Source organism: Balaenoptera musculus, chromosome 6, assembly GCF_009873245.2.
Source record: "Balaenoptera musculus isolate JJ_BM4_2016_0621 chromosome 6, mBalMus1.pri.v3, whole genome shotgun sequence".
In the NCBI taxonomy this organism is placed as follows: domain Eukaryota; kingdom Metazoa; phylum Chordata; class Mammalia; order Artiodactyla; family Balaenopteridae; genus Balaenoptera; species Balaenoptera musculus.
Window position 1 is genome coordinate 6882260 of NC_045790.1, and position 288358 is coordinate 7170617.

At 36.8% G+C, this 288358-nt stretch overlaps 1 protein-coding gene across 2 annotated transcripts; it reads right to left on the minus strand.

Moving 5' to 3' along the window:
• Nucleotides 1–22435: 22435 nt before the first annotated feature.
• Nucleotides 22436–213921, minus strand: GLRA3 (glycine receptor alpha 3). 2 transcript variants are annotated; one of them, XM_036856108.1, is made up of 10 exons: nt 213801–213921; nt 177725–177852; nt 160150–160217; nt 109047–109270; nt 97408–97490; nt 62558–62695; nt 60273–60487; nt 40674–40817; nt 38330–38374; nt 22436–22714 (listed from the first exon to the last, which is right to left on the minus strand). In XM_036856108.1, the coding sequence occupies exons 1-10, from the start codon at nt 213869–213871 to the stop codon at nt 22436–22438; spliced, it is 1395 nt and encodes a 464-aa protein (XP_036712003.1). In that variant the 5' UTR covers nt 213872–213921. The 2 variants fall into 2 exon arrangements, with proteins under 2 accessions (XP_036712003.1, XP_036712004.1); XM_036856109.1 differs by lacking the exon at nt 38330–38374 and having other exon boundaries at nt 213801–213871.
• Between the last annotated feature and the right edge of the window lie 74437 nt (nt 213922–288358).

A 288358-nucleotide genomic window follows, 5' to 3' on the forward strand; every position in this document is an offset into this window, starting at 1 on the left:
CTGAGAATCGCACAAAGTGTGAGATGAAAAGAGAGCTGGGTGTATACTCTGAGAAAACCATAATTCAAAAAGAGTCATGTACCACAATATTCATTGCAGCTCTATTTACAATAGCCAGCACATGGAAGCAACCTAAGTGTCCATCAACAGATGAATGGATAAAGAAGATGTGGCACATATATACAATGGAATATTACTCAGCCATAAAAAGAAACGAAATTGAGTTATTTGTAGTGAGGTGGATGGACCTAGAGTCTGTCATACAGAGTGAAGTAAGTCAGAAAGAGAAAAACAAATACCTTATGCTAACACATATATATGGAATCTAAAAAAAAATGGTCATGAAGAACCTAGGGGCAGGATGGGAATAAACATGCAGACCTACTAGAGAATGGACTTGAGGACACAGGGAGGGGGAAGGGTAAGCTGGGATGAAGTGAGAGAGTGGCATGGACATATATCACTACCAAATGTAAAACAGCTAGCTAGCGGGAAGCAGCCACATAGCACAGGGAGATCAGCTCGGTGTTTTGTGACCACCTAGAGGAGTGGGATAGGGAGGGTAGGAGGGAGGGAGACCCAAGAGGGAAGAGATATGGGGATATATGTATATGTATAGCTGATTCACTTTGTTATAAAGCAGAAACTAACACACCATTGTAAAGCAATTATACTCCAATAAAGATGTTAAAAAAAAAAGAGAGAGAGCTAAAATTGAAGACAGCTGCCGTTGAGGAGCCCATGAAAATCAAGGCATAGACGTGTCCATTAGGGTTGACCATATTAAGGTTGCCTTTGGGAGATAAATTTAGTTAGAATATGTGGGGTTAGAGCCAGACATAAGTGTGATATAGATAATAATAATGTATTGACATGTAACAATCATTTTTTAAAATCTTTTATTTTAAGGGGATACAATGCCATTTTGATAAATGAGTAAATTATCTGAATAAATATGACAATGATATTGTTTTATGTCTTAGAGATCATCCAGTCATTCTCTATGTAAATAACTGAATGGCTCTCAAAAAAATATTAGTCATGGGGCTTCCCTGGTGGCGCAGCGGTTGAGAGTCTGCCTGCCAATGCAGGGGACACGGGTTCGAGCCCTGGTCCGGGAAGATCCCACATGCCGCGGAGCAAATGGGCCCGTGAGCCACAATTACTGAGCCTGCGCGTCTGGAGCCTGTGCTCCGCAACAAGAGAGGCCGCGATAGTGAGAGGCCCGCGCACCGCGATGAAGAGTGGCCCCCGCTTGCCGCAACTGGAGAAAGCCCTCGCACAGAAACGAAGATCCAACACAGCCATAAATAAATAAATGAATGAATGAATGAACGAATAAAATTTAAAAAAAAATAAAAACATATACTTTATTTAAAAAAAAAAAAATATTAGTCATATGGGGACAAGAAGTTTTCCAAACTTAAATCAGTATATGAGTGGTGAACTCACATTGGCTGATTTGAGAAGTGACAAAGCACGCTATTTTGGAGATACTCTATATTACAGCAAGAGGACTTACTTCAAAATCCAAGAGTTCTCATAAGAATTTGGGTGGAAGAGGTCTCTGCTCCAAAAGAAGTAAAAATTTCCCAGAAGAACAGCAAGTTTCATCAGCTTTCCTGACCAGTGAAAAAGTTAATAGATTTTCAAGTGGATGAGGCATTTTTTTCTTTCCAGTCATAGAATTTGAGTGGAGGGCTTCCCTGGTGGCGCAGTGGTTAAGAACCCGCCTGCCAATGCAGGGGACACGGGTTCGAGCCCTGGTCGGGAAAATCCCACATGCCCCGGAGCAACTAAGCCCATGCACCACAACTACTGAGCCTGCGCTCTAGAGCCCGCGAACCACAACTGCTGGGCCCACGTGCCACAACTACTGAAGCCTGCGCTCCTAGAGCCCATGCTCCACAAGAGAAACGACTGCAATGCGAAGCCCATGCACCACAAGGAAGAGTAGCCCCAGCTCACCGCAACTAGAGAAAGCCCGCACGCAGCAACGAAGACCCAACACAGCCAAAAATAAATAAATAAAATAAATATATTAAAAAAAAAAGAGAGAATTTGAGTGGAATTGCTGGTTGTGTTTCTTGAGTTCTGCTCTTGTTTCTCTTCATGACACATCTGAGAGCAATAACTATGTTCAAAGTCTCTAATTAATTTATTCCATTTTTTTCTGTTGTCTTAATTCTTTGTTCTAAGCATATCTTTCTTTTTTTTTTTAAACTTTTTTTTTTAAATTTTTTATTTATTTATTTATTTTTAATTTATGGCTATGTTGGGTCTTCGTTTCTGTGTGAGGGCTTTCACTAGTTGTGGCAAGTGGGGGCCACTCTTCATCGCTGTGCGCGGGCCTCTCACCATCGCGGCCTCTCTTGTTGCGGAGCACAGGCTCCAGACGCGCAGGCTCAGTAATTGTGGCTCACGGGCCCAGCCGCTCCGCGGCACGTGGGATCCTCCCAGACCAGGGCTCGAACCCGTGTTCCCTGCATTAGCAGGCAGATTCTCAACCACTGCGCCACCAGGGAAGCCCTAAGCATATCTTTCTTAGTTGACTTTAGCATCTGTTTTCATGGAAACTTTTATTTTCTCACTAAATGTCCTGTACACTTAGAATCTTCCATCATTTATTTGTTCTGCTTTTTCTGATTTTGGATATTATACCGGAACAGATACACGGAACAAATTTCTCACAGAAAAAGAAGTCTTTGTAGTTACCGTAGTCACCATATCATGAGTAGCATGGCAAGAAAGGGCAAGGTGATTAAAAATAAATTAAAAGATTGAATCTGAAAAACTTAAAGTATAAAATTTATAAATAACCTAAAGTAACCTGTAACCAAGTAATAAGAAGCCTTAATTAATGGGATATAATTGGATTTACTTTTCTGGACTGATGTTCAAGAGGAAAAATAAATTAAGCATTTGTATCTGTGACCTGTATACTTCTGTATCTCTCTCTAAGCACAACAGAAGTTGTATTTGGAATAATTGCTTTCCAATATTTAAATTCTCATATTTTCAAACAACATAATTTTACTTTCTTACTATATTATACTTACTACAGGAGAAAAGTAAATTACCAAGTTTTGAAAAATTTTTCAGTAGCAGCACTCAAACTGAATAGGTCCTTACATTAATACTCAATTTAAAAAAGTCAAATAACAAGAACATTCATCCTCCAAGCATATGGATTGATTACAATTTAATTGTGACATGTATATAGAATACTTGCTTAGTAAATTATGTAATAATTTTAATATATGACAATCATATGTCACTGCCTTAGAATGGCCATATCAAGTAGCAGTGGATATATTTACATCATGGACAAAGACTAGTACATCCCCAGGATTCAATAAATATGTTTTTAAAAAGTTGAGGGCTTCCCTGGTGGCGCAGTGGTTGAGAATCTGCCTGCCAATGCAGGGGACACGGGTTCGAGCCCTGGTCTGGGAAGATCCCACATGCCGCGGAGCAACTAGGCCCGTGAGCCACAATTACTGAGCCTGCGCGTCTGGAGCTTGTGCTCCACAACAAGAGAGACCACGATGGTGAGAGGCCCGCGCACCGCGATGAGGAGTGGCCCCCGCTTGCCGCAACGAGAGAAAGCCCTCGCACAGAAACAAAGACCCAATGCAGCCATAAATAAATTAAATAAATAAATAAATAAAAATTAAAAAAAAAAAAAAAAAAAAAAAAGTTTCATAGTTTGAAAAAAAAATAAATAAATAAATAAATAAATAAATAAATAAATACAAATTTTTAAAAAAAAAAGTTGAAATATTACAATCTTGTAATTTGACTAATAATGCAGATATGACTCAATCCCAAAGAATCTGACGAGCTTGATGACTGAATTATGTCCAGGTCACAACTGGGAAGACATGTGAGATCCACAGTATCTTAGACTGTCATCTTATCAACTAAAAGGCTCTGTTTAACAAGGAAAATAAAACAGAACACAATTTTCAAAAATATGAGGAGGTTAAGAATCAACTATTACTGCAGATCTTACCTTTTGAAGACATCATACCCATATTGAATGCATTTCTGAGATGTGTGCTCAGTTGAATCAAATTTTGAGCTGCTATTTTTAGAGTCTTGTTAACTGAATTGACTGACCTTTTTAGCCCAAACAGTGGAGCCATGTTTGCTTGTAGATGGCATTTTTACCAGCTATTCTTGGACTGAAAAGTGCTCTGTACTATGTGGTCTCAGCAATTCTGTTCATTGTATTTCTAAATGCTCTTAACAAAAAAATCAACAAGAACTGTTATAGTCATACAATGGACTATCTTTCTGCCATAAAAAGGAGTAAAATGTTGATTCACGCTACAACATGATAAGCATGAAAAAAGCCAGATACCAAAGGTCAGATATTGTAAGATTTAATTTATACGAAATGTTTGGAAGAGGCAAATCTATAGAGATAGGTCAGTGGTTGCCGACAGGTAGGGGAGGGGGAGGGGGAATGGGGGAGTGACTGGTAACAGGTATGGGATTTCTTTTTAGGGCAATGAAATGTTCTTGAATTAGATACTGACAGTGGTGACATAACCACGAATATACTAAAAGCCACTGAATTGTACTGCTTAATCTGTGGTATGTGAATGATATTTCAATTCAAATTTATAAAAATTAGCTAGATCTTTAAGTCTTCACCTTGTGACTATTCAGCATTGATTAATTCAAAGTGCATTTTTAGCCTGTTTTGCAATTTATTCTTAAAAATGTATTTTCCTTAAAGGTAAATATGTGAGGTGCTGGATGTGTTAATTAACTCGATTGTGGAAATCCTTTCACAATGTATATGTGTACCAAGTCATCATGTTGTACACTTTGTATACTTCAATAAAGCTGGGGGTGAGGAAAGAATATAGTAAGACAAAAGAAAAAAGAAAGGCTTAGAAAACTGGAGCTGGAGAATAGAGGATTGGGAAAATATAGATACATGAACAGTAAATAACCTGGTGAAAAGTAATATAAAGGAAATAGGAAGATTATGCGGGGATTTCTTCTATGCTTCTAAAATGCCATCTTAGTTATTAGAGCGTAGATGCCTTTTATTTTCTCATATTAAAACTTCTCTGCTCAAATCAGAAACATCCAGGGCACTGATTTCACTTTGCTGTACACCTGAAACTAACACAACATTGTAAATCAACTGTACGCCAATAAAATTTTTTAAATACATGAAGAAAGGAGGACAGCAAAAACAAACAAACAGACAAAAAAAGAGTATGTTTTTCTTATGCTGATCGTAGTACTAAAGTGTTGTGAATTGGAAACCCTTTAATTAGGCAATAATTGATGTAGTCTGAGGAAAAACTGAACTTGAGACACACCCCAGGAATGATACCAGGGGTAGTTTTGGGTTATGGTGACCTGTTTCAGTAAGTGCTATTAATGATGTGATGTATGGTTAATGATTTGATTTATGTTCATGTGCAAAATAAAATAGAAGTGCTATATGGAAGTGACCATGGTGCGAGTTTTAGTAGACGAATGTATGCCATAGCTGGACTTAGTTTATGTCCCATGTCTATGGAAATACTACTCCACATTCTGCAGTTGGCTCTGCTTGAAGGATCTGCATATGTACAAGAGTGGGTCAGCAAAGGAACAGCCAACCCTTGACATCTGATGCTATTTCCACAAGTTTTTACCTAGTCCCATTTTATTTTGGCAACACAACTGGTGAATAATGGGATAAGTCCTCCTAAATGGATGTTTCATTCCTATTACAACTACTCCTGGTGGATGTAATAATTTATAAACCACTCCTTATACTTATACTTTACATATAAGTGGTTGCATCTCACCAATGACGCTGTTTATCATTTAGTATACTTTTGGGTTTCCCCCCTTTTCCAAATGAAACCGTAATGTTTTATGAATTTGTCTTGGATAGGACAAGTAAGCATTTTGCTATTTATATGGTCCCTTTCTGGGAGCCTCCAAATGAATGTTATTCTTACAGTCTCCTTAAGGTTTTCTTATACACAGATTGCATGTTCTATCTTTACTATCTCTATACTAGATGACTCTCTTATCTCGACCACAACTAATGAAACCAGAAATGGTTACCTAAACCAAACTAGGTCGAGGTAATAAAGTGGGTGACAAATTAAGACCTAACAGAGATGCAACACTCTGGCCGCCGGAAGCAGACTATATCGGAACGTGAAGGGGTGGACCAATTAAATTCTTGCTTTTGGGGCAGTTAAACTAGGGGACCTACTGAGGAGGTTGGTAGTTGGTAATGGTAACTAGGAGACCAAATGAGGAAGTTGGTTGTTGGTAATGGAAGCAGAAGCTGAAAGACAGTGTGGAGACACGACAAGTCTGGAGCAGCTATTATACCTGGAGAAAAAGCTAGGGGAGACTCAGTCGTTATTCATGGGGGGAGTTGAAGTAAAGCTGGAGTATGTTTGAAACTCGGAGCCTTGGAATAAGTGAGCCACCGAGAGTAGGAAGCAGCGGGTGCCTGCCATTGAGGGCGTGACCAGGTAGTGACATGCAGCCTGTGTTCTGCTGTGTGTTTTGGATGGCCTCTCAAGGTCTAGGAAGACTGGCTTTGCAGTGCCTCATCACCATCTATTCCACAGATACTTACCAACTGCTCTATGCCAAGTGCATATTCATTAACGAACAGGTGAGCTCTCACCCTTGTGGAGTTTATATTCCAGCAGCCAAGATTATTTTCATAATTTTCTCCATATCTTTATAATAAACCTTTATCACCTGAATTAATGCAAGTGTGCCTTTTTCCCTTGTAGTCTTAAAGAGTCTAATAAAAATGCTATCTCTTTCTATTTCATTTTCACAGGCATTATTTTAAAGTGTTTTTTTTTTTTACAAATATTAATGCATTAAATTTTCTTGATAATTCTAAAAGTATCTAAATTTTACAGAAGAGGCAATGAAGGGGAAAACAAGGTTTAAAGTTTTCACCTAAAACAAGGTTTCAAATTTTCTCCTAGAGCCTTCCCTGGTGGTACAGTGGTTGAGAATCCACCTGCTGATGCAGGGGACACCGGTTCGAGCCCTGATCTGGGAAAATCCCACATGTTGCGGGGCAACTAAGCCCATGTGCCACAACTACCATTGAGAAAGTTTTCCATAGGATTCTCACCTTTGCTACATGGTAAGTCTCTATTGGTTCAGGTACAATTATTTTTTGCCTCTTCTTTAGATAGTTTTATTCTGTGGAGTTGTGTGAAATGGTTGAAAACATGCAGATGCTTGAAATGATTACACAACACCGGTTGACCTCACTCTTGACTCCTCAATTTAGAGAAGTGCTGACACAGAGCACAGACTGTTATGTTCACACTAAATTACTTACAAACATATTTTGAATATCATCTATCTTCTCATTTTTCTTTCAATTTATTGAATTTTGGTGTCATTCACCAAGATCCCCAAATCTACCACAGATGTTTTTGATATATACCTAGGAGCCCCAGTGGAGGAACGTTTGTTGAAATTCAAAGTTGAACATATCCCCTTGAAATTCACTAGCGCGAAAGGCTTAAAATGTTTGAAATGCTGCAGGTGGCTTTCAGATTTATTCCCTGAGGCATGTACCTGTTACCAAGGAAACCTTTTGCAAATGTTAGTAAATGTCTCACTGACGTGCTTTTTCACATGTCCGCCTGGTTTGCGTATGCCCCAAGCCCATCCTGCAGAGTGATCCTGACAGTTTGCATTCTGTTATATTTATAAATATACTTATAAATATAATACTAAGCAGAATTGTCTAGGAGAAAATTCTCCTGGTTTTATTTTCTGTGAGAAAGCAACAAATGGAAGATCACATTGATTAGAAACAGTTTCAATGACTGAAAAACTCTGGAGTGATAGAGTTGGAGGGAACTTAGAGTAAACCAAGCAGAAACACAAATTCGGCCACTGTAATGGTAAAAACATATAAACTAAATTGTACTAAACAATCTGGATAGTTGCAAACTTGATTGTTGACAATTTTGGGAACAGTGTGATTAACAGATTAAACATCAGAGTTAAAGTTGACTTTATTGTAATAATATTATTTTCTGTGACAAATAAAAGACCATTTTATATTTTTAAGTGACCTTTTTAATCACATTGTGCTTACTATAAAAATATGCTATTACAGTTTGTGATCCAGATTCTCTTCTACTCTCAACTTCCCAAGTTCAAGGTATGTATGAGACCATAAATTCTGAATGCAAGAGATACCTGGTACACTAAAATGCCTCCTTTCATCAATTTTGAAAAGGTAATTTAACTCCATCGAATATAGAGGGACATAAGCATAAGGCAATTTAATATGTCATAGACTGGATTGGTGCTTATATATAGTCAGAATATTTATATTTACTTTTTTAAAGGAAATTATTAAGGAAGCTAGGCTAGGAGCATTCTGACAATTCATTACATGCTTCAGTTTCTATAATAACCAACATTTGGTACTTTGCTTTAGTTCATTAATTTATTTATAAAACAATCATATATTGATTGATCACTTACTAGTAAGTGCTTGATGTTGAGGTTACAAAAATAACCTATGGTCCTTAAAGAATGCAGTTCTAACGGGGACGTGTAAAGAGAGGACTTATAGTCACGTGGTATTAGACATGAATTGGGGAGAACATGTTTGTGTTCTATAGATCCTGGTCCTCATTACTAGACTTTTAACTCCATCAACAGATTGTAAAGAATATTAGTCTTGTTATATCTGAGGAACAGCTTGCTCATGGTTTCATGCATGGAATGATACTAGGATTAGGAAAAGGTACAGGGAAACCCATCTAATACTAGGTGGAAGGCTGTGGTTTTCAGCATTTATAACCAAGGCAAATCCACATAGTTTCGCCCTCGAGCACTCTTTTTTCACACCCATTTGTGGTTTTTTTGTTTTTTGTTTTCACTAGAGATGACGAGAGAAAATTAATCTGGCTCATAGGTGGCTGGACTACTGCTTGGCCACCCCCAAGGTTTAGGTTGCTTTTACGTGGACCAGTGATCTCATTATTGTGGTACATATTGAGCAGGATTCTGAACCTTCTTACTCTCCCCTAAATTCGAATAGCTGATGATGACATAGGCAGGTATAAATATCGAAGAGGCAGGCAACTTATTTATTTTGAAACATTTCAATGAAACTCAACCTGACTTTATTGTAATGGTTTGTAACTTGCCAGAAGGAGTCATATAAAAAATATTTTAGTCATTGAAAATTCATTGAAAATTTTATTCATTGAAAATTCAATAAAAATTGATTTATTGGGCTTCCCTGGTGGCGCAGTGGTTGAGAATCGGCCTGCCAATGCAGGGGACACGGGTTCGAGCCCTGGTCTGGGAAGATCCCACATGCCGCGGAGCAACTAGGCCCGTGAGCCACAACTACTGAGCCTGCGCGTCTGGAGCCTGTGCTCCGCAACAAGAGAGGCCGCGATAGTGAGAGGCCCGCGCACCGCGATGAAGAGGGGCCCCCGCTTGCCGCAACTAGAGAAAGCCCTTGCACAGAAACGAAGACCCAACACAGCCATAAATAAATAAATAAATAAATAAAAATTAAAAAAAAATTTTTTTGATTTATTTAAACCATGACTATGGTTTGATTTATGTGCCTGCTTTTCAGGTTTTGAAAATGGCAGCTAAGCAGAGTTTATAAACTGAAACAATATCTTAAGGAAATTTTATTAATAAATGTACAGAAAGTGAGAGTAAACTCATACTTTCAATCTTACACTGACCATTAAACAAGCAATAAAAATGTCATAGATTTACTGAAGAAAAAATACATACTTAAAGAAAGACATAAGGGTGAATAATAAAAAGCACAGAGACACCCAAATTAACTTTCAAACACTAGTCCAATTCAAATAATTTCATGTTTGCTTTCTTCCTCCAATGCATGCTTCTATGTTACAATTTTAGCAGATTTAGCATAGTATTTCAAGGCTGCTGTCAATTCCTATGTTTTTAAATTATTCTGAAGTTGGAGTAGATTATCTGTAATTATTCTTCTTAAATTATAATTTTACCATGTACAGTAGTGGTTGATTTACAATATATTTTATTTTTCTTTAGGATGTCATAGAGCAGAGATGAATAAAGAAATTTTATCTAAATGCTTTTCAAATCCAGGGATTCATGCATGAGATGAACGTTTTTAATGTCTAATTAAAATAGTTCTTTTAATTATTAAATAGAAATTGAAATTAGAAATGAAATTTATCCACGTATTGAAAGCCAGAAAGAAATAGTAAAAGGAAACATCTGAATTAATGAAGTTTTGTTTTTGTGGTTTAAGGAACAATTTAGGACACTATTGCTATTTTGAAAGTATAGATTTTAAATCATACATTGAAACAGGCAAATAACATGACTGATGGTTGGACTAAAACTTGGTCATCTCAAGACATATTTTAATTTCCCATAGATCGTATCTCTTAAATATTTGTGGGGTTACACCTTCCACAGCATGAGTGGACAGTTCACCCAGTCAGAGAAATTAAACCAGTCGTGTCAGTGTTTTAAGATGGAGGTTCTTCGTATGTTGGGATGATGGAGAGACAGAGTAAGAATCTTTGTCTTCTCTTCTTTCCTTTTCTGTCTCTACATGTAGCATTTCCAACCTTTTGGGATACAGTCGATTGTGGAAGAGTAAGCTGACATGAAATGAAGCACAGAGACACGGACCATGACTGCTGGGATGTAGATGATGATGACAGCCCTGCCTATGTTTTCTCGCTTTCAGAATTAGTAAATATCCTCAGCAGTGCCGACTCTGTATTTATACTTCTTAAATTAGCTCAGGAGCAACTGCACGGCTCCCAGCAAGAATCCCTGATGAAATTGGAATGGAATTAGAAACCAAAATGGGCACCATGGCAGCTTTCCCTCTATAACACTGAAATTTCTCTTCTGTTTCTCTTTCTTATTTGATACTTATTTTAACTTTATATTTCTTTCATGATATAGTTTTCTCAAACTTTTTAGTGAAATTGTCACTCTAGAAAGATGTTAATATTTTTCTTGGAACTTCTGATCCCAGCAAACCAGAGCCCTCTTACCTCAATCAAGAACAAGAACAGGGCCCACCTGAGAGGGTAGCCCTGCAATCCGAAGCATGGGGTAAAATTGCCTGTATCTTTAGGCTCCATTTCATCACTAGAAAAAGGAGGGTTTTGAGTAGGTCATCCCTCAAAACTCTGTTTAATAAAGCTGTTAAAGAGTAGGATTATACTGACGTGTATAATTTATTTTCACTTTAATACACTCTTGTATGCCAAAATATTGCCCTAAATCATCAGTGAAATGACATTTAAAATTCCCAAACCAATGGGAGGGAGCCATCTTGTGGTTTAGGCCCAGTGCAGCTTACATTTAGAAGAGAAAAGAATGTGAAACCTTTGAAAATATAATATATAACAGATATAACATTATATATAATATAATAAATATAATAAATAATAAATGATAGATAGTTTATGAACGTGATCTAAAGTCTTAACTTACAGGTAATTTAAAAAAACCCTTCAATTCTGGGTATGAGTAATTGTTCTTTAGACAATTCTGGGAAATTGTTTGAAACTAAGGGTATATAGCACATACCATGTTGTGATTTATTTTCTTATTTAATGAAGATATTTCAGTAGGTACTGAGTTAGTAGTTGTAATGCTTACTGAAGATGCCAAAGGGGTTTGGCCCATCTCACTTAGGAAATAATGCAGAAGACAGAATAATGATATGAAAAAGACAATTGCATATTACCTTTATATTCTGTAATTACTTTCCTGAGTCATAAGAATCAAACATGTTGATCAATTAGAGAGTTAAACATGCCGATAATGGCATATGAGATCGTCATATTTTGTTGCTTAATAATACAATATATAACACATATTAAAAGGTATACATGTTTAGCATAAATAACACCAATGTAGCAGTTAATAAAAATATGATAATAATATTAAATACTATCACATTAATATTACTTTTTAAAGTTTCCTTTTAGAAACTAATTTATATTGTCTGTTAGGTAAATAAGTTGTATGAATATATTTTCCCTAGGTGTATTTCTTTATATAAATAAAACAACTTTTTCATTTATCCCAATATTTTCAGTAGTTAACTTTCACAGACAATATGAAAAAAGATATTTCTAACATAACCATTTCAGCATCAGTAAATGGGTGCTGACTTTTCAGATTCAAAGTAAATTACAGAGAATATATTATTTCCATTTATTTCTCATTCTTCCTCTTTTTCATTTAACATGGATAAAAACTGAGTCAATAACCTGAATTCCAAAAATATTTTAACTTGCTATATGCAACACGTCAATTTAAATTCCATAATTTTAGAAAAGGTTGAGTCTTGTATAGAGATTAATGATTGCTCAGAAACGGTACTCACATAAAGTGTGCATAAAACAAGCCTCTTGTCCACGACACATGGTTCCTGCAGATATTCTTTTCTTCTTTGCTTTGCTTCTGAAGGTGTAGGAAGCTTTCCTGTTTGCCGCCCTGTGCAGGAGGGACTCAGAAAGATTTATTGATGGTCATGATGGGAACCAAGGAAGCATCCAGAGATAATATTATCTCCAGGTAGACTTCTGGTGCCCATTCTGGTGTTTATTAAATACAGTGTAATAGATTAAAACTATATTTCTTTCAAAGGGTTTAATAATCCATTATCAACCTTCTATCAGCAACTTTCTGGTAACTAAAAAAAAATAAATCTATGCTTTTGGATTTTCTACTCTGTTTCAAATAATTTGGAAATTTGAAAAAATCCACTTTGTTTCCTATTTATGTTTCATTCCATGTATTTTTTGGTTAGTCACTTAGGAAATACAAGGCTACACTTTGAACGATCTTGCATAGAACAAGTATTTCAAGCTAGGTCAATCTGTATGAAATTACTTTTGGGAAGAAATGTAACTGTTTCAAAAAAGACCCTGTAAGTCTAGAAATACAATTATTTCTGTAACTAGTTATTTGGAAGTCTTTTTATTTATTTATGTATTTATGTATGTATGTATGTATGTATTTATTCTGAAGAAAATTGAATCTAACATCATCTCAAAAGTTTGAAAGAATGATTTTTTATGGATGACTTAAACACAGAGACCCAGTTGGAAGACCAGGAGCCATTAGGTTACACAAGCAGATGTGGTCATTTGATTTCTAACTAGGATTCATTGTTTGGAGAACAAGTCTTCAGACCCTCTTGCCTCATGTCACAGCAGGGATGATGAGTGAGCCCAGCCTCCAGTTTCCAGTGTCCTGAGTGGGCTTATTGGAGCAACACACTGTTGGGTAAAGTCCGCCTACTGAGATAACTTGTTAAGACAATACATGGGGTCAAATATTATATAGGGAAAGAGAAAAGCAAAATAGCTACATATTTATAGTATACCATAGTTCAGTAACTATGGTCAAATTCCAGTTTAAGTTTTCCACGAATGGGTAATTAACAATGTGAATTGTACAAACTTATAAACAAGGAATATATACATAGAATATAAGTTTATCAAGAAAGAAAGCAACAGACAGCAAGAGTAAATTGGGATAAAATACCTAGAGAAAAACAACTAATTTAGTGGTATTGAAATGGTGAATAGAATGAGAATAATGAAAATATTTTAAACCATGAAAATAAACATTGATTTTTTAAAAATTATAGTTTACCAATAAGTTATGCACATTATGCTTATTCACGTACATTTTGGTTAAGTATCTTTCACCTGTCGATACCTCTAGCACTTGTACTTGTAGATGACCTTGCTTGAGTCTAGGGCAGCATTTCAGTCTAGAGTCTCCACTGACATTATGGGATGAACCATTCAAGTGCAAATTAAGAAGGTAGTGAAGGCCAGCTCATCAAGGAAAACACAGTGCCAATTTAGCAAGGAATTTCCAACCAATTTTCCTGAACCTTGTGCAGCCAGTAAATACATAGACATATAAATTATAGGTACTCCAAAAATGAGAAGCAAGTTATCATAGACCATACTGCAATATTTTCTTAAATTTCCTATACATTAATTTTTCTCTTATTTCTTTATCAACTATTGTACTATCACTAAACTCCAGCCTAATTGTGTAAAGTAAAAAAAAAAAGCATACCTAAATTCTAAAAAACAAAAAAAAGACCAACATTCCATTTTGAAGCAAGTTAAATAAAAGTGGTTTATTCAATAAATAGATTTTAAGGAAAAGACTTCCAAGCAAACAAAAATTATAAAGAATGTCAAATCATTTTTCTACATAGTAACACATCTTCTCTCATTCTATTCTGAGTTGAAAAGTTCCATTCACCAGCGTCCTTACTGTACTTTTCCTATAATGGAATGTGTATGTTAAGGCTTCTCTGAATGATATATCACTGGGTTTGTAATCTCAGTATAATCCTTTGCATCAGAACAGAAATGTATGACCTTTGTCAGGAAAACAACATGACCCCCTGATAAAATTTGATAAAATGGGACAAAGGAATTATCCATATTCTTGAAAAGTGTTAATTTTTATTGTTTTTGATCAAATAATCTGCAGTTACATGATAAATACCATATACTATACATGAGTTAATGACTCTGACTTGAGAATTTGTCACTTGCAGAATTGAACTAAAGGTAATACAGAGAGAAACAAGTTGATAAAACCATGCATAGGATTTTAAATATATTTTCAGCATAGTTTCCTGAAAAATATGACATCATCTGGACAGGAAGACAGACAGACATCAAACTCAGGAAGACGTGTTTTAAATCTACAGAAAAATAATTAACACCATAGAACAGCAATACTTTTTTTGGTAGTCTTTTAAACATCTTGACTCACTAATAATAAATCCCTGTATATGACATTACCATAGTACATTGAAAATATATGGCACATTTTCTTTTCATTTTGTTTTCCACAGCAGGTTATATAATATTCACAGAAGGGCAGGCTACTTCTCTCTGTTTTTCCCCAATATCATCATCTATCATACATTAAAATACAAATTGAAGGAAAAGCCATTGCATGATTCATAGAGATGAAAGTGAAGGCGTGCAAAATTATTCAGGCACGTTCAATATAGTCTCATGCCCGAATCCTTTCCTGGCCTTTGACCCACAGCTTCTTCCTCTTTGTTTACATTACAAGCCAGATTGGATAATGACTCTGTAGAGGGGTTGCCGGAAGGCACCTTGGCTAAAACCACCACAGAGAAAAACCATCTATTAAAATAAAACAACTTAAATCACTATATTTTTATTATAGCTTTACTCTAAAAATATTATGTGTGGCTGATAGTTCTTTAATTCATATTACTTTGTAGGGTTTTTTAAAATAATATCTTCATATCATGAAATAGATTGTTAAATACTTAATTTAAAATTATTGTGTCATTCTAGAAAGACATTTAAAGTTACTGAATGACAGTCTCTAGGTCCATCCACATCTCTACAAATGACCCATTTTTGTTCCTTTTTATGGCTGAGTAATACAGAGTGAAGTAAGTCAGAAAGAGAAAAACAAATATTGTATATTAACACATATATGTGGAATCTAGAAGAATGGTACAGATGAACCAATTTGCAAGGCAGAAATAGGGACACAGATGTAGAGATCAAAAGTATGGACACCACGGGGGGGAAATCAGGGGAGGGGGAGTGGTGGTGGGATGAACTGGGAGATTGGGATTGACATGTATACACTAATATGTATAAAATAGATAGCTAATAAGAACCTGTTGTATAAAAAAATAATAAAATAAAAATTTAAAGAAAAAAAACCAAAGTCACTGCAAATGATTTACATAAACATTTTAATTAATTTCTACTTAGACAATTTTATATTTCACTATTTTAGGAACCTGAAAACATCTCAGCATTGTTTAACACAATGTGTATTGATGAGTGGCTTAAATGAGAATAAAGCTAGTGATCAGGGATTGAAAACGCATATTGATGGAGCCTGCAGATACGAAAAAACACACAGTGAGCTGTCCTCAAGGGAGTGGAGGAGACTCAGTTGGAATTTATTAAGTAAAAGTCGTTTCTTGATGAAGATAAACTTTTTTTTTTTACATCACTGAAAGCTGTGTCACAGCAGAAGAGGTTGCCTTCAGAATAATGAGCTACCTGTTGCTCTAAGAGTTTGAGGGGCATGTGGATAATTTTGTATCAGGAATGTACCAGGGATGGTGAAGATTCTGACATTGGAAGGGAAGCTGAACTGAAACAGCTCAAAGGTTTATTTTTAATTTTAAGGACATAAAAGAGAAATAGTTAAAATGAATTTGAAGAAAGAAAAGATTAAAAAGCTTTCAGTGTTAAATCAAGTATTATTAGAAGAATAGGTTTGTGTATGTTTATGTCAATTGTTCTCACTTGTGGAACTTTATCAATAATCCAGAATGTCATGCTTACTCTGAACACACCTTATTCACTTTTCACTCAGAAAAGTGCCAGGTACCTAGAAGGTGCTTAAGGAATAGTTGTTGAATCACTGATTGAATTATAATCTCTTATGCTGAACACCAGTACGTATACATGTTTAAAAATGTGTGTAAGGGATTCTGATGTACAGGTAGGAATCAGAATCACTATTTTTTAAAATACTACTCCACCACCTTTAAAATTCTCTTATTTTGTTTATGTGTGAACCATAAAAAATACTGAGAAAACTGCCTGTTAAGACACTGTGAAATCATCCAATAGTACTAGTTATTACTGATTGTCTTTTGGAAGCACTGTTTGACAAATATTTAGTCATTCTTCAAAGACAGTCCGAGCAGTGTTCTAGAATTCTATCATTAATAGTTGGAGAAAAATTTGATCCACATAGCTTTGTCCATGTGCTGTTGCAACAAAGTATTATGGTTTCATAAATAAGGGATGGCCAAATCAAATGATTGCACAGCTCATATTTCCCACCAGGAATCACTGATATTGCAAAACACATCACAGGATTATGGACATTTGCCCAGAAAAGTTGACTTCCTTTGCATTTCCAATTTGAAGAAATTTACCCCATGAACAATATATAATGAGAAGTGTGTGTGCACGTGTGTGTATGGGTGTGTGTGTGTGTATGTGTAAGAGAGGGAAAAGGAAAGAGATGAAGGCAACATAAAAAAGGTAGAAGAAAAAATGAGTGAGAGGATCCTAGCAACTGGCTCAGGACTCTCTGTCTTTTGGGCTGATTTCTGGTAGAAGCTTCTCCAGAATATTTTCCCTGCCCTAGTTATTTTCAAATCCTAGGGGGCTCTATTTTACGCATGGGCTCTAAGCATCCTGGTTATGGAAGAATATGCATCACTTTACTTTTTAAGTAATTAGAACAACAGCTGTCTCCCTATGGAAGTTCAGCACATTCTTATAGAGGAACAGGGGCTGGGATAAAAGTTTAATTTTAAAGTTAATTAACTTAACACAGTTCCTATGGTGTGCTATGTATTTATTCACAAAGGATTTATATAGCAATGAGAATAAAATGGGATTGTTATATTTTATCACTCTTTGTAGTACGTGAACCAGACAATAAAAATCAATGCATCTGCTGAGGAAGACAGCTCAGGTATTCTGGGAGTTTTGTTTGTATTCAATCAAGAGGGGACGTGTGTGCTCATATACACTGTATTTTCTAAAATATTTAATTGAAAACACCCCATTGTCTTACAGCCACAAACTGTAATTGTTCTTATCATTTTTAGCATCCCTTTAAAATGTCAAAAATGAGTTGACCTCATTTTTTAAGGTCTAAAATATGTCTTGGAAACGAGAGATGGTGACTGTTTGCTTAGTTAAAGGTTGATATTCAACGCTCATTGGCGTGGACATGATTGATTCTGCACTGCTATGAATGGTCCCAAGCAGAGGATACAGTAAGGAATTACGGAGGCATTGTGGAGAACAATACTTGGTTGCCATTATATTCAAAATTTCAGTCTTTTATAGAATTCTAATCTTCATGGTCATACTTTTCCACTGCCCATTGTTCAGATAGGTTCAGCTAGGGAAAGTGGCCTTGTCAAAAATATTGGAAAAACTGCACCAGAAAGTCCTTTAATGTTGCTTGAGCAAGTTAGACAATTCTGCATACAGTTTTAAGAGATACTGAAATTTGTCACTTTAATAAATTGTGCAGTTTTTGCCACTAAATTCTTCTCTGAAATGCATATGACGCCAGCAAGTTTTCATAGTCTGCCAGAGCTGATGGTGCTAAAAGTTCCAATACCGCTACAATAGCGTGTAACTCAGTCCAAAAGCCAAGGCTAGGCAATAAAATTATCGAGTTCAAAAACTGAATACCCAAAAAAAAAAAAAAAACTGAATACCCAAACGAACAAGCAAACTGTCGTTATCATAATTGTGCTTAAAAGGTAAGTATAATTCAAAACACAAGCTTGCAATTATAAAGGTGCAAAAACTATTCTCTGAGTCACTAAGACAATTTCCAACTAATCCCCTCAGTGAACTAAGATAATTATAAGTGCATAGACTATATTTCCATTGATGATATTTGCCTTGGATAGACTGTTAAAATTAAAGTGCCTTGAGGTGGAAACCATACTTATTCTCTTAATGTGTTTCAATCAAGTTCATTACTTTGCAGTCTTCACCTTGTCAGCATGAATGAATACGGACTATATAAAAGTTAGTGCTGTGTCCTTGGAGTGGTTTGCTTTTCTTTACTAGGTCAGCATCAACTAGCTGAGAAGTACATGGTACGCCCCCGTAAATTTTGAGAGCTTTTGCTATTGTCTATATTTCAAGGTCTGTGAAATCTATTTTAGAGTCGGACACATGACCTCAAAGATTGTTAATGATTGATTGGTCTAAGAACTGTGGCTTATATTCCGTCTGAGTTTCATTCTGAGAGGGCTCTAAGTGGCTGTCAGGGGACACCTGTGGATGTCAGTATTGCCAGCTTCCTACTTTTAATACTGAGAGTATTTTCTATGTTTAATATTGGCAAGTCCCATATTTCCTCCAGCCCATTTCATGGAATGTGTACTTTATAGATGAAAGAAAAATTTAGCTGCCAGTATAACATTCAGTCTTCCAAAGTGACTAGCAGGTGAGGTATATCATGTTAAGAATAGAAAAGTATATTTTTTAAATGGGATGAAAGACATTCAGAAAAGGGAATGCATAGTATGGAGGATACACGTATTATTCTCTTAAAATTATAACCACTTAAGTCGCACAGAGTGCTGAAGTAGTTAACATCTTGCTCTCTTCTATAAAACATGTTGGCTTATTTTTTCACATTTTTCCCTAAAATTTCCAGTATCTTCCGTAAGATCCTGGGAATTTATAAACCCAGTGTATGTATCTATATTTTAGGGGTATACAGATTTAAAGCATTTATAAATCAAAATTAAAGTAAAAATTGTTAGAATATACCCATAGAATAGGAGTTGACTGTAGGATAAGGTAAGTAGTCATAACAGTCCCTTAAATACAGCAACTGGGAATTGGATGGGCTCTCCAGGTGAGTCACTGTTATGCAGAAACATCCAGAAAGTATGGAGAAGTTTTAAAGACATTTGGCTTTCTTGCTTCTACAGTAACTTTCACGAATCTCTTTTAAATAGTAAAGAAAGTTCTAGGTCCTCACTGTAGTTGAACTCCAGTTCTAATAGTTGGGAAAGAAAGAGAAGGATGGCGCATATATACTAAGGTACAAGGTTTCCTAAAAATTCATGTGGAGCCATAGATGTCAGTGGGTGAGATAAGTAATTATAAAAAAAGTGAAGTAAACGGCATGTAGAAAAATTGCAAACTTTCTAATGTGACTATTTCAAAATGCTTCAGAATATCCATACTAGAATTCCAGCTTATGTGTGGGTACTCAGGGTACATGCACACATTTTAATTTTCTCATCGTTAATAGATTTCTGGCTGGTTTAATTTGAAATATTAGGGTTTGACACAGGGCTTATTTAGGCAAATACCATCTTGGGATGTTAATTATAATGTTGTTTTCCCATTTTAAAGGGTCTATGAGAGTTCATTAGAGGGGACAGATTCCTTTAAACATTTTGGATTCAGCTATATTTGCAATGTCACTGTTGCCATATGAGTGAAATGTCAATGTATTTTCTTAGTGTAGTGAGACAACTATATATACCTAAGCAAAGTGTAATCCTTTTGAGACAGGGAGATTTCTACCATACCAATGCCCCTGCTGAAAAAGTTGTTGTGTGGCTCGTATTTTTATATTCCAAGTTTCAGGCTTAAAAAAGAGACATTTTTAATATTCTCAAATATGAAAACAAGTGATGTCCATGAATTTCTTTGGGAGTATAGGTCCATTGTACTTGTGTTGGCTTTTGGCATAATTCACTTAATTTAAGCAATGATGAAGAACTTTAAAAATAAGATGTGTGAAGTACAGAAAAATGTATTCAAGTATTTCAGAGACACATTGAGACAATGTAGTTTATCATTAATTCAAACCGACTAGCTTACCCTCAGAGAACACCAACAGCATATCTTGGTCTAATCTATCTTGAGTACAAGAATATATTTTCATGGTTTTGGTTCATACAATCCCCAATGAAGAAGGACATGTTTAACTCTGGGGTGCACAGTCCTCAAAATAAGTGAAGTACATAGCAATAACTTCTTTCGGTTGTGGCATTTGCATTTAATGCCAAACATTTTTCTTTCCTAATAGTTTTAAATTACTTATAAAGGAGGGTAATTTGGTCTTTTACTAGCAAAAATTGCTAAACATACATTATTTTTTAAAGTTATTTAAAAAAAATACAATTAGATAGACCAAAGTTCAATAACATTGAGACATTTTAGCTTTAAATGGCAGTTCTTACTTTTAGTTTGATAATGGTTAAAGGGAAGTAACTGGTACCATCTATTTCAAGAACTGGCTTTTTTTCCCTCTTAAATCTGAGTTAATCGTTTTCTTAATGGTTAAACCTTTCTCTGTCAGTAATTTGGTACGAGTTTCCATCTAGCGAATCTGGCCAGTAATTAAACATTTCTAAAAAGCATTCTAGAGCTTTTTACAAATATATTAATGATAAAAATAATGCAAAACTAGCAAAACTGGAAAAGAAGCAGAGTCTGGTTCAATTTAACCTAGAACTCTATCATATATTTGCACTTAATTACACTGCACGAAATGAGTTAATGCCCCATTGCAGTTGAAATAATTCCATGGGGATGTTGATAAATTTTAAGTAAAAATTTTATTTAGAATTATTCACATCTAGTGGATGGCTTATATATTGAAATCATTAATTCAGAAATATAAAATAATCAATCCTCACTTTGTAGAAATGACTTATTTATATAATTTAGAATTAAAATCTTCCCTCTTTACATTTGGAGCTAGGAGTTGGAACCCATATAACTTTGATGGGAAAACTGTTCTTATTAAAAAATCTTTCTAAATCCATATATGTTTTCAGTAAATTCATTTTTATCAAAATGTAAATACTATAATCCCATTGAATTTTAAAGTCTCATTCTAAGCTAAAATATAAAAGTCTTACTGAACTTTATTCAATTATATCAAAACAGTAAACATAATTACTTACAGACAATTAAGCAACTATTAAAAATCTAACAAAACAAAGATGCTGGCTTGAATTTTTCAGTTTGGCAATAATTAAAATTATTTAAAAAATTAAAAATACACAGCTATAACACTTTTTAAAAACAATAATGTTTTCAGTATACCTACGTTCATTCATAGAGATATAAAGTTATGAAAAGTAGATTTTGTATATAATATGATCGCTTAGGCCATTAAAAAGATTTCTAAAGAGGGAAATTTAATATTTTAAACAACTAAATTTAGTATCTAAACAACAAGGTTTTTAATTTTAATCTTCTAATTTAAATTTTTTATTCCCTAAGTTGTTTCTATAGCATGTGTATGTACAATTTTCTATCATTATTGAGTGAGTTTCCCACTGAATTATCTGATTATTTTTCTATTTTGTAACTACAGTATAAGAAAATATTTTAAAGCCTCAAACTACTGATTTTTTATCTTCAACGTTTCCCCTTTTTCCTTTTCCAAAGTTTTCTGGGCAAATTTTACTTTTGTGATATTTAATATTGAATTAAAAATCAAAGAATTCCAAAGTAGTTTTCACATGTACTATTATGTGATATCATATCAGATACAAACACATTGACAGTAATACTTCCACTTGTACGATTTACTGTGAAAGAACAGATAATCTTAAATTAATATGAAATAAAATCCCTATAATATATACATTTTGTATCCATTAAAGTACTCAACTGCCTCATGACTTTGCATAGCAAATCATAATAATACCTTTCCATATGCCACATATGACAAATGGTCATCATTTGTACACCACACACACACATACACATCCCTATGGCAAAAAACCTTCCTTCTGAGTTGACAGTTTGCACACTTGCACACCCCCAGAGACTTAATCTTGTTGCTGATGAATATCCTCATGCCTAAGAATTTTATAGATAACCCAGTAGAAAATATTAAAAATCAAAAAGGCTAATGGGAAGCAGGCTCGGGAGATGGTGTCAATCTTCTTGGCACGGTCAATGAAGACCTTCCTCATTTCATCCAGGCTCTCTGGCATTACCTTGACAGGATGGTTTGGGCCCTTTGGAGTCACACCGTCTTTTGTTTGCAGACACGGTCCCATTCCATAGGCTGTGAAACTGAATCGGCTTTCCCTTACCTCATCATCCTGTCATAAGAAAAACATTAGAAAGCACTTTAACCCTGAGAAAACCATAACTCAAAAAGAGTCATGTACCAAAATGTTCATTGCAGCTCTATTTACAATAGCCAGGCCATGGAAGCAATCTAAGTGTCCATCGACAGCTGAATGGATAAAGAAGATGTGGCACATATATACAATGGAATATTACTCAGCCATAAAAAGAAACGAAACTGAGTTATTTGTAGTGAGGTGGATGGACCTAGAGTCTGTCACACAGAATGAAGTAAGTCAGAAAGCGAAAAACAAATACCGTACGCTAACACATATATATATGGAATCTAAGAAAAAAAAAAAAAGGTCATGAAGAACCTAGGGGCAAGACGGGAATAAAGACGCAGACTTACTAGAGGATGGACTTGAGGACACAGAGAGGGGGAAGGGTAAGCTGGGACGAAGTGAGAGAGTGGCATGGACTTATATACACTACCAAACGTAAAATAGATAGCTAGTGGGAAGCAGCCGCATAGCACAGGGAGATCAGCTCGGTGCTTTGTGACCACCTAGAGAGGTGGGATAGGGAGGGTGGGAGGGAGGGAGACACAAGAGGGAAGAGATATGGGAACATATGTATATGTATAACTGATTCACTTTGTTATAAAGCAGAAACTAACACACCATTGTAAAGCAATTATACTCCAATAAAGATGTTAAAAAAAAAAGCACTTTAGTCATGGAATAGGGCATGTATAACAGGCATTTCAGAACTATAACTTAAGCTTTATCATGATAAATGATAACATTATTATAAGGAAAATGTAAAGCATATAAAGGTGAGTTGCTTTTCTTTCCTATTCAAGTTTTATTGATTTATCCTGCTGCATCATACAGACGTGTTCATTCAATGAAACACTCAAGTGTTATGTTTTAATGGAAAAATTAAATATTCTGGTATTGTCTACATATTGCTAGAATATCTAAATAAATTGAGCAAGAAAAAATCTATTTGGATATTATATTATATATGTTCATGTACAAGATTTTTTTCACATCATGTGTTTAAATGTGTACATATATGATGTCAAAGGGAAAACACCATGATCATAGATTGAATTTTTCTTTTTCATGGAGGCAAACACTTTAACGCTTGTTTCCTACAATTTCATGTTACTTCATTGGGAAGTGCAATCTAGATCGACAACACTGCTTAGTTATTGTTATTCTCACTTGATGTTTTATACTAGCCCATTTGGAATACTATCAGATGTTCAGATATTCTAGTTCATATACTATTACTTTTAAGGTACATTGGTTTAGTTGAAATTATGAAGGAAATCTGGCAGAAGTTTCATATTAAAGAAAATTATAACTTATCATGGTCCTAAAAGTATTGTTATTTTTCTCTAAAATGTTGCAAATTGAAGAGAATTCTCCATGTATATATATGAAAAAAACAAAATTTAAAGAAAAAATTACTTAATAAAAACATGATAGGGCTTCCCTGGTGGCATAGTGGTTGAGAGTTCGCCTGCCAATGCAGGGGACGCGGGTTTGAGCCCTGCTCTGGGGGGATCCCACATGCTGTGGAGCAGCTGGGCCCGTGAGCCACAATTACTGAGCCTGCGTTCTAGGGCCCGCCTGCCGCAACTACTGAAGCCCGCGCGCCTAGAGCCCGTGCTCCGCAACAAGAGAAGCCACCGCAATGAGAAGCCCGCGCACCACAACGAAGAGTGGCCCCTGCTCACCACAACTGGAGAAAAGCCCGCGCACAGCAACGAAGACCCAACGCAGCCAAAAATAAAATAAATAAATTTATTTTAAAAAATGATAAATGAAATGTGTTCATGATAGGAAAATATGGTATTTAATCCTTTCTAATGAAATTCATTAATGAATAATTTAATGCATTTGTTTAGAATGTAACTGTAGATAACTGCCAATTAATTGGATTTTTTGCTACTAAAATTCAATGTTTAAAAGATGACATCTTAAAAAGTTGTTACAGCTCAATTTTTATGAAAGTACTCTGTGATGGTAACATAAGAGTTAAAAGTAATTAATTGGCTCAAACTCTTGAAAATTTATTTTAGGTCTGTGATAGTACAGGCCTAATGAACAGTATATTACAAAATATGAAAGCGAAAAATAGAAATTTAAATGGATTCTAAAATTGAAAAGATGATCAAAGTTGATGTAATAATGTATGAAATAGTTTTTTGGGGAATTAGGAAATAAGGCAATTACACCTGAAAAACAGAAACATATAATTACTGGAATATATCTCAACTGTAAGATGTATAAGCAATTGAATTTTGAGGAAACAAGTCTAAAATAAAAGCTGATGATCCAAATTACATGTAACTGTTGCAATCTTACAAAAATTGGAAATTGGTTTTCTAGTGGTCTTTAATAGGGATGTTCATTTATACTGCCAATGTTTTTAGCCACCATGGAAATGTTAAGGCTAAGTAACTGTTTTCTTTGTATTGTCTTTATCTTTATGGGGAAATAGTTGATACATCACTGTATAAGTTTAAGATATACAGCATGATGGTTTGACTTACACATATTGTGAAACGATGACCATAATAGGTTTAGTGAACATCCATCGTCTGGTATAGATACAATAAACAGAAAAGAAAAAAATTCTCCTTGTGATGAGAACGCTTAGGATCTACTCTCTTCACAGCTTTCCACTATATCATGCGTGATACATCTTACAGCAGTGCTAACTCAAGTCATCATGTTGTACATTATGTCCCTAGAACTTACTTATTTAAAACTGGAAGTTTGTACATTTTAACCACCTTCCTCCACTGTCCATCTGTTCTGGAGAATTGAATATTTTCAGACCTTTAGAGAGCCTCCCACATACACACTTGTCTCAAAACAGAGATTTGAGGTTTAAGATCTGACATATGTAGTGAACAACTATATTCTCTCAGTTGGATCTTTCCAGTGAACTGTAAAGGGGTAAAGGGGTAACACCAGGCCTGGCTGTTGAGAGCTGCAGAGAAAGACCTAGTTTTTCTAGGATGACTTCCTTGAAAACAGGGAGCTTTCTCCCTTTACTGTGGCACCTGCCCTGGGGGAGCTGCTCAGTGGCCTGAAGGCTGGAGGGGCCCGGGGAAGAAGCTCTTGAGCCGCTGCCGGACCTCCCCATGAAATGAAGATGCTGTGTCTGGCATGTCACCTGCCTCGCGTGCTCCTAGAGGACCAAGTAAACGCAATATTAGGTTAAAGCCCATTGTGTCTGGAGGGTCTGATTGACAGTTTGAACCTAAAACCTCAGTGGTGGTGATGGAAGGAGACCTGGCTTTCAGATCCTTTCAGACTCAATGCAGCCAAAGGTTCTGGGAGGGAGTTCTGATGAGAACGTGACCCTGACCCTCCCTGGGTTGGAGGTAGCAAAAGCTCCACAGAAAATACTGGGGATAAATCATACTGTTGGGCTACGGATGACACACACATAGGCCCTGTTGAACTGGCAGATGGATGGTGAGTGAGATAAAACCGAAGGGAAACAGGGTCATAAAACTGAGGAGAAAGTGGCTTTGTCTCCTATTAACCGACTATCTTTGTGCAGCTAAAACCACTTGGGGGAAAGAGAAACCAGAGCAAGCACATCAAGCAGATTTGCAGCCTGTGCTCACGATGAAAGCACAAGCCCAGTGGGGACTTGGAGGGACACCACATTTTGTCTTGATGTCACTCCTCTGCCACCCCAGGCAAATGACACTGGAAACAAGCGACTACAATGCAGCCCTGTCCAGTGGAAATATAATGGGACCCACCAGCGAAAGCTATGTGTGTAATTTTAAATCTAAGCTTTACATTAGCTACATTTAAGTTAAAAGAAATAGGCAAAATTAATTTTAACAGTATATTTTCCTTAACTCACTACGTCCTAATTATTCAAATGTTGACTCAAGTAGAAATTAAAGGAGAAATTTTGTGTTCTTTATTGCATACTAAGTCCTTGAAATCAGTGTGCATTTTACATTTATAACACCCCTCAATTCAGACTCCATATTTCTAGGGCTCAACAGCCTCATGGGGCTAGTAGATACCACATGGGACAAAGTAAATAGGAGTTGGGCCACTTTGCTGAGAAGGACCAGCAGATATCTGGGCGGTTCACACTTCCCAGGATCTTTAGGTTAATTGACATAAGAGCTGATAATTTTTCTGCATGCTGCAGCTGAAAAACAACGTTTGATGTGAATGCGAACTCCTAACTTGCTGCAATGTTGCCGTTTGGGAATTGCTGGCAGGCGTAAATTCAAGGACCCTTTTGGAGTGGGTGAAGCCTGGGGTGATGTGAATCTATGCTGAGAAGGAAAGCGGCCTGTTTTCTTTCTGCTGTGTACTGGAACAGCCCTGAAGAAGACGCAGCTCTCTTAAGGGATGTAGCAAACCTGGGCTGGCCATACAGTAATTAAAAAAAAAAAATAATAATAATAATGCAAAAAGAAAAAAAAAATGAGCCTCCCCAAACCACATGCTCTGACCTAAACTCTGGTAGACACAGTGATTCGGGGAGTCCCCCAGGCCTGGGTTCCCAGGTGGCTCTCTTTTGGGGAAGGCAGGAGAGTATATACAATTCATGGACACGTTTACTCTTGCAGCTGACGTGCTGGGTTTCACTGAAGGAAAAAAAATATCTGGGCCATTCAGAAGAAAGAACTTGGCCAGAGAAGACTCTATCAGCTCTCTTTAGGTGGCTTTCAAGACACAGAGTGAAAAGAGCGAAAATTGACAGGATTCCTATGAAAGATTTCCTGGCACGTTGTCACCAGCTGGGGGGAAGGAAATCTGTTCTAGTTCCGGCAGCTGCTTCCTTTAGGGAACCCTGTTAAAGCTGGCACTTTCATCTCGGAAGTTAATCCAGTGGTGCCAATGGGAATGCAAACAAAATGCGCTGACGTGGTGGCTGAATTGACTGCATCTGCGAAGACACAAAGAAGCCTGCCCCCGAAGGCCAGGGTCTCCTTGTCCAGTTCTGAGTGGGGTCCCAGGCTGTGTGCCATGGTTAATGGAGAATGGCCAGGGGTGGTGAACACAGCTCTTTGGGATTGTGGAAGCCAGTGCACCATGGGCACTAAGACTGCTGGGAAGCGAGAAGGCGAAGTTAAGAGCAATGTTAAGAAGCTGGTGGAGCACAGAAGAAGGCAGAGTGATGCTGTGTTCGTAGTGAAAACTGCAGATAGGAAAATAAGGGACTAAGACGTATCCAGTAGGTGGTATCACCTTTGGCTAAATGTATAACTGGGAAGGATGTGACCGTGGATGAAGGGCCTTGCCATTTCTGGCGTGAGCCTAATCTTGGGCCGCTGTTCCTTAGCCCAGTTGTAACTGGATGTACTAAAATGGGAGCCCTTACAATTGCCTAAACCTTCCGCTGTAGTAGCTATTAAACAGCACAAGATTCCAGGGAGGTAAAGAAAACTCAGCTCTGATTATGGACGTGATGGCAGCAGGGGTGGTAGCCCCTAGTTAATTTTCTCCGGAATAGTCCTGATTGAACTATGATAAAAATAAGCGGGTCCTGCAGGCTGACTGCTGACTAGGCGGGGTCACTAAGGAAGTCTCGACAACTGCCTCCACGAGGTGGACGTGCTAAAACCTCTTTAGGAGTTTCAGGACAGAGGAGGCTGATATGCTTTGGTCCACTTGGCTACATCTTTCCTCTCAATCCCAATCTAAGAAAACGTCAAACACAGTGAGTCTTCATGTGGGGTAGACCCAACTGTCACATTACTCTTTGTCCCTTAGGGAAATCTGACTTCTCCAACATGTGTCACAACCTGGTTGGAAACAGTTTGGTCCAGATCACTGTCAGACTAAGTTGGTTAATGATGAATGAGAACTTTCCTCTTGGAGGAGAAAATCAGGCAAGGTTTGGAAAGTGGAGTAGCACACGTGACTAGGTAAAGCTTAAGATTCAGACTAGATGCAGCCAAGAGTCAGAGCCCAGTGCCATCAGTGAAGTTTTTGGAAATATCCTGGATAAATCACTAGAGACAATTCACAAACAATAAAGGACACACTGCTATCTCTCCTGGATCCCACTAAGAGGAAAACAGCTTGCAGCACTATTTGAAATCTGGCAGATACGTTTTGCGTTTCTGTTGGTCATGGTGTACAGAGTGACAGAAAGACAGGATGAATTTTTTTTTTTAAGATTTTTTTTTTTTGATGTGGACCATTTTTAAAGTTTTATTGAATTTGTTACAATATTGCTTCTGTTTTATGTTTTGGTTTTTTTGGTCGCGAGGCATGTGGGATCTTAGCTCCCTGACCGGGGATCGAACCCACACCCCCTGCACTGGAAGGCAAAGTCTTAACCACTGGACCGCCAGGGAAGTCCCAAGACAGACTGAATTCGAAAGGGGAACAAGGGCCAACTGTAAGACATCTGAGGCAGGCAATAACCCAAGCTGCCTCTCTGAGGCCTTAAAAGTCATCAACTGTAGAGGTACCTGCTACTAAAACATGCAGACTGGAGTTTCTGGGAAAAGCTCAATAATAGCACCCTAAGGTGGCTGCTAGGATTCTATACCAGAAAACTCTCTAATGCCATGAGCAGATTAATCTATTTGAATGACGGCGACTGGCATTCTCTTGGGCTCTGGTAGAGACAGTCCCTAGACTAAAGGAATCTGAAGAGTATCAGACTCAATTTAGGTCTAAGAATATCTACCATGTCATGCGTGATGTCAGAAAGGCATCTCCATTCAAGCTCCCTGATAAAAATGAAAATGGCATATTCAGGAACAAGCTAAGAGGAGTAACTTGGGTGAAGCACATCATATGAAAATTCAGCCTTTCGACAACGGACCCCTGATGGGAGCTACCCAGAGCGGTAGGAACCTCATGCTTCTCTTCCCGCTGAGGAAAAGCAGGTCCCTTGGTTCACCAATGGAAACTCTCAGTGGATGGTCAGGACTCACAGCGTATCTGCAGTGGAATGAGTTGATGTGATGGGCTGATGTGAGAAGCAGTGAATGTGGCAGTATCACAAGAACCGGTTCTTGATCTCAAAGTTATAGCTTTATATAGCTTTATATCTGGGTATTCAGAGACTCCTGGGTCCTGGCCAGTGGGCTTATGTTATGGTCAGGCAAATGAGCCCCTATATGGGCAGTTAAGAACATCCCAAGGGGGCTTCCCTGGCGGTGCAGTGGTTAAGAATCCACCTGCCAATGCAAGGGACACGGGTTTGAGCCCTGGCCCGGGAAGATCCCACATGCTGTGGAGCAAATATGCCCGTGTGCCACAACTACTGAGCCTGCGCTCTAGAGCCCGCAAACCACAACTACTGAGCCCACATGCCACAACTACTGAAACCTGTGTGCCTAGAGCCTGTGCTCCGTAACAAGAGAAGCCACCGCAATAAGAAGCCCGTGCACTGCAACAAAGAGTAGCCCCCGGTCGCCACAACTAGAGAAAGTCCATGCACAGCAACAAGACCCAACACAGCCAAAAATAAATACATAAATAAATTTTATATTAAAAAAAACAATTTCCTCTTTAAAAAAAAAAACAAAACAATTTCCTCTTGAAAAAAAGGAACATTCCAAGGTGGGAGATGCAATTCCTTATAGAAATCCCAGGTAGAATTAATTAGGTCATGTAGTTCCCATCTAATTGCCGGCTCAGAAGGGGACTACAGCGCCAAGGCACATGTCTTGGATTGGTCTTTGACGTAGTCATGGTGGTGTCCAGGCCATGCAGCAATGGACAGAACATGTCCCTCTGTTGCCCAATGAAGCCACTGATGTGGTCAGAGCTTGTCTGGAATATTAACAAGATAAAGAATTGCTTGAAAATTGCCTTTGGGTTGAATCTCCCGAGGACAAGAGCTAACACACAGCTGGCAGACAGAATGCTTAGGGTCTTTGCCCAAGCCTCTTGGAGGATTCAATGGATTTTAGCAGAAATAGATGGTCCATATTGGGCTTGTTTACAGTGTAACAGAAGCCATAGCTAAAAATGCTATTAATGGCTTGGAACAGGCACTTTTATATCAGTCTGGGTCCCTGGAACAGATCCCTTTGGAGAAAGGAACACATTTACAAATGGCTAGTGTATAAAATGGCCAAAAAGCACAACATAGTAAGGGCATCTCACATCCCATCAGCTCACTGAGCTGTGGTTTAAACAGAAATTGGAATGAGCAATGAAAACGTTATTACTAAAGACAGGATGGCCAGGACACGAAGGGCTGGTTGGTTCACTGGATGAGTGCGCAGACCACGTGGGTATGAGTGACAGTAAGGGGGAACACCTTTACAGAGGTTTCTGGTTTCTGGTAGTGGAGGTGTCGGGGGGTGGAGAGCCAGGCTGTGACTTAACTCTGCCCCACCTCACAGGTTCTTCCTTTGTATTACCTGATAGCATGGTTTTGGGTCCACGACTGCATTTGCATTGTCTAGCTGAAAGGATCGTTGCTACTTATGATACTGTATCTGTTTCTTTAGACTAGGAAGCCATTCATGCCCTCTGTAGGTGAGGGAACTAAAAGTCCTGTGTGTTTGAGAAGTTATAAGCCCTCGCACTTAGATGAAGATGCTTTATCTGCTCTCTCCTGCTTTTTATCCTACTGTAAAGCTGAGCAAATGACATATGAGATTAAAGTTTATTCCTGTCGTGCGAGTAAGTTGGCCTCCTCAAACCTGTAATCAGAGCTATGGAGTTATACTGACAAAGCCACTTTACTCTGGATATGTGTTTAAATAGAAAATGACACCTTTGAACAATTTAAACTTCATCATCTTCATACAGCATTCGTCCATCATAAAAGCTGGCAACTACGTGTAAAATGACCACATTCTATGCACATGCAATAATGACAGTCGGACGAGGACAATATTTCTCACACTGTGGTCCACGCAGCAGCTGTCTCAGAATCGCTGGGAGGGATTGCTGAGATCCAGTTTTCTGGATCTCCGTTGCAGAGATTTGTACTCATTAACATTTAGGTTGTCCCAGTAATCTGCATTTCCAAGCTCTCTAGGTGATCATAACGCACAATTTGTAGAAACAAAAATTTCCAAGAGGCACAATGCAGCTATCCTAGTTAGCCTGAATTCATGGTGATGTAACATTTTTTGAACACCTCTAACACTTTTCTAATTTAAATTTTAAGTGGTAGTTTATGAAAATATACTCTGTAGTGACTTTTGTGTTAGTATTGAGGTATTATTTTATTTTTTAATAATTCCTGTTTTTAAGTAAGGCTGTTTCTAGGAGAGGCTATCTGTAAGGCTATTTATATGACCTGTATCTTCATTCATTTTTAAATTTATGACAGACCTAGGAATATTTTAGGAATAGACTTTGGACAATTACATTATATAATGTGATTTGGTGCAGTATTGTTTTTTCAAAAGCATCTGGAATATGATTTCACTAACAAATGTACCGCCAGTGGCCTTCCTGTTAATTTTGGAGGTGAAAAAATAGAAACTTTAATTTTTAGTAAAAATATTTCCCTTATTAAAATGTCTCATTCAAATATTTATTCCTGGCAAAGGTAATAGAGGGCTTCCCTGGTAGCGCAGTGGTTGAGAATCTGCCTGTCAATTCAGGGGACATGGGTTCGAGCCCTGGTCTGGGAAGATCCCACATGCCACGGAGCAACTAGGCCCGTGAGCCACAACTACTGAGCCTGAGCGTCTGGAGCCTGTGCTCCACAACAAGAGAGGCCGCAACAGTGAAAAGCCCGCGCACTGCGATGAAGAGTGGCCCCCGCTCGCCGCAACTAGAGAAAGCCCTCACGCAGAAACGAAGACCCAACACAGCCAAAAATAAATAAATTAAATTAAAAAAAAAGGTAATAGAAAGCAAGATGTTGAAGGACTCTTGTTCTAAAAAATGAAAATAAATTGGGTATCTGCATTATTTTTAAAAAATGTCTGTGCTATAGGAAATAGTTTTCAACTATTTTATATAGTCACACAAATATATTCGATGGTCCAAATTTAAAATCTGACTCAAGATTGACATTCAAAATGCAAATGTTTTTATCGTAGTTAAGCAACTCCATGGTTTCTCATTTATTGCCAGGCGTCTGGATAGTTCCAGTTATTTAATTCTCAGATTCTTGGTTTCTTATTCTAGGAAAAGATGATTATAGCACTACATAGCAGGTTTTTTTAGGGTGAGAAAAATACATACAACCCCCGATAATTGTTGCTATCGTATTATCAATATTTTGTTTGTTATAGTTGTATTATTATAGACATCACATAATACACAATGTGAAAGAAAAATACAGCTTAAACCATTTTACCATTAGATATTGTAAATCTACAGAAACTAAGCGAGCACTAAAGTTCTGTGTAAAATAGGCCTACCAGTTGATGACTCCCCAGATGGCCTCACACTTGTAGACTTTTCACTAAAGATTAACTGACAGCATAAAACTAGGAGGATCACTTGGCTGCCTCACTGTCTTACTGTTGTGATGGATGGGCTTTGCTCTACAACTGCTGGGATTCTTGCAAATCTAATTCCTGCAATCAAGGAGGCTTTAGTGTTGCTAGTATGTTCCATGAAACAGCACAAATATTTGGGGTGCGCCCATGAGATGAGGCACGTGGAGTCATCTTATTTCTTCAGCAACAGGATCTCAGCTCTACTGGACCAGACTCCAGTCGCTACCCCGGAGAGAGGATGCGAGAAGCAAGGATCCCTGAACTCCAAAACGATCTTATGATTTTTTTTAAATGACTGGACTTTGGGGATCTTTTTGAAGGGCTACACTTAAAATAATAATTTTAAGCATGAATGAAGTTTTTCTATTAGCTCATCATTAATAATAGATTGCTATAGTAGAAGGTGCATTAAATTATTTTATGACTCAACTAATTTCTCTGTTTTGTAAAAACTCAGTCATAAAATTATCCCGTGTTTATATATGTTCAGAGGTGCAGTGATATTCTTTATTCCAATTAACACTCAAATATTTTTTTGAGATAATTCAATTTTCTGGTGAGGTCTTTAGCTTGGGTTTCTAATGGACTTAAAGGCCACAAAAGCAAGGTTTAGACAAACATCTAAAATTTTTGACTCAGACACTATATGTTAGCCAGTGTTCAACATTCATAAAATTAAGCCGCTTTACAACTCAAAATATAGACAATAATAAAGATTAAATAGAATGAATTAAAAATGAACCAAAGAACGCGGCTGATTAAAAGAGTAAAATTGAAGAAACAGCTTCATTTACCCACAAGTCAATCCTCTTATGCTTCAAGCAAGTTAGAAGGGTAGGCAATAAAAAATGTAAAAAGCCATTTTGCCAGTGTATAATTTTCTACAGGAGGACCTGTTTTCACTAAATATGGAAGTGAGAAAAATGTTTCAGTAATTAAGCAACAATACCATATTGTGAAACATTCTAAGTGCTTTTTCACTTTATCTAGAGAATTATGCCAAAGACTAACTCAAGTAACATGCATATTATAACTAGAATTATTACAGAAAGAAAGCCCAAGGGTAAATATAGTCATTCAGTTGAATTGCTTCATCTTTATCATCAAACATAATAAACTAACATATATATGAAATAAGAATTAATTTCCTATCCTCTTAGTCTTCAGAAATAACAATAACAAAAAATATTATTTGTTTGCAGGCTTGGTGAAAGCATGAAGATTGCTAGTGAGCGATGACAAATCATTAATTATATAAAACAGCGTGAGTGATGATTAATTATGTGAATTGCTGTAAGATACAACAACACTAAATATGTTACTTTCATCCTACTGCTTTTTCCCTACTGGATACCTTTGAGATGTTCTTTATACAATCAAGATGCTAAGTAAATTATCCCAAAGGTATTTTTGTTTAAATAATTTTCTGTAACTTTTCATTGTCAAGTAGGAAAATGACAAAGGAAGGAAAAGTGAATTGCTGTTAATTCCCATTTATATGATTTCAAAGTGTGTAGATTTTGAAAAAATTACTAATAAACAAAACAATGGCTTGGTTTTGTTGAGAAAAAATCAACATCACTTAGAAAATTCTAAGGTAAGACGAAGTATGTGAATGAATTAAAAGTTATTTTTCTGAAATAAGTATCAGCCTAAAATAAAACCCTCAGTTTAGACAACTATACACATTTCTATATCACTTAAAAATGGAAGGCTTAAAAAAATATAACTATATATGAGGTTAAAAATACTTTAGACTTGCAAGTCTATTGTCAATATAAAATTCCTTGAAACCCCAGGGGAACCTTGCATTTCTTATAGATGACATGAATTAATTATGAATTAGCCAAGTTTATGCTTGGCATATTGAATTTAGATTCAGAATGGTTTGGAGATTATTGAATGGTAAAATGTAAGCTTAAAAAGATGAATATTTTAGATGAAATATTATGAAAATGTAATACATATATTTTGGGGAATTGCTGAGAAGTCAATGAAATATTTTTTTAAAATCTGTACATCTATTTCTATTTAATGTGCTAGATTCTTTCATTGCCAACTCATAATTATGGGGCAAAATAAGATACTATATTACAGTGGACAGCATATATAAAAAGCAGTGTATCTTTTTTAGTTAACTTTGCGATGGAAGTCACTAAAGTGTCACTAAATTAAGTAGAGTTTATATTACTTTATTGAATATTATTTTCCTAAAGAGATATTTCAGAGGGGATATAGTTCTAAGAAATAGTTGTGTTTAACATAAACTCAAAATATTTGTTGGCAGGAAATAATTAAATTCTTACAATTTTTGTTTTACTTGAGAAAATGAAATTTCTAACCCCGGTGTATCAGAGTCACTCATATAGCATTTACTTTGAAATTATTGAGAACCTACTTTTTTCTCAGGTATGTATCAAAGAAATTTGTAGGAAGTACTTACCTACTGAAAGACTATCTTCTACTCTAGAATATAGCATAAACTGACCTCAAATGGAAACTTTATTGAATAATTTAGTGTATATGGGTACCATGTTGCTTCCAAGCATGGAGTCTCATCCCTTCAACCAAAATAGTACACGTATCTATTTGCATTTGTCCTAAGACTGTAGAGCTGACAAAAGGTACAAGGCAGAAAAATCAGTTATTTGTTATTCTTAAACATTACCTTGAGTTATTTTTGAAGCAAGATAGGATATAAATACATACATAAATGGAAGTTTTTGTACAGATAGTCAAAATGCAGTCAATTACTTAAAAAAGATAACTATCACGCCTAACAAAATACAAACTTGGTAATTATTTTTTGAATCTAGAACTAGTGGTCCATTCTTATTTCATTTGTGTATGCAAATAATAATTAATATACAGTAATAAGTAGGAAGATAGAGGTACTAGAATACTGTGTGTATGTGTTTTCACTCAGCAAACCATTGCAGTATTCCACTGCAATGCAGGAGCTGCATGAAATGCATTAAAACAATCCCATATCATCCATATTGCTCAACAAATAACATACGTTCGGAAATATTTTGAAGACTTTATAACCCTCCAGGACTCAAGTAATGATATCATACACGGGAAGAGCAACTTCTAACCAAAATACTTTCGTATCATGCATACACCCACACACACACAGCCCCGGGGATAAGCATTTATGACAAGGTGCAGCAGTGGGTGATTAGCACGCAGCAGGCTACGACAGTGTGGGGTGGGGAAATTTGGATACAAGAGTGAATGTGCAGCCTTTCACAGCATATAAAAGGTTCCCTGGTACTTTCATAGAGGAAAAAGTAAGGTGTAAAAGATTGTATGCAATGCCTAAGCCAATGCTGAACCAACTTAAAACTTTCCTTGGAATACCATGTACATCAGTGTACGGCCCTCTGTTGTGATCAAACTTTCTCTAAGGGGGTGATTTTATTTATTGTCCCTTTTGCCAAACTAAAGTACTAAGAAGAACTCATGCAAGTCAGTACTCATGAAAAGAAAGGGCGTGGCGTCCACCTTGAGCCTCCTTTTCATTATATTGATTTAAAGATTTTGATTGCTCAGACTGTTTCTAAGCAAAGTGCGTAGTTTAAAAAAAAAACAAAATGAGGAATTCATTCAGCCCAGAGGGCTATTAGGTTGAGAAAAACCATTTTCAAAGAGTGAAAATGATCAACCCCAAATTTGCATGATGATTAGAATATTATAAAACTAAATGGCATGCACGGATTTCTAATCAATGTATTTACATTTATTGTATTTTAGAGTGTGTTTGCATTTTCTTAAACGATATGGTAAAAAACCATTCTGTTTCTTTTTTAAAAAATAAGTATTTATTGACTGTTAGTGAAGGAAATCTGATTTTTTTCATCAGAGTTCTCTTTGCATTCTTTTGTAAGGCAATATTTAATTGAATACATGTATTTCATACTAATGCTACTATATGTATGAACTGTTTAGTTACCGAAAATTTAAATATATACCTTTCCCAAAGAGGCTACTATGGGCTATTATGCAAATTCAAGGCAATTAATTTTTTAAAAATTACCGTTAGGATAATCAAGTAAAAGTAATTGGATCATGTGAATTTTTTTCCACCAGGGATGAAAATTGAAGAAGTAGCTAGCTATGTTGGGAACAACTATGCAATTTTAGTATAAAAGAAAAATAGTTCAGTGATTATTTAACTAAGGTGTGTAGTAGAATCTTCTGGGGAGGTTTTTTTTTGTTTTTTTTTTGTTTTTTTGATATGGACCTTTTTTTTTTTGAAAGTCTTTATTGAATTTGTTACAATATTGCTTCTGTCTTATGTTTTGTTTTTTTGGCCATAAGGCACGTGGGATCTTAGGTCCCCGACCAGGGATCAAACCCGCACCCCCTGCATTGGAAGGCGCAGTCTTAACCACTGGACGGACCTCCAGGGAAGTCCCTGGGGAGGTATTTTAAAATACACCATATCCCAGAAATTGTAGTTTAGTAGACTGGACTGTTTGTATATGATTTCCCAAGCTAAATTCTTGGCTTTTGGTATGTTTAAAATTTAATCACTGAGTGCTATATTATGGATCTCCAAGTCATGCTACTGATATGCTCTACTGTAGATTACATTTCTAAATATTTAGCCATTATAATTGGACATGTGTCCCCGTGACCTCTTTTTAATCGAACACTTCCAAGGATGCTATCAAAACCAAAATCATTCATTTACTCTAAAGAATCTCAACATGCTTTAACATTAAGAAAGGATGTTAAGATACACAGGTTGGACAAAGCATTTTATTTTTGCCTTATTTTTAGGTCTCTATTTTCTGGCAAGAGGGGCTGTTTTCAGAACTTATTTATATAAATAAATTTCCCATTTATTTTGAAACTAATTTTGTCAAGGCATATGATTATTTCTTCTATGGAGACTATTATAAGATACATGTGATATTTCTGTTTAATATATATTTTAAAATCATTTTGACCAAACAGTTTGGTTAATAGGGTGAAAGACAATATTTCAATATCTTTTGATTGAGTGAGGGAAGACAAAGGGAATTGTTAGAAAAAGAGAGTATCCTTAGCTGAAGAGGGTTGGTGGTTGTTCAGCTTTAAGTATGCAAGGGGCTGTGTTTCCCCACCAAACACTGCCTGAGTGCACAGTATACTGTCTGCATTTTTACCGATGACCACATTCCTCTACTTAGAGTTAAGAAAGTGAATTTACCGTGTCTGAGAAACGGTAAAACTTCTCCAATGCAAAAGCTTCTGTCTGTGGGAAGGTAAAGTGGACCAAAAGGGATTGAGAAACCAGAGATAGATGATTAAAGTCATAGATGATTAAATATAATTGCACAATTGGTTTTAATTGCATAGATCATCTTAACATATATATGTATCAATTAATAGATTTTCACATATGCAAGGTATCCACCCCCCAAAGTATGAAGTGAACTTAAGAAAAAAAACACTGGATTTTTTTTTTCCTGCACTAAATCTTAATTACAATATTTGCTCCCTGAATATTTCAAATAGTGATTAGAAAATAATCAGGTGTAACTATTTTTGCATTTTGATACTTTTCTAGAGTGCCAATCACTAGAAACATTAATCTTGCTGTCTTTCTGTGAGCCAAAGAATAAGGGGTGTCAAATATTTTTATCCCAATACACTTACAGGTGGTAAAATTGGATAAAGAGCTGCTTTGGTAAGGATTTTTTTTTTTTTAAGGAGAAATCAGAATTGAGTATCTAAACTTGTAGCCTGTTATGTTATCCATTAGCTACTCTGACTGCTGGATGCGTGGTGGGTGCAGAAAATGTCTGAGCTCTCAGATCTCCCTTTGGACACCACACGTGAACGACTTCCCATTTCTGGTGTTTGCAGCACGTGGCTGATACATCCTACATGTAGGAAGGAGAAAAAAGGTAGAGAAATGAAAAATAAATGTAAAAAAAGTGAACCAAAATTAGAGGGGGAAATAAGTGTTGCTTTACTTCTGATTCATGTTAGAAGGAAAAAATAGCCTTAATCAGTCATTAATGGGAAAAAAAGACAACAGCTTCACCCTGTGATACAGAATGCTTTGTCCTGTTACAGTGCTTCAGCCTGTGCCAGGTATCATATGAGAGAGAGGAGCAAATAGGCAGTAAGGGAGGGAGAAAGAAGGAGGGAAGAGAGAGAGGGAGGGTTGGGCAGAGTGAGAAAAGTATAAGGAAACCAGCAGACTGGGAGAGGTGGGGGGCAGGAGATAAAGAAAAGTTAATCTCTCCATGAAAATATATGTTAATGTATAAATGATGTGCTTTAATATTTATAAAAATTTGATCAAATGCAAGCCCTGGCATTGTTTCTTCTGTCCACCGTGTTACCCAGAGTATTGCAGTGCTGAAATTCCTTCCATGCTACAGTGAATTGGGGTATTTACTGGAGCAGGTGATGATTCTGGGGAGTCAATTAGACATGATTGGATAAGTTACTGCCTTAGAATATGTTTAATACTGAGTAGGCTTAGCACTGGGAGATCATGGCTTAGTGCTTCTTAAAAAAATTTATAAAATATATAAATCACAGCCAGTCATTCAGAAACCATAAGAAATTCCTTAAAAAATTAAATCCTTAAAAATGCACACTACATATAAACCAGACTATTCATTTTAAGAGTTGAGAATGTTTTGACTTAAATATTTCAGTATTTTGGATTCTGGCCACAATTTCTCCTGTAATATACAACTTTGATATTTCTCTATTGATTAAGAGACCATTTGCTTTCAAAATGTCAGCTGGCACATTCACATTAAAAGTAAACTCAAAGATATGCTGGTTGATAGAGACTCTCCCTCACAGAAAAGGAAAGGGGTTAATTGAAATTATGTAAATATAAAGAGATGACATTATAAGTCTTAATAGAGGGGAACAATGCCATCCTGTACTTACAAATCCATTTAGGAGATTACTTCTACAATTTCATGTGGTCTCCCAATGATGCTCTAAATAAAATTTCTTCTGGGTTTGACTTATCAAGTGATAGCAAGGCAAAAATACACCTTATTGTGTTTCGAATGGGGATTCAGAAGAAATGTCTTAAAAACATAAAAGTATACATAAAAAGGAGACAACAGAGTTTTACATCAACATCATAGTATTAATAAATAGGTGATATCTGATGGAAACAATTAAAGGAATTAGTTCAAAAAAAGGTACAACTTTAATAGCTATATTTGTTGACTTATGTCAAGTAAAACCATCAGAAACACTGCAACCTTGAAAATAAGAAATGATAGGTTTTGTTAGTGGAAGCAAAAACTGGTGTCGTTCCAGGACATACATTAGAAAGAAGTTGATAAAACTCTCATGTCACCAGATCTGCTGTGTAAAGTATAGTTCAATGTTACCATTTTCTCCCTGAGGCTATTTTTGACAATGTAAATTTCAGCTGGACAAAACCAAAGGGATATCATTTCATTTAGTTCCTGTCCTCATTTCCTCTCTGTACCTCCCTATTAAATATGCCAAATTCACTTTCCAGGGAGAATTGTATCCCAGAGAACTTAATGCATTTAATCGCCTACCCTATTCTTTCTCTTTCGTCGAAATCTCAGAAGTTCTTTATGTTGTCTCGATACAAAATTTACAGCTGCATATTCCAGTAGTGCTGAAAACACGAAAAGGAGACACACTGCCATCCAAATGTCAATAGCTTTGACATACGAAACCTAGCCGGGAAAGAAACAGCGAGAAAACTGACTTGTTACTTCCATTGAGCACAAGAATGGCCATCTGAATTATACCATTTATATACCAGCTTGGAAGAAAAAAGCAATGAAGTAACATTTCTTTTTTTTTACTTAAAACATTTTTTTTACTTAAAAATTTTTCAGAAATTAATTCTGCAAGTTTTATGTTTTAGTCATACATTAAAATGTGTATTTTTTCCTAATAACTTTTTTCAAATGAAGCGCTAGACCAAATGTATGATGAAAGAAAATAAGATGAAATGTAATTTTACCTTCAGGGTAGAATAGTATCATGCTTGGTAAGTGTGCAGTAACATTGAAATATACCTTTAGGGTAGCAGAATGCTTGAAAAAGTATGAAGTAATATTGAAACATAGATAATGCTGTTGAACTTGTAGCTCCTTATTTTCTTCATTAAAAAAGTTTTTTATTTTGAAATAATTTTAACCCTACAGACACTTTGCAAGAACAGTAAAAAGAACTCCCAAGTTCTGCAGTTGTTAACATTAAGTTACATTTCTCTCCCTCCCTCCCTCCTTCCCTCCCTCTCTTTCTCTCATCTCCATCTTTATATGCTTTTCTGCCTGAATTATTTGAGTGTAATATGCAGACATGATGCCCTGAACCTTATGTGTTTTTTCTAAAAAAAAAAGGACACTCTCCTACATACACCCAGTTAACCCTTCAGGTCTCAAGCTAAACTTCGCCCAAATCCGGTTCAGAATCCCAGGAAACCTGTGCTTAACTGAACACAGTGCATTGTAATTGCTTGTTTCTTGTTCTCTTTCTGTTTAGAGTGTGAAGTCTCTGAGGACAGATGGCATCTGTTTTGTTCTCCACCACAGTGTTGTTTGACCCATGTGTGCATATTTGCTGAGTGAATGGGCAGATAAATGAAGGTGTAAAATGTCAAAACATGGGGAAAAGTGAGCCATAGATGATGGAAATTTACTTTCTGGAGTGACACTCTGGTAATACCTTGGAACGAATTGATTTTCTTTTCAAAAGAGGTGTCAACTTACACCACGTCCAATGGTGTCAACTTACATGTGAAATATGCCAACAAAGGGATCCTCTGTATCTCCTCTTGCATCTTTTTTTTCTAACATCTTTATTGGAGTATAATTGCTTTACATTGTTGTGTTAGTTGCTGCTATATAACAAAGTGAATCAGCTATACATGCACATATATCCCCATATCCCCTCCCTCTTGCGTCTCCCTCCCACCCTCCCTATCCCACCCCTCTAGGTGGTCACAAAGCATGAGCTGATCTCCCTGTGCTATGCGGGTGCTTCCCACTAGCTATCTATTTCACATTTGGTAGTGTATATATGTCCATGCCATTCTCTCACTTCGTTCCAGCTTACCCTTACCCCTCCCCATGTCAAGTCGATTCTCTACGTCTGCGTCTTTATTCCTGTCCTGCCCCTAGGTTCTTCAGAACCACTTTTTTTTTTTCAGATTCCATATATATGTGTTAGCCTACAGTATTTGTTTTTCTCTTTCTGACTTACTTCACTCTGTACGACAGACTCTAGGTCCCTTCACCTCACTACAAATAACTCAATTTCATTTCTTTTTATGACTGAGTAATATTCCATTGTATATACGGGCCACATCTTCTTTATCCATTCATCTGTCGATGGACACTTAAGTTGCTTCCATGTCCTGGCTATTGTAAATAGAGCTGCAATGAACATTGTGGTACATGACTCTTTTTCAATTATGGTTTTCTCAGGGTATATGCCCAGAAGTGGGATTTCTGGGTCATATGGTAGGTCTATTTTTACTTTTTTTAGGAACCTCCATACTGTTCCCCATAGTGGCTATATCAATTTACATTCCCACCACCAGGGCGAGAGGGTTCCCTTTTCTCCACACCCTCTCCAGCATTTATTGTTTGTGGATTTTTTAATGATGTCCATTCTCACCTGTGTGAGGTGATACCTCATTGTAGTTTTGATTTGCATTTCTCTAATGACTAGTGATGTTGAGCATCCTTTCATGTGTTTGTTGGCAATCTGTCTATCTTCTTTGGAGAAATGTCTATTTAGGTCTTCTGCCCAGTTTTGGACTGGGTTGTTTGTTTTTTTGATATTGAGCTGCATGAGCTGCTTGTATATTTTGCAGATTAATTCTTTGTCAGTTGCTTCATTAGCAAATATTTTCTCCCATTCTGAGAGTTGTCTTTTCACCTTGTTTATGGTTTCCTTTGCTGTGCAAAAGCTTTTAAGTTTCATTAGGTCCCATTTGTTTATGTTTGTGTTTATTTCCATTTCTCTAGGAGGTGGGTCAAAAAGGATCTTGCTGTGATTTATGTCATAGAGTGTTCTGCCTATATTTTGCTCTAAGAGTTTTATAGTGTCTGGCCTGACATTTAGGTCTTTAATCCATTTTGAGTTTACTTTTGTGTATGGTGTTGGCAGTGTTCTAATTTCATTCTTTTACATGTAGCTGTCCAATTTTCCCAGCACCACTTATTGAAGAGGCTGTCTTTTCTCCATTGTATACTCTTGCCTCCTTTATCAAAGATATGGTGACCACATGTGCGTGGGTTTATCTCTGGGCTTTCTAACCTGTTCCATTGATCTGTATTTCTGTTTTTGTGCCAGTACCATACTGTCTTGACTACTCATAGCTTTGTACTATAGTCTGAAGTCAGGGAGCCTGATTCCTCCAGCTCCGTTTTTCTTTCTCAAGATTGCTTTGCCTTTTCAGGATCTTTCGTATTTCCATACAAATTGTGAAATTTTTTGTTCTAGTTCTGTGAAAAATGCCATTGGTAGTTTGAGAGGGATTGTATTGAATCTGTAGATTGCTAGAGAAGTATAGTCATTTTCACAATGTTGATTCTTCCAATCCAAGAACATGGTATATCTCTCCATCTGTTTGTATCATCTTTAATTTCTTTAATCAGTGTCTTACAGTTTTCTGCATACAGGTCTTTTGTCTCCTTAGGTAGGTTTATTCCTAGGCATTTTATTCTTTTTGTTGCAATGGTAAATGGGAGTGTTTCCTTAATTTCTCTTTCAGATTTTTCATAGGAATGCAAGAGATTTCTGTGCATTAATTTTGTATCCTGCTACTTTACCAATTTCATTGACTAGCTCTAGTATTTTTCTGGTAGCATCTTTAGGATTCTCTATGTATAGTATCATTTCATCTGCACAGAGTGCCAGTTTTCCTTCTTCTTTTCTGATTTGGATTCTGTTTATTTCTTTTTCTTCTCTGATGATGTGGCTAAAACTTCCAAAACTATGTTGAATAACAGTGGTGAGAGTGGGCAACTTTGTCTTGTTCCTGATTTTAGTGGAAATGGTTTCAGTTTTTCACCATTGAGAATGATGTTGGCTGTGGGTTTGTCATATATGGCCTCTATTATGTTGAGGTAAGTTCCCTCTATGCCTACTTTCTGCAGAGTTTTTATCATAAATGGGTGTTGAATTTTGTTGAAAGCTTTTTCTGCATCTATTGAGATGATCATATGGTTTTTCTCCTTCAATTTGTTAATATGGTGTATCATATTGATTGATTTGCATATACTGAAGAATCCTTGCATCCCTGGGATAAACCCCACTTGATCATGGTGTATGATCCTTTTAATGTGCTGCTGGATTCTGTTTGCTAGTATTTTGTTGAGGATTTTTGCATCTATGTTCATCAGTGATACTGGCCTGTAGTTTTCTTTTTTTGTAACATCTTTGTCTGGTTCTGGAATTAGGGTACTGGTGGCCTCATAGAATGAATTTGGGAGTGTTCCTCCCTCTGCTATATTTTGGAAGAGTTTGAGAAGGATAGGTGTTTGCTCTTCTCTAAATGTTTGATGGAATTAGCCTGTGAAGCCATCCGGTCCTGGGCTTCTGTTTCTAGGAAGATTTTTAATCACAGTCTCAATTTCAGTGCTTGTGATTGGTCTGTTTATATTTTCTATTTCTTCCTGGTTCAGTCTAGGAAGGTTGCGCTTTTCTAAGAAATTGTCCATTTCTTCCAGGTTGTCCATTTTATTGGCATATAGTTGCTTGTAGTAATCTCTCATGATCCTTTTTATTTCTGCAGTGTCAGTTGTTACTTCTTCTTTTTCATTTCTAATTCTGTTGATTTGAGTCTTCTCCCTTTTTTTCTTGATGAGTCTGGCTAAGGGTTTATCAATTTTGTTTATCTTCTCAAAGAACCAGCTTTTAGTTTTATTGATCTTTGCTATTGTTTTCTTCATTTCTTTTTCATTTATTTCTGATGTGATCTTTATGATTTCTTTCCTTCTGCTAACTTTGGGGTTTTTTTTTGTTCTTCTTTCTCTAATTGCTTTAGGTATAAGGTTAGGTTGTTTATTTGAGATTTTTCTTGTTACTTGAGGTAGGATTGTATTGCTATAAACTTCCCTCTTAGAACTGCTTTTGCTGCATCCCATAGGTTTTGGGCCATCGTGTTTTCACTGTCATTTGTTTCTAGGTATTTTTTTATTTCCTCCTTGATTTCTTCAGTGATCTCTTGGTTATTAAGTAGTGTTGTTTAGCCTCCATGTGCTTGTACTTATTACAGTTTTTTCCTGTAATTGATATCTAGTCTCATAGTGTTGTGGTTGAAAAAGATACTTGATACGAGTTCAATTTCTTAAATTTACCAAGGCTTGATTTGTGCCCCGAGATATGGTCTATCCCAGAGAATGTTCCACGAGCACTTGAGAAGAAACTGTATTCTGCTGTTTATGGATGGAATGTCCTATAAATATCAATTATCCATCTGGTTTAATGTATCATTTAAAGCTTGTGTTTCCTTAATTATTTTCATTTTGGTTGATCTGTCCACTGGTGAAAGTAGGGTGTTAAAATCCCCTACTATGATTGTGTTACTGTCGATTTCTCCTTTTATGGCTGTTAGCATTTGCCTTATGTATTGAGGTGCTCCTGTGTTGGGGGTATAAATATTTACAATTGTTATATCTTCTTCTTGGATTGATCCCTTGATCATTATGTAGTGTCCTTCCTTGTCTCTTGTAATAGTCTTTATTTTAAAGTCTATTTTGTCTGATATGAGAATTGCTACTCCAGCTTTATTTGATTTCCATTTGCATGGACTATCTTTTTCCATCCCCTCACTTTCAGTCTGTATGTGTCCCTGGGTCTGATGTTGGTCTCTTGTAGACAGCATATATATGGGTCTTGTTTTTGTATCCATTCAGCAAGCCTGTGTCTTTTGGTTGGAGCATTTAATCCATTCAAGTTAAAGGTAATTATCAGTATGTATGTTCCTATGACCATTTTCTTAATTGTTTTGGGTTTCTTTTGTAGGTCCTTTTCTTCTCTTGTGTTTCCCACTTAGAGAAGTTCCTTTAGCATTTGTTGTAGAGCTGGTTTGGTGGTGCTGAATTCTCTTAGCTTTTGCTTGTCTGTAAAGGTTTTAATTTCTCTGTCGAATCTGAATGAGATTCTTGCTGAGTAGAGTAATCTTGGTTGTAAGTTTTTCCGTTTCATCACTTTAAATATGTCCTGCCACTCCCTTCTGGCTTGCAGAGTTTCTGCTGAAAGGTCAACTGTTAACCTTATGGGGATTCCCTTGTATGTTATTTGTTGCTTTTCCCTTGCTGCTTTTAATATTTTTTTTGTACTTAATTTTTGACAGTTTGATTAATATGTGTCTTGGTGTGTTTCTCCTTGGATTTATGCTGTATGGGACTCTTTGTGCTTCCTGGACTTGATTGACTATATCCTTTCCCATATTAGGGAAGTTTTCAACTATAATCTCTTCAAATATTTTCTCAGTCCCTTTCTGTTTCTCTTCTTCTTCTTGGACCCCTATAATTCGAATGTTGGTGCATTTAATGTTGTCCCAGAGGTCTCTGAGAGTGTCCTCAATTCTTTTCATTCTTTTTTCTTTATTCTGCTCTGAAGTAGTTAGTTCCACTATTTTATCTTCCAAGTCACTTATCCGTTCTTCTGCCTCAGTTATTCTGCTATTGATTGCTCTAGAGAAGTTTAAATTTCGTTTATTGTGTTGTTCATCATTGTTTGTTTGCTCTTTAGTTCTTCTAGGTCCTTGTTACACATTTCTTGTATTTTCTCCATTCTATTTCCAAGATTTTGGATATCTTTACTATCATTACTCTAAATTCGTTTTCAGGTAGACTGCCTATTTCCTCTTCATTTGTTTGGTCTGGTGGGTTTTTACCTTGCTCCTTCATCTGCTCCATATTTCTCTGACTTCTAATTTTCCCTACCTTACTGTGTTTGGGGTCTCCTTTTCGCAGGCTGCAGGTTCGTAGTTCCTGTTGTTTTTGGTGTCTGCCCCCAGTAGGTAAGGTTGGTTCAGTGGGTTGTGTAGGCTTCCTGGTAGAGGGGACTGGTGCCTGTGTTCTGGTGGATGAGGCTGGATCTTGTCTTTCTGGTGAGCAGGACCGCATCTGGTGGTGTGTTTGGGATGTCTGTTAACTTAGTATGATTTTAGGCAGCCTCTCTGCTAATGGGTGGGGTTGTGTCCCTGTCTTGCTGGTTGTTTGGCATGGGGTGTCCAGCACTGGAGTTTGCTGGTTGTTGAGTGGAGCTGGGTCTTAGCATTCAGAAGGAGATCTCTGGGAGAGCTCTCGCTGATTCATAATACATGGGGCCAGGAGGTCTCTGGTGGACCAATGTCCTGAACTCAGCTCTCCCACCTCAGAGGCTCAGGCCTGACACCCGGCCGGATCATCAAGACCTTGTCAGCCACATGGCTGGCATGCCTTCAGAGCTGGAGAAGCTGGCCTGCAGTGGCTGTCCTTCTGCGCTGCACATTAGAATCACCTGCTTCTTCCTTGTTTTGCCCCAAAGGCAGTGTTCCACAGAGAAAAAGATTAGCCTTGAAAATAGTCACAGCTCTGCGATGGCTTTTTTTTTCCCCCTTTGTGCTTAGTCAGGTTTCACTTGCTCACAGGGGGCCACGTGCAGAGGCCTTGCACCCGGCTCTTCTGACCGGAGTTACTAGTGCGGAACGGCTGCTGCCAACACCTCAGCTCGGGCGGGCCGTGTCAGTCCTCCTGCATCTTAAGTGTGACTTCCACTGATCAGAATGACCTCTACTGAGCAAAGAGATGTACGCCTTCAATTTATTCTAGTGCTGTGCTGAGGGTCCAGCTGTTTGTAAAGTGTAGATTTAAATCTCATGAGTTCTGCAATTATGTCAGAAATTTCTGGCTGCCCTCAAATACATACAGTCCTGGAAGATATAATACAGCTTTCAAAGGCACAGTCTCAAGCTACACCCTTCCTGGAAGAATATAACTCACAGAGTGTGTGTGCATTTTTTAACAACCTGGATCTATAATAATATGACCAAAGAGATTAAATCAGATATTTAACTTCCAAATGAACCCGATGACTGTTTTCCATGACAACAGACCTATGCAAACATCACCTGTGCAGCCAGCGCTCTGCTCCTTGTGAGCCGTACCTGAGCGTTGAGCCTGAAAAGTCTACTTTCCTCATCCTCTCCTGACTCCCATCACCAACTTCAACTCTCTTTCTCCTCCAGCCTCGCTGCCCCTCCACGGACAGCAAGCACAGGCCCTGGGAAGTTTGGAACTCTAGCGCTAGTAACTTCAAAATAAAGCAGCAGTTCCTACGCCAACACGTTCATGACATATTCACAACACAGGACTCCCTCCCTCTGTGACTCAGAATATCACCTTCTTTCCACCCGCTGTCACCTCTGTCCTTTGCGGCAGTCTCACTCTAATCCAGCCCATCCCTCTGGACCACCTTGCTGAAGTCCCATCGTCCCCCGTGCTGTTGGAACCCTGACTCTATTTTAAGCAACCATCTCTCCTCAGTGTGACTCCTTGGACATATGAGTATGAGAAAATGAAACCTGAATATTTGCTAATTAGATGCACCGGGCAGGAAGACTGTTGTCTTGGAAACCAATCCAAAGCCACATGTGGAAGACCACCTCCTTCTCAAAGCACGTTCTTCCCGTGGCTCCTTGACCCACATTCTCCGGGTTTCTTCCCTCCACCCCACCCAACTTCGCTCCGCGGGCCTTTCCTCCTCTTCCTGAGATCCTCAGAGACACGGCCTGTGCCCCTTCTATTCTCACACTGACACGTCTCACTTCTAGCCCTTATCTGTTTCCATGGATTCAGTTCCTCCTCTGTGCTCAGGGCCTGCAAATCTCCATTTCCTGACTGAACCCCTCTCTTACCACGTTCTTACCTGACAGTACCTTTTGGATGGCGCACGCACCTCAGACTTAATCTGACTAAAAAAGAAGCTATGAATCTCTACCAGACTCAGCCAAATGAACAGCAAGCACACACAACGGCCCCAGACTCAGCCAAATGAACAGCAAACACACGCAACGGCCCCAGACTCAGCCAAATGAACAGCAAACACACACAACGGCCTCTTCCTCCTGGTGAAAAGGCAGTATTCTGTTCGTGGTTGTTCACCTCCAAATCTAGGATTCTCTCATATCAAAGACCCAAGCCTGGGAATCCTACCTTTTTGCTATTTCTCAAATGTATCATTTTCTGTCCTCTCCTACTGCCATAGCATTGATCTCCACCACAATAATCTGTTTCGCAGTTTCTCCTAGTGCTGAAGTTACAGAGATGAGGAATAAGGACAAGATATATCTTTAATGGAACCTACATTCAAGTGGGGGAAAACATACAGTAAAAAATAATCATATAAATAAAGATAATTTAAGAGAATTGCAAGAATGAAACTACAATAGGGTAATGGGAAGAGAAGGACAGTGTGAGGGGGGCTGTGTTAGTTGGGGATGATCTGCAAAGGCCTCTCTGCAGATCTGACAGTTACCATCTCAGGCCACTTTCTTACTGGCTTACTGTGCTCTACTTTCCTTCCTTCAGTTCTTGGCACCTGAAAGCGATTGACAAGCTCCATCCTGACTCAGCAGCTTTGAACTCCTTGTTAACTTCTGTCTGGAACATTCCTTCCTTTGTGTAACTGCTGGTTAATCCTTCAGGTCTCAGTTTAAAAACGACATTCTCAGGGAAACCTTCTCCAAATGCCCGGAACCGTACAGCCCTTCCTGCCTTCCTACCTCTGCTTCCCTCCTAGAACCCTTGTCTCAGGTCACTCATCACAGTTGTGACGATGTTTATCCGTGGGTAGTTCTTATAAGGTGACTGCTGGATAGCATCATTTAAATGTCCCCCCTTCAGCTAATGACTCTGTTCCACAATCCCTAAGAGCTATTTTCCAAAAACTTTGGTTAGGAGGATGCAAAAATGAGTATGTCCTTGAGGATTTCAAGGTGAAAGATCTATATTGATATTTTAGCAAACTATGTGTTGATAGCAAACAACAAATAATTCATCTTATTATTGACCTGGCCCCACTGTACCAACATTATCCATTTATGTATCTTTCTCCTTTTAGGCTAATATATCTTGTGAACTAAGACAAGGGCCAGATCTTATTTGCCTTTGTATTTCTAGGACCCAACACAGTGCTCGTTATACTATGGGCTCTCAGATAATGTTCAACTGATTGAACCATGTGAAGTGACTTGCCATCATTGGCCATTTATTATTACAGAAATAATTATAATAACTAACATGCCAAGAATGTTCTTAGTAGTGTCCATAAAACTACTGAGTGTTCTTAGTAGTAACACTTTTAATCCCCACAATGGTTGAGGAAACTATTCCCATTTCAAAGATGAGGAGACTGAGACATGTAAAATAACTTGTCACATAGCTACTGCTATAGACTGAATGTGTCCCTTCAAAGTCCCAGTGTTGAAATATAACCCCCAAAGTGATGGTATTAGGAGGTTGGAGCTTTGAGGAGTGATTAGGTCATGAGGGTGGGGCCCTCATGAATGGGATCAGGACCCTTATAAAAAGGACCTCAGAGAGCTCCCTTGCCCCTTCCACCATGAAAGAACACAGCTAGTAGATCACCAGCTATGAACCAGGAAGCAGGCCGTCACCAGACACTGAATCTGCCAGTACCTTGATCTTGAACTTCCCAGCCTCCAGAACTGTGAGAAATAATTTTCTGTTGCCTATAAACCAGTCCATCTACAGTATTCTGTTATAGCAGCCTGAAGAGACTAAGGCAGCTACCAAGTTGCAAAGCTAGGATTTGAAGACAGCTAATCTGGCTAAAGAGCCGTAAACTCAACTACTATTGTATCAATGTATCACCTGGTTATTAGGCTGCTTCTATTGAAGCTACCACCGTAAGTTAACAGCTGTAAACACACTAAGTAGAAATAACTCTCTGTATCTTAATATTCCAGCCTCTTCAACTTTTATCTGAGAGTTAAGAGTGAAGTCAGTACATAAAATACATACTGTAAGGTCCTGTATGTTTGCTGGTTCTGATCCTAAAATCTAGCAATCAGCTTCCTAAAAGACAATGTAGAAAAGGAATTATGAGCACTGTAATTACCGCATAAAAACAAAATAGTTGCTCTGCAGAAGCAAAACTAGATCAGGGAAACATTTTATCCTCGGAAATACAATGAAAGTCTCCCCAGCAACATTCTCACATTAATTATAATGAAGTGTTTTTATGAGCCGGGAGACCATTGACTACTTGCCATGTGATAATCTGGGACCAGATTAGCTTGATAAATTACCATTTGAATGTGCAGAGCTGGTTTACTGCAAGGTTTTATCTTTTTCATTCTAAAAAATAAGTTTTAGAGACTTCCCTGGTGGCGCAGTGGTTAAGAATCTGCCTGCCAATGCAGGGGACACGGGTTCCAGCCCTGGTCTGGGAAGATCCCACATGCTGCGGAGCAACTAAGCCCGTACACCACAACTACTGAGCCTGCGCTCTAGAGCCCACGAGCCACAACTACTGAAGCCCGCCTGCCTAGAGCCCGTGCTCCGCAACGAGAAGCCACCGCAATGAGAAGTTCACGCACTGCAATGAAGAGTAGCCCCCGCTCGCCGCAACTAGAGAAAGCCCGCGCGCAGCAACAAAGACCCAATGCAGCCAAAAATAAATAATTTTTTTTTTAAATTAAGTTTTATAATGTAGGGAAAGGAATATAAGCATCATAGGTTCTGTAGACTTCTTTCCAGAAGAAAGATTTTTTTTTCCAGAAAAATCTGCATTTATTCAACTTTTCAATGTTATCATTAGAAAACAGAGAAAGTCTGCTTCTGGTGTCCTGAATATGTGTATATTGGATTTTATCATGGTTAATTATCCTGGTTATAAAGATTGGAATCCAGTGCCCTTGGCCCTGGGAAGCAGTTGTGTTCAGGGAACTTGCCTAAGCATGAATTTGTTTACAAGGAAGTGGGCATAAGGAGGATGCAAGCTGCGATTTGATAACAGTAACAAACAGTCCCCAGATCTCACTGGCTCGAAACAGCAAAGGTCACTCCATGTCCACTCGGAGTTGGTGACTCAGGACAAGTGTTGTCATTGTCATCCTCACCATGACCTCAGCTGATGGGGTGGTCACCATCTGGAGCACCGGTGGTGACCACAGCAGAGGAAAACCAGGGCACAGATGGGTCTCACATTTGGTTATAAACACCCTGGGCTAGAAGTGGCACAAATCACTGTGCTCAAACTCATTAGCCAGAACTATTTACAGTCAGCCCGACAATAAGAGACCTGGGAGGTACAACCGCATCCTGTGCCTGGAAGGGAGAGAAAGCCAGAAGGAGGGACAGAGGGAGTGGGGGTGGGAAAGGATCTACTCTTTGTGCTTCTGGAACAAAAACAAGGATCCCTACAAGCCCAGGACTGATGACAAGTGTGGATTATGATCTGATCACTGTGACATCTTGAAGAGAGAACAAAAGCAGCTTTGTTAAAGGGCAAAACTCACTGCTTTATAGAAAGAAGCTGTTAATTAATGAGAGAGTGACAAAGAAAAAGAAACCTCTCCTGAACTTCAACTCCAAATTTGTTCAAACCATGTCAGGTCAGAGTTCAGTAAAATCAGTTGTAAACAGGACAGGTAATAGATTATTTAGATTATAAAGATAGGCAGGCTGCAAGGCAAATTCGGGCATGGGAATGGGTTTGCTTGTATCGCACAGGATCTCAGAAATGAAAAAGACTGTGCTTCCAAGTATGGACCGCACCTCACCAGTTACTACTCATTCCATCCCTTATTAGTTTCACCAGACCCGACTTTGTTCACTTATTTGTGCATACGCCCTCTGAAGTCATTTGATTTTGTGCTCTCTGATTCAGAGGAATAGATGGCTTGCATGTATCTCAGGCAATTCTTCATAAATCAATTTAATTTTATGCCAGTTTTAGGTAAGATAATTGACTAGCAACAATTTTAGATTATATTCCTTTAGAAGGTCATTGGGTGAACGATATTGTAAGTATGGCACCATATGCTATAGTTGAGAGGCTTGTCAAGATACATACCTTTATCTTACTCCACACAGAGATGGTCAAAAGGATTGCCTTAGGACAAATACTGCCCTAAACTACAGCTGGTAGATGACAATGCATTAATGGGTAAATATTTATTAGATTATAACCCAGACTACTAAATTATAGTAAATTGCACTGACTAAATTATGACTTATAACCCAGACTACTATTAATCAAGAATTTTTAGAAATAGAAATGTATAATGCATTTATAAGCAGCACAGCTTTGAAGAAGAAATTGATTAAACCAGAACCTGGAGTCTGAATCTCCAAATCTCACGCAAACCAACATGTAGGCACTCTACGTGGTTAATATCCCAGGAGAGTGAATAGTTTGTCAATTCTTTTCTCAATCCAAAGTTGCTTTTTATTTGAGAAAGAGGTATAATAAAACATCACAGTGTATTGCTTTTGATTAGCTAAAACAGCCCTTTGAATTTGGTAATTTATTCTCCATTGGTGATAATCAATCCTGGTGAATTCTCCCAGTCCTCAAAATTGTCAAATAAACTGTGATGAGTAATTCTGGCTGTGGAATGGGCAAGCAGCTCAATGCCTTTTCTCTGAGTTATGCTGAAAAATTTCCTGCTTGTGTCATGGCTTTTTTCCTAGAGGTTTTCAGGTCATATTGACTATTTATTTATCTTTGGATTTGTCAAATCCAAACTGTAGTATACTTAATCCTTCATTTCCTCCTAGTGTAAAAGCTGTATAAGAATTTTGCATTTTTTAATGCTTACAGGAAAAATTATATTAGTTTCAAAATTATTTTGAGCTTCATTTAAGACTTAAAGCCAGAGAGATAAGGAATAAGAACAAAGGAAAAGAATAACCAATGTTTTAAAAACTGGTGCTAAAGTAAAATGAAGCTGATATTGAAAAGGCAAACGAGGTGTCTGCAGGACTGTTTTCTTGGAACACTAGGTGGTGAATCACACAGTTTTGTGAGCTTTGCCATTTATCACCCTGGAGGGCAACTCACAACCGCAGAATCCTACTGATGTCATATTCATACTGATTATGATCCTCATAAACGTTAGTAGATGAATGATGCTTTGAACACAATATTTATTTGCCACATAAAGGTTTTTAAGAGATGAAATGTAACAGAGAATCATAATAGCAGAACTGCATTATTTCCAAAGTGATGAACTTGATCAATCCATCCAGTCATCAGTTAAGAAAAATGCAATTAAAAAGGCTAAGGTATTTTGAAAGGTCACCCCCCGTTGCCTCTGACTTTTGCTTCAATTATAGGAGCTTTACTGTTGTCTTTTCTATGGGACATGATTCTTGTGTTTTAACACTTAAATGAATCTGTAAAATCTAGATGTCACTGGAAACGCTTCTTAGGTGCACACTGTTAGTTACCAGCATTTCTTAATACAGTATGTTATCTTTTTTTGACCTACTCAAGGAAAGTTGAATTATATTTGTGACTTCTCTCTTCCTTGTATTTTTGCACTGGAGGTTTCGTATTTCTATAAGATCATCTTTATTATACCCACATACCCTCCCATTCCCTTTTTTTCCAAGATCTGAGACTTTCATTTATAACTTCAAACAGGAATCAGGAAGACAGATAAAACCTGTAAGGTGTTTCCAACACTGACTTTGGGACCAAATTCTTTATTCCCCTGGCAAAGGGGGAGTTTTACATCCAATTTTATCTGTCAGGAGGTTCATGGTATGATTCCAGGACTTATATGAATATGGTAAAGGGCATTTAAGACATTAAATAGGTAAAATTGGCTCGAAGTTGCATATACACCTTTTGTTTTTAAACTTCATTTGATGTCAAAGCCACTGTACTATGTCATTTCAAAATTTTTTAAACGTTATCATTTGATCATATACTTTCTCCAAATTGTGCCATCACATTTAAGAATTTATGCAGTGGCTCTGTCTCTATGTCAGCTACAGAGGACATACTTGATAATTGTTAAATTCAGCTTAATGAGAGCTAGTAAGCCTATTAATTGTAGGTACTAAGATCAAATGTAGAACCAGAGATGTCTATCAATTTCTATTCTTATTATAGGATCCACCTATGTTTAGGAATTATCTATTTACTGGAGACAGAAAAAAAACACTAATAAAATTGAATAATATTCATACGCATTATATCTTTTGATTTTAAAAGAAATTTTTTATGATTCTTACATAAATGATTTTTTCATTTTCTGTGCCTTTTTTCTTTTTCTCTCTTTTCCCTAAGTGAATATAATATGGAACAAAATTATTAACATATTCAATGAAAATTCTTTTAAATTAAATTACTACATCAAATATTGTATCATAAAGTTAAGTATATTATTAACTATTTTGTCTCACTAATGAACTAAAAATGAGCCCACTTGCATCATATTTGTACTGAACTTGATTGAAGTAATTTTAGTTAACTATACTTTGAATAGACATTAGAATCTTTTATTCAATCGGTGAGGATCAAAACGTTATTGACAGTAATAGTTATCAATAGGAAAACCTGATTACTATGCAACCCCCTCGCCCCATTTAATTACCGCTGATATTTACAATTTACTCTCCTTTAAAACTGCAGGGTATTTTTTTTTAGAAGAATGAGAGCTAATTAGAAAAGAACACAGTAGTGAATACAAATACTTCATTTTCCTTCCCATCTCGTCTTTTCAGTGTAATGTCACATAGATCTCTGTGTGCTCACAAAATCATGGCATCCAAATATAAATATAGCAGTTAGATTTATATGTTCTAACAACTGTAATCACTTCTATAGTTGGTGTCTTTATGAAGAATAAAAACTTAATATCAATGCTTTGTGACCACCTAGAGGGGTGGGATAGGGAGGGTGGGAGGGAGACGCAAGAGGGAGGAGATATGAGGATATATGTATACGTATAGATGATTCGCTTCGTTATACAGCAGAAACTAACACACCATTGTAAAGCAATTATACACCAATAAAGATGTTTAAAAAAAATAATGTGAAAGCTATTGTTATGTTTTCTAAGAACCAATGTTTTTATTATACTGTACAGTAGATACATGGCAATATTTAAATTCTTTTTCATTAATTTGGTGATTCTCAGGGGAATATATGACTCTACATAAGTAAAGAGTAATTCAATTGAGTTTTTACATTCTTTTTGAGAGAGATGAGAAAATGGCATATTCTTGCTTTTCAAGTTAACTATGGAGTAAAATTGAAAAGCTCACACTGTCTTTAAATATCTGCATGACATTTACTCAATAGACCCATATCATGTACTGATTTAGGCTCTGAGGATAAAAATATGTAAAAGATAGTTTGTCCTCTCAAAAAGCTACTCCTGGTGGGTTTCACAAACAAAATGAATGGGGAAAAATATTGCTGTATACCCAGATCTTCCCAGAGTTCCCTAAAGCAATTCTTTCTAGAATCATAGTTTACAAATTAAAATGATATCTTGTCCCTCCTATGATTTTCTCTATTCCTACCCATCCCTATACTTAATAAAAAATATAATTCCCTCAGTGCCAAGATCTTAACTATGTGTAAATCAAATATATACTCAAAAATAGTTCAGTGACTAATACTATCCTCTCTTTGACCCCTGATTAAAATCTAATTCTCCCAAGGAGGATTGCTTTTCACATCTAAAAAAAAAATCACAAAATGTTGGGAATCTCAACGAGTTTGGGAGAAAAGTTTTGGGGTGAGTGGGTCTAGCCTTTAACTGAGCTGTCTAACCTATTCTGCGTGTGGGGGAGAGATGGCCCTAGAAGAGGAAAGGAGAGAAGGTACTTTGAATATGCAGGTCCATTTCCAACTGGAGGAGGAGGGCCAACCACAAACACATCTTCTTTCCCCCTCTTTCTGGACTTTCTTTTACTCTTAGAAGAACCATCTCTGGTCTGCTTCCCTATGCATCTGTAGTTTACTCCTTGAAGTCTGAGGCTTGGGTGTCCTTTCTGACGATTGCATGTGACGGTCATAAACATCTGAAACTTAACATGTTCAACCATAGAACTCTTACCTCCCCCCGCCTTCCCCATGAGTAACTATTACCACTACATGCCCAGTTACTCAGCCTAAGTCTACCCTTGACTCCCACCTTTCCCTTACTCCTCAAAGTCCAGTTCATAAGCAAACCCTGTCTATTTCATCTCTATTTGAGATTTTCTCAAAAAAAAAAATCTACCTCTTTCTAAATCCATCTGCTACTCTCCATCTCTGCGACTACCAATCTAGCCAGACCATCCTCTGCTCTGAGCTACAGTTTTCTTGGTAGTATCTCTGCTTCCATTTTTACCTCTTCCTATTAAGATTCTTCCAAACTCCATCCAAAATAAACTTAATCCTTACCAACTTCTATAAAACCCTCCATGATATGGCTCTATGATCACTGCCAGTTTTTCTCACTCACTCTCCTCCAAGTACACAATGTTAGGAAGTGTTCCTAAGTTTTTCAACTTTGAAAAAATGCTGGCCACAGGATGCATTGTCACCCTCTTCTGGCCACCTAATGCAGGCACTGCGGAAATGCCAGACTGCTCCAAGTTCCAAGAAATGAATCACAGGAGTCTTCTTGCTGTGGGCTATTACATGCCTGATTTATGACACCGCAGAAGCCAGTGCAACAGGAAATATCAGCGAGGAATCTCAGGTCTGTAGTTCACAAGGCGTTGGCTCAAGTACATTCTCTGAGATTTTCTACTTTGGGTCTTGCTTGACCAATTTCCAAGCTCCTTCTTATCTACAGGAGATGCATTGGCAGAGAGCCTGGACAAAACACTAAGCGATTATCATAAATTAATGATTTATTGTTTCTTCCTCCTGTGTCTGATAATCCCCTATTGTTTTCCTGAATTTAATTTTGTTTTCCTCCTTCTTGGATTTTTGTCAGTACGAGAATGGTGGATGTTTCTGTGGCAAGATTTTCAGGCATCTGAGGGTTCTTTTGTGAGGTTGAGAATAGCAGATCTTAAGGTGTGTGGTCTCAGACTCCTATTCCTAAATGCAAGTGTGAGCCCTCGCCCCTCGCCTTTACAAATCGCAGAATCAAGATTGCATTTTTCGGGGCTTCCCTGGTGGCGCAGTGGTTGAGAGTCTGCCTGCCAATGCAGGGGACACGGGTTCGAGCCCTGGTCTGGGAAGATCCCACATGCCGCAGAGCAACTAGGCCCGTGAGCCACGGTAGCTGAGCCTGCGCGTCTGGAGCTTGTGCTCCGCAACAGGAGAGGCCGCGATAGTGAGAGGCCTGCGCACCGTGATGAAGAGTGGCCCCCACTTGCCACAACTGGAGAAAGCCCTCGCACAGAAACGAAGACCCAACACAGCCAAAAATAAATAAATAAATAAATTTAAAAAAAAAATTTATAAAAAAAAGATTGCATTTTTCAAGAGAATTCTACTCTTTTGAATGATCTCATCCAATAGGATAATTCTTGTTTATTCTGGGACTTCAGCATCTGCCATCCTGAATTCTAATGTACATAACTTCTGTACATAACCCATTCCTTAACTATCACAAAGCCTAAGATGATATAATCACCAACTCTTAAGATATCTGTTTGCTAATCAATTCTTTAAATCTGTTATCATATTTCCAGTGTCTCTATGATCTGAGAGATGGAGAGGTTTTGTATATATCTATGTATGTATTTGAGCTAATGATTGAAAATTTATTCCTTCCCTGAAATCACGGTGAAATTAATGCCTTTAAAAAAAACTTCTTGAGAAAAACTATGAAGTCATCTCAGACCTTTCTTTCCTTAAAAAAAAACAAAAAAAAACAAAACCTCCTGTCTCTGTTCCGTTTTTTTAATTTATTGCTTTCTTTATTTCTGCTTCCTGCACCCAAACCTTCATGCTCTCCCAATTCTGCCTTCATCTCTGTATCCAGATGCCTTTTTGCTCTGCCTCACAGAAGCTGTAGTTTCCTTAAATGAATCACTAAGTGCCTCACTATCTGGATAACAACTTACGGAATGAATGAGCTTTCATTTCTGTTTAGCTCATGGAGAAAAAAATCAATGAGTAAACTGGCAATTTAATTTACAAATTGACTATGGAACTTCAACTATTACTCAGAGCCCTTGAGACATTTATCCGTATATAAAAAAGCACTCAATCTTATAAACAGATTTACAATTTTCATTTGGACGATATTTTATAAAACACTAGTTGATATAGATCATTTTGAAAATACAATTATGTGTTAATAAAAGTAAACCTTATTTTGAAAGACAACCATTAAATCTTAGCAAGGCACAGTGAGCATTGTTAAATATCAAGTTCTTCCGATAGTAAGTAACATTTTTAATGATAAAATATCCTGACATCAACTTTTATTTATTTAGACATTTTAATTGAATAAATTGAGTCAGAGAATGCAATTCATAGTAAGGGGTAAGGAAGCCATGACAGCAGATTTATAATTTACTTGGCATGGCAGGGAGATAGCATCAAATGCACCAGGAAAGTGAATATGATTTTATTACAGTAACATACATCACTGTAATGAAAAGAATAGTGAAGCTTGTCGGAGGTCAGACAGGATTACTTAATTTAGACAGTAGAAATTTCTTTCCTAGAAATTTTTTCATTTAGAAAAAGAAAATAATTTTCTATTGCTATGTTGCTAAATGCATAAAAAGGTATTCCTATGTTTTATTTCAGCACATCTTTAAAACACACAAAGCATATTTTATAATAAAGTGTTGACTGTCTCATGTAATTTATTGAATATTGTACTGACCGTGGAAAACAGAATGGCTGTCTGGGTACAGAAGGGTTGTGAGTGTATCATTGTTTACCCTCCTGATCACGTGGCTGACGGGAGCTGTAGCTGCCACTGCCCAGCATCATGAGAGCAGATACCACACATCACTGGCCCAGCAAAAGATCAAAATTCAAAACTCGAAGTGCAGTTTCTACTGAATGCCTATCACTTTCACACCATATAAAAGTCAAAAAAATCGTTAAGTCGAACCATGGTAAATCAGGGGCCAACTGTAAATACTACTGAAAAAGATGTGGCCAAAATGGACAATGATATATATACACATTAGTGCAAATATGCGTGTGTGGCCATTTAGCGCACTTACCTTTGGTAGGGAAGCTCGTGACCCTGAACTCTGCGTAGTCATGGTCAGCACAGTGGTTATTCCCAAGGCTACCCTGGCTGGAGCAGCATCCATGTGGATCCAGAAAGAAACCCAGGAGAGAACAACAATCAGGAGACTGGGGATGTACATCTGGATCAGGTAGTAGCCCATTTGTCGTTCAAGATGGAATCGCACTTCTATACACGTGAACTTTCCTAATTGGTTGTGAAATAAATGCAGTAATTGGTAAAAACAGGCCTTTGTTATTGCAGCAAATGTCACAATTTTGTTTTCATCATAATTTTGCCCTACACCTTTCTGTATAATTATACAATTATAATGAAATTATATAACTATTATTTCTGTATAAAGTTATAACGAAATGGGATCCCAAATCATATATGCAAATTGTTTTCTGAAAAATAGTTTTCTTTTTTTTCTGTTAGCACCTAGAAGCAATGTAATAGAACAGTGTACTATTTCAGGAAATAATATATAATCTTATTACTTCACATTTGATTAGCACTTCATACTTGCAAAGTACTAAAATGTTTATTATTTCACTTGATTCGTGTCTGCTTTTATACCTTCTTTTAAACACTGTACCTTGAGGTTCTAGCCAGGGTAATTAGGCAAACAATTAAATAAAAGGCATTTAGACTGAAAAGAAAGCAGTAAAACTATCTCTATAAGTAGAAGCCATTACCTTGTATTTAGAAAATCCTAAAGAATTCACTAAAAATCTACTTGAGCTGAAGAGTTCAGCAAGGTTACAGGATACACTATCAGTATACAAAAAGCAATTGTGTTTCTGTACACTAGCAATGGACAATCCAAAAATTAAATTGAGAAAACAATTCCATTTACAAGAACCAAATAAAATAAAATATTTAGAAATAAATTTAACAAAAAAGTATAAAACTTCTACACTAAAAATTACAAAACACAGTTGAACAAAATTAAAGAAGATCAAAATAAATAGAAAGTCATTTTGTAGTCATTAATCAGAAGAGTTAACATAGTTAAGATTGCAATACTTCCCATATTGATCTACAAATTTATTGCAATTTCTATCAAAATCCCAACTGGCTTTTATGCAGAAATTGACAGGCTGATCTTAAAATTAGTATGAAAATGCAAGGGACCTACAATAGCCAAAATAGCCTTGAGGGAAAAAAAGAACAAATTTGGTGAACTCACACTTCCCAATTTCAAGACTTGCTACAAATCTACAATAATCACAAAGTATGGTACTGTCATAAGTAAAGATATACAGATTAATGGAATAGAATTGAAAGTCAAGAACTGATCATTTATGGTCAATTGACTTTAGACAAAGGACTAAGACTATTCAACAGGGAAAGCATGGTCTCTTTAACAAATGGTACAGGGAGAACTTTGCTTTTTGGAACTTTCTGGAATTTTTTTTCCCAATATGTTCAATCCCCAGTTGGTTGAATCTTTGAATGTGAGCCCATGGATATGGAGGGCTGACTATGTAGTGAAAGGTCAGGTCACAGTTCTGGAAATGTTGAGCCCAAGAAAAATCATAGTTACTGTAAGGAAATAATAAGAGCAGCCACAGATGCTAGTGGGAGGCCAGCGCTCACCACTTTGGAGTGATGCCTCAACTGTGGGCAGTTTAAGGGAACTTGTAGATTAGTCAATTAGAAGAGATATTACGGAAATAGCCAGTTCCAGTTGTGAGAGAAGTGAACAAATAACATGAATGTACAAGTCTTGCAGTCCTTGATGTTGATGACTGTATCTGATATTTACTCTCAAAGGTAAAAGGCTACTGTGTCAATGTGAGTAGTAGATGCTTAGTAACAATATCTTGAAATGCATGACATTGTGGCTAAACTAAAAATTTAGGCAAGTGAAGCCTTAAAACAAAAAGCGACCTCTTTCATTTTGTTAGCAAACACAATGTTTACAGCTACAGGCCAGTTAAAAAGTACATTTTATGGCTCACATAGAAATTAAAGGAACTTTTTTGGAAACATCATTACTATGTAACTATAGGCATTTCACAACAAAAGAAATTAGTTAAATATAATTGAATACCAAGCATTTCTTTTGTTCCATACAAACCAATTATACAACAAGATGTGATGAGTCAAAGCTTCCGTAAGTTTCAAAGACATCCATTCTCTGCTCTATGACCATAAAAAAAAATTCAGCTATAAATTGTTAAAATAATTAACCTAGCGCTATAATTAAGAAACATCTGAATATCATAAAACCACAAGTCATAAGTGTATTGAAGAACACTCAACTCCTACCTGTGTTGTAATGTTTAGTGCAGTATCGTAAATCTTTCTCTTCTTTCAACAGAAACTGGGGCAAAGTGAGTCCTTCTGCCACTTGTACAGGTGCCTCATCTTGCCATTCAAAAATGAGATCATTCATTGTGTACCCAACTAGGCAAAACATAATAAAAATACTTATAGAGAAAAGGGCATTCAAAGGAGTGAAATTTAAAATAATCACTTGTAGAGTTCCCATAGGATGGGAAGACCAAACAGTGTCACCTTAACTCTATTGATTGAGCTATGTATGGCACAATTCCAGTCTACTGAAGCCTCTTCATACAGAATATTTATCAAATAATGTAAGAAAATGTAGTAGGCTAATAATAAGTATGGCATGGCATGTAGGCACCTTAAAGAATAGGCATATACATTCTTTCCTTGGGATGGGCAGCTACTGCATTAACTCAGCAATTCATTTTGGTTCCACTGCATTAGATCTCTCCTCACCTTTTCTCAAATTATTCAGGACCCTTTCAACAGAAACTGAAATTGTCACGGGTTAGGAAATGACCTAAACTATAACATCCATGGAGGGAACGAACCAGAGCTGATACCTTTCTTGGTTTAATCATTAACTATTTCAGTTTATGGCATCTGCTTCTGCATCCCGAGTCCCAAAATGGACAAAAGGATATTTTAGATAGAAATGACTGCTATTCAGGGAAAGTCGGTATACAAAGAAAATCCACATGTTTGTGGAGGGATAAACTCTTGCACATAGCATGAGTGAATTCAGACTAGAATTCAGGAATATATTTTGTAATAAGCCAGCGTCTTTTAGCAAATTAAAATGTCATCTGTCTATAGGAGTGGTATCTAAGGAAAGCAGAATTTGATCTTTTTCTTCCCTCTGAGTGAGAGGCTGTTGAAAGGTGCACTTGAAGGCCGTTGCAGAGAAGGAGTCAAAGGGAACGTCACCTGCGGGGAAGATTGCAGGTGGTCAGAGTTCACAGCTGCCCTGGAGGTAGGAAGATAGGAAGCACAGTCTGGCCTCTGAACAAAGGCAAGGGGCCAGATAAAGGAAGCAGAAGCTCTAGGTGCATGAAGCAAGTGGCAAACAAGGGAAAGTGTCCCGAACAAATTCTCTGGTAGCTAATGTTGTCGACAAGGGGCTGTGTGCATGATTAGAAACAGCTGGCGTGGGGCAGGTTAGGCTGAGCAGGGCGAGGTGTCTGGAAGGGAACTGATCACCCTTCTTCCTCCCACAATACCTGGAAGACATCCCCGAAAGAGCTGAATCTGATCCAGCTGTGGTGATAGTGACCGGAGCCAGATGCCCAGCCCACCCTCCTGACCCGTGGGCACACCTCACGACATCCACTCCACTGGCTACGGGGAAGCTGGCTTTAGCAGCCGCAGCATCCGTATGATGGCTCATTACGGAGCAAGCGCTACTTGGTAGAGGTTGTAAAGTCCTCCAGACTGAAGGGGACACGCCTGAATTCTGGTTCCGGGACAGATAAGAAGACCTGCTGGACTGTCCTCTAGACCATTGGACTTAGCACAGCAAGGACTTATGTTTGACTTGCTTACACTGGAATACATTTCATTGAACCCTGCAGTTAATGATTTGGTGGCTAATAATAGAAGGCTTTCACTTTTATTTGCAAGTCTTTTGATATATCCATTGTCTATACCATTTTACCTAAAGAGAAAATAGATGCACATTTCTCAAGGATCAAAAGTAAAATAGGCACTGATTCTTATTTACTTCCAGGTAAGACAGGTACCCTATTCTTCCACATGTGCAATCCCTGAAGACAAAAATATGTGAGATATTTCCCAATTTAGACAGATAAATGGAGAAATGAACTGAAACCCTGTTTTGTTTTTATGTTCTAAGTTTTTCTTAGGGTTTTCTGTGAAAAGGAAGTAGCTCTCTGAAATTCCCTCAAAGACAAGGCTTAGTTAGTCTCTGATGCAATTTATAGACAACATACTCAGCTTGCTCTTGTGTCAGATACTCATGCACACTAAGTGATTTAGGCATGGGCATATCTTAATCAAGCTATGCTATTTCCTTAAGGTCCATAAAGTATTTAAGTTTGAAACCAGAAGGAAAATAGTGAGATGACAATTTTAGGCGGTAATGTTTTTATTCTAAGTAACTAAGTGGATGTTCAAGGAAATTAACTAAATGGTAATTTTGCCTCAATAAGCCTTCAAACATAACTTTAAAAAGAAATCAGTACTTTTCTACACAGTTCACAGTGTTTTAGCATCGTTATGCTTTTGGTTGGCAGAACTTTATACAATTCTGATAATTGCCAAGGTGAAGAGACTGGCTAATGAGATTGAGGCTGTGAGCTGAATTGCCTTGTACCATAATGAGTTCCACAACAAGGAATACTTCATTGAGGGAACAAAGGCATTAACCCTACCTTCAGCCAACAATCTCATAGGGTAGCTGCAGGGAAACGTGTAAACAAATGACTCAATGCAAGCAAACACTTGTTTCTTCAACAAGTATCTATTTGGCACAGACCATATGTAAGGCATCCTACTGGGTTTCAGGGGATGTGAGGTGCTATTACCAGGTAGAAAATAAGTGGCATGGGGGAGGTTCAAAGTGCTATGTGCATTCAGAAGAGGGATCTATAATAGCCATTTAAGCCTCATTTGAGTTGGACCTTGAAGAACGGCAAGACCAGCATATAAAGAACGTGAGAGACAGTGAGGCACTCAGGCAAAGGAAATAGTATAATTGGTTGAAAGAAACCACAAACTCCCAAGGTTTATAATAGGAATAGCAATAATTTATTTATCTAGAGCCAGTTTGCATGAAGAAGCATATGGAATGAAAATATGAATTAATGTAAGATTATATAAAATTTACACTCCAGGTTGCAAAGTTTGATTTTTTAAAATTCCCTGTGGGCAATGATAAACAATTGAAATCTTTTGAGCAGGGGAGTGACATGACAAAAATTGTGCTTTAGAAACATCACTCTAGTAGAATCTTCTCATGGGATTCACAAAATCCAAACTGCTTTCATATTCATAAGACATTATCTGCCTTTTTCATTGTGTTGACATTGGTCCAGATGGTGAAAACACAGTAAGTAAAACTTCTAGTGCTTTAGAATAAAAGCGGTAGCTCCAAACTGTGCTAGTGGTTATTGTATTCTTTACTGCCATATCTTGCAGTATAAACAATGCCATTTTATTTAAGAATGTCCTCAATCCTTGATGAAACAATAACAATTATAATCTTAATAAATTTTGGCCCTTATATAAATGTCCTTTTAATATTCTGTGTATCAAAATGGGAAGTACGGGTAAAGCACTTCAGCTGCACGTTGTAACACGATGGTTCTTTTAAGAAAAAGCACTGGTGTGATTGATTTGCAAGTAAGCCAGCTGGTTTTGCTCGAAACACCATTTTTACTTGAAAAAAAAATGACTGGCAAACTACGGTTATTATGATTAGGTATATGGCCAATCATTTTCTTGAAAATAAAAGAAGTGAGTGAACCTATCGTGTTGAGGGAAACAACTGACAGTATTTGTTGTCAATGGTAGATTTTGAGTTTTCTATTTAACATTAAATTTTGGAAAAATTATTTTCCCAATACTTAAAGATTTTTTGATGAGCTCAATGGTGATATTAACAAATGTGACTTTTCAATATTGCATAATGTCATGTGTCAATGTTTGGAATATCTGAATAACTCATTAAGCTAATGTTTTCGAAATGATCAAAGCATGCTCTTAAAAATCATGCACAGGCAAAAGATCCATTTAACGTTCAAGACACAAACAGATTTTAATTTACAAGAGCATGAAGAGTTCATTGCAAAATATACAGCAAAGTGATTCAGTTATATATTCATATTTTTTTCAGATTATTTTGCTGCACTTTACTATACACCTGAAACTACCACCATATTGTAAATCAATTATACTTCAACAACAAAAAAAGAAGAGTTCATTGCTATGGTTTCCAATTTCACATTGCAACCAAGATTTAAGAAACTACCACCTTCAGAAACTAAGGGTTTTTCCCCCTATATTACAGAATTTCCTTCTTTTTAAAGGCTGAATAGTACCCCACTGTATGTATATATTACATTTTTTGTCCATTCGTCTGTCAATGGACGTATAGCTTGTTCCCACATCTTGGCTACTGTGAACAGTGCTACAATGAACACAGTAGTGCTAGTATTTTTTCAAGATTCTCATTTCACTTCTTGTGATAAATACCCAGAAGTGGGGTTACTGGATCACACGGTAGTCTTATTTTTAGTTTTTGCGGCACCATGGATGAAGCTCAAGGATATTGTGCCAAGTGAAATAAGCCAGTCACAGAAAGACACATACGGCATGACTTCACCTGTATGAGGCATCTTAAATTATCAGATTCATAGAATTAAAGAATGGAATGGTGGCTGTCAGGGGCTGAAGGATGGGGAAATGAGAATAACTAATCAACAAGCATAAAGTTTTAGTCAAACAAGATGAATAAGCTCTAGAGATCAGTTGTATCGCATCATACCTACAGTCAACAATAATGTATTGTACGCCTAAAAATCTGTTAAGAAGGCAGATCTCATGCTAAGTGTTTTGAACACAATAAAATAAATTAAATTTTAAAAGGTTTATTTGCATTCTTGAGAAGGTAAAGAAAAAATTTTCATTCTTCCTCAATGGTTCTTCAGGAATATAAGGTAGAGGTAATACTTCAGTAGATCATTTTGTCAAAATTGGAAATTAATTAAATATATTGTTAAGGGAAAATAAGAAGTTAAAGAACTTTTCAAAGTTTCAAGTCTAAGTCACTGACAAGTAGCTATGCCACAGTCTTTGCTTACATGTCATGTCAGTAGAGTAGCCTTCTCTGACCATCTTATAAAATACTTTTCTTCCAATAAGTCTACATTAGCCTTTCCTGTTTATTTTTTTCCTTTGAACTACTCTTTACCTGACATGGTATATAGTCATCAAGTTTTTATTTTGTTTATTTTTTATCTAGCCTCCTGGAATTTAAACTTTATAAAAGCAGAGATTATTCTATTTTAGTCACTGGCATATTTTTCCAGTACCTAAAATAGTATGTAACATGTACGAGGAGGTTGACTGTTTGAATTAGAAATAGATAAAAGGAAAGGAGGAAGATGTGCTTGTGTGTTTGTATCTGATGGGTTTACTTGGGGGTACACTGAATTTAAGATGCTAGCAGGAGATGCAGGTGTTGTTAACAAGTTTGAACATTGATTTATATGTTGAAAATTGTTGAAATCATGGACCTATACATTGAAAGTGAGATCAGGATTGTAGTTATAAGTTTGAGAGTTACCTACCTAAGGATGAGATTAAAATTGTAGACTATCTGAGATTATCAAGGGAGATAATATAGAAAGGAAAAAAAAGCTATAGGAAGGATCAGAGAATTTTCACCTTGGAAAGAGAAAGGTGAAGACAGAAAAGTAACAAACAAAATAGGAAGTTCAAGAAGGCACATTTCAGCTAAATAAGTGTAAGTGAGAATGTTCTAAAAGAATTTGACAGTGGAATTGGTAAGGTAACAAGTTTCCCTCAAGCAGAGGCTAGGAAATGATCTGTCAGGAATGTTATGAGACCCTTAATCATTGTGTTAGCTAAAATAGATGAACTCCAAAGCCTTTTCCAGCCCTCTGATTTTATGATATAATTGAATAAAGCCTTATAAATCTAATTAAAATACACTATAAAGAAAGAATAGGAAAGGATTAGTTACTGTTAAAGAAACAGACAGGCTGATCAAAGGAATCAAAAATAAAGTGTAGGGAGCTATCTAAGCATGTATAAGCATTAAAAACTTGTGCCAATTGCATGCGGCACTGTGACTGGGGGGAGGGGGGTGTAGAACATCAAGTGGACCATAGCGGTGTGAATATCTGTGGCACGAGAAAGCAAGACATAGGTATAATCTTGAGATGCAGAAAAAGCTTCTGGAGCCTGAACTTCTTGAGTGGTACCTCTGGGGCTAATCGAGAGTGGGCAATAGCAGAACACAACCCAATGTTCAGCATTTGGTAATGACATTGATGTCCATACGGAGAAGCAGCAGCGTGGCAATAATAGCCTGATAGACTTTGGTTCAAGACTCACATAAACCCAGACACTGTTTTCTAACACTATGAAGGAGAGGGTGTCCTGAAGAATTTATGATGGTGGACTTCTCATCAACTTTGGCGAGTGGAGAGCTTGAAATGGATGTATGCAGAATTTTTTTAAATGTGTATAATTTTGTGCACGCAAATATCTTAGAAAATACACTCCTGATATATATTTAAATAATTAATCATAGTTTGAAGCACAAAAAATGGGTTAACAGATATGCAATTAATATGCTGTGGAAGTTTGCAATATTTGAAAGAATTGTAATATTTCCTTGAGATCTTTTCCAGCCCTCTGAAAAAAAGCACGCAAATTCCCAATTTCTCTGACATTAGATAAGAAAATAGTTTTTAAAAAACTCTAATTAAACATAAGAAATGGTAGGGGGCTGGTATAAGATATTAGGAGATATAAATTTATAATCTTTTAAAAAATTCTTGTATGTCATTAGAGAATTTCATATTAAAACAACAAGAAACCAACACACCTATCAGAATGACCAAAATCCAGAATACTGACAACACCAAATACTGATGAGGATGTGGACTAACAAGAATTCATTGCTGGTGAGAATGAAAAAATGGTACAGCCACTTCGGAAGACAGTTTGGTGGATCCTTATAAAACTAAACATACTCTTACCATATGATCTAGCAATCAAATGAGTTGAAAACCAAATGAGTCGAAAATATGTCTAGACAAAAACCTGCACATAGAAATTTATAGCAGCTTTGTACATGCCAAAACTTAGAAGCTACCAAGATATTCTTCAGCAGGTAAGTGGATAAGTAAACTGCAGTACATCCAGATGATGGGATAGTATTCAGTACTAAAAAGAAATGAGCTATCAAGCCATGAGAAAACATGGAGGAACCTTAAATGCATCTTACTAAGTGGAAGAAGTCAATCAATCTGAAAAGACTACAACACCATGACATTCTAGAAAAAGCAAAACTATGGAGACAGGAAAATGATCAGTGGTAACCAGGGATCTGGGGGAGGGAGAAGTGAATAGGCAGAGCACAGAGGATATTTAGGGCAGTGAAACTATTCTGCACGATACTACAATGGAATACATGTCATTACATATTTGTCGAAACTCAGAGAATGCACACCACCAAGAGTGAACCTTAATGTAGGTCCACAGATTGTAATAAGTGCACCACTCTGGTGTGGGGTGTTGACACTAGCAGAGGATGTGCATGTGGGGGGGGGGGGTAGGGAGGTGTAAGGGAAATTGTCAATTTCTGATCAATTTTATTGTGAACCTTAAACTGCTCTAAAAACTCTATTTTTTAAAAATCTCATCTATAAAAATATTCAAATATTACCAACAAGAAAAAATGTTATTACCGAAATGTGGCCCTGGAATTAATTTAACTAGTTCATTAATTTAATAAATAATTGTTGAGTTCCTACCCTCTATAAGTACCTAGGTAAACGGCTGGAACTGCAGAATGACCTAGCTCCAGTCAAGATGCTCGTAGAATAGTGGCAGCTGACAATAAAACAGATAAACTAACAGATTGTGAAGAGTCTGATAGAGAATAAGCAGAGTTCTATGTGAGTGCAGAAAGGGGTCTAAACCAAGCTGGAGTACAGGAGCAGAAGGAGAATCAGATAAAGTCTTCCAGCGGAAAGACTGTAACAATTATCCAGGTGTAGCAGTGTTAAATTAAATATTTACTATTCTCAATGTGAAAAATAGAGGGGTGTTTGTTTTCAATTATTTACAACTGTTTGTATCTTAATATGACGCCTCCATCCCATCTGATTGGGGTAGACTTAAAGATGACTCAGGGACTTCCCTGGTGGCACAGTGGTTAAGAATCCGCCTGCCAATGCAGGGGACACGGGTTCGATCCCTGGTCCGGGAAGATCCCACATGCCGCGGGGCAACTAAGCCTGTGTGCCACAACTACTGAGCCTGAGTGCTAGACCCCAGGAGCCACAACTACTGAGCCCGCATGCCACAACTACTGAAGTCCGTGTGCCTAGAGCCCGTGCTCCGCAACAACAGAAGCCACCACAATGAGAAGCCCAAGCACCGCAACGAAGAGTAGCCCGTGCACAGCAACGAACACCCAAAGCAGCCAAAATAAATAAATAAAATAAATTTATTTTTTATAAAAGATGACTCAGGTTTTTTTTGAGAGCTTAGTGTCTTAAGAGAAAAAATATTCAATCTTTCAGGATTTCCCTTTTTCTTCCTTTCTCCTAGTAAAGGAGTCACTTGGTTATAAGAATTCTAACCATACATCTTGGTTTGCCAAAACAGCCCTAGATTACCTTTTTTTTTTTTTTCCCCATGTCCTCTCTGACTTAGCAGTTGTTCTAGATTCTTCATTTTTAGATAAGGTATCATTATTAATCATTGTTTTAAAATACATCATTATTGGTTTGGTACATCTTCAATTTTACTTCCAGATTCTCCCATAGGATAATAGAGTATGAAATATTAGGTTAAACCTGTAAAACAGCCCGCTTCAGCAATGGTCCCTCTGTCTTTATCAGACCCCTTCAGTAACTAACATTTCAAGGGCAGCTAACTCCTGATCGCAGTAGCGGCAGCAGTTTTCACCTTTGTTCCCCCTGCTGGGCACTTGGTGTACAAACCTGGGACATCTGTGAAGTGTCAAAGTGCCTAAGTGTCACAGAAAATTATGTTAGTTGTAACTGAAAGCTGAGTACTGCTTAGTACTACTAGCTTAGTACTGCTAAGGATCATATAGGAAGTAATCCGAATGCTTTAAAACCTACAAACATTTATGTTATTGTTTGGCAACACCCATATTTTGTAATAAACTCTCCTAGCAGCAATGGCTAAAAGAATCCAATATTTATTGAAAAAGCAAGCACCAAATTTCCATTTCACACAAAAAGTTGATGGTGAAGGTGCAACTTGAACAAGATGTTGTTTATATTTAACATTCACGAAAGGGGCTACAAGGATAGCACTGTCCACATAAAAGCCACAAGACACAAATGAGCTGAAAACATACCAGCATCTATTTCAAAAGATACAGTCCTTTTTGGAATACTGCCCAAAGATGATCATTTGATAAGTGTGTTTGCAGGGGGAGCATTTACGTATCACTCTATGAAAACTGAATTTTTATTTAGATCGAATGATTATTTTTCTGAATTAATTTCACTCTTTTTTGACTTCAGGTTTTCTTGGAAAAGCGCATAACAGGAAATTTGCAAGCAATTAAATGATGGCAGTTTTGTTTCAGTATCATTTCCTGCTTCAAAGAGAAAATTGGTTAAAATGATTTTAAGTGAGTTTGATTTTTAAATCTAATTCTTTTGGAATTACATGTGTTGAGGATGAAGTATGTGATGTCACTGTAAATTCTATTGTAAAGTCTGTTAAATTCATTTAAAAAGTTCAGCATTGAAAATAAATGTCACTTGTTTGTGATGGATCTGAATAAAATATTTGTTGGAACTCATCACCATGTTAAAAATTACGTTCTTACTAAATTGAAAAATCTATGGAGATGCAGTATTCTTGAAATTAGTAATGATGCATATATGATTTATTTTACATCCATAAGCTCTGCTCCATTCCATCAATTGAAGAGGAGTTATAGTTGTTAAATTTTACATTTTTATAGGAACGTCCAGTTAAGTGAACTATAATTCTCTGTGTGTGACAAAGCTGATGTTGAATTAAAAATTATATTTCATCATGGCATAACATGTTTCTCTATTTACTGCTTGCTATCAGATAAATTTTTTTAAAAATTTGAACATTTGAAAGTACTTTAAAAATGAACTTATATATTCTGCAATGGTATTGAACTCTCAGTAAATAGGTTCTCTAAATTTCGGTTGCATTTGTTCAAAATCAGTTGGAAATATTTAATCAAATTATGTTATGAATGGAGCACTAAAATTTTAGATTCTGAAACTTTTTATCAGATAGGAATTATAAATACGATGTTTCTAAACAGGTACACATTGAGATTAATCCCTACAATAGTAAGGGAGAACAGTGAGGTCTCAAATGCTGTACAATATTTATTTATTTATTTATTTATTTAATAACTGTGCCTTGGAATATCTTAACTTATGAGAAAATTATATTGATGGACTGCTTGTTTTTAATTGGATAACTTATATTGAAATTCAATGGAATTCAGAAGGCCTATTTTCCAGCATGTGAATTAGGTGAAGAATTTTAAAAGATTCCTAAATAAAAGCAACTAATTTGACTGAGTTTTGTTCTATAGAAACATTTTTTGATAAAAGGTACTCAAGACAAACACAAAGACAATATCTGTAAAAATATATGGGCTGAACTAGTTACCTATTTCAATACAAAGAAAAGTAAAATTAAGCTCTAAAATTATCAAGTACTTTAGCTATCTCAACTGCATACAGATTATTTTCTTAATAAAACCATTATAGTCTATATAGCAAGATCCACTAATGGTGTCAACAATTTCAAATTTAGTACCAAAATTGAAGCTTTAAAGATGATTCCAAATTAGTTTGCTTTGATTTAGGAAGGATTATATTTAAAAAACTAGAACTATACTCATCCACTAATATAAAAATCATGTCAGTTAATAAATATATATTACAAAGATATAAAAATTTAAATACATGTGGTGCCCTTCATTTATTCTCCTAAGTGTCCCCATGTTGATGATAAATTATATGGTCACCCCTGTCATCAGGTATACTTTATACCAGGAGGAAATCATAAAAGTAATACTTATTTAAAGAGAAAATGTGGGCTGAGCATACATTTAAGTTCAAAACAAGGTTGAGATTTATTAGTAAATTAAAGATTCACATTTAGTTTTAAAAGTGAACTGGGGGCTTCCCTGGTGGCGCAGTGGTTGAGAATCTGCCTGCCAATGCAGGCAACACGGGTTCGAGCCCTGGTTCTGGGAAGATCCCACATGCCGCGGAGCAACTGGGCCCGTGAGCCACAACTACTGAGCCTGCGCGTCTGGAGCCTGTGCTCCGCAACAAGAGAGGCCGCGATAGTGAGAGGCCCGCACACCGCGATGAAGAGTGGCCCCCACTTGCCGCAACTAGAGAAAGCCCTCGCACAGAAACGAAGACCCAACACAGCCATAAATAAATAAATAAAAATTTAAAATCTTTAAAAAAAAAAAAAAAAAAAAGTGAACTGGAATCATATTTGGTCACATATAATCATATATATACATAATCACACACACACATACACACGAGTAAAGGAAAAAGGGTCATGAGACAAACTCCAAAAGAGTTAACACACGTGAGGACAGTTGTGAGTCAAGGTTAAAGCATGTGCCTCTTTGTTTTTCTATTGTTCAAATTTTCCAGTACAAATTTGCTGATTTTGAACACATCATTCAAATGTATCCCATTATCATTTTTAAAAAATGTCATCTTTGGTCATTTTTTAAAAATAGGTTAAAAGACTACAGAAGAAAGTCAGAAAGAGAAAAACAAATACCATATGCTAACACATATATATGGAATCTAAAAAAAAAAAAAACGGTTCTGATGAAACTAGGGGCAGGACAGTACAAAGATGCAGATGTAGAGAATGGACTTGACACGGGGAGAGGGAAGGGTTAGCTGGGACGAAGTGAGAGAGTAGCACTGACATATATACACTACCAAATGTAAAATAGCTAGCTAGTGGGAAGCAGCTGCATCACACAGGGAGATCAGCTCATGCTTTGTGACCACCTAGAGAGGTGGGATAGGGAGGGTGGGAGGGACATGCAAGAGGGAGGGGATATGGGGATATATACATACATATAGCTGATTTACTTTGTTATACAGCAGAAACTAACACAACATTTTTTAACTCCAAAAAAGATGTTAAAAAAAAAAGACTACAGAAGAAAAATAACCGGTTATTGCTTAATACTTTATACCAGGAGGAAATCATAAAAGTAATATTTATTTAAAGAGAAAATGTGGGCTGAGCATACATTTAAGTTCAAAACAAGTTTGAGATTTATTAGTAAATTATAGATTCACATTTAGTTTTAAAAGTGAACTGGAATCATATTTGGTCCAGCTTCCTCAATTGGAAGAGAGAGAGAGAAAGAGACTGGGATTTCAAATCTTGTGTTTTTAAGGAACAGGTGGAATTTAAAAAACAAAAGGAAGAAAATGCTCACACTTGGCGGGTGCTGGCTGTCTATCGCCAGGAGAGATATTACTGCAGTAAATTTTATTAACCTGACAAGGGACAACTGCCATGTCAAAATGTATTTAACTAAAACACTGTAATTTATAATTTGTGCATTTAACTTGAATAATATTACCATAAACCAGGTTGTTACATGCGGTTTCATTTAAGTTCTTAGGCCTGCTAAATTATTTTCTTAGTATTTACACTTTCTCTAAAACTCTCTGGTGTAACTAACTTATCACCATTATTCTACTAGTACTTTGGTTACATTTCTCTCTGAAGACCTTAAAGACTTTATCATAGACCATCAGTGTAAACTTTCTCCCTCTCTCTCTTAGGATAATGGTGGAAATAAAATTTGTGACTCCTAATTGGTCTCCTCAAACGACAATCATGCTGATAACATTGTTCACATTTTTCAAAACTTCACAAAATTACCACACATTGAATGTACAGTGTTTTAAAGTTCATGTGAGAAATCTCAACTAAAATCAGAAAAGGACCTGATCTTGAGCCCATTTTAATGAGGAAAAATGTGTATACTTGGTTCCGCCCTGGGAGAGGTACGGGAGGGATCTGCCTGGCTGCTTCTTTGGAATAAACTCCAGGCTGTGAAAGAACATTCTGTGTCTGCCTATCAGAGGGCTGGAGGGTCAGGTCTGCTCAAATTTATGAACGAATCAGTTTATTTCATAGACCCAAACTATTCAAACGGACTCTGTGAGCCAACGTCAGTTTTGCAACACCTAAATGCTGTCTAAAGTTTGAGCAGAGACTAGGAAGGCACTATAATAATCTTTCGATTTGTCCAAGGTTTTTTTGATGCCTGATATTTCAGTATAACTAATCCTTTACAAGAACCAAAAACTAGGTTAGTCCTAGAGAAGTCCTACATGATATTAGCAAGAAAACCCAATTCAAAGTCTTATTTCCAGAAGGATTTGAAGAGTGTCATTACAAAATAGCAGAAATTTTAACAAGACTGGATAAACACTAGAGAATAAAATTATAAATATTTTAGTTCAATTTCTTTTCAAGGTGAAATATTATAAAATGTCTATCACTACAATACTTTCATTGAAGTACTCAAGAGAATACAATTAGCATTATGGTAATGAACAGATTTCAAACATTGAAATTCACATATCATACATAGAGCAAGAAAAACAGGGTGATAGAAATGCAGATGTTGCACTTCATTATTTATTATTTTACAATTTTCCATAGAAATAAACCACATTGTTCCTCTGTCTCATGGCATTTATATATTTTTTTCAATTTTTAAGTATCTTTTTACTTACTTTTAAAACTTTAAACAAAGAAGAATATTGCCAACTGAAGCAAAAGATAGCTGATATTTTATACACAACAAAAGCCTATATGTAAAAGGATTTCAATCTAAAATGAAATGAAATGAAATGAAATCGGAGGATATGAAATGGAGAATCTCATGCACGGACCCTCTGGAAGGAGCTTAAGAACAGTAAATGCCTGATTTTCAGAAATGGAGACATCTCCTGACCAGCAAACATCCGAGAACATCTCCACATTGTCAAGCCAATGAATTTCCTGCTTGAACTCTGTCTGGACTTGCCCCTCTTTGCATTCCTTGCCAATAAGTAGAGTCCACCTCAGACCCTCAATGGACATGCCAGTAGCTTGCAACAGCATGCATTTCCAGAATTGCATTTCCTCTGCTATTCCCAAATAAACTCAATTTCTGGTCATTTGAGCTTCCCTCCATTTACCTCTTTATTTAGGTTGACACCTATAACGTCAAATATACCTAAGATGAAAGTGACATTTGTGCAGAAAAATATCTGAATAACGGAAAGTGAACAACTTCAAATTATTCTGTTTCACCTCAAATAAATTACGTGGCAACATCAGCATTGACTCACAAAAGGTAAATTTATAGGAATCTTAACATACTGTTGTGAGAGCTTGCAGTAATAAAATTTCACCTAAGTTAGTATGTTTCCAAATGGGATGTCCTTTTGATGGACTCATCGTAGCAAGAAGTATTGAGGGCTTTACTATTTGAAGTTGTGTGTGTCTTACATTGCTCATCACAAATAAACCAGAAATTTAAAGCTTTACCAGTTGGCATTATCTCTCTATTATTTTAGGCAATTAATATTTGTTAGATATTTTAAAAAATTTTGTTAAATTATTCAATTTTATTGTAATTCACACTACCGGTATATTTTTGTGTCCTAAGTCACAACTTGCTAACTAAATGCTGATTATTTCAGGTAAATGTGAAAAGCTAACTCCAAGAACAGAGAGTTTTTGCATCCAGAGGATTATATCATGGCTATTTTCTAATGGAGATGACAGAAACAGTGATCATTACAGGTTGATGATGAAGGTTTGATCACAAATGAGAATGTTAACTACATCAGAGCAACTTTTAGCAGGGTCTGTGTCCAGACTACTCACAGATATATTCCATCAGTTCCAAAAGAGCAATGTTGGAAAAATTGATGAGACTATTGTTAACTTAGGTGAAAAAAAGTCACTATTCCTAGAAAATACTGTAACTTCTATTGATGGCACATTTGTATCATATTAATACATACAGGGCATATTGCAGAAACCCCTCACATTTATGAATTCATTATAACTATTATAATTATTATTTTAAATCAACAGTTCTCCAGCAGGCCTGGGGACTGGAAATGGTATGAATCCTCCTTATTCCTGACAAATGTTAACAGTTCAATAGTGGGTTTTTTGTTTTCCTTTTTGTTTTTCAGATTTGCATCTGGACTTTCCACTCGAACGCAGAATGCAGAGAAATCAACAAATTGCTAAGAACCAGCAACTACAGGTGGAGGTATTTTGTGAAGAAACACAAGGTCACTTGGGATTTCAGTGATCCCAGAAATTTGACTAAGCATTCTATAAATGCCTTAAGGGACTTTAGAATCTCCTGGAATCTGAGCAGGATACTTACAACACAAGCAAGAGTCCATTCACAGTGATCCATGACCATAGCTGCCCAGAGGAAAAAGTGTAAATTTGTCAGCCACGGCCATTGCCATCACCACTCATAGTTCCTGGGTTTTGACCTCAATATTGTATTAAAATACTTCTGAAGTCCATCTCACCAGTTTATTCATATCAACTCTTTAACCATGCTCTTGTGTTCCTTTAAAAAAATTATTTTCTCCAAAGTTTCATTATAAATTTTTTCTTTCTTTCATATTTTCATTTTCTTGTGTTTTAGTTTGGTTTGTTTTCCTCTTGATTTTCATTACAGATAATTCATGATATTATTTTTGTTTACTGTTTGTTTTTTTCCTCGATCCTTTTTGCAGATACACCATGGTTTCTAGATGATGTCTGTAATGTTACATGTCAGATTTATGGTCTTCTACATTTAAAGAATTTATGGAATCCTAGATTGGAGGGAACCTTTGTTGTCATCTAATGTAGTTCTCTTATCTTACAAAAGAGAAAACTGAGTCTCTGAAAAAATAATAGATCAACATAGTTTATATAGTTTCGTAATGAAAGACTTAAAGTTATAATGCATTTTCTTGAGTTTGTCTCTCTTACATAGGTAACATCAATGCACTGCATAGTTTAAGGAATTATTGAAATTGGACACGGGGCACCCTCTGGGGAAGGGGCTACCCAAGTTCTGAAAGAGCATACTCGGGAAAGATCATTTGAAGCAGGTGGCAAATATGAGCGCTGAAGGAACAGTGGTTATTGGGGGGATTAATTAAGGAAGAAGGAAGGGCTTCCCTGGTGGCGCAGTGGTTGAGAGTCTGCCTGCCAATGCAGGGGACACAGGTTTGAGCCCTGGTCTGGGAGGATCCCACATGCCGCGGAGCAACTGGGCCCGTGAGCCACAATTACTGAGCCTGCGCGTCTGGAGCCTGTGCTCCGCAACAAGAGAGGCCGCGATAGTGAGAGGCCCGCACACCGCGATGAAGAGTGGCCCCCGCTTGCCACAACTGGAGAAAGCCCTCGCGCAGAAACGAAGACCCAACACAGCCAAAAATAAATAAATAAATAAATTTAAAGGAAGAAGGAAAATTGTGACAGCCTGAGGAGTAAATAACAAACAGCAGGATCCCAGAAAAACGACATCATGCTTTAAATTACAGCTTATCTTGGGTGTCTTAAAAGGACTACTGACACTCACACCCATTGGGATGGCTACAACCAAAAAAAAAAATGTAGATAATAACAAGTGCTGGTGAGGATGGGAGAAATTAGAACCCTGTGCACTGTTGGTGGGAATGTAGTACAGCCACTATGGAAATTGGGAAGGCAGTTCCTCAAAAAATTAAAAATAGAATTAGCCCATGATCCAGAAATTCCACTTCTGGATATATAGCCAAAAGAATTAAAAGCAGGGTCTTGAAAATATATTTGTACACCCATATTCACAGCAGCGCTATTTGCAATGGCCAAAAGGTGGAAGCAACCCAAGTATCCATCAACAGATGAATGAATTGCATGTATATCACATGCAAAACATGGCATACAATGGAGGCTTAAAAAAGAAGGAAACTCTCATGCATGCTACAACATGGATGAACCGTGAGGGTATTATGCTAAGTGAAATAATGCTGTCACAAAAAGACAAATACTGTATGATTCATTTTTGTGAAGTTTCTAGTGTAGTCAAATCCATAAAATAGAAAATAGAATGGTGGTTCCCAGGGGCTGCAAGGAGGGGGAAATTTGGAGTTGTTTAATGGGTATAGAGTTTGTCTTACAAGATGAGAAAGTTCTGGAGATTGGTTGCACAACAATGCGAATATAAATGTTTAACACTACTGAACTGCACATTTGAAAATGGTTAAGATGGTGAATTTTATGTATGTGTACTTTACCACAATTAAAATTAAAAGTTGAAAAAGAAAAACTACTGAAAGTCTGGGGGAGAAGAAGAATGAGGAAAGCATAGCTTACAGAAGACCTTAGTGGTATCATGGCATGAGCTGAAAGTAGAGCCTGGGAAATGAGTTAGCCTCAAGGCATCTTCCCAGTTACTGTGGGTAAAGAGGGCACTTGCTCCATGGAGCAAACTGACGATGTCTTTAAAGAATCCATGGTTTAACTATGACCACATGGGCCACATTAACTGCTCTATGTAAGATATGCACACATGACTGACTGTAGTTAAAAGAAAGAAAGAGATTATCTTAATTTTCACCATAATTTCTGGGGATAATAAACCATAAACAGGAGAGACAATTTCTCTGTCCTTCAAGGAGGTTGGATATAGTGGGTGGGAGAGGGGTCTACAATAAATATGTAAACAGAGAAACTTAAAAAATCATTTCAGTTAGTGATACGTATTATTAAGGAAATATAAAAATATAATTGGATAGGAAGCAACTGGGGAGCGGACAGCCAATTGAGAAAAGGTCATCAGAAGTGGCCGAAAGAATTGCAAAGCTGTCAAGAGATTAAAGCTGAGAATATATTCAACTTTATTAACAGGTAGACTCTGTGCATTAAAGATAAAGAACAGGAATAAAGACGCAGATGTAGAGAATGGACTTGAGGACACGGGGAGGGGGAAGGGTAAGATGGGACGAAGTAAGGGAGTAGCACTGACATATATACACTACCAAATGTAAAATAGATAGCTAGTGGGAAGCAGCTGCATCACACAGGGAGATCAGCTCATGCTTTGTGACCACCTAGAGGGGTGGGATAGGGAGGGTGGGAGGGACATGCAAGAGGGAGGGGATATGGGGATATATGTGTACATATAGCTAATTCACTTTATTATACAGCAGAAACTAACACAACATTGTAAAGCAATTATGCTCCAATAAAGGTGTTAAAGAAAAAAAAGATAAAGGAGCTTAACACCAAATCCACACAATTCTAGAGTAGTTAAAATTTAGTCTGTTAGCACGATTTCCAATAGCCAGGACATGGAAGCAACCTAAGTGTCCATCGACAGATGAATGGATAAAGAAGATGTGGCACATATATACAATGGAATATTAGCCATAAAAAGAAACAAAATTGAGTTATTTGTAGTGAGGTGGATGGACCTAGAGTCTGTCATACAGAGTGAAGTAAGTCAGAAAGAGAAAAACAAATACTGTATGCTAACACATATACCTGGAATCTAAAAAAAAAAAGAAAAGTGGTTCTGAAGAACCCAGGGGCAGGGCAGGAATAAAGACGCAGACACAGAGAATGGACTTGAGGACACGGGGAGGGGGAAGGGTAAGCTGGGATGGAGTGAGAGAGTGGCATGGACATATATACACTACCAAATGTAAAATAGATAGCTAGTACAGGGAGATCAGCTCGGTGCTTTGTGTCCACCTAGAGCGGTGGGATAGGGAGAGTGGGAGGGAGACACAAGAGGGAGGGGATATATGTATACGTATAGCTGATTCACTTTGTTATACAGCAGCAACTAACACAACAATGTAAAGCAATTATACTCCAATAAAGATGTTAAAAAAAATTAAAAAGAAAAAGAAAACAGAAAAAAAATTTTAGTCTGTTAGCAGGTATGTTAGGAAGTAGTGGTCAGTAAAAGCCCCCAATAGGGTCATAAAGGAAAAGCCATGCTTATTAATATCATGTCATGATCTTATGACCAAGTGTGCTGGAATTTTAAGGTAAACTAAACATAGATATTGGATGAATTCTCATGTTATCCTCATGAACAAGGATTTCAAAATACTGTTAATGATAATATGCTTAAGTGATTTATAACTGATTTAAAGAGTAATTGTTAATTTTTTTTCAGTAGTACTCAATCTAGAGGAATACCTCTAGTGCATTGTTGAAGAATTTTCTCAGATCTGCCCTTTTGGGATTGTATAATGTTATGTTGCTCAATTCTCTGGACGATTAACTAGGAAAGACACAGATCATCAAGTCAGAATTATGGACTGACTCTCACATGATGATGTTTAACTGGGGCAAAGGCGAACTTGTATTCGTCAAGTGAACCAACTGGGTAGATGTGGAACGAGGTACATAGAACTTAGTTGTGGTACCTAGCTGACTGTAGATGTGGCCTGAGTCAAGAGTGTTTTGCAGCTACCTGTGATCTTAGACTGCCAGTCATAGAATGATTGGCACTGTCAGTCCTGGGGTGGGAATGGGGGGTGCCCGACTCTGCACGTCTTGGTTTAGGCCAATTTTAATATGAGGGAAGACATTCGGGGGAAGAAATAGGAGGAGGAGGGAACTCTAAGTCTTTTCATCCAAGAAAGCAAGTAAAATTACTGGGTATTTTTAACTGTAGAGCTAACTTAAATATACTATAGTCACATGTTATAAATATTTTGAAATTGTCAGATAGATTTAAAAATGACTGAATGATGCTTGGTGTAAGTTTGTGGGCTATTAATTCACAGGAATTTGCTTTGTCCACTTTATAACTGCGTGCCTTTGGGAAGGTCTCTTAACCTTTGTAAGCCTTAATTTGCTGATATTTAAAATGGAAATAAAACCTATCTCATTAAGCTGTGGTCAGGATTAAATCAGCTAACATAAGTAACGAATATAAAACTAGTGTGACATCATCTTTTTGTAAGATTTGTAACTACACTGTGTTTTTATTATACTGTAATATGTTCAGAATATCTGATAATTAGCAAAAATTCAACCTACAAATATGTGGACAGATCAGGAGAGAATGGTCATGCTGTTAAATAGGATGGAATATTTAACGTTTAAGTGGGGACTGATTTTCTAAGTAGTTAGTTAGTTCATTAGTGAGTATTTTTGTCTTGGGAAAACTTGCTTTCTAACCAACATTGTAACTGCAGAGGCTTAAGTAATAAGTACTCAGAAAATAAGAAACATTTGTATCTCTGACTAGCCAGACAAAAGGCATAGTATTATTTTGAATAATATTCACACTCTTTTAAATTATGAAAGAATTTGAATAATAGTAGAGATTATAAGGAAATAATTGTGAAAAATCATTGCCCAATTCTACCTTTTGCCATAACTAGTCTTAGCATAAATTCCAGAGTAACGAGTCTGAGTCATATCAGATGTGGTTTTGAAATGAATCTGAAAAATTAAACAGCAGAAAACCTCCCATCGATTTTTAGATATTTCTATTCAAAAACCCCATTAATGTATATTTCAAAAGTTTCCTAAAATTTTAGTCAGTAATTTTTGTTCAGGTTAACCCTTAAAAATACCTTTTACTGTAATTTTAGGGATTTAAGCTATTCTTTGTGAAAAGAATCCTTTCATCAATGAATTATTCCCTTACATTTTCTCTTCCAACTTGAATAATTAAAATTTCTTTAACTTTCTGCAATTGGTGATGTTTTCGTCTTTTGTTACCTACATTCCTCTTTAGATATGAAATACAGAATTAGACTCTTTATGGATATAGTGATAGTTTATGTATCCTATGTCATCATTGTCCTTTAATAAACTACAAATCTTTATTATGACTCTAAGAAATTACTATCGAATATTCTTCCAAGATTAAAAATATCCTCCATTTCTTTTCTTCACCTGGGGGGGAAATTGCCCATTTAGAAAGTTTCTTTATGGCATAACTGAAAGACTGAAAATTAAATCTTTATTTTTTTCCTTACCTCTATTTCTGTACATTGATTTGCACTGTAAATTCCTTAGGAGTGTAGTGTAAGTCATAATGTAGCTGTGTTACCTTCCCTCATAGATTAGCTAGTTATGAAGGAAACAAACAAGATACATTTATAGATAAAACTGCGATACCAATGAAAATTTGTATTTTTTAAAGATAGCCCTATGTTTTACTTCATACAGCCAATTAAAAAAAAAAAGGATCATGTATTGATTCCTGAACTTCAGCAAACTAGTACATCTAATCCTGAGAAGCAAGATTAGTTATCACTTTAATATTTATCTCGTCTGCACTAGAAATGCCACTCAGTTTTCTTTTTATACATCTTTATTGGAGTATAATTGCTTCACAATGCTGTGTTAGTTTCTGTTGTACAACAAAATGAATCAGCCATATGCATACATATATCCCCATATCCCCTCCCTCTTGAGCCTCCCTCCCACCCTCCCTACCCATCCCTCTAGCTCATCGTAATGCACCAAGTTGATCTCCCTGTGCTATGCTGCTGCTTCCCACCAGCTATCCGTTTTACATTCGGTAGTGTGTATATATGTCGATGCTTCTCTCACTTCGCCCCAGCTTCCCCCTCCCCTCCCCGTGTCCTCAAGTCCATTCTCTATGTCTGTGTCTTTATTCCTGCCCTGCCACTAGGTTCATCAGAACCAGTTTTTTAGATTCATATATATGCGTTAGCATACGGTATTTGTTTTTCGCTTTCTGACTTACTTCACTCTGTATGACAGACTCTAGGTCCATCCACCTCACCACAAATAACTCAATTTCATTTCTTTTTATGGCTGAGTAATATTCCATTCTATGTATGTGCCACATCTTCTTTATCCATTTATCTGTCAATGGACATTTAGGTTGCTTCCATGTCCTGGCTATTGTAAATAGTGCTGCAATGAACATTGTGGTACATGACTCTTTTTGAATTATGGTTTTCTCAGGGTATATGCCCAGTAGTGGGATTGCTGGGTCATACAGTAGTTCTATTTTTAGTTTTTTACAGAACCTCCATACTGTTCTCCATAGTGGTTGTATTAATTTACATAATCACCAGCAGTGCAGGAGGGTTCCCTTTTCACCACACCCTCTTCAGCATTTATTGCTTCTATATTTTTTTTGCTGATGGCCATTCTGACCGGTATGAGGCGATACCTCATTGTAGTTTTGATTTGCATTTCTCTAATAATTAGTGATGTTGAGCATCCTTTCATGTGCCTCTTGGTCATCTGTATGTCTTCTTTGGTGAAATGTCTATTTATGTCTTCTGCCCATTTTTTAATTGGGTTGTTTTGTTTTTTGATATTGAGCTCCATGAACTGTTTGTATATTTTGGAGATTAATCCTTTGTTGTTTCATTTGCAAATATTTTCTCCCATTCTGAGGATTGTCTTTCCATCTTGTTTATGGTTTTCTTTGCTGTGCAAAAGCTTTTAAGTTTACTTAGGTCCCATTTGTTTATTTTTGTTTTTATTTCTTTACTCTAGGAGGTGAGTCAAAAAAGATCTTGCTGTGGTTTATGTCAAAGAGTGTTTTTCCTATGTTTTCCTCTAAGAGTTTTATAGTGTCCGATCTTACCACTTGGAGTTTATTTTTGTGTATGGTGTTAGGGAGTGTTCTAATTTCATTCTTTTACGTATAGCTGTCCAGTTTTCCCAGCACCACTTACTGAAGAGGCTGTCTTTTCTCCATTGTATGTTCTTGCCTCCTTTGTTGTAAATTAGGTGACCATATGTGTTGGGTTTATCTCTGGGCTTTCTATCCTGTTCCATTGATCTATATTTCTGTTTTTGTACCAGTACCATACTGTCTTGATTACTGTAGCTTTGTAGTATAGTTTGAATTTGGGGCACCTGATTCCTCCAGCTCCTTTTTTCTTTCTCAAGATTGCTTTGGCTATTTGGGATGTTTTGTGTTTCCATACAAATTGTAAAACTTTTTCTTCTAATTCTGTGAAGAATGCCATTGGTAGTTTAATAGGGATTGCATTGAATCTGTAGATTGCTTAGGGTAGTATAGTCATCTTCACAATATTGATTCTTCCAATCCAAGAACATGGTATATTTCTCCATCTGTTTATGTCATCTTTGATTTCTTTGATCAGTGTTTTATAGTTTTCTGAGTACAAATTTTTCGCCTCCTTATGTAGGTTTATTCCTAGGTATTTTATTCTTTTTTTGCAATGGTAAATGGGATTGTTTCTTTAATTTCTCTTTCTGATTTTTCATTGGTAGTGTACAGGAATGCCAGAGATTTCTGGCATTAATTTTGATCCTGCAACTTTACCAAATTCGTTGATTAGTTCTAGTAGCTTTCTGGTGGCATCTTTTGGATTTTCTGTGTATAGTATCATGTCTTTGGCAAACAGTGACAGTTTTACTTCTTCTTTTCCAATTTGTATTACTTTTATTTCTTTTCTTCTCTGATTGCAGTGGCTAGGACTTCCAAAACTATGTTGAATAAGAGTGGTGAGAGTGGACATCCTTGTCTTGTTCCTGATCTTAGTGGAAATGCTTTCAGTTTTTCACCATTGAGTATGATGTTTGCTGTGCATTTGTCATATATGGCCTTTATTAGGTTGAGGTAGGTTCCCTTTATGCCCATTTTCTGGAGAGTTTTTATCATAAATGGGTGTTGAATTTTGTCAAAAGCTTTTTCTGCATCTATTGAGATGTTCATGTGGTTTTTAATTCCTTAATTTGTTAATATGGTGTACCACACTGATTGATTTGTATATATGAAGAATCCTTGCATTCCTGGGATAAATCCCACTTGATCATGGTGTATGATCCTTTTAATATTTTGTTGGATTCTGTTTGTGAGTATTTTGTTCAGGATTTTTGCATCTATGTTCATCAGTGATATTGGTCTATAATTTTCTTTTTTTGTGATATCTTTTTTTCTGGTTTTGGTATCAGGGTGATGGTGGCTTCGTAGAACAAATTTGGGAGTGTCCTCCCTCTGCAATTTTTTGGAAGAGTTTGAGAAGTATCGGTGTTAGCTCTTCTGTAACTGTTTGATAGAATTCGCCTGTGAAGCCACCTGGTCCTGAACTTTTGTTTGTTGGAAGATTTTTAATTACAGTTTCAATTTTATTACTTGTGATAAGTCTGTTTATATTTTCTAATTCTTCCTGGTTCAGTCTTGGAAAATTGTACCTTTCCAAGAATTTGTCCATTTCTTCGTGGTTGTCCATTTTATTGGCATATAGCTGTTTGTAGTAGTCTCTTATAATCCTTTGAATTTCTGCAGGGTGAGTTGTGATTCCTCCTTTTTCATTTCTAATTTTATTGATTTGTATCCTCTCTCTTTTTTTTCTTGATGAGTTTGGCTAATGGTTTATCAATTTTATTTATCTTCTCAAAGAACCAACTTTTAGTTTTATTGATCTTTGCTATTGTTTTCTTCATTTCTATTTCATTTATTTCTGCTCTGATCTTTTGATTTTTTTTCTTCTACTGACTTTGGGTTTTCTTTGTTTTTCTTTCTCTAGTTGCTTTAGGTGTAGGGTTAGATTGTTTATTTGAGATTTTTCTTTTTCTTGAGGTGAGACTGAATTGCTATAAACCTCCCTCTTAGAACTACTTTTGCTGCATCCCATAGGTTTTGAGTCGTCGTGTTTTCATTGTCATTTGTTTATATGTATTTTTTTATTTCTTCTTTGATTTCTTCAGTGATCTCTTGGTTATTTAGTAGTGCACTGTTTAGTCTCCATGTATTTGTGTTTTTTACAGTTTTTTTCCTGTAATTGATTTCCAGTCACATGGTGTTGTGGTCAGAAAAGATGCTTGATATGATTTCAATTTTCTTAAATTTTCAGAGGCTTGATTTGTGACCCAAGATGTGATCTATCCTGGAGAATGTTCCATGTGCACTTGAAAAGAAAGTATATTCTGCCACTTTTGGGGGGAATGTTCTATAAATTTCAATTAAATCTATCTGGTCTATTATGTCATTTAAAGCTTATGTTTCCTTATTTATTTTCTCTTTGGATGATCTGTCCATTGGTGTAAGTGGGCTGTTAAAGTTCCCTACTATTATTGTGTTACTGTTGATTTCCCCTTTCATGTTTGTTAGCATTTGGCTTATGTATTGAGGTGCTCCTATGTTAGGTGCATAAACATTTATAATTGTTATATCTTCTTGGATTGATCCCTTGATCATTATGTAGTGTCCTTCCTTATCTCTTGTAAGAGTCTTTATTTTAAAGTCTATTTTATCTGATAACGAGTATTGCTACTCCTCTTTCTTTTGATTTCCATTTGCATGGAATATCTTTTTCCATACCTTCACTTTCAGTCTGTATGTGTCCCTAGGTCTGAAGTCGGTCTCCTGTAGACAGCATATATATGGGTCTTGTTTTTGCATCCATTCAGCCAGTCTGTGTCTTTTGGTTGGGGCATTTAATCTATTTATATTCAAGGTTATTATTGACATGTATGTTCCTATTACCATTTTTTTAATTGTTTTGGGTTTGTTTCTGTGGGTCTTTTTCTTCTCTTGTGCTTCCCGCCTAGGGAAGTTTCTTTAGCATTTGTTGTAAAGCTGGTTTGGTGGTGCTGAATTCTCCTAGCTTTTGCTTGTCTGAAAAGCTTTTGATTTCTCCATCGAATCTGAATGACATCTTTGCTGGGTAGCATAATCTTGTTTGTACGTTTTTCTCTTTCATCACTTTAAGTATATCCTGCCACTTCTTTCTGGCCTGCAGAGTTTCTGCTGAAAAATCAGCTGATAACCTTTTGGTGATTCCTTTGTATGTTATTTTTTGCTTTTCCCTTGCTGCTTTTAATATATTTTCTTTGAATTTAATTTTTGTTAGTTTGATTAATGTGTCTTGGTGTGTTTCTCCTAGGGTTTATTCTGTATGGGACTCTATGTTTCTTGGACTTGGGTGACTATTTCCTTTCCCATGTTAGGGAAGTTTTCCACTATAATCTCTTCAAATATTTTCTAAGACCCTTTCTTTTTCTCTTCTTCTTCTGGGACTCCTATAATTTGAATGTTGGTTCGTTTAGTGTTGTCCCAGAGGTCTCTGAGATTGTCTTCAATTCCCTTCATTCTTTTTTCTTTATTCTGTTCCTCAGCAGTTATTTCCACTAGCTCACTTATTCGTTCTTCTCTCTCAGTTATTCTGTTATTGATTCCTTCTTGTATATTTTTCATTTGTTACTGTATTGTTCTTCTCTGTTTGTTTGTTCTTTAGTTCTTGTAGATCTTTGTTAAACATTTCTTGTATTTTCTCAATCTGTGCCTCCATTCTATTCCCAAGATTCTGGATCATCTTTACTATCATTACTCTGAATTCTTTTTCAGGTAGATTGTGTATTTCCTCTTCATTTATTTGGTCTTGTAGGTTTTTACCTTGCTCCTTCATCTGTGATATATTTTTTGCCATCTCTTTTTTTTTTTTTGGTGGGTGGGCTTGTGTCCCTGTCTTACTGGTTGTTTGGCCTGAGGCTTCCAACACTGGAGTTTGTAGGCTGTTGGGTAAAGCTGGGTCTTGGTGCCAATATGAGGACCTCCAGGAGACCTCACTTCAATGAATATTCCCTGGGGTCTGAGGTTCTCTGTTAGTCCAGTGGCTTGGAATCGGAGCTCCCACCACAGGAGCTTTGGCCTGACCCCCAGCTCATGAACCAAGATCCCGCAAGCTGTGTGGGGTGGCAAAAAAAAAAAAAAAAAAAAAAGGAGGACAGTAACAAAGAGTAAAAAATAAAATTAGACTAGAAAACTAATAGATATGTTAGTAAGAATATAAAAATAAAAATATAGATGAAACAACATCTATATCTATCAGATGGCCCATCTGAACTTGGGCCATATAACTGGGACCACAGTCTTTCCTTTGGCTTCAATGGAATTCTCAATGATGGGATTTAGCATTCCAGGTTAACCTAAGGTTAAAATTTCAATTTTACTGTGGTTACTTCATTTTGATTTTAAATGGCAGCAGAATGAATCACTATGATAAACACCATTTGAATTGCAGTGAATACATTTTTATTTATACTTATTTATTGAATAAAAAGTAACATTGGTTTTCTAATTTTTTTGAAGTTCAGTGAAAGTGCTGTATGAATCTATACTCCATGAGAACACTAGATTAACCATATTTGCCAAAGAGCCTTTCAGAAACATATTGTTAAAATGTCAAAAAGAGTTCTTCATTGTCTTTCTCTGTTTTACTCTTTCCTTCTCTCTCCCAGTTTTTCTTAAACTCAGTGACACCGTCTTTCTTTTGCTCTCATTTGATCTTCATTTTTAATACTATCTTCAGAGATCTCATTTATCTTCTTGTCTCCAAGAAACATTTCTAACCTTATTTCTCTATATTTCCACAACCATTCCTAATTCAAGCTTTATTGAAAAAAGTTCCATAACCTAAAATAAATTTCTAATTGAATTAGTTTCACAAGAAACACAGCACATTTAAGCAGAAGTCAGCTTCTGCACTACTTTTTCCATGAATCACCTGCTCTTTTCTAATTTATGTAAATGAGACAAGATTCAATCCTCATGATTGAGAGAAAACTTGGGAGAATCATCTTTGTTTCATTCTTATGCAAGTCATTGAAAAAGTCTGCAAAATGTTCTCTGTTTTTTTTTCTATTACTGTCCCAGCTATTTGAACTACTCATTAATTTATGATGAAATTAGCTATCCATATGGATTTCTTTTCATTCTCTTTTTCAAATAAAGCTTTTGCCTGAGGTTCTTTTCTGATGCCAGATCAGTAAATGTCATCGGAAAAGATAGAGTAGCTCAGGATTTTCCCAAAGTTTTGATGCATACATACTGTCATTTAATACCAAGTTTTTCTTTATTTCTTCTTTAAACAGAGAGTCATTTAGTACCTGCAGTTGGTTTCCAGATATATAATTGTATAGTAATGTATGATAATTTGTTAATCTATAATAATTTATAGTAATTTTATGTTGTTATTGATTCTATTGCATTTTAGCCAGAGATCACACTCCATCGTTCATTGATTCTTAGGAATTTATCAAAGCTTCCCTTGTGGCTTACTACATAATTTTTGTAAATGTTCTTGTATGCTAAAAACAAACAAAACTATAAGTTTTCTCTCTATCTATAAATTACTTAATTGTTTTGTTCATATATTTGTACCTGTATCTTCAAATAAATTATTGATAGATCTATTTTTTTCCTTTTTTTAAAATTGGAATATAATAGATTTACAATGTTGTGTTAGTTTCTGCTGTACAGCAAAGTGAATCAGGTAGATCTATTTTTAAAAATTGTAGTTCTGTCTGCTTTTGCTTCCTATATTTGGAAGTTATATGGAAGACATTTTCATAATCACTATAGTTCTGTTTCTTTACCAACATGTTATCCAAGTGTTTGTATCTTATGATTTTTCCTGTAACTTAATTTTTTCTGATATTGAAATTATTATCCTGGATTTTTTTAAATTTTATTTTATTTATTTATTTTTTATACAGCAGGTTCTTATTAGTGATCTATTTTATACGTATTAGTGTATATATGTCAATCCCAATTTCCCAGTTCATCCCACCACCACCCCCTTCGCTTTCCCCCCTTGGTGTCCATACATTTGTTCTCTACATCTGTGTCTATTTCTGCCTTGCAAACTCGTTCATCTCTACCATTTTTCTAGATTCCATATATATGAATTAATATACGATATTTGTTTTTCCCTTTCTGACTTACTTCACTCTGTATGACAGTCTCTAGGTCCACCCACGCCTCTACAAATGACCCAATTTCATTCCTTTTTATGGCTGAGTAATATACCATTGTATATATGTACCACATCTTCTTTATCCATTCGTCTGACGATGGGCATTTAGGTTGCTTCCATGACCTGGCTATTGCAAATAGTGCTGCAATGAACATTGGGGTGCATGTGTCTTTTTGAATTATGGTTTCCTCTGGGTATATGCCCAGCAGAGGGATTGCTGGGTCATATGGTAATTCTATTTTTAGTTTTTAAAGAACCTCCATGTTGTTCTCCATTGTGGCTCTATTAGCCTGGATTTTTTAGACACATGTCTCTGATATGCATTTTTCTATCTTCCCCAATTTTTTGCATGGTGTTTAAAAAAATTGTTTGGTTGACAACATAGTGTTGCATTTAATATTTGTTAACATCTAGCTTGGGAATCTATTTTGCTCTATGCATTTAACCTTTGCAATGATTTTAATTATAGTAATATTGAGAGCTATCCTTGTTCTCTTTCTGTGCTTCATATATACTATATTTTTTTTACAATTTTTTTATTGTGGTATAGTTGTTTTACAATGTTGTGTTAGTTTCTGCTGTACAATGAAGTGAATCAGCTATAGGTATACATATATCCCCTCCCTCTTGGACCTCCCACCCCCCCCATCCCACCCATCTAGGTCATCACAGAGCACAGAGCTGAGCTCCCTGTTCTATACAGAAGGTCCCCACTAGCTATCTATTTTACACATGGTAGTGTATATATGTCAATCCCAATCTCCCAGTTCATCCCACCCCCCTTCCCCCCGACCATATGCACATGTCTGTTCTCTATATCTGTGTCTCTATTCCTGCCCTGCAAATAGGTTCATCTGTACCATTTTTCTAGATTCCACATATATGCGTTAATATACTATATTTGTTTTTCTCTTTCTGACTTACTTCACTCTGTATGACAGACTCTAGGTCCATCCATGTCTCTACAAATGACCCAGTTTCATTCCTTTTTATGGCTGAGTAATATTCCACTGTATAGATGTAGCACATCTTCTTTATCCATTCATCTGTTGATGGATGTTTAGGTTGCTTCCATATCCTGGCTATTGTAAATAGTGCTGCAATGAACATTGGGGTGCATGTGTCTTTTTGAATTATGGTTTTCTCAGGGTATATGCCCAGTAGTGGGATTGCTGGATCATATGGTAGTTCTATTTTTAGTTTTTTAAGGAACCTCCGTACTGTTCTCCATAGTGGCTGTATGAATTTTTATTTCTTTTATTTTTCTCCTTTCCCACATTTCATTTGGTGAAACAGTAATTTTTAGTTTTGTTTTGAAAGTTATTTATTCCATTTTTATTCTTTGATGTTATTCTTAGCTCATAGTTGTTTTTTGTTTTTCTCAGTAATTTCTATCAGAAGATTTCTCTTCCCCTCGACTTTCCCTGCACGTCTCTTTCCAGAACCTCTCTTTTCCATATACTAGGACTTTTGTATCATTAAGGTTTTAAGTCTAAGTCATGAATGTACACTTTTAGGGGTGTGGAGTCATCACTAGTTTAGAAAATATATACTTTCCTAAGTTATTCACTCAATACTGTTCTTCCCTTAGTCATTTTCTCCTTTGTGCTAACAGTATGCTATTAACATATGCTTATCACCTTCAGTAGAATTACTATATTTGCATAGATAATTCCTCAGTTAGTCCCTGAAGTCCTTCCAGACAGGGACTTTTTTGTATCACCAACATATTATGTGGAATATATTAGGTATTTGATAGATATTTTTTGATTGGTACTTAAATGAATGAACACTCCCCAGGTCATTTAAAACAGTCCTGACAAGTGACATCCTTATTAAACATTTATTGAATTTAAGAAAGTTGGATCATCACAGGCCATTAAGACTTTTGCATTTTAAGTTATATTTCTTTTTGTTTGTTTTCCATGCCTCTAAACCCAATTTGTCTTCTTTTTCCCCTTTGCTGTCATAATTTATTCAACAGTAGATATTAAGTTTCTTACAGCATTTCCTTTACACTAGGTTGAACTCTTAAGGCTTTTGTCATTTTAAGCCACTATTTAAAAACAAAAAAAGATGTGAGTAAAGTCTCTAAAACAGTTTAAGAGGGTTTGTAAATTGATACAGCCACTATGGAGAACAGTATGGAGGTTCCTTAAAAAACTAAAAATAGAACTACCATATGACCCAGCAATCCCACTACTGGGCATATACCCTGAGAAAACCATAATTCAGAAAGAGTCATGTACCACAATGTTCATTGCAGCTCTATTTACAATAGCCAGGCCATGGAAGCAACCTAAGTGTCCATCGACAGATGAATGGATAAAGAAGATGTGGCACATATATACAACGGAATATTACTCAGCCATAAAAAGAAACGAAATTGAGTTATTTGCAGTGAGGTGGATGGACCTAGAGTCTGTCATACAGAGTGAAGTAAGTCAGAAAGAGAAAAACAAATACTGTATGCTAACAAATATATATGGAATCTAAAAAAAAAAGGTTCTGAAGAACCTAGGGGCAGGACAGGAATAAAAACACAGATGTAGAGAATGGACTTGAGGACATGGGGAGGGGGAAGGGTATGTTGGGACGAAGTGAGAGAGTGGCATGGACATATATACACTACCAAATGTAAAATAGATAGCTAGTGGGAAGCAGCCGCATAGCACAGGGAGATCAGCTCGGTGCTTTGTGTCCACCTAGAGGGGTGGGATAGGGAGGGTGGGAGGGAGACGCAAGAAGGAGGAGATATGGGAATATATGTATGCCTATGGCTGATTTACTTTGTTATACAGCAGCAACTAACACAACATTGTAAAGCAATTATAGTCCAATAAAGATGCTAAAAAATAAATAAATAAATAAAACAGTTTAAGAAAAACACCTTGAAGAATTTGACTTCAGTAGCTTTCACTTTGACAGGATTTTCTTAGCATCTGCTAAAAGAGTTTAACAAACAGTATCTCTATTGTGAGCTAAATTAATTTCTAATAAGGGGGCAGGAAGTGTTTAATGACTGAAATATGAAAGGGATACTTGAGGCAGTCTACCAACTCTTGATAAAGGAATTAAGAAATAAGGCGGAGGCAACAAGAAACTTTGCTTTCCCGCGTTGGGTTTTTGATTGATTTGGAAATGTTCTGGGAAAGGCAGGAAGACGAAAGGTCTTGTTACATGAGCACGTGTGTCTGCAAAATAGCCCAGGATGCTTTCTTTATTCTAAAGAAGTCCAGTGACCCAGCTGTCCTTAGGCCCTGTACTCTCTCATCTGTAATAACTAACATTCAGGGAACTACGGATTTCACTCACTGCTACCACTTGCTCATCATGTTCCCCCTTTTTCTTAAAACTTTTTGGAATCTAGCTTTGAGCCTCATCATTCTAATCATATTTGCCTTTATCATCAATAAAAATGACTTTTTTCAAGTACTTTAAAAAAAAAAAGACACCATTTCACAGCACTTGATGCTCTTAAACAGACCTCCTCAGCTGCCCCTTCTCTTTTGAGATTGCACGATTGCGATTTTAATTTGCTATCTATGACAACCCCTTGACTGGAATTCCTTCCAACAACCTCGAAATGAAGGCCTTTGTTAAGCGTTGGCTCTTCTTTGTGTGTTTGTTTTCATCTGTGCATTCTCTCCGTTAAAAATTTCTTTACGGTTGAACCACTCTGTAGATGGCTGTTAATAGTATGTCTTCAGTTCTCATTCTTCCCTTTGGCTTTACACCTAAATTTCCTGAACCGCAAATATATTAAGATTGGATTTATCAATATTCCCTTCAACATTTACTTATTCTATGTTTTCTTTCTCTGTCAGTATTTCCAAAACGATTCTACCTAGGAAAATTCTTTAGCTCTGACTCACTCACTCCCAGAGACTTGGCATCCACTTTGTATTGAAGTGAATGAAGAATGGTGGAATATGTGCCCCCCAAATATGCCACTTTAGCAGAAGGATTATTCTGAGCTAAAGGCACCTGAAAAACAGCAGATTCAAGAAGACCATTCTAAACTCCCCTTTTCTTCCTGAAAACTGTAGATAAAAACTCCCACATGAAAGATGTGCTCCCCATACCAGGAATCAAAGCCAAGAGAATTCTGTACACACAGACCTTTTTAAAATAATTCTCATCTTCCTTTAGTTTCCCCACACAGTCTAGGTACTTTTCCACAATTGCTTCTCTTTGTTCAACCTGGTATAAAAGCATTTAGGTTTGGCCACTTCCATGACTAGTCATCTCCTTATGATTCCACGTTATGTAAAACTTAACATTAAATAAATGGGTATCCTTTTCTTCTGTTAATCTGTCCTATCTCCGTTTAATTTTCAGGCCCAGCCTGAAGAGACTAAGAAGGTAAAGATAACATTTTGCCTTCTCTACAGCATCAACCTGTACTGTTCCTACCTTCCACATTGTTCCTTTTTGTCCCTACTTTTATTCTTTTTGTTGGAATATAATGAAACCTTCTTAAATAACCTTGGTTCCTCTGGCTGAGAGAATCTTTAACAGCATAATATTGACCAACTCATTTTCTTGCTCCTACATCTTGAATAGCTCCTCACTATTGGATAACATCCAGCATCCTTGGTTTAGTAATTAGGGAACCAGTGTGTCTTAGACTATTTTTCATATGATTTTTTTTCTCGATACTCTCCCATGTACCTAATTTTGCAACCAAGAAGCCTGTCCTCAAAATGCCTTCCTGGTGGCGCAGTGGTCAAGAATCCACCTGCCAATGCAGGGGACATGGGTTCGAGCCCTGGTCCGGGAAGATCCCACATACCGTGGAGCAACTAAGCCCGTGCACCACAACTACTGAGCCTGCGCTCTAGAGCGCAAGCACCACAACTACTGAGCCTGCGTGCCACAACTGCACCTAGACCCCACGCTCCGCAACAGGAGAAGCCACCGCAGTGAGAAGTCCACACACCGCGATGAAGAGTAGCCCCCGCTCACGGCTACTAGAGAAAGCCCGTGCGCAGCAACGGAGACCCAATGCAGCCAAAAATAAATAAACAAATTAATTAATTAATTTTTAAAAATGCCTTCCTGGTACAGTTAGAAATCCACACTGCTGGGAATCCTGTCTTGCTCCCCACCACCACCCCACATTTTTTGCTAAGTAGCTCCCCCAACTAAAACTAGATTTTTATTTTCCTTTTATTTAATTTAGTAATTTGTCCATGGGTATGATTAATATTTAAGAACTACGTATAAAAGTAATGCACTTGAATTTAACAAGAAGGCGATATTATCAGAGAAACAGGTATTTCCACTTCCTCACTTTAATAAGAATCACCAAATGTGGAGGGCGGGTTGCATCCCCCCACGACATAGGCACGCCATCTAGTGGCAGCTCTACCGCACTACAGACCTGGCCTCCAAGGCCTGTAAGTCTGAAGATCCACCTGCAAATGTTTCTCAAGGAATATATCAAACAGACATTTTTTTTCTTGATATAACATAGTATAACAAGAAAAATATTGCATAATGCTTACTTTCTGTATGGCATTAAACACTGAAAACCAATTAAGTTTGGGCTGATTCTATAGATAAGTGCACAGAAACAGAAGGACCTGAAGTTTTCGTGTGTTAACATTTAATCCGTGATGCACACGGATCCAGTGTGAAAGAAGAAATTTAAAGAAACGCCTATAAGCTTGGATAAATCTCTGATAAAGTGTGAGAAATGTCTTTTCTCCGGAGATAACACACAACACAGCCAGCAGTGTACTCTCTGAGTAAATACTGAGGGGTCAACAAAACAGTTCAGAGTAAGCATAGCCTTTGAAGCCAGATGGCTTGTTGTTACCACCTCCATAAATTGGGGCAAAATCACTCAAAGTGACCATTTGCATATGTGGAAACATGGGGATAACAACATCTTTGTTGTATGAGAAATAATATATTCAAAATGCTTGGACTACAGCAGACACGCCATTAAAAAGAATGGTAGTTTGTCTTTAATGGTTACCATCCTTTTTATCTTTGATTTGTATAGAGAGAATAGCTGTTTTTCAAGCTTAAAAATGGTTATTTCTAGTCCTGAATTTACTTCTTTATCACAGTATACAGTGCATGTGCTGATAGACATCATTCCTTTCCATACTATGTAGAGGATAACATGCCCATTTAGTAAATGTCAGACAAAAACAATGACAAAATAAATTATCTATATAACCCATCAAATATACATCTACTCTCTTTTTTTAAAGTATTCAGAAAAAGGAAGTTGTTCCTACTTACAGCTTTCCAGTTGCATAGTACAGGTTTGTACATCCATTGGAAAATTCTTGAGATCCATTGGACAGGAGAGTGTTAATGTCAATCTGAAAGAATTCAAAGTAATAAATTTTAAAAGAAATTTATAATATCATATTAATATTCTATTGTTCAAGGTACAATTGGAAAACCATGTTGCTTTGGTAATGACTAACATCTACTCAAATAAAATTTGCTCCAGCTTGTGTATGTTATTTACTGCAAAACAACTGTATCCTTTTACATCAATCTGGTTTGGGGGGAAAGAAAAGCTGTATATATAAATGTGCAATCACGTTTATTTATTTATCTATTTATGTTTTCCTTCAGAGAGGGCTAGAGGTGTCTGAGACCCTTAAAAAAGATATTGGAGTGTGAGTTTTATAAAACGAATACCAAAGGCCAAAGACACACTTCTCCCAAATCACTGGGACAGCACCCCTGAGGAGGGAAGGAGATCCAGGGTTTGGAGTATGAGTGTGCAAAGGCTGGGTGCAGGGAAGCAGTTTGTCTGACAACTTTCATCGTCTTTGTAACTACACTGAAGAACTTCTCAGTGAACACCCAGAGTAAAAAACTCAGGATCTGGAGGTCTCCAAAATTCTCGGTATTAGAGAGGGCTTCCCTGTCATGGAATTAGAGCATTTCACCAGATCTTATCAGGGCCACAAAATAGCCCTCTCGAATACATGTGACACAATTCCATGCTCAACAATTGAACTTCTGATGTGGCTTACCACAAAGTGAGATGACCTGACGGTCACCCCAGCGTTCCACCCACTTTTCCCCCTTCCAGAAAACTTTAGTATGTCGGCATTCCAGATAATTCACTAATCTTGAATGTCTTTTTCTTCGAAAAGTATATTACTGAGATATCCTCAAGGATTACCAAGAATTTGTAGTTTCCGGACGTGAGAAAAAGAGGCCCAGATCCAAACAAACCTAAGTTTATTCAAACGAAGTTCTTTTCGGAGAACTCTCTAGCCAGCCCCTTTTATTGAAAGTTTTCCCATTGAAATGCAGTATATTAGTGGGCACCTAGGCTGAGTCATTCACATAAACTCTGTGACCATAGAGTTTATGGTCTCAGATCACTTCATTTCACTCTATTTCAGCTTTCACATCTCCGAAAGGATGATAATAATAGTACTTACTCTGGAGACATGTTGTGACCAATACATGAGTTAATACATGTAAAATGCTCAGCCGAGTGCTTGACACATAGTAAACACTAAATCAACATTAGTTATTAAGGATTACTAGTACATTCTCCCAACCCCAGACTTCCCCATCTTCTCCTCCCCCAGATTATATAGGATGCACACAAAGATGACTGAATTAAATCACTGATAAGAAACTATTTAAAGCTTGAACAAAAAATAGCCATCAGCTCCACTAAACATAACCACATTCTCCAAAGTGACATTTTTATGTAGCCCATAGACATAAAGTTATAATGATGTATGTTTGACATTGAATACTCTTGGTGGGGCCCCAGTGACATCATTTGAGAGACATAAACGGACAGATGTGAAGCTGCTGGATTTTTAAGAGTCCCCGGGGATCATCTGACAATTCATTCAAGTCAGAGTCCAGAGCACACTAAAATAGTTCACAGAATTTATTCTTCAAAAGCAGTTTTCTCCTAACTCAGCTAGGTTAAGTGATCCTGTAAGTGTGATGTTGTCCATTTGCAAAGTTCTCTCTTCAAAAGGCAATTGTAAAATCAGCTAGACACAATGTTCTCTGTCTTATAAAAGGGTTTATTAGAAGTGTATGAACAAATACATTTTGAATGTACACCCATTAATTTTCCAAACATCCAAGGCTCTCTGGCCAGCCAGTTTCAAATGTTGGCTTAGAGAATTAATTCTGTGACCTTTTGTATGGAAGTAAATAGCATTCTCAGAATCTTTTCCAGATCTCACCATGCTTGTGATGTCAAATTCATATCCTAGCTGTTTTTCTGGCGTAAAAAAAGGGACATTACATAATTCTTAAAAAAAAAAAAAAGACCCCGGAAGGAATTATTTGGCAAAGAAAAACACTGTTTGTAGAACTTCTGTCATAACTCATATCCTGAAAAAGTCTATTTATTGACTTTCTTTTTGTTTAAGGTACAATACAATTGCTTCTTTAACAGCACAGGGATGAAAAAAATGTGTCGCCTTGGTGAATGTGATCCTGAATTTCTTTATCAAAACATTACATATAAATTAAAGATTTGTCCTGACCACATCAAAAGAAAACTAAATCAAGAGGTAATTAATCGTGTTCTCCTGTTTTGGAAATATCTTCTTGTGTAAGAGAGGACACAGAGTTCTCTTTTCTGAGACAAGACACACAAACAGGATGTGCGTTTTTTAAATTTTCCCCTTAAAAATTCTTGGCTTAGTGAGGCAGTAATGTTAAAAAAAGATGACTATAATCTATGACAAACAATTCATCTCATTAAAATCAAGGTATTACCCATTTTCAAACAAACATTGCCCAGAGTATGCTGTCTATCTCAACCATTAATTGAAGTATTAAAAAAGGCTTTCTGACTCCACTTTAAGTTCCTTATGCAAAAGATAAGTATTTTAATAGTTTTTAATATTTCTAAATTTAGTGTTATAAGGACAATTGCCTCTTAGCTATCAGCTTTGAAGTATTATCTGTAATATCATACTAGGTAATACAACTGTTGCTTACTATGTGGTAGGCACTATTTTAAATACTTTATTTATATCTGTCTCAACTCATTTATTTCTTAATATGAATTTATAAGACAGGTAAGCTACATTCCCTTTATTTAGAGATGAGGAGATTAAGAGGTTAACTCACCTGATATTACAAAGCAGAAATTGATAGAGTTGAATTAGACGCTCTGGGGGTCTAGCTGCCCATTCTATGCCCTTAACCTTTAAGTCTACTGCCTTTCAAAGGCACCAGAACATTTTTCATGAAAATGAGTTATCTAATTAATATGACTTTTAAAATATATATTTCTATAACACAAGAAATGATACATTTCACACACTATTCGTTATTAAATTTAAAGTAAAATATACATAAATGATTCTTCCCCAAAAAAATCAGTAAACTTTAGAAAATATAAGGAATTTGCCCATGGATTTTACATATTTGCTTGAGTGATTTGATATTTTATCATGAATAATTCTACAGAGTAAATAATTCTCATGAGAGATTAGATTGTTGGAGCGCTAGAAGGAACACTGGTACTAGCGTTCTAACTGGAGTTTTGTTGTCATCCGATGATAGAGACAATCATAAAGCTTATTAACCCATCACAGTGCAAACTCAGTATTGTTGATGGTCCCTTCTGGAAGCTGATATAAGCTGTGGACCCCTTCAGAAAAATATACATAATCACACACATGCAGAATTCTCCTTACAACATATATTTTACGGTATCGTAAATTGATTTCCTTTGAATAAACAGCCTCTTAAAAAGCATCTGTTGAAATAAGTTTGCCTTGTCTTTTTAAAAATTAATGTCTGTCAAAGTTCAAAAAATAAGTACATATTGTACAAGGAAACTTTAATTCTTTTCACAACTGAATTTCAAAGAAAGTGGTTGTATTTAGCTTAAGTAAAAGTTGAAATTGTGTTATGATCTTTGACAACTCGCCGTGTATGGTATTTTTGATGTAAAGTTTCTTCCTGGTATTTATTTGATGGTTAATGCAATAATGCTTCTGCACTGTAAGTAGTAGGGTTGGATGTCCTGGTACATATTAGTACTATCAGTAAATGAAGCAGCAGATAATATTTAACTGCCCGTGATGTGCTTCCATTATCTTGTGGATAGGATGTTACCATCCCCATTTTCAATTGATAAAACCAAGGCTTAGATAGATTGATAATTTGTAAGAGTCCTCAAATTTGCTAATTTATGGATTCTGGAAAAGACCAGAACTTAAGCTTTTTTGGGTTTTGTTTTCTCTTTGGAAAGATAAAAATTAAAATCTTTAGTGCTAATTGTACGCCTGGCACTATCCTGAGTGTTTTACATAGATTATTTCAGGCTCAAGGTGATTAGTATTTTCACCATCATGCATGTAAGAAAAATGAGCCTTTCATAGGTAGAGAGACCTGCCCCAAATCACAGCTAGTAAATCACAGATTTACCTCCTGCTGGGTCTACCAAGACGGTAAGGCCCTGACAATACTTTCACCTGAGCCATTTCTCATGGCTGTTTGTGTAGCTGCTGATTTTGAGAGATGAGATAACATTCCCCTGGACAAAGAGAAGGCTTGCTTACAGCTTGCTATAAAAGCAGTGGATTCCCCACACTCAGTGTTCCACAGCTGTGAGGCAGACCCGCGGGTGTGTTGTGCCCACCTGAGCCTGATGTATTGTTCCCACGAGGCCTGAGGATGATGGGGAAGTTGAGGAAAGACCCTGAGGCTCCTGCTGCTTGCTGGCAATAAGGAATAAATTCCTTTGTCTCTGGTGCTGGAGTCCTGTGTCTGCAGTCAGCACTCATGAAATATCGGGTCGGCCAAAAAGTTTGTTCAGGTTTTTCCGTAACATGTTATACATACATTCATATGATACATAATAGGCTAACTTTATAAATAGAATAAAATCAAATCCCAAACTTGACAATCTAGAGTCACGTGTCTCACCCCAACACCCTCACTTGAAAAGCACTTCATTTAAAGAATATCAGTATAATTCATGGATATCATTTAGAAGTTCAGACAGTTATATAAAACATACCAAAATCAGCTGTACCTTTGCCCTGCCCATCCCTATCCCCAGTTCATTTCTAGCTTCTCAGAGGCAGCCTTCTTTAGATATGTGTCTGCAACTTACATTCATATATTTAAATTGCTATCACGTTATGCTTGGTTTTTAAAATTTGTGAAGGTGCCTATTAAATTGCTACAAAGGAAAATAAGAATTTACTGCCCTTATACCACACTCTGTGTACACTTAACTCTCCAGCAGAATTCGAAATTCAGTTATGTAAACATTAATGGTTAAATTAATATGCAGTGTTTACATGTTGTGAATATGTAATTACTGTTCATGGTGAAGCTTAGTCATTTGCTGTAATTACAGCGCTTGGATAGCATTTTGTTTTCCCTAGTGTTAACAATTGTCTCATTTTAATCATCTCTTCCGTTTCTATTCCCTACTATTACTTCACACTCAACAAACTCCCTTTCAGAACCAAATCCCTCTCAGTGATTAAACAGAGCAGGCAATGGATCAATTCCTTGCTTTTCATAGAAATCTCATTTCTTTTTCTCATCTTCCTTTCTGGTCAGATATTGAACCTCTGTATTGATACTCTGATTTTCTTATCCTTTCCTTCTGATTTCCTATTTCTTAATATCTTGATTCTACTTCTTGGCAGATTTCTTCACTTCATTTGTTCTTTGCAAGAACAAATATTTGATTGATGTTTTTTCCACTTTGGTTTACTATTTGCACTTTCTATGCTCTGAATGACTCCGTTTCTCCTTTCCTAAATGTTTCTTATTTCATGCTTGCTGTTGTATCATCTGTCCAGAGATTTTTTTTTTTTTATGGCCTTTTCTGCTCTCTGCATTTTCCCTTGAGTCATTTCTTTGTTTCTTTAATTTTCTTCTCTTTGCTCTTTATTTCCTCTGCATGTGTATTCTGGCCTCTGCTTCTTTTTTCATTACTGGTCCTATTGCAGGATGTCCTCCAATGTCTGTTTATATTGAGGTATGAGGTACTAAAAACTATTTGGAGTGCAACTAACAGCAGATGATTCATGAAGTAATGGTCTTCACCATAGGATGGCTGCCCAGATTTTTTACTGGTGCTTCCCCAATTGTCTGTACCTCTTTCCTCTTGGGCATTTTAGGGGGAATAGGAATATCACCACTCAGTGTGCAGAACTCACAGAACCCTCGTTTTCTTGGGGTGATGCTTCACCACAGATGCCAGTTGTGCCTTGAGTCCCTACTCTCCAGAAGTTCTTGGCCCAACTTGTGGAGGTTTTCTGTCCTCCTGCTTTCTGCCCAGTTCAGAAGGCAAAAAGTTAGATCCTAGTCTGAAGAACACGGGCAAGAAAATCAGGATAAAGGACTCACTGTCATTCCTGCTTAGGTTACATCAACTCTTTTTCTTTATCTCCTTTCTAGCCCCCATTTTCTTATTTATTTATTTAGGCTGTGCCAAGTCTTAGTTGCAGCATGTGGGCTTCTTAGTTGCGGCACACATGCAGGATCTAGTTCCCCAACCAGGGATCGAACCCAGGTGCCCTGCATTGGGAGTGTGGAGTCTTGCACACTGGACCACCAGGGAAGTCCCCTAGACCCCATTTTCTGAAGTCCTACCTGCCTCAAATTTCTAAAAGTTTGAGGATATTATTTTCTTCCTTTTGCATTCCCCCACTTTGGCTTAGGTTTTGGTTATCTCTGTGAAGTCAGTTTTCACAAGTGCATTCATTTTCAAGTTTCCTAAAATATCTTGTCATCACTCATCTGTCACTGTTTTCTTTCCCATTACTTTCATCTTCCTGTGTGTTAATGTCATTTCATTCCTTATTCAGTTTATTTCTTTGTTTTAGTGGCTTTAAGAAGGAAGTACATCAGCCATAAAAAGGAAAGAAATTGGGTCATTTGTAGAGATGTGGATGGACATAGAGAGTGTCATACCGAGTATGTCAGAAAGAGAAAAGCAAATATTGTATATTAATGCATATATGTGGAATCTACAAAAATGGTACAGATGATCTTAGTTGCAAAGCAGAAATAGAGACACAGACGCAGAGAACAAATGTATGGATACCAAGGGGGAAAGGGGTGGGGTGGGAGGAATTGGGAGACTGGGATTGACACATATCCATTATTGATACTATGTATAAAATGGACAACTGATGGGAACATGCTTTATAGCACAGGGAACTCACCTAGTGCACTGTGGTGACCTAAATGGGAGGGAAGTCCAAAAGGGAGGGGATATCTGTATGTGTACGGCTGATACATTTTGTTGTGCAGTGGAGGCTGACACAACATTGTAAAGCAACCATACTCCAATAAAAATTAATTTAAAAAAATAATTAGAAAAACATTTTAAAAGGAGAAAAGAGATTTCAAAAAGTATAATTACAAATTATACTGTCTCCAGATGATTATCAATTGAAGTAAATTGGCCTCCTAATGGTAGTTCAAGTAATCACAGATTAAGCTAAAATGCTATCACCAAGGTGCTAGGAAATATGAAGAATTTTAAGGCAGAGAAAATGAAGACATAAACATGTACCAAAAAAAAAAAAAAAAAAAAAGAAGGAAGTAGAGAGAAATGGATAAGTTCAATAGGTCAGGTTTGCCAGGATATTTTGCTTCTTTCTTTGAACAGGCAGGAAAGCAGATCTCTCATGAAACATCACAGATGCTCCATTTGTAAATTGAACAAGATTTTTTTTTCCTAGCACAACTTTTGTTAAGAAAGAAACTGTTTGCCTTTTGAAAATTTCAAAGTCCTGTGAGATTTCCAAAAACAACTCACAAAAAAATGAATTTAGTCTTTGATCATGTGAGCCAGGATAGAGCAAACAAAAACCAGGGGCCAAGAGACATCATCGGTTTCATCTGAACTCATACTGAAAGACGAAAGATGCAATTCTGAATTATTCTATAACTTTTCTCAAAATATTAAAAGAAATGTGAGAAATTCATAATGGATGGCACAATTTTCCAAGTCCAATGACTTGATATAAACAACTAAATAGCCATAATCATATAGGATACAATAGAATACACACACACATTGTATTTCAAGTCTATCAATGGAAACCTTCTAGACATTATTATTTTGCAGAATGATTATTTCATGCTACCTGGTGATATATTCTTGCAACCTATGACACCCAAAATCTGTCTGAAATGAAACGGTACCTTACAATTAAAAATAAATTATACCTTTCACAAAGTTAATTTTCAAATTGGCAGGAAAAGAGGTAAATTTGCTTTGTTACACCTGGCATGGATCCCCTGATAGCCATCAGAAATCCACACCACAGAGGAGTCAAGGGTCGTGACTTCAGGTTAAAAGCCTCTGTCGCTTAAAACATATGTATTTAATTCATGAGTAATATATAACTCTTACTGAAAAAGTCAAACAATATTAACTTACATATAGTGAAATCTACAGTTCATCTTTACTTCTACCCAAGTTTTACAGCTCATTTCCATAACTGGTCATTCTTAACCAATTGTGGGCATCCTTCTGCACTTCTTGTATGGAATTAGATACACGTGTATCTTTCCATACACTTTTAGGTTTAAATATATAGAATGTTTTAAACAAAAATAAGCATGAAACATTTCTAACCTTAAAGATATTTTGGAGGCTTTTTCTTATGAATACATTTAGGTCTATCTCACGCAGGGTACTTCATGATGTTGGGCTATCACTGTGTTCTGCCTTGTTCTCATTTGTGAATATATAGGGTCTTTTCTTTTGTTGCTATTTCAGTGGTGCAGTGGGCATCTTTGTAAATGTGTCTTGTGTACATGTGAACACGTAAGTAATGTAAATTCCTAGAAGCAGAATTGTTGAGTTGAAGGATAAGTGTATTTTACATTTTCATATATACTAAGAAATCATCTTCCCAAACAGTTAATTTCAAGTCATATGCCTACAAAATGGTATTAGACAATGCTATTACATCTTGTTAATTTCTGCCAATGTGTTTATAAAGAATGTTTTATTATTTATTTTTCATTTCCCCTTACATCAATGTTATAATTTTTGCTTCAACTGTCAAATATAATTTAGAAAACTTAAGAGGAGAAGAAAAGTCTATTATATTTGCTCATATTTCTGATGACAGTTTCCTTTCTTCCTTCTTGACATTCCAATGTTTCTTCTTTTATTATTTCCTTTCTGTTTAGAAAACTTCCTTTAGCTATACTTTCAGGGGAGGTCTACTTGTGACAAATTCTCTTAGTTTTCCTTTATCCAAGAAGGTCTCAATTTCCCCTTCATTCCTGAAGGATATTTTCACTGGGTACAAGATTCTAGGATGACAATTCCTTTCTTTCAGCACTTGAAAAATATGTGTCACTTCTTTCTGGTTTTTATGATTTCTGATGAGAAATTTGCTATCATTTCAATTATTTTTCCCCTATAGATAAGCTGTTGTTATTCTCTGGATGTATTCAAGATTTTTATTTAGTTTTCAGAAGTTCGTGTATGATGTGACTTGGTACGAATATCTTTGGGATTTAATTCAATATCTTGATCTGCAGGTTTATGCCTTTTGCAAAATTTTTGCAAGTTTCAGTCATTAATTCCTCTAGTATTTTTTGTAGCTCTATACCCTATTCTCCCTCTCCATCTGAGACTCTGATGACACGAATGTTAGACTTTTGTTATACTGCCAGAGGTCCCTGAGGCTCTGTCCTCCCCTGGCCCCCAATCTATCATTTCTCTGTTGTTCAGAGTGGGTAATTTTTTTTTACTATTCTTAGAGTTCACTGAATCTTTGTCCTCTCCATTTTTCTACTGAGTCCATCCACTAGGTTTTTATTTTAATTATTGTATTTTTCAGTCCTAAAATTTTTATTTGGTTCCACTTTATACCTTCTATTTCTTTGCTGAGGCTTTCTGTTTTTTTATTGGTTTCAAGCATATTTGTAAGTGTTCACTGAATCATTTTCGTCATGGCCATTTTAATGTCTGTTGATAATTTTAACAACCTCATCATCTTTTTGTTGGCATCTGTTGATTGTCTTTTTTCATTCAGTTTCAGGACTTTCTGGTTCTTTGTATGGTGAATGATAATTTGGTTGAAGCCTAGACATGTTTATAATATTTTATGAGACTCTGGATCTTAAACATTCTGTTTGCACTGGTTTTCTCTGACACTGCTCTGTCAGGGCAAGGGGGTGTGGGTGCTACCTTATTCCTTCCAGGTAGAGGTAGAAGTCCAGTTCATATCCCAGTCTAAGATTTATAAAGAAAAAATAATCCCACGAATTCACTTCCATGTTTTTTCTTGGGTTCCAAGGTCCTTACTCAGTCAATGTTATTATGCCTACCATTGGGAGTCTCCCCAAGTTTGTGATATATATTGCGTCTAGGGTTTTCAGTTGTACTTGGCAGAAGAAATAGGTAAAACTATATCTGCTCCATCTTCCCACTATCTTTTGATACTTATGCTTTTTAGTAATTTTCCAAAAGGGTTCAAAATTCTCTCGCTTAGACCTAGGATTCACCATTAAGCTATTCATTCATATGGGAGCACAGGGCTTAATTAGTGAATGAGACCTGAAATCTTCCTTTATGTATTATGCAACAATTAATGATTCAGGATTATATTAACACATATTAGCTAGTTTTCAGAAATCTGATGGAAGTGTCAATTCACAATAGAGTGATGGCACCTTGTCATTCTTAGGAAATGATAAATGTATTGAAAGGAAATTTGTTCACATGGAATAGAAAAATATGCAAAACAGATATAATATACTGGGATAAAGACATTAGCATTATTTACAAAACCACTTTGTAGAAAAAAGTTTTCAAAATCACTAAGCTACTAAGATTAAATTTTCATTCCTGTTATTTCTATTTTATACTATTACCTGGCAAAAATAGCAACTATCCCTGATATTGAGCTGATGAACTCAAAATCAAATATACCCATTCCTGATGAGAAGAAAAGTTAACAAAAGGGAAAATAGAGAGGTAAAATCTAAGGAATTAATATTCAGGCTACAGCTCCAATATTAAGTTTACCTTGATACCTTTAAAACATGTTACTGGTGATACAAATATTTTTGAAGCAGTTGCCTATTGCAATAAATAGAGCATATTGTCTCTTCTAAGAAATATGACATGAATTCTGGTCCTAACTTCCTGTTTTTTTTTAAAAATTGAACTAAGTGATAAAAATAATTATGGAAAATTTAACATAACCATTTTATTTTAGAATGTTTAGAATAGTTTTCAGGTGGCACACAAGTCATCAAGTAGATTAGTGTAGCTATTTACTGATTTATACCTGTTTGCTATTAAATGAACAGCCAAAGCTGAATGAGTTCTAAAGTTCAACTGTCAAGAAATGTTATTTTTTGTGTTTATATTTTGGTATTATTGTTATGTTTTGATATTAGCTTTAAAAGGCTACATGGTCTTCTGAGAAATGTATAATAAATAACTAAAATGTAAATAAGATCTTTTTCTAAAGGATGACCACAGAAGCTCAAGGACATCTTAAAAAATACATACACCTGATAAATAATTTATGGGAAATGGATCCCAGACAAGAAAACTTAAATATTTCGTCACGTATAAATATTTAAAGGAAGTATGCATACATAAAAATACAATCACAACATATGATTCAAGCTACGTTCAATTTGCCTTTAAACCACCCACTAACTTGGCTGATGTAAGAACCTGGGCCATTTGTTAAATAGTGGATTTCCAAGAGTTACTCATATAGTTCCTGGATCTGGAACTTGGTGTCTTATTGTTGATTAAATATATTTGGGAAATGGTATAGTGGGAACTTAAGTGGAACAATGAAAGCACTTACTCAAAAATTTTAAAACACTCACTAAAAATTAAAAAAACCCCTGCTACTCTGTTTCACTGAAATCAGGGATTTAAGCCTATGGCTCACCTTATTGAATAAAGAACATTCCCATTCTTGAAAATTCTTAACAATTTGTTGTCTGTAGTAACTTCATGAAAGTTGGCTCCCTTTTCATTGGCAAAGAACAAATCAGGTTTCCAAATGGAGTCCAACATGGAAGGGTCTAGGTCTAAGGAGTCATCAGGATATTCACTATATGCAAGTCGAGGATCGTTCCATTTCTGACGAAGAAAGATATTCACTCTGTAATCCTGTGACAAAAGAAAGAAAGGGTGAAAAAAGCCTGGTTTAAAATATTTAGACTTGTATGTATTAGTCTTTGGGCTTCTCTGAATTATAGCAAAAGCCACTGACATCCTTGTGAGCTTTCCATACCCCTCAATCCTCACTTGTTACCACCAAGAGTCGTTCTAGTTCTGAGGATTTGCCCAGGTTTTTTGTGATCTATATGCCTCCAAAGAAAAGGCCATAGAAGAGCACAATTTTATCATGCTTGTATTTTGCTGTTCCATTAAAATTTTACTCTCCTGGCTTGTCAGAATAAAATATTGGATTGCTATTAGACACTCAGAATAAAATATTTTTGGATTTGCATTTATTTTCTAGAACCATTTCTTTTAGTAGGTATCCATTAGCATCCAGAATGCATTTAGTGAAATTTTCTTGAAAGCTGTCTATTTTCTAAAAATGAACATATGTACTTCTTTACAATAAAGGCACATTTTCTCATCTTTAGTATAATATGTAAGTTCTATGAAATTGGTGATTTGGTAAAAATAAAAGGTGGTTTTCAAATAATAAGGGATAAGGGCTTCCCTGGTGGTACAGTGGTTGAGAATCTGCCTGCCAATGCAGGGGACATGGGTTCGTGCCCTGGTCTGGGAGGATCCCACATGCCGCGGAGCAACTAGGCCCGTGAGCCACAATTGCTGAGCCTGTGCGTCTGGAGCCTGTGCTCCGCAACAAGAGAGGCCGCGATAGTAAGAGGCCCGCGCACCGCGATGAAGAGTGGCCCCCACTTGCCCCAGCTGGAGAAAGCCCTTGCACAGAAACGAAGACCCAACACAGCAATCAACCAATCAATCAATCAATCAATCAATAAATGGGATGAAACCTTTTGCTATGTGTCCCATGTGTTTTCCAAAGTGACAAATCCTTTAAGATTTGACTTAAGAGATTTCCCAATTAGACCTTTCATAATTAAGTTAAAAGAAGAGTCAATGATTTCAAAGTCTTGCTCACAATTTCCGGACTAATGTATAGAGTGACAAAGATTGACAGCTATGTGTATGTGTGGTATTTGTACACAGTATATGAGTGTAAGTACTATCTATGACTTTACAAATACAATTTTCCCCTTAGACTTTTGAAACGAGCAAATAAACATGCAGACTTCATCATAAGTATAAGTAAAGTGAACATTTTAAGAAACCTTCATTTCCACAAAAAAGAGTCAGGGCTGGAGATATTCAGAGAAACTGAGTATCAGTTTTCATGTATTTATTCATTCCTTGAATACCAAATTACCAGTAGTCAGAATAGAGTGACCAAGCAATCACAAAGAATGCTTCCATAATATCTGACCCGTAGATTGGTTATCTTGCAAGGAGGTCAGATTCAGAGTTTGCAGTGAATGTTACAAATGTATATGTGGCCTTGATCATTAGTTGTGCACTGAGATCCCTGTCTTCTAATTGTAACTAAGGTTACATACCAGATAGTATTTTTTCTGCTTGCTAGGTGCCCCATGTATTTTCCAAAGTGACAATGGAGCAGAGGTCACTTCAGCTTTCTACCACAAAGCTCACGATCATGTGGAGATCTCACCAGCCTCAAGGATCTGCAGAACTTATGAACGGGGATACATGAACAAGCTTCTACCAGCCAAGGACGGGTCATCCTCTCCTAGACTAGGGTTCAGAGCCCCAAGAAGCACAGCTCCATGGCTGGTGGCCAGTTCCTGCATCCCTCCCTGTCCTGTAATCTGTGCATCCACCCTAACTACCACTAAACACATCAATGATTGGACTAAAGTCAGTTTCTCTCTGCCTGACCTCTAGGGAGGACTAAAGCAAGACAAGTTATAGTGATACCTGCCAGGAAAAATAACTGACTCGTAAAGAATTTCCTTTAGGACTGATTCTTAAGACATATTTTTAAAGATGAAGTATTTTTATGCTGTAATGAATTTATTGATTGAGAACAATCTGTGATGCTAAAATAAAAGTCCTTTTAAGCTGCAGTCTATGTGATAAAATTTGGTAGACTCTCCTCATCTTTATGTTTTAGTGATAAACTTTATAGATACAATCTCAGATCTTCCAGGAATGCTTTTTTGCTCCAAGAATGAGCTGAAAAAAGACATCAAGTAGCCTTCAGTTTCTGTTTCTAAATTACACAAGGAAAACATCAACTGTCATCTGTCACCAAGGCCGAATGTTATCCTGTATCCATTGTGCTCTTTTTGTGAATAACCAGGACTATCTTTGTTTACTAACATGTTTAGGTCTTTGGTTTAGAGCCAAGGTTCAAAGCAAAACTGAAAAATGACCATTTCCTGAAAACCCAGAAACTTAGGTTTCAACAGTCCTCACAATTTGGGTTTTGACCTGCCTGCAAATGAACATTGTAATGGGAAGCTTCCCTATCAAACAAATTCAGCTTTTCAAAAATAAACTTTTAAGCCCACCTCCTCATAGCCAATGTATCCCATCTGTGCTCAGCAACCGATTATATTATTTCTGAATCCTGATCATAAGTGAAAATGTGCAAAGAAAAGGGTATAAAAAACATTCAAATAATACCACTCTAAAAGAAGTCCTTGTAACTCAAGTTGAAATAATTTGCTTATGATAAAAGGCCATGGACCAAAGAAGGACACAGCTTTGCAAAACAGAGACAAATGGATGTGTATGCAGCATATGACAAAAAATGTCAAGTGGACTTACTAAAGCCAGTTTAAAAATTCAGTCATTCCTTGGACATACTTAAAGACTAAGTGTTTTTGTTTGTTTGTTTGTTTTGGGGGGAGGTTTCTGTTTTATTTATTTATTTATTTATTTATTATTTTTATTAACAGTGTTGTGTTAGTTTCAGGTGTTAAGTGTTTTATTAAAGGAATCTTCCCTGTTCGCCCTGGCTATGCTTCTATAAGGGTGAAAATGTAGAAAGCTTATATGTGAGTAAAAACAGAAGACAATAATAAGTATGAGATAATACATCATGAGAATGAAATCAACATTAGTATCTCACATTTCTAAAATCTACCCATGGATTGAATTCATTCATAAATCTTATAAGGTAGCTGAATTGACATTTATGTGTATGGAATCATAATATTTTAGAACAGAGACATTAATGACTCTTTTTCCTAGAAACTTCTTTTGTAGTAATATACATTTTTGCAAACCTTTCAGAAGTTGATTTTATTTTTTCATCATTTTGCATGTTACACAATTAATGAGTTATTTTAAATGTTATATCAGTGTATTAATCTTGTACGACAGTGACAGAAATGTAATCATTATTTCATAATATAGAAAGACTAATTTTGACATTTTGGAAGTCAAATTTTATTATTATTATTATTAGAATAGAGTGTACCACGCTATTCTAATCACTTTAAATTAATTGTGTAGGAAAATATTTTGTTGACCAAGTAAAATTATATATCATGTTTGGATTTGAAAATAAGTATCCATTAAAATGTGGTTTAAATTCCATCTGTATGTCACATAGTAAATAATAGAACCACACTACATTTTCTGACCTAGTATTTGAAATTCTTACGTACAAATAAATAATAATTCTATTAGGCGAATATTATAATGATTGTAATATTATAATATACCAGGCTCAGAAGTAAGTCTTCTTGGGATCAAATGTCAGCTCTCACAGTGAATAGCTTTCTAATCTCCCTGCACCTTGTTTGCTCAACTGTGAAATAGGGATGATTATAACAGCACATCCTCTGATAGAGTTCTTGTGAACATTGGATTGATCCACATAAAGTACTTAGAACCACACTCATTAAAGGTTAGACCCTCAAAATTAGAAGCCATATTAGATAGAAATTTGCTTGCATTTTCTGTTTCTAAATTAGTTTTGAAGTACTAGGGGCATTTTTATTTGAATCTGGGATAGTTGAATTTGCCATAGAAGAACATGGGACAGATAATTGTAATGTTGAAATCTGGTGAATAATATCTTTGAAAATTTGCAGAGCTATTATGATAAGCTTATCGTTGACTTCTGTATTTCAACATTTCTGCATTTTTATAGTTTGTCTTTAATCAATTGCCCCTCCTCCCTCTTTATATATAAACATACATACATATACATATTAAATTTGTTTGTTTGAGTAAATAAGGCCCTTTTCCATCATAGCAAATACAGCTGTTCACATTTCACTTTGTGCCAGATGTTATACTAGGTGCTTCATGGGTTACTTCTACTATTCTCATAGCAAATCTGTGAGGTAGGTGTGATTATTAGGTGTGCTTAGCTTCACAGATGTGGAGAAAGGAACAAAGACACATTAAGTAACTTCAATGGGATTACAGAGCTAATAAATGGCAGAGCTATAATCCAGACCACAAGTTCTGATTTCAGGGTTTTAACGATATACTGACTGCATAATACACTGCCACTCATGATTGCCTTGTATGCAAACCAAACATTTTATAAACTAACACAGATTCTGGTTTATGTGGTTTATGGTGGGGTCTTTTGGTAAGGAATTTGGGGATTTACTGATCAACATGCTCACTGATGGGAAATTGCAAGCACTAAAACTAAGTGTTCCCAGATTAAATCGAATTGTTGCCACATTGTCATTTGTCCGTAGTGGATACCCTGGTTGGAGACCAAATTTAACAGAGAGCACAACCCTATGTATCAGCTAAAATGACATATAGAATATTATTTTCATCTTTTGCCTTACAGGGAAGCATAGGATTGCTAGAAATGAACTGAAATGACCAATTAGAAAAAAAGTAGAAAGAAATAATCACCTAAAGTTAACAAAGAAAGTTAAGTACTTATCTTTTCTTTGGTCCATAATTCAGTTAATTTTTAAATTCCTTAGTGATTTCAGGCAATTTCTAATCCAGTAGCTAAGCCTACCCCCAACCCCTTGCCCCTTCCTTTTCTCCCTGCCTTCTCACTCCCTCATTTCTGCAATTTTCTGCCCTTTCCTCTCCTTCCTTCTCTATTCCTTTCTGTTTCTGTGTCTCTGTCTCCCTCTCTTTTCCTCCCTCTCTCCTCCTCCCCTTCACTCACACACCTTCGCGCAGCACTCCTGCCCCCTCTGCCTCTTTAAAACCTGCTGCCAAATTATTATTTTGTTGTTGTGGGCAGGTGCTTTTACATTGTATTGTTACAGATCAAAGAAAATATATATCTACAATGCTGCTACTGTTGATATCTTAATACCTTTGTTTTCTTTTCTTCCTACACATTTTCACACAGTTGAAATTTATCATACCTGCTCTTTTGCCTCTTTCACTTCACTGAATGAATTTTATGCATTTCCTGGTAATCCTCTTAATCATCATTCCAATGGCTATATGATGCACTTTTCTTACACAAATACTTTTTCATATGATTGAATAGTGTCTAGTGCATATGGAATTACGCAATTTGTGAAAAACTGAAATGTGTTCATTTATTTTCAATAACCAAATATATTTTTTTGCTTTATGTCTCAATAAATCTGAGCAAGAATTAGGAGTATAAAGTATTTCTAAAAAAGAATGTGCCACGCATATAATCAGAAGGTAGTATGTCTAAAACAAGATTCTTTGAAAATGGCACTGTAAAAATAATCATCACAAAATAGCACAACAATAACCACCAAGTACAGTATTTTTTCTGGACCACTTGAATGCTTTCCAGTTGACTGTAAAAATTTTCATCTAAAATGGGGTTTGTAGTGGCAATTATCACTGCCTTTCTTATTTATAATTTGATTTAATGAGAATGGTATTATGAATTCAACATTCAGTATACTAATTAATCTTTTGAAAAAGATGCTCTTTCCAGGTTAAAGAATTCAGTTTCTACCCCTATTTTTAAAGTTGTTGATGATACTGTTGAAGCTATTGTTAGGAAGTGGTACTTAACCTTATTAAATTATTGGAAATTTATTTGAGTCATGTGATTTTTAACTTGATATAAATTTTGCCCCAGTATATCATTATTCAGTTAACTGTCTGTAAAAAGTAAGATGTGAATACCTAATGGTATATATATGTATATATATTGGAGCAGGTGTATATTGAAAAGTTGAGATAGATTATATTTATTTTAGCTAAAAACTCAACAGAATTTATTCAAATTAAAAATATTAAAAGATCAATATTATTCTCAAAGTTATTTAGCATTATGCAGCAAATGCTTATTTTATCATATATTGCCAACCTGGAATTTAGTTTAGTGTTGATAATACAATAGTGAAAGATAATCTCTGCTCTCCAATTGCTCACTATATTGTAGAAGATAGCCTGTAAACAGATAATTTTTTTCACATTATAATTGCTATGTTGGAGGCATGTACAGCAAGCTAGGGGAACACAAAGAAGGGCTAGCTAATAGGGACCAAGGTGGAGAGGTGGGGGAAGACTTCCTGAGGAAAATCTAATTGGGCTTCGTTTTCAAAACGAAATAAAATTTAGCTGGGCAAACATTGGGGCCATAATAAAACGTGTCCTATAAAATATTGGACAGAAAATCCAGTAACCACTAGATTTTTGTATGATTAATATAGGAATTTGGCTGAATCTTAATTATTATAATTTATTATTTACTTCATTGGACATTTATTGAGCACCTTCTGTGGAGCAGGTAATATTCTAAGGGTTATAAAGTTGAATTATGTATTGTGTCTACCACCTGGAGGCAAACAGTCCAGACAAGAAAAGGAGATGGAACACATCATGAATAAAAGCAGGGAATGTGGAAGGAAGACACTATGAAAATAAGAGCTTTGATGATTTTCACCTGGTGTTAGTCTTATTTTTCTAAAAAATAAAATAAAGAGTGTGAAAAAATAAGTCTTAAAGACATATATATATAGAGAGAGAGAGAGAGAGAGAGATATATATATAGAGATATAGATATATAGGGCCCTATGACTGCAAATTATTTTCTGGATAAAGGTACACAATATATATACTTCTTAAAAGTATTGCTGTCTTACAAGAAAAGAAGAGGATTCTTCAAAGACAAAAAGAGTAACAAAAATAAGAGTGAGCTAAAACCAAAGGAATGATAAACAAACACAAATGCCTGAACTGAGAGACTGAGCCTTGGGCCACCACAAGGTAGGAAAACAGAACTTGCGACTGAGGATTAATTAATCAGACCCTCAAGATTATCATAGATTAGGTTCAAACAAATATGAGCTCATAACAATGACAATATCTTAACTAAAGACAAAAGAAAACAGACATGAGCAGACATGGACTTCAATGGAAATACCAGATCAAGAATAGGAAATAAACATGTAAAATGTATTTAAAGAAATAAAAGATAAAGTTGATAATAGGAAGCTATAATACCAGAGATATTTTTTAAATAATCAAATAGAATAATAAATGAAATGAAAACATAATTGTTGAAATTAAAGGTTTAATGAATATGTAAAAGCATATAAGAATCAGTTGAAATGAGAATTGAACAGAATGTACAGCTAAAGAAATATCCCAGATTAAAATAGTGGGAGAAAAGGAGAAAGAAAAATTTTTTTCAAGTTGAGTCTTTAAGGATAAAATGGAAAAACCTAAAGTAATCTGCATCTAATTAGGATCCCAGAAGGATGAATTAGAGAAAGCCAATAGTCAGAGAAAATGACAAGGATTTTCAGAACAAACATAAGAAGCTAATGCTCGGATTCACAGAACTCAAAATATATCAATAAAGGTATGTAAAAATAAGTTTATATGAAGATATTATATGAAAACTGCAGAATAGCAAAGGAAAAGAAAATACCTTTTAAAAAAATCACTTTTCTATTGCCAAAATAATATTTCATTGTGTGGAATATCACATTTCATTTATTCATTCATCAAAAAGGAATGGAGTACTGTCACATGCTACAACATGAATGAAATATTACGCTAAAGAGGTCAGTTACAAAAGACCATGTATTATATGATTCCATTTTTGTCCACGTCGGACAAACCTATGGAGACATAAAGTAGATTCCTAGTTGAGGGGAAGCAGGGAGTGACATGGATGTTAGGGAGTGATAAATGTCTAAAAATATTTGTGATGATGGTTGCGCAACTGTGTGAATATTCTAAAAATCATTTAATTACAGACTTTAGCTAGATTAATTGCATGGCATGTGTACAGTAAGTACTTATCACCTATCCTGGAAAATACTTAGACTGGCAGCAGACTTCTCAACATCAATAATGAAATTCACAATATAATGGGTCAATTTACTCAAAATACTAAGAGAAAATTACAGTGAACTTTGAATAGTGTACTCAATAATATAATCTTTCAAAACTGAAGATGAAAGAAATTCATTAAAGAAAAATACACAGCTTAATCTTGAACATTTATAAAGTGGACTTCTAATCAATTTACTTCAGAAAGACAGAAAAAAAAAAAAAAACCACCCACAGAATCCTGTTCCGAAATGCAAACAGAAATGATGAGAAACTGATTAAAGTGGATATAAATTCAACTAGTCTTCCTCTATATAAAAATGTTGCTATGAATGCATAATTTATGGGGTTTAAATGAACTGAAAAATTGGAAAGACAATATCATATACTAAGACTAAAATCGTACGTAGAAATACATCCAAAATATGTTAAAGACTTTTATGCAGAACATTTTATAATTTCTTGACAGCATAAGTACTTAAATGGAGAGAGATGCCATGATTATACAAAAAAGATTAAATATTATGAAGGGAGCAATTGTTTCCAAATTAGTTGTTAGATTTAGTGCAATTTTTGCCAAAGTCCAACAAATTTTTTGAGGAAATTGACAAGCAAATCTTTAATATATATTTATATTAATCATACAAATTATAAGATTCAGGAATAGCCAAGGCATGCTTATAAAAGAAGAACAAAAGTAGAGTGACTTCCTGTAATAGATACTTAAAATGACTAAAATGCTGTAAGACATTATGATATTGGTGCAAAGATAAACTGACCAATGGGACAAAATGAAGAGTCTGAAAACAAGCCTTATTTGATATATAAAGGAAGTAGTTTGCAGATTAGCATTGGGTGCTTAATAAATGTTTCTGTATATGACAAAAAGTTCACATTCTTTCCCAATGTGACACCACTCAAGAAAGCAAGTTTGGGTAAAAGTTCAAGTATAATAGTAAAATTTTTAAAAATAGAAGATATAGCAGAGTATTCTATGGCCTTGAGGTAGGGTAGATTCTTTAATAAATTCTATGATGTCAAAATTAAGAAATTCTATTCATCAACAGGCCATGTAAGGAAAATGGAAAAACAAACCACAGTGGAAAAAGATATTTGCCACACAGGTATAACTGACAATTGGCTATTGCCAGACTATAAAAAATCTCATACCAATGGATGAGAAAAAGACAAAAAACTGAGTAGATTAGAGTCAAAAGAAGAAGACATGTTCACTGGGCAGAGATCACAAATGTCCAACAAATATGTGAAAAAATGTTCAAACTCACTGGTAAACAAAGATGTGCTAATTAAGATATTGAGGTACAATTTTATACCCACTGGGTTATTAAAAATAAGAAGTTTGATGATACGGAATTTGGCAAGGATATGGAGCAAAATGATAGCTTATATACTGCAGCTGAAATAGAAAAAGTGGGAAAAATCGACATTGTATTATAAATTTGATATGTGAATACTCAACATAGAAAAATTTTAGTTCTAAGTATAAATCTTAAACAAACCCTTCCACATGTGCACCAGGTGACATATACAAAATATTTATAGCAGCACCATTAGTGATAGTGAAAAACAAAACAAAAACTGGAACCAATCCAAACATTCATTGACGGGAAAATGTATAATAAATTATGTCAACAAAATCAGATACCATATAGCTGTGAAAATGAATTAACACTACTATTTGCAATGAGGATAAATCTTAGAAATGTTAAATTTAGTAAAAAAAAGAAAAGCGTCAAAGATAAGTTATAGCACCATTTTCATAAAATTCAAAACCAAGCAATCCCTCTCTCACTCTCTCTCTCTTTCTCATTTATCTGTCTATCTATGTCACTTTCCCTCTCTCTAATAAAATTTTGAGGGCAAAGGAATTATAAACACAAAATAGTTGACAGTGGTTACCTAAGGAGATATTAGGAGAATGGGCTTTGATGGATTATACAGCTACGTTTAATATTGGTAATATTTTAGTTTTGAAATTAGGTGGTGGTTTCAACAGTGTTTGTGTTATTAAATTATACCTTGTCATTTACATATATTATTTATGTAATTACATACCAAAATATTATATCTGAATATGAAATTAATCACTGGAAATGCTCATTGGAACTACCCTATTCATCCATGGGAAATACCCTACACACTGTAGTGTTTTGCCATTTATATACTTTGTGCAATATATTTTATGATTTATAACACATGTTTTTATTAGCATCTTGTTATGCCCATCTTACGTGATGTTGTAGTGGGTAGAGTGATGACCCAAAGATGTTCAAATTTCAATCCTCGGGACCTGTGAATGTGTTAACCTTATTTGGTAAAAGAGCTTTTGCAGATGTGATTAAGAACCTAGAGATGGGGTTATCTGGGTGGGTCCAATGTAATCATGAGGATCCTTATGCGTGAAAAACAGGCAAAGAGTCAGTGTCAGTGATACAATGTGGGACTGGATTGGTTTAAGATTGGGGAAGAGAGCCATGAGCCAAAGAATGCAGGCAGCCTCCAGAAGCTGTAGAGACAGGGGGATGAATTCACTCCCAGAGCCTCCAGAAGGAACATAGCCCTGCAGACACCTTGATTTTAGCCCAATAAAACTCATTTTGGAGTTCTGACCTCCAGAATTGTAAGAACATCTTTTGTGGTTTTAAGCCACTAACTGTGTGGCAATTTGTTACAGCAGCAATAGGAAATGGATACATATACCTTTTAAAATTGATTTGCATACTTTCTCATTCTCATTTTTTGAAGAAGTTTCTAGAACAACAGATTTTTTTTTTTTTGCTAGTCATTCAAGAGGGTAGAACATTTAAGGCAAAAATCACTGGATTTACAGACAAATGGAAAAAAATAACTCAGAATGCTTCCTGTTTGTAGGAGTCCTACTCAGAGATCCTGACTAATTTCAAAATGATCAGAAAATAACTCTCCTTGCTCAAAGAAACAAGGATAAAGTGCAAACTTCCTAACAAATATCTCGTTGGTTTAGTGTTATAAGATTTTCTCACTCTGAAGTACTGCACAACATAGGTTGCTATGCTTCACAAAGTGCAGAACACAATAGTCAATGGCAGAGTAATAACTCGTAATGTCAGCTCTTGTTGCTCCTACCATCTGCTCTACAAACCCCACCACAAGGAGGGTGGTCGTCTGGGGCCACTGATTCTGAAATAACGGCCCATTGGGAAAGTGCCTTTCCATTCTCACTACACCAACAGGGAAGAAAGCAGTTTTATAAGAACAATTTAGAGGTTCAGAAAGATTATTTCAAATCTCCCCTTGACGTCTTCATTATCCGTATGTTTAATTATTCTTTAGAAAAGGGCAGAATTATTTTAAAATTATAATTTTTAAGGAAACTTAATTATGTACCAAAGCTGGAAACATAAAGAATTCCCAAGAATTGAGTCGACTTTCAAAGATAAATGGAAAATGAAACATAAAATCAATCCTTGTTTTTCAGAAGTTGAGAGGTTTTTTCTTATAAGAATGGTATTTAGGTCTTCCCTGGTGACGCAGTGGTTAAGAATCACCCTGCCAATCAGGGGACACAGGTTCGAGCCCTGGTCCGGGAAGATCCCACAAGCTGCGGAACAACTAAGCCCATGTGCCACAACTACTAAGCCTGCGCTCTAGAGCCCGCGAGCCACAACTACTGAAGCCCGCGTGCCTAGATTCCATGCTCCACAAAAAGAGAAGCCACTGCAATGAGAAGCCCACGCACCACAACGAAGAGCAGCCCCTGCTCGCCACAACTAGAAAAAGCCCTCACGCAGCAAAAAAAAAAAAAAAAAAAAGAATGGTATTTAAAGGAAATAGTTATATGAATTCATATGATTTATCAGGATTGATCAGAACATGTGTGTTGAGTCAGTGAACTAACACCCTGTTATTCATTCAGTAACCTCTGTTTAGATGTAAGATTTGTCTTAGTTTGTGCAGGCAGCTATAACAAAACACCATAGACCGGATGGCTTATAAACAACAAAAATTTATTTCTCATAGTTCTGGAGGCTGGAAGCCTGAGCTTAGGGGGCCAGCATCAGGGTGAAGGCCCTCTTTCTGGTTGCAGACTCCTCACTGTGTCCCCACATGGCGGAAAGGGCTAGGGGCTCTGGGGGATCTCTTTATAAGGCCATTGATCCCACTCATAAGGGTTCCACCCAAAGGTCCTACCTACTAATACCATCACCTTGGGGTTTCAACGTATGAATTTGTGGGGGACACAAACATGCCGACGTAGCAAGATTGAAAATTAAACCACTGGCAAAAACAATAAAAGGCTACATTCGTTTAGAACACTGCCTGTGCTTACACTCCAAGGGTAGAAATTCTGGTGAGGGAAGCTTAGTCCATGGGACCATTCTTCCGAAGTTGATGGAGATTTATTCCAACTAATATAGTTCATCCAGTTTGAGCGTGCCTGGCTTTAGAGATAAAGACTACACAAAGCTACTACTTCCAGTAGCTGCTTCCTTTCAAAGAAAACCAGTAATTTATGCTGCTCTTTGGTTGTAAGGTAACAGATGACCCTCTGCCTTAATGTGCCCCTAGCTCCACAGGCTCCATTGATCCAGCGATGCCCTTCTGCCTCCGGTGCTCACTTGCCATCCTACTCGATTCCCCTGAGTCTGCAAGTTGTTTGCCCAGGGCTCAGGCTTCCCACAAACTGGGCTAGCCAGTCAGGTGGAATGCTTTCTCTCCTTCACTGCAAGTTTTGCCAACAAACCTATAGGTAGGGGGAAAAAAATGGCACCATTTCCTGCCTCACCTTTCTGCCCAAATCATTTCATAAACGTCTGTTCACTCCGTTTTATATTATACCAAGTAGGAAGAGGAAGTTTATATGTTTCTCGTGGTTGAAGCAGCATAGACATGGAAATTCTGTCACCACCACTTCCATTCATGACCCCAAGTTTGTATCAAAATGTATACCCAACGTAGAATGTGCTCACTTGTTTATTTCTACTTAATGCTAATCACATAACTGACACGTTAAAATGAACCTAACCCTTTACACATAGCACTTATTAATTTTCAATTTGTATATTGAATGAAATGTGGGCAGTGATCTGCTTATAATTTATTTTTTGGACTTCCAGTAAGTAATTGTTCCACTACTGGAATGTATGATTTGGATCAAAAAAGCCCGAAGTCTCTTGGAAAATGAACTATTATTTGGTCTTCAGAACATCCTATGGTCAATCAACACTATAAGAGCTCCTCAAATCAATCAAGAAATTCTAAGGACCCACTATTAGGAAGAAAACTTTTCTGAGGATAGCTGAGAGACACTTCACAGTTTAAAAGATGGATAATAGCACCACATAATAATAATTTTTTGAAGATTTTCCAACTAGTGTTTCCTTGAATGTCTGATGTGAACTATGTTATATTTTATGTGTCTTTTTCTTTCATTTAAATTGTGGTCAAATACATATAACATTTACCATCAGTGACTTTTAGTACATTCACAATATAGTGCAACCATCACACTTTCTAGTTCCAGATCATTTTCATCACTTAAAAGGAAACTCTGTGTCCATTAAGTGGTCACTTCTCATTCCCCCTTCCCTCCAGCCCCTGGCAACTGCTAATCTGTTTTCTATCTCTACAGATGGGCCTACTCTGAATATTTCATATTAATGGAATTATACAATATATGGCCTTTTGTGTCTGACTTCTTTCACTTAGCATAATATTCCCAAGGTTTATTATATAGGTGTTTTTAAAGTGTATTTAAAAATACATAGACATCATCTGCTTAATTTAGAGAAACTTGAAGGGTCTCATTGAGATAATTATATATGCAAGGTGATATAATTTTAAAGATGTTTTTAGAAGTGAATGCCATATATGCCATGTATATACATATATATAATCAAAATCCACAACAACATAAAAGATGAAAACAATAAGTATTATTAATTGAATGATTACTTTCAGGCTTGAAACTAGATGCCTTAAATAAAATTTGTAATTGAAAAAAATACTGATTAAAATCTGCCTTGCGTGTAAGTTTTCAGGGATATATTTAATCCTATAAATGACTAACAGCCTCACCTTGCGTTACAAGTATTTTTCAATGATACTGATATCATATCATTAATATTGAGTATGATAGCAGAGTCTGACACTAACAGAGCATAGCTAGTCACTTCCCACCAATCAGGTCTTAATTTACTACCATCTGTAATTTGGGACTAATGTTACAGAATGGACTAACAAAGGAAGATTTATTCTGAACCTATATAACATCAAACATTACTAAAGTAAATAAATTATGCAAATCCTTTCTTTACCTTAAGGTATTCCCAGTTTAAATACAGATTTTTTAGTTATACACTAACATAATTTTAAAATTTAATCTATTATTTTGCAACAATGTTCACACTTCCCTTCATAATTTTAATGAACTTTTAACACAGCTTGGATTTGGGAAAAGACATAGTTTAATAAATAAAAACAAAGGAATGCATATTATTGGCAAAGGATTTTTATTTTGTGTGCTTTTACATTTGTCCTCAGTAGAAAAACTGGTCATGTAAACAAATTATTCCAATAAATGTCTTCAGTATTTTTAAATTGTTAACACTGAGGCTTAAAATATAACACTTTTATATTTTAATTGATATTTAAATTTTCAGTGGTTTTTCTGAAAAAACTCCTTATGACCTTTGGAAATCTTTTGATTCATGAGGGCTTATACTGTATATTATTTACTATGAAATGGTAGAGGTTGAATATTAAAAGAAAAATGTTCCACTTCGGAAAAGTTTTAGTGAGCTAAATATTAAATGTTCAAGATGAAATTAAATTATATTTAGAATGATGTTTTCCTTATGAGCAATCCAGATAACTCTTGACTAGCTGTTTGTTGATTTGGAGATTGACCAAGATTGGCCATTAGGTATTTTGTTTCTTGGGTAGAAAACACTATACATTTTAATATTTTATATTAACAGATATTTAGGATGATGCTTACATATTTCAAAGTATTCAGGTGTAGAGGACCATCATAGGCAAAATATAAGTTGCCAAGTTTCCATGTGTTTCCACTTAGGTAAAATATTTGGCAACTTGTGGGTATGCTCTTCTACTTGACTTTGTAAACTCGAGGACACACATTCTTTATTAAATGCAAATTCTGGAGTGCGTTTAGCACAATTCCGATGCTAAAACTTCTAGATTCACTTTGCCATATGGTAGGAACTAACACAACATTGTAAAGCAACTATACTCCAATAAAAATTTTTTAAAAACATTACCCACTACTAAAAAAGAAAAAAAAGAAATTCCTAAATATGATTATTTCATTTCCATGTCTAATTTTTCCTGGCTCATTTCTGAATCTATTGTTATATTATTTTTGCTGTAAATTAGATTGCTATTGATACTTGAATACTTTCATAACAGGAAAATTATCTTAACTGATGAGAATGCATCGAGTAAATTGTCTTCACCAATGTCATTTTACAGGGTAAGAACAAAAACTGAGATCTCCCTAATTTTCATTCAGGCCTTGCAGACTCAGGGCATGATTCTCAATATATTCCTTCCTGCAAATGATACCACCTCAAAGACAAGGTCTCTGTTAGGGTGGCTGATTATTTTGTCTCTGTACCATGTCCATCCACCAGCTTCATCCCACTGAGTGACTTCTGTTGCAACCATGTGAAAAAGGCCCAGAAGATCTGCCCCAAACTCTGACCTACAAACTTATGAAATGTAATAAAATGTTGGTTTTTATAAGCCACTAAGTTTGGGGACAGTTTGTTATGCAGCATTACTTGAAATGGAGTTGGGTAACTAGAAATGGGTGCTGCAGTGAGAAAAACCTGAAAACACGTGCAATTGACTTTGAGACCAGGTAGCAGGCAGAAGCTTGAAGGGCTTTGGAGACGTATGTGAAAGGATGAGGAAGAAATTGTTACTACAGGATGAAAAAACAACCCACCTCTGTTTTGTAGTGGCAGAATGTTTGGCAACGCTGTCACCTCAGTAATGTGGGGAAACAGAAAATGCAACTCATGAACTGTTGCATTTGGCTAAGGAGATTTCTGGGTAAAATCTCAAAAATGTCACTTCACTTTTTTTATGGGCTCAGGGGAACATCTTCTAAGGGTGTAGGTATGAAACTGTAGTTTATACTTCAGAAGATTGAGAAGTTGCCTCATAAATTCTCTCAGCCAGGGACTTCCCTGGTGGTCCAGCAGTTAAGAGTCCATGCTCCCGATGTAGGGGGCTGGGCTCAATCCCTGATCAGGGAACTAGATCCCACATGTTGCAACTAAGAGCCTGCATGCCACAACTAAAGATCCTGTATGCTGCAACTAAGACCTGGTCCAGCCAAATAAATAAATAAATATATTTTTTTAAATTCTCTCAACCAGACTAAAATGTTTCTAAGAATCTTAAGAGCATTATTCACAGATTTCTGACTCCCAGTCAAAGGTAGAGAGGCACAGGAAGCCACAAAAATGGCAAGAGAATTCAATGATAGAACCACCATCAGCTTCTATTAAAGTGCACAAGGACAGCTCAAAATGCAACAGCTTGTTAGGTCCTCAAATTTCTATGGGCAGGAAATAGAATGAAAGGCTACTCAGCAGCAAACATGGTCCATTTTTTACAGAAAAGTAAAGATGACTTAGAAGGCAGAAGCGAAAGCCCTAGTGGCAAAGTCAGGTCCATGAAGAAGCATTTGCAGGGAGCATGACTGGGCCCTGATCGTGTAGCTGGAGAGATATGCTTGCCTAGACTTTAGGGTTGCTGGAACTGGTGACTACCGTGTATTCCTGATGCTCCCACTTTTGAATGGGGGTGTCTATTGCAGTTTTCTTGTTCTTGCATCACCTTTGCATGCTGACTGTGTGTGGGATAGGTAACTTGCATCTTAAATCCACATATCCATTGATCAAGAGTAAGCATAATCAGTAGCTACCCTTTGAGAGCCTGTTTTCCCCTTGGACCTGATTTCTACGCTAAGATCCTAGACTTTAAGACAATGCTATAATGGAACAAGGAAGCTGGGGTCTTTAGGAAGGGGTGCGTGTACTTTGCATGTTGGAAGGATGTGAATAATTTGTCAGAGATTGTGTCTAATGAAAGATGGCCAAGAAGTCTTGCAGCTTTCCCCATGTCTCCTGAAACATTCTGGGGCAAGCTGGTTACCAAGCTACACGGGAGGACACCTGGAGGTGCTCTGGTCAAAAACCTTAGCTGAGTCCAGATTTCCAGCCACCCCACTAAAACACCAGACATGGTAGTAAGGCCATTTTGAACCCTTCAGACAAAGTGACCTTCCAGCAGAGTAACACTGAATGGCTGTGTCAATGACAGTGGAGTGAAAAATCACCTTGCTAATTAATCCCTGTCCAAATTCCTCATCCACGTAACTGTGAGATGTCATGACATGACTGCTTTTAAGCCATTATATTGTTTGCTTTTACATTATATTACTTTTCTTTTTAATTCAGAGAAAGTTTACATATACAGTGCTAACAAAAGCATAGAAGGGTGTCACCAGTACCATAATCAAGACACAGAACCGACTCCTCATCCCCAAATACTCCTTTGTGCCGCCCTTTATGCTTAAACCATCTCCACGCCTATCCCTTAAAAACCAGCGATCTAGTCCTCATCACTATAGTTTTGCCTTTTCTAGAATGTCGTATCAATGGAAGCATACAATATTTAATCTTTTGAGTCTTCTCTTTGATTTAGCTTAAGTTATTATGCGTATCAGTTTATGCCTTCCAGTTGCTGAGTAACATTCCATTGCATGGACGTACCACCATGTTTATTCACCCGCTGATAGACTTTTGGTATATTTTCAGTATTTTTTGATTATAGACAACTCTGCTGTACACCTTTGGGTACAGGGTTTTATGTGAACTCAAGTTTTCATTTCTCTTATATCCCACCTAGGAGTGGGATTACTGGGCCATATGCTCAATGTATGTTTACACCTAGAAGAAAATGACAAGCTGTTTTCCAGATTGGCTGTACAATTTGCATTCCCACAAACAATGTATGAGACATACAGCTGTTCTGCATCCTTACTAGTACTTGGTATTCTCAAAAATCTTTTTTAAATTTAATTTTTGCTTTTCTAGTATGTGTGTAGTGGTCTTAATTGTGTGCGTGTGTGTGTTTTGCTTGAATACACACATATATAGGTATACATTATTTTTATTGTTTTATAAAAATTTTTATTTCATTAATGGAAATAGGCTTAAAGAGACATATTTCGTAGATTCGCAATATAATAAAATGAATTTGTCAGTCAATAAATAAGAATTTTCAGAAGTAAAATTTCATTATTTTAGTTCCTCTTTTTATTCTCAAATTTTCCCTATTTGGAGCATAGTTTATATGGTTACCCTAACCTGAAGCATAGTAGCAAGCCCATTATATTATAATGACTCTTACAAAGCCAGATGCCCAAATACCTGTAAGATCCATTGTAATTTATAGGTACATCTAGCCTCTATTCTAAATGTAAAAGCAGTGCAAATAACTGTATTTAGAGTTCAAATATTGAATCAATTCTCTTTTGCTGTGTAGAAAACCACCTGAATCTTAGTGGCATAAAATAATTTTATTTGTTCACAATTCTGGGGATCTGCAAAATGGACTAAGATCCTCTGGGGATTCTTCTGTTGCAATTCTATAGTCATTTGGCTGCAACTGGGGCTGGTTGGTCTAAGATGCCTCAATCACATGTCTAACAGTTGCTGACTGTTGACTTAAGCACCTTGGTTCTGCATCACATGGTTTCTTATTGTTTACTGGGCTAGAAAAGTCTTTACACAGTGGTCTCCAGGTTCTAGGAGGGAGAAGACAGAAGCTGCAATGCCTCTTGAGGTTCAGGGTCAGCAAACTGCAGTGTCACTTTTGCCACATTCTTTTTGATTAAAGCAAGTGACAAAACCAATCCAGGTTCAAAGAGAAGAAAAATAAGATTGATTCTCCCTTTTGATGAAAGGAGCAGTAAATTCACATTTCAAAGAAGTATGCAAAGAGGTATGGAAAGTTATGGCAGTGATCTTTGCAAATCATCTACCATAAGGCATCAGGGCAATGGATGGAAAATCATTATAATGAAAAGACCACAACAGGTGAAAGGAAAAGCTGGCCTGTATTTCTCTCCAACATGCATACCTCACAGAGATATCACTGCTTTAAGTCATAGTAGTAAAATACTTTTTAAATATTATTAAAGAAAATTTATAAATTAATCAGACTTACTCTTAAAAACAGTAGATTGACTACTTTTCTTTTTTCTGACTTAGACAACTTTCTCACGAGTAGAAGGATCACATAAAGTATTTTTAAAACAGAGATTTCTTGTTCTCATTTATATCCTAAAAATCACAAATACGTCATAATGAAAGGATATGTAGAAAAAAACCTAGGGAGGGCCATATAACAAGGGCATTCTGTATTTTGAATTTAATAAAGTATTACTTTAAAACTACAAGAATGATATCTTTTTATGATGCAGAACCTAGGTAGAAGAGATCTAACACTGCATGAGGTAAGAGATTATTTGCTCATCTCTGAGTTTTGTTCAGCTTTGATCCAAATAAATAAAATTTCTCTTTTTTCAACACACATCATAATTGGCATGATCTAGAAATTTCATAACATGTTTTTGTAAGACTAAAATTTTTAAAAAAACAAGTTTGACAAAACATAATACAGCTCAGCGATTGTGTTTTTAAAAGAGAAAAATACAAAGAAAATATTTTAAAATTTTAAGAAATATTTTTTGTTAGGACTGACAAGCCAAAATTGAGTCATATTTGCATTCATATTGACCAGGGGCATATCTAAGTCATTTGGGGCTAAGAGAATGTATTGTTCAGTGTTTTTAATATATATGAAATATTTTGAGAAATCTGATTTGAAGAGTAAGAGCAGTAAATCTTGCTTCAAATATTGAGTTGGTCAGAATGAATTAAGTTTTATAACATATTCCACAATAACTGTAGTACTAAAAATTGTCAAGGGCAAACAATTTAGCCTTAATAATAAGAAATAGAAGCCCCAGAAAAGAAAGAGGATTACAGAACTATATTGCGTTTTGAATCCAATAGCCACTGGGCTTTTAGGGGGCAAGATACTGCTTCAACTGATGCAGAAATTTAAGAAGGTAAAATATCTACCTCTTTTGTTTGAAATGTTTGCTTTTTCCTCTCTGTTTCAAGAGAAGAGAAAAAAAAAGGTAGAAATTCAGACTAGCAATATGTCATTTGCAAGTTGTAAAGTTGCCATGATCACAGCAGACAAATGACAGCTCTTACAGCCATTTCATCACCTTTCCCAGAAGGACAAAAAGTACTAGAAGAGAATTTCTGTGAATACATCATTCCTCTTCTTAAGATACCCTGGTCCTTATGAAACCCAATCTTTATCCAAGGAGTGGAGCTGATGGGAAGGGATGATGCCATAGAAGAGAGATGGCAGATGATTGAAGGCCCATGCTGTGGCTCTTCTGTTTTACCTTGCCCTTCTCATTTCACAGCAGCAAGAAAGAACCACCTGTGTGATTATACAAACCTCCATATATGTTGTGGAACAAAAGCATTTCTTTGGGAAATACAGAAATAAGGTATTTCCTCCATTCTAATTTTAGACTTGCTGACTTACTTACACAAATAGTAGAGAGTTCCTGTATCCTCCTGACCCAGCTTCTCCTAATGTTAATATCTTATATGACAATAGTACAGTGTTTGGAACCAGAAAATTAACATTGATATGATACTATCAACTTACCTACAAACCTATTTTAAATTTCACAAGTTTTCCCTCTAATGTCTTTTTTTCCTTGGCCTAGGATCCGATGCAAGATCTCACATTGCATTTAGCTGTTCATTAGCTCCAATCTGTGACAGTCCCTCAGCCTTTTTTGTCTTTCATATCCTTGACGCTTTTGAAAAATACTGGCCAGTGATTTTATAGAATGTCCCTCGATTTGAGTTTTTGTGATGTTGTCTCACAGTTAGATTGCTACTGTTCATTTGTAACAAGAATATCGCTGAAAGGATACTGTTTTCTTCTAAGTGCATCCCATCAGAGGCAGACAATGTTGACATACCTCATTATTGGTGATATGAAGCTGGATTATTTAGTTAAGGTGGTGTCTGCCATGTTTATTCACAGTGAAGCTACAGTGAAGTCTATTTGTTACTGTTTGCATTATATTTGGGGTCTGCCCAACCCAAATCCTGGCTGATTTCAATCATTTCTCTGTTTTTGCTGAGGTAAAACCTTACCATAGTTCTATAAGTCAGAGCTATACAAAATTATTCCCAGAGATCCCTAGGGCATTTTAAAGACTTTTTGTTATTTCTGAAATTTGTATGTTTCATACAATAGATGTTTACACTTAAGTATTTCCATAATTTTAAGTTGAAAAACTCTTATTCAAACAATGGTGTGTTTTAAAAGTGACAGCACCTTAGAATGACAAGTGAACTCACAGGAAGAATGGAGCCTTAAGGTTGAAGAAGCTAGGTCTATCTCAATTACATTCAGAAGTTCTATTTTACATGCTCATAACCAAACTACACATGCTATAGATCCTATTGTGATATGTTCTATTATTAGTCACCCAATATTCTTGCTTTTCTCTTTGTGGCTCTTTCTCTGAAGCGGAATTATGCATCCCTGCCTTCTGAACTCAGGAATGGCCATGTGACCTAAGAGGTAAATGTGAGAAGATTAGCCAGTGAGGTGGTAGGGGTAGCAGTAGAGGGAAGAATAGCTGAGGAAGGACCAGAAATGCAAAGGAAGAGAGGCAAGATAAAATATGGCACCTGGAAAAGGTGAAAGTCCCATGGTTTATCCGGAATGCAGAGTGGGTTAGGAGTTGGGATGGAGAGAGAGATGCGGTGGGACAGGTTATATAGGCTACAGTAAGTCAAAGGAATTTGAATTTTTCTCTAAGAGCAAATAATTGGGAACCACTGAAGGAGCAGGAAAATGACAGGATCTTATTTGAATTTTGAACGATGCCTGTCGCTTCAGGGTAGAGGCTGGACCGGCAGTACAGCAGGCGCCGAGCTAGATGCTGTGGCTGTGACTGTCATGGCAGTGATAGATGATCTCTAGAGTGGTGGGAAAGCAACAGATTTGAAGAAATACTTGGGAGGTGGGTTGCTGGGACTTTGCGATTCATTAGATATTGGGGTGCGAGAGAGGAAGAAATGGGTCCTCAGTTTTCTGGCCAACGCAATGAGATAGCCAACTCAGGAGACAAAGCAGATTTGGACACGGTGACCTTCAGGGTTTTGTGCAATTGCAGAAGATACACAGTTCAGATATTTGAGAAAAACTTATTAACTAAAGTGCAGTATCTGTGTACAATTCATTTAATCTTTGCTATTACAGCATATGTACAGGCTAGTTCAAATACTCTGTTCCAAAGTTATTTATGTTTGTTCTTTGCTTTCCCATCCCTTTCATGTAGAGACAGGCTACAGCTACTGAGATAAAAATTACCATTACATGTGTGGATGGCAATTAAAACCAAGGGAGAGTAGTAACTCACATAGAGAGGATGAATATAGCAAGGAAAGGGCCTGTGATTGAACCCTGAGAATGACCAGCATTCGGAAAACAGAAGGAAGAAAAGGTGATACATTTATTTGGGAAGTAGTGGTCAGAGTTAGAAAAGCAGGAAACCAAGGCAAGAGAGTTTTCAGGAAGAACAGCATAATCAATAGTGGCCAGTTTGCAAAGAGGTCAACGAAGTTAAGGATTAAGCAACTTATTGTGGTTACCGAATACACTGGAAATAGGAGTTTTAGTGAAGTGATTGGTGAGAAGCCAGATTGAGGAAAGAGTACTAGATAAGGAATTGGAGAATGGGATCTTGTACAACCACTTGAAGTAATTCAGCGGTCAAAGGAAGCAGAGAAATATGGGAACAGCTAGAAGTGGATACGTCATCCAGGGAAAGGTTTAACTTTAAGAAGACAATTAGCAAATTGAAATGTTTATGGGAGGACACAAAGAAGGCAAGATCATAATGCATTGATAAGACATTGGAAGTGGTCCTGGAATACAAATGACTTCAGGATTTGATCCAGAAAAAATTGGGAATCAGTCTTATGTGAAAGGAGGGAAATATGCCTCAATATATTATCAGGAACATTGGTGTGGATACAGGCTAGCTCTTAGGTTTGGTGGCAGGTAGATAAAGGGGTTTTGTGTGCTGGTTTCTACTTTTTCTGTGAAGACAGAGGTAAGGTCCTCTGTTCAGAATGGGAGGACAGGTTTGGAAGTTTGACTACAGTTGTGGTCTGCGTGGAAGACCCACACTCAACCTCCATTTGACCCTTCTTCTAATGCATCTTCCTGTGCTGCAGACACCAGAAAGATAGAACATTAAAGCGAGGGATCTTTAGACAGATAGACAGATATTAACAAAAATTGTATGTATTTAAGGTGTACAACATTATGTGCAGCATGTGTATACATATACGTAAAGAAATGATTACTTCAGTCAAGCTAATTAACATATCTCGTCACAGAAGTTACATGGAGATGTTAACTTTTTTTTGTGACGAGAACACCTAATATCTACTCTCTTAGCATCTTTCAAGTGTTCAATATGGTATTATTAACTATAGTCATCGTGCTGCACAAGAGACCTCTAGACTTATTCATCCTATACAACTGCAATTCAGACCCTTCGATGAATATCTCCGCATTTCCGCCACTGCCTACTCCTGGTAGCCACCATTTTACTCTCTGCTTTTATGAATTCAGCTTTTTTTTTTTTTAAGATTCTACATAAAAGTGTGATCACACAGTATTTCATACAGTATTTGCTTTTCTATGTCTGGCTTACTTCATTTAAAATTAGCAATCTTGGGAATTCCCTGGCAGCCCAGAGGTTAGGACTCAGCGCTTTCACTGCGAGGTCCCAGGTTCAGTCCCTGGTTGGGGAAACTATGATCCTGCAAGAAGCCACATGGCACAGCCAAAAAATTAAATAAACAAATTTTTAAAAAATTAAAACATAAAATTAGCGATCTTGATGTCACTTATGTCTCACCATTCAGGTGCACTTCTTGGCTTGACCACAACCTGCTCATTCTGAGTTTCTGGGGTTGTGAAAGCGTTGACTTTTTCTGCAGCAGTATCAGTGGAGTGCCCATTTTTTGTCACTAGTTTCATTCTTGTTGAATTGGGTCAACAGTACATATCTAGTAGTTCGTGGTGGCTTGGTTGCTGTGATGGTTTCCTGAATCCTATATTTTAGCAGACAGTGTGATCCTGGAACCTCCTAATTCACCTTCCTTCTTTTTTTCACCTTCCTTCTGATTCATCATCTTGACAGCAGCTTTGCTGACAAGCAAAATCTGTAGTATAATTCTTCTTCCACTTTCCAGGAATTTTATAGGCATCTGATTCCCAGGAGTAAATCTCTTTCTGTGAAGTAGTTCCTGTTACAGCCACTAAACGCCAACTGGATCAGTATTTGTCACCAGAAGTAAGTTGCAAGAATGGAAACAACAGACTCTTCAATTGGCCTGTTTGTCTTTGAAGACCATGCTTATTTCAACCACAGAAAGGAGAGGACACTAATAGTGCATGGAAACCAGTGGGAGAATGAACTGAAATTTTTAACCAGGACCATCCAAAGTGAAGTGTGTGAAAAATGTAAGGCCATAGCATTCAAGGAAAGAGAAGTGGGCTGCTTGCTTCTAATTGTACTGGAAGTTTAAAGAAAAAAACATTCAGTTCAGGAATTTAAATCCTTAGGTGAAGGCATGGCTGGAGAGCCAGGGATTTCTCATGATTTTCTTCACAGAGTGTCTTATCTTCTGTAGCTTCCTGGGTGAAGATTGTATGGCTGAAAACTAGATGCAAAGGATGAACCTGTGGATTACTAAACCAGAAAGCACTTTCGATTCACTTCTTTGCAGGGTGACATGTGTGAATGTTAGGGCCTTGACTGGGAAGGGGTGAAGCTTCAAGCATTCGAATGGTAAACATTAGGAAGATTTGGAAACTTCCAAGTATCCTGAGCAGCAAAACTCCACTGCTCCTGTGTTTGCAAAAGCTTCTTCTTCTGGCCAGTGTGATGAGGGGTATGCCTATTCTCACTGTACTCTACCTCAACCAACCATCGTTGCCCCCAGACTTATAACTAGGATTAGATCTCAGAAAGCAGCCAGTGAGCCAGTTACAGTCAATCCCAGGAGGAGAAGTTTTACACCCCAAGGTATTGCTAGATGTTCCTAATTTATATGTGCATAAATATTTATATGTGGAATGGATTCTGAGAGTACTAGACCATGGAGTGTGAAATGAAATTTTAGAATTGGTTAAATTTATTGATCTGGGTGCATTTACTGAGATTCTGGATTTAATGTGTTAGCTCAGGGAGCTAGGAGTTGTTCCAGTTGCTTGCTGATTTGGTTAACTAAAAGCTGGAACCAGCAGGGACCTGTGCAGAATGAGGTTGGTATACTACACATTTGTTAGTCAATCACAGAAGATATCCAAAGACTTAGGAAATAAGAGACATAGAAATGGATTTAAAATGTGTGACCAGTTTATTCACTCCTCCCAGCTCAGTACCCTGAGAGGGCTTATTTACCAAGGCTTTGAAAAATACACTGGAGAGTGACAGAAAAGCATCTTTTTAAAAAGCACTGAGATGGTTGTCCTTTGAAAGCAATTGCCATCGTAAGATACTGCCACTGAAATGTGCTCCTAGATTTTAGTGGTGAGATAGTTGCCAGGGTGACAAATATCACTTAGCATAACTTACTTAATCCCAGAGGCAAAATAGACATAGTTCCCATAACTGGAGCAGAGTTGGAGTGCCTATTCAGAACATGTGAACCACAGTGATCTTTTTTTTTTTTTTTTTTTTTTTTTAATATTTATTTATTTAGTTTTGGCTGTGTTGGGTCTTCATTTCTGTGCGAGGGCTTTCTCTAGTTGTGGCAAGCAGGGGCCACTCCTCATCGCAGTGCGCGGGCCTCTCACTATCGCGGCCTCTCTTGTTGCAGAGCACAGGCTCCAGACGCGCAGGCTCAGTAGTTGTGGCTCACAGGCCTAGTTGCTCCGCGGCATGTGGGATCTTCCCAGACCAGGGCTCGAACCCGTGTCCCCTGCATTGGCAGGCAGATTCTCAACCACTGCGCCACCAGGGAAGCCCACCACAGTGATCTTTGATGGTAGGTGGTTGATCATGGGGTCAATAAGCTTGAAATATATGGGTAACTCATTAAGGAAGATCCTACTTGTTCTGAATAATCGAAAGAACTCTAGGGCTGACAAATAGAGAATTTACTCAGGTTACCAAGACAGACACAAACTTCATTTAATTAGAAGACGTGAGTTCACAAAGTCAAGCTCCTTTGGAGAAGGACCCTTCAGTACATCACAAATGCATGCTGTGTTTCTTCCTACAGGACTCAGAAGCAATGTATTATAACTGCATGCTGAGAAACAGGAAGTACAAAGATCAATCCTTCTGAAAATGTTGGACCACAGATCTTAGTTAATCCCAGTTCCTGGACATACGAAATACTACTATTGTCAACTAGTCAGAGTGGCAGGTTATGGGAGAGTTAGATAGTAATTAAATTTTGACGAGAACTTATCTCACTTTGGTTTCAATGATTCTGTGAATCCATTCTGTTTTATGTTCTCATTTCCTAAATGAATGGCTGGAGAGTTTATATATATAAAACCCCACCAACTGCAGAATCCTCACATAATCTCTTTGACCTGTGAAGTAAGAATTATTAAGATGAGAAGACTCACATGGAATTCTCTGAAGCCCTTTTCTTCTCAATACAGCAAATGAAGAGTAGCATTGAATTCCTGGAGGAGCCAATGAAATGAGTGACTCCTTCAAAGACCTGCATGATGGTGGGGTAGTGATTCCCTTCACATCTCCATATAACTTTCCTTTTGGCCTATGCAGCAGACACTTGAATCTTGAAAAATAACAATGGACTACTTTAACTTCATTCAGCTATTCTTCAATTACAGCTGTTGCTCCATGTGTAATCTCTTTATTGCAGCAAACCAATAGTACTGTCACCGGCACCTGGTTTATGACTGATGCATTAAATACATTTTTCTATATCCTAAAGCAGAGAACATCAGAATCATTAGCTTTCATCTGGTATAGATATCTCTGCTGCTTTGCAAAGAAGAAATGGATCCAATTCTGCAGCCTAGTGCCATAATTGTCTATGAGAACATTGATCATCCAGCTTCACAAGACATCCCACTGTTTGGCTATATTGAAGATATCATGCTGCTAGAATAGGTAAGTAGAAAATAGCAGATGCCTTTAGAAGAGCTAGAGCATAGGAGATAAGCCCCAGGAGACTTCAGCAATGTTTTAGGGCATAGAGGGATTAGAGCATGACTGGATAACTCTTTAAAAATGAAGGACAAGCTGTTTCCTTCCCACTAAGAAAGAGAAACAATACTGACTGGGCCTTTTTGAATTATGGCAGCAACATATACCACATTTGAGTATCATGTTTTGCCCTATTCATCAAGTAACCATGAGACTGCGAGTTTTGAGTGGTAATCAACCTACCAACACTTCCAACACTTTTATAACTCTCTTCATCTTTGCACTGTATCCATTTCCACATAAAATAACTAGAGTGTGTTTTGTTCATATGCAAGTCAGTGCCAGAAGACAGGAGACAAAGAGATCTGAAATTAACATCAAAGCTTGAGATGTTTGAATTTGTTTCAACTTTGGAGGAAATTTCATGTTTTGACCACGTGCTGGGTATCCATAGCGATGGGTGATGGAAGTTAAGTAAAAAAGATGTTTCTTGAAGGTGAGCTCGGGGGCATGTGGAGAGGTTGGACGCTCCACCTACCTAGAACCAAGGCCGACCTGGAGACGGAGGACCGGCTGCCAGAGTCTCAAATGCATGAGCAGAGTGACCACAGCCCTGGTGTGTGACAAGCCTACGCAGGGAAGGAGTGTGGATGGTCGAAGATAGTAGCTTCAAAGCCAAATTGAAGAGGAAGGGTCGGGAAGTGGAATAAAGAAGTAAGGAGGACACTGAGATACTCGCTGACCTGAGGTTCGTGAGCGATGGAGGCTGAATGGCCTGCTCTTCACAGGTGACGGAAGTAATGGAGAAAGTCCTCCTTCAGTAATATCAAGAAAATGCAGCTCCTCTTCATGGGCAAGGGTGTGTTTGTGTGTGGTGGGGAGGCAGCAGGAGAGGAGCAGGTAGGAGCAGGAAGAAGAAAGCTGTTAATCGGGAAACAGGGCTTGTAGAGGGAACAGTGGGCACATTAAGCAGGGAGACAAGACGTGGGAGGAGGGTCATAGGTGAGGCTGAGAGTAACAGTTACTCCAAGTGCTGCGAATGAAAATATGTGGAATGTGAAACATGGCATCTGGGACCAGCATCAAGCTGTTGAAAAGATGACCCCTAAGCCCCATTCTGGTTAATGGGGGTGGAAGGGAGAGGAGGACAGAGGCCCATGACTGGGCCCTGGGCATCTCTCTGCTGAGGCTTTACTAATAAGTGGGTTGATCTTCAAGTTCTTAAGGAAGTTTTCAGGCCATTCTTAAAAGTGACTCATGAAGCACTTTCCCCTCTGTGACTCTATTTCTGTTTTATAAATAACTTCATTTGTACCATTTTCTTAGATTCCACGTGTAAGTGATATCATATTTGTCTTTCTCTGCCTGACTTACTTCCCTCAGTATGTCAATCCCTAGGTCCATCCATGTTGCTGCAAATGGCATTATTTCATTCTTTTTTTATGGCTGAGTAATATTCCATTGTATATATGTACCACATCTATTTACAAAACAGAAATAGAGTCACAGATGTAAAAAACAAATTTATGGTAACCTGGGGGGCAGGTGGGGGAGGGACAAATTGGGAGACTGGGACTGACATATACACACGACTATACATAAAACAGATAACTAGTAAGAACCCTCTGTATAAGCACAGGGAACGCTACTCAATACTCTGTAATGGCCTCTATGGGAAAAGAATCTAAAAAAGAGTGGATATGTGTGTATGTATAACTGATTCACTTTGCTGTACAGCAGAAACTAACACAACGTTGTAAATCAACTAGACTTCAATAAAAAATTAATTAAAAAAAAAGAACTTTCCCCTCAGAGATCTACTAAGGTACAGTGTCTTCCTAGTAAAAATTACTCTTATAGCACCTTAACAAGGAAAAAGAGAAGCTTATCTATTTATCTATCAATTGATTTATTTTTGAGTAAATCGTGCTTTTCTAGAACCTTCTTCTGGCTAAGCCATGATAGTAACATTATACGTCATATGTACTATGTGTGTTTCACAAAGATCTGTCGCCACTGTAGCAGGCATGAGGGATGCACTCCATGGGAAATATTTTGAGAACAATTTTATCAAATAGTGAAAGATATGATGCAGCAATGTTTATATAAGTGAAGTCAAAACACAAAATCATCACAGAAGCAGAAAAGGAAATAAATTGGGCCCTTGTGTCAGACATAGAAAGTAAATCTGAAACAAATCTGAACGTATTTACAAGCTGTATAGGGGTGTCTGTGTGCAGGCACACACATCATGTTTGAAAAATAATCTTGAAAGAAGAAGAAATTCATACACTAATAAAAGGGAGACTATAGTTTGGCCTCCAGTCCATATGTATTAACAGTTTTGCAAACAGCTAGCGGCATAAAAATGTATCCATTCCCCCTCAGAATCCCCGGTGTTTCTGCCCCATTTTCTTCTGCTGTTCCATATCCACCAAGCAACTAGGAGAGAAATATTAGCCTTGGGCAGTGCACTCATGGGCACCCCCATGAATACATACTTTAGAGAACACATTCTCAACAAAGACAATATTGTTCCCAAGGGAACAAAAATTGGTTCTTAGTGGGTGAAAAAAACTTACTCTTTTTATGTATAATCCAGATATATACACAAAGTATATAAACAGATATACAGTATATCTGAATTATTAAAATTTCCTGGGGAGGACAATTAGGGGAAAAGATGTCTAAAAAGGCTCCTTAAGGAGGCATAGTGGGGAAAAAAGGTTGAGAAACACTGCCTTAAAAAAAAATAAAGAAAAAAAGTGATACAGAGCATATTCATTTCTTTTTGTGTCTGCTGTCAAGTTTTGATTAATCACATTTAATTATAGTGCATGGGTGAGGAACAGTAATTATCTTTATAGCTCGTTAAAATATGATAAAGAGTAAAATACATTCAGAATCTGAATTTTTAGGCTTTTTAGTAGCTGCTTCCTGGGATGTGTATATAACAAGCATATAATATAGGGTATGTTAGAATGGCCAATGACTATTGAAAGATGGGATGAGCAGAAACCATGGGAAGACCAGATGCGGATAAGAAATGGCTCTAGGAAAGAGAAACCCAGTGAAAGAACAACCTAAAGCAGACAAAACAACTTCCACCAAGGAAAGGGGTTAGATTTCATCTCATCAGCTTGGAGAGGGATCTGGCTGCTCTGGGGGAGAGTCATGTGCCCGACCTCCTGGAAGTCTGGAAGTGAAACAACACCACTGCCCAACACCATTAAAGAGAATGGAGGCAAGTCCAGTGGAGAGACAGGGAGATAAGAGCTCAGTAGGATAAAGTAGGGGGAATTCTTCACTAATTCCAAGAAAAGAAGAGTCCCAGTTGGGCTGGGAGACTTAAGGAAGAAGCAAGCACTCCCAAATGTCTCCTCTACCCTAAGATGAAAAACAAGACTTTATTATCATCTACAGAAAAATTGAATGGATTTTGCAGATGATGGCAGCCCAGGACAGACTGTGAATATTTGCACTTTATCTTCTTAATGTTGATATATGTTATAAGTTCATTTTTGTGAATTAAACCTCTTAATATACCTTTGTGGCAGGATTATTTGTTTTATGCTTTAGCTAGTCTCTGGAGTGTTGGCAATATTCCAAGAAACTACTAAGGAGATTTTCTAAAAGTTGGTGCAGATTGTAGTAATACATATGTGCTAATCAATCTATGCTTCTTCTCCCGTAGGACAAATAGTCCATTATCAAGCCTCCTTGACAAGACTGAGAGCAAATGATTTCCCTTATATTTTAAAAACCAAATCTTGAAGTACTAAACTCATTTGGGGGATCTATACACATCATTGTTGAGCGGGAACTTTCCATTTTCTAATTGACTGCCCAGCAACATGAGCTACCTGACTCTGTTGCCTGATCTGGTGTATTTGATAGGACACTTGCGGCACGGCCCCAGGTCCCTGTCAATCTGGACTGTTTGAAGCCCACCTGAAGCATAGTTAGTTGGCTTGTTGTTGTTTTTAGATTAGGCTGTTAGTTTCATTCCAGCAACAGAAATGTGTCGTCTAACTGGTCTAGAGAATGTCAATGTTAACCTTAACTCACTCATCTGTCGGAGATTCAGCATCACAGCTGAAGAGCTATTTACAATTTAAATTGATTGCCAAGTACTTAACATTAATTTACATGCGAAATCCATGACTAAGTAACAAATTACGACTAGTGCCAATCATCTTAGAGAACACAATTCCCCATCTCGCTGCCCATTTTGTATTTAGAGGTTGAGATGACATTTTGGAGTGTATTCTTTCAGAAAACCAAATTCTCTTAGAAAAAGGTTCACGATGATAAAGGCCATGAAGGGGAACACCATTGCTCTGAACCGTTTATGGACTCTCAGATCATTTCTACGTCTTGTTAGGTGGCCAACAAAAGTGCTTAACTGATCTGGTAACAGTGAATTCTAAAAAATGTCTTCCTCTAGAGAGGACCCCATGCAAATAATAGTCACTTTCCATTACAAATTAGCTTTACAGTAAGGCAGAGAGAGCAGAGTTAAATTAAGTGCATACATCTTTGATACTACATTTACCCCTAGAATCTTCTTCATTTTTTTCCCCACCTCAAATATTTCACATGCCTAAACAAAATACAAATTTTCAATCTACTCAGCCAGAGTAAAAGGAAACTACAAAGATATATGTTCAAATAAAGGAGAGAAGTTGCAAAATATGTGCGCGACAACTACCCCCTCCCCCGCCCCCGCATAGAGTTTTCTTTCTGTTTTCTTGTCATCAGTTTCTTTTTGGCACTTTCCCCCCATAGAATTGGAAATGTGCTTTCAAACGTTGTGTTTGTTTTAACAACACTGTAGCACAACTAGACAATTGTACTCTTCGTTATACCCTTTATAAGAAAATTTATCTGGGTGAACAAGATCTGCCGACTGTCTCTTTTTGAGACACAGTGATTATAAAGATGGTGTTGAGGATGACTACACCAGGCAGAGATTTATTCCTATTTCTGATGGGGTCACCGGGATGTGTAACCTTCATGCATACCTATCTTTCTGCAACCTCTTCTATAAATATGCCCTGTTTCTGATTCATGCTTATAAATGAGAGTTCAGAACACATTCATGCTGCCAGTCACTGGTTACTCATGCTTGAAATTAAAAATCTTTCAGACCAATGTTGCTGTTATATTTGATGAGGCTTTGCCTATTACTCAAAGTAAGAAAAATAAGACAGAGAGGATAAGATGTTAACAGATATAATGTGGAAAAGATAGCAAGATGCTTTTGGGTTATTCTGAAAGTAAGTGAAATAGCATCTATCTAATCATATGTTATATTAACATTATTAAATTTAGAAATATGAATTAGACAGAGCTAGTCACTGAATACCATTATGGCACTCATAAAGTAAGTTCTTTTGCAAGAAGTGAATTGTTTGGCAATAGATACAAAGGACCCATGACTCATGTGGGGAAAAGGTTACAAAAGGACAGAAACATTGGACTTCAAATTACACACATTTCTTTCCAAATGTCATGAAGAAAACATAACTGTGAAACCTAATTGATAACTGAAATAATTGCACCTTAATATTTCTGAGTTTTAAACATTATTTTTCAATTACCATAAGCACTATACTATAGCTCTAACTTCTTATCATAGAGAACTACCCACACAAAATTTTAGCATTCGTAATAAATTTATCTCTCCATCAATACAGCTGAAAAAAACACTTTTTGAGGACAGATTTTAAAATCCCATGGGAAGATTTGAATTAAAAAGCCAAGTTCATTTGCACAATATGAGCCAACATTAACTTGTGTACAATAGTTACTTAGCTCCTATTTTAGCAACTGTAGCACCAATTTAAGATGCTGACAAAGACTCAGATGGCAAAAACAGATCATGCTGCAAAGCAGTAAAAATAAGTTTATCTACTTGTGTCAAGTACACAATAGCAAAGTTCTCTTTTCAGAAACAATACTTTTGGTTAGCCAATATATATATAGGCCAACAAAGAATATACATACATATATGTGTGTGTGGGTGTGTGTGTGTATATTCAACAATACATATTTAAGAGCTACTTTGTACTAAGATTATCCTAGTTATTAATGATATAATGATGAATTTATCAGAGTGGACTGCTGCTCCATGGAGCCTATTATCAAAAAATTTTAAATAAATGCCCATAGATTTAAACAAAATATTAAAAAGGAAAAGATAAATAGAATGTAAAAGTAAATTTGGTTAAAATAATAGGATGTCAATAAAGTCTATTTGATAGAGCATACAAGGAGTTAAATGCCTTCTTAACAGAGCCAAATAAAGTAGCATAAAAAAAGCATCATCAAAATGTGTGAATGAATTGCCTTTATGTAAGTTATTTGCACTGAAGGAATCTAAAATGGATTCACATGAAATCACAGGTTATTTGAGACTCATATGAATTCCCTATAATTTACTTATTAATGGCAATTCTTAAAGACAGGGAATATGCAGCGGAGAAATATAAAAGACAGAAACTCTGATGGAGGGAATGAGGTATAGAATATCCAGTGTAGTAGGTTTCACAGGAAGGACAAATGGAGAAATAAAAGTTCAGTAGTATTATTCTTAGAAGAAGATTAATATTAATCATAGATTCAGAAAGCAGTTAAAATCCCTTGCAGAATAAAAATCGATATGTAAGCTAATGAAGAAAAAAAAGGAGCTAAAACTAAATTACCAACAAGAGGATGAAACCGCAGTCATTACAAATATCCCTCAGATGAAAGGATGAGCTATTGTAAATGTTTATGTCAATAATTTGAAAATTTTAAGGAAATGGACAAATTCCTTGAAAAACAAAACTTTTGCAAAATGTACACAATAGAAAAACTGAATAGTCCTATATTTGTTCAAGAATGAGATCTATCATTTGAAACCTTTCAACAAGTAAAATGACCAACCCAGAAAGCATAATTGGTGAGTTTTACCAAATACTTATGGAAGAAATAATACTGGTTTTACACAAACTATTTTAGAGAGTAGAGGAAGAAGGAACACTTCCTCATTTTTTGAACTATCATAATATTTTTACCACACTCTGCTCTTAACATTGTAGAAAAAGAAAATTATAGTTCAATATTCAGAGTGGATATGGCAGCAAAAATCTTAAACCAAATATTAAAAAATTAAATCCAGCAATATATAAAAAGGGTAATCAATTGTGATCAAATAGGGTTTATCCAAGGAATGCAAGATGATTTACTATTTGAAAATCAACCCATATTTAATTTATTTGTATATGGTCCATAACATGGACAGAATGAAGGAGAGAAGTCAATCATTTCAATGAATGCTGAGATAGTACTGAGTAAAATTCAATGCCTCCTCATGATTAAAAAATAGCTAACACAACATTGTAAAGGAACTATACTCCAGTAAAAATTAATTAAACAACAACAACAAAAAAAAAAACCCTCAGCATCCAATTAATGGAAGAAAACTTTCTCAATCTGATAAAGATCATTTAGGAGAAACCTAAAGGTAATACTCTTCTTAGTTGTGAAATATTGCATGCTTCTTAACCAATATCAGAAAAAAAGACAAAGGTAGCCATTCTCCATCCATTTGTTTCAGCGTTGTACAGGCATTGTGAACTAGTGCAGTAAGATAGGAGGGGAAATGAAGAGAGGACGAGGAGGAAAAGGAGAAGGACAGGGAAAGGAAGAGAGATATAAAGCATAAAGTTTGGAAAGGAAGATGCACAACCGTCTTAACAGTTTGCATGTACATATTCACAGAAAATTCAAAGAAACTGGCAAACTACTAGAGCTACTTGTTACCAAGTTCTTAGAATATATGACAATATTCCAAAATATATTGTCTGTCTAAAGATTCATAGAAACAATTGAAAAAAATTTTTAATTATAACATTTACACACACATACACACACACACACATTTCTGAGCTCTGTCTGCTGAAAGGGCCTAGAAGCAATGACACTTCAGCATCAATGAGCTCACCTAGTACCAAGATCTGGGTTTCTAGTACCATTCTCTAATAAAAGGAACTGAGGATCCTTGGAGAAATTGCTGATTCTAGGGCAGGAAATATACAAGATGAGCCTGGAATATCCTATACTGGCAGAATCCAAGGAAGCACACAAAAACCAAAATGATGCAGATATGTCAAAGGGACACAGGAGCCAACAAGATGAGCCAACCCAATGGCCAAAACTAGAACAATTTGTACAACAAAATATATAGCGTAGCATTGAATTACAACCCAAAATACATACTGATATAAATAAATTATTGAACAAATAAATAAATGGAAAGGAATAAATAAATGGAAAGGAATAATTAAATGGAAAGGAATAAATAAATGTCCTTTATCAAAGAATCCCAAATAATGCATAGATATGACCCCCTAAAGGAGGCGGAGCACAACTCTCCCCTACCGTTAAGTGTGGGAATAGTCACAGTGACTTCTTTCCGAAGAATACAGTATGGAGAAGATGAAAAAAAGGGGTAAATTCACAATGGAGTAATCTGACAAACACTTACCTCAACCATGTGATCAAGCTTAACACACTACCCTAACTGATAATGCGTGGCTTTAATATGACGTGATGAGAATGGCACTTTACCTCTCTGGTCCTCCTTCAAAAATCTCATGATCCCAGTCTAGTCAAATAAAAATCTTCAACTGAGAGACATTCTACAAAATACCTGATCAGTACTCAAAACTGTTAAGGCATCACAAACAAGGAAAGTGTAAGGGAGACATGACATATAAATACAATGTATGAGCCTAGATAGATTCTGAGACAGAAAAAAGACATTAGTAATTACGAAGGAAATCTTAAAAATGTAGAGACTAGTTCATAATACTGTATCAAATATTTGTTCATTAGTTGTGACAAACGCATCATACTAATGTGAGATGTTAATAATAGGGGAAATTGGGCAGGAGGTTATAAGGGAACACTCTGTACTACCTTTGCAAGCTTTTTGTGGACCTAAAACTATTGTAGTGGGACTTCCCTGGTTGTGCAGTGGTTAAGAATTTGCCTGCCAATGCGGGGGACACGGGTTCGAGCCCTGGTCCAGGAAGATCCCACATGCCGCGGAGCAACTAAGTCCGTGAGCCACAACTACTGAAGCCCGCGTGCCTGGAGCCCATGCACCACAACAAGAAAAACCACTGCAACGAGAGGCCCAAGCACCACAACGAAGAGTAGCCCCCGCTCGCTGCAACTAGAGAAAGCCCACGCCTAGCAACAAAGACCCAATGCAGCCAAAAATAAATAAATAAATTTATAAAATTAAAAAAAAAAACTATTGTAGAATAAAAATTATTTAAAAAATTTAAAAATATAACATTCGGGCTTCCCTGGTGGCGCAGCGGTTGAGAGTCTGCCTGCCAATGCAGGGGACACGGGTTCGAGCCCTGGTCTGGGAAGATCCCACATGCCGCGGAGCAACTGGGCCCGTGAGCCGCAATTACTGAGCCTGCGCGTCTGGAGCCTGTGCTCCGCAACGGGAGAGGCCGCGATAGTGAGAGGCCCGCGCACCGCGATGAAGAGTGGCCCCCGCTTGCCACAACTGGAGAGAGCCCTCGCACAGAAACGAAGACCCAACACAGCCATAAATAAATAAAAATAAAAATAAATTTAAAAATATATATATATAACATTCATAACCATACATCAATACTTAGAAATAAATTTAACAAAATATATGACAACTTCTAAAAAATGTATGTGAAAGGACCTGTGGAAGACAAATCATTACAATATGTTCATGGATTAGAAGACTTAACACCTGTTTCTGGTTTTTTTTGTATTTAATGATTTCCATGTTCTGCAGACAGTGTGGTGAGTGGGAACTTTAAAATCTGATAAAGGATATCTACACCAAACTCAAGCAAATACCATGTTTATTTTAGAAATACTTCCTTTAAAGTCAGGAACAAAATAAATTTCATTCAGCACTGTTTTTGCTAAAACAGCAAGACAAGAAAAAGATACAAAGCTTATAAAGACTGAAAGGAAGGAATTAACATGCTAATATTCCTAGACAATATGATTGCAGGAAGGAGCTATAAAGTATTACGCCTGAAGTGAGAGTATGTATATTGGGGCAATGTGAAAACAATCATGTTCTTATATGTCATCAATGAAGAGTTAGAAAATATCATTAAAATGTTGTAATTTTTAAAATATATTTTAAAAATAAGATGGAAATTGTCAAATTTAACAGATACGTAAGAAATTTTTGCAAAGTTTTATGCCTTTGTTGAAAGATATTAAATAATACTTAAGTAAAGGGCGAGATATATTGTATTCATGGATGGGAAGACAATATTTTAAGATGATAATTCTTTCAACACTGCATATTCAAGTTTATTTTGTGGAATTGACAAGATTCTAAAATTTATATGAAGAAGCAAACTTTGAAGAATAGTTAAGAATACTTTGAAAGAAAATAAAGTGTGTGTTTGGGAAGTATTAAATATCAAGTCCAATTTAAACCTATATTAAATTTAAAAATGTGTCATTGGTACAGGCATAGACAAATTGATCACTGGCACAGAACTTTGAAATAGACTCATTCAATTTAGGAATATATATGTCAGAGGTATAGTTACAAATTATTGAAAATAATTATTCAAGTGTGAAACAAATAAAAATTAATGCCTCCTGCACATCATACAAACATACAGAACTACACAAAATTCCAGGTTAACTAAAACCTAGATAGGAAAAGCAAAAAAATTTTAGGAGAAAATATAAGAAAATGTCTTTATGAACTTAGGTGAAAGAAGGATTTGCTAAAACAAAGAAGCACAAACCAGTAAGTAAAACAAAGTTAGATTTTGTAAATGAAAATTAAAATTATTTATACATTCCAAGACACCATAAACACACTGAAAAGAGCAGAATGGGTATTTAAAATGCATGCAACTGACAAAGTATTCACCTTCAGAATAATACATGTATGTGTGTGTGTGTGTGTGGGAGGGTTATTTTGTGTGTGTATAATAAAAGCAAACAAATATAAATGGGGAAGCAACACACAGAGGCGTTTCACACAAAGGACACCAGAGTGGCTAAAAATCATTCAAGAAAAATGCATAACTTCACTATTAATCAAGGAAGTACATGATAAGAAGCAATTAAAACCCAACTGGGTAAATACTAGTTGTGGGAGATGTAAAACTGGAAATCTCATAAAATTGCTAGTAGGTGTTTAAAGACAGACTGGTCACTTTGGAAAGCAACTTAGTAATATCTGAACCAAATAATTTTACTCCTGAGAATATAACCTTGTGCCAAATAATTCCACTCCTGGGTATATACCCTATAGAATATCTTGCATATGTATATTGGAAGATAATGTGCGACAATTTTCAATGCAGAGGTTTTTGTGGTAGCAAAGACATTAGAAATAATCAAAATGTCCAACAAATGTAGAATTAATAAATACATTATGGAATATTTACTCAAATGAAAATGAATATAATAGTATAAGCCTATAAGCATGGATTACCTCAAAAATATACATTTGAACCAAATAATCATGTTATATGTAAATACAACAGTGTGGTAATTCTGTTTATATTTCATTCAGGCAGAATGAAATTTTATGTCTTACTATCAAATTCAGGAACAAAGCTTCCTTTGGAAGGTAGAGAAATGTGCTTTGGGCAAGAGTTCATGGTCAACTTCAATTTATTTGTAATGTTTAATTTCTTAACATGGCGACAGGTGCATGAGTGTTACTTATTACCTATGCAAAAAGTGCATAACTTTATTTGATAAAAAAAGCTATATTTGATTAAAAAATACACTTACAAAAAAAGAATGTGTAGGAGTTTAAAGACTCCGTTAAGAATATGTGAAGGAACACTATCAATTTTTTATGCTATATTAGCTTATATTTCTCTGGAGAATCTAACGACCCAGTGATTCAAAGAAACATTTACATGTGCATGATTACTGTTGCAACTAAATGTGAACCTTTAATTTCTGTGGAAAATGCAAGAACTGTACGGTTTGACCATTCTGTGCGATCACAGCACACGTTCAGACACTCTCATCCAGCCCCACCATACATTTTTGTATACAGGCATCTGAAAAAGCATTATACCAAAACACCTCACCGTATTTTTTTTAACATCTTTATTGGAGTATAATTGCTTTACAATGGTGTGTTAGTTTCTGCTTTATAACAAAGTGAATCATCTATACATATACATATAACACCATATTTCCTCCCTCTCCCATCTCCCTCCCACCCTCCCTATCCCACCCATCTAGGTGGTCACAAAGCCCCGAGCTGATCTCCCTGTGCTATGTGGCTGCTTCCCACTAGCTATCTATTTTACATTTGGTAGTGTATGTATGTCCATGCCACTCTCTCACTTTGTCCCAGCTTACCCTTCCCCCTCCCCATGTCCTCAAGTCCATTCTCTACGTCTGTGTCTTTATTCCTGTCCTGCCCCTAGGTTCTTCAGAACCATTTTTTTTTTTTTAGATTCCATATATATGTGTTAACATACAGTATTTGTTTTTCTCCTTCTGACTTACATCACTCTGTATGATAGTCTCTAGGTCCATCCACCTCACTACAAATAACTCAATTTTGTTTCTTTTTATGGCTGAGTAATATTCCATTGTATATATGTGCCACATCTTCTTTATCCATTCATCTGTCCATGGACACTTAGGTTGCTTCCATGTCCTGGCTATTGTAAATAGAGCTGCAATGAACATTGTGGTACATGACTCTTTCTGAATTATGGTTTTCTCAGGGTATATGCCCAGTAGTGGGATTGCTGGGTCATATGGTAGTTCTATTTTTAGTTTTTTAAGGAACCTCCATACTGTTCTCCATAGTGGCTGTATCAATTTACATTCCCACAAACAGTGCAAGAGGGTTCCCTTTTCTTCAGACTGGTGTGAGATGATACCTCATTGCAGTTTTGAATGGCATTTCTCTAATGATTAGTGATGTTGAGCATCCTTTCATGTGTTTGTTGGCAATCTGTATATCTTCTTTGGAGAAATGTCTATTTAGGTCTTCTGCCCAGTTTTGGATTGGGTTGTTTGTTTTTTTGATATTGAGCTACATGAGCTGCATGTAAATTTTGGAGATTAATCCTTTGTCAGTTGCTTCGTTTGCAAATATTTTCTCCCATTCTGAGAGTTGTCTTTTCATCTTGTTTATGCTTTCCTTTGCTGTGCAAAAGCTTTTAAGTTTCACTACGTCCCATTTGTTTATGTTTGTTTTTATTTCCATTTCTCTAGGAGGTGGGTCAAAAAGGATCTTGCTGTAATTTATGTCATAGAGTGTTCTGCCTATGTTTTCCTTTAAGAGTTTTATAGTGTCTGGCCTCACATTTAGGTCTTTAATCCATTTCGAGTTTATTTTTGTGTATGGTGTTAGGGAGTGTTCTAATTTCATTCTTTACATGTAGCTGTCCAGTTTTCCCAGCACCACTTATTGAAGAGGCTGTCTTTTCTCCATTGTATATTCTTGCCTCCTTTATCAAAAATAAGGTGACCATACGTGTGTGGGTTTATCTCTGGGCTTTCTATTCTGTTCCATTGATGTTTCTGCTTTTGTGCCAGTACCATACTGTCTTGATTACTGTAGCTTTGTAGTATAGTTTGAAGTCAGGGAGCCTGATTCTTCCAGCTCCATTTTTCTTTCTCAAGATTGCTTTGGCTATTCAGGGTCTTTTGTGTTTCCATACAAATTGTGAAATTTTTTGTTCTAGTTCTGTGAAAAATGCCATTGGTACTTCGATAGGGATTGCACTGAATCTGTAGATTGCTTTGAGTAGTATAATCATTTTCACAATGTTGATTCTTCCAATCCAAGAACATGGTATATCTCTCCATCTGTTTGTATCACCTTTAATTTCTTTCATCAGTGTCTTATAGTTTTCTGCATACAGGGCTTTTGTCTACATAGGTAGGTTTATTCCTAGGTATTTTATTCTTTTTGTTGCAATGGTAAATGGGAGTGTTTCCTTAATTTCTCTTTCAGATTTTTCATCATTAGTGTGTAGGAATGCAAGAGATTTCTGTGCATTAATTTTGTATCCTGTTACTTTACCAAATTCATTGATGAGCTCTAGTAGTTTTCTGGTAGCATCTTTAGGATTCTCTATGTATAGTATCATGTCATCTGCAAACAGTGACAGTTTTCCTTCTTCTTTTCCAATTTGGATTCCTTTTATTTCTTTTTCTTCTCTGATTGCTGTGGCTAAAACTTCCAAAACTATGTTGAATAATAGTGGTGAGCGTGGGCAACCTTGTCTTGTTCCTGATCTTAGAGGAAATGGTTTCAGTTTTTCACCATTGAGAATGATGTTGGCTGTGGGTTTGTCATATATGGTCTTTATTATGTTGAGGTAAGTTCCCTCTATGCCTACTTTCTGGAGGGCTTTTATCATAAATGGGTGTTGAATTTTGTCAAAAGCTTCTTCTGCATCTATTGAGATGATCATATGGTTTTTCTCCTTCAACTGGTTAATATGGTGTATCACATTGATTAATTTGTGTATATTGAAGAATCCTTGCATTCCTGAGATAAACCCCACTTGATCATGGTGTATGATCCTATTAATGTGCTGCTGGATTCCGTTTGCTAGTATTTCGTTGAGGATTTTTGCATCTCTGTTCATCAGTGATATTGGGCTGTAGTTTTCTTTTTTTGTGACACCTTTGTCTGGTTTTGGTATCAGGGTGATGGTGGCCTCATAGAATGAGTTTGGGAGTGTTCCTCCCTCTGCTATATTTTGGAAGAGTTTGAGAAGGATAGGTGTTAGCTCTTCTCTAACTGTTTGATAGAATTAGCCTGTGAAGCCATCTGGTCCTGGGCTTTGTTTGTTGGAAGATTTTTAATCACAGTTTCAATTTCAGTGCTTGTGACTGGTCTGTTTATATTTTCTATTTCTTCCTGGTTCAGTCTAGGAATGTTGTGCTTTTCTAAGAAATTGTCCATTTCTTCCAGGTTGTCCATTTTATTGTCATAGAGTTTCTTGTAGCAATCTCTCATGATCCTTTGTATTTCTGCAGTGTCAGTTGTTACTTCTTTTTCATTTCTAATTCTATTGATTTGAGTCTTCTCCCTTTTTTCCTTTATGAGTCTAGCTAATGGTTTATCAATTTTGTTTATCTTCTCAAAGAATCAGCTTTTAGTTTTATTGATCTCTGCTATTGTTCCTTCATTTGTTTTTCATTTATTTCTGATCTGATCTTTATGATTTCTTTCCTTCTGCTAACTCTGGGGTTTTTTTTGTTCTTCTTTTGCTTTAGGTGTAAGGTTAGGTTGTTTATTTGAGATGTTTCTTGTTTCTTGAGGTAGGATTGTATTGCTATAAACTTTCCTCTTAGAACTGCTTTTGCTGCATCCCATAGGTTTTGGGTCGTGTGTTTTCACTGTCATTTGTTTCTAGGTATTTTTTAATTTCCTCTTTGATTTCTTCAGTGATCTCTTGGTTATTAAGTAGTGTATTGTCTAGCCTCCATGTGTTTGTATTTTTTACAGATTTTTTCCTGTAATTGATATCTAGTCTCATAGCATTGTGGTCAGAAAAGATACTTGATATGAATTCAATTTTCTTAAATTTATCAAGGCTTGATTTGTGACCCAAGATATGATGTATCCTGGAGAATGTTCCATGAGCACTTGAGAAGAAAGTGTTTTCTGTTGTTTTTGGATGGAATGTCCTATAAATATCAATTAATTCCACCTTTTTAATGTATTGTTTAAAGCTTGTGTTTCCTTATTTATTTTCATTTTGGATGATCTGTCCATTGGTGAAAGTGGGGTGTTAAAGTCCTCTACTATGATTGTGTTACTGTCGATTTCCCCTTTTATGGCTGTCCACATTTGCCTTATGTATTGAGGTGCTCCTATGTTGGGTGCATAAATATTTACAATTGTTATATCTTCTTCTTGGATTGATCCCTTTGATCATTATGTATTGTCTTCCTTTGTCTCTTGTAATAGTCTTTATTTTAAAGTCTATTTTGTCTGATATGAGAATTGCTACTCCAGCTTTCTTTTGATTTCCATTTGCATGGAATATCTTTTTCCATCCCCTCACTTTCAGTCTGTATATGTCCCTAGGTCTGAAGTGGGTCTCTTGTAGACAGCATATATATGGGTCTTGTTTTTGTATCCATTCAGCCAGTCTATCTTTTGGTGGGAGCATTTAATCCGTTTACATTTAAGGTAGCTATCAATATGTAGGTTCCTATTACCATTTTCTTAATGGTTTTGGGTTTGTTATTGTAGGTCTTTTCCTTCTCTTGTTTCCTGTCTAGAGAAGTTCCTTTAGCATTTGTTGTAAAGCTGGGTTGGTGGTGCTGAATTCTCTTAACTTTTGCTTGTATGTAAAGGTTTTAATTTCTCCATCGAATATGAATGAGATACTTGCTGGGCAGAATAATCTCGGTTGTAGGCTTTTTCCTTTTATCACTTTAAATGTGTCCTGCCACTCCCTTCTGGATTGCAGAGTTTCTGCTGAAAGATCAGCTGTTAACCTCATGGGGATTCCCTTGTATGTGACTTGTTGCTTTTCCCTTGCTGCTTTTAATATTTTTTCTTTGTATTTAATTTTTGATAGTTTGATTAATATGTGTCTTGGCATGTTTCTTCTTGGATTTATCCTGTATGGGACTCTCTGTGCTTCCTGGACTTGATTGACTATTTCCTTTCCCACATTAGGGAAGTTTACAACTATAATCTCTTCAAATATTTTCTCAGTCCCTTTCTTTTTCTCTTCTGCTCCTGAGACCCCTATAATTCCAATGTTGGTACGTTTAATGTTGTCCCAGAGGTCTCTGAGACTGTCCTCAATTCTTTTCATTCTTTTTTCTTTATTCTGATCTGCAGTAGTTATTTCCACTATTTTATCTTCCAGGTCAATTATCCATTCTTCTGCCTCAGTTATTCTGCTATTGATTCCTTCTAGAGAATTTTTAATTTCATTTATTATGTTGTTCATCATTGTTTGTTTGCTCTTTAGTTCTTCTAGGTCCTTGTTAATCATTTCTTGTATTTTCTCCATTCTATTTCCATGATTTTGGATCATTTTTGCTATCATTACTATGAATTCTTTTTCAGGTAGACTGCCTATTTCCTCTTCATTTGTTTGGTCTGGTGGGTTTTTACCTTGCTCCTTCATCTGCTGTCTTCTCTGTCTTCTCATTTTGCTTAACTTACTGTGTTTGGAATCTCCTTTCACAGGCTGCAGGTTCGTAGTTCCCGTTGTTTTTGGTGTCTGCCCCCAGTGGCTAAGGTTGGTTAAGTGGGTTGTGTAGGCTTCCAGGTGGAGGGGACTGGTGCCTGTGTTCTGGTGGATGAGGCTGGATCTTGTCTTTCTGGTGAGCAGGACCACGTCTGGTGGTGTGTTTTGGGGTGTCTGTGACCTTATTATGATTTTAGGCAGTCTCTCTGCTAATGGGTGGGATTGTGGTCCTGTCTTGCTAGTTGTTTGGTATAGGGTGTTCAGCACTGTAGTTTGCTGGTCATTGAGTGGAGCTGGATCTTGGCGTTGAGATGGAGATCTCTGGGAGAGCTTTCACCATTTGATATTACATGGAGCTGGAGGTCTCTGGTGGACCAATGTCCTGAACTCGGCTCTCCCACCTCATAGGCACAGGCCTGACACCCGGCTGGAGCACCAAGACACTGTCTGCCACATGGCTCAGAAGAAAAGGGAGAAAAAAAGAAAGAAAGAGAGGGAGAGAGTGGGAGGGAGGGAGGAAGAGAGAAAGAAAGAAAGAAAGAAAGAAAGAAAGAAAGAAAGAAAGAAAGAAAGAAAGAAAGAAAGAAAGAAAGAAAGAAAGAAAGGAAGGAAGGAAGGAAGGAAGGAAGGAAGGAAGGAAGGAAGGAAGGAAGAATGAAAGAAAGAAAGAAGGAAGAGGGAAAAGAAAGTTATTAAAATAAAAAATTAAAAAATATTAAAAATTAAAAAACTAAAAAGTAATAAAAAAGAAAGAAGAAAGCAACCAAACCAAAAAACAAATCCACCAATGATAACCAGTGCTAAAAACTATACTAAAAAAAAAAAACGGACAGACAGAACCCTACGGCAAATGGTAAAAGCAAAGCTATACAAACAAAATCACACAAAGAAGCATACACATACACACTCAGAAAAAGAGAAAAAGGAAAAATATATATATCTATATATTTTTAAAAAAGGAAGAGAGCAACCAAATCAATAAACATATCTGCCAATGATAATAAACTCTAAATATGAAACCGAGGTAAACGTAAAACCAAAAATAAATTAGATGCAGAAAGCAAACCCCAAGTCTACAGTTGCTCCCAAAGTCCACTGCCTCAATTTTGGAATGATTCGTTGTCTATTCATGTATTCCAGAGATGCAGGGTTCATCAAGTTGACTGTGGGGATTTAATCCACTGCTCCTGAGGCTGCTGGGAGAGATTTCCCTTTCTCTTCTTTGTTCGCACAGCTCCTGGGGTTCAGCTTTGGATTTGGCCCTGCCTCTGTGTGTAGGTCGCCTGAGGGCATCTGTTCCCCCCCCCTCCCAGACAGGATGTGGTTAAAGTAGCAGTTGATTCGGGGGCTCTGGCTCACTCAGGCCGGGGGGGGAGGGAGGGGCATGGAATGCGGGGCAAGTCTGCAGCGGCAGAGGCCGGCGTGACGTTGCACCAGCCTGAGGCACACCGTGTGTTCTCCCGGGGAAGTTGTCCCTGGATCACGGGACCCTGGCAGTGGTGGGCTGCACAGGCTCTGGGAGGGGCGGTGTGGAGAGTGACCTGTGCTCGCACACAGGCTTCTTGGTGGCGGCAGTAGCAGCCTTAGCGTTTCATGCCCGTCTCTGGGGTCCGCACTGATAGCCGTGGCTCAGACCCGTCTCTGGAGCTCGTTTAGGCAGTGCTCTGAATCCCCTCTCCTCGCGCACCCCAAAACAATTGTCTCTTGCCTCTTAGGCAGGTCCAGACTTTTTCCCGGACTCCCTCCCGGCTAGCTGTGGCACACTAGCCCCCTTAAGGCTGTGTTCACGCCGCCAACCCCAGTCCTCTCCCTGCGATCCGACCAAAGCCGGAGCCTCAGCTCCCAGACCCCGCCCACCCCAGCGGGTGAGCAGACAAGCCTCTTGGGCTGGTGCGTGCTGCTCGGCACCGATCCTCTGTGCGGGAATCTCTCCGCTTTGCCCTCTGCACCCCTGTTGCTGCGCTCTCCTCCATGGCTCCAAAGCTTCCCCCCCGTCACCCCCCCTGTCTCCACCAGTGAAGGGGCTTCCTAGTGTGTGGAAACTTCTCCTCCTTCACAGTTCTCTCCCAGAGATGCAGGTCCTGTTTCTATTCCTTTGTCTCTGTTTTTTCTTTTTTCTTTTGCCCTACCCAGGTATGTGAGGAGTTTCTTGCCTTTTGGGAAGTCTGAGGTCTTCTGCCAGCGTTCAGTAGGTGTTCTGTAGGAGTTGTTCCACATGTAGATGTATTTCTGATGTATTTGTGGGGAGGAAGGTGATCTCCATGTCTTACTCCTCCGCCATCTTGAAGGTCTCTCCCTACCTTTTGTGTTTTTATTTTGTAAAAGTAATTTATTCTATGGGCTCTGTGAAAAGTCATGGTTCATTGAGTAAATATTGACTTAAGGCACACAGCAGAGCAATTCTCTCTCCAGCATATGTGTGACAAGATGGAGAGCCATCTGTTTGCTGAAGATAGGACGTTACGACAATATATCCACTTTGAAATACTGCTCTGTATACACACCCTAACTGCCACATAGGTATATATGAATTTTTTTTAAAAAGTCCAACTTACAAATGGTGTCACCGCAGAATATAATCCTTATCCACAACTCACCACAGGTTTGCAGGAGTACGATTACTAAGAGTCACTTAATGTGGAGATATTAAGCTTCACCTCATTGTAACAATAAAAAAAATTATGTTCCTTTTGTCACCACCATTTTAAAAGACAGGACAGACACACCTCTCTCACCAAGGCCATGTTGCAAAATGGAAGAGTGACTGATGCTGGTAAACCAGTTTTCATTTTTAATTTAATCTTTTTAAGAACTGTGGTTTCCAACAGTTGTTGAATCATTATCTGCTGAGAAGAATGTGAACTTGGGGTAATGGAGGCTGAACAAATCCTTAGAGAACCCCATTATATATAATGATGTATGATTCAAATGTGAGGGAAATAGGGAAGTTTAACATTTCCACAACATACATAGCAAATTTTTGATGACTATATGTCAAGAATAATAAAATTGTACTCAAGTGAGAATGGTTGGCACTACATTAAGTTAATTAGATAAACACTGGGAAAGGATGAGTTTAACAGTTAAAAAGAAATTTGAGCTTAAGCTATTGGGGAAAAAATGCACATAAATATTAAGAAAAACAAAGTTGGTGCAAGAAGAAGATGCAAAATATGTTAAAGATTCAAATTAACTTAATTTTCAAAAAATGGCTAAAGTAGAATGTCTACTAGAGATATTTTCTCAAGAACAACTAATTACCTCAAATGGGACTAAAGCTTATTTTAAAATGGGGAGAGATACAATAGGTTAGAAACTAGACCAGTAGAGGGAGCATAATATAGTTGGTCAACGAAGACACTGAGCATAGTTAAGATATCTGTTAAGCAAAGATATAAAGATTGGGAGAATTATTCACTTTTATTTTAGATATGAATTCTCAGATGCAAAGATATCCATTAATGATTACAAGTAATTTGAAAATCCATCCTCTCAATTTAATACATTGTTTCAGTTGAATCCAGTTATTTGTATTGTAAGAACAAAAGTACAGTATATTCGTATAAAAAATGTGAATGTTAAAAAAATAAATGAAAGATTTTGTAAAAATAAATTAACTTAATACTATGGCAAGTAAAACAATGGGATAAAGTTTAGTTGCAGAGCTGTGATGGTGGAAACTATGAATAAAATACATCAGAGTAATCAAATGGTAGCAAAATATTTTGATTCTTAAGATAAAAAAACAAGTTCTAATTTTCTCTATGCCTATATAGATGGACACCATATTGCAGCTATTCTATCTGATATCAGTACAATTTTTTACAAATATTGAATCTGATTATGTGAACAGAAATAATGTCACATGTTTATGAGTTTGGACAGTTATAAAGAAAGATATCAAGGTGGACTTAGTTAATTTTATAATACTTTACCTCTGGGGTGTTTGATTAATGTTCATTGATGCTGCTTGTGACTCTGAAGAAGAAAGTGATAGATGCTAAAAATGATTTCAAAAGGATACATTATGATGGAAGATGAAGGAATGGAAAGGATTTCTATGCTGGAGAAGGGAAATAAAACTGAGTGAGGGTCCCTGGGAGGGTGTATTTGCAATATTCTGCAAGCTTTTAGCATAATATTATTCTGCAAAGGAAGTCTGTCTAAAATTATTAAAGGTAAGAAATTTAGCAGGTGTAGTCATCATCCTATGGAGTGTGTGTTATAAGCACTTAGTGGTAGTCTGATGAACTATGTCATAAAAAGCAGCGACCTTCAGGAACATGACAATCTTTGAGGTTTTAATGAGGAAATCCCACCAAGTCTTCTCTTTTTTCCAAATCCCTTCCTCCACCCCACAAAGACAAGTCAGGCTAGAAACCTTTCCAACTATTGCTGTTGAAACTGTTTCACAGAAGTGATCTTGCAAAAGAGAAAGTATAAGCATATGTCCAGGTTTTCAGTGTTACAACAGTGTTCAGTGTTATCAACAGTGATACAGTGTTGTATAGTAGCAGTTAAAATGATGACGTTGTCAGGACTAGAAATATAATTTGGGAGGTCTAGGTAGAAAAAAATCCAGTAGAGATTCCTTTGTCTATAAATATGATTTGAATTGGGTCTGTATAAATACAGGGAATAAATCAGAACCAGAATAAATAAATAAAAGTCATATGAGGGTCCTAAAAAAAAAAGAATCAGGACCAGATATTCAACCAGAATCCAGAATGTGTCAACTTCTGAAACAGGATTATAGTGACTTCAGGGTCAAAATTGCACCAGAACCACACTGTGCTTACGCTAGCAAATCATGTCATTTTCTCTGTGTTTACACACAGGTACACACATTAGTGTTAATTTATATACTGCAGTGAAGATAATTCTATATAATGCCCCCAAAATGAGTTCAGTTCTTCTCCACTGAGGCTTTTATTGTAATTATAATATATTGAGTTTGAATAGAACCACAGAGATGCTGCTAAATGACTAAATATTGCATGCATGAGGAAAACAGCATTTTAAAAAAGTGGTGCCTGAATAAAGTCTCTTCCTGTTGAGAAAGATCCTCTGTACACACACACACACATACACACACACACACACACACACACACAAATCTACACAGCGTCCCACATAATAATTTACATATTAGATTCTTCCTTTGAAAATTAGTTATCAAGTCATTCTGATATATGTAAAATAAGAATAATTCTCTTACTTAGTAATGGCTTTAGAAGCTAATAAATCTTTAAGCTTTTCATATCCTATTTTAGCTAAAATCAACTTTGAAAATTAATGCACATTATACTTGCTAAATTTAGGAATGGAGTATAATTCTAGGTAGTTTAAGAACCACAATAATAGTTTCAATTTTTAAAAAAAGTTCCCAAAAATAATAAAAAATAAAATTAATTGATTAATTAATTAAAAGTTCCAGCTAGACAATCTTACAGATATTCAGTGGTTCATGTGTCTATTTTATTTTAGCTAAAATGTACAATGAAAACTATAAGGCAAAGAAAAGATACAACATAATCTTTAGAGAAAGTTATAAAATTCAAAACAGAATACATTTGGTTTGGAAATGATAATATTTTAGCTTTAATAACTTGATTATGTAAAATGTTCTCAATTACACAGTGATGAAGTCTCAGTTCAGTGAGTTTAGTTAAATTAAAGCATATACCACAATTTGCAAAATATTTATGGTATTTGATCAAATATTATATTCATTTGGAAAGGTAATCAGAATACTTAACGTTATAAACACATTTATAAGTATACAAAATAATTAAACGTGACGTTATTTACTCCTATGCTTATGTCTGCTTATTAAAGAACATTGACAATAAATAAATAATTCATAAGGTAAAGTTTTAGTTTTAATTTGAGATCTATTATTTAGTTACTGAAATGGGAAAAATCAATCTTGTTTTCACTTACCATCTCTAAATGAAACATTGCCTGCAGTTGATTGTAATTTAATTATACTATTAATTTTATCTTTTAAAATCTCACTATACGAATTTTGGCTTTCAATTACATAACACCAGCAGAAAAATTGCCATGAACATGATTACAAATTACCCCAGTGTGAAATTCATTACGAAGTCAACATGCCTACCTACCATGGTTGTCTCGGCGATCGAACCAAAGCTGTTTATGAATATGTTGCATGTGACATTAACTGGAGAGCCTGAAAAAGAGATTAAAAAAGAAAGGCTGTTTAGATACTGATACAAAATATTTTCAAGTAGCTCCATGCCTCTAATTTGTAGTTTAAAAAAACAAAGGATTCAAAGCATTTCATTATCTGGCTACAAGCTTTGTCATTAGACTTGATAGCTATACAAGTAAAAAACACTGAAATATTGTGTGGTAGGGGTTAAAATAACTCAGTTAATCTCTGCCTAAGCTAGTCAGATAAAATCACACACAAAAGCTGATATCTAAGCCTAACTTATTTTGTTTGTTTTTACATGAACATAATTCACTTAATTTTACAAGGTTTGCTACAAAAAAAGACAGCAGCCCCTTCCCCTATACCCCCATTTAATCCCTCCCTGGAGATGATCATTTTAACTCATTTAAACAACTCTTTGGGTGTTTACCTCGATTTCTCTGAACAATAAGTTTATTTTACTCCTTTAGATGTTTTCATTTTAGACATATGTTCTGACGGCCACAGCAGAAGGTAAGGATTTCGCTTTCTTTCACACCTTATTCCCAACCCTGCTACCTTACACCTTTTTTCTGTCCTCCCATTACCCAAATATGGCTACATTGTCACTATTGTTAGATCACTATTCACTTTTTACTTTATTATGACAAGGTAAATGTTACCTCTAACTAACCATATAATATACTATGATCACTCTTTCCTGCAGAACATGTTCCTGAGGTCGATGATTGTTTTATATATTTCACATAGTTTCCTCCGTATGTATCATTAACTTATGCACAAGTTCTGAAATGTCTAACTTGTGTTTCCGTATCACACTCATCAGATACTCTATTAACTTTCTCTTCCGTCAGGCTTACTCCATTCTAGATTTGTTGTCCTGGAGCACAGCAGTCATCTTATGCATTCCCATAACCCTCCTACTGGAGATGCTCATCCTTCTCCTTTGTGGGACCTCTTTTCGTGGTCCCCATTCCTTCTTCTTTCTTGGCCCATTTCTTCATTTTAGTGGAACATGTCCTTCAGTAATTTTTTGAGAAATGGTGCATAAGGATGTGAAGCTTTTCAGAACTTGCTTGTTTACAAATGTTCTTTTTTATGCCCTCACACTTAATTAACACCTAGATTTGGTACCAAATTTTAGGCTGGAAACTGTTTTTTCTTCTGAATTTTAAAGACATTTCCTCATTAGCTTCTATTTTCTAGTATTGCTGTTGAAAGGTCCAAAGCCATTCTGATTCTTGATCCTTTGTCAAGATAAAAGGCATGTTCTCTTTGTACCAATATTTTCATTCTTTAAAAAAACGGCTTCAATAGTTAAAATAGCTTATCACTCAAGGTTTTAATTTACATTTACTTAATTACTGGTGTACAAGTTTCATCTTTGTTTTTCTACTCATTTTCTCATAGCATTTATCTTGCCAGAATGAGGTACAGCAAAAAAAAACAAAAAAATTATTTAAAAATAAAGTCTATCCATAGGCCTATGAATTCTATGTACATTGAAATCGTCTGGTGATCTTTTAAAAAGATTGATACATGATTCCTACCTTCTAATTTAGTTGGTATGACATGCAAGCAAGGCACTGGTATTTTTGAAAGCTCCCTACATAATTCAGATGTGCAACATAAGAAATTCCAGAGTAGGAAAGAGCTGTGGCCATTATACCATAGGACTAAAGTGAATTGGGGTTTTATTAGAGATGGAGAAAATGAGAGACGGGAGTCAGGACTTAGAACATTAAAAATGCAAAGCTATTCATTTTAATAAGAGAGTTGACTATTATAAATTTGGTCTACCTGCTAACAAAACATGGTGGATGTTATGTACTTAGAAAGAGCCCAAATTCCATTGTGTCGAGATGCCTAGAACATAACATTCAAACAGATATAGAGGCTACATTGTTTGAAATATAAAGGATGGACATTTAAGAAAACCTCATAAAAGTTCTGAATCCTGGAGGTGCTATAATTAGTTATTACTAGTAGAAAGGGTTTCTTTTTTAACTTTAAAAAACTTTTTTTTCAAAATGTTATTTCTAAATATTAACAATTTTTTTAAAATGTGTAGGATGATAGAAATGTCTTGTCACCACGTAAGAGAAGAGAAAGCACAGGTATTGTACTCCACGATTATTTTATCCCACCATAAGAGAAGTATGAAGTCACAATTAACTGTTAGAAGATACATATATATGTGTGTGTGTGTATATATATATATATATATATATATATATATATAATTTTTTTTTTTTTTTACTTAATGTAAGTCTAAGGTGGTGAATTCTAAAATATATAAACAGCCTGACTGGAATCTTAAAAAACTAAAAGCCAATCTTTGATATTCTCTAGGCTATTCTCTTTCTTCTTGAGAACTCTAAAATTCTATTTTCTTTTGCTGTTAACAGCAACATGAATCTGGGGAATATCTTTTCCCTTGAGATAAATTCTGTCATGCTTTATTGACTCAAATCCATTGGAGGAGGGAAAACGCAAACGTTTTAGTATTGGGTTAATTCATCTTCCAGTAAAATGAAGCTAGAGGTACATCCATGTTGGGGAAACACGGCCGTGTAAGAAGCTGCTGCTACAGAACTGCCAGCTCCATCTGACTGTGATCTCTTTGGCTGAAATTGGAATAAATAAAAGTGGGGGGATTATTTTAATTCAGCAAGGCGCAGAGTTTTTGTTTTTTAGTCTCATCTTCTAAATTTAATCATTATGCATAGAATTACAGATAATATTGGTGAAAAATAGGATGAAGGTGGAAATTCAGCATAGGCTTCAGTGACCTGAAGTTAGTAATGTCTGTTCTGATGCATTTCAGGGTCCCTTGGGAGCAGGTGCTGTACAGCACATCCTAATGATTCCAGAAAGGTGCTGACAGGGAGCAGTATGAAGTACTGTGCTAGGAGGAGGACTTCTCTGATGCATTTGTTTTCTCCCTAAAATAACATGTTTCCGTAGAAGAGCAATGGTCCCAGGAGAGGGGGCTACTTTAGGCTTTCCCTAGCAGCTGGGAACACGATGCCTCACACTGTATGAGCCAGACTCCAGCCCTTGCTTCTCCAATGCCTCCCATCAGGTGCAGAAAACTCTTCCTAAGGGCAGAAAGTCAGCCTGCCCTAAGCTTTATTGTCTAATCCATCAGTTATCAGATGTGTTCCTCACCTGGTTATTAGGACATACAGAAGTGCTATTTAGTTTCCATTTTACTACTTATTTGTATGTATTCTCTTCTTCAGCATAAAGAAAGGTGAATGGATTCAGGCATCATATTTTAATTTCAAATTTGAAAAACAGAGCACTCACTTGAAAGATATACATATAAGATATATACTCACATGATATATATATATATATATATAAAATACATATACATATATAGAATGTATTTTATTTTAAAAAAATTTAAAATATACTAAGGTATGAAGCAATTTGGAAATAAAGTCTACTGTTTTTAAAGATAGTCTTGGGCTAGATCATAGAATTTCTTCAATGTAATCCCAAGGTATTTGGAATTTACTTCATGAACATGAAGGAGTCTTTACAGATTCTTGTTCATGAGAGTGTAGTAAACCAACACAACATGGTGAATGGTTGAACGGATAGCAAAAGCTTAGACATAGAGAAAACAGGAATTTATTGTAACAGTTTAGATGGGAAATACAATGGCCCTGACCAAGGACAGTGGCAGTGGAGACAGAGTACAAGGAATGAAGTGGATACAGTTTATTAGGCAGTATATTCTACACTTCAAGCTTCTGATCCATGTCACATCAGGGCAGCAGTCTTGGAGTAGTCTTTCTACCCTCACTATTAATATATATTATATATTCAAAAATTTTGTAGGGAATGAAGCTCAGAGAGGATTGTAAATCTTCTATTGCCATTACAGAGAGCACCTGTTTCACAGTCATTGGTCAATCTGATACTTCTCTGTGCCAAAGCAAAAAACTGTTATATCCATCTAATATACTGCTATGTTTAGCAACAGAGCAAATAACTGCTATAGCATCCGTATGGCAAATTGTGCTTTAAAATTGTTCACTGCCTTAGCCATCGTTGGCCTGAAAAGCAAATGACAGTAGTCGCAGATGTTTTCAGCAGCATGTCTTCTTTTAGATGCGTCTTAAAGAAACAGAACATGGCTTTTAAGCTCAGAGATGGACAAGGCAAAATGGCAAAGTACAATGCAAAGCCTTGGCCGTTACATTATTGTTATTCATGTTGGGGAAAAATTGTTCACCAGGCAAATCTACAGCAAATAAACAAAGAGACAAAAAATAACCCAAGTGTTCATGAAAATGACTCTAAAAAAATTTTAATGTAATGTTGCATTAAAGCCACACCCTTTTGAAAGACATAAGAATGCAATCAAAACATTAAATTTCAAAAAAATCTGTTTAGTGATTTGTTTTTATTTTAGATAAATATATATATTTATGTAGTCAGGTCATGAGGAAAGATATTATTTTTATTTTTTAATTGACAAAAGCATATTTGATTACTGTAAATCCATATTTTAGATTATTTTTTAGATACTTGAAAAAAGGTTTGAAAATTATGGCATAAAAATAGGATCCAATTTATTCTTCCCCTTCCCTTCCCTTTCCTTCTTGAAAATGTAGCCGAAAGCCATTCTCTCGGGCAGTACAAGATAGGCTTCCGCGCTGGGGATGGCTGTGGGGAGTGTGGACAACTAGAGCAGGGTGAGAAGGACATCAGCAGGGAAGGATTTCACAGCATGGGATGTTGGAGCCTGAGTGGGGCAGCCTTGCATGGGGAGTGAGAGTCTGAACAGGACCCTGAGGAATTTGTGCAGGAGAGGGAGTGGTGGCAGACAAGGGAGATTCATTACGTATTGATCAAATATGTAATTATATTAAGGATAATGGGAGCCTTACTGTCAAATGAGGGAGTTAAAATATGGAGACTCAGAAACTAGAATAAACCTATGGTAGTAGAGATACCAGGAAGAACTCATGATTTTCAGTAGATAGAGAATTAAATACATAGATGTAAATGAATATATATATGCGTGTGTGTGTATATACATATGTGTGTATATGTATGTATACTTATGCATGTATGTGTATGTATACTTATGCTCATATGTGTATGTATATAGATACATTCTGGCAGACACCAACTTAGCCAGTTAATCAAAGTGAACATCATCAGTCATGGTAAAAATTAACATCGTCCACAATCTAATAAGATGCAGTTAGAACACAGCATCACTTCTGTGATATTCCTATCAAGATGCATTACCTAAATTGAATCATGAGGAAACATGAGACTAATGCAAATTGAGGAACATTCTGTTAGATAAAGCAATAATAATATCTTTTTAAATGCCAAGATCATGCCAGTCATAGGAAGAATGAGGCTCTGTTCGGACTGAAGGAGACAAAGAGAAATGACCCATAAAACACAAGGCATGATTCTAAACCGGATTCTTCTGCTATGAAGCCATTATTTAGATAATTGATAAAATTTGAATGGGAGCCTGCAAATTAGATGGTAGCAATACATCCATGTTAATTTGCTTGTTTCAATGATTAGACTGTGGTTATCTAAGAGAATGTTCTTATTGGCATGATACACCCAAGTATTGGGGCATCAGGTCAACAACTTACTTTCAAGTGGTTTGGGGAAAAAAATAGTTTGTGCTATACTTGCAAACCTTCTGTTAGTTTGAGAATGTTTTAAAATAAAAAAAGAGAAATAAGTACTATAGAGAGAATATATTAAAAAATAATCAGGGGCGGCGTCGAGATGGTGGACTAGGAGGATGCGGAATTCGCGTCTCCGCACAACTAGGGCACCTACCAGGCACCAGTGGGGGACCACGGACACCTAAGGGGATGGGAGGAACCCCCAGCGACTGGGTAGGACGTGGGGTGTGGGGGGACTGAGGAGGGAGGAGACGTGGAGGCGGGACGGGACTGGTGCCCTGAGGGGCGGCTGGGGAGGGGAAGGGATCCCACGCCCGAAGGGGAAAATTGGGGGACAATTGGGAGGACAGAGGATCAAAAGGGAGCATGGCCAGGTTTCCCCTGCCCACTTGGGCCCCCAGGAACCTGCTGAGATGCCAGGCCTGATCCTCTGCCCACCTAGGCCCCCTCCAGCTGCGTGGGTCCTAAGGGAGTGGGAGGGAGGGAAGGGGGAGCAAAAGTAAAGGCTGGACCTACGGGAACAGCACTCCTGAGGGGCGGCTGGGGGAGGGGAGGAGTTCCTACACCCAGCAGGACCCACCCTCGGTTAGCGGTCCAGTGGGGATGGGGGAGACCCTGGGGGTGATGGGGGAGGGGCACGAAGGAACAGAAGGGAATGCAGCCAGTGCTTTCCCTGTCCACTTAGGCACCCGGAGCTTTTTGGGCCCCCAGGCCTAATCCTGTGCCCTTGGAACCTCCCTCCTGCTGTGCAGAACCCAAGCCCCACCCCTACACCCCCACCCAGGGCCCCACCTCTACACTCGGAGACCCCCTCTGAGATCCCCTCCAACGCGCTGGGCCTAAACCCCACCCACACACCCCCACCCAGGGCCCTACCTCTACACTCGGAGACCCCCTCTGAGACCCCCTCCAAGGTGCTCGGCCTAAACCCCACCCACACACCCTCACTCAGGGCCCCACCTCCAAACTCCAGAACTCCACACTCCAGAGGCCCTCCTTCCAATGTGCTGCCTCTCCCCTTCCGCGCAGGTCCTAAGCAGAAGGCCCACCCCACGCTCAAACATCACCCCCCGAACCCGCCTAGGTGCCGCCCCACCCTAAACCCCCACCACTGCCTAAGTTCCACCCCCTACCTAAACTCCGCACCCATAGGCAAGGCTTTTTTATTTTTTTTCTTTTTTCCTCTTTTACATTGGGGCTCTGTTTTACCTTGTTGATTGATTCTTATTGATTCATTTATATTTTTATTTATCCTAATAAATCTTTTATTTTTCTAATTTTATTTTATTCTTTATACTTTATTGTTCTCTCCTTTTGGCTTGTTCCCCCCGAACCCCCTTTTTTTTTTCTCTTGTGGTTTTATTTTACCTTGTTGCAGTTGTTTCAATTATATTTCTGTTTTTCCTAATATATTTTTTATCTAATTTTATTTTGTTTTTTATTCTTTGATATTGTACTGCTCTTTTTTTTCTTTCTTTCTTTCTTTCTTTTTTTTTTGTGGGTGTACCACACCATGCAGCTTGTGGGATCTTGGTTGCCAGGCTGGAGGTCAGGCCCAAGCTCCTGTTGTGGGAGCTCTGAGTCCAAACCACTGGACTAACAGAGAACCTCAGACACCAGGGAATATTAATCAGAGTGAGGCCTCCCGGAGGGCCTAATCTCAGCACCAAGACCCACCTTTATCCAACTGCCTGCAAACTCCAGTGCTGGATGCCTCAGGCCAAACAACCAGTAAGACAGGAATACAGCCCCACCCATCAAAAAAAAAAAAAATGAAATGACAAAAAAATGTTACAGACAAAGGAGCAAGGCAAAAACCTACAAGACCAAATAAATGAAGACAAAATAGGCAACCTACCTGAAAAAGAATTCAGAGTAATGATAATAAAGATAATCCAAAATCTCAGAAACAGAATAGAGAAAATACAAGAAACGTTTAACAAGGATCTAGAAGAACTAAAGTGCAAACAAACAGTGATGAACAACACAATAACTGAAGTTAAAAATACTCTAGAAGTAATCAATAGCAGAATAACAGAGGCAGAAGAACAGATAAGTGAGCTGGAAGATAAAATGGTGGAAATAACTGCCAGGGAGCAGAATAAAGAAAAAAGAATGAAAAGAATTGAGGACAGTCTCAGAGAACTCTGGAACAACATTAAATGCACCAATATTCGAATTATAGGGGTCCCAAAAGAAGAAGAGAAAAAGAAAGTGACTGAGAAAATATTTGAAGAGATTATAGTTGAAAACTTCCCTAATATGGGAAAGGAAATAGTTAATCAAGTCCTGGAAGCACAGAGAGTCCCATACAGGATAAATCCAAGAAGAAACATCCCAAGACACATATTAATCAAACTATCAAAAATTAAATACAAAGAAAAAATATTAAAATCAGTAAGGGAAAAGCAACAAATCACATACAAGGGAATCCCCATGAGGTTAACAGCTGATTTTTCAGCAGAAACTCTGCAAGCCAGAAGGGAGTGGCAGGACAGATTTAAAGTGATAAAAGGAAAAAGCCTACAACCAAGATTATCCTGCCCAGCAAGGATCTCATTCATATTCCATGGAGAAATTAAAACCTTTACAGACAAGTAAAAGTTAAGAGAATTCAGCAACACCAAACCAGCTTTACAACAAATGCTAAAGGAACTTCTCTAGACAGGAAACGAGAGAAGGAAAAGACCTACAATAACAAACCCAAAACAATTAAGAAAATGGTAATAGGAACATACAAATTGATAATTACGTTAAATGTAAATGCATTATGCTCCAACCAAAAGACGTAGACTGGCTGAATGGATACAAACACAAGACCCGTATATATGCTGTCTAAAAGAGACCCACTTCAGACCTAGGGACACATACAGACTGGAAGTGAGGGGATGGAAAAAGATATTCCATGTAAATGGAAATCAAAACAAAGCTGGAGTAGCAATTCTCATATCAGAAAAAATAGACTTTAAAATAAAGACTATTACAAGAGACAAAGACGGTCCCTGCAGAATGACCAAGGAATCAATCCAAGAGGAAGATATAACAACTGTAAATATTTATGCACCCAACATAGGAGCACTTCAATACATAAAGCAAATGCTAACAGCCATAAAAGGGGAAATCGACAGTAACACCATCATAGTAGGGGACTTTAAAACCCCACTTTCACCAATGGACAGATCATCCAAAGTGAAAATAAATAAGGAAACACAAGCTTTAAATGATACATTAAACAAGATGGACTTAATTGATGTTTATAGGACATTCCATCCAAAAACAACAGAATACAATTTCTTCTCAAGTGCTCATGAAATATTCTCCAGGATAGACTATATCTTGGGTCACAAATCAAGCCATGGTAAATTTAAGAAAATTGAAATCGTATCAAATATCTTTTCTGACCACAACGCTATGAGACTAGATAACAATTACAGGAAAAAAAAACTGTAAAAAATAGAAACACATAGAGGCTAAACAATACACTCTTAAATAACCAAGAGATCACTGAAGAAATCAAAGAGGAAATCAAAAAATACCTAGAAACAAATGACAATGAAAACACGACGACCCAAAACCTATAGGATGCAGCAAAAGCAGTTCTAAGAGGGAAGATTATAGCAATACAATCCTACCTCAAGAAACAAGAAACATCTCAAATAAACAACCTAACTTTACACCTAAAGCAATCAGAGAAAGAAGAACAAAAAAACCCCAAAGTTAGCAGAAGGAAAGAAATCATAAAGATCAGATCAGAAATAAATGAAAAATGAAGAAAACAATAGCAAAGATCAATAAAGCTAAAAGCTGGTTCTTGAGAAGCTAAACAAAATTGATAAACCCTTAGCCAGACTCATCAAGAAAACAAGGGAGAAGACTCAAATCAACAGAATTAGAAATGAAAAAGGAGAAGTAACAACTGACACTGCAGAAATACAAAGGATCATGAGAGAATACCACAAGCAAATATATGCCAATAAAATGGACAACCTGGAAGAAATGGACAAATTCATAGAAAAGCACAACCTTCTAAGACTGAACCAGGATGAAACAAAATATAAACAGACCAATCACAAGCACTGAAATTGAAACTGTGATTAAAAATCTTCCAACAAACAAAAGCCCAGCACCAGAGGGCTTCACTGGTGAATTCCATCAAACATTTAGAGAAGAGCTAACACTTATCTTTCTCAAACTCTTCCAAAATATAACAGAGGGAGGAACACTCCCAAACTCACTCTATGAGGCCACCATCACCCTGATACCAAAACCAGACAAAGATGTCACAAAGAAAGAAAACAAGGCCAATATCACTGATGAACAGAGATGCAAAACTACTCAACAAAATACTAGAAAACGGAATCCAACAGCACATTAAAAGGATCATACACCATGATCAAGTGGGTTTATCCCAGTAATGCAAGGATTCTTCAGTATACACAAATCAATCATGTGATACACCATATTAACCAATTGAAGTAGAAAAACCATATGATCATCTCAATAGATGCAGAAAAAGCTTTTGACACAATTCAACATCCATTATAAAAACTCTCCAGGGCTTCCCTGGTGGCGCAGTGGTTGAGAATCTGCCTGCCAATGCAGGGGACACGGGTTCGAGCCCTGGTCTGGGAAGATTCCACATGCCACGGAGCAACTAGGCCCGTGAGCCACAATTACTGAGCCTGCGCGTCTGGAGCCTGTGCTCCGCAACAAGAGAGGCCGCGATAGTGAGAGGCCTGCGCACCGCGATGAAGAGTGGTCCCCACTTGCCACAAATAGAGAAAGCCCTCGCACAGAAACGAAGACCCAACACAGCCATAAATAAATAAAAAATAAATAAATAAATAAAAATTAAAAAAAAAAACTCTCCAGAAAGTAGGCACAGAGGGAATATACCTCAACATAATAAAGGTCATATATGACAAACCCACAGCCAACATCATTCTCAATGGTGAAAAACTGAAACCATCTCCTCTGAGATCAGGAACAAGACAAGGTTGCCCACTCTTACCACTATTATTCAAAATAGTTTTGGAAGTTTTAGCCACAGCAATCAGAGAAGAAAAAGAAATAAAAGGAATCCAAGTCACAAAAGAAGTAAAACTGTCACTGTATGCAGATGACATGATACTATACATAGAGAATCCTAAAGATGCTACCAGAAAACTACTAGAGCTCATCAATGAATTTGGTAAAGTAACAGGATACAAAATTAATGCACAGAAAATTCTTGCATTCCTATACACTAATGATGAAAAATCTGAAAGAGAAATTAAGGAAACACTCTCATTTACCATTGCAACAAAAAGTATAAAATACCCAGGAATAAACCTACCTAAGGAGACAAAAGACCTGTATGCAGAAAACTATAAGACAATGATGAAAGAAATTGAAGATGATAGAAACAGATGGAAAGATATACCATGTTCTTGGATTGGAAGAATCAACATTGTGAAAATGACTATACTACCTAAAGCAATCTACAGATTCAGTGCAATCCCTATCAAACTACCAATGGCATTTTTCACGGAACTGGAAAAAAAAATTTCACAATTTGTTGGAAACACAAAAGACCCAGAATAGCCAAAGCAATCTTGAGAAAGAAAAATGGAGCTGGAGGAATTAGGCTCCTGGACTTCAGACTATACTACAAAGCTACAGTAATCAAGACAGTATGGTACTGGCACAAAAACAGAAATATAGATCAATGGAACAGGATAGAAAGCCCAGAGATAAACCCACGCACATATGGTCACCTTATCTTTGATAAAGGAGGCAAGAGCATACAATGGAGAAAAGACAGCCTCTTCAATAATTGGTGGGTAAAACTGGACATCTATATGTAAAACAATGAAATTAGAACACTTCCTAACACCATACACAAAAATAAACTCAAAATGGATTAAAGATCTAAATGTAAGGCCAGACACTATAAAACTCTTAGAGGAAAATATAGGCAGAACACTCTATGACATAAATCACAGCAAGATCCTTTTTGACCCTCCTCCTAGAGAAATGGAAATAAAAACAAAAATAAACAAATGGGACCTAATGAAACTTAAAAGCTCTTGCACAGCAAAGGAAATCATAAACAAGACGAAAAGACAACCCTCAGATTGGGAGAATATATTTGCAAGTGAAGCAACTGGCAAAGGATTAATCTCCACAATTTACATGCAGCTCAGGCAGCTCAATATCAAAAAAACAAACAACCCAATCCAAACCTGGGCAGAAGACCTAAATAGACATTTCTCCAAAGAAGATATACAGATGGCCAAGAAACACATGAAAGGATGGTCAACATCACTAATCATTAGAGAAATGCAAATCGAAACTACAATGAGGTATCACCTCACACCGGTCTGAAGAAAAGGGAACCCTCTTGCACTCTTGGTGGGAATGTAAATTGATACAGCCACTATGGAGAACAGTATGGAGGTTCCTTAAAAAACTAAAAATAGAACTACCATATGACCCAGCAATCCCGCTACTGGGCATATACCCTGAGAAAACCATAATTCAAAAAGAGTCATATACCACAATGTTCATTGCAGAACTATTTTCAATAGCCAGGACATGGAAGCAACCTAAGTGCCCATCGACACAGGAACGGATAAAGGAGATGTGGCACATATATAAAATGGAATATTATTCATCCATAAAAAGAAGCGAAACTGAGTTATTTGTAGTGAAGTGGATGGACTTAGAGTCTGTCATACACAGTGAAGTAAGTCAGAAAGAGAAAAACAAATGCTGTATGCTAACACACATATATGGAATGTAAAAAAAAAAAAGGTAATGAACCTAGGGGCAGGACAGGAATAAAGATGCAGACATAGAGAATGGACTTGAGGACACGGGGAGGGGGAATGGTAAGCTAGGATGAAGTGAGAGAGTAGCATTGACATATACACACTACCAAATGTAAAATAGATAGCTAGTGGGAAGCAGCCACATAGCACAGGGAGATCAGCTCAGTGCTTTGTGACCACCTAGAGGGGTGGGATGGGGAGGGTGGGAGGGAGGCACAAGAGGGAGGGGATATGGGGTTATATGTACACATATAGCTGATTCACTTTGTTATACAGCAGAAACTAACACAACATTGTAAAGCAATTATACTCCAGTAAAGATGTTTAAAAAAAAAAAGAAAAAAAATAATCAAACAAAATCTAAAAATATAGGGTGTAGAATTTAAATCTGTGAACATTTCAGGTGTTCATCTACAGTTTTAGAAAGCCTTATTTTTTTTTTTGAAGTTTTCAACTTTATTTTATTTTTTTAAACATCTTTATTGGAGTATAATTGCTTTACAATGGTGTGTTAGTTTCTGCTTTATAACAAAGTGAATCAGTTATACATATACATATGTCCCCATATCTCTTCCCTCTTGCGTCTCCCTCCCTCCCACCCACCCTCCCTCTCCTACCCCTGTAGGTGGTCACAAAGCACCGAGCTGATCTCCCTGTGCTATGTGGCTGCTTCCCACTAGCTATGTATTTTATGTTTGGTAGTGTATATATGTCCATGCCACTCTCTCATTTTGTCCCAGCTTACCCTTCCCCCTCCCCGTATCCTCAAGTCCATTCTCTAGTAGGTCTGCATCTTTATTCCCATCTTGCCCCTAGGTTCTTCATGACCATTTTTTTTTATTTTAGATTCCATATATATGTGTTAGCATATGGTATTTGTTTTTCTCTTTCTGACTTACTTCACTGTGTATGACAGACTCTAGGTCCATCCACCTCATTACAAATAACTCAATTTCGAGAAAGGCTTATTTTTGAAGAGATTTTTCTTGTTAAAATGACCTTGTATTACATAAAAATGAAAATAGAAAATACAGTTTTTTCAAAAAATAACTGTGAATTTTATTCAAGAAGTGTAGTGTCTGGATGGATAGGAATAATTAAAATGGATAAAGAAGATTCTAACACTTTCCCTGAAAAAAAATATGGGCAGAAATGAGTAATAGGTACACATTCCATTCTGGGGATAGAATGAGTTATAGCAGAAGAGACTGTATGAAAATTGGATTTGTGATGGGGGAGAAAAGGATTAATATAGAGGAATATTACAGATGAAAAGACAGAAACCACAGAGACATAGTGAAGGCAAACAATGCTATTTCTAGATAAAGAGAATGGTCATTGGAGACAGAATGAAAAAACCTAATGAAAATGCAATAAATATATAGGAGGAATACACAAACAGGTGATTGCTGACAGAGTACTTTCTGCCTGAATCCAAATTAGTTTTAAGGTTATCAAAGACCAACTGAGGCCCTAAACAATAGGGTCAAAGGAAAGAAACAGAATCTAGAAAAAGCTGGTAGATAGTCTAGTGAAATAATATTTTATTGTCTATGGATGTACTTTTATTTTCTATTCCATTGCTTTTTTTCTGTTAAACTGGTTTCCAGTTTCAAATGATTCCTGGAAACTTCTATTTCAAGATGGAGGATCGAGCATAGTTTTCTTCTCTCCAAATGCATAAAAATTATATTCCTGAATAAAACTGAGACTAGATATATCACACCAAAGAGAATGAGAGGAAAGTCAGAATTGGTTTAATCACATAAAATATAGAAGGCAGGAGAAAATGGCTGACAGACAAAACAGAGAAAAGTCTAAAATAAATGATGATTAGAACTGCATGGAGAAGGAAGCTAAGTGCTAAGAGGCACAAAGTTCAGGGTCATCATCCACAGGAAAGGAGGTGGGGAGTTAGATGGGGCAGCAGGGGAGGCCATGGACGCCTGTCTCAGGAAGCTCCCTGCTCCCCCATTCATAGTCCCCTAGAGCCGGGATGGCCTGGAGTTTCCATGGGTTTGAAGGATGCACATAACTTTTTTTTTTTTTCCTTTTGCAAACATAGCTTATTAAGGTGATTGGAAATAATATGATTCTGTAAGCAATGCTGACTTTTTAAATGTTTTCTTTTTCCAGCTTTATTGAGATATAAAAGGCATACAACATTGTGTAAGTTCAAGATGTACAACGTGTTGATTTGATACACTTGCATACTGCAATAAGATGATGACTTTAGCATTAGCTAACACCTCCATCGTCACATAATTACTGTTTCTTTTTTGTGGTGAGAACTTTTAAGTCTATAATACAGTACTGTTAACTATAATCTCAAGGCTATACATTAGATTCCCAGAATTTATTCAACTTCTAACTCTCTGCAAAAAAAAAAAGACTGGGGAAAACAGGATTCCTGCCAGTACCTCAAAACGAAAGTCATCGTTATTCTGGTATTTGGAGAACCCCAGACCAAAGCCTCGCCACTCAACACTCACCTAAAGCAAAGCTGTGCCCAGGGCACTACCATCTCTGTCAGATTTCCTTTCCTAGAGAGAGAAACAGCAGAAAACTCTCTCTCTCCACACACAGCAGACAAAAGATGTATCAGCACCCAGGCAAATCAACTCAGCCCTTCCTCAACTACAAAGCATTTCCATCACATGCAAGAAAACTAATGGCTTAAAGAGAGTGAACAAGATGAATAAACATAATTATTCCTGCAGGAAAAAAAAGAGAAATTATTGGGCAGAAAAGAAAAACAGAAGAGGAAGAATGCAAGAATGGAGGCATCCAATTAGCAGTCTAGTTAGTGCAAAGAACTTTCATAGCGCCTTCTTTGTAAAAGGCCTGGAAAGTCATCAAAGAGATTAAACAGATGCTCACTGGAAGTAATCAATTTTCCTTTTGGAGTGCTTGCCTCAAAGAAGTAGAATTGTGCTGAAGGTCTGTTGAGGCTATTCATCTCTAATATTTTTGGACAATTTAATTTTTACCCAATTCAGGTACACGATTTTTACTATTATCATAAAACAACAAACAGATAAACATACAAAATAGCACCCGCCTAGCAATGTGCAACACAACCTTCCTGTAGTTTGTGTGGCTTATGCCTGGTACTGCAGTGTTTTCCCTCAAACAAATAGGATTTTTAAAAGGTGTACTTATTTTAGAGAAATGATACAAAATGGTACAAATAAGTATCATAATTTTGTTTAAAGAAAAATGTCTACATCTAGAGTTTTTCAAAGTTAGCAGTATATAAAAGAGCAAACACAAAGTTACATTTTAATAAAGTCATTTTATAGTTTTTTAATAATTGTTCTTCTCTATGGTCTGGAAGATAAATTTTGTTTTAATGTAAATGTACTTGTTAAAACAATCACAAATTTAAAATCAGTATTCCAGAAATAAATTTTATAATAATGTGTTTGAGACTGAAATAATTATCAATAATATTATTGTTAAATGTTGATAATTTGAAAGGTGAAAATGCTGTCACATTATTATTATAATTTGCACTTCATTGATTGTTAATTAGGTTGAATATTCTTATTTATCTTCTGCAAACTGTCTGAGAATGTCTCTACTAAGATTTTTTGTTTTCCTCTTATGAAATTTATAAATTCCTGAAAGGTCAAACATACAGGTTTTTCTCAATAATTTTATATTTTAAAAATATTTTCCTATTGTCTGATCAGTTATCTAGGTATTTTCTAGGTTTTTTTTTTTTCATTAAGATTTTAATCCATGTCCAGTGGTCAGGACTCCGCGCTTGCACTGCAGGGACATGGGTTCCATCCCTGGTCGGGGAACTAAGGCCCCGCATGCTGCGTGGCACAGCAAAAAGAAAAAAATTTTTTTAATCCATGAAGAAGTGAATACTAAATCATTTAAGTTATTGTAATATATTGTCACATCTGTTTGGCAAATTTCTGTTCCTATTCTTTTTTTTAAATATATACTTAATTTTGCTCATTTATTTTTTCAAAAAAACTTAGACTAGTGGAATATCACATTATTGAGTCATGCCCCTAAAGTCTCACAGTATTAATTCCTGGTTTTTGAAAAATTGGAAGGGAAAGCATATATAATACCCACTTTAAATTAGTTCATTTGATTCAGTAGGCACATTTCTTAAAAGAAAAAGAAAATAGACAAGGGAATAGAGGGGAAGGTGGTAGGGTGATGATCGAAATAGGTGAAGGAGATTAAAAGGTATGAACTTCCAGCTGTAAAATAAGTCAACGGCGATGTAATGTACAGCATAGGGAATAGTCAACAATGTTAGAACAACTTTGTATGGTGACAGATGGTACCTAAACTCATTGCGATCATCATCTCATAATGTATAAAAATATCAAATCATGAGGTTGTACACAAACTAATGTAATGTCGTATGGTCCAAAGAAGACTAATTCTGAGAGCTATTAACATGAGAATATATTTCTTCTTTCAAGACATATCTTTGACCAATATAGTGCTTGGAGGATTATTGGAAATAAGCTTTAGAATTTGGGGGGAAATCAATTTGAAAATTTATCTTGTTTAATCATCTGTCATACAGAGTGAAGTAAGTCAGAAAGAGAAAAACAAATACCATATATTAACACATATATATGCAATCTAAAAAAAAAATCTGACAAACCTAGGGGCAGGACAGGAATAAAGACGCAGATGTAGAGAATGGACTTGAGGACATGGGGAGGGGGAAAGGTAAGCTGGGATGAAGTGAGAGAGTGGCATGAACTTATATACACTACCAAATGTAAAATAGATAGCTAGTGGGAAGCAGCCGCATAGCACAGGGAGATCAGCTCGGTGCTTTGTGACCACCTAGAGGGGTGGGATAGGGAGGGTGGGAGGGAGATGCAAGAGGGAAGAGATATGGGGATATATGTATAGGTATAGCTGATAAACTCTGTTATAGAGCAGAAACTAGCACACCATTGTAAAGCAATCATACTCCAATAGAGATGTTAAAAAATAATAAAAAATAAAACACGTCTTATATTGTAGTAAGCAAAACAATTACCTTTAAAATTGGGTCTGATTCTTGCATCATACCCCGACGTCCTTCCCATTAATTTATCCAGAAAGTCAGAAGGTGACATTGGGGCACTTCGAGACCTTGCACTATCTGTTTCTTTTGTTGCAACCAAACTGCAAATGAGAAAAAATAATACAGATTTTACCCAAAAAAAAAAGCCTTCCTAACAGTTGTTACCTAGAAATATAAAATAAAAATGCTAAGCAAAAATACAATAAAACAAAAAAATACAGTTTGAAAACAATAAAACAAAAAAAAAAGGTTTGTATACTGTATAGTGAATATTATCATAGTGACAGATAGGTATTTATAGATTTACAGTCAGAATTTATAATTTTTCACATGTATTCAGTGGTGACAATATTTAAGTCTGGAAACAAAGCCACTCCAAATTATTAGGCTTTCAAAATTTGTATTTATCCAAATTTGATTTCTGATTGCAATTTTTAGCTAAAATTATCCTAAGTTGTTCAGACATAAGAAAATATGAAAGTTCAGCTGTGAAATACAATTCTTATTGCTTTTATAGAGGAAAGGAACATCACCTTTCAAGTTCTGAGAATTGTTCTCAACAGTAATAAAACTTCGGTCCTACAGATTAAACAACAATGTTCTTTTCTTCAATTAGAGTGAGTGCTTCCTATATTAGTAACATACTCAGTTAAATTCATTCTGCTTTCACTTTGTGTCATTCATATACAGTACATTTTGTTCAGACCTAAAATTTGTGCATGGAGTTTGAGAAATTACCCTAAATGTGGTCTGTGCAGTCGGCTATTATGGGATGAGAACCTGTGTCCAGGAAGGTTAAAGGGTTATTGTATTTTTTTCATTCAAACATTTTCCTTTTTCTGCAGCTGCTCATCCGAGAAGCCCACAAATGACTGAACTCCCGACCAGCCCCTCATTTACCTAGGTTGGTCCCCAGAAGGTCTAGGCCTACTTGCTAATATCAAATGATCTTTTTTATCCACAGAGTTTGCTCAGAAAAGTGAAGCAGGCTTTCTGAACACACATCTGTTTGAAATGTTTATATTCAACCTGATGTTACTTCCTGGAGATTGTCAGTCATCACGTCCTCCCAGCTCTGTCACTCAACTTAGAGCATCGCCAAACCCTGAACCTTTGTGGTCACTCTCAGCAGTACCAAGTTATTAAATTCCTCCTGCCAGAATGTTTAATAGAAAGGGAAAATAAAACTTAGAGCCATCACCATTAAATCATCTACCACACACATATATTCAGTAATTCATAATCACAACGGTAAAATCCAATATCAATGATAATGTGAGAACAGTATTTCTGAAAGTATAGTATCACAGTTAACAGCACCTATTAACTCTTGCCCTGTTCTAGAGGATATATCTAGTTCTGGACATTCTAAATCACTTATCTTCTCAGTAACTTTCATTCTGTCTTTCTTGCTTTCTCTCTAAACAGAAGCTTCTTCTCTCCCTATTCTTCTGGTTCCATATTACTTTGTCAGCCTTTATCTCTGATTATTACTGGTCAGTTGAACTCCTTGCCATGCTGATCCCTGGAAAGTTTATTCTAATGTCATCATCATCATCATGAAAGAGAAAACAACCCTACTCTCCTCTCAGTAACTCCAGAACTTTCTTCTACCACCATCTGGTTTTAAGTAACTTTTACCTGCCCTCTTAAGCAGCATTTGTCCACTTTCCATGGCCCAAGAAGAGCAGGCAGAAGAAGGCATTGTCAGAGCTCTCCTAGCTACATATTACTGCTTCTAAACTATTCCCTGTATTTCCTTTGCAAAATCCTTCCTTTCAGTTGTCAGAAAATAAACTTGTACATTCTTTTACCAACAAATAAACCAACTCACCTGGATCTGAACCAGTAATACTCTGTCTCTCTACTTTTAAAAAAAATTATAGTTAACTATGTACGCTGAATTGGCATTCCCTCACATTTTGCACTGAATGGGGGAGATTATCGTAGGTTATCCAGGTCAGCCCTATATGCAGTGACATGTATCCTTAGAAGAGAGAGGCAGAGGTATATTTGACGGCAGGCAGAAGAGGGAAGGCAGTGTGGCCGAGAAGCAGAGATTAGAGTGATGTGGCCATAGCCAAGGAATGCCGGCGGTCAACAGAGGCTGGAATAGGAAGGGACAGAGTCTCCCCTAGAACCTCCGTGGGGGCGTGGTCCTCCTCACATCTTGTTTTGGGCCCAGTGAACTGATTTCAGACTTCTGGCATCCAGAACTCCGAGAAAATAAATTTCTGCTGTTTTATGCCACCCAGTTTGTAGTAAATTGTTACAACAGTCAGAGGAAACTAAAAGAAGCCTTCCCGTGAATTTTTCGTTTTAGTTACTCTACCATTCAAATCCAAAATTTCTCTGCTGTTCTTTCTGTAATTTCTTTCTCTCTGTTGGTATTTTGTATTTGGTGAGATATTATTGTCATACTTTCTTTCCAGTTCTTTGGGCATGGTTTCTTTTAGCTCTTTGAATGTATTTAAAATAGCTGATTTACGGTCTTTGGCCAGTAATTGACTTTTCTGAACTAATTCTGTAAATTCTATATTATTTGTCATATATGACTATATGATATCTTCTCACTTAGCTTAGAGATCAGCTAATAATTGGACAGGGATTTTTTAAAATTCCCAGGACCAATAAATCTCACAGTATTTTCTGGGGGTCCTGAGTTCATGGGGTTTTGCTTCAACTTTGAGTCAGGCAGTTGACAAATCTGCCTTAGCCTTTACCTCCTATTTGCACAGGGCCCAAAGGCCACCAGAGTTGAGAATTCAGGGTCTCCCTGGGTTTTTCCTGAGCATGCATACAGCCCTGGGTGTATTCATTTGCCAGGACTCTCTTAACAAAGTACCACTGACTGGGTGGTTTAAACAACAGAAATTAATTTTCTCACAATTCTGGAGGCTAGGAATCCAAGATCAAGGTGTTGGCAGGGCTAGTTTCCTCTGAGGGCCTCCATCCTTGCTAGTAGGTGGCCGTCTTCTCTGTGTCTTCACATGGTCCTTCCTCTTTGTGTGTCTGTGTCCTAATCTCTTCCTAGAAGGACACCAGTCATATTAGATTAGGGTCCACCAATATGACTCCATTATATCTTAATTATCTACAAATAAAGTCATGTTCTGAGGTATTGGGAGTTAGAACTTCAACATGTGAAATTTTGGAAGGATGCAGTTCAGCCCACCATACTGAATGCTCACAGCCTTGTACATAATGTGTGGACTTCTAGATGCCCAAGAATCTGTGGAGCTTTTCTAAACCCCTATGAACCTATCATTCTGCTGCTTTTTCTTTTAAGATTCATGGTTAGTCTGTTGTTTGCACCCACTGTTCTCTACTGCCTCAGGTACTCATGAAGTTAAAAAATTGACAAACATCTCCAGGAAAGGGTGAGCTCCAAGTTAGTTCAAATAAAAGTCTTGCGAGTGGGGTATCCCAGAAAACCTCCAGACAGGTCAAATAATGACAATTTTCCAAGAATATGGTTTTAAAGGAATTCAAACTCCATTCTGTCCCCTCTGGTAGCTACCAGGCTGCTGTCTTTACTGTTATTGCAGGCTATTGGCTTACAATGCTACCGTGGAGCTCGAGACAGGGGGATGGGAATAGGGCAAGTTATAACACCAGAAATCCCACTGTTCTTACCAAGATTCAGATGTTTTTCTTGATTAAGCTAATTCGTGGATTACTGCACGTCTCTGATTAATTACCAGAGTTCTGAACAAGTTGATTGTCACTTTTTTTGACAGCTTTCTCACTGCTTTTACGGAGGAGGGAATTTACAGAGGTCGATATTCCACTAATTTTTCTATTACTGATCTGACAGTGTGTTCCTAGATTTCTTTTTATATTTGTTTTTATTGTATTTGTGTTTTAAAGAGCCACACTCCTCGCAGCTCCATCCATCTTTCTCTCTGGATAATTGTAGTCACTCCCGTGGTAACAGCTAACTCCCATAACACTATTTTGTAAGACTCTAAAAAAAAATCTTTTCTCATAAGTAACGTAAAGATTTGCTTTTAAAAGAAAAGATACAGAGTTTACCTTCTGGGTTTCCCCATAACGAATAGTCAACACTTGTAATTGACTAAATATCAGTAAATATTCTATTAAGAGACATTCTTTTGATGTGATACTTAAAAATTAATAAAATCCCTAATATAATTTGATTAATGAGCTTTGAGAAGAATACATGAAATACACATTGGACTGAGATGGAGTGAAGGTAGGTAAGAGATGACAAGTTATTTTAAAAGTATAATACATAAACTTTTTAAAGACTTGTATAAGCTGAGAGGTTTACTAACAATACAATTAAAGCAACTTATAACAATAAAATTGTAAAGATATACTTTCTCATGCCAAAATGCATTTAAATATCTGTTAAATGTTGAAACAATGAATTTTGAGTTCTCATATAATTTGTTAGGTGCAAAGCACTCTGTTAGGAATGGTAAGTATGTATAACACAAATTTGAATCTGTAGTGTTCACAGTTCAGTAGATTACTCTGTCTGGGCCCATCTGGGTTCTACAGAGAATCCTTGGGAAGGATCAGAGCACAGAAGCTGGGAAGTGAGATTATAGTGAGGAGAATGATAGGCTGGCTCCTTTGTTCCTGCCACTTCGAGCAAAACCTTCATGTTTTATAACAGGGATTCACAACCAAGCTCTGCAGAATAATACCTATTAACAAATGAGAAAATTCTGAGCAGAGAAATATTCCAGATTTCTTTACTAGTTATATTTCTTTCAGTGACACGAGAGCCATTCAATGACTTATGGACAATTGATTTTATTTCTAAAGATTCACAGTTTTGACTCAAAAGGAATTATTGTTGGCAAAATTACATTGGGTATGTGGCTAAAAAGCATTTCTACACAGGCTATCCCTTCGCTTCTGAAAATGGTGGAGGCTGTGCATATGGGGAGACTTCCAATCACCTACGACTCTTGCTCTGGTATATTTCTCCTAGAACTTTCTTCCTATTACAGTAATATCTAGCACCATGGAGACTAGCACCATAGGAAAAATGGTAGACTGTCTTCAGATAACTGTAATCATTTAAGAGAGCTTATAGTAATAAATACGTACATACATAGTATGAGGCTCTGTGTGACCAGTCTGGGATCTTACTCTAATTTTTAAATAGTCAATATCATCTATACTTACATATTCAAAAACATTTTTCTTAAGTTGTTGAAACTCAGGGTGGGGGGAGCTACCATATGATGCAGCAATCCCACTCCTGAGCATATATCCAGACAAAAACATGGTTCGAAAGGATACATGCACCCCAATGTTCATTGCAGCACTGTTTACAACAGCCAAGACATGGAAGGAACCCATCGACAGACGAATGGATAAAGATGTGGTACGTATATGCAATGGAATATTACTCAGCCATTAAAAATAATGAAATAATGCCATTTGCAGTAACATTGGTGGACCTGGAGATTATCACACTAAGTGAAGTAAGTCAGACAGAGAAAGACAAATATCATATGATATCACTTACATGCAGAATATTTTTAAAAATGATACAAATGAACTTATTTACAAAACAAAAATGGACTCACAGACTTAGAAAACAAACTTATGGTTACCAAAGGGGAAAGGTGGAGGGGGAGGGATAAATCAGGAGCTTGGGATGAACATACACACACTACAATATATAAGATAGATAACCAACAAGGACCTACTGTGTAGCACAGGGAACACTACTCAATATTCTGTAATAACCTAAACGGGAAATAATTTGAAAAAGAATAGATATATGTATACGCATAACTGAATTACTTTGCTGTACACCTGAAACTAACACAACATTGTGAATCAACTACACTCCAGTATAAAAAAAAAATTTCTTAAAAGGAAAAAAAACTCAGGTTAGGGGGAGGCAGTAAGAAGAAATCTAAGTTGCATTTATAATGGATTTTGGGGGGTTTTTTTTGTTTTGTTTTAAGATTTTTTTTTTTTTTGATGTGGACCATTTTTAAAGTCTTTATTGAATTTGTTACAGTGTTGCTTCTGTTTTATGTTTTGGTTTTTTGGCCCTGAGGCATGTGAGATCTTAGCTCCCGGACCAGGGATCGAACCCGCATCCCCTGCATTGGAAGGAGAAGTCTTAACCACTGGACTGCCAGGGAAGTTCCTAGAATGGATTTTGGATAAGAAACTTTATTATGAAGTCCATTTTTTTTTTTGTCTAAACCTCATCTTTCAACATATTTATAGCAAGTCACCAAGTTGTTAGCAAATGACTCGTGATCAGTACTTTTGAAGGAAGCATCTTTGGATATTTTAGAAGTCTTTTATTTATGAAAATCTCAAAACAATCTCTGCACGAATTTGCCTGGCTCCCACACTTGGCTTGTCTTTTCTACGCTGTACCAAGTACTGAATTTACTATTAACTTTCTTGGAAACTCTATGTGGACTCATACACATTCCCATCAATGAACACATTTTTCACTTAAGAATCTTATATATTCTTATTTTTATAATGACTTGTCACTTGAAAGTTCAGAGACTTCAATTTCTGAGAGACTGGCAGAAGCCTATTTTTTTTAAGCATTAAAATCAAATATCAAGGGCTTCCCTGGTGGCGCAGTGGTTGAGAATCTGCCTGCCAATGCAGGGGACACGGGTTCGAGCCCTGGTCTGGGAAGATCCCACATGCCGCAGAGCAACTAGGCCTGTGAGCCACAACTACTGAGCCTGTGCATCTGGAGCCTGTGCTCCACAACAAGAGAGGCCACAATAGTGAGAGGCCCACGCACTGCGATGAAGAGTGGCCCCCGCTTGCCACAACTAGAGAAAGCCCTCACACAGAAACGAAGACCCAACACAGCCAAAAATAAAAAAAAATTAAAAATCAAACATCAAAATCCATCAAAAAGAGAAGTCCCTGCCCCTCCCCTTCTATCCCCTCCCTTCCTCTTTAATGAGACAAGAAAGTAAAATATATCCACTTTTGGAGGGCAGAAGTAACTACTAAATAGAGATGCTGTAAAGATGGATTTAATATAATTGTCCATACTTATTTCACTCTGCTAAATGCACCTTAAAATTGGGAGAAAATATGAAAACTGTAGCTAGGAAACGTAATATGGGTTTGAGATGAGTCTTGGCATGTGGGCCACAAATCTCTGTGCATCTATTTTCATGAGTTGATTTGCACAGAAGCACAGTGACTTAGGGGGAATAAATCAGTGCCCAGACTCTTGAGGCAGAGAAGGTTTGGGGTATAAGGGGGAAAGACAGTTGACTATGTATTCTCTAGCTTTATAAACCAGTCTTATGGGGTTACAACACTTAGTGAAAAAAAAAATTGTCACAGTTACTATTATTTGGAACTTTCTGAGTTGCAGACACAAGCAATTGATATTTCAAGCCCCCAGTTTGAAAAATAAAACCCAGAATTGAAGAGATGAGCATTCTTTCCAATTCTTTATGGCTTTAGTCTCTTTATGGGAGAACTAAAGAAAAACTGAAACATCTGAGAATACATGATGTTTTGAGCATTTCACGCTAAAGCATCCTGCCTTAGAAGAGGACGAACTGTTTCCCATGATGACACAGGCAGTGAAGCAGGCTTTAAGTTGATTGTTTGATTTTAAAAAGATGCCAAAGTGGAAGAATATAAAAGGACTATTCTAGACCCTTGGAGGCTCAGAGAAATAACTAAAAATTAAAAGGGTACTGGGATCTTGATTCTTGCCACTGTGAGCAATGTGCCAGTGAAATATGATTATCATTTTAAAGCGATCTCATTTCTCTCTGCAGTTTGATGAGGCCTGGGTTATTTTAAATTCACCTAACAATAAAAATGGTAGTTGCTTCCTGATCTCTCAGGCACAGGATTTGTGTATATATATGATATCATTTTATTCTCATAACAACTTTTCTAGTTAGATATTATTACCTATGTATTACAGATGAAGACACTAAGGTAAAGAGGTTTTTGCCCAGGCCACTCAGATATTAAATTCATAAGCCAATATTTTATTTTTTTTTTTAAATCTTATTTATTCTATTTTTAAAATTAATTAATTAATTAATTTTTGGCTGCGTTGGGTCTTCGTTGCTGTGTGCGGGCTTTCTCTTGTTGCAGCAAGCAGGGGCTACTCTTCGTTGTGGTGCGCGGTCTTCTCATTGCGGTGGCTTCCCTTGTTGCGGAGCACGGGCTCTAGGTGCGTGGGCTTCAGTAGTAGTGGCACGTGGACTCAGTAGTTGTGGCGTGCGGGCTCTAGAGCGCAGGCTCAGTAGTTGTGGCGCACGGGCTTATTTGCCCCACGGCATGTGGCATCTTCCCGGACCAGGGCTCGAACCCGTGTCGCCTGCATTGGCAGGTGGATTCTTAACCACTACACCACCAGGGAAGTCCCTATAAGCCAATATTTTAAATCAAATTAAACTTTCCACTGAAAACACTAGACAAGGTTAAAAAGAAAACAAAACTGTGCATCGGAGAGCTAAAAACACAGTGAAAAATCACATGGCTAAGATCTAAGACAAGGAAACTCACAGAAGTGAGTTTCCCCTAAGGATGGCAATAAACTTCAGAGTACCAGCTGAGTGGTTAACAATCTGTGTACAAGTTTTGAAAGCTTTATAGATTTTAGGGGACAAAAAGGCGTGAACTCCTATGAGTTGGTCTGAGATCGCAAAGAATTACAATTGTTGAGTAAGAATGAATCAGAAATACAGAAGTCTTAGCAGGAAGCTAAGCATAGCTTGGAATTGTCTCAGTTTCTGAAACTGGAATAAAATAATCACAGATTGCTAGCAATCTAGCTCTCTGATAAAAGCAAACATACATCAAACTCCTGCTATTCTCACACAAGCTTGTTTCTCTTCCATTCTTTTCAAACTTGGTTAATGGTAACAAAATCTTTACATTTCTCAGGTGGAAAATCTTTGATAACTCTTGACTCCTCCTGTATTCCACATATCATATCCTTCCAGTTGGTCCTACCTTATAATTTTATCCATAATCCAACCACATCTCACCATATCCTCTTCAGCTCCTCTGGTACAACCTACTTCTAGGCATTACCTTTGTCTGGAATACTCATTGGTCTTCTATTCATTTAATTAAATTCTACTTATCTTTATGATCTTGGTTTAAGCATCATTTCCTCAGGAAGCCTTACCTATTCTATCTCATTTTGCAAAATTCTGTTACAATATTTATCAAATTTGTATCTCATTAACAGCACTTGTTACAATTGTAATTGTATTTTTAATAAGATTAATCAATCAATGTCTATCTCTGACTTTATAGGATCTTCTATTTAAGCAAAACTCATGACTGTTGCATGTGTTTTAATAGCCCCAGAAGTAATCCAGAGCAGCCACAGTAACTAACTGGGTAAGTATTTTTGAAATGAATTAACTAAATATAGTGATGGAGAGGTTAAACATTATACACCAGAGAGTGTCCAACATTTTCATCCTTCTGTCCTTCTGCCCAAGTTAGGAGTGATGCTTATGAATAATCAGGGAAGAATCCAGAACAAATATTTAGAAACAGGGAAAAATCAGGATATATAAATCTGAAAGAGAAAATTAAAGCAAAGTTATATGTCTGAAAATTGTAATTTAATGGTGGAAATGGAGAATTGTCAATTAGAATGTGATGGGTGCTTTTTTAACCAGACCTGATTGCAGTGGTGTCTACATTCAGTGCTTACATAAATTAGGACTTAGTAGGTATGTCTGTTCAATGCTTGCTAGTTGTCAGTGATAAATTACATATTGTTTGTGTGTTTGTATATGAAGGGTTAATATAGGGTTATAGGGGAGGGATAGGAGGTGGAGAGAGAGGATAGGTGGAGAAGGAGGACTCCAGTAAAAGTAGATGACAGGGATAGATAGTGTAGTCATCTGAGGTTTCTTAACTCTAATCTTTATAAAAGTTTGTTCGTTTCATCTACAAAATTTACTTTTATCACAAAGTCACTCATTTTTACTAAATGCTTTCAAAATGCTGTGCTCAAAACTCATGCTAATTGTTATAACTTCTATGGAAACTGTCTATTCTCATGGGTAATAGTTTACTTCTTTATAGTTTTGACATCAGCTTATTTCAACTGAAAAATCTAAAAGGCCATAACACAGCTAACTAACTCACTGATTTGTAGCTTCTTAATGACTTGTTTATTTTAAAGAAAACTAATTAAGCATTTCAGAAACATTGAAAATTACTTAGAATAGACTCAATAGTTCCTATTATGTGTCCAGTGCCCAAGATAATTAAATGAAAATCATCATGGTAGCATGGTTGAAGCTCCAGATGGACAGCCAGGAGGCTTACATTTTGTTCTAGTTTTGTCATTAACTAGTTGCTTCACGTTGGGCAAGCCAGATATTCTTTAACCAGTATAAAAATGGAGACTTAAAAGTGGCACACATTTTTCACAGAAAATTGCAGTAAAACAAATGACATATTCTACATATATGTTTCAAAAACTGTCAAATTCTTATGCCAATGTTTGGATTTTGCCTTTGATAACATGACTCTTTTGGTCAGGGATATTTTTAATTGAAATAAAGAGAAATTCACTCAAGCTCATGAATGTAAAAGGGCCCTGAATGGCATAACAGTATCTCATGAAATCCAAGTGTAGAAAATACCGACAAACTCAGGAAATACTGAGCACCATAAAGAAAAAATCTGATGGACCCATCCTCGTTTATGAATTCAATTCATGGTTGAAGGCACCTTAGTAAGAGAAGTTCAAAGTCATATTGCAAATGTATAATTATAGGGGCCCTAACTGACACACTTGTTTACCACTCTTCCTTAAATAACTTCTTATTCAGGACATTTAGTTTTCAGAAATCAACTATTGAATGAATATTTAAAGCAATTCTGGTTTTATATTGTCTTTGTTTAATAGATTTATTTCAGTTCTGGTATTCTAGCAAGATTTTAAATAATCAAAAGAAGTCTATCAATTTGTGTAAATTCAGTGAACACTTCTAGGAGGAGGGGCTGCTGAAATAGTAGTCCAGAATTTCAGGCAGAAAAAGACTGAATAGACATACAAGAGAAAATATCTTAGAACCTGTGGTGTCATGGGAAGGACAGAGACTAAAGGAATGTTAGTGTGTCTGGAATAGAGACAGAAAGTGTCAACATAATAACAAATGAGGCTGGAGACGGCTGTAGGTACCCAATCATGCAGTGCCTCATGGATCACATTTTGGACTTTTGTTTTTACAGCTCCCATTTGGAAATAATTCCTGCGGTCAAAGTGAGCTGAGGATAGTGTGAGTAATTTTGATCACAGTGGGGTTGGAGAGAGTAGAATAATCTAAGAGATATATATATCACTGATAAAATCCACAAAATTTAGTGATGGTTTGGTACTGGTTGGAAATGAGGAAAATGTTTCAAGCATGATTGCAATGATTTTAAAAATGCTTATTTAAATTTTTTGACACACCTCCCTTCAAAGGGTGGAGCCTAATTTTCCTCCTCTTGAATGTTGCCTATGCAAAGTAACTTCTTGATGACATGAATTCTGTAGTTTGATCATAAAATGCATTGCTACTTCCACCCAGCTCTCTTTTGGGTCATTCACTCTTCCCTCAGCCACTCAAGTAGCTACATGGAAGAAAATGAGAGCTTCTACCAATAGGATTCACGAACTTGCCAGTCATTTGACTGAGCCAACTTGAAATCAGATTCTCTTCACCAACCAAGCCTTCACGTGGCTGCAACCATGGCTGACATCTTGACAGTAACCTGATGAAAGAATCTGAGCTAGAACATCTACTTAAGCTGTTCCTGAATTTCTGACCCATGCAATGAACATTCGTTGTTGTTTTAACGCACTAAATTTCAGGATAATGTGTTATGCAGCAGTAGTTAAGTGATATCGACCTAGCTTTCTGGCTTGAGCAACTGTATGGATGGAAATATCATTCACTGATATAGGACAGTGGGAAAAGGGGGACTAGCTTTGAGAGTTATGATAATGCATTCAATTTTGGACCTGTTGAATTAAAGCATGGTTTTAAAACATCTAAGAGACACATATCCAATATCATAGGTTATCTATATTGAAAAACAAAAATTTGCAACGATATTTTACTGGATGGTTTCTTTGAAAACTTTTAGTAAATATGCTGGCACCTAAGGGCCATCACACTTGCCACCCCTTCTGCCTAAACCAATCTCCTCTAGATCCCACTGTATGGCTCCCTCGTCACCATCAAGTCTTCACTCGAAAGGTCTCCTTGAAAATGTCTTCCCTTCTGCATATACACACTGCTATATATAAAACAGATAACTAATAAGGACTGACTGTATAGCACAGGGAACTCTACTCAATACACTGTAATGACCTATATGGGAAAAGAATCTAAAAAAGAATGGATATATGTATATGTACAACTGACTCCCTTTGATATAGAGCAGAAACTAACACAACATTGTAAATCAACTATACTCCAATAAAAATTAATTAAAAAAAGGAAATGTCTTCCCTTCTCACATTTTCTCTCTTCCCTATCTGTTTCTGCTTTACTTTTCTCCATAAAACATATTATTAGATAAAATACTATTCATTCACTTATTTATTTTTATGTTTTCCTCTACTGGAAGATAACTTCATAAGAGCAGGGATTTTTGCTTATTTACTATTATACCCCCCAAATCTTGGAACACTGATTGGCAAATAGGAGATATTATATAAATATTTTTGGAATACAGGAGCAAAAATAGTACTTGAAATATGTCATGAGATGGATAAACAACGTATTTTTTTAAACCAGGAAGATTTGGAACTGAGTAAACTTCAATAGATCATATAATTTATTATTGTTATTTTCATGGAAGTTAGGTCTTCAAGAGAGTAGTCCAAGTAAAGATATGTTTCCCCAGTGATGCTACCTGACAAAGTCAGTGATTCAAATCTTTCAACTTCAGTGTAGCTCCAGAGAACAATAAAACCACCCTTTATTTGATTTAGAATATCACTGTCTCTTTGGGAAGTAGGGCACATAGAGTCTTTGTCTGGATGCCACTTCATATTTTCTCTTAGAGAAAAAGATGTCTTCCTTGAAAAGATCAGGTGCAAACTATAGCAAAGACTTTTGAAGTTTATAGTTCATGTTCTTATTCCATTTAAATATTTAAATCATTTTTTTTTAATCTGAGAAGTTCAAGGATGTTAATCAAGCATTTACAATAATTAGGTTTAAAATTGTAAACTTAAATCTGTAGCTTTATACACATACATCATTACACTAATAGCTGTACGCATAAGCATTTCCTTAAAAGTATGTTTAATTCCCCAAAACAACAACAAAAGCAAGTTTTTAAAAATCTAAGAATAAACCAAACAAAAAATTTCAAAATTCCTATGGAAGAGTAAAATGATCAGATTGCCAAGATAAGACAAAGAAGAGTGTTCTTCTATATTTTATTTAATATCTAACATATATATGTATGTATATATACGCAGATATATGTGTGCACATATATTATTTATATGTGTATCCATATACATGAATATACACACATTTATATAGATTTATATACTCATGTATATAGATACACATATACATACAAATCACATATTTCTGTGTTCATTCAGTTATATGTACATGCTAAAAAACAGTTACTTGAAGACTCTAGATGCAGTAGTTAAAAATACCAATCAAGTCTCTGTGGGCAAGGAATGTACAATATGGTAGAAGAAACAGACAGTAAACAAACACATAAGTAATCAGGATAATTAGAGACTGTTCTATGTTCTCAGGAGAAAATAGCCAGGACGATGAAACAAAATAAATGAGAGAGTCCATGTTGGATGGGATGGTTGGTGAAGACTTTCTAAGGAATTGAAACGTGAGCTGAGTGGGAGCAGAGGGAAGGACATCCTAGGCAGAGGGAACAGCTACTTCAGACTAGTGGTGCTGGGACAACCAACAATCTACTGGCAAAAATAATATAAACCTGATCTATTTCATAGCCTGAATATAAAAGAATTTCAGATGATTAAAGCTCTAAATATAAATATGTAAATAATTAAATGATATATTTTAAAATAGTTCAAGAGCAAGCATGTGTATTTATTTCCTCTTTCTTGCAACGTTCATTAAAGTAATATCAAATGACAAAAGAGGTATAATCTTTAATTAAAAGACAACAGGAAGGAGATGTCAACAAATTAGAGATTCTTACAAGTTCTGGAAGATGAGAAGAGAGGACAGAATAGAAAGGTAGATGGAGAGAGAGCAGTGGAGGAGAGTTTTCAGAAATGGATAAAAACACATATTTTCAAAGTGAATGAGCCCACTGAGTTCTAATAGAGAATTAGGTCTAGAGCTATTATTGCAAAATTGCCAAACATTAAGATTTAAGAGAAGATCCTGAAGGATTCTGAAAGAAAAAGGAAAACACAAAAGAATGCGACCAGACTGGCTTTAGGCAAATGGGCATTTGTGCACGCTACAAGACAACACGAAAAAGCCGTCAGAGTTCTCGGTGAAAATAGTTTTTATTCCATATTTTCAATCCAGTGGACCAGCCAATCTATGAATCAAAGGAGAAGTTATTAAGCAGTCCCAAATTCAAGTAATGGAATAGTCTACCTGCATAAATGCTTTCTTGGGAAAATCATGGAGAATATACTGTAGCAAAATGAGGAAGTAAACCAAGCAGTAGAATCCTGGAAGGAGCTGATACAACTTAGAAAGTAATAATGGGATTTCCTCAGATGAGATCTATGCAAAAAGGCTCAGAAAACAAACATATTGCTTTGATCAGAAGAAGAGAGAAATATAGTAAGGCCATTTTACTGTCAGGGGCCGTGAAGCTTAGAGTATATTGCATAGACAAAATGGTAGGATTAAGAATGTGAGGGGAAAAAAATGAGTCTGAAGAAGCATTTAATGTAAGTAAAGACAAAAGAAGACAATTAGAAAATTGAAAGAAAACAAAATGTAAAACAATAATAATATAAGAATATTATTCAGATGTATGGAAAAGACCTTCAGAATAAGAAAAACACAGAGACATTTAAAAATGGTTGCTCTTAGGAAGGACAGCTAAGTACAGGGAAGACGGGATTGAGAAGGGCTATGGACAATGTTAAAGCTCTATACCATTTGCTTTTTTAATCCATAGGCAAAGTATACTTTGAAAAAAGATTGCAGTAAAGGATTAAAAATATACAAGAATGTGTTTAAAATTTGTCATAGACAAGGCAAGACAAAAAGGAAAGGCTAATTTATTTAGTACCCACACTTAACTCTTTTTCTTTGTTAGATATTGAAAATGCACAACATGACAAGCATTGTTATGGGGGCTTGAATTCAGCAACAAATGAAACAGACCAAAATCCTTTATCTTCATGAACTTACATTCTAGCAAAGTGGAACACAGTTAGCAAGAACTGTAAAAAATTAGTAAATTATGTACTATTTTGAAAGAAAGGAGAATTCAGAGCAAAGCAAAAGATAATCAGAAGTGATAGGATGTGAGGGTTAGCATTATTTTAAGTAGAGTAGTTAGGGTAAGCTTCACTGAGAAAGGGATGCTTCATCCAGGTGTGGAAGGAGGTCAGGGAGTTGGCCACCTGAGTACCTGAGGAGAGAGTATTTATTCCAGGCAGAGAGAGCGACCAGCGCAAAGGTCTAAGCCAGGAGCATGCTTGATGTATTCACAGAACCCGAAGGGACTAGAACCGAGTCAGCAGGGGGATAGTAGTGAGAAATCAGATCAAAGGATTAAATGGAACAACAAATCATGTGTGGGCATGAGTCTTTATAAGGAATTTGCTTTTAGTTTGAATGAAATGGAAGTTTTTAAGGCATTGAGTAGATCCATGGAGTGGCTTGCCTTTCATTTGTAAAGAATCACCATGACTGATCTGTTAAATCCAGACTAGGGCGGGGCTGGGATGGCTGGCAGAGACCAGCTAGATTACTGTCATAGCCCAGGTGATGATTGCTCAGACCGACTTGCCACATTGAAGGTGATGGGAACTGGTCATATTTTGGATGTATTTTAAAGCTTGAGACAAGATGATTTCTTGACTGATTAGAGTAAAAAAGAGAGTGTTCAAGGAGAAGTACATACTTTTTGGCCTAAGTAACTGGAAGGATAGACTCGATTAACCAAAATGGGGAAAACTGTGAGAGGAGTAGGTTTGGGGCAAGAATCTGGAGACTGGTTTCAGGCGTGTGCAGTTGGAGATGTCCATTTGATGTTCTAGTTGCTAAGTATGCAGATAGTTCTATGGGTCTGAGGAATGACATCCTTTTTTTTTAATTGTTTAAGGCACAAATTTGGAAAGTACTATAGACATATAGATGGTATTTAAAGACTTGAGACTGGAGCAGGCCACCAGGGAGTAAGTACAGATAGAAAGGAAAAGAGAGGCAGGAGGAGAAAACAGCAAAGCACACTGGGAAGAGCAGCCAGTGAAGTAGGAGGAAACCCAGTAGAGTGTCGTGTCCTGGAAACCAGTTAGGATAAGTACATCAAGGAGGAGGGAGCGATTAACCGCTGAAGGCTGTGGGCTGGTTGGTTAAGATGAGGACTGAGAATTAGCCATTTCATTTTGCCAGGTGGGTGACAGCTATGACCCTGACAAGTGCAGTTTCAGGGAAATGGTGAAAGTGAAAGCCTAATTAGAATGGGTTCAAGAGAGAATTAGAAAGAAATTGTGGCTGTAAGTATGGCTCTAATGTGTAGATCTTTGAAATAATGCATCAATATTAAAAACTTATGCACAACAAGAAGCACCATAACAAATTGAACGAGCAAATTAAATAGTAGATAGCTAACAAACATTAACATCTGAATTGTATAAAGGACTCCAACTAATCATTTAGAAAAACGGTAATCCAGTGGAAGAACGGGCAAAGGATATGAATAAGCAATTCATAGAAAAAGAAATAGAAATGTACATTTAGTATAAAATAGTTTGCTCAAACTCAGTTGTAATCAAGAAATGCTCATTTAAATAGAGACTAGATAACCATTACAATTGTCAAAATTTAAGTTTAGTAATGTCAAGAATTGATGAGTATACGGATAAAAGGTACCTCTAAATGCAATTTATACACTGAAGGGCAGCATATATAGCCATTTTAAGGGGGTATTTTATGGTCTATATTTATATTATTAAGACATCTTCCTTACGACCCAGCACTATTTGATGTACAATTGTTGGTATTAATAAAAATAGAAAATTACCTACATAGCTATCAATGTGTTTTTTTTTTTATAAATGGTGGGGGGTTTTTTATTTTATTTTATTTTATTTATTTATTTATTTATTTTTATTTATGGCTGTGTTGGGTCTTAGTTCCTGTGCGAGGGCTTTCTCCAGTTGCGGCAAGCGGGGCCCACTCTTCATCGCGGTGCGCGGGCCTCTCACTATCGCGGCCTCTCTTGTTGCGGAGCACAGGCTCCAGACGCGCAGGCTCAGTAATTGTGGCTCACGGGCCTAGTTGCTCCGCGGCATGTGGGATCTTCCCAGACCAGGGCTTGAACCCGTGTCCCCTGCATTGGCAGGCAGATTCTCAACCACTGCGCCACCAGAGAAGCCCAATGTGTTTTTTTTAATCTCTGATATGATCCTACTTTAGATTTGTGCAGCAGTAAACAAAATAAGGTTATTCTACGTGTTCTGAAGTAGAAAGTAAAGAAATACCATTGAGTGAAACAAATAGCAAGTACAAAATAATATTTTTAGTGTACTCTTGGGATGCAAGGGGCTTCAAATTAGCATCCTTTCCTCAGCTCCCTAAAGTATAAAACAATTCGAGAAATTTTTTCAAGAGGGTAAAGGATTTGGGATCATAACATCATCTTATAACTGATTTTATAAAGCTGATTTGGGGGAAAGCATCCGATATCTGAGGACACATTGGCTTCCTAATGCTGAATTGAAAACACAATCATGTATTACCTAAGTAATTATAAATAAGTAAAAGTAATTCACATAAATACTTTGAAATTGATTTTAATTAAGTACCTATAATGATTAAATTCAAAATTATAAATACAGATTTGGGGGTTTTAAACATCAATTGTTATAGCAGTTGCATACATAAGCTTTTCAAAAAGTGCTAGTTACATTCTGAATCCCAACAGCAACATTTAATGGAAAATATGTTATCAATATCACCTTTTCGTTGTCAAATCAGTGAAATAGCACTTGATTTCTTCAAGCCACTCATGAACTATAAAATGTTTCTCATAAATATTGTTGACCCTCTCTTCCTTCTAGGAATGGATATTCTTTCTTTTTCTCTCTGACTTATCCAAAAAAGACTTCCTCCTTTAGCCTGATTCTAGACCATAATGTCTACAGATGATCTTCTGAAACCCTCTTATTTAAGTTGTGTCCACTCACCACACACACACACACACACACACACACACACACACACATTCATACCCAGGAGGTGTAAAGTACTTCACCACCTCTAAACATTTTTTTTCCAGTTGAAAAATGATCAGGGAATTTGATCTGACTGTGGAGTACAGCGTGCTCTTGGACAATAAACTTAATAAAAACGTTGAACCATCAACAAAACCAAAATTAGAAAGGTAAAATCTTCTTGGAAGAGTAGACTTTACTTTTCCTTCAGTCAGGAAAGACTCAAGGCACTCTAGGAGTCCCAATGGCAATCATTCAAAACCCAGAATATGCCCTAATTACATGTTTGTCTTAAAGAATTTTTAGAACTATTTTGCTTAAATGCCATGTCCTCCACATTGCCTTTATTTGCTTGTCTGAGGGGGAAATGATCTCTCCTCCGCTGAATTCTTATAGGCCATTTGGTTCTATCAATCACTGGTTTCCATTGTTGACATGTGAAACTGACATGCCAAGATCTCCTCTGCTAGCTGGAAACGTCAGGGCTGAGGCAGAGGCTACGTCCTATCACTCACCTCATTGGAATTAAATCAACAAATGGCACTAATATACTACTTCGCTGTAATGTCTAGTCTTTCTAGAGCTCAACTTGATAAAGGGTGAATAACCTGAAATTCAGTTCAAGAGCACTTTGTTCTTTATATTCCAAATATACCTCAACCAGTTTAACTTGTCCAAAAATCACTGAGTGTGGTTTCAGAACTATTTTTATAATGATAATTAGGAAATGATTACATCAAACCAATGGGGGGAATGTTGATTAAGAATTGTGTTGCTCTCCTGAATCTTATTTGACAAAACACCACTTAGACCTTTAAAATGTGCATAAAACTTTTTTTAAAACACATTCTCTAAATTTCCTTTTAATCTATGTGCACTGTACCAAAAATTTCATAAAAATACAGTAAAAATAAGGGGAAAAAAAGCACCGTAATCCCACAAGCCAGAAATGAGTGATACAGAAATCATCCTTTTACTTGAGATGTTGAACTGAGTTATATTTACAAAGGAAACAATACAGCAGAAGTAGTACTGCTTTATTTTGATCTAATTGTGCTTGCATGAATGCTTACTAATAAAATGCATTTTTATAAATCCCCAAATCAATAAGATTGAGGGCATAAAAGCATGATATTTTTCAAGCACCAGTCTCTGAGTCTCTGAACCTGAAAACAAATGTACACAGAATATTAAAGTGGAGCCATGCTAAGGTTTTTTTCTGTAATAATATTGAACCAGCAGAGCACTGACTTATTCAGATTATGGTAGATATTCCCTTTTGTGTGACTACAAATGTTTATGTTAATGTCACCTTTCAATGGAATGTGTCCTGACTTAAGCATATTTGAGTTATTGGACATTTTTCTTCCTGTGGTGCAGGAAGCCCTACATTTGCCTGTTCATTACATTCCTTTAAGGAGAGAGGAATGGCACAGAAAAAAGAAGGGAATCAAACAATAAAGCAAAAAGAGTTTATAATTGGAAGTGGTAAGGGAAGGTAAATATAGCAGTGAGTATAGTGTTGTTCAATTTCCCTCTAGCGAAAATTAGACTATACATCAAGGTTTTTATTGGATTATATACTTTTTAAAAATGAAGAGTTTAGCAAGATACAATCAGTGGCTGTACATCATACTTAAAGCTAATATTCAGCTGAGGTTCTATACACCCTTCTCCCTCTGCCTCACCTCCATTCTTTCTTCCCCTTTCCACCTTCCTTCTACTTATGTGCCTAAACTATTTTGGGCAAGACATTTACAGTTTCCCAGGAAACAAAAGGATTGTAAAAGCTTCTGGATTATAGAAGTTATTTCCTCTTCCTGTAAGAACATATGTTTTCCTTTAATCAAGCATAACAAAATCTCTGGAGACAATACCTCCTAGGAAAAGACTACCTATTTTCAAGATGCAAAAGAAACGGGTCAGAGATGTGAGTGTACACACCTACACTGCCACACGTGGTGTTCATGTATAGAACCCTGAGAAGAGCAAAAAGTTTGAAAGTGGGTCTCAATCTTATATTTTTTGATGAAACTATTCATAAAAAAAACTTACTGTGATTCTAGCTGAATGAGTCACATTTCACCTTTTAAAGAATGATGTGATTGTTTCTTTTTCTACTGTAGAAGAGTCTAAATCACTGTGCTCTTTTGGAAAAATAAGCAGTTAATTTGAACTAGGTGATGTGGGTTCTACCCCTGACTTTGCCAGCTAAATGAGCGAGGCCTGAATAAAGATCATGTCCTAGGCTTCCTCCCGCTCCTCTGCAGAGCGATGGGGGCTTCTGCTCTCACAGGGCTGGACCGACTCTTCCAAGAAAGCTGGGAGCACAGCCTGCCCGGTACCAGAGGTAATGTAGACTCGGCTCTATTCTGTGTTTTGTAACCGTTACATCAGCCTAAACCTGCCTGCTTCGTTGTTCATCTTTATCTCAACTAATGACCTTGTCTCCTACTTCAAAGAGATAACTGAGCACGCAACTGAATTACAAAATCACGACTCCCGTCTCTACCGCCTGCCACATTCTGCCTCCGGTCCCAGAGAAAGACTTAAGACTTCTGGTTCAAAAGCTACGCTTCAACGACTGCTCTTAAAACTCTTCCTTTTCATCTCATCAGTGACTTTGCCCTTTCTCTTCTGAACCTCTCTTGTGTTTTCCTAAGCATTTCCTAATCTACTGACTTCTTTCTTCCAGGATGTAAGCAAGCTCAAATCTCCTTCCATTGTAAAAACAAAACTAAACAAGCAAATGAAGAACTGCCTGCCGCATCTGTGTCCACTGTTACTTCCTCATGCAGTAGCCTCTTTTAAAAAAGGGAATCTATATTTTTCTTTAACGCACCATTCAATGTTCTAACATAGTTGTACATGTATTTTTGTACCAAAAGGCTTCTTATAATCTTCCACATTTCTTCTGGTTTTTATGGCATTTGATATTATTGTGTTATTGATCATTCTTTTATTTTCAAAACTTTTCTTTTTGGTTGTATGACGCACTCTGTGTTAGTTCTCATTTTTCTCTTATCATAATCCCCATCCTTTTTTTTTTTTTTTTTTGCCAGTACCTCTCCTTCTGCTCATCCCTTAGAAGCTGGTGTTTTTAAGACAGTGCTTTTCAAATCTGAATGTGCTTTATGACTTATCTGCCGGGCTGGATAAAATGCAGATTCCGATTCAGTGAGTCGTGGTGGGATTCAGAGTCTGCAGTTCTAACAATCTCTCAGGTGATGGTTATTCTTCTGGTTAAAGGACCACATTTTGAGCAGCAGTACCCTCGGCAGGGAAGGACTTTTTGACATCTGCAAGCCCCAGTGGATTACAGGTGTGCTGTGTTAGCCACAGCTCAGCCTGCAGTGTGTGAGATGGGGCAGCTAGAGCCAGGCTTGATGACTGTGAGTCACCAGGCTTATTTGTTTCTACAATGAGATGAAACATCCATGTGTGCTCAAGTATTAAAAAATGTAGGAAAACCTTGCCCCAGAATTCTAGCCATCCAATCTCATCTAGTCCCAGGTCTTGTGTTCTCACCTCTATGCTGAAGTTTTCCATTAACTGGATATCTCATAGGCATTACATTCACCATACATATCTGGAACCTAACTTATGATACTTTTCTACATGGCTATGCCTCTTCTTTTATGCCCTGTTCTTGTCATGGCACTATTTTTCACCCAGTTACTGAAGGTATAAATATGAGGCTTATCCTAGACCATTCTCTCTTGATCCTCCACATCCAAGCAGCGGACAAGACTTTTTTTTTTTTTGGTCATTTCTCATATTGCTCCTTTCTCTCCATTTTTGGGATGTCCTATTGCATTGACCGTTTCCTACTCTCCCTGAGGCCAGTTTTTCCCCTCCCCACTGTGAACATACTTTCTATTAAGTTCTCCATATTGCTTCCTTTTTTTGGATAATAGTTATACTTTATTTGGATACTGGAATATTTATTCTTATCACAAACATTCAACCATTCTGCTTGAATATAAGCAGCATAATGTGTTGTAGAAAAATGATAAATTTCCCCTTTCTCTTGAGAAAAATCAAGGTAATGGTCCCAAGTTGTTTATTTTTCTGCAAATATTAGGATTGAAAAAATAAGAAAAGGAGGATAAAAATAAAAATAATGCTAAACACTGAAAATTAGAAGAGTCAACCATGATGTCTACTATTTAGAATAAGCTGATGTTTAGAAACATTTGAAAAAGTCTTGGAGATTTTCAGAGGTCTTAAGTTTTCTTCAGTGTTTGCAGTAACTTGAACTAACCTGCAAAATTATCAAAGTGTTCCCTTTTTACTGTATAATAATTTGGAGATGATTCATATTATAAAAAAGAAAGATATACAACCCCAATTTTAAAAATTAATATTTGAAAAACAATTAATTTTGGCAAAAAGTAAAAGGTGGTATAGTTGAAACATTTTGAGAAACATTTTAAAATGGAAACTTCTTGGGACTTCCCTGGTGGTCCAGTCATTAGGGCTCGGTGCTTTCACTGCTGTGGCCCCGGGTTCAATCCCTGGTTGGAGAACCAAGATCCCACAAGCTGCGTGGTGTGGCAAAAAAATAAAATAAATAAAATAAAATGGAAACTTCCCTTTATTCTGGAAAATTATATTAAAAATATGACCTACATCCTCTCCAGCCTTGTCTCTCATCCCGTGCCTGACATATAATGTAGCTTCCAGCCACACAGAACCAGTTGTGGTTCCTACATTTTTCATGCTGGTTTGTGCATATGTCTTTGCACAGGCAATTGATTCTGCCCAGACCACCTTTGCTTCTCACTTTGACAATTCAATTCAAGGACCACATCTTTTGAAAAGTTGTCCTGCATCCATGCTGCCCCCCCCACTAACAATTATGTGCCCTCTTGTGCACTCAGTGAATCCTATGTTCTCATTAAAGCAGTTCTCTCTTACACACACACACACACACACACACACACACACACACACACGTATTATCACTTTCCTGTGTATCTCTCTAGACAAGTGCTCTCCAAACTTCTATAATTGCCCACTCCAAAACTTTAAAAATATCCAAACATGCACTTCCAATAAATGTATACATTATTACGTATATGCTTGCATGTATACATATTGATAAATACGTTCCTTGACAATATTTCACTCATATATATGCATATTACTAGTAATCCATATATCAAATTTGCCTGAGGCTTATTTTATTTTTATCAATTTTTATTTTTTAAAACATAGTGATTCAATATTTTTATAGATTGTACTTCATTTGTAGCTATTATCAAATATTAGCTCTATTCCGTGTGCTGTACATTACGTCCTTGTATCTTATCCATATTACTTCTTTAGTGATATTTCTGAGACACAATCTGATCATGCTCGTTTCCTACTTGTAATAATTCCCTTTGGCTTCACTTGAAAGACTGAGTTCCATAACGGTGAATGTAAAATATGAGCTGGAGCCTCTGGACCTCCCTTCGCATGCACTTCCAAAAAGCCAAACATGCCACTTCCATTTGCAACTTAGCAGCCAGAACTTGGCCACATGGACACTCGAAGCTAAGAGTGAAACTGAGAAATCTTTAACTTCTTGGAAATGCCTTTAAAGATAAGCCTCTTCTTCTTTTCTGATAGCTGGAAAGCAGCTATGATTTCTGAAATCAGAGCATCTATCTTAGATCTCAAGGAAGAAATCCTATGTTAAGAATGACAAAACAAGAAGATAGAAAGATCAGTAAACTCCCACTCCAGATGTGGTCTGGTTGCTTCCATGGTTTTTCTTTTTCCTTTTTTTGAAAGAAAAACAAATCTTTCTTAAACCAATATTATTGTGCACTTTCTGTCAGTCACACTAATCTGAACTAACACAGCTATAAAGGGCTAGTCTGTTTATCCCTTGTTTATTTTCCTGCCACTCAACATCTTTCACATCTACCACTACAGTGGATTTTAGAAAAAAAAATAGTTTCTTTGAATAAAGGCTACTGATATTAGGTGAAGTGAGAAATTATAGCTGTAATGCTAAGTACATATTTTTTCTTAAGGAGAGATTAGTGCGTTTCTGACTGTGTTCGTTTAAAAAAAAATGTATTCCATAGATGGATACAGCTTTACCCATTACATTTTTAAAGTAGCATGTTAAGTACAATCACTCAGTGTATAGAAAAGCCACCCAGCCCTTCAAAGACAGAGCTGAGATCTGACCCTGAGTCTTCTTTCTCTAAATTCCTTCTTGTTTTCACATGTGCACACAAGTGCATGCACAGAGAAGACTGAGGCAAGAAAAGTTAGTTTACAAACCATCTAAAATAAACTAGCTCTTTCCTGTAGAGGTATAAATCTCATCTTCTTTTTACTACTGTATTTTTGAGCTTGAATTTTCATATGTTCCAGGAATTTGAATTTTTTTCATACTGATTAAGCTTTTCCAATGTAATTTTTGCTGTAAGTTGACATATATAACCGTACAAAGACACACAAAGAATGTCATACACTTCGGCCTTTTGAAGTAGAGCAAAATTTTAAGTTTACATATTATTATTTAGGGGGAGATATTTAGGCTACACATAAAACCTAATTCTCTATATAATCTCAGGAGGCACCAACTGAGGTCTGCAGTAGATTCAGTGTCTTTGATGATACGTACCGTATTTAAGATTTGTAGGAAGAAAGAGATAAGCCCAATTTCAGGAATTTAAGTGGGGGGGGGAAAGGATTTCATAATCTTTTAAAGGGTTTTAAAGTTGTTAGAAAGAAGCAACATAAGGCAGAAGGGAGATTTCTAATGGTTTTATCCATATAATCCTCTGCTACCTCTATTCTTCCCAATAAATAAAACAAGAGGCAAGAGAAAAACACGGAAGGCACATTTCTTCTTACTAGGCGGTACTATACAAAGTTGGGTCCCTTAGTGTTTTAATAGACTAAAGGTAATTCTCTTCTTAAATAGGAGCAATTTAAGAACTGGTGGAAAATATCATTTAATGCATATTAGAGTGTTTTATTGTTTTATAATAAGAAAGGAATTTATAGAGATAGATTGCTTTTAAGTTTTTCATTACGATTTTATCATGTCATTCTTCTTTCCCTTGTCAGGAATGTAATTGTTTATAAAACTATGAAAAGTCATAAATCTCTCCTTTTCTTGGATTTTTGTTTTATTTGATCTACTAATAATTAAGTTTCAGTATTCAGACTCCGGATACACATTTAAATGATACAAATTAACAAAAATATATGTATAGTGATATCAACAGAACTAGTGAATACAAAGTAGCTTATGTGAGTATTCTCTTCCCTCATAAGCAAGTGATAACAATGAAATATTTTGTTTAGAAATAGAGAAAACTATTATTGGAATAAATATTTGCTGATGTTTTCTAACACCTACAATAGTCATATAGATTTTCCCCAGGAAGTTAGTTCTAAAACAACATAAAGCATGAATTTATTAGACAGGAAAACTTGGGGGGCCCATGGTAGAGATGTTACTATGAAGTTTGCCATACCCTCCATTTCATATGGAGACGGGCCCGTTGCCTTTTCTAAGGATGCTTTTTCTGTCTGAAACACTCTTCCCTCTTTCCTGCCCACTCACATGCCATCAACCGTTCACGGTCCATTTAAATTCCCTGCCTCTTTATAAAAATTTTATACTCCTTTGCATTCCAAAAAAGATATTTTCTTTTCCCAATATTTATAATTGTTACTATTTTGGGGAGTTATTCTTGATTACATTTTCAACAATTGCCAGCAAAAAAGAAATTGTCATTCAGCCACCCTTTATAGAGTCTCTTGGGCTTAAAACGTTAAATGTATGTGAGTTAAACAGATTAAAGGCAAAAACAAATATCCTGTGATATCAATGGTTCTCAGTTTATCTAGGGAATTGGAAACGTGTCAGTGATTCTGATCCCAGAACTGTGAGAGGTGCCATAATAGAAATTCAAACATTATGCCTTGAGAATATGCATTATTTATTTGATTATTATTTAGAATGGTCATTTAATTATGTCGTCTTTTTTTCACTGCAGAGATCTTACAAAAAGTAGATAATTAAAAAGTATATGTTGCTTTAAAATATATTTTATATATATTTTATATATGTATATATATACTTTATACATACATGAAATAGTTATTTGCTACAACCATTTTTATATTAAGTGCTATTCCCTTTTTCCAATGTTTAAAAGAAGAAGCTATCATGACATGGAAGCTCAGTACTGCTTCATTTCGTAGAGGTGGGGATAGATCCCAGATAGGAACAAGTGAGACATAGGTAAGTAGTGAAGAAACGGAAAAGTGTAGAAGAATATTTTCTGTGAAAGAAAAGAGAGATAAGAGGCAAGTTGGTAAATATATTACCACAGACAAATAAAATTGGGAATAAAGAAAAAAAACAAAGCACCAAATCTCTCACTAATTTTCCTCCTAAATGCTAGAAGGAAAGAAAGACAGCATAGTATTTTTATTTATGCCTAGAATTATTTATTTGAAATTGTAAATCTGCTTTGCGGGGGAGGGAAGTGTTTCATTTCAGAAATGAGTGAGCCCTGTCAGTGTGCAAGACACTCTTTTAAGCCCTGGTGATAGAACTAGAAATATGTCACTGTCCCTGCCCCCCGGGGCTTCACAGTTTGAACTAGAGGCAGTATTCAGGCCACTACCACAGCCCTGGGACATACGCAATAACAAAGGTACTGTATTCCTGGAAGCACAGAGGAGGTATCCTCACCTAGACGTGGGGGAGCTCAGAGAAGGATTCTTCAAGAAGGTAAAGTGAGTTGAGTAGAAATTAGCCAGACAGATAGAATGCGTATGGTCCTCCCAGGCATTTGATGGATGGTATTTGAGTGGTTGTTTCATCAACGTTCACATCATGTATCTTCCCCTAAGTCCCCACCTTAAGTATTGTATGGCCAATATGAACCAAACCAAAGCAAAACAAACCAAAGCAAACCAAAACCGAACAGCAAGATAAACATCGTTTTCTGATGATTTGCTGACACCTTACTGCCAATTAATAATCATTCCTACTTTCTTTTCTATTAGTAGCATTTTACTTGTTACTCTATTTTCTTTCAATCAGTTTTTTTGTTTTATGTGGACCATTTTTTTTAAGTCTTTATTGAATTTGTTACAATATTGCTTCTGTTTTATGTTTTCTGGTCGTGAGGCATGTGGGATCTTAACTCTCCCACCAAGGATCGAACCCACACCCCCTGCATTGGAAGGTTAAGTCTCAACCACTGGACCACCAAGGAAGTCCCAATCAGTTTTTATTTTAATGGTAACATTACTCTCAGCTTTTTGTACATATCCCTGAACTCCTGAATTGAAGAATATCCAGACCTTATGTCAGTACTAACTGTTGAGATCCTTTCTATAACAACTATAAATTTAACTTAAAAAAGGAATTTGAACTTTTTCATTTATCTTACTTTGAAAACAAAAGAAAGTCAACAGAGTCTAAATCATAGAAAAATAAACTGTAAATGATATTATCTCTAAGATTTTTTTTTAAAAAAAGTTTCATGAAATTATGAAAGTCATTGAACAGTGATGTTGGTAGAGGCAGCTGTGATTTGAAATTTATTGATGGAAGCCTAGTGGCTTCTGGGAAACTTATGTATTTACAGAAAAAGATGTCACTAAAGTTTCCTAATGCTTTCAGGATTAAATTATCTTAAACGGTGTCAATAGATAAATGATTGCTTTACTTCTAGGTCATGACTCCAAACAATGAAACTATACAACTAGAGTCTAAGTATCATAAAAAGTAGCAACCTTTACACCATGCATTCTCAAGAGGGGTGTTATCACCCCAAGGAGGGTGGGTGAGAGTTTTATCTTGGGGGGTGAAAAATCTTATTCTTCTTACATATAAAGCACAGATCTATCTCTATCTCTATGTATCTATGGCTATATACCACACATGAGCAAATATACAATGTACTGTGATATTACAATTTCATGCAGGCAATTAGAAAAAAAAAAGTCTAAAAATATCTTTAAAGGGCTCCTTAGGAGGCAATGATGGAGAAAACAGGTTGAGAAATAATGCATTATACAATAGAAATTTCAATTTCTCATGGTGATAAGGAGAAACAAATCTATCACTTTTCCACTGGGAGCTGCCAATTTATGTCTGTTTTACAACTTCTCAGAGCCGGTAACATCTTCTGAGGCGATTTATTTGATCTTATAGCCTTTATGATATCTTGAACACAAGATTCCCTTTCCACTCCAAGTAATAACACACGTTGAAATAAAATTCAAATCTAGAGTTATAGATAGATAAACAGAGATGACAGGCAGGTAGGTGTCATCTCAGTGCTGATCTGTTGTTTATTTAGCATCTACTCCACACATGACATTGAATTAAATATTATGGCAGTTGAACAAGATCAGAAACAATCCTATCCTCATGGGAGTTACAATCAAGAAGGAGAGGCAAGACTTGCATGAAAATCTAAAACACACATTTGAAGGTGATGTCACATGTCCCCCCCTCTACGGTGGCATATTATAGAAAGTTGAGATTCTGCTTCTCCAGCACTTTGCACACTGCCTGGAAATGCAGTCACTGCTCCATAGACTTTTATAAAGTTACAAAGAGATTCAGGTAGACTGCTACAGGCACCCTGCAACTGGAGCATACAAGCTTCATGCATGGAGCAACCACATGGAAAATATTATCAATCCAAACTGTGTCTCAAATAAAAACCACACTCTCCACAAGCAGGATGGTCATTTTAAGTGAAGAAGCAAGCATAAAAAAAAGGAAAAAAATACAGAAACAAATACTTGGGGAGGGGCAGCACATGTGCCCAAAGGAAGTTTCCTATGTCCAGGAGAAAACAGAATGACATTTTGTTTTTTATTCATTAAAATTGTTTGATAAATATTTTCCTTTTCAGGTAAAAAGGTCCTTATTGCTGGAAATTTTAATGTTTACAGGATGACTACCTGTTATAGATATTTTTGAGAGATTTTCAAATTTAGGTACAATATTGGATGGACTAGTTACCTCTAATGTAAGCCCAACCATCCCATATTGGCAGTGTTTGTAAAGTAGTACCAGAAATATCTCAGGGTCTATAAATCTTAATTGGTTATTTTTGTCAGTGTGCAAATTTTGCATGTACTCCTAGAGAATGCTTCATCATTTGCATTGGAAGTTATTCCATGCAATAAACTATCTCAGAGGATGTTAATAACCTTTCCATTTTATGCTATTCTTAATTGTACCACTGAGGTTACTGCTTCTGTGCATCAAATTGTCTGAGAGGTACTGGTAATACTTCCTCCTAAAAACATCTCTAGTACGGAGATTCTGAAAGAATTTCAGAAATGCACTGTAACGGAGCTGCTTTTTTTAATTTAATTTTATTTTATTTTTTGCTATTGCTTCCTCTTCTGACAACACCTGAGGATTTCAAACTCTGTTTCCTAAAATGTGTGTGGTTGCCATGCAGTTGTTAGAATAGCTTCATTTTCTGGGGTGGAAGAGCTCACTCTATTCACACACTTTCTGTTTGTTACTAAACAGTTGGTCCTGTCTTAGAATGCCTGCCTTCACTCCAGAACCAGTTCTCGAAGCTGACTCACTTATCTCTCTTCTTGATGCATTTTTCCGACAAGACAAAACTACAGCTTTCTTCTAGTACAGAAAGACAAACCACCCATGTTTCAAAATGGACATCTGCATACACAGGAGTTCATTTTCAATAAATACAGTTAATCCAAGTATAAGGCTAATCATTTGGCGAGGAGTTTAAGAGACAGGTTTGGTGGGAAAGTCAAGGAGGATTCATCCAATATGCTTCATGTAGTAAGGAAAAGTTAAAGATGCATCTTCTCCAAAAGAATCCCAAAATAATTCACTAAAAGTCTCCTGAGAAAACTTAAGTTTTTAATCATCCATGATTGTGGACTAGTTTATGGATTAGTTGAAATTAGAGCATTCAAAGGCTATATAGAAAAGGGATAGATATACACTATTGATCAGAGCAAGTCCTTGGGATCGACAGTATAAAATTAAGATAAATCTATGACTTTGTCACTTGTTTATGACCAGTCGCACCTCCACAGTTTAGCACAGGACTCTCTCTGAGTACGACTCTGTGCCCTGCTCTAAATGTTCTACCTTCATCTCATATAAATATTTTTTCTGTTTTTCGTTCTTTGCGCACAGTGTGATCACCTTTGTAACAGTTTAACTGTTCAGTCTACAGTTCAAGCATTGTCTCTGTGTTCTCAGCTGACAGCAGGATACCCAGATCTACTGCTACCATCTCAAACTCAAAACCCCGAAAACCAAGTTCACTGTCCCCTTTTCTTCCAACAATCCAAATCCTCCACCTGATTTTCTTTCTTTAAAGAGATCATATTTTGATGAAAAATTCAAACATGATCTCCAAACTCTAAAACAAGCAGATTGTCTTTTTCTTCTAGTAGTCTTGTCATTGTTGTCTGTTTACATAGTTTTTTACTATTACTGATGATTATTAGCAATCTTATGATTAATTGTAATTTTGAGGTAAACTCTACCTCTGAAAGAAAGGGATTTATAGATATTTTGAGCCAAGTTACCAGACCATTCCTATAATGAAAACTATCCAGTTATAATTAAATTATTTGCTTCTAAATTTCATCCATATTCCATTATGAAAGGGAGCTGCAACTCCACATTTCGGCTGGTTTATTATTGTAGTCAGCTCAATAGTTGTTGCTAGCAGAATATGATTTTAAACCATAAATTGGAAATCTTTCAACTGAATTTGACCATCACCATTCCCTTAGCATGTTATAGGCTTGTATCGTTCCTACTGCACAGAATATTTTCTTTATATCTTATTTCTGCCCATTGAACAAGCATCTTATAAGATCCAGCACAAGTACCAACCCTCTGGGGAACTTCCCTATTTCACATTGCCTAAAACATTGTTGTTTCTGTTTTTCTTTTGTCACTTGGCCCTTTGTGTTTTCTTTCCTGCTAGACTCTAAGTTCCATGATGAGAAAGGTGATAATTTCCCTATCATCCATAGCCAAACTGTACCTAGCACAAACATGTGTGCACAGAATGTGATGATGAAATCTTGTTGAATTGCTTACCATTACACATTAAACACATATTTGGTGATTGACTTGCCTCAGTACATAGTTGTGTGATCAAGGGAGAGAAAAATTACATACAAGAGGAAATATTTAAAAGCTGTTTCCTGAATCTGCAGAGCAAACTGCTTGAGGCATTGACTAGAGAACTGGGCCACGATCCTTCTATACTTAGGAAAGCGTATGATTATTTATAGATACAAAGGGAAGAAGCATGTATTATGTGTAGCATAATTTAAAAACACTATGTAGAATCCTGCTACAGTACCTACATACAAGAAATCATCATAAAACTGACTTTATTCCCTGAAGTACATTTTTCTTCAAAATCTTACATAAGAAAATAGACCCAACATTAAAAAGAATTTTCCCCATCCTCCAAAACGTACCAAAAGCAAAAAACAAGAAATTCTATGCCAAAATGTTTTTCTTAGGCTTTGAAGTAAATCAAGAAAACATTTTGTTTGTGATTATCATAAAGTATGAAATTCATACATTCAGTGTTTTGACACAATATACCATAATTTATTCAAATAGCAAGTCTGTGTTGGTATCAAACTATAAAGATGAAAAACAAAATTGTATGTTGTGAAAATAATTAATTTAGATGAAATATTTTTGGCAGTTCTCCTGCTTTTGGAATTTGTTCTGTAAGCTCTTCATAATCATCACTTATTTACATTTCAAAGAAAGCTGAACACTGGTGTTTTGTTCTTTATTTTATTAGTATGAGAAGTAGAATCCAAAAGCCATAGGAAATTTTTTTCAAAAAACAGCAATATCTGAGCAAAATGTGAAAATTTTAAATACTTCACTACTAGGAAATTTAGATTTCTTATGTCTGTGTCTGACTTGTATTTATTAAAAGAATTCACCTCTTTAATAAGTCCCCTTTAAATATTACATTTCTAATACCTGATGTATTCTGAAAATGAATACTCCTAATTATACTATAGTAGTAAATGTTTTTTTTCTGCTGTTTTTGCCTTAATAAAACTCATTCACTGGGGTTTCCCTCGTGGCGCAGTGGTTAAGAATCTGCCTGCCAATGTAGGGGACACAGGTTCGAGCCCTGGTCCAGGAAGATCCCACATGCTGCGGAGCAACTAAGCCCATGCACCACAAGTACTGAGCCTGTGTGCCACAACTACTGAAGCCCACACGCCTAGAGCCCGAGCTCTGCAACAAGAGAAGCCACCGCAATGAGAAGCTCGCATACCGCAATGAAGGGTAACCCCTGCTCGCCGCAACTAGAGAAAGCCCACACGCAGCATCGAAGACCCAACGCAGCCAAAAATAAATAAATAAATAAATAAATAAATAAATAAAAAACAAAGTGGTACTGACTTGTAGAATCTCTGTGGGGAGAGAAACATCCTAATTAAAAAAAAAAAAAAACTCATTTACTAAAATGTAGAAATTATGCCAAGATAGAAACTAAAATATCATCTGTGGGCTTGCAATAATAGTCTACAAAACTGCTATAAATTTTTATAATAATATTGCACTGATCAAATTTTGTACTAGTAATAGCAATAGGAACTCTCATATATTACTCATAGGAGTTTAACTAGGTACAACTACCTTAGAAAACTTGCAGTATCTACTAAAGCTAACCATACTCATATCCACTCTATATTCTAGCAATTCCTCTGCCTAGTGAAACCCTTGGACCCAACTCATATAGTCCCCAAAATGCACGTATTCACATGTATTCACCAAAAAAAGGCATGATCAAGGAGGTTCATAGCAGCACTAGCCAAAACCTAAAAAAATACCCAAATATTCCTCAGTAGGACAATGGGTAGATTGTGATGTCTTCATATAATGGAATACCATACAGAAATGAGAATAAACGAGCTATTGCTACATGCTATTAACACAGATAAATCACATATGTTTCATAAAAATAAAGCAGACTCAAATAAGTATTTATATAAAGTTCAAAAGCAGGAAAAACTTTTAGTGTCGCATAAGTCAGGATAGAGATGATTTTGGGGCAAGGTAGTGCTTGGGAAAAGATATGGTGGTAAGAGGGGGCAGGGTGAATGCTCGTGTGTTGCTGACAATTCTACTTCTTGATCCGTGGTCTCTTGACATGGTGTGTTACCTTTGTGCCACTTTATTTGGAACTTTGTTGTTTGCGCATTTTTCTGTGTGCATTTATATGTCAATAAAAAAATTTAAAACCTTAAACCTATGAAAAACACACTCCTACTAGTATGTTATTTAATTAAAACTTCATATATGGTTTCTGGTTCTTGTTCTTACTTCCAAATTTCCCTGGAAATAATATTTTTAAATTAAAAAGATATATTTATGAATTTAAACAAAAATACTTTTTTGACTTTATTTTTTCCTTTACATGTTTCCTTTTTTGCTCAATACCTCACGAATAGGCTTAGCGAACAAAAAATAGTCTCCATAAAGAAACCGTATTTTGCAAGATATTTCCAGTACAGGGAGCTTCACTTTCTAAAGGAAATTTCTATAGAAAATTTTCCTTCAAGGACCATCACTGAAAAATAAAAATACTTAATTTTTTTATGTATGATTAAAGTTCTTCATAGAGTGATGAGCTACTCTCATCTAAGACCAGTCTAAGATAGAGAAAACTTTTCTTCAATTTGTGAAAGAAAAAAGAAAAACTTGATGAAGAATATATGTATCACCAAAACTTCTATATTGGGTATGTCTTTTTCAAGTGAATACATTTTTAGACTATTCATAAAAAGCATTTTAAACTAAATTATTTAATATTAATGAAGATAAAATTCTTTCTAAGAATATATTATAGGGGCTTCCCTGGTGGCGCAGTGGTTGAGAATCTGCCTGCTAATGCAGGGGACACGGGTTCGAGCCCTGGTCTGGGAGGATCCCACATGCCGCGGAGCAACTAGGCCCGTGAGCCACAATTACTGAGCCTGCGCGTCTGGAGCCTGTGCTCCGCAACAAGACAGGCCGCGATAGTGAGAGGCCCGCGCACCGCGATGAAGAGTGGCCCCCACTTGCCGCAACTAGAGAAAGCCCTCGCACAGAAACGAAGACCCAACACAGCGATAAATAAACAAAAATTTAAAAAAAAAAGAATATATTATAACAAATATCATGGTGATTTGCCATTATACAAATTTGACTTCATCGATCAAAATATTTTAGTTATTAACATTAAACTTCCTAAATCTAAGTATCTATCAACTAAGCTCTTCTGATTTCTTTGAAAAAAATAAATATGTGTATTATCTAAGATATTAAGAAATAATTATGGTAAAATAATCAATTTATCTTATGACATGAATTTTGTACTCCTTTCCATACAACTTACATAAATGTAATAGCTCTACATTCTTTGCTTTGATCACTACGTATGAAATTTGTAACAATTGTAAAGTTACAAAAATTGACTGTCATTAAAATATTTTTCACTGAAAATATTCTGATTTACAATGGTTTCAACACCTTACTTCAGAAAAAATCGATAATTTCAGAAATATAATAACCTTCACAACTAGTTCCTGTTAGTAAAGGTAGTTATTATGGGATACGATATGTTTTTCTAACGTGCCTAACGATGAAAACTTGACATAGCAACCCAGAAAAGAATATTTACATACTTCAAATGGAAATCATTATACACATAACTTAGTTACTCTCATAATTTGATTTCAATCTTCTTGAAAGTCTTGTGAGCCATAAAATGGAAATTTTAAGGTAATTATAATAGTAAAGTAAAATTTATATTGTTGGTTCAAAACTCCATATGAGCAGTATCTTGCTTATATATTCTTTGATGAAGAATGGGGGTTAAATTACTTGATCTTGTGTTTAGTCTCTCTTCTAATTAAAAAGAAAAAAAAGCCTACCAAATATGACTGGATATGATAAGAAAATGACACATCATAGAACAATTTTACCATTCAATAGGTTTCTTATTACTTTCTCCAAAATAATTATTCTTGGCATAGAACATATCTGGTGATTTATTTATTATTTTGCCTCCATGAACCAGGCTCTTTAGAAAATAGTACTTGCAAGGCCTTTATTATTTTATTCATTTGAACTTAACCTCTAGATATATCAACAATGTTCAGAATATCTCTGATCACTAAATGTTTATGTTCTAGATTTTTTTTGTCTTTTAAAAAGTAAGTAATGTTCCATTTCTAATTACTAAATGTTTTGTAACTTTCAAAAAAGAGAGCAACACCCAGAATTTATAATTCACTTAGAAAAAAGAAACACTTAAAGCAATTTGAGCAGGAAGACCTAGGCTTTGGAAATATTTTTTTGCTAGGGTAACCTCAGCTGCAAATAATATAAGATGCCAGTTACTAAAATACATTAATTAGTGAAAACACAGCAAAGTTACATGTTGTAGAGGTCTCAAGAGATAGACTGCTAGATACCTTTAGATAGAAAACAATACGATTTAAGGGACACTTTCAACAAGTCAACTTCGAGTTACATTCTCGGTTTCATCCATGACAAGTAGTTGCAAGGCTTGAATGAGTTCTCCAACTGTTACATACAAGTGGACTCACCTGAGTAGCAGTGCTGCTTCCCAGAAGTAAAATCCCGAAACTAACGTCCGAAAGTGTCTCACGTAGGCCATGATACGGAGGGAAAGACTCACGACTCTGAAATGAATCTTAGCCAAGGCATGGGGAAGGAGAAAGCCGGGAATGAGAGTGTGCAGTCTAACTGCGTGTGGTGTTGGTGGAGAGCAACGCCTGGAAAGCTTCAGCACCTGAGACAGCTCCCCGCGATCCGCGGAGACCCTCTCTTTCAAACACTTGAAATTCCCTTTCGACCCCTTCTCTGAGCAGGAGCTGAAGGGAGATTCACAGGATTACACATGTGCAGGTGATTTATACAGTGACAGCGGAATAACGGATGAGATGAGAAGTCTGAGGTGCCTAGGTTCTGGGCAGCAGTTCACGGGAGCTCTAGCGGCAAAAGAAGAATGCTAGTCCTTTCCTGACTCAGACCCACGACTGGAGAAAGAAGAGCAACAGCGGGAGCAAGGATGCGTCTGCACCTGCTCCAAGCGCCGCCCGCCCGAATCCCACTGTCCACCTTTGGGTAAACCCCGGGCCACTAGCGTGGCAAAGGGAAGCGGGGGCGGGGCCAGACGACACGGTCTTGCCAGCCAATCACAACCGCACAGCGGGGCAGAGTGACAGGCCACTCATGACGGTAGGCGGTGCTTAGCTCGCCAGGCTTTAAAAAAAAAAAAAAAAAAAAAACGTTGAGTAACTGGTGCGGAGCCTAAACCGCAACTGGAAGGAATTGGGGGAGGGAAGCCTCTGCGCTAAGAACTGGGGGAGTCAGCAGCATTTATGGATTAGGTAGCAGAATCGCGCTAGAGGGACCCTCCATTGTTCCCTTCCGGGAGAAGGCACAATTTAGTAATAAAAGGTCTTTTCGGATGTGACCCTGTCTCTTTGACCCTACATCAAATGCAAGAGTCAACAGTAAACCCAGACCCTTGGAGAGGTCTAGGGAAGAGCAGAGAATGTGGTGCTGAAAACCAGCGGAACAGGAGAATCAGCTGCTTCTAGAATCGTCTCACAACCCTGGCCGGCTTCTGGCCGGGAAGCGTTGTTGACTAGAGTCAGTTGAGTTTCCTTCAGTGACAATACGGGTTTAAAAAGATGAAGGTGGGAAATCTAAAGAGATGGCTTCTGAGGGGACCACGCTACACACCCGTTTTTTCTTAGGCGTCTTCCATATTTTAACATTAAGTTCCAGGGAGAACGACAACTAGGTCATATGGTGCATCTTTTCTTCTGCCATCCAACTCTCTCCCTCCCCCACCCCTCCATAACCATTTATATAGGGACTTGGATTGGAAGACTGGGAAGGGAAAGTGAGTGTGCGCGTGTGTGAGAGAGAGATCGCGCACACGTTTCCATGCTTCTTCATGCACCTCAAAATAATGGAATTTTTAATCACTAAAACTTAGGCTATTAGATCTTTAAGTGGCTTTTATTTACTATCAACTAGGATCAAAATATTCACTCCTTGAATCATAAGCTTTTTCCCAAAACTCCCTCAGGTATTTATTCTGAAAGTCCTACTTTAATCTCTTACCTTTCTCAATGACTAAACTACATGTCAAGAATGTCTTTTCTCACAAACGTTTTCTTCTTAATTAAATCTAAGAGCAATTGACATATCAATTATCCCATAATTCTCTGTTTAACTGGAAAAGTATGTCACTAATTTTTACCCTCCAAATGAAGGCACAGTGAAAAAAAAAATCTTTCTCTTTACTCTTTAGTAGACAAGCTTATTTATATTCAGTGTAAAAAAAGAAATTTTGGATTTATTTCCATACATTACTAAACCTGTCTCTTTTCACATTTGGTTTTCTGACTTAAATCACAAACTTCCAGAAGCCTCTTAAGGAATATCACTGATTCTGCCCATGAATGTTTCTATCTTGAGAAGTTTCATATAATTTTAATTAACGCTGTTTTTCAGTGAATCTTTTGAAAGCTTTCTAAGTGCAAATGCTTTTTAGTTGGTCATTCTTTGAATAGCAGTAATTGTTTTAAAAACCACACACAATCAAAAAACAAAACTTACTATATTTCAAAAAGACCTGGGTTCCTTGCCTTGCTTCATCACTGAGTATCTTTGTAAAAGTAATATATTTTTTAAAATACCTTTACTTAATATATCTTTAAAAAAATATATTTATTGAGGGAATTGAATGAAATGACCTCTGAGATTTATACTCTGGCCCAAAGGAGACAACCAATGAATGTTTGTTTAAGTGAGCAAATCAGTGGATAATATTTAAAGCTCTGTGTTTACATTAATCTGGATAATTATGTTAGCTTAATTATATGTAATTAGCTTAAAAGGCAGGATAATTTTAGCTGTTTCATCTCATCATTAATATGAAAACATAGGAACGTTAGACTTTATCAAATTTATATAGTCAATCAGTTTATTGAATATAATGTCATATAAGAGGATGGCTGGAACCCCCATATTACTTGTTTTTCTTTTTCTTTTTTTTTTTTTGGCTGCGCCCTGTGGCATGAGGAATTTTAGTAGTTCCCCAACCGCAGAACGAACCTGTGCCCCTGCAGTGGAAGCACGGCGTCCTAACCACTGGACCGCCAGAGAATTCCACCCATATTACTTGTTTTTCATAGCACCATGATTATTTCCTTCAAATTACTTATGGCAAGCTACCATTCCCCTCATTTGTTTGACTTTTCCACCAGAGTGAAATAATGGCTGTTATTTAGCATAGCACCTAGCATATAGTAGATACTCAATGTTTGTTGAATGTGTCAATGATCATACTAGAAATATGATTATTTTTAAATTAGTAAACGAATGAACTTGTTACAGTGCGTGGGGTACTAGATTAACTTTGATTAAATAATTAGAAATGAATCAAAGTGCGTTGTAGTGTCTTGTTTCTTTTAACATTTGATGATTAATTTCCCAGTGTTTCTTGTCTATGGATTTTTATATTGTTTATTCTTAATCTCTATAAAGTCAAAATAAATTTTATGCATCTACATATTGTGGTAGCCATTCTTGTAAATTTTACTCTTTGGAGAATAATTGTCCTGATTGTATGGGTAGGTGAATGAATGTGTTTTTGGAAAAAAAGACCATTTTACGGCTGATGAGCATCTGACTAGCATTCATGTAAAATTAAGCTGGATTCTGATATAGCCAAATCTCTGCTCTTCTTCTTCAGGCCTTTATTATTTCCTTCTTGTACTAACAGATTATTTTTCACATTGGACAAGACATGGCACTTCTGAGCTAAATGAGATATTAATCTTCCTCATATTTAATATTTTCCTTTTACAAGGAAGGAATTGTAGCCCAAAGTGGTTAAGTGATGGTTACTAATCTTCGTATTCAGCAAGTTGAAGATATCAAAACTGAATTTGGTGCTTCAGGTGCATTGTCCAGTATTTTGTATACTACCACAGAGCTATCTTTAATGGTGTATTTTCACTATTGTCTCAAGATATATGCATATTACCTAAGCTACAGAAAAGTAGATCAATTTCAATGTAAAGATAAAGCTTTTTTCATATGCTGAATTGTTACTACCAATGAGCTAAACATATATAATATTTTGTACATATTGCTAAAATGATTTGTTATTTAGTGAAAATTTTTACTTACTTTTTTGAAGTTAATGTAGTATCGGGTTAATAACTATTTACTGAGAGTCGATCAGATTCAGAAGCATTGGGTCATTCTAGCCGTCTCATCAAAAGCTTGTGTATGAGTCAAAATTTCAGTTTTAAAACTTATAAAAAGCAATGTCAGGCTTCCCTGGTGGCGCAGTGGTTGAGAGTCTGCCTGCCAATGCAGGGGACACAGGTTCGAGCCCTGGTCTGGGAAGATCCCACATGCCGCGGAGCAACTGGGCCCTTGAGCCACAACTACTGAGCCTGCACGTCTGGAGCCTGTGCTCCGCAACAGGAGAGGCCGCGATAGTGAGAGGCCCGCGCACCACGATGAAGAGTGGCCCCCGCTTGCCACAACTAGAGAAAGCCCTCGCACAGAAACGAAGACCCAACACAGCCAAAAATAAAAATAATAAATAAATAATAAATTAAAAAAATTAAAAAAAAAAAAGGCAATGTCACTTTTGGAATAATTAGAATAGTCACATCTTTGAATTAACACCCTGGGAAGATTGAAACAAAGCTTTAATTTAAAAATCAATCAGAAAGTCATGTGTTTAATACAAATTAGGTAGAGGAGAATTAATCCTATGGCAGTGATAGATATCATCACCAAGTATGTGTGCCTAGTGAATTTGTCTTTTGCATAGGGATCTACATACTGAACAGACTACAATAATAATGACATGTTAGCTGATCAGGTGACCCTCTTTTTTTGAAATAGTAGCAGAAATATCCAATGATTTATCTCCTTTTTTTTTTTTTTGGTCCAGGCTACAAAATTTCTCAATCTCAGCAACAGCCTCCTAATTTTTTCTCTTGCTTGCTCTCTTATTCCCCTTGATTAACCCTCCACTGTGAATATTAAGGGGTTTTTGTTTGTTCTTTGTTAGTTTTAGTATACCAAATGACGTCACTTCTATTCCTAAGACCCATTCAATGCCTTTCCATTGCAACAAATTGAAATCCACATTCCTCTTCACAGCTGGCTCTAAATGATTTTCCACTGACAATCTCCTCAGCCTCATTTTTTCTAGTGTGCTTTTCCCCCATAATGCACCAAGTCACATGAGCTGTTTCTTATCTCATGATTTCTCTACTTCAAACTTTCTTCCTCTGGGCTTCTTATGTCTAGTCTCTTTCAGCCATTAACTCACAGTATAAATCTCTCTCTTTCTCTTCCTTTCTTTCAACAAGATTTCCCCTAAACCTTTATATTAGGATTTATTTCCTTCAGAGATCAAACTAGAATTTGTTTGTCTTTGTTTGAATACTCCTGGAAGGCAGGGGAAATGTGCATCCTTATGCCTGGCACATGTCTGGCAGATGGTAAACGAGCAAGAAATACTTGTTGAATGAATGAACAAATGCAGAAACTTTCTCTGCTCTTTAGTTCCTTCTTTTCAAGATTCCATTCTTACTAATCTCTTTTAACCTATTCTTTCTTCATAAAATTGTTTAGATTATAGTGTTCTCTCCAGGCCAGATATATTCCTTAGCCATCTAAAAGTAATCTTTGAGTTTATATGTGGGTCTTCAGTTCACTCTGAGAGTGACTTATTTATAAATAAGATTAATATAATACACTCTATTAGGATATTTACTTTTTTAACTCTCAGACTATCTTTTCTCCGAATTGCAGTGATAATTTGCCATAATTCCCTAAATGACTTCAAATAGTGGGATATTTGAAGCGCTTAATTGACTGGATATTTTGTTCTTTCTCTGAATATTTGGTCTCAAGCAGGCACGACTTGTAAAAGTACTTCCAAATTATTTCCTTAAATAGTTTCTTCACCAACAAATATAAGCTTTATAATATGCACCATCTTAGGAGCTTCCTGAGATACACATGTGAACGGGAAACAACTCTTGTCCTAGAGGAACTATAATACACATAGTGTGTAAGGTGTACGTGAATACTCATAGTATCGCATAGAATGTAAGTATTGAAAGAAGCAAAGAGAAATGCGATGGGAATTCAAAAGCATTACTTCAAAATAGATAGCATGAGTAGATTAGAAAATGTTGATAGAGTGCGGAATATTCAACAAAGCTTTGAAACCAGTTCATAGTTCATTTCTAGAATTTGAATGAGTGGAAACTATAGCAGAAAAACTTTGTAGGAGGGTAAAAAAAAATCTTCAAAAGCTTAGAAGCAGAAAAAAGTGGGGTGAATAGGATTTGAGTAATAATATTTGTGCAGTTAACTACTGTATTGGATATTTTACATCTTATCTTAATTTCTGCTCTCAAGATTCTAAGATATATATACTTCTGACCATGTTTTAATAATGAGGAAACTGAGTTCCCATGATTTTAAGAAGCTTTTCCAATATCACACTATTATTATTTTAAGGCAGAAATGACCTTCAAATTTTATCTAACTTCTGAACAATTTATACTATTGGTATGAAAAAAGGGATGACTGAAGGAAAATAGTGGGAAGTAAGTTTGAGGCATATCACGGAGGACTGTAAATACTGGGTCAAATAATGAACAAATTTAAAAATTGTTGCTAAGTTTTCTGGTTAGTTGACAACATGTAAATGTGGTTGTAATGTCAGGAGATACCTTCACCCACTTGTTAATACACCAACCAATAAAACCTCCATTTCATACTTGCACTCCTGAGGAGGTTTTCTCATCATGTAGATTTTTTTCATCACAGGCCTCTTATATAAATATAAGAAATATAAAAAGCTTCAAAACAAACAAAACCCAAAACACCACAACCTTAACTGATGTTCTTTTCATTTTTCACCTGAGATGAATTATGAGTATGATACTCGTTCTCAGTATCATATATGTGTCATGATATGCTAAATTGATTATGGCAGTCAACTACAGATTGGAGTATATTGCAATATGTTATTTTCAAAATGAGTAACAACACTACTTCCAAACAAATTCAATAGAATATTTTCTCCAAAACTCTGATTTAATTTGAAAGTGAAGAATATTCATATATATTGTTAAATATCCAGGTTAGAAAAAAACTGAAAATTTCAGCAATCCCTTAGCCTTATTATACTTTATATGTTCATATTGATTATCACTAAAATAATATTATTTTCTTCATTCATAGGTCAGCCACAGGACATGTACTACTACTAAACTTTAATTACTTGTGATTTGAAGTCTAAATATTGCAATTCTATTATTGTTGGATAATACATAATAAGGCATATATCCATCTACACAGCTTTTGTCAGAAACAAAGTAAGAAGATAATTAGGGTGCATATACAATCATCAGAATATGTAATGATATGCTATAAAAATTAATAATTTACCTCTATAGAAACAATTATAATCCATGAATTGATACAACTAATAAATATTCTATGATTTTGACTATTAGTTTCTAATTTCTGAAAATGAACAAATTTATATGTATTTTACAAGAAAATTATCACTCCCAACTTTCTCCAAAATTTCTTTAAGATTTTCTTAATGATTTATTTTTAGTATTTTTGACAAACTAAAAAAAAAAAAGCCCATTCCCCAAATACCTAAAGTACTAAGAAAAAAAAGCTCATCCCCCAAATACCTAAAGTATGAAGAAAATACTTGTTTAAAAAACCTAAGTGGTAAGCAGAGATTGCATAGAAATCAGAGGCCCAAACTGATGAAAAATCAGTAAGCTAAAAAAGCAAGTTGAGAACTAAAGCTGGAAAGATTCCAGTAGTAACCAGCTGACCCCTCTCGGACTGGAGTTTCAGTGTTTACCAGTTGCCCACTGAATTGGAGGGAAGGACTAGAACTCAAAGACCTAAAAGACTTGTTTTTTTTAACCAGAAATCCCTGGAATTGATAACCACAAGAAGCAATTGAGAAAAACTATCCACATCCCAAAGGATTCTGAGAAACTTGTCTGTCCCAGCTTTAGCTTGGAATGGAGGAAAAAAATCTCATTGAAGAGTTATTTGCCAAAAACTAGCTCACACACAGTTTTGAGCCAGAATTAACACCACATGTGGCCACATAAATGCAAGTTACAAATGTGTATTTAATTGGTGCTGTCAATGTAATATCCTTAGAAAACTGGCAGAAACAACTATGGTTACTTCCTAGAGGAATATATCTTAGGACAAAGTCTGAAAGCATTTCCTTAGATAAAAGTCCAAAGAACATATGCTCAATATCAAAAAACAAAACACATGAATAGACAAGCACCATGAGTTACAGTCAACAAAGCAGTTAAAACAGAATTCCAAGTGCAAAGACTGTAGGCATTTGAATAAATGGCTACAGAATATAAAATAAGTGTGTTTAATATGTGAAAAGAACAAAAATATGACTAGGACTATAAAATTGGCCAGGTAGTTGTGAAAGATAGCCAAGAGAGTATCTAAAAGTAAAAATTACAATAGCTGAAATTAAAAAAGCTTTTGATAGCTGAAATAGTGGATTTAATATGATGAAATGTAATTAGTGGGTTAGAAGATAGATCCAAAAATTTACACAGTATGAATCACGCTGAGTAAAAGATATTCAAAACAGGTTTAAAGACACAGCGAAGAGATTCATATTTCTTACGAACATTAGATTTGTGTTCCCCCCAAAAGAAAGATGTGTAAATTAAATGGAGGGTAAGTAAAATATGAAGAAATAATAACTGGAAATTTTATCAGAATGATTAAACATGAATTCTCACACTATAGAAGTGCAAAGTGTACCAGTAGGACAGGTGGAGAGAAAACTACAACTAAAGTCATCTTAATACTGTTAAAGAAAAAATATTCAATACCAATTGTTAAAGCACAGTAAGGAAGACTTTATTCAAGGGGGCGAGGGGACTATCACGATAGGTAGAGGACCGCTGAGATGGAATTCTGCAGTGGGGGAGACAGATTAAACTCAGCTTCAAGTACAGCATGGGCAAGTGCAATTTATAAGCCAAGGAGCATGGTGGGGGTGGGTGGCTAGAATATTACTAAGAGGAAACAGGAGTAAGGGGAGATTCTGGCTAAACCAACCTAACAGGATTCTTGCTATGGGGCAGGACAGCCCACCTTGGGGCTGGTGGAGGATGAGGAACTTGAGGAGATATCAATGGTCATCAGATATTGAAGCGGGGAGGGGATTCTGATTAAAATGACTTAGCAGAATTCTTGCTAAAATTGGACAATGCATAGATGAACACAGAAGCCAAAAGTCAGGCCAAGTTGGAAAAGAGTGCAGGGGAGGCTGAGAAAATTTTGTCAATACAACTATGTATTACTAAAGACAAATAGAAGGTCTCAAAATCCACTACAGAGAAAAGACAGATTATTTTTTAAAAATGAAAATAAAGACTAACAGCTATATATAGTTTATAAGAATCAGGAATAAGCTAAAGGCTATCTGGAAGGGTGAAGCTAAAAGGAGGGGGGAAAGTACATCTGGTAACTCCTAACCAAAAAAAACCAAAGCTGGTGTAGCCCACTAATTTTAGACAAAATTAAAGGAAATTACTTATGTACAGAGAAAGAGGGTCTTTATATAATGAAAAAAGTTTCACCAAATAGATATGAAAACTAAATTTGTATGCACTTAATGAATAATACAGTTTCAAAACTGTAGAGCAAAAAAAAAAAAAAAAATCCACCACTATAAACTATAATGGGATAGTTTAATATACTATTCAGTAGCTGTTAGACCAACCTTACAAGAAAATCAGGATATGAATTTTGAAAGAATTCTTTTCAATGTTTTATATATAATATATATGTAATTAACAAATTCATTCTAATGAATAGTTATACAATATTACATCCCAACATTTTGTAATAAGCATTCTTTTTAGACATGCATTGAACATCTATAAAAATTGAACATAATAATGTGGGCTATAGATAAGTTTCAACTAATTTAAAGAAGTGGTATCATCTCAGAAAATGAACCCATGGCTGGAATTCAATAAAATTAAAATGAATAAACATGCATTAAGAAACTTGTGGATACAAGCAATGATATAAATAATAATTAAAATTTAAAGATAATAAAAATACTACATATTAAAAGAAGATAAACCTGTGATTAATTAGAAATGTGTAGCCTTAAATGGTCATAAAATAAAGGCTGAAAATTAATAAGATACAACTTATGATGCTGGAATGAACAAATGAATGAATCTCATAAATGTAGAAGGAAAGAATAAGAAACGTTACGAACAAAAATAATTAAATGGAAAACAAATATGAAATAGATGAAAAGCAAGATGAAAGCAAAATGTTTTTGAATTTTATATTTTTCAAATTTAATAATAATATATTAGTCAAGTACTGGTAGGCAGAGTATTTCTTAAAAAATCAAGAAGAATAAAGACTGACAACCCAATAGAAAACAAATATGGAAAGATTTCAGGAACAGGAATTAAAAAAAAAAAAAATGAATTAGGTCATTTATAAAGTTAAAGATGTTGAACTTTATTTGTAGTTAAGGAATGCAAATTAAATGAGACACAATTTTAGAGCCAACAGATGGGCAAAGTTAAGTTTAATCATAATACCAATTGTCCCAAGATTGTGGATCAATGTAGAACTTATACAGTGTTAATGAAAATATACACGATATTATACCAATTAATCTAACGGTTGTGAGCACGTTGTTATTTGTTTGCAAAAGGAATTGTCTATTCTCTCCTTTTAAATTAAAATTCTCTAAAAAATTATTTTGAGTGGCATATTTTGGAATTTTTTTTTTTAATTTTTATTGGAGTACAGTTGATTTACAATGTTGTGTTAGTTTCTGCTGTACAGCAAAGTGAATCAAAGAATATTTCTTTTTTAAAGTCTATTTAGCTAAGAAGTTAGTAACTATCCTATTTAACAAAAAGTGACATTGTTTAAAATGATTCACTAATTCTTTTACTCTTGAGTCTTCAAACTAAAGCTTCTTTTCCTTTCTGTAATTTTCCCTGCCTTTCACTAAACTTAATTGAAATGTAGGCTATGAGTTGTTTTACTAGAGAGGGTCCCACTTGACACTGAAATAAAGTGATTAGACTTAAACAATGACAAGTTCTTAAGCCCATTAGTTACTTTTCTGCTTTAAAAAAAATGTATTGCAAAGGCAATATTTTATGCTTTATTGTTCACTCAAGTGAAAATGCAAATAAATTACCCAAAAGGTGGTTTATAGATAAGAGAGTTTGTAGTAGCAATAATGCCTTTGAGTGTTTTTATAAATGCTCATTTATTTTTCAGCTGGTAATATGTAGGATGAACATTTGAAATTTTAGTTTCTTATGACAATTGTTTCTTGGCTCTCATGATCCCCTCAGGTCTTTTGGACTAGAATCCTTTTATCATTCTATCTACCTGCAGAATTTTGTGTTGCAATATGCCTACCTTAACGGCATCTGAGGTCATCACCAATCTAGAGCTTAATTAATATATTCAGTAGAGTCTCAGGGATAGACAGTTGACTTAAATATGGCTGTTGTGGGTTGAACCATATCCCCTGAAAAGAGATATGTTTGAAGTCCTAACCCCCAGTACTTCAAAATGTGACCTTATTTGGAGATAGGGTCTTTATAGAGACGATCAAGTTAAAATGAATCATTCATTAGTTTGGGTTCTAATGCAATATGACTGGTGTCCTTATAGAAAGGAGAAATTTGGACACAGAGATAGACAGGCTTAGAGGGAAGATGATGTAAAGAGACACAGGGAGAAGATGACCATCTAACAATCCAAGCAGAGAGACCTGGAACCAATCTTTCTCTGTCAGCCTTCAGAAAAAACCAACTCCGCCAACACCTTGATTTTGGACTCCTACACTCCAGAACTGTAAGACTGTAAATTTCGGTTGTTTAAGCCACCCCATTTGTATTACACTTCTATGGTAGCCCTACCAAACTAATAATATGGCTCTCTACACATTTTCTCCAAATTCCTGACTACTTGTCTTTTCCAAGTCAAATTGCTGTTGAAATTGATCTACATCTGGGAACAGGTGAAGGTTTAGGCTCGGAGGAGATCTTGATGGAGAGAACTGGTACAGACTCTTTCTTCCTTGGGATAGAGTAAAGTTAACCACAATCTTGGAAAAACCTGGCACAGAGATTCTTAGAGGAAATTTTGACGTTGATGGAAGTTTGTCCAATGAGTGTGACCTTAGGGACTATGGGGGAGCTGGACTAGGTCCTCTGCTCCTGAAGTTGAGAATAAGCTTGGAGACCTGGAAACAGGAAAGCTTTAGCCTGCTACTCAGCGGGGGACCTGCAGCCCCTCTGCCCCACGCAGCTAGCTCAGTGTTGCAGAAACAAGCTCCACTTGTTTACTTCTACCACCAGATCTAAGCGCTAATAAAGAAAATAACAAACCATCTAAGGGATTCCAACTGCCAGAGGGAGGAAGATCCAGTCAGTACAAACAGATTTCATGCCAGCAAAGTAGAGTTGCTGTAAGAGACAGAAAGCCACTTGAACAAACAAATAACACAAACACTTAAGGAAACTCAAGTGTATCCCAATCACTTGAGTTTGTTTTGAGGAACTATAACTGAATTAAACATTTTTAGGCTCGTTTTCTTGTCAGTTATTAACAGAGAGTTTTTCTCATTTTCTTCAAATTATGAAAAAAGTGTTGACATCAGCCAATCAAATTAGTTTTTGCCACATGTACAGTTTTGTCAGAATTTTGTTCCCTCATGTTTATTGGTGCTTGAAAATTTTAATACTTACTATGTCACATAGAAAATTGCTGTTTGAAAATTTGTTACTGTGTCATATATATAATGTTTATGATATGAATTCTGTGGCTAAGAAACAATATGATATTTTATGGGTGTTATGGGTTACCATTAGAAATTTTGATTTGTTAATATTAACTTAGCCTCATTCTATGTAGTGTTTAGGAAAATGAAGAAGAGAGTTATAAGAGAATAAAACTTAATTCCTGTGAGTTGTCCTTATTATTTTTGGAATTAATAAACAGCTATTATGTACTTAACTCTTTTGTCCTCAATATTTGAATTATTCTCAGAATATCATGCTTTTGTCTTTATATACCAATTTAAACATAAAAGTACTCTTAAAGATGTTATAAAACATTCATCTTAATAAGATTATGTATATTATATATTTCCTTTTTGAAATAATTTTTCCTATTACTATATCATTTATGCTTTATTTTGGCATTCATAATTTTGCTTTTAGGCAAAGCATTTTATCATAATTTCATTACAAAAGATTTTCTCCAGTCAGATTATTATAGTTATTTTCCAGTTAATAATTTCTTGTTTTTTTCTATCTTAAAATAGAATTTTCCTATATGCTTAACTTCTTCAAACGTATTAACTAGTGTATTAGTTGAGAACTACTATAATATCAGAAGAATTATGAAAATTTGCTTTGCAAAACTTCAAATGAGTCCCAACCTCTTAAGTGTTCTGTTTTATACATAATATATGATCTGTTTAGGGGATAATGTGATTCATTACACTTATGCATAATTTTGTGCTCTTACTTATCTGAAACTATACTGATTTATTTTCCTATGAGCACAGTAGTTAGGTTGTAGCTGAGGGTTGCTTTTTTTTTCTTTTAAATTAGTCACCATGCTATACTTTATATCCCCAGGATTTATTTTATAATTGGAAGTTTGTATATTTTGACCCCCTTCACCCATTTCACCCACCCCCCAACCTCCACCTTTGGCAACCACCAACCTGTTCTCTGTATCTATGAGTTTTGTTTTGTTTTGTTTGTTTGTTTGTTTTTAGATTCCTAGAGAGATCATACAGTATTTGTCTTTCTTCTGTCCAACTTATTTCACTTAGCATAATGGCCTCAAGGTTCATCCATGTCATTTCAAATGGCAGAGTGTCCTTTTTATGGCTGAAAAACATTCTTTTGTATGTGTATAAATGTATTTTATATTATGTATGATATATATGTATATATACATATATATATACATATATATAAAACATTTTTTTTACCGATTCATCCATCTATGTACAATTAGGTTGCTTCCATATCTTAGCTATTTGAAATCATGCTGCTATGAACATGTGGGTTGCAGATATCTCTTCAAAGTAGTGTTTTCATTTTCTTCAGATACTTACCCAGAAGTATAATTGCTGGATCATATGGTAGTTCTATTTTTAATTTCTTGAGGAACCTCCACACTGCTTCACATAGTGGCTGCACCAATTTACGTTTCCCACCACACTGCATGAGAGTTCCATTTTCCCACATCCTCCCACAACTTTTTATTTCTTGTCTTTTTGATAATAGCAATTCTAGCCTGTGTGAGGTGATACCTCATCGTGGTTTCTGATTTGCAATCTCTGGTGATTAGTGATGTTGAGCACCTTGTCATGTACTGGGGCTTGCTTTTTACTTCAAAACTGGAACAGTTGAAGCTTTAATAACTGTCACAAATTTATTTCGGAAAAGGAATTCTTCTTAATTGACAAACTTTAACACCCCCATCCATCTACCCACTTAATAGATTTAGGTATCCCTCCTCTATACTGTATGCTTATATCAATTATAGAATTTATCATATTTCAAATTTTTATTTACATGCTTGCTTCTTCAACTGAACTGGGAGTTCCTTTAAGAATAATATTGTCTTTGGTCTACATCTCAGCCTTGAAACTTACTTACATACCTGACACAGAATATAGGCTAAACAAATGTTTAGAATGAATGAATGAGTAAAGTGTGTATTTTTATTAATAATTGATGTAGCATCTCTTTTGGTTAAGTTGGAATTTTTAGCCAGAGTGATTGATTTTCCCTCATTTAATAGTAACAGAACTAATAAATGGTCTACATATCAATTCAGCCTGTTTTCATACCAAAGGATATTTTTCATATTAAACAGATACTACTGAAACAGATGTTACTCAATTAGGTGCCCAAAACAAATGAAACAGAGCTCTGATGCCACATATACAAACAAAGGTTTCACAGTTGCAGTTTCAAATCTGTGGTCACGATGGTTAGTATTCTATTTGTGTGCAAAAAAATTTATTAGTCATTTTCTGGACATGTTTGAAATGCTAAGTATCTGAAATACTTAATATGCATTTTCCCTTTCTTATGCCCTGGAGGAAATTTGTGAGAAGTGTAAATATTTTAAAAGGATTAATTTTTAACACCTTGTAGATTTTTTATTATTTGCGTTCTAGAAATATAATTTAATGTGAGAAAGATATTTATTTGCTGAGACACTGGAATTTTAAGGAAACTTCAAGACCAAAAAAGATTTTTAGCATTGGATATAACTGGCCTGAATTCAGGTCCCAGAATTGTCACTTAACCTCCTTGTTATTTTGGATGAAGTCCTTGTTCTAACTTAGCTTTAGTTACTTATTATAAAATTAAAGTTATAATATTTTATATATTTTCCTTTCCTCTTCAGTTTCTCCAAGTAAGTCTGACTTCTTTAGAATTTCTCTTGAAACTTCCAGAATTATTAACTGAAAAGTTTGTAACTCTATATTCCTATTTGATTTTATCTACTTAAAAAACATTTTAATGTATAAAGATATTTCTATTTTATTAACTTTTAAAATAATAGCTTTGGGACTTCCCTGGCGGTCCAGTGGTTAAGACTTCACCTTCCAATGCAGCGGGTGCAGGTTCCATCACTGGTGGGGTGGCTAAGATCCCACATGCCTCGTGGCCAAAAAACCAAAACATAAAACAGGAGCAATACTGTAACAAACTCAATAAAGACTTTAAAAATGGTCCACATCAAAAAAATCTTTAAAAAAATAAAAAATAATAAAATAATAGCTTTATTGAAATATAATTTACATTCACATTATACAAATGCACTCTTTAAAATTACACACCCTTTAAAATGCACATCCCTCCATGTGCATGTCAGTGGTTTTTAAGTTTATGCATATAACTATGCAACCATTCCCAGTATCCAATTTTAGAACATTTTAACCACTCAAAACAAAACAAAACAAAAACCCAAACCTATTAATAATCACTTCCCATTTTCCCGTCTTCTGGCCTTGGGAACCACGAATCTACTTTCTGTCTCCATAAACTGACCTATACTGGACATTTCATATAAATGGAAACATACAAGATGTGTGCTTTTGTGACTAATTACTTTCATTAGCATAATGTTTTTCAGATTTGTTGTAATACATTGACCCTGATATCCTAAATTAGTTTGATGTCTAGCAAACATAAGTACTTATGGTTCTGTTTTGTTTTTATCTAATAGACTATTTTTTTTAAACAGCTTTATGTTCACAGCAAACGTGAACAGAAGACACAGAGATTTTGCATTTTCCCCCTGCACCTATTCATGCATAGCCTCCCCATCATCAACATCCCCAGACTAGTACATTTGTTATAATTGATGAGCCCACATTTGAACATCATTATCACCCAAAGTCCATAGTTTACATTAAGGTTTACTCTTGGTGTACCACATTCTATGGGTTTGGACAAATGTATAAGGACATGTATCCACCATTATAGTATTATACAGAATAGCTTCACTGCCCTAAAAATCCTCTGGGCTCCACCTATTCATTCCTCCCTTCCTGCCTCCAAACCCCAGGCAATCACTGACCTCTAACTGTCTATAATTTTGCTTTTTCAAGAAGTTCATATGGGTAGAATCATACAGTATGTACTTCTGACTGGCTTCTTTCACTTAGTAATATTCATTTAGGTTTCCTCCATGTCTTTTTTTTTTTAAGATTTTTTTTGGTGTGGACCATTTTTTAAAGTCTTTATTGAATTTGTTACAATATTGCTTCTGTTTCATGTTTTGGTTTTTTGGCCATGAGGCATGTGGGATCTTAGCTCCCCAACCAGGGATCAAACCCACATCCCCCACATTGGAAGGCAAAGTCTTAGCCACTGAACTGCCAGGGAATTCCCCCTCCATGTCTTTTAATGGCTTGATAGCTTATTTCTTTTTAACACTGAATAATATTCCATTGCCTGGATATACCATAGTTTATCCATTCATCTACTGTTTCAATTCCATTTATTTCTTCTCCGATTTTTATTATTGCTTTTGTTTTGCTTACTGTGGATTTAATTTGCTCTTCTTTTTAGTTTGCTAAAGTGGAAGCTCAGAGTACTGATTTTAGATCTTTCTTCTTTTCTAATATATTCTTTCAGTGTTATAACTTTCCCTATAAACACCACTTTTGCTGCATCCCACAAATTCTGATAAACTGTGTTTTTATTTCCATTTAGTTCAAAATATTTTTAATTTCTCTTGAGATTTCTTTTTGACCTATGGGTCATTTAGAAGTATGTTGTTTATTCTTCATGTATCTTGGGATTTACCATTATCTTTCTGTTATTGATTTCTATTTTAATTCCATGGTGGTATGAGAAGAGATATAACTTCTATTATATGTTAAGGAGTGCTTTATGGCCCAAAATGTGGGCTATTTTGGGAATTGCTCGATGTGAACTTGAGAAAAATGTGTATTTTGCTGATGTTAGAGGAGACAGACTGTAGATGCCCATTATATGCAGTTGATTAATGGGGTTGTTAGTTCAGTTATGTCCTTACTGATTTTCTCCCTGCTGAATCTATTCATCTCTGATAGAGGTGTGTTGAAATCTCCAATTCTGATAGTGGATTCAGTTGCAGTAGTGGAACTGGTGTGAAAAGACTGTAGTAATGCCATGGTGAGGTGCGGGCGCGTTACACATTCCTATGCTTAGTTCTCAGTCTTTTAATAAGCTTATGCCCTCTGGGTGGTAAACTTAACCAATGCTCCTCAGTTGTTTCTTTTTTTCACCCCTTAGGCAGTACAAGATGGCTAGAATGGTCTGGAGTTGGGTATTCTCTTCCCTCAGGTCAGTTAGGCTCTGATAAAACCCAAGTAGTTTAAATTAGACTGTAGTTAAATGGTTTCTCCTGAGGACAAACCTTGTAAAGAAGAACAGAATGCTCTGGTGTCTTTAAAAAAGGCTTCTTTCCCATCTCCCTGCTGGAAGCATGAGAGGAATTTTCTCTGCTATTCACTCTGAGAACCTGGTAGAGCTCCAGGATGTAAAACTCACAGAAGTGTGCGACCCACTCTCATGATTTTGGGTCCTCTGGAGTTTTTTTTTTGTTTTTTTTTTTGCCTATAGGTGCTCAATTTTAGTAGATGGTCAACTTCAGTAGTAATTATGGAATTCCAATGAAAATAAAAAATGAAATATTATTGACCTCAAATATACTAGCAACAATTAACATCCTTAGCATTACTAAGCAGTGGCATTCATCACTTGTGAGAAAGAAAATTCAAATAATCACATAGAAGAGCAATTTGGTAATATCTATCAAAACTAACTATGCATGTACAATTTGACCCCTGAATTAAGTCTACTAACTATACATCCTAGACAAACTCTAACACATGCAGGCAATGAGATGATATTCATTACAACACTATTTTAAGCCCCACAAAATAGAGAGAAAACTGGTGTCCATCAATAGGAAAATGAATTGTACTTTTTAAACAATAAAGTATTATACACAATGTTAAAAGTGTATCAACTGGAGCTCTATATACGCTTGGAAATAATAAACAAACTTTTACACAAAGAAATAAGCTCTACCCCAGGATCTGGCCCTGCCAATCATCAGTTAGATAGATAGATAGATAGATAGATAGATAGATAGATAGATAGATAGATAGATAGAATATTCGGTCCAAAAGGTGCAGAATACACACTCCCTTCAAGTAACATGGAACATGCCCCAGGACAGACCACATACTAGACCACAAAACAAGTCTCATCAAATTTAAGAAAACTGAAATCATATCAGCATGCCCCCCAACCACATACTATACTACGAGACCAGAAATCAACTACTATATTGTACACCTGAAACTAACATAATATTTTAAGTCAATTATATTTCAATAAAAAACAAGAATCAAGTTGCAGAAGAATATATGTAGTGTTACAAAATTTAAAGTCAAAAAGAAAATAATCTGTTAGTAATGCAGTTATATGAAATAAAAGTTACATGGGAATGATAAATAAAACTTGAGTACCATGATTACTTCTAGGTAGGGGAAGGGATTAGATATTATAGGAGTGGAATACCAACCAAGGGGTCTTCAACTGTATTTTTTTTAACATCTTTATTGGAGTATAATTGCTTTACAATGGTGTGTTAGTTTCTGCTTTATAACAAAGTGAATCAGCTATACATATACATATATCCCCATATCTCCTCCCTCTTGCGTCTCCCTCCCACCCTCCCTATCCTATCCCTCTAGCTGGACACAAAGCACCGAGCTGATCTTCCTGTGCTATGCAGCTGCTTCCCACTAGCTATTTATTTTACATTTGGTAGAGTATATGTGTCAATACAACACTCTCACTTCATCCCAGCTTACCCTTCCCTCTCCCCGGGTCCTCAAGTTCATTATCTACTTCTGCATCTTTATTCCTGTCCTGCCCCTAGGTTCTTCAGAACCATTGTGGGTTTTCTTTAGATTCCATATATATGTGTTAGCATACAGTATTTGTTTTTCTCTTTCTGACATACTTCACTCTGTATGACAGTCTATAGGTCCATCCACCTCACTACAAATAACTCAATTCATTTTTTTATGGCTGAGTAATATTTCCAATGTATATATGTGCTACATTTTCTTTATCCATTTATCTATCGATGGACACGTAGGTAGGTGCTTCAATGTCCTGGCTTATTGTAAATAGAACTGTGATGAACACTGTGGTACATGACTCTTTTTGAATTATGGTTTTCTCAGGGTATATGCCCAGTAGTGGGGGTTCTGGGTCACATGGTAGTTCTATTTTTAGTTTTTTAAGGAACATCCATACTGTTCTCCATAGTGGCTGTACCAGTTTACATTCCCATCAACAGTGCAAGAGGGTTCCCTTTTCTCCACCTCCTCTCCAGCATTTATTGTTTGCAGATTTTTTGATGATGGGCACTCAGACCAGTGTGAGGTGATACCTCATGTAGTTTTGATTTGCATTCCTCTAATAATTAGTGAGGTTGAGCATACTTCCATGTGCTATTTGGCCATTGACATGTTTTCTTTGGAGAAATGTCTATTTAGATCTTACGCCCATTTTTTGATTGGGTTGTTCGTGCTTTTGATACTGAGCTGCAAGAGCTGTCTGTATATTTTGGAGATTAATCCTTTGTCAGTTGCTCCGTTTGCAAATATTTTCTCCCATTCTGACGGTTGTTTTTTCATCTTGCTTATGGTTTCCTTTACTGTGCAAAAGCTTTTAAGTTTCATTAGGTCCCATTTGTTTATTTTTGTTATTATTTCCATTTCTCTAGGAGGAGGGTCAAAAAGGATCTTGCTGTGATTTATGTCATAGAGTGTTCTGCCTATGTTTTCCTCTAAGAGTTTTATAGTGTCTGGCCTTACATTTAGGTCTTTAACCCATTTTAAGTTTATTTTTGTGTATGGTGTTAGGGAGTGTTCTAATTTCATTCTTTTACATGCAGCTATCCAGTTTTCCCAGCACCATTTATTGAAGAGGCTGTCTTTTCACCGTTGTACATTCTTGCCTCCTTTATCAAAGATAAGGTGACCATATGTGCATGGGTTTATCTCTGGGTGGGTTTGGGGGCACTGGTTTGCCCTGTGACCTCACTTCTCTCTTATGAATTTAGGAAGAATTGTTGATTTTTCACTTTGCTTACCTTTGTACTTGTTAGGATGAGTGGCAACTTCTGCTGGACCAGAAACCTGAAGTTTCTGATAGTTTTCAAGTATTTTAAAAGCCTGACCTGATCTTAATTTTTTGGGATTTTTCACAGCTTTGGGGAATTCTTGTATTTTTTAATTACTGCATATTTTGGTCTGTAAAGAAGACTTTGCTTGAGACTAAATCATATTCATTTTAAGATGTAGGCATATTTAGGGCATTTCAAGAAGGCAGTAGGGTCTATGTACATGTATAAGTGAATACTAAGGGGGAAAACTTATTTTAAAGTAAAGTCATGTAAATTCAATGATAAATTAGCCTCATTTCAGTTCCTCAGTATACTTAAATATACTTAACTCTCTCTTGCCTAAAGAATTTAAATTTGTTCTTGCCTCTAAATTGAATATTTACTCTCTGCATTATTAACTCTTCTTGTCCTTCATGGCTCAAGTTGAATAATCACCAAGGAAGACCTTCCTGACGAACCTATGTAAAGCAGGCACTATACCTATAACTTTCTATTACATCACCCATTTTATGTACCTCACAGGTGATGATTATTTATTTATTTATTTATTTATTTATTTTTATTCTCTGTCTCTCCTTCCCGAAGGTAAGGTCCAAGAGGTAAATACCCTCCTTGACTTGAAATCTGCATTTCCTGTGTCCTAAGATGCAAGAAAGAGAGAATGAAAAAGAGAGACAGATAACAGAGAGAAGGGAAATAGGTGTTTTTCTATAATGTGGGATATGAAAATTTGAGAAGTCAGATCAGAGACAACATTTATGCTGATTGATGAAGACAAAGGTGAAAAATGGTAAATTTGGGAGTATTCCTGGCCTAGGCTGTGGGTCCTCAATATTATAAGTCATCAGTAGTTGGTGCAAACGTCAGCACCAAGGTCAGCTCCTCGGGCCAGATATTTGAACCTGTGCAGCAGCAGATGCAGTTGAGTCTCCAGTAGGTACTGGTAGCACAGTTGACATTTGGCGGATAGCAACAACTGAGATATGCAGTGAGCAAAAGAAGAAAGAGAAAGTGCTAAAATACATGCAGTAGTCATGGAGACAACTCACTTCTTGGAGCACTGGGTATGACACTTTCAGGAACCTCTCAAAATTATCTAAGAAGAAACTGGGGGAGGCTGGATTTCCTGAAGAATAAATAAGAACATGCAGTACCAGAGAAACTTTACTTTGAAGACTTGCTTTTAATCTTTTCGTATTGTCAAATGAGGTCTAAGAAATAAAGGTTTCCTTCTGCAAATAATTAATTTTATTTATTTGTCCCTTTGAGAAAGAAATCAGGACACCAAAAAAAACAAAATCACCACCTATCTCTAAGGATTTTCTGTACACAAGAGAATATAAAAATCTAAAACAAGTAATTGTTCTCTTTTTTTAGCCATATCAATTAGGGGAAAAATAGATATTTAGAATAATTAGTTTTTTTCGAGTGCCTTGAGTTCAAAGCCACGTTCTCTGCAACTTAATGTAGAAAAACATCATGACAAGTATTATTAACCCACTTTTCCAAATGTCCTCATATCCCAGTCATGCTATGTAAATTCCCTCTAGGGTAAAGCACATACAAACACTTTATTTGAGTGTCATTTTTTCTGTAGCACAAAGTGAAATTTATAGCAACCCAGTATTGGCTATGAATGTGGGCATTTCTCTTGTCTCCACTCCTAAACAATAGACCACTGGTGGTTACTTAGGTTTTGTATGCCAGTTTTTCACAATTGTGAGAAAAGGGTTTCAGCTTGGTCACAGAGTTTCACAAATAAATGTTGAGTAGATGCTACCTTGGTCATTGCTCTTAAATTTTTGTTCCTTACTTTGTGTAAATACCTGTGGTGAGTAAGGTTGTGAGTTTTCTTGTGTCTTACACTAATCTATATCATATAGAAGATATTCTTTCTTCCAATGACTTTAATATAGTTAATGTGATCTACCATTTCTCTACAGAGAATCACTTCAGCAATACTTGAAGATCATGCATTACCTTCAAGGCCTAGAATCACATGATGTTGAACCATAATTTTTCATCCAAGTCTTATACCTTGTACCTAGATAGTGTTAAATTTTCATATTTTCTTAGAAGACCTAGGGGCTGACAAAACCTTAAAACAGTTTCAGGTAAAATTATGTTTTATGTTTATAGATGAAGCCTAAAATCAAATTTATTGTTAAATCTTGACATTTATCTAAGAGGAGATTCAATTTAGAAATAGCTAAAGGGTATTTCTGAAATTAGAGATGAGATTTGAGGGTCAAAAACAAAGAGGATACCTTTTATTTTTCAGTCATTTTCTTTTTCCCAATGTTGCTCTAGGTAAAACAGGTGCATATTATAGTTATTGTTGGATTTTCTCCAATTTATGACATTATGTATTCTACATTCCTGTAAAACTGTCTGTGAGAATAGGGTTTTTATATCTAGAAAGTAAGAATGATATTTATAAATCTATAAGGCAGGACATATAAACTAATATTTCTTGCTCAAAAAGATCTCATAAGTTATATATAGCAGATACATGAATACTTATTTTCTTTCCTTTCAACTATGCTCACATTAAAACATGAATCTTTAGCCTTCTTTAATTTTTCCTCAAAATCTTTAGTATAAGATATTAATATATAAATGCTTTCAACTTTTAGAGCAAATATAGTAGCATAATATTATGCCTATGAGGATAAGACAGTATAAATATCAAAAGAAATAAATGAATTACTGTTTATGTGCATAGCCACATCTTTTAGGACAATAGACAGTCACTATAAATTTAAATAAGTGAATGTCTCATATCAGAACTGTTTTAGCCTGAAGATTGTAATGTATTGTCATTTACAGTAACAACTGCTTCCTTAACAAACTGAAAGAAATGTTATATTTTTCCTCCTCAATCAACAGAAAGTCATGGATCCAAAAAGAAATATACACCACAAACTGGAAATCATGACCTGTATGCCATGTTCCTGGAGTTGGAAGTTTGGACAGATCATATTTTCACAGCAGGAGTGCTGTCTGTCTGAGAGTCCTTGGCTCAAGTGGAGGTTTCAACATACCCAATTCACAAACTACATGCATGGCAATTCTACAGCACTGCATGGCAGCAAGCCACGGTCTCCTTCCTCTTAATGGACCTTTACTGCTCAAAGTCTACCACTCCCAAGACCTGTGTTTGGGATAATTGTAGCTCCAAAATGTGTTCACACAAGCACTGGGCTTCAGTTATTGTACCTGAACTACACAGTAGGTGTCTTGCCTGCTTGATGGACTTTTTGCCTGAACCTCTTGATCTTGGCTACCAGTGTCATGTCTTGTTAAAACAACAACTTGATCACAAACTTCAAACCAGTTGAATTTCTCAAACCACTTGAAATCCAGCCCTAATTCATGCACCCCTCTATAACAAATTTGACTAAATGCTTCCCGACTTTTACCCCACTCCCGGAGCCATGTCTTTTTCCAGAATTTTTTTTCATGTTTTCAGAGAACATTTATTAAATGTTCATGACACTTTGTTAAATAGAAAAATGTGAGTTACCAGACTGTGTGTTTGGACTAAATGTTTCTATTCCTCTCCCCACAACCAAAATTCATATGCTGAAGCTCTAGCTCCCCAGTGTGATGGTTTTGGAGGTGGGGCTTTGGGGAGGTAATTAGGTTTAGATGAAGTCGTGAGGATGGGGTCCCATGCTGGGATTAGCGCCCTTATAAGGAGAGGAAGAAAGATCAGAACGCTCACATTGCACGACGTAAGGACACAGCAAGAAGGAAGCTATGTACTAGCCAGGAAGAGGGTCTTCGCCAGGAACTGAATTTGCCAACACCTTGATTTTGGACTTTTCAGCCTTCAGAACTGTGAGAAACAAATGTCTGTTGTTTAAACTACCTAGTCTGTGGTATTTTGTTACACTAACCCAAGCAGACTGACATAGTATGCCTACTGTGTTCCGATGTTCTTCCAGTATTTTTTTGCATGAATCTTCATCCAGGATGCCTACATTAGAACTCCCTTTGAATCCTAGTTGCTTAATCCACTGATGCCCTGTGTGACTGACTTTAAATTTTTTCTCTAGAAGGTTTTTAAAAATTAAGAAATCTCTACTTTTTAGGGTTTATTCCAAAGACACGTGAACCTAGCTAATATAAAATTAGGACATTTGCATTACGGTGGGAAGCATCATAATCTTAACACATACTTGACAAGCTACTTTTAAAAAAGCAAACATTAATTGTGTGTGTACTATATTTCAGGCACTGAGTTAAAATTTCACATATCTTATCTCATGTAACTCTATCAAAAACCCATGAAGGAGTTGCCAGTATTATTTCCATAATATAGAAGAAGAAACCAAGACTTAGAGATGTTAAAAACAAGACAGCAGACCCAGAATGGAGTTGCTTATGCTAAACCTTATGTCACCAAGTTAAGACTTAACCTAATTACAGTTTCTGCTTCAATGGAATCTTAAAACCAGTCAATCAGAAATCACCTGATCAACACTAGTTAGTAGTTAGCCTGATAGACCCCTGCCAACCTCCAAAGGAAAGTACCCTTGCAATAACCAACCTGCTTTTTGCTTATTATAACTTCCTTGTTCCTGCTCCATTCTGCCCATAAAAGTCTTTCACTTTATACAGCTCCTTGGCCCCCCTTTCTATCAGCCAGATTAGATGCTGCGCCATTCAAGAATCACTGAATAAAGTCAATAAAATCTTTAAAATTTACTCAGCTGAATTTTTTTTTTTAACAGAGAGATTATGTAACTTGTTTATGGCCAAACAGCGAGAGCAGATATGACTCATCCCTATGGCTGTCTGACTCCAAAGGCTATGTTCTTACCTACATCTCACCAACATTAAGATTTAATGTTAATTAAATCTTACCCACCTCTGAATGGAAGGCTGAGGAAGATGATCTGATTTCTTGTTGCTTTAGACAGGGTATACTGCCTTACCTCTGAATATATTTTAGAGTCATGAAAGGTGTAATTGATTTTTCTGTTTTAAAATTATAGTCAATGTTTATAATAATCTATAGCTGGTTAGTCAGGCTATAAGAACTATGCTGCTAACAAATTTTCATTTCAAGTTGGTGTTTTGCTAGCCATTCACAGACACATTTAATTGGTTTCATGGAGCTCTGAGGATTAGTGTGAGTCCATCACCAAAAACAGAAAAAAATAGCAAAAGCTGGTGTCCTAGAATATGATAGTAGTTCAAATGACTTCATGAATCAATTTTAATTTTATTTTAAATAATAAATAATTGAGTTTTAATAATATATAGCTAACCATTATGTTTACCATGATAGAGTTTCAAGATAAATGATAGCACCTCAGTATAATCTACATATGATACATGGACATCATGAAGTATTATCAATAAATTGAGAATATAAAGGTAAGAATATTTTCATGTTTTGTAAATGATTTTTTGAACCTAAAAACCTTAAATCTAATTGGTTAGAAGTAGAATGCACCATTTCACCTACCAAGAGCCTTGAGAGAATTTCTTCACATTGGAAAGTCTGGGCCCATAAGAATCTAGCACCATCTCAGATGATTGTGTCCCCAGGATGTTTTCCTCTTCCTGGCACAGGAGAAGGAGACATGTTTACAAGTTTAAATTTCCTTTATAAATGTAAATTTCCTTTACAAAAAGAAAAGTGTCTGGTCTGTTTTTAGAGCTTTTCCTGTGTCTGCTGTTCCTCTGTTGCCTTTAGCTCAAAATAATCCTTACGCCAAAGTGACATGTTTTAGGGTTGCATATTCTGGTCCCCTTCTCTGGTTAACCAGCAGGTAGGGTAAAACCTCAAACTGTTCACAGTTCTTTTTTTTGTTTTGTTTTGTTTTTTAAGAAATTCACGTTCTTTTTATTTATTTATTTATTTATGACTGTGTTGAGCCTTCGTTTCTGTGCGAGGGCTTTCTCTAGTTGCGGCAAGTGGGGACCACTCTTCATCACGGTGCGCGGGCCTCTCACCATCGCGGCCTCTCTTGTTGCGGAGCACAGGCTCCAGACGCGCAGGCTCAGTAATTGTGGCTCATGGGCCCAGTTGCTCCGTGGCACGTGGGATCTTCCCAGACCAGGGCTCGAACCCGTGTCCCCTGCGTTGGCAGGCAGACTCTCAACCACTGTGCCACCAGGGAAGCCCAGTGTTCGCAGTTCTTGATGGTTTTGTCTATGGAGGGGGGCTGCTGAAAGAGGAAGGACAATGACCTCACACTCTGAGATCAGTGATATGATTACCTGGAATTCAGTAGGGAGTGTTGTCACCCACATGTTGAATGGGGGGAGGACTAAGGGACAGCAGTGCCCTGCCTGTTAAAAAAAGTTTAGAGGCCGAGTGGTGAGAAATATGACTGAAAAAAACTGGTCAGATGGTGCCTTGATCATTTTCACTCTTATTTGGGTGAGCAGAGGAAGAGGTATTATCAGGAAGATGGGGTGGCCATCTCCACAGTCCCATATAAAAGGTAATGCCATTGTGGCTACTGGGCCAGGGAACTCCTAAGCTGAAATAATGCTGGCAATGAGGACCTTGCTCTACAGTATGGAAGTTTGCATGTACTGAAAGCATTAGAAGTTCATTTGGTTGAGTAGAAGGATGGAAGAGGTTGGAGAACCAAGATGGCGGAGTAGAAGGACGTGCTATCACTCCCTCCTGCGAGAACACCAGAATCACAACTAACTGCTGAACAATCATCGACAGGAAGACACTGGAACTCACCAAAAAAGATACCCCACATCCAAAGACAAAGGAGAAGCCACAATGAGACCGTAGGAGGGGCGCAATCACAATCAAATCAAATCCCATAACTGCTGGGTGGGTGACTCACAAACTGGAGAACATTTATACCACAGAAGTCCACCCACTGGAGTGAAGGTTCTGAGCCCCACGTCAGGCTTCCCAACCTGGGGATCCAGCAACAGGAGGAGGAATTCCTAGAGAGTCAGACTTTGAAGGCTAGTGGGATTTGATTGCAGGACTCTGACAGGACTGGGGGAAACAGAGACTCCACTCTTGGAGGGCACACACAAAGTAGTGTGCGCATTGGGACCCAGGGGAAGGAGCAGTGACCCCAGGGGAGACTGAACCAGACCTACCTGCTAGTGTTGGAGGGTCTCCTGCAGAGGTGGGGGATGGCTGTGGCTCACCCTGGGGACAAGGACACTGGCAGCAGAAGTTCTGAGAAGTACTCCTTGGGGAGAGCCCTCCCAGAATCTGCCATTAGCCCCACCAAAGAGCCCACGTAGGTTCTAGTGTTGGGTTGCCTCAGGCCAAACAACCAACAGGGAGGGAAAACAGCCCCACCCATCAGCAGACAAGCAGATTAAAGTTTTACTGAGCTCTACCCACCACAGCAACTGCCCAGCTCTACCCACCACCAGTCACTCCCATCAGGAAACTTGTTCAAGCTTCTTAGATAGCCTCATCCACCAGAGGGCAGACAGCAGAAGCAAGAAGAACTACAATCCTGCAGCCTGTGGAACAAAAACCACATTCACAGCAAGATAGACAAGATGAAAAGGCAGAGGGCTATGTACCAGATGAAGGAACAAGATAAAACCCCAGAAAACAACTAAATGAAGTGGAGATAGGCAACCTTCCAGAAAAAGAATTCAGAATAATGATAGTGAAGATGATCCAGGACCTCAGAAAAAGAATGCAGGCAAAGATTGAGAAGATGCAAGAAATCTTTAACAAAGACCTAGAAGAATTAAAGAACAAACAGAGATGAGCAATACAATAACGGAAATGAAAACTACACTAGAAGGTATCAATAGCAGAATAACTGAGGCAGAAGAACGGATAAGTGACCTGGAAGACAGAATGGTGGAATTCACTGCTGCAGAACAGAATAAAGAAAAAAGAATGAAAAGAAATGAAGACAGCCTAAGAGACCTCTGGGACAACATTAAATGCAACAACATTCGCATTATAGGGGTCCCAGAAGGAGAAGAGAGAGAGAAAGGGCCCAAGAAAATATTTGAAGAGATTATAGTTGAAAACTTCCCTAACATGGGAAAGGAAAGAGCCACCCAAGTCCAGGAGGCGCAGAGAGTCCCATACAGGATAAACCCAAGGAGAAACACACTGAGACAGATAGTAAACAAATTGACAAAAATTAAAGACAAAGAAAAATTATTGAAAGCAGCAAGGGAAAAACGACAAATAACATACAAGGGAACTCCCATAAGGTTAACAGCTGATTTCGCAGCAGAAACTCTACAAGCCAGAAGGGAGTGGAATGATATACTTAAAGTGATGAAAGGGAAGAACCTACAACCAAGATTACTCTACCCAGCAAGGATCTCATTCAGATTCGATGGAGAAATCAAAAGCTTTACAGACAAACAAAAGCTAAGAGAATTCAGCACCACCAAACCAGCTCTACAACAAATGCTAAAGGAACTTCTCTAAGTGGGAAACACAAGAGAAGAAAAGGACCTACAAAAACAAACCCAAAACAATTAAGAAAATGGTCATAGGAACATACATATAGATAATCACCTTAAACGTGAATGGATTAAATGCTCCAACCAAAAGACACAGGTTCGCTGAATGGATACAAAAACAAGACCCATATATATGCTATCTACAAGAGACCCACTTCAGACCTAGTGACACATACAGACTGAAAGTGAGGGGAAGGAAAAAGATATTCCATGCAAATGGAAATCAAAAGAAAGCTGGAGTAGCTATACTCATATCAGATAAAATAGACTTTAAAATAAAGAATGTTATAAGAGACAAGGAAGGACACTACATAATGATCAAGGGATCAATCCAAGAAAAGATATAACAATTATAACTATATATGCACCCAACATAGGAGCACCTCAATACATAAGGCAACTGCTAACAGCTATAAAAGAGGAAATCAACAGTAACACAATAATAGTGGGGGACTTTAACACCTCACTTTCACCAATGGACAGATCATCCAAACAGAAAATTAATAAGGAAACACAAGCTTTAAATGACACAATAGACCAGATAGATTTATAGGACATTCCATCCAAAAACAGCAGATTACACTTTCTTCTCAAGTGTGCACGGAACATTCTCCAGGATAGATCACATCTTGGGTCATAAATCAAGCCTCAGTAAATTTAAGAAAACTGAAATCATATCAAGCATCTTTTCTGACCACAACGCTATGAGACTAGAAATCAATTACAGGGAAAAAACCGTAAAAAACACAAACACATGGAGGCTAAACAATACGTTACTAAATAACCAAGAGATCACTGAAGAAATCAAAGAGGAAATCAAAAAATACCTAGAGACAAATGACAATGAAAACACGATGATCCAAAACCTATGGGATGCAGCAAAAGCAGTTCTAAGAGGGAAGTTTATAGCTATACAAGCCTACCTCAAGAAACAAGAAAAATTTCAAATAAACAATCTAACCTTACACCAAAAGGAACTAGAGAAAGAAGAACAAACAAAACCCAAAGTTAGCAGAAGGAAAGAAATCATAAAGATCATAGCAGAAATAAATGAAATAGAAACAAAGAAAACAATAGCAAAGATCAATAAACCTAAAAGCTGGTTCTTTGAGAAGATAAACAATATTGATAAACCATTAGCCAGGCTCATCAAGAAAAAGAGGGAGAGGACTCAAATCAATAAAATTAGAAATGAAAAAGGAGAAGTTACAACAGACACAGCAGAAATACAAAGCATACTAAGAGACTACGACAAGCAACTCTATGCCAATAAAATGGACAACCTGGAAGAAATGGACAAATTCTTAGAAAGGTATAACCTTCCAAGACTGAACCAGGAAGAAATAGAAAATATGAACAGACCAATCACAAGTAATGAAATTGAAACTGTGATTAAAAATCTTCCAACAAACAGAAGTCCAGGACCAGATGGCTTCACAGGTGAATTCTATCAAACATTTAGAGAAGAGCTAACACCCATCCTTCTCAAACTCTTCCAAAAAATTGCAGAGGAAGGAACACTCCCAAACTCATTCTATGAGGCCACCATCACCCTGATACCAAAACCAGACAAAGATACTACAAAAGAAGAAAATTACAGACCAGTATCACTGATGAATATAGATGTAAAAATCCTCAACAAGATACTAGCAAACAGAATCCAACAATACATTAAAAGGATCATACACCATGATCAAGTGGGATTTATCCCAGGGATGCAAGGATTCTTCAATATACGCAAATCAATCAATGTGATACAACATATTAACATACTGAAGAATAAAAACCATATGATCATCTCAATAGATGCAGGAAAAGCTTTTGACAAAATTCAACACCCATTTATGATAAAAACTCTCCAGAAAGTGGGCATAGAGGGAACCTACCTCAACATAATAAAGGCCATATATGACAAACCCACAGCAAACATCATTCTCAATGGTGAAAAACTGAAAGCATTTCCTCTAAGATCAGGAACGAGACAAGGATGTCCACTCTCACCACTATTGTTCAACATAGTTCTGGAAGTCCTAGCGACGGCAATCAGAGAAGAAAAAGAAATAAAAGGAATACAAATTGGAAATGAAGAAGTAAAACTGTCACTGTTTGCAGGTTACATGATACTATACATAGAGAATCCTGAAGATGCCACCAGAAAACTACTAGAGCTAATCAATGAATTTGGTAAAGTTGCAGGATACAAAACTAATGCACAGAAATCTCTTGCTTTCCTATACACTAATGATGACAAATCTGAAAGAGAAATTAAGGAAACACTCCCATTTACCACTGCAACAAAAAGAATAAAATACCTAGGAATGAACCTACCTAGGGTGACAAAAGCCCTCCCTGTATGCAGAAAACTATAAGACACTGATGAAAGAAATTAAAGATGATACCAACAAATGGAGAGATATACCATGTTCTTGGATTGGAAGAATCGATATTGTGAAAATGAGTATACTCCCCAAAGCAATCTACAGATTCAATGCAATCCCTATCAAATTACCAATGGCATTTTTTACGGAGCTAGAACAAATCATCTTAAAATTTGTATGGAGACACAAAAGACCCCGAATAGCCAAAGCAGTCTTGAGGGAAAAAAATGGAGATGGAGGAATCAGACTCCCTGACTTCAGACTATACTACAAAGCTACAGTAATCAAGACAATATGGTACTGGCACAAAAACAGAAACATAGATCAATGGAACAAGATAGAAAGCCCAGAGATTAACCCACACACCTATGGGCACCTAATTTATGACAGAGGAGGCAAGAATATACAATGGAGAAAAGACAGCCTCTTCAATAAGTGCTGCTGGGAAAACTGGACAGCTACATGTAAAAGAATGAAATTAGAATACTCCCTAACACCATACACAAAAATAAACTCAAAATGGATTAGAGACCTAAATGTAAGACTGGACACTATAAAACTCTTAGAGGAAAACATAGCAAGAACACTCTTTGACATAAATCACAGCAAGATCTTTTTTGATCCACCTCCTAGAGTAATGGAAATAAAAACAAAAATAAACAAATGGGACCTAATGAAACTTCAAAGCTTTTGCACAGCAAAGGAAACCATAAACAAGACGAAAAGACAACCCTCAGAATGGGAGAAAATATTTGCAAACGAATCAACGGACAAAGGATTAATCTCCAAAATATATAAACAGCTCATTCAGCTCAATATTAAAGAAACAAACACCCCAATCCAAAAATGGGCAGAAGACCTAAATAGACATTTCTCCAAAGAAGACATACAGACGGCCACGAAACACATGAAAAGATGCTCAACATCACTAATTATTAGAGAAATGCAAATCAAAACTACAATGAGGTATCACCTCACTCCTGTTAGAATGGGCATCATCAGAAAATCTACAAACAACAAATGCTGGAGAGGGTGTGGAGAAAAGGGAACCCTCTTGCACTGTTGGTGGGAATGTAAATTGATACAGCCACTATGGAGAACAATATGGAGGTTCCTTAAAAAACTAAAAATAGAATTACCATATGACCCAGCAATCCCAATACTGGGCATATACCCAGAGAAAACCATAATTCAAAAAGACACATGCACCCGAATGTTCATTGCAGCACTATTTACAGCAGCCAGGTCATGGAAGCAACCTAAATGCCCATCAACAGACGAATGGATAAAGAAGTAGTGGTACATATATACAATGGAATATTACTCAGCCATAAAAAGGAACGAAATTGAGTCATTTGTTGAGAAGTGGATGGATCTAGAGACTGTCATACAGAGTGAAGTAAGTCAGAAAGAGAAAAACAAATATTGTATATTAACGCACATATGTGGAACCTAGAAAAATGGTACAGATGAGCTGGTTTGCAGGGCAGAAGTTGAGACACAGATGTAGAGAACAGACATATGGACACCAAGGGGGGAAAACTGTGGTGGGGTGGGGATGGTGGTGTGCTGAATTGGGCGATTGGGATTGACATGTATACACTGATGTGTATAAAATTGATGCCTAATAAGAACCTGCAGTATAAAAAAACAAACAAACAAACAAAAAAAAAGTTCATTTGGTTGAGCTCTGAGTGATTGACAGCTGAAACTGAAAACAAATGTGCCATGCTTACCAATGTGAAGCTGTGTTCTCCTTCTTCCCCAACTGGACTCTCACCTCCCTTCTATTCCAATTTCATCTGCTTTAAGGATAAGGAGGATTTGTGGTGGGGCCCAGGTCTCTGGTCCCAAGGAGGACCAAAGGCCATATACACTCTGAACTACGGGATGGAGAGGGTTTTAAACTTTTATAACTCTATTGGATCCGGCACCCAAAGTGCCAACCTTCTCGCTTCCATGGGGAGAGGAGGTGTCCAAATATAGCTAACGCAGTTAGGCTAGGGTTCATAGGGGTCACAGTAGGTGAGAGAAGTTTGGACAAACTCAATGTACTTTTTTTGGCTGCTTCTACATCTCATGTATAGTAGGAACTGGTATATTATATGCATGTACTTCCCATCCCAATAGTGTCAGGGGGTTCTCCTAGGAGTTGCTGTAGAAAAGTTGCTTCTACCTCTGGAGTACTGCAACCCTAGCTCTTTGAATTTCAGCGACTAATGATTTTGCGGATTGGAGCCTACTGTGGGTTGAATTGTATCCTCATAAAAAAATATGCTGATGTTCCAACTACCGATACTTGTGAATGTGATCTTATTTGGAAATAAGGTCTTTGCAGATATAATCACGTTAAGATGAGAGCACAGGGCATTCAGTTGGGCTTAATTAATACAATGTCTAGCGTCCTTGCAAGAAAAAATACATTTGGACAGACACATAGAAAGGGGACACCATGTGAAGGTATAAGACACACAAGGAAGAAGACCTTGCAATGATGGAGGCTGAGAGTGGAGTGAGTCAGCAGGAAGCCACGGAATGCCAAGTATTTCTGGAAGCTTCCAGAAGGTAGGAAGGGGCAAGGAAGCACCTTTCTCTAGAGACTTCAGAGGAAACATAGCCCTGCTGACACCTTGATTTTGGACTTCCAGCCTCCAGAGCTGTGAGGGAAGATATTCCTCTTGTTTTAAGCCACCTAGTTTGTGGTACTTTATGATAGTCCTAGGGAACTAATACACAGGCTCTGGTTTCCACCTAGAGTGGCCAGTTTGGGCTTTGGATTCATCACCTGCCTGATGTGACTATCAGGAATAGATCCTTTGAAAAGCAGCTATGAGATTGGTACTGGGCTTTTGTCGAAGCTAAACTCCTAACTTACGGAGTCACTGTTGTTAGCGCCAAGTTCCTGTGCCGAATGCACAGCAAGGCCAACAAACCAAAACGCTGGAGTTTGGAGCAGAGAAAGGTTTATTGCAGTGCCAGGCAAGGAGACGGGTGGCTCAAAAATCAAACCCTCGAGCTCCCCAAAGGGTTTCAGAAAATCATTTTTTTTTTTTTTAATTTATTTATTTATGGCTGTGCTGGGTCCTCGCCTCTGTGCGAGGGCCCTCTCCAGCTGCGGCAAGCGGGGGCCACTGCTCATCGCGGTGCGCGGGCCTCTCACCATCGCGGCCTCTCCCGCTGCGGAGCACAGGCTCCAGACGCGCAGGCCCAGCAGCCGTGGCCCACGGGCCCGGCCGCTCCGCGGCATGCGGGATCCTCCCAGACGAGGGCTCGAACCCGTGCGCCCCGCATCGGCAGGCAGACTCTCAACCACTGCGCCACCAGGGAAGCCCCAGAAAATCATTTTTAAAAGCCAGGTGAGGGAGGGGGGTCTCAGGGTACGTGGTCAGCTTGTGCACAAGTCTCTGATTGGCTGATGGTGAGGTAACAGGGTGGTATCACAGGGTTTAACATTATCAGTCCTTAGGCTTCTAGAGGCCTGGGGCTATGTGCTCATGGTCATCAAGTAGTTAACACCTTCCATTTGGTGGGGGGTTTATCACATCTGTAAAACAACTCAGGAAATGTGCATCAAATACTATTATCTAGGTACTTCAGGGAGCAGCTAAAGCAGAGGATATGGGGAAGGGTTTGTCCTGGGAAGGCCCCATAGGGTCCTGCTCGGTTACACTGTGACTCTCCAGTCTGATATTCCCATTTTGGGGTGGTTCAACTCAGCCTTGATGATCAACAAGGTGGGAAGTAACTATCAAGCCTCACTTGTTAAGTAGAAGTGACACATTCAAGCATGCAGCCAGCCTTGCTCCAGTGGAATCTCTGCTTTATGTGAAAAGGTGGCAGCTGTCCCTTTGGGGTAAACATTATATCCCACTTTACAGCCTAAAGCAAAATTGCTAGCTCAGTGGGGCCTACCATTCACAAAAGTTTCCCTAAATGCCTGGTTCTGAATCACTATGGTATTGATAAATGGAATACTGCCTGCCGTATCAGTAAACAAAGGACGTCACAGTCATCAGCAATTGCAGCCCCAGCCTGAGGTGAGCTGGTGAGCCCTGAGGGAACTCAGGTAGGAAAGAATACCTGCCATCTAGCAGCCATCAGACTGCAGGCCCTCCCCACAGTGAGCCCTGAGGAAACTCAGGATGTGAAAACACAGGATACTGGCCTCAGAGAGCTGAGGTGCATATCAAAGGAATGATTTCAGTGAACCCAGACTCTTGCACCTTCCCATACACAGAAAAGCACTAAATTCCTTAACTTGACATATCTGGTTTTCTTAATTAACAATAATCTTTTGACGTTCACACTACCTGCCCTTTGTTGCAAAACTCCTACATATCCTGGCTCCCCCCACCCTCTCCTCCTTGGAGCAATTCTCTCAGGGTTACTTGAGATGCTGCCTCCTGAGCTTGAAGTCCTAAAAATTCCCACCAAATAAAACTTAACTCTCAACTTTTAGGTTGTGAATAATTTTTTAGTCGACAGTAGCCACTGGCATACTGGACTGTTCAACTTCAGTCCTAACTATGCAGAACCAAAAGCACTGGTGTCACTCCACTCAGCAGGCAGAAACAAAGGTTATTCTCATATCTCTGGCCAATACCCTCCTTAGCAAATTGTTCTCTATATTTTTTCTGGATTGTGAACTGTTGCAAGTGACCTAGCTGTTAGGCATGCCATTTTAAACATTGCAAGCTGGGAGATTAAAGACACCTTTCTTTGGGATTACAGGCTATAGAAACAAATTGCAGCTGCTGTTCAAACTCTCCAGTTTGCCCCTCTAAGTGTTCATGGTAAGGGCCTGTTTTCTAATACCAACTACAATGAACAATGGGCTCATAGACAAGGTATCTGATGGACTTTTCACACTCCCTACTATCCACAAGCATCTGGTATTACTGAACTTCAGAATAAACTCTTCAAAAATTGACTCAAAAAATTTTCTGAGTCTATATCCTTTCCTTCCTCTTGAAACACATGCTTTAGAAAACCACGTTAGTCAGTGACTTAGTCTCCCTCTGAGATGCATCATTTCCTCTTGGGTGTTTCCTGGGCAATGATCAGGATGAAAGTGATGGGGGTTATATAGACCTGTTTTGAAAATTCAGGATTCTGCCCTGACCATTCCTGGGTATGCTGCTTCTATTCTCCCCCCTAGCAAGAACCTTAGTCTGGCCTTGTTTGTGTACCCTCTTGGTGGCAATCCAGTGAAAAGAGGACCTAGGTGATGCAAACTTAGTTCTGATTTAGCTACTTCGGTTATCTTATTGGATTAACATGGTCATAGAACATAATGAAATGATTACTTGCTTGAGTACACTGCTTGCCAAGTTCCTCTTTAGTGGCCCATGCGTGCACTTTTGGACGATACAGTGGGTTTCTTTAGGTTTCATAAAAATTCCCTTGTACCTCTTGTACCTGAGTTTTCCAGACAAAAGGTTTGGGTGTGAGTAGGGAATGGCTGGGTAAAAAAAAAAAAGATGCAGTTATAGGTACTGGAAAGGGATTTGTGTTGTAGCAGACAGCTACAGGGTGGCTCCCCAGGAACTCCGCCTCTTTATGTATGTGGTGACAGAAAGCTTAGCAAAGTTGTCTACCAATGTTAGCGGAAAGCAGAACTTGTAAGTGATGAACTTGTTTGTTTAGCGGAGGAGATTTCCAAGCAAAGTGGTAAATGTGCCACCTGGTTTCTTCCTTCTGCTTATAGTAAAACTACAAGTGAGAGAAATTGAGGGTAAACTGGTGAACAAAAAGGATCCAGGACTTGATGAATTTGGAAATCCTCACATGTTCAGATGGCAAACGATGCTGCAGTTCAGGCATCACTTCTGAAATCTTGGCATAGGGAAAAAGCCAAGGATGTGACTACATAAACTTCTGCTAAAACTTCAGCAAAAAAGTATCTATTCTCACACAAAAAACCTTTGAAAAGATAAAGGGTGTGCCTCTTAGATCCTCTTAATCAAACCACAGGCCTTCAGGAGGCTTAAGGGCACTGATCCTTATCCGTCTCCACAGGAAGCTAAAACAGAGAAGGCATCAATTTGGAAAGATCTGTAGAGATGGATTTTGTCAAATGGAGTTAACTCCATTGAAGTCCAGGGAAGTCCTACAAAGTTTTTAAGAAGTTTATTTCAAAAAAAAAACAAACAAACAAAACCCCACTGATCATTGGACTGAAAGGGGCAGAGAGAGTATAAGACGAAAGGAAGTTGTCAGATCTCCAAAATTCTGCTGGCAGGAAGCAGACTGATAAAATTATTCAGCTTGAGAAGTGTGCAACCTTCTATGAAAAAGGAGGAAATCAAAGAGTGGAGCTGAATGACAGGGAGGGTTAACCCCAGATTTTGAAAACTAATCAAGAAATGCAGAAACATTTGCCCAGCTGTATTTCAGAACTGCTGAACCACTGACCCCTTTGTACCTCCCAATGTCCCTCCTTTTTGACTGTTGATGCATAGCAGAATATGCCACCCCAAAACATGACTTTCTAGCGTAAGGATCATTTTGACCTGACTTTTTTGAAAAACTGCAGACACAGGAGAAACTCCGAAAACAGAGAGGTTACCCTTTACTAAAGGAAATCTACACTTATAAAAAATTTTTACATTAGAAAGGGGTTCCCTACTAGGAATGAAACCAAGCAGGACCCTGTGGGGCTCCTGGGCATGGAAGCCTGTCCGTGTCCCCCATTTCTTGTTTGTAGGGAACAGACTCCAGCCTCCATGACCTTCCCTGAGTTCCAAAGGGCAGATGCAAACAGTTGCTAATCAAGGAAGGGAGGGGATTTAGAGACAAGGGAGGAGAAGTCAAGAAACAATAGTGCAGCCCTGGGGCAGGGTCCTGGTTCGCCTCAAGGGATACACATAACAGTATCTTTGAGCTCATCTGCAGAACTAAAATCCCCACCAAATGGAAGATGTTAGCATTCTTCATTCCAGAGAAGACCACCTGAGGCCAGATTAAAGGAGCGCAGGCCCTGCACACACCCTGATCCTTATCAGCAACCCCACCCTTGAACCACTGCTATAGAACTCCTCACCAAATCCCCCCAGGTTGGGACACACAGTTTTTGAGGGCAGGAGCCCACTGTGTCCCCCTTTGCCTGACAGAGCAATAAAGTTATTCTTTTCTACTTCACCCAAAGCTTGGTCTCCAAGATTCGATTTGGTATCGGTGCACAGAGGCCGAGTTTTTGGCATCAGGGAGACAGCTATTATCAGAGGTAATTTTTTCACCTGAGAGACTTATCTGCAGGGCAAGGCAACCTATGTTTATCAAACATTTTCTGCACTGGCCTTCCCTTGAACTTCCTCTCCCCTCCCCTTTCTCTTTCTTTTGTCTTTAGCTGAAGATGATATTTAAGCTGGTGGCTTGGGCCAATTCAGGGAATTAGTTTTCCTAGGTATCTCCCATGTATACATGAAGTATACATGCTAATAAAACTTCTATTTATTTTTTCTCTTGTTAATCTGTCTTTTATTATGGGGGAGGGATGTCTCAGAACTAAAAAGAGTAGAGAAAAAATTATTTTTTCTCTTTCACACAGTCTTTAGCTCTTATTCTATGTTATTCTCACCATTTTATATTGGTGTTCTGGATGTTGACAGCTTGTCTCTAGTTTTGCAGGTGCACAGATGGAGAAGAATTATGCCCTAGGAACAAAGAATTACCTCACATTACAACCAGGAGTCTCCTCTGCACCTGGACCTTATTTAGATGATGAGATTTTAGACTTTGGGTTTGGTGAATGAACAACAACCTTGAGGCATTGAATGTATGTTGCATGTAAGGAGGGACACAAATCATTGAGGGGCAGAAAACAGACTCTGGGAGCACAGACTACAGGATGACAGCTCATTCAATAATTCCTTCCTCTTGGTACATTCCCCTGTATAATCTTTTTCCATTGATCATGGGCATTGTGACAGCAAAGGTGATGTCATCCCATGATTATTTTACAACCTTATATGGCAAAGGTGATGAGATATCACTCCTGTGATTATATTGTGATATCCACATGTTGCTGGCCTTGAAGAAGAAGTGAGCTACTGTGTAGCAAGGAACAGTGGGTTTTTTTGTTTGTTGGTTTGGTTTTGGCCATGCCACAGCTCGTGGGATCTTAGTTCCCCAACCAGGGATTGAACCAGGGCCCCCTGCAGTGGAAGCATGGAATCTTAACCACTGGACCACCAGGAAATTCCCAGGAACGGTGGTTTCAAGAGCTGTGGGTAACCTCTAGTTGTGGAGGTCGTCGCCAGTAAGAAACTAAAGTACTAGTCCTACAGCCACAAAGAAATAAATTCTTCCAATTATTTGAGGGATCTTGGGTGCAGACTTTCCCTCAGTCAAGCCTCTAATAATACCACAGCCCTGACCAACACCTGAACTTCAGCTGATGAAACCCTGAGCAGAGGATCAGTTAAGCCATGCCCAGACTCCTGACCTACAGAAATTGTGAAATAATAAGTGGCAGTTGTTTTAAGCTGCTAAATTTGTAAAAATTTGTTATACAGCATAGAAACCTAATACAAGGGTGATGAAGGTAGGAAAGCCTCAGCGTTTTGGGAAGGAACACCACAGACCCCAAGAGGGAGGGAGAAAAAAGGACATTATCTTTTTTTATCTTTCTGACAACCCAAGGAACTTTTCTTATGAAGAAAACTGCCCTGATATGCTTTGTGGTGGTTAATTGTATGTGTCAACCTGACTGGGTCAGGGGATGCTCAGACAGCTGGTAAGACATTACTCTTGGGTGTGTCTGTGAAAGTGTCTCTGGGAGAGATTACCATGTGAGCCAGTAGACTGAACAAAGGAGATGCCCTACACACGTGGGTGGGCACCATCCAACTGGATGAGCATCTGAGAAGAACAAAAGGGGGATGAAGAGCAAGTTCACTCTCCTTGCTTGTGCTGAGATACCCATCTTTTCCTCTCCTTGGACATCAGTACTCCTGGTTCTCAGGGGTTCAGGCCTTCAGACTTGGACAAAGGTGTCACCACTGGCTCCCCTGGTTCTCAGGCCTCCAGGCTTGGACTGGAACTAAACCCCTGGTTTTCCTGGGCTTCCAGCTTGGTGATGGCAGATTGTGGGACTTTGCAGCCTCCATAATCATGTAAGCCAATTTCTCATAATAAATCTCTTCTTATGTATCTCTATATATCCAGTTGGTTCTGTTTCTTTAGAGAACCCTAACACTTGTTCTCACAGACTGTTGCTAGCATCTTAAATTTTATTGACTGCTGGGAATTCCCTGGCAGTCCGGTGGTTAGGACTCCAATCTTCCTCTGCAGGGGACACAGGTTCCATCCCTGGCCAGGGAACTAAGATCCTGCATGCAATGCAGCTCGAAAAATTTTATAGACTGCTAGGTCTACAAATCATCACCAGGTGACAAACACAATTTGATCATCAATCTCGTTGATAATTCTACTGAAACCGCAGAGGATGGCTCTAGACCCTTTACCTGCTCTGGGGTAAGTAATAGACTGTCCATCATTTCTGACTCAGGAATCTTGTGCCTTCTGTCTGTATCCATGAAGTTGTGGCAGTCTAACCTGTGAAGTTACAAGTAGGGAAAACTCTCAGACCTTTCATAGTTCTCAACAAGTTGATATATGTTACTTCTGGGCCAAGACAGAGGAGAAAATTGTATGCATGTTCTCTCCCCCCCCCCCCCCCCCCCCCCCCCCCCGCTTTTTTTTTTTTACCTCTATTAGGCAGAAGAACGCAATGAAAGGAACTGTTTCTCTCAATCACTCCATGAAAGACAGCCCCCAGGCGTAACAGGAAAAATTGGTTGTTCTGTTAGATAAGAGAGAAATGATTTTTTAGTATACTAACTCACTGAAATATTGGGATTTATTTGTGATAGTGGTGGGAGGTATGCATTAATTTGACGAAAAAATGACAGACTGACAAATGTGAGTGGCTGGACAGTACACACATGTGGACTCCTGAAAATACTTGTGGAAATCAGCACTGATGAGTGCTTGAGGCAGTCCATTTTAGTAGGCACCCGAAGGAGTGATTCTGTTTACTCATCTGCCAGGTTATATAAGCTGTAATGCCAAGGCCTAAAAGTTCCAAAGAGTAAAGGGTGTGGGGAGAGGAACCAAGAAAAGACAGGCTTGAGAACGATTTCTAAGAAAGAATTTTGGCATGGTTCCTGGTACTCTGGACTGGCTAGAAGCAAAAACCTTCCCAAGTCATAGGGAATTTTGTTGCCAAAGAAACCAAATCCCAGCATAGAAAGCCTTTGACATTTGTTCCTTAAACTGCCACCAGATCCCAAAACTTACCTAAGCAGAAAGCAGTCTGCCAAAGTTACCAGCGTGGAGTATATAACTAACATTCACCCTACCTGTGACTCTACAGGAAAACGAAGAAGGAAAAACTGTGCAGAACACAGTCAAGGTTCATAGAGAACAAAGTTCTGGGTCATTAGTTTCCAAGAGCAGAATCATGATCTAATCAAGTAAATTTTCCGCCTCTACCAGGGCAGGTCTTTGTGGTGCCTTCCCACAGGATTCCCTTCTCTGAATGTCCAGGTATTTTTTTCCATATAAGGGATCTCTTGTCCTTGCTCTGTAGCTGTACAGTGGATGGGTGAGGGGATAAGGGCATATGATTATACCTGACAGCAAGATGCTGGATTTTGAGCCCAGAGCAGACTGTCTGAGCCAAAATTTAGAAGCAGTCTGAGTGCCTGAATCATCAAGTGGAAGAAAGAGCCACATGAATATATTTGTGAGAAATGCAGTTCTATTATGTTAAGCCACTGAAATTGGAGATTTATTTCTTACAGGACTAGTGTTACCCTAAGTTGGTGATTCTCAAACTTATTTTCATTTTCAGCCCGTAGAAAGGTTTTTTTTAGACTTTTTTTTCCTAATCACGGCCTCTGTATTAAATTTTAACACCATAGATATAATCTGTGTCTGTTTACTTACTATATGTATATGTCACTGTGCTTTACAGAGTAAGATTCACCTCCTTCCCAACCCAGAACCAATTTTTGTCCTCTTGGGGGCACTGTTGCCCTGGTTGAGAACACATGCCATAAATGATAGTAAAATGTATGTGTCTCCTGTTCATCTCTCTCACCTCAAATTTCCCTCTTGTCCCTGCATACTGATCATTTATTTTAGCCTTTTTTCAATTCCTTGAACATACCAAGCTCTTCTGAACCTTAAGAACGTTTTTCCTTGCTTCTTTTTTTTCCCCTTGAAAACTCAATTTCAGGATGCACTGCTGCCTTCCTCTAATTTTTCATAATATTTCTTAGCATTTTCTTAAATGATACTTTTACAGAGAAACCTGCTTTAAAAGTGGTTCTCACATTTGTCTCTTAGTACTATTGTTTTCTTTAATACCACTTATGACAATTTATAATAATATATTTGACTGTTTTGATACTTTTCTCTCAGTACTCTTGTTTTAATACTACTTAGGACAATTTATAATAATATATTTAACTGTTTTGATACTTAACGTCTGTTTCACTCACTGAAAGACACTCCATATATACTCAGAACATAGTGTTGAAATAGATTTCTCAGCCCAAGATAGAGCTGCTCCTACCCGGGGTGCTGTGTCAGAAGACTGAAATGTAGGTAACTTTAGTGTCCCTGTAAATGCTCCCCTTGACTAGAAATGCAGTGCGTGTAACCAGGCAGCCGATCCCCAACTGCCAAAAATCTGTAATGATTTCCTGGTTTTAAATAAGGTCAGATATGCAACCCCAGCCAACCAACTTAAGCCAAATACTCTCTTATTTCCTGATTGGCCTGCTAGCTTTTAAGGAAACCCCTGACCTCCTAGCCAATCAGGCCCTGTTTCTGCATACTACTTCCAACACTTTACAAAACTCACTCTTCCTAAATATCCAATGACAAATTTAAATTATGAAGGAGTGATCACAGTTCAGGCGTACAAAACTAGAGTCAGGCAGCCATTGAGGATCTGGTCTCAGACACGCCTTTGCACCACTGAGAACTTGAACTTTCTTTGAACTGTACCATGTTCAAGGACACCACCAGCTGTATTCAGAACACCTGCCAGCTGCAACCTTGTGGTCTCAAGGTCTCCCCTTATAACTATGGAAGCTTTTCGGACCCCACCCAATTCTTTCTTATCCAGCATCCCCACTTCTTGCCAGATCCAATTATAATTCTTGGTAAACAACTCATGTAACTCTCTGTAACCTTGCAGTTTTTTGCCTTTATAAGCCTCTCCCATTTTGTAGTCCGAGGGAACACAATTCAAGTGCTTCTTGAATCTGTTTTTCCCATGCTGCAATCCTAACAAGCCTCAAATAAACACCTTTTAATTTCAATCAGGTCTCTGTTTCTGAAATTTTGGTTAACATATCCCTTGGGAATGCTCCACTGCTTGTGAGGCACTGTACTCGCTCAATCCACGGGTTTTCCCTTGAATAAAGGACATCAAACTCATTATGAAACTGAGCAGGACCTTGTGGGGTCTTCCTGGGTACAAGCCCCTCTGTGACCTCCGCTGCTTGTTTGGCTTTCCCTAAGTTCCAAAGGGCAGACTCAAGCATAAATGATTAGAGAAGTGGAAAAGGCAGAAATGAAGGAAAGCAGTCAAGTAAGAGAAGTAATAATAGCTTGAACAATAGTCACAGGACTCCTAGTTCCTCCTGAAGGGGTATAAATAACAATCTGATGCATCTCTTTGAGTTGTTCTGTGAGACTAAGATCCTCACCCAGTGGAGGATGGTGACCACATGCAGACCACAAACATGTAGACCCCAGACTGGTTGGAATAAGAAAGTCAATGATTAATATTCTCTAAACATCACCCTGTTACCTCACCACCAACCAATCAGAAGAATGTCCATGAGCTGATCACACGTGCTGCAACCCTCACTCCAAATCCTTCCCTGAAAGCCATTTGGAAGTTCAGGTCTTTTGAGCATTAACTACCCATTCTCCTTGCTTGGTGCCCTGCAAATAAATGCTGTACTTTCCTTCACCACAACTGGTGTCAGTAGATTGGCTTTGCTGCCAAATCTGGACCCAGTTCTGTAACAATTTCTAAAAATTTTTTTTGTTATTTGACCATAGCTAATTAATATTGAAGAATGGATATAAAAAAGTATAAGTGAAGAAACAAAGGCAGGAAGGAAGGAGGGATAAGAGGAAGAAAAGAAATCGACAGCAGGTCAATTTCATTCTTATTTTTATAACCTTCTTCTTCCATTTTCTCTTTGCTCTCTGGAGTTCAAAGTTCATATCCTGAGTAGGGGAGGAGAAATAATTTTCCCTCTGCCCTTCTGAGTTCTTGGCTGAGACCCCTTGTAATAAAAGACAGATTAACAGAGAAAAACAAACAGAAGTTTATTAACATGTATAACTCATGAATACACAGGAGATACTCGGGGAGAGTGTATAAGTCCCTGAGATGGCCCAAGCCACCCACTTAAATACAGTCTTTAACTAAAGACAAAAGAAAGAAAGGTGTGTGTGTTTGGGGGCAGCTATGGAAGGTTACAAGGAAAAGCAAGGTAAACAAGGCTAACGTTTGTTATGCAGTTAAGTCATTGCCTCTCCACTGATAAAGAGCTTCAGGTGTTATAGATTTAATTCTTCTCCTGGTACAGAGAGGGAGACACCCTCAAAAATGGAGATTCCTTCATAAATATAAATTTCCTTTACAAAACGGCAACTTCTATTCTTGTTTTTAGAGCTTCTCTTGTGTCTGCAGTTTCTCAAACATGATAATCTAAAAATAATCCTTGTGCCCAAGAGGCATATTCTGGGGTGGAATATTCTGCTACCCTTCACAACTTATGGTGGTTTGTCGCTAATACTGCAAAAACATATGACGTGATGGGTCTAACAATAATCAATACATGCTGGACAGTTTCAACCACATAGTCATTTGATGTTTCACAATCAGACACTCAGCCTCCAACAAGGCCCCCAATCCAGAGGTTGTACACAAGTGGTACGCAGTTCCCTGCTGAACATGGGAAGGTCAGATTCCACAACCCTAGTGGTCTGTGCTGTGACTCTCTTATTAAATTATTCCAAAGATTCTATGCAATATTCTTTTCTATAGCAGGGGTCAGCATACTCTAGCCCATGGGCCAAATCTGACTCAGGGACTGTTTTTGTAATTAAAATTTTATTGGAACACAGCCATATCATTTATGTATTGTCTGTGGCTGCACCTGCACTACAACCATGGAGTAAAGTAGTTCTGGTACAATAACAGGGTTAAACAGCTGCACATCAGCAGAATTTAGTAGTGGCCACAGAGACCCAATGGCCCTCAAAGCCTAAAATATTTACCATCTGGCCATTTGCAGAAACAGTTTGCTGACTCCCACTCTATAACATCATCAAATCCGCTAGATCACATGACCCAAGTGGTAGAGCTCTTTGTACTGTAGCCCAGTGGTCCCCAACCTTTTTGGCACCAGGGACTGGTTTCATAGAAGACAATTTTTCCACGGACAGGGGTGGGGGGGGGGGGGGGGATGGTTCAGGCAGTAATGCAAGTGATGGGGAGCGATGGGGAGTGGCAGATGAAGCTTTGCCTACTCGCCCGCTGCTCACCTCCTGCTGTACGGCCTGGTTCCCCAACCCCTGGCACCAGTCCACAGCCTGGTGGTTGGGGACCCCTGCTGTTGCCTACATCTGATGCAGCACCTTCTGCTCTGGACCCCACTTGAAATTGGCAGCCTTCTAAGTCACCCTATAAATGAATTAGAGCAATATTCCTAAGTACAGTATACGCTCTTCCAAAAATCCAAAAATATCTACCAAGCACAGTGACTCTTTCTTAGTGGCAGAAAGTTCCAGTGTCTTGGCACGTACCAGATCATCAGATCCTTCAAAAGTTTTACGAATGTGGCATAAAACTTCAAAAGTCTTATGAATGTGTCTCGCAAGCCCTCAACTTACCAAGTCATACAGAGTATTTACTACTTCTTGCTTACTAAGTGCTCAACAAAGAATCAGAGAGATGTCCCACAGAATGTTCAGATAATTGAGACCCCTTCAGACTACACTCTGACAGAATGCAGCAGAGTTAACACAGTCTAGAGCAGGATTGTTTTCTTTCCTGATGGGGAATGAAATGAAATGCAGATTATGTAGATGAATAGCTACTGTATTAATTTTCCATTGCTGCTATGACTAATTACCATAAACGTAGTGGCTTGAAACAACAGAAATTGTCATCTGTAGATCAGAAATCTGACACAGATGTCACTGAGCTGAGATTAAGATGTCAGGTGGAGGGCATTCCTTTCTGGAGGCATTACAGGAAATTCCTTTACCTTGTCTTTTCCAGTTTCTAGATTCTGCCCATTTTCCTTGGCACGTGGCTCCCCCCTTCCACATTTTAGATCCAGCAATGTTGGCCCAAGTTCTTCTCACTCTGCCATCTCTGTGATTCTGTCTTCATCTTTGCTCTTCTACTTTTAAGGACCCTTGCAATTACATTGGGTCACTCAGATAATCTCCCTATTTTAAGATCTGCTGCTTAGCAAACTTAACTCTCCTTTGCCAGGTAACCTAACATATTCACAGGTTCTAGGGACACAGACATCTTTGTGGGGTCCTTATTTTGTTTCCCACAGCTAAAAATCAAGGGCAGAAATAATACAATCCACATTTTATAGACGAGGAATGAGAGGTTAATTTTCCCCAGGTAGGACACTACAAGTAGTCCCCTACATACAAACGAGTTCCATTCCTAGAACACGTTCGTTAAGAACAATTTGTTTGTTAAGTCCAACAAAGTTAGCCTAGGTACCTAACTAACACAATCGGCTATATAGTACTGTACTGTACTGTACTAGGTTTATAATACTTTTCACACAAATAACACATAAAAATCAAAGGCAAAAATTAAAACATTTTTAATCTTACAGTACAGTACCTTGAAAAGTACAGTAGTACAGTACAACAGCTGGCATACAGGGGCTGGCATCAAGTGAACAGGCAAGAAGAGTTACTGACTGGAGGAGGGAGGGGAGGTGGGAGATGGCAGAGCTGAAGGATGGTCAGCAATAGAAGATGGAGGGCAGGCTGCAATTTCACTCACGCCTGACACTGATGGCGCAGGTTCTGGTTCTTTGCTGGATTCAATGCTGTCTAACCTCTTGAAAAAAACAATCCAGTGATGTCTGGGTAGTAGCTCTTTTTTTCATGTTAAAGATGGAACAGTAGCACTGGATTGCATTCTGAACGGCTGCTGCAACCTTCATGTACCATTCTATGTTCAGGTCCTGTGCCTCAAAAACTCACAGTGCCTCCTCAAATCAAGAAAACCCCCTTGCCATTTCCTGCATCGTGAATCTCTTCGGTTCTTCAGTTACTTCTTCCTCCTCTTGTCTCTCTTCGTCCCTTCTCTGTGCACGTTTGCATCTTTGAAAGTACACAACTTGAAAGTTCGTAAGTAGGGGACTTACTGTAACAGGTGCTTAACCTGGCATTAGGAACCAGGAAGATGGGCTCTAGAGATGGTACCCTCCCGCAGTTTGCTGGGCCTGATGTGAGAACCACACCCAACCTGCAAAACCCATTCCCACCATCCATGATGTACTTACCTTGTATACGTTTGAATCATCTGGTGAAAAACAAACAGCTGAGATAGGGACCTGGAATAAACAATGAGGGAAAATTATTTTTTTTTGAAAATATTTTTTTTAGTAACTTTTTAAAATCTCCCTCCTACTTTCCAGTTTGCACCTGCTTATCTGAGAATTAGAGAAATAGTCTACATTTTATTCATTGGAGGATACTTTAAATGGCTTAAATTCAAGCCCTTCATCAAATACATACTCCAGTATGTACTTTTACTTAAACAATTTCATCTCTTATTTCCCGATTTTTCCTCTTTTCTCACTGAAGTCAACAAAGCTGTTTATTTTCTCTGAACTTTACAAACCCATCTGTTCCTTCATGAATTATGTATTTCCTCTTGTGAATGTCTTCTCTCGCAATACTTCCTGTCCAATTCTACACTGCCTGCCATTGCATCTATAAAAGCTCAGCTGTAGGAATTCTTATCTGAGACACAGCAAAACAAGTTTTATATATATATATATATATATATATATATATATATATATATATAATGTTCTTGCTTATATCTATGTTTCTGCCTAGTTGTATTATAGAGAGGGAGGCATTTTTTTCCAAATTGTTTTCTTTGTTTTTAATATAACTTATTTGTTATATATACATATATACACTATATATAAACATATGTATGATAGATACACATATGTTATATATACATAGCACAAATAAACATTATATATAATATGCATATTATATATACATGTATATATTTATAATACACTCATATAATCACACACACAGATACACACAGTTTAACAACCTGTTCACAATATTTCTGAAAATGTAACAATCAGCTCTTGCAAGCCAAGATGAGCCTACCCAAGCACACCACTGATTCGACTACTCTGCTTCCAGTGAGTTGCTGCCACCTGGGGCTCAGATTCCCTGGGCACCTCCATTTGATAGAGATCAGAAATCCCTTTCCAAAAGCAAACCCTCTGTCCAGCATGCCCAGACTCTTAAGGATGGTGAGTAAAGTACTTTCTAAAGATAGTGATGCTTCATCCTACTTTGTTATCCTTGATGAAGTAAGAAAAATCTGCATAAAGTACATGTAGAGGATAATGAATTAGAAGCTATGAGAGAGACTCCATATATTTAATATTCAACATTTCTGAGCTTACAGGATACCTCAGGTATTTAATGTGATGTGGTCTGATTGAATTATTAGCTGGAAACTCAAAATTTTGCTTTTGTTTGTTTTATTTTGCAATGTCTTGCAACAGCATCTCACTTTCCAAAGGACAATTTATTTTATATAGCATGCTATTAGGGACAGATAAGTTAATTTTTCTCTGTCATATGTGTCATTTCTATTTTTAAAAAGCCACTGATATGGTCAAAAGTAGTGAACTATGTTTAAGACAACCTGGTTCTCCCACTGACTCGCTGTGTTACCTTAGCAAGTCACCTGAAGGAATATTACTCCAATTATCACCGGGCAGGAGATAAGACTTGAAATAACTCAGTATGAAAGTATGAAATTAGTTAAATAAATTTGTGAAATGTGTCATAGTTATTATATAGACAAAGTAAATGTACATTAAGAGAGCTACTATAAAGAGAGGAAACATAATCATACCAAGCCTGGTGGTACTAATCCGGTTTACCATTATTTTATACTCTCTCCTAAGTGCCACATATATATACATAGATGGAGACGGTGACCTCAATCACATTAGCTGAACAATTTATAATCATTATATGCAAGTGACATAAAATATCAGCAAAAAATGAAATAAAAAAATGAGGATGCTTACCCAGTTGTTTGATCTTCTTTATACCAAACATACAAATACTGTTAATATCTTTGCGTATGTCTATATTTTAAAGTTACCTCACATTTTGACAAAGTATAGAGACAAACACTGAGAGCTTTGCAAAATTACAGAGATTTGGGAGTTAAAATAATTTCTGAAAAGTGTTCCTATTATGTAACAATTGTTTGGCATCAACACTAAACCATACTCAATACAAAACAAAGATTTAATCATAGCTCAAGACTATAATCTTTATTAAAGTTCCACTAATGAGCAACTGCTAAGGCAATATTTCATTCCAAAAACAAGAAAGTTCTAGTTTCCAATTTAAATGCATTTAAATTAGCATGTAAATGTATCCTATAAACATGTATCAGGCTGAGATATTATTCAGTATGATCATTGTTGTGGTGATTATTATGTGCCATTTAGTGAACATTCACTGTGTACTTGGAGCCCTGCTAAATACAGTGCGTTTAATTCTGTGGATTTCTGATGAATTTTTTCCCATAGGAACACAGAATACATTATAACATCTCCCTTCAAGCATAACACATAGTGTTAAAAGGTTAAAGGAAACTGATGTATTTTTTATTTTTGTTTCTTAACAGTTTTGTATATTCAATGGAATTTAAGAACTCAGGAAAATTTAATATTTTAAAATTATAACTAATTGGCTGCCTGGCTTGCTATATTTCTTGTGAATTTTACGGATTTTATTCTGAGACTATATCTTTTTTAAAAACTGAAACATTTTAAATATTTTTTTTCTAGTTATTTGATTAGTATTCTCTGTATACAATGCAATTTCTGTTTTTATCTGATATATACTATTTATATTTTACTTTTTATATTTACATTTATTAAATATATATATATTATTTAATTTTAATTCAAATATATTTTTATTAATTTTGAAAAAAGCACACTACAGTTATTATATAATGTTACTCTACAAAACACTATTGAATATCATAACTGGAATAGTATTTTGTGCATGCAAAATTGCTTTTTATTTTGATTAAATTACAGAATATTTTGGTTGGTGATCTTTCAGTGCTCTCCTTCAGTTACTTGGATATCAATGCATTTGTTTAGACAAAACCTCACTGAAGAGCTGAAACAACCACATTCAACCACTTCCCTTGTTCCTGTGAAAGTCTATTAAAAAAAAATTGAGAAATAAACAGTCATCACAGAAATAATGTCACTGAATACCAAACACTGTTTAATATTAAATATTGTAGTTGGAAGTATATTAACTTGGACATTTCTTCAAAGTTAGGAACTTTGCTAATGTCAAATCATTTGACTGGAATCATTATCTTTCAAGGGTTTTGTTTAAAAAAGAAATCTTTCAGGGGCTTCCCTTGTGGCGCAGTGGTTGAGAGTCTGCCTGTCAATGCAGGGGACGCGGGCTCGAGCCCTGGTCTGGGAAGATCCCACATGCTGCGGAGCAACTGGGCCCGTGAGCCACAACTACTGAGCCTGTGCGTCTGGAGCCTGTGCTCCGAAACAAGAGAGGCCGCGATAGTGAGTGGCCCGCGCACCGTGATGAAGAGTGGCCCCCGCTTGCCACAACTAGAGAAAGCCCTTGCACAGAAACGAAGACCCAACACAGCTAAAAATAAATAAATTAATTAATAATAATTTAAAAAAAGGAATTCCTTTAAAAAAAAAAAAGAAATCTTTCAAAACCTAGCTGCTGCGAATCTTCTCAGTGAAACAGTGATCACATGGTTCATAAATAAAATATTTTGTGGTATGAGATGTTAGGCTAAAAATCCACAAATTCACCAAATAGCAACTCAGTAAGATACAGAATTGTGCTATACTTGATCATCTTGTAAGTAAAAATCATTTATCACTGCATTAGAGTGCATTTCTTTTTTTATATATCAATGAAAATAAATAACACAAATGTATAGGAAAAGGCATTATATACTTTCATTAATAGCTGTTTTGCACTTTGATATATGAGTGATTTCCTATTATAAATTCATGGTGAATTCCACTCCAAGACAATTTACTGATAGTAAAATAAGAGTTTCCCAAAAGCTTTAGTGAAAATTTAAACATTAATAACGACAGAAGTGTTTATACTACAGTTTAAAAAAAAAGGAATTTCTTTTATTAACACACAATTAGTTTTATAAACTTTGATAATAAATGTTTATTTTTAACAATTGCCATCTTCAATTAAGGGAACTGAAAAAATTAAGGTTAAAAATCTCTTCGAAACTTGCAAAATTAAATAAGTAAAAAATAAACATATATAATTAAGTTTTAAATGATTCATATGTAATTTGTAGCATTTATACTTTTGAAGATACTAAAGCTGAAAACAGCATAAGATTTTGGGAACCATCTTTACATTTCTATTATATATACATTTTCTGTAAATAGAACTTCTACCTGAAAGTGGATAAAACTCCACAAAATTGATATTCTCAGGTGCTTCTTAAATATTATCTAGATAACTTCAATATGCATTTTTAGTTGAAATTTTTGAGATAACTGAAGATTCACATACAATTATAGAAAAATAAATGAGAAGATCCCATGTTACTTTACCAAGTCCTTCCCCCCACACCCTACCACCCCCTCCCCCTCCCCCAACCCCACGGTAACATTTTGCAGAACTGTGATGTAATATTACAACCAGGACGCTGACTTTGATACACATACCCATCTCATCCAGATTTTCACCAGTTTAGCTTTTACTCATTTGTGCAGGTGTGTACACGCGCGCACGCACTCGCATGCGTGTACTTAATTCCATGCAATTGTATCACATGTGTAAGTTATTGTATTCATACCACAGTCAAGATCCTTAACAGTTCCAGCATCACAAGCAACTTTTGTGTTGCCCGTTTATAATTAGACCCGATTCTCTTCCATTCCCAGTGGGCTACTCTTTCCCAACAGCATTTCAAAAATGTTATATAAATGGTGCCATACAGTATGTAAATTTTGTGGATTGGCTTCTTTCACTCAACATAATTTCCTGGAGAGTCATTTGAGTTGCTGTGTTGACACTATTCTTTGCTAAGTAGCATCCCCTGGAATGTGTGTATCAGATTTGTGCGAGGACTACTGAAGGGCATCTGGCTGACTCCAGTTTTTGGCTATTTATATATTACGCATTATAAAGCTGTGTTAAAAGATGAAATGAGGCATATTAAAAATATGAAGAGTTTATTTGAGCAAAAAATCAATTCAAATTGGGCAGTGCCAAACCAGAAGTGGTTAGGAGCATGCCACCGACAGGAGTTGGGAATGACTTAGAGGAAAATGTGGAAGCAAAGAAATTATTTAATTGGCTCTAGCTTAAAGCCTAGTTGGTTGTGATTGGTTGTCCTTAAGTTTTGATTCCGTAATCTTGAGGCATTTACAGGCTTAGATTTTGGTTTACTCACAAAAGCCACCAAGGCATTAGAGCCACCTCAGTTTAATGGCCTCCTTGTTTAATTAATTTAACAATTCTTCCTTTTTGGTCATTTTCTCATACATGAGAGATTGACCAAAAATTTGGTATTAGTGTCACTCTCAGTCACCATCAGGTTTAAGTTGTTCTATCGTGAACAAAACACATAATTAGTATTCCTGAAAAGAGTCTTACAAGGATAAAATCAAGATGTCAGCAGGGCTGTTTCCTTCTGGAGGCTCCAGGGCAGGACACTTGTCCTTGTCTCTTCCAGCTTCTAGAGGCTGCTGGTGGTTCCTTCCCCCATTGTCAAGCCAGCTGGGCAGCATTTTCTGTTCTCTCTGACCAACTGCTATTTTTTACAAGGACCCTTATGACTACATTGGACCCACCCAGATAATCCAGGCTGGTCTCCCAATATCAAGATTCTTAAACACACCAGCAATCCTTTTTGCAATATAAAGTAACATTCACAGGTTTTCCATGGATTAGAATGTGGACATCTTCAGAGAGATATTATTCAGTCTATCCTAGTTATAATAGAGCTTCTTTCCTTCATTTATAGAATGTGAAGCAAAATGCCCTAGTAGTACATGAAAAAGCTGCAGACATTTGTTTTTTATTTAGCATCCTCTAACAAAGGGAAATGGTCTTTCTCCCTGCATATACTGACCTCCAAACAAAATTATTCAGTTTTTGAGAAGCAATTTACTTCAATTTTCACGTTGAACTCTGTTAGCTTCCCTTTTATTCCTAATTTTTGCTTAGTAGGTGGTAGCAATGAAAGCAGAATGGAGAAAGTGTGTGTCTGTGTGTATCTGTGTGTGTGTAAAGGTCACACTCGTTTTTAGTCTTCTAGGATGTAAGCAGGAAATATACAGATATACCTTCAATGATAGATCACAGAAATAATGTTATTTGATATAATTCCTTGTAACTGTGTTCAGGTTCTAGATGACTGCTAGCACTACAGATTTATGAAGCTACAATTTTGTCATTTAGAAGTTGCTATAGACTGAATGTTTGTGTCTCTCCTAAATTCATGTAGTTAAATCTTAACCCCCAGTGATATGGTGGTAGAGGCTTTGGGAGATGCCTAGGTCATGAGTGTGGAGCCTTCATGAATGGGATTAGGGCCCTTATAGAGAGATTCCAGAGAGCTCCCTTGCCCTTTCTGCCATGTGAGGGTGCAGAGAGAGGACAGCTGTCTGTGAACCAGGAATAGGGTCCTCACAGACACTAAATCTGCCAGCACCTTGATCTTGGAATTTCCAGCCTCCAGAACTGTGAGAAATAAATCTCCACTGTATTTAATAGTAGCCTCAGCTAAGACAGGAGGTGAAAATAATTGGGCAGACTATAGCGTGAGATAGCATTGACAATTTCATTACTATACTCTTTCACCTAATTTCTGCTCTGAACAATCTGACATGCATCTCTTGTTGACTCTTTTTATGTCCCCAAATATCAAGGTTAAATATCAAGTTTAAAGAAAGTGAAAGACTGCGTAATCTATCGTTCCTACTCCATGTAAAATATAACAATAGACTTGGTTCTTTTCACATGGCAATCAGATATATTTTATACATAGTCTTTATTAACATACCTGAAGAGATCAAAGAAATGTTTTCACATTAAAATTTGAAGAATAAAATTATGTTAACAGCTTTCTTTAGAAGTCCTTCTGATTTCAGACTACTTTTGCTCATCAGGTGCTCAGATATTCAATTCATGGGGTCTCCTTTATGTCAAATGAGGCACCCGTGTTTCTTGCCCCTCTCATGATTGTTCATTCTTCACACCCTCTCAGGATTGTTCATTCTTCACACTTGGGGTCATCATTGAAGCTGTTTTCTGGATCTACTCTAAGGATTCACTGTTGTTTTTTCCCCCCTATAATTTCCCCACAAAATGCTGTCTGATATTCTTTTTTTTTTTTTCTTCCAATGTCTATAATCAATACTTTAGCCTGTTGAAACTGCTTCTTGACTGTGTTTCCTTCTTTCAGTATCAACTTCATTTACCAGTTTGATTACTCTTTCTGGACCTGTATAACTTGTGAAGGCCTCTTCTAGCCTGTCATAAAGAGCTTTGATGTCAGTGTACGTAGATTTTCGTGCCTATTGTAGTAATCATACAGATTTAGTTATAGTTCAATAGCAGTGGAATTTTTCAAAACCTTGACTAAATATCAAAGGATATAACAACTCACTACTAAGTTGTCTGTAGTCATCACATGTAAATATATAATAATAATGTAACGGGTGAAGTTACAACTTGATGTTTGGGGACTGACTGATGGATATGCTGCATTTCTGGTCAAGTGGGGCATTCACAGGGACATGAAAGTTATCTAAGTTTTGGTTTGCTGATGTGGTACCTCTGGCAGAGGTGGTTCCATCTTGGGCCTAGGAAGTTATTTCAGCAGATGCAAGCTAAATGCCACATTAATTACTGAAGGCTGCTTAAGGCAGAATTTTGTATTTGCAACTTAATTATAGTGCTGTGATTGATTTATTTTGACTAGTATAGTTGCAAAAATGTAGAGTTTATTTTGTAATGTTTTCTTTTAAACTTGTATAGAGTGATTTTCTCATAAAAGTGGAGAAAATGTATTTCCTATTGATGGGAAATTTATTTAGAATTATGTAAGACTCAAAAACTTAACATAAAATAACTGCTTTAGGTAAATAATAACTGTACTTTCTTGTCATATGATAAAGCTCAGCTATTTCAAAGTATGTTTAAGAAATTATTCTTCATCAAAAATTCTTATAGATTAGAAAGCATAGCTGTAACACAGAACTCTTTTGAATTAGACCTTGTAAATAATTATTAATGGTGACAAAAATAAAATGATAAACTTGAAATGTTTTATATTTCTCTGCACATTTTGTAAGCTCATTTTACATTTTGAAAGTTTATCTTTGCTTACACATGAAAATTATTATAAATGACATAAGTTATTACTCTGCAATACCTCATAAATTATTGAACAGCTACAATTAATAAATTAAAGGTAAGAATAAGAAAATTTTAAATAGATTATAATGTGTCAATAGATGCTACTCTTTCATATTATAAATTTATAATTATTTGATTTCAACACAGAAACCTGTAATTAACTTCTATTTATTTATTTATTATTTTTTCATGGTATAACTTATTTTATTAAAGTATAGTTGATGTACAATATTATATGTTACAGATATACAATATAGTGAATCACAATTATTTATTTATTTATTTATTTATTTATGGCTGTGTTGGGTCTTAGTTTCTGTGCGAGGGCTTTCTCTAGTTGCGGCAAGTGGGGGCCACTCTTCATCGCGGTGCGAGGGCCTCTCACTATCGCAGCCTCTCTCGTTGTGGAGCACAGGCTCCAGACGCGCAGGCTCAGTAACTGTGGCTCACGGGCCTAGTTGCTCCGCAGCATGTGGGATCTTCCCAGACCAGGGCTCGAACCCGTGTCCCCTGCATTGGCAGGTGGATTCTCAACCACTGCACCACCAGGGAAGCCCCGATTCACAATTTTTAAAAGTTATACTCTGTTTGTAGTTTTTATAAAATATTGGCTATACTCCCTGTGTTGTACAATATATCCTTATAGCTTATTTTATACATAATAGTTTGTACTTCTTATTCCCCTACCCCTATATTTTTCTTCCCCCCACCTCTCCCCACTGGTACCCACTAGTTCATTCTTTATATCTGTGAGTCTGTTTCTTTTCTGTTATATTCACTAGTTTGTTGCATCATTTAGATTCCACATATAAGTGATATCATAGAGTATTTGTCTTTCTCTGACTTGTTTCACTTAGCATAATACCCTCCAAGTCATCAATGTTCTTGCAAATGGCAAGATTTGATTCTTCTTTTATGGCTGAGTAATATTCCATTTTATATATATATATATATATATATATATATATATATACACACACACACACACACACACACACACACACACACACACACACACCACATCTTCTTTATCCATTCATCTGTTGATGGACACTTAGGTTGCTTCCATATCTTGGCAACTGTAAACAATGCTATGAACATTGGGGTCCATGTACCTTTTTGAATTAGTGTTTTTGTATTCTTTCAATATATACCCAGGAGTGGAATTGGTGGGTTGTATGGTAGTTCTATTTTTAGTTTTCTGAGAAACCTCCATACTGTTTTCCACAGTGGCTTCACCAATTTACATTCCCACCAACAGTGCAAGAGGGTTCACTTTCCTCCACACCCTCTATAGCATTTATTGTTTGTAGATTTTTTGATGATGGCCATTCTGACCAGTGTGAGGTGAAACCTCATTGCAGTTTTGATTTGCATTTCTCTAATGATTAGTGATGTTGAGAATCCTTTCATGTGTTTGTTGGCAATCTGTATATCTTCTTTGGAGAAATGTCTGTTTAGGTCTTGTGCTCACTTTTGGATTGGATTGTTTGTTTGCTATTCAGCCGCATGAGCTGCTTGTAAATTTTGGAGATTAATCCTTTGTCAGTTGCTCCGTTTGCAAATATTTTCTCCCATTCTGAGGGTTGTGTTTTCATCTTGTTTGTGGTTTCCTTTGCTGTGCAAAAGCTTTTTAAGTTTCATTGGGTCCCTATTGTTTATTTTTGTTTTTATTTCCATTTCTCTAGGAGGTGGGTCAAAAAGGATCTTGCTGTGATTTATGTCATAGTGTGTTCTACCTAAGTTTTCCTCTAAGAGTTTTATAGTGTCTGGCCTTACCTTTAGGTCTTTAATCCATTTTGAGTTTATTTTTGTGTATGGTGTTAGGAAGTATTCTAATTTCGTTCTTTTACATGTCCAGTTTTCCCGGTACCACTTATTGAAGAGGCTGTCTTTTCTCCATTGTATACTCTTGCCTCCTTTATCAAAGATAAGGTGACCGGGCTTCCCTGGTGGCACAGTGGTTGAGAATCTGCCTGCCAATGCAGGGGACATGGGTTCGAGCCCTGGTTTGGGAAGATCCCACATGCCGCGGAGCAACTAGGCCCGTGAGCCACAATTACTGAGCCTGCACGTCTGGAGCCTGTGCTCCGCAACAAGAGAGGCCGCGATAATGAGAGGCCTGCGCACCGCGATGAAGAGTGGCCCCCGCTTGCCGCAACTGGAGAAAGCCCTCGCACAGAAACGAAGACCCAACACAGCCAAAAATAAATAAATAAATAAATAAAATTAAAAAAAAAAAAAAAGATAAGGTGACCATATGTGAGTGGGTTTATCTCTGGGTTTTCCTTCCTGTTCCATTGATCTATATTTCTGTTTATGTGTCAGTACCATACTGTCTTGATTGCTGTACCTTTGTAGTATAGTCTGAGGTCAGGGAGCCTGATTTCACCTGTGCTGTTTTTTTTCTCAAGATTGTTTTGGCTCTTCGGGGTCTTTTGTGCTTCCAAACAAATTGTGGAATTTTTTGTTCCAGTTCTCTGAAAAATGCCATTGGTAGTTTGATAGGGTTTGCACTGAATCTGTAGATTGCTTTGGGTAGTACAGTCATTTTCACAATGTTGATTCTTCCAATCCAAGAACGTGGTATATCTCTCCATCTGTTTGTATCATCTTTAATTTCTTTCATCAGTGTCTTATAGTTTTCTTCATACAGGATTTTTGTCTCCTTTGGTAGGCTTATTCCTAGGTATTTTATTCTTTTTGTTGCAATGGTAAATGAGAGTGTTTCCTTAATTTTTCTTTCAGATTTTTCATCATTAGTGTACAGGAATGCAAGAGATTTCTGTGCATTAATTTTGTATCCTGCTACTTTACCAAATTCATTGATTAGCTTTAGTAGTTTTCTGGTGGCATCTTTAGGATTCTCTATGTATAGTATCATGTCATCTGCAAACAGTTTTCGTTCTTGTTTTCCAATTTGGATTCCTTTTATTTTTTTCTTCTCTGATTGCTGTGGCTAAAACTTCCAAAACTATGTTGAATAATAGTGGTGAGGGGCTTCCCTGGTGCCGCAGTGGCTGAGAATCTGCCTGCCAATGCAGGGGACACGGGTTCGAGCCCTGGCCTGGGAGGATCCCACATGCTGCGGAGCAACTAAGCCCATGAGCCAAAACTGCTAAGCCTGCGCGTCTGGAGCCTGTGCTCCGCAACAAGAGAGGCCGCGACAGTGAGAGGCCCACGCACCGCAATGAAGAGTGGCCCCCGCTCACCACAACTAGAGGGAGCCCTCGCACAGAAACAAAGACCCAACACAGCCAAAAATAAATAAATAAATAAATAAGTAAAATTAAAAAAAAAAAAAAGGGATGAAAAGACTTTGCAAATATTTGGAGAAAAAAAAGAAATAGTGGTGAGAGTGGGCAACCTTGTCTTGTTCCTGATCTTAGAGGAAATGGTTTCAGTTTTTCACCATTGAGAACGATGTTGTCTGTGGGTTTGTCATATATGGCCTTTATTATGTTGAGGTAGGTTCCCTCTATGCTTACTTTCTGGAGAGGTTTTATCATAAATGGGTGTTGAATATTGTCAAAAGCTTTTTCTGCATCTATTGAGATGATCATATGGTTTTTCTCCATCAATTGGTTAATATGGTGTATCACATTGAATGATTTGTGTATATTGAAGAATCCTTGCATTCCTGGGATAAACCCCACTTGATCATGGTGCATAATCCTTTTAATGTGCTGTTGGATTCTGTTTGCTAGTATTTTGTTGAGGATTTTTGCATCTATGTTCATCAGTGATATTGGGCTGTAGTTTTCTTTTCTGTGACATCTTTGTCTGGTTTTGGTATCAGGGTGATGGTGGCCTCGTAGAATGAGTTTGGGAGGGTTCCTCCCTCTGCTATATTTTGGAAGAGTTTGAGAAGGATAGGTGTTAGCTATTCTCTAAATGTTTGATAGAATTCACCTGTGAAGCCATCTGGTCCTGGGCTTTGGTTTGTTGCAAGATTTTTTTTTTTTTTTTTTTTTTTTTTTATTTATTTATTTATTTATTTTTAGCTGTGTTGGGTCTTCGTGTCTGTGTGAGGGCTTTCTCTAGTTGTGGCAAGTGGGGGCCACTCTTCATCGCGGTGCACGGGCCTCTCACTATCGCGGCCCCTCTTGTTGCGGAGCACAGGCTCCAGACGCGCAGGCTCAGTAATTGTGGCTCACGGGCCCAGTTGCTCCGTGGCATGTGGGATCTTCCCAGACCAGGGCTCGAACCTGTGTCCCCTGCATTGGCAGACAGATTCTCAACCACTGCGCCACCAGGGAAGCCCCTGTTGCAAGATTTTTAATCACAGTTTCAATTTCAGTGCTTGTGACTGGTCTGTTTATATTTTCTATTTCTTCCTGGTTCAGTCTAGGAAGGTTGTGCTTTTCTAAGAATTTGTCCATTTCTTCCAGGTTGCCCATTTTATTGCCATATAGTTGCTTGTAGTAATCTCTCATGATCCTTTTATTTCTGCAGTGTCAGCTGTTACTTCTTTTTCATTTCTAATTCTGTTGATTTGAGTCTTCTCCCTTTTTTTCTTGAGGACTCTGGCTAATGGTTTATCAATTTTGCTTATCTTCTCAAAGAACAAGCTTTTAGTTTTATTGATCTTGTTATTGTTTCCTTCATTTGTTTTTCATTTATTTCTGATCTGGTCTTTATGATTTCTTTCCTTCTGCTAACTTTGGGGTTTTTTTATTCTTCTTTCTCTAATTGCTTTAGGTGTAAGGTTAGGTTGTTTATTTGAAATGTTTCTTGTTTCTTGAGGTAGGATTGTATTGCTATAAACTTCCCTCTTAGAACTGCTTTTGCTGTATCCCATAAGTTTTGTGTCATCATGTTTTCATTGTCATTTGTTTCTAGGTATTTTTTGATTGATTTCTTCAGTGATCTCTGGGTTATTTAGTAGCGTATTGTTTAGCCTACATGTGTTTGTATTTTTCAGTTTTTTTTCCTGTAATTGATACCTAGTCTCATAGCGTTGTGGTCGGAAAAGATACCCAATACAATTTCAATTTTCTTAAATTTACCAAGGCTTGATTTGTGACCCAAGATATGGTCTACCCGGAGGATGTTCCATGAGCACTTGAGAAGAAAGTGTATTCTGTTGTTTTTGGATGGAATGTCTTATAAATTTCAATTAAGTCCATCTTGTTTAATGTGTCATTTAAAGTTTGTGTTTCCTTATTTATTTTCATTTTGGATGATCTCTCCATTGGTGAAAGTGGGGTGTTAAAGTCCCCTACTATGATTGTATTACTGTCGATTTCCCCTTTTATGGCTGTTAGCATTTGCCTTATGTACTGAGGTGCTCCTATGTTGAGTGCATAAATATTTAGCTGTTAAAACTTCTTCTTGGATTGATCCCTTTGATCATTATGTAGTGTTCTTTGTCTCTTCTAATAGTCTTTATTTTAAAGTCTGTTTTGTCTGATATGAGAATTGCTACTCCAGCTTTCTTTTGATTTCCATTTGCATGGAATATCTTTTTCCATCCCCTCACTTTCAGTCTGTATGTGTCCCTAGGTCTGAAGTGGGTCTCTTGTAGACTGCATATATATGGGTCTTGTTTTTGTATCCCTTCATCCAGTCTATGTCTTTTCGTTGGAGCATTTAATCCATTTACATTTAAGGTAATTATTGATATGTGTGTCCCTATTACCATTTTCTTAATTGTTTTGGGTTTGTTTTCATAGGTCTTTTCCTTCTCTTGTGTTTCTTGCCTAGAGAAGTTCCTTTAGCATTTGTTGTAAAGCTGGTTTGGTGGTGCTGAACTCTCTCAGCTTTTGCTTGTCTGTAAAGGTTTTAATTTCTCTGTCGAATTTGAATGAGATCCTTGCTGGGCAGAGTAATCTTGGTTATAGGCTTTTCCCTTTCATCATTTTAAATATGTCCTGCCACTCCCTTCTGGGTTACAGAGTTTCTCCTGAAAGATCTGTTTACCTTATGGGGATTCCCTTGTATGTTATTTGTTGCTTTTCCCTTGCTGCTTTTAATATTTTTTCGTTGTATTTAATTTTTGATAATTTGATTAATATGTGCCTCGGCATGTTTCTTCTTGGATTCATTCTGTATGGGACTCTCTGCGCTTCCTGGACTTGATTGACTATTTCCTTTCCCATATTAGGGTAGTTTTCAACTATAATCTCTTCAAGTATTTTCTCAGTCCCTTTGCTTTTCTCTTCTTCTGGGACCCCTATAATTTGAATGTTGGTGGGTTTAATGTTGTCCTAGAGGTCTCTGAGACTGCTCAACTCTTTTCATTCTTTTTTCTTTATTCTGCTCCCTGGCAGTTATTTCCACCATTTTATTTTCTAGCTCACTTACCCGTTCTTCTTCCTCAGCTATTGTGCTATTGATTCCTTCTAGAGTATTTTTAATTTCAGTTATTGTGTTGTTCATCACTGTTTGCTTTTTAGTTCTTCTAGATCTTTGTTAAATGTTTCTTGTATTTTCTCCATTCTGTTTCCAAGATTTGGGATCATCTTTACCATCATTACTCTGAACTCTTTTTCAGGTAGGTTGCCTATTTCGTGTTCATTTATTTGGTCTTGTAGGTTTTTACCTTACTCCTTTGTATGTAACATTTTTTTTTGTCATTTCATTTTTTTTATTGTTGTTGATGAATGGTGCTGTATTCCTGTCTTACTGGTTGTTTGGCCTGAGGTGTCCAGCATTGGAGTTTGCAGGCAGTTGGATAGAGGCAGGTCTTGGTGCTGAGATGAGGACCTCCGGGAGGCCTCACTCCGATTGATATTCCCTGGGGTCTGCGGTTCTTGGTTAGCCCAGCAGTTTGGACTCGGAGCCCCCACCACAGGAGCTCCGGCCCGACCCCCGGCCTGGGAACCAAGATCCCGCAAGCTGGTCGCTGGGGGTTCCACCAATCCTCTTAGGTGTCCATGGTCCCCCACCAGTGCCTGGTAGGTGTCCTAGTTGTGCGGAGACGCGAATTCTGCATCCTCCTAGTCCACCATCTTGACTCTGTGCCCTGTAAATAACTTTTATAATTTTATCTCTTATAACTACAAATGAAAAATCCTTTCTATAATGACTACTACAATCTTCATGGTAGCAAAATTTTGGCTAATTACTATGTTCATGAAATACTTATTGGGACCCTCTATTATAAGGACAAAAATATTTTTATTACTTTAACGTGTTCTTAACTGTAAATTTATAGTTTGATAATTATGAGTATTTTATACATATATATGTATAATAATTGCCAACATACTGACTTAATCACAAGTAATAGGTCAGTTTGGTACTGTCAAGTCATATTGGGGCTTATTCTTCTATACTCTCACTCATTCTTTGGGATCAAAGCCCTGTTCTCTGTTACCTAGGGGCTATGAGCTTTATTTCTCAGCTATCCATGTGGAGCTGTCAACATAGGAAAAAAGTGAAAGTTGTTGCATTAGATGATCTAAGGTCAATATCCAGAAAGTTGTTCTTAGACAATCTACACTTGAAGATAAAAAAGATGAATAACCCATATAAGGCTGCCCTGCCTGGACACAACTGGGCACTCTTTGATTGATCAGGAAAGGTCTCAGGAACAGAGTCTTGGGCACTATGTTCTGATTGATCTTCAACAGTAAACATACTCAGGACTTGCAGTTCCCTGACAGTAACCAGGTTTTTCTACTTCCGAGGCCTCTTAGGCCAGACCAGAGCCTTTTGTTACTGTTACATGCAACCCCGCTTCTCAGTTCTAATTCCATCCCCTCCTTCTCCACTTGAAGTCTTCTCTTTTGGATGCTCAAAAATGTTTTGAAAGTTAAAAAAAAATCCAGATATTAATTGTTGCTGTAACAATCTTACTTCTCCATAAAGTTGACCTGTGAGAAATGATCTTGCTAAATACTGAACTTATGAATTAGCTGGTGAAAATCAGTCGAGAGAAAGAGACAGAGGTAGAGAATGTTAAATTGGGTCCCGGGAATTAATTGTTGGAGCGGCTACTAAGTAAGAGATGTACCCCTCAATGTAAGCCTCGCCATTCTGTTTGTGATGATCCTGGACATTTATTTATTTTTTTTTTTTGAGGGATTTGAATGTTTTGAATGTTTAGGATGACTTTCAGCTACAGGCAGGAGAGGAGGCATTTTTTTTGTATTTCAGGATAACAGTAACTGATCACTGATGCATTAATTGCATTGTGACAACAAAAATGTATTTTTATGGAGGCTTTTTACCATTCTTCCTGTAGGATAGACATTGGTGAATTTTTAACAAGAAAGAAATCCAGTATCTTTCATCTGGAATTTAAATGTGGATTTGTTAAAATTTAGTTGGATAACACATCATATGCAGGTAAATAAACCATACTGCTCATTATACTCAGTGTCACTCTGGGTCAAATATTATAGCAAGGAAGGGACTTTGTATAAACCCTATTTTTTAATATCATAGCCGTGTTAACTAAAATATTTGGCCTCTTAAACATTCCCCAGCTTCACAAACCAACACTGCACATGGTTTGTTGATTTAATAAGGGTGATCTCATGCACACACACACACAAACACACACATACACCCTTTCTGTTTCCCCTTGACTTTTTAGATAAGCCTGTGGGCTAGCTGAGTTTGAGAAATGAAATGACAGAACTTAGTTCCTCTGAGGACTTCTTACACTTCAAATTATTTAAGAAAAGGGAAATATAAACCTATTTGAATTACTGTGTTTAACCTGAGAATAACCCATAAAAAAGACCCAGATAGATATGTAGAAATTGACATATAGAGCTACAGATATTTATACATAGATAGGAATGTATATGTAAATAAAACCCACTGGTAGAATCAGTGGGAATATCTCTCAGTGTCTTGCCAACGACTTTAATCTGAAATGATGTTTTCCCCTCTGATATTAACATGAGCTACTGAGGTTAGGATTTTAGTCAAACTCCGAGTTTTACAGTGTTATTAATTTTAAAAATTGACTTATTATATGGACTTGTAGTCTCATAAATAGAGCCATTGTTAACAAATTACCCACTACCAAATATGGAATGCAGAATTAAAGTATAAAATGATTATTTCTGGTTCCATCTAAACAAATTCATTGCTTTTGAAATTAGTGTTGAGTCATATAATTAATAAAAAAGCAAGTTCATTTTTTGATGTAAAAGCAATCTTCATAAAAATTGATTACAATAATCATGCAAAAATGAAAATACGAGCTTAGAATTTAGCATTATTTTCTAATTTACTCTATGATTTATTATAATCTCCTAACTACTCTACACAGCTAGTGATCAGCTGACTTTCCAGAGAAAATGGCTTTGTTTAAGACACAGTACTGGAAAATACTTCAGATTCAACCAAAACGGTAGGAAAATTGCATAAAAACCAGCTGCTTCTGGGTTCTGATGTCTTCTCAGAGATGTGGAGAAATAGATAGTGTTTCCCCCTCCCTTATAGTAAGAAAAAACCTTGAAAAATGGAAATTAATAATTTTTTCAATTAGATAATAAAAATTTCAATGGAAAACATTTTAACTAAAATCAGGAATATGAAAAGCACTCTCGGAGAGAAGCAGGATCCAGCAATTTGCTTAGTTGAGACATAAGATGCTGAGTGGCATATAAGCTGGTAAGAAGAATCAACCAGATTTTAACTAACTGCTCAAGTCTGAGGGTAGGTGAGCCTGAGAGAGACACGAGCAAATTAAGTTTGCACCCTTCTGCAAACTTCCCCTCCAGGAACCCCACAGGTACCCACAGGGAAGATTGGAAAAAAATCCTAAGAAAGTTTCCCTCCAGGTGCTGTCTGGGGAGTGAAACAGGATATACCAATATCCAAATACCAAATACCTAATGTCCACCCATCTCATCTTTCTTATCTGCCCTATGGAAACAAAGCATTAATATGCAAGGTCCTCAAAACCTGATGCCCGAGGACACAGATGGGAACCCACTATAGTTACAGAAAAACGAGGAGAAAATAAACCCTACCCCTTGTGAAAGGTGAACGCATACTAAGCCCAGCATTACCTCTGGAGAAGGGCCAGGATCACTCATGAAGACCTCAGATCTGGGTCCCGCTGTTTATGGTACCTGCCTAGGACTGCAGCTTAAGGAGAACTTCAGAGAATGGACCTTCCTGCCCGCCCCCCTGCCCCAGCATCCAGCTACCATACTCACAAGATTTGAGTAAAAATAAAAGTGGAATATAGCTGAGAGAGAGGCAAGAGAGAGATCCTTTCTGGTGAGAAAAAGTGAAGAATAAAATGTGAAATTTCATATAGAAAAAGAGTAAAGCTAGAATTTGACAGTAAAACTGTATTAAATCCTGCTTAGCAAAGGCAGGAGACTGTCCTTGAAAAATCTTTCTTATAGACTCTTCCTTAACTCCTCAAATGTGTACACTTTGAACAGAAAGGGTACTGGAAAAATAGTTGCACCGTTTTTTTAGGTAAGACATAAAAGGAAAAAAAAAAAAGTGGGGCAATTAATGAAGTTTCTCCAAGGGGGAATCAAGTGACCAATTTCCTTTTATTTCAAGGGCCAATTTCTCTAAATACTAAAGAAAAATCTTGCAAATTTTTGACTGATAGGCTGTATGACATCTGTCATATTTCCTGAAACTCTTATCCAGCCTCTCACAGGGAATCAACAGCTATCATGTGCAAGGTACTTTCAATACCCTTCAAACACTTTGCCTGGCCCAGCTTGTCAACCTCAGACCTTCAAGAGAGAAAATTCTTTCCTCCTTTGTGACATCACACCCACTAACTAAATGAGGTGAGATGAAGGATTTACTTTAAAATAGATGCTCTCCTGATGGCCTATTCCTGGACATTCCTGAGGACTCCTTGATCATAATCAGGTCATAGATAATTTAAACATTGGTTTCCCTGTACTCTTAATAGAAATTAAATGTCTAAGGAATAATCATACTTCTGGGCATAAATTATGCTGATTTTCCAACATTATTTGAGCTGAACCTATCAGACTGAACTCTCCAAATATCTCCCCAGGTTCGGACCATACCCTCTAAAACCAGAACCAAAAGAAGTACTAAAATCAAAAAGATAAAAACCTAACAGAGAAATGAATCATTAAACCTTGTATCATTCTTTATAATACTTCTATTCTCTAAGTTAAAAAAGAAAAGGAAAAAATAATCCAAAGGACAGGGATACAGATCCGTTCAAAATCTCAGGAGTATAAATCTAATAATCATTTCCTACTTCCTTATAGTACCAAACCCAAATATTCTTTTATTTTGGTGCATATGTTATAGCTATAAATCTGTTTTCTGTTCTTTAACATCTTTTTTATTTAGTTATTTCTTTGCTCTCTCTTCGGAAAATCAGTGAAGTCCTCAACCAAGACCTGAGTTACATTTCTTATATTTTTATCTCATATATTGATCATCTTTTTTGGACTCAAGTTCAGTTGAGCTCTAGAACTGACTCCATCTATCTATTTATTGTTTCTTCTCTAATAGGCTATACACTTCCTGAAGAGAAGTAAAAATTCTGTCAAAGTAAAGTGTATTCCTTGGGTCATAATTTATGTCGAGGAGGCAAATTTCTCAATTCTGAAAAATTGTAACAATTCAGAATTTTTCCTGGTTAGTAACCAACATACATTTATAATATCACAATGCCCATCGATTAGGAATCCAGGCACAGCTTAGATGGGCCCCCTGTCCAGGGTCTTACAAGCTGAAACCAAGGTATCGGCCACATTGCTGTTCTCATCTGGAGCTGGAAGGCCTCTTCCAAGCTCGTTAGGTTATTGATAGGATTTAGTTCCTTGTGGTTATAGCATTGATGTCCTCAGCTCTAGAGGTTGGCACCCTCCACTGGCAGCTTTCAACCTGGCTGTTTCTTTCTCTTTGAGGAGGAGCCTCTTGCTTTTATGGCTTTCATCTGATTAGGTCAGTCCCACCCAGAATAATGTCCCTTTTGAATCACTCAGTCAACTAATTAGGGATCTCAATTACACCTGTAAAATATTGTCCCCTTTGCCATATAACAAAATCTAGTCACACAAGTGCCATTTATCATGTTCACAGGCCCTACCTACATATAAGTGGAAAGGACTATACTAGGGTGTGAACATCAGGGAATCTGGGGGAGGGGCTATTTTAAGCATTCTGCCTACCACACCAATTTACAGGAATTGCTCCAATACTGCATGACTTAACCATGTCTTTGTTAACCAAATCTCTTACCTGGGAATTTAAACATGAATAGGCAGTTTGTGCTTTAAAAAATCAGCTCTTCAACAGCCTCTCACTATGGGCCTACCCTGTCATAAATTTTGCTACCTATGTGTACATAAGAGATTTGGACAAGCCCTTGGTGTTCTGACTCAACTTTATGGAATCATCACAGATCAATACCAGGCAACTGTTTTTCTAGTATTAGACCAGTATCAAAGTCCTCCTCATTTAAAGCTGATTGCCAACATGGCGGAGACTTCTGCTAACATAATTTCTTTTAGGGTCTGTCTTAAAACTAATGGTTTAAGTTGCCAAACTTTGCCACCCACTGAAACAATGCAATATTTACCAGTAAGAAGGCTTATTTCCTATCAAATCATATTTCTTACTGCATTTCCATTCATCCTTGTAATACTTTAAATTCCACTTCTCTTCTTCCACAGAAGGGAAGTTCATGACTCCCTAATTGCTGTTTTTCAAATATCTAATAGATTTATCAAAACACTCCTAATAAGTTTATTAAAACATCCCTAGAAATCTAGATTTAATCTTGCTCTTCAGTCATCTCTTAATAACAGAGCCAGAAAATACCAGGCTGAATATATTATAACAGATCTCAACTCACCACTAGAATATGACTCCTTTCCAGAGGCAAAATCTGCCCAGATGACAGAACTTGTTGTGATCCCAATAGCTTCCTGGCTAAATAAAAAGAATAGGGTTTTATACATACACTAATAGTAGAAATACTTTGGAAAGAGTCTATTATTTCTGAAAGCTTTAGAGAAAAATAAAGGTGCTTAACCTAAGTAGGAACCCTAGTTTAGAATGGTCAGCATATTAGGGACATTTTAATAGCTATAATTTTTTTTAAGGAGTTGGCTATTTTCAAGATAGAAGCCCATTCAAAGAGAGATATCCAAGCAAAAGGAAATGACCTTGTCGATCATCGTGCCAAACAGGCAGTCACCACCAAGATCCCAAACCTCACAATACTAAAAGAGACCATGACTTTGGAGAAGTTCAAAGAGAATATTATTAAATACTATATGATGCCAGCCTTTGGTTCAGAATAAGAAAAAGCCATTTATTATGTGGAAATAACTCTTTCCACACTTAGAGTGGCTGCTTGTGGTCTCAGAGAAAATCTTGAAAAGTTTTACATGATATATATTACCCACATATCTAGGATAAATTGGCCACTGAACTCAATCAACGTTAGTGAGGAAACAAATTTCATTGCCTGTTGTTAATGAGTGGTACCCAAAATTTAAAATACTTCTGGACAAACCCATGAGGGCGTTTTAATAAAAAATCGTTGGGTGTTCCCCAGCAACTGATATTGAGTTGGGAGTACAAAAGCCTACTGGCTATAATCCAAATTATTATCCAAAAAGTGAACAGGGATATGTTACCTTGTTAAAGATGCCTGCCTTAAGGATAGTAGCTGAGGACATCACCCAGCATCCTTTTTAGCTCATCAACTTCCACTCTCAGAAAGACTTAGTTAAATGAATTCAAGAGTGAGATAATCTGGACCTGGATTTTAGGACCAAAATCTTAACCACCTAAGGGGAATTTTGGATTTTTCTTCTCTGCTCAAGCCTCATTTCATGCTTTACAAAACAACCAGAAATAGGATGAATTCTACATGCTATGGTTCAGAGGCTAGCCAAGGGCAACTAGACAAAGCCACCAACTCTTATCCAAAAATGTCACTCAACTGGACAGGTAGGTAGTAGTTGAGAATACAGCCACTTTAGATATAATAGTGGCTTTTGAGGGTGAATCTATGTGATTTGAGGAGAAAATGTTTGAATCCCTACAAATCTCTCTGGCATTTTTAATATTACTAAAATAATCTGAGAATGAATGAAATCCAGCAAGGAAGTACAGACGGTTCCCAATTTATGATGGTTTGACTTATGATTTTTTGACTTTACTATAGTGAGAAAGCCATATAAATTCAATGGAAACTGTATTTGAATTCTGAGGTTCGAACTTTTTTCAATATTTGGTCTGATCCTCTCTTGTGATGCTGGGCAGTGGCAGCCACAGCTCCCCATCACCCACATGATCACGAGGGTAAACTAACCGAAACCTACTTACCACCATTCTCTACCCACACAACCATACTGTTTTTCACCCTCAGCGCAGAATTCAATAAATTACATGGGATATTCAGCAAATGGGCATTGTGTTAGATGGTTTTCCTCAATAGTCGGCTTATGTAAGTGTTCTGAGCATGTTTAAGGCAGGCTGGGCTAAGCTATGATGTTGGGTAGGTTAAGTCTGTTAAATGCATTTTTGACTTAAGATGTTTCCAATTCACAGTGGGTTTATCAGGACATAACCCCACTGTAAGCAAGGAAGATCTGTATTTCCTTTGAAGACAAGATTTATATATGAGAATGCTCTGGAAAGAAACCTATTTTTTTAACAGTGGGGGTGATTACAAAGGTAAATATATAGCATTGCTCAAAATGAAATTGTGAAGAATGAGGTTACAATAAGACTACAAAAGGTGAAGAGCATATTTGATAATGTGATATCATTTTCAAACATAGGATATTTAACTCCCAGAAGCCACTTTAAAGAGAAACGGTTAATGGTCCTTAAAATTCACTTTTACATAGTGTTATATTGTTATAGTGTTATATTGTTATATATTGTTAACTGTAATACCTTTTTTTCATATTAATATATGTTATATGGTGCTTTTCCACAGAGTACTAAAAGATATCTACAGAGTGACATCAAAAGACAAAGTTACAAAAACTACTATTTATTATACGAACTACATACATGTTCCTGCAGGAGTAGTTGTTGCGGTGTTAGTAATTATTTATTAGAAACTAATGTAAGCCACAGAGCAACCAAGGCTCTCCCCAAGTGTTCCTTTGACTCATTCTCTAGCCTCAAATCTCCTAGACCCAGCACACACTTTGTACTGTCATACTCAAATACTTTCAATTTTCTATTCTTGATATTTTTTTTTATTAAGGCAAATTTTAGTTTTATTTTTAAACGTTGTTATTTTTATTTTTATTTTTTTAATCTACTTTATTTTTGACTGCATTGGGTCTTCGTTGCTGCACATGGGCTTTCTCTAGTCGCAGCGAGCGGGGGCTACACTTCGTTGCGGTGCGCGGGCTTCTCATTGCGGTGGCTTCTCATTGTGGAGCATGAGCTCTAGGCGCGTGGGCTTCAGTAATTGTGGCACACGGGCTCAGTAGTTGTGGCTCATGGGCTCTAGAGCACAGGCTCAGTAGTTGTGGCACACGGGCTTAGTTGCTCTGAGGCATGTGGGATCTTCCCGGACCAGGGCTCGAACCTGTGTCCCCTGCATTGACAGGCGGATTCTTAACCACTGCACCACCAGGGAAGCCCAAGGCAAATTTTATTATTTTTTAATTGAGGTATAGTCAATATAAAACATTAGTTTCAGGTATACAAAATAGTGATCTAACCCTGCAAAATGATCACTACAATAAAACTAGTTAACATTGGTCACCATACATAGCTGTAATTCTTTTTCTTGCGATAAGAACTTTTTTTTTTTAATCAATTTATTTATTTATTTATTTTTGGCTGTGTTGGGTCTCTGTTGCTCCGCGCGGGCTTTCACTAGTCGCGGCGAGCGGGGGCTACTCTTCGTTGCGGTGTGCAGGCTTCTGGTTGCGGTGGCTTCTCTTGTTGCGGAGCACGGGCTCTAGGTGCACGGGCTTCAGTAGTTGTGGTGCATGGGCTCAGTAGTTGTGGCTCGCAGGCTCTAGAGCACAGGCTCAGTAGTTGTGGCGCACGGGCTTAGTTGCTCTGTGGCATGTGGGATCCTCCTGGACCAGGGCTTGAACCCATGTCCCCTGCATTGGCAGGCGGATTCTTAACCACTGCGTCACCAGGGAAGTCCCGCAGTAAGAACTTTTAAGATCTATTCTCACCATCTTTCAAATATGCAATATGGTATTATTAACTATAGCAACAATGCTGTATATTACATCCCCATGATTTATTTATTTTGTAACTGGAAGTTTGAACCTTTTGACTCACTTCACCCATTTCATTCATCCCTCACCCCTTGCCTTTGGCAAACACCTATCGGTTGTCTTTATCTATGAGCTTTTTTTTTCTCTGTATTTTTGTTGTTATTTTACCTTCCACATGTAAGTAAAATCATATAGTGGTTATCTTTATCTGGCTGACAGTTCACTCAGCATACACACACACACACACACACACATACACACTCTTCTTTATTCGCATTTTCTTTATCCATTCATCCATCAATGAACAATTAGGTTATTTTCATTTCTTGGCTACTTTAAATAATGCTTCATGAACATGGGAGTGAATCTACTTTTTGAGTTAGTGTTTTCGTTTTCTTCAGAACTGGAATTGCTGGATCATATGGTAGTTCTATTTTTTGTTTTTTGAGTAACCTCCAAACTATTTTCCAAAGCGGCAGGACCAATTTACATTCCCACCAACAATGCACAAGGGATCCCTTTTCTTCACATCCTCACCAACACTTGTTATTTCTTATCTTTTTGATAACAGCCACTGTAACAAGTGTGAGGTGATATCTCATTGCGGTTTTGATTTGCCTTTCCCCGATGATGAGTGATGTTGAGTACCTTTCCACGTGCCTGTTGGCCATTTGTTTGTCTTCTGTATGTATGTTTAGGAGCTACTCAGTCAGTTTTTAGGTTTTTTCCAGAGGATGTTGTTTCATATGTAGCTGTACATTCAGTGTGTCTGTCAGAGGAGGTGAGTTCAGCATCTTCTTGCATTGCTGTCTTAAACCCCATTGTGAAACTTTTTTATATGCTCTGTGCATGAAATTTTCTTCGAGCAGAAGCTTTTGATAAATTCAATTTCTTTGACAGATTAATAGCAATTGAGATTTTCTATGTAATCTTAAATTACTTCTGATAAATTATATGTTTTCAAGGAAATTATTCATTTCATGAAGTTATTCATAATATCCCTTTTATCCCTTTAATGTCTGTAGGGTCTGAAGTGATATCACCTGTTTCTTTCTTGAAATTGGTAATGTATGTTTTCTCTTTTATTTCTTGATTATTCTCACTAGGGGCGTATCATTTTTATTATTTTTTCCAAAGAAGAAAATTTGGCTTTGCTAATTTTCTGTTTCCTTGGTTTCTACTCTTTATTATTTCCTTCCTTCTGCCTGCTTTAGGCTTAATTTACTCTTTTTCTTCCCTGATTCTTTCTTATTAGAAATTTTCTAATAGCATTTTCTAGTATTCTCTAATAGCATGTGTCTAATATTTCCTAATAATAGCATTGCTTTAGCTGCAAACTACATAATTTAGATGTTTTATTATTCATTACCATTCAGTTTGAAACAGCTTTTAAATTTCTCTTGAGATTTCTTTATTGACACATAGATTATATGGAAGTGTATTGCTCAGTTTGCAAATGTTAAAGGCTTTTCTAGATATCTTAGTATTAACTTCTAATTTGATTCTGTTATAGTAGATAACATACTCTGAACTATTTCAATATTTTGAAACTGATTGAGTCTCAGTTTATGGTCCTATATATGGTATATCTTACTGAATGTTCCATGCACACCTGAAAAGAATGTGTGTTTTACACAGATAGGGCACAGTGTTCCATCAGTGTCAGATCAAGATGTTTGACAGGGTCATTCATATTTTCTGTCTTTACTGTTTCTGTGACTATCAACTTCTCATATAAAGTATGTTTTCAGACCACTACAGAGTTAAGCTAGAAATAAAAAATAAAATAGAAAATTAGCTGGGAAATTTCCAAATATCTGGAGATTTAAAAATTTGCCAATAGCTCAAAAAGATGAAAAAAAAAAAACTTAGGTTTAAGTGTAACAAAATATGTGCAGGATCTAAGTGTGAAAAACTACAAGACTCTGATTTAAAAAATCAAAGAACATCTATGTAAAAAGAGAAGTATTTCATGTTTATGGATTGAAAAAACTAAATATTATTAAAATGTCCATTCCTCCCAAATTGATCTGTACATTCAACACAATTACAGTTAAAAACCCAAGAAGTTATTTTGTAGGTATTTATAAACAGATTCTAAAGTTTTAAAAAAAGGCCAAAGACTTAGAATAACCCACATAATTTTAAAGAACAACAAAGTTGGAGGACTATGCTATCTGGCTCACTATAAAGCCACAGTTAAAAAAAAAAAAAGCACATGGTATTGGTGAAAGAATGTGCACATTAATGAAACAAAATAGAGAGCCTAGAAACAAACCCACACAAATACAGTCTACTGATTTTTGTTGCGGTAATAAAGGCAAATCAATGGAGAAAGATCATCTTTTGACAAATGGTGTTGAGAATATTGAACATCCAAAGACACAAACCTTACAACTTCCATAAGTATTAACTCAAAATAGATATAAACATACATATAAAACATGAAACTATAAAACTTCCAGAAGAAAACATAAGACAATGTCTGGATGCTTTGACAACAAATTTTTAGAT

What these genes read in the sequence shown, in the direction of transcription:
- GLRA3 (XM_036856108.1), bottom strand. Translation starts at nt 213,871, where the DNA reads ATGGCCTACGTGAGACACTTTCGGACGTTAGTTTCGGGATTTTACTTC. An exon ending in GAAGCAGCACTGCTACTCAG is followed by an intron (nt 177,853 to 213,800) that starts GTGAGTCCACTT and finishes TCTCATTTGCAG; the next exon opens with TTTGGTTGCAACAAAAGAAA. An exon ending in AATCAGACCCAATTTTAAAG is followed by an intron (nt 160,218 to 177,724) that starts GTAATTGTTTTG and finishes TCTCTTTTTCAG; the next exon opens with GCTCTCCAGTTAATGTCACA.